The sequence below is a fragment of the Capricornis sumatraensis genome, chromosome 23 (genome assembly GCF_032405125.1).
Source record: "Capricornis sumatraensis isolate serow.1 chromosome 23, serow.2, whole genome shotgun sequence".
NCBI lineage: Eukaryota > Metazoa > Chordata > Mammalia > Artiodactyla > Bovidae > Capricornis > Capricornis sumatraensis.
Window position 1 is genome coordinate 18,689,589 of NC_091091.1, and position 274,501 is coordinate 18,964,089.

The 274,501-nt window shown below is 47.0% G+C and overlaps 2 protein-coding genes across 2 annotated transcripts; one reads left to right on the forward strand and one right to left on the reverse strand.

Annotated features, from left to right (window-relative positions):
- Nucleotides 1–15,366: 15,366 nt before the first annotated feature.
- LCOR (ligand dependent nuclear receptor corepressor) lies at nucleotides 15,367–53,025 on the forward strand. Its single transcript, XM_068961727.1, has 4 exons — nucleotides 15,367–15,469; nucleotides 19,855–20,142; nucleotides 22,931–23,024; nucleotides 48,699–53,025. Exons 2-4 carry the CDS (start codon nucleotides 19,905–19,907, stop codon nucleotides 53,023–53,025), a joined length of 4,659 nt encoding a protein of 1,552 aa, XP_068817828.1. The 5' UTR covers nucleotides 15,367–15,469; nucleotides 19,855–19,904.
- A 16,256-nt stretch (nucleotides 53,026–69,281) lies between these two features.
- Nucleotides 69,282–239,189, reverse strand: SLIT1 (slit guidance ligand 1). Its single transcript, XM_068961341.1, has 37 exons — nucleotides 238,993–239,189; nucleotides 219,375–219,446; nucleotides 217,110–217,181; nucleotides 210,687–210,758; nucleotides 127,853–127,924; nucleotides 126,707–126,778; nucleotides 126,054–126,125; nucleotides 125,367–125,530; nucleotides 122,887–123,034; nucleotides 122,417–122,488; nucleotides 121,889–121,960; nucleotides 119,638–119,709; nucleotides 118,801–118,944; nucleotides 111,294–111,457; nucleotides 110,638–110,661; nucleotides 110,357–110,501; nucleotides 109,656–109,730; nucleotides 109,367–109,510; nucleotides 106,415–106,558; nucleotides 105,965–106,131; nucleotides 104,395–104,527; nucleotides 103,323–103,391; nucleotides 100,478–100,549; nucleotides 98,568–98,639; nucleotides 97,608–97,679; nucleotides 86,729–86,892; nucleotides 83,224–83,348; nucleotides 82,842–82,939; nucleotides 79,498–79,637; nucleotides 79,227–79,320; nucleotides 76,356–76,493; nucleotides 74,846–75,083; nucleotides 73,085–73,215; nucleotides 72,424–72,578; nucleotides 71,089–71,377; nucleotides 70,319–70,530; nucleotides 69,282–69,520 (listed from the first exon to the last, which is right to left on the reverse strand). Exons 1-37 carry the CDS (start codon nucleotides 239,187–239,189, stop codon nucleotides 69,282–69,284), a joined length of 4,605 nt encoding a protein of 1,534 aa, XP_068817442.1.
- Nucleotides 239,190–274,501: the final 35,312 nt, after the last annotated feature.

Sequence of the window (274,501 nt, forward strand, 5' to 3'; positions counted from 1 at the left end):
TTTTGTCAGCTCTTACTAGCTTATTGCTTGAAATGTCAGTAAGCCATTGGTAGCGGACATGGCTATAGCTGTAGACCCATGTTCTACTTGCATAGGTCTTTTTAAAATAATTATTACAAAACCTGCATGCATACATATACTTCTGTTTCCTAGATTTACTATGTGGTATGGATTTTTTTTAAAATACTATTTAAATTTGGAGAAAGTGAAGAGGGACTAAAAAGCCTCTTGATGAAAGTAAAAGAGGAGAGTGAAAAAGTTGGCTTAAAGCTCAACATTCAGAAAACGAAGCTCATGGCATTCGGTCCCATCACTTAATGGGAAATAGGTGGGGAAACACTGGAAACAGTGTCAGACTTTATTTTGGGGGGCTCCAAAATCGCTGCAGATGGTGACTGCAGCCATGAAATTAAAAGATGCTTACTCCTTGGAAGAAAAGCTATGACCAACCTAGATAGCATATTCAAAAGCAGAGACATTACTTTGCCAACAAAGGTCCGTCTAGTCAAGGCTATGGTTTTTCCAGTGGTAATGTATGGATGTGAGAGTTGGACTGTGAAGAAAGCTGAGCACCGAAGAATTGATGCTTTTGAACTCTGGTGTTGGAGGACTCTTGAGAGTCCCTTGGACTGCAAGGAGATCCAACCAGTCCATTCCTGAAGGAGGTCGGCCCTGGGTGTTCTTTGGAAGCAATGATGCTAAAGCTGAAACTCCAGTACTTTGGCCACCTCGTGTGAAGAGTTGACTCATTGGAAAAGACTCTGATGCTGAGGGGGATTGGGGGCAGGAGGAAAAGGGGACGACCGAGGATGAGATGGCTGGATGGCATCACCGACTCGATGTGAGTCTGAGTGAACTCCGGGAGTTGGTGGACAGGAATGCCTGGCATGCTGCGATTCATGGCGTCGCAAAGAGTCGGACACGACTGAGTGACTGAACTGAACTGAACTGAAATTTGGAGAACTCCATTACAGCATGGAAATGATCTTGAATTTTGACAGGAACAGCTCTAAAATGTCACCCCATCAGTTTTGTATCACACTTCTTAAGTCTAGGCCTTCTTAATCTTTCCCAAGTGAAACTTGTTATTTTTTCTTTCATTACTTTTCCTAAGATGTTATGTCTTGAAAATAAGCAGCTATGTAAGTGACCTCCCCTATTCTTATTCCCCCCACACAAACTCAAAGGTGACAAACTTTAGAGTTACAAAAGAAACTTTAAGAAATGTTAAATCTTTAGTTTTTGTTTAAAGTTTAACTTTATTAACTATTTATTGCCCTGACAACTAACTACCATGCTGATACAGTTTTGTTGCTTCATTTATTCAGTAATGTCCTTGCTGTTTCAGGGATCAGTAGAGCTACTTTTGTGTAGTTCTTAGAGAACTTTAATATTCTGTCATGGTTCAGAAAATCCAGCCCACGGTCGGTTTTTGTAATGCTTACAAGCTTAAAGAAGTAGTTTTGGAGGGGGAAGAACGAGATGTCACAGAGACTATATGTGACTTGCAAAGCCTCAAGTATTTACTCTCTGGCCCTTGCCAAAACGTTTCATTCTATTTTGATTATCTTCCATCAGGTTGTTGGAATTAAGAGAATGCTGAAATTTATTAATTTCCATATCCTATTTACTGCTCTCTGTGTTTTTCTTCCTCTGTGTATCAGAGCAACAACACAAGCAAATATAATTTAATGGCAAGAGAGCTAGGATTATAGAGAAGCGGGTAGGAGAGAAACAAGGAAGACTTGGCTTGTGGAAGGAAAGTAGGGTTCAACATTTGTCCACCCGACTTTTTTAAACTTTTAACTTTCAATAATTGCACATTTATAAAAAAGTTAAAAGAATGGCACAACAATTTCCGTGTGCCCTGTACCTAGATTTGCCACTTACTTTGCCATATTTGCCTTGTTAACTCATTCTTCTTTCTCTTTCACAAATATTGCATATCACACACACCCGCATCTTCCTGAACCATGTGAAAATAAGTTGTAGACATCATATCCCTCATACCCCTTTCCTCCTAAGTATTTTCATGTTTATTTCTCTATTTCCTAAGACTAAGGATATCTACTTACTTAACTACACAGTACAGTTACCAAAAGTTAGGAAAGTTAGCTTAGGTATACTGTCTAATCTACGAATCTCATTTAATTTTTCCCAGTTGTCCCGGTGACTTAATAGTTTCTTGCCCACTCCTTTAACCCAGAACCCAATTCAAGATTGCTCATTGACTTTGAGATTCATTATCCTTAGTCTCCTTTGATCTAGAATGGTTCCTGAGCCTTTTATTTCTGTATTTTTAATGACATTTACATTTTTGAAGAGTATAGGTCATTCATTTTGTAGAATGTCTCTTAATTTAGGTTTTTGATTTTTTTTTATTATTCAGGTCATGATCTTTTATCAGGAATATCCAGTGATATCCTTATCAGTCCATCACATCATGAAATACACACAGTGTCAGTTGAGTAAGTGATTTTAACTTTGACAAGGTTTATGCCCATTGAGTTTCTCCACTGAAATGTTAACTGTTTTCCCGCTTATAATTAATAAGTAATTTGTACATAGGTACTTTGAGTGACTGTAAATAGTTTTTCCTCACCAAACTTTTATCATTTCAGTTTTAGTATTGATGGTAGTTTCTTGCTGGATTAAGTTATTTTTCCAGTGATTTGAAAATAGTGATCTTTCTGACTCCATTATTTCTTCTATTAATAAATTGTTTAATTGGCTTTAAAAGCTGGCTTAAAACTCAACAGTCAAAAAACTAAGATCCAATCCCATCACCTCATGGCAAATAGATGGAAAAAGTGGAAACAGTAACAAATTTTATTTTCTTGGGCTCCAAAATCACTGCAGATGGTGACTGCAGCCACGAGATTAAGATGCTTACTCTTTGGAAGAGAAGCTATGACAAACCTAGATAGCGTATTAAAAAAGCAGAAATGTCACTTTGCCAACAAAAGTCTATATAGTCAAAACTATGGTTTTTCCAGTACTGTACCAATGTGAGCGCCAAAAAATTGATGCTTTCAAACTGTGGTGCTGGAGAAGACTCTTGAGAGTCCCTTGGACTGCAAGATAAACCAGTCAATCCTAAAGGAAATCGACCTTGAATATTCATTGGAAGGATTGATGCTGAAGCAGAAGCTCCAATACTTTGACCACCTGATGCAAAGAGCTAAGTCATTGGTAAAAACACTGATGCTGGGAAAGATTGAGGACAGAAAGAGAAGGTGGCAACAGAGGATAAAATGGTTGGATGGCATCACCAACTCAATGGACAAGTTTGAGTAAACTCCAGGAGGCAGTGCAGGACAGGGAAGCCTGGTGTGCTGCAGTTCAAGAGATTGCAAAGAGTTGGACACTGCTTGGCGACGGAACAACACTGTGAGGAAGAGTTTTCTCTTTCCCTCTGCCAGTTTGGAGTCAAGATTCTTTCTCTATTCAGTAGGTTATCATGTAGTGTCCTAGATCTGGTTAGTCAGGGCCTCTTCAAGCTAACCTCCCATGTCTTTTTGACATGTCCCCGTCATTTTTTTATCTCTTTTTTATCTACTTTCTAGTACAGGATATTTGGTCTTTTCTGTGTTCCAAAACTGGTTTCTGTTTTTGTAGGGGGGATCTGGTTTCTTTGGTAAGGAATTGTTAATGTTTATGTCGTCTGTGGGGTCACACAGAGTTGGACACGACTGAAGCGACTTAGCAGCAGTAGCAGCAGCAGCATACCTCCTTTTTAGTCCAAATAATATAGCTTTATTGGCAAAGACCAAATGTTGTGCAGTAATCAGCCTTATCTTCATTTATATCTAAGGATATAGAAAAAAGTATCAAAATGCCACCGTTTCTTGGCCATTGACATACCTAGTCAGAATACTATGCAAAGAAGTGGATGGCAAGTAAAAGATACTGTTTTTTTTTTTTTTACCTCCAAGTATGCTTGCTTGAAGAGAAAGATACATGAGTTTTTGGAAATGTGTCACATTTCTTTATGACTCTGAAAATGTAAGTAAAGGTCATTTCTTTGATTTCAAGTGGTAGTTCAGAAGTCACAATTCAGTGATACATTCAGTATCTAGCATTTTTAATACCCTGAATCTATTTGGAATGATTTTTATTGAGGTAATATTTATACACAATGAAATAAAAATTCATTTTAGAGTACAGATTAATGGATTTCGATATGTGTATACAAATTGATAACTGCCAGCACAATCAAGGTACAAGACAGTTTCTTCACCTTAAAATGTTTCCTCCTGCCCTTTTGAAATCAGTCACTTTATTGGACCCATAGACACAAGCAATCTTTATAATTTTATCTTTCCTAGAATTTTATGTTTTAAGAATTATATAGGTATATAGTCTTTTATTTTTGACTTCTTTCACTTAGCATAACTTTTAAATATTTATTCCTGATTTTGTATATGACATTTCGTTTCTTTTTATTGCTAAATAAGTCTCTGGGGGCGTGATATGCTGTTATTTATCCATTTTTTCTTTTTAAGTAGAATTTGAATTGCTTTCAGATGTTGGCTATTAGGCTTATTCACATGTAAGTCTTTCGGCATATATTTTCATTTCTCAGGGATACAATACCTAGAATTGGAATTGCTGGATAATATTGTAATTGCACATTTAACCTTATAAAATACTGTCATATATTTCACCAAAGTGACTGAAACATTTTTGTGTTTCTATCAGCAGTGTATGGGAGTTCCACTGTTGCACATTTTGCCAACATTTTTATATAATTGATCTTTGAAACGTCACCTATTCTGGTAGGTCTGTAGTGGTACCTCATTGTGATTTTCATTTTCATTTCCCTGACGACTAGTGTGTTGAGTGTCTTTCTTTGTACCTATCTCTGTGAAACACTGTATAAATCTCTTGCTTTTTAAAAATACTTGCTAAGCTGTAATAGTTCTTTATATATCCTGTATAAAACCTCTCATCAGTTTTTTCTCTTAAAACTCAGGATTTATGTCCTTTCCAAGAAATGTTTGCCTAATCCAGTGTCAAGCACAAGAAAATTTCATATTTTCTTCTGAAAGTTTAGTGATGTTAACTCTTACATTTTGATTTACTATTCATTTCTAGTAAATTTTTGCATATGTTGTATGAGGTAAATATTGAGGTTTATTGTATTCTGTAAGGTGATCCAGTTCTAGCATCATTTGTTGAAAAAATTTCCTCCCCTGCTCCAGATTGAATTATTTTGGCATCTTTAAGTCAGTTGATGCCTACATGGTATACCATGTAGGCGTATTTTTGAACTTTGTCCTGTGCCATTGAACTGTATATGTCTATCCTTACATCAATACTACAGTGTCTTTATTGCTAATCTTTATATCTTGAAATCAAGTAGTACAAATCCTGTTTGTTTTCTTTTTCAAACTTGCTCTAGATCCTATATGTTTTTAAATTAATTTATCAATTCTTAAAAAAGACCTATTAAGATTTTATTGTTGTGCCAAATCTGTGGATCAGTGTGGAGAGAATTAGCAGTATTAAACCTTCCAATTTATGATTACGGTTTATCTCATTTTTATGCACATCATGTCTTACTTCCCTTAGCAGTGTTTTGTAGTGTCGGTTTAGACTGAAGAATTTTATGTGGCATTTCTAGTAGTGCAGAAAGATAGCACTTTTTAGTTGTAGAGAAATGTCACAGAGTAAACCTATTTGGAAACATTTTTAGATGTTTATTTCTTTGTCATTCCCCCAAATGTAATAAAGATAAAAATAAATTATATGGATTATATATTTTCAGATAACCAGAAGCTTAATATAGAATTTGAGGGCTTTTCTGTTGAAGAAGATCCCAACCTGTTCAGCATATCTTTTTTTCTGCTTTTTGTGATGAGTCATAAGACCACAAAGTGTTGACAGCTTACTGCAGCTCTCTTTCCCTCTACCTCTCCCTACCACTCTCACAGCTCCCTTAAAAGGAATTTCCTTAGAAGGATGTTGGAAAAGTGATGTAAACTGGTGAAGCTACCAGAGAACATAGCAGCTGAAATTGATGACGTAGTTTTCCCTGAAAGCTGTACACAGAATTAAGTTTTACACGCACATACATGCACATTGTTCATTTTGCCAACACTAGCACTTAGAAAATAAACATTTCATAATACTAAAATGTAAAATAATAAATATGTGGGAACTACATGAGTAAACAACAGAATTTTCAGTTCTGTTCAGTTGCTCAGTCGTGTCTGCTCTTTGCAACCCCATGGACTGCAGCATGCCAGGCCTCCCTTTCCTTCACCATCTCCCAGAGCTTGCTCAAACTCACGTCCATCGAGTTGGTGATGCCATCCAACCATCTCATCTTCTGTCGTCCCCTTCTTTTCCCGCCTTCAATCTTTCCCAGCATCAGGGTCTTTTCCAAGCAGTCAATTCTTTGCGTCAGATGACCCAAAAGATTGGAGCTTCAGCTTCAGCATCAGTCCTTCCAGAGAATATTCAGGACTGATTTCCTTTAGGATTGACTGGTTTGATCTCCTGTAGTCCAGTAGAATTTTGAGATCCATTAAATTTTGAGATAAATGTAAAGCAGTTCCTGAAAAAGATGACTGGACATCTTTAAGGATATTGCTTCTTTCTGAATTACTTTCTAAATACAGTACTAATCAGATCAAAACATGTCGTCTTTGGAGAAGTGGTGGTGGTGGGAACAGAATTGACTGAGTGATTTTAAATGCAGTCTGATGGAATAAAGGTTGAATAGCCAGGACATTTCGGAAAATATAAGTGACAAATGGAATTTGCCTTCCCAAATACAAAGTCTAATTATAAATATGTAATAGTTTTTAAAGTATGAACTGATGATGCTTTATTACAGGTCCTTATTTAGGAGAGAGCTTTTAAAAAACATAATGACTACTCCCTACTCCAGATTTACAGAATCCAAAGCTCTGGGAGTATGTTCTAGGCATGTATGCCTTTAAGAAGCTCATAGTAGGTTCTGGTAGGACAGAATTACCTCTGACTATGAACCAACCAGTCTGCGTAGACTGATACTTGAATTCTGAGGGAAGCAACTCATAGGTGATATAAATTACAGTTCTGATCTCGTCTTATTCCTGTTTAGTTCTGGGCCAAGAATTTGTTTGGTAAGGAATGATAATAAATGCAAAGAACAGTGGTTTTTTGTTTATAGAAGAGTGTGTCATATCATTTTGTTGTTTTTGCCACACAATGCATAATGTTTCCTATTAGAATTCATGTATTGTGGGGGGGGGGGGGACATCACATGAGTTAACCTCCTGTCTCCTGACTGTTGTGTTAGCTTTTTCAACTCTGTGTCATAGACACATTCTTGCTCTCGTTGGTCCGTTTAATTTTGGCATGCTTAGCTACAGTGAGGGAGGATGAGCTGCGCTTTGTTTATACGTGGCTGTGTAAATTTTTAGCTTCATGGCCAGATGCACTTGGAAAAAACACATGATTTTGTGCTGTGTCTTTCATCTTTGGTTGTAATATGGTTAGGATTGTTTTAATTAAAACAACTATTTGGTGAAAATTATTTTAAAAGAACACATAAACTTGGAAAATAGTTATCGTAAGGGCACAAAGCAAATGGAGAATCATTTGTTCCAAAAAAAAAAATTAATCTATTTAATCTCTGTAAGAAAAAGAGTCTAAGACATTTGAGCTATGACCCACTCCTACTCACTTCCCTGAGCTCAATCTGAGAGAAGCTCTACTCTGAACAGGAGGGGAAAACGTGGGCATCTTTTATACATTCGGGATTCTTATTGCAGAAACTTTCATCCAGACAGATCAAGTGAAAGGGCCCAGGACCCCCTTTCCTCACTCAGCCTTTATTGTGAGTGGAAGACTACTGTAGACATAGCAGGCTAAGAATACTAGGCCTCAGTTGCTGGGCCAGGCCTCATCCAAGAAGGGCAAGTTACCTGGCACCCCCACTCACAAAGCACAGATGTCACTCTGAGAGAAGTGAGTCACTCTCCCAGCCCCCAGTTCCTGTGCAGTGTCAGAAAGGTTATTCCTAAGGGAGAGGCAGGCCTTAAGAATAGAGACCTCCGTAGCTCTCCTAAGGAGACTTAAGTTTATTTGAAACAGAGCTTGCGACAAGTTGTTGAAAATTATGATCTTTGTGGTGAACAGTTAAAAGGAGGCTCATAGTTCCTTGTGCTAATAGCAACAAGTGAAATGGCAGACAAGTTAGATGGTGGACAGAAACTCTGCATGCTTAAGACGGCATCCTCTGAGAAGTGGTATCAGAGGCTACACACTGCCGGGGAATTAGAGATAAAGATGGACATTTTGAGAAAGCAACAAAAGGGTAAATCTATAACTATATTCTCTCCTAACAGTAAACCCCCAGAATGCATGAAGCAAAATGCTACAGAATTGAAGGGAGAAATAGACAATTCAAAATAATAGATGGACACATCAGTAGTCCACTTTCAATAATGGATAGAGTATCTAGGCAGAAGATCAACAAACCTGGAAGACTTGAACAACTCTATGAATCAACTAAATTTAGTAGATATCTATAGAACACTCCACCAAACAAGAGCAAAATACTCATTCTTCTCAAGTGCACATGAAACATTCTCTAGGAGAGTATCTCCTGGGCCATTAAAAAAATAATAAATTTTAAAGAATTGCAATCATATAAAGTATGTTTTCCAGTCACAGTGGAATGAAATTGGAAATCAGTTACAGAGTAATGTAAGGAATTCACAAATCTGTGGAAATTAAAGCACTTCTAAGTAACCAGTGGATCACAGAAGAAATCACAAAGGAGTAGAAAATAGTTTGAGATAAATAAAAGCGAAACCAAAACATACCAAAACTTATGAGATATAGCTGTCAGTACTTAGAAGGTAATTTATAGCTACGAATGCCTACGTTAAATGAAAAAGCTTTCAAATCATTATACTAACTGTCCACTTTGGGACTAGAAAAAGAAGAGCAAATTAAACCATAAGTAAGCAGAAATAAGGGCATGAGTAGAGCAGAAATAAATAGTAAAATAGAGAATATCGTCATAACTAAAAGTTGGTTCTATGAAAATGTTGATAGTTGAGAAACCCTTATTTAACGCCGATCAGAGTAAAAAGAAGATTCAAATTACTAAATCACAAGTTGATATGGGGAAATCACCACTGACCTTACAGCAATAAAAAGGATTATAAGAGGAGTATAATTGATAATATGTATGCCAGAAGATTAGATAATTTAGATAAAATAGGTACATGCTTACAAAGACACAGACTACTGAAACTGGCACGAGAAGAAATAGAATATCTGATCGGACATATGTTGCAGATTGAATTGTGTCCCCCTTCCCCCCAAAAAGAAAATGCTGAAGTTCCAATCCCTGGTACCTGTGAGTGTTAGTCACTCAGTCTTGTCCAACTCTTTGTGACTCCATGGACTATATAGCCCGCCAGGCTCCTCTATCCATGAAATTCTCCAGGCAGAAATACTGGAGTGGGTAAGCTATTCCCTTCTCCGAGGCATCTTCCTGACCCAGGGATTGAACCTGGGTTTCCTGTATTGCAGGCGGATTCTTTACCATTTAAGCAACCAGGGAAGCCTTAAGACATTTGGAAATGAGGTCTTTGCAGATGTAATGAAGTCAAGATGAAGTTTTACTGGATTTGGTTGGGCCATGAATCCAGTGACTAATATCCTTATAAAGAGAGTTGGAAAGACAGACACACATAACATAGGGAAGAAGGCGATGTAAAGATGGAGGAAGAAACTGGAGTTACGCTGTCCCAAGCCAGGAAACACCAAGGATTGCTAGAAACTAACAGAAGCTAGAAAGAGGCAAGAAAGGAGTCTCCTCTTGAGCCTTCAGAAGGAGCAGGCCCTGGAGACACCTTGATTTTAGACTTCTAGACTCCAGAGCTCTGAGACAAGTACCTTTCTACTGTTTTTAAGCCACCCAGTTTGTGATAGTAGTTACATTAATAATGTATATAATTAATAATATGTGTGTTAGTCACTCGGTTGTGTTTGAATCTTGGCAACCTCTGGACTGTAGCCCTCTAGGCTCCTTTGTCCATGGGATTCTTCAGGCAAGAATACTGGAGTGGGTTGCCATTCCCTTTTCCAGGAGATCTTCCCAACCCAAGGATTGAACATGGTATTCCCGCATTGCAGGCAGATTCTTTACCATCTGAGCTACCAGGGAAGCCCGTATTAATAGTAGCTCTAGGAAATTAATATGACCCAGAACAAGTAGAGATTGAATTAGTAATTTTAAAATATTCAGGAAAAAAAAGCATATGGCTAGTTCACTGATGATTTCTACCAGATATTTTTTTAAAAGAATTAATACCAATTCTTCACAAACTTGTCTAAGATATAAAGAAGGAACATTTCTTTATTCTGTGAGGCCAGTATTATTTGAAAACCAAAACCAAGCAAAGACATCATACAAAAAGAAAACTGCAGACCAGTAGCACTAGTGTGTAAAACTACACACTAGTATAATCACAAAAAATCCTTAACAAAATATTAGCAAACCAAATCTAACAATGTATAAAAACTGTTATACACCACCATTAAGTGAGATTTGTCTTAGGAATGCAAGGTTGGTGTAACACTACGAAATCAATTAATTTGTAATACAGTGTATTAATAAAATAAGTGACAGGAATCACATGGTCATCTCAGTAGATGCCTCCCAAATCCAATACCTGTTATCATAAAAATGCCCTGCAAACTGGAATAGCAGGGCACTTCATCAGCCCTACCTATAGAAATGTACAGCTAATATATCTGTTGTTATTGTTTAGTCACTAGGTCATATCTGACGCTTTTGCAGCCCTATGGACTGTAGCCTGTCAGGCTCCTCTATCCATGATTTCCCAGGCAGGAATACTGGAGTGGGTTGCCATTTCCTTTCCAAGGGGATCTTCCTGATCCAGGGATTGAACCCACATCTCTTTCATTGGCAGACAAATTCTTTACAACCGAGCCCCCGGGGAAGCACAGCTCACATCACACCTAATAGTAAAAGACTGAACAGTTTCCCCTAAAATCAGGTGATCACTTCTCTGTCTGGTGTTTTACAACAGGTTCTAGCTTTGGAAGTTAAGTGATAAGAAGAAATGAAAAGTATCCCGATTATTAAAGAGGAAATAAAAGTGTGTTTGCAAATGACATGATATTATATGTAGAAAATCCTAAGGAATCTATAAAACACTATTAGATTTAACCAGAATCAATAGAGTTGCAGAATACAGCTTTTTTTTTAAAAAATAGTTGAATTTCTATACATTATCAGTGAACAGTCTAAACATGAAATTAAGAAAATTCTATTTACAATAGCATTAAAAATAAATATTAGAAAGAAATTTTAACAAGTGTAAGACTCATACACTGTAAATGACAAAATATTGTTGAAAGAAAGATGTAGATTAATGAAAAGACATGCCGTGTTCATGGATAGGAAGTCTCAATATTGTGACGATGGCATTTCGCCGCAGATGATCTGCATGTTCCCTGTCAAGACCCTAGCTGGTTTCTTTGCAGGAATTGCCAAGTTAATGATAAATTTCATATGAAGATCCAAGGGACTCTGAATAGCCAAAACAATCTTAGAGCAAATTGACAGGTCTTGCACTTCCCAGTTTCAAAACTTACACAAAACTGTAATGATAAACACAGTGTGTACTGGCATAAGAACAGGTATATAGAGATTGATGGTACAGAATTGAGATGCAGAAGTTAACTTTATTGCTGGTGATTTTTCACAAAGGAAGTTGGACCCCTTCCTTACACCATACAGAAAAATTTAGTCGAAATGGATTTTGGACCCAAAAGTAAGTCCTAAAATGGTAAAGCGACCCCATGGAGTAGCCCGCCAGACCCGTCCATTCTATGGAGAACGTCCATGGAATTCTCCAGGCAAGAGTACTGGAGTGAGTAGCCATTCTCTTCTCCAGGGGATCTTCTGAACCCAGGGAATGAACCCGTGTCTCCCGCATTGCAGGCAGATTATTTACTGTCTGAGCCACCAGGGAAGCCCTTTTAGAAGAAAATGCAGGAGTAAATATTCACAGTCTTGGGTTAACCACTAGTTTTTTTAGATACAATAGCAAAAGCACAAATGGCCAAAAAGAAAAAAGACAAATTGGGATTCATTAAAATTAAAAAAGTTTTGTATTGTTAAAATAGTATCAGTGAAGGGTTGAGAAAGCGCACGGATGGGAGAAAATATTTGCAAATTATATATCTGATAATGAACTTGTATCCAGAATATCAAAAATTCTTAGCTCAGCAAAAGATAAATGTGGTGGTGGTTTAGTTGCTAAGTCGTGTCCAACTCTTTGCAATCCCATGGACTGTAACCCTCCAGGCTCCTCTGTCCATGGCATTTCCCAGGCAAGAGTACTGGAGTGGGTTGCCATTTTCTTCTCCAGGGGATCTTGCTGACCCAAGGATCAAACCACAGACCTGTGTATTCTACATCGCAGGCAGATTCTTTACCCCTGAGCCACCAGAGAAACCCCAAAAGATAAATAGCCCAGTTGAAAACCAAGCAAACTGTATGAGTATATATTTCTCTGAAGGAGATATTTGAATGGCCAGTGGGCTTCCCTGGTGCCTCAGATAGTAAAGAGTCCACCTACAGTGCAGGAGACCCAGGTTCAATCCCTGGGTGGGGAACATCCCTCGGAGAAGGTGTGGCAGTGCACTCCAGTATTCTTGCCTGGAGAATTCCACAGACAGAAGCCTGGTGGGCTCCAGTCCAGGGAGTCACATAGAGTTGGACACAAGTGAGTGACTATCACTTTAATTTTCAAGCAAACAAAAAGATGCTTAACACCAGTAGTCATTAGGAAAATGCAAGTCTAAATCATGAGATATCACTTGTTACATATTAGGATGGGTGTAATCAAAAAATTACAAATATCCATGAGTATGTGGAGTGGAAACCCTCATTACTGTTGGAAATATCAAGTGGTACACAACTTCAGACATGGTTTGACACTTCTTTAAAATGGTAAGATAGTTAACCACGTGATCCAGAAATTCCACTCCTACCAAGAGAAATTAAAATATATATCCACACAAAATTTGTACATGGATATTAAAAGCAGCATTGTTCATATCACAGTAGGCGAAAGTAGAAACAACATAAAAGTTCATCAGCTGATGAATGGTTAAAATGTTTAGCCTTACAGTGGAATGTTATTTGGCAGTAAAAGGAAGTAGATATTGATACCTGCTACAACTTGAATGAACCTTGAAAACATTATTCTAGGGAAAAGAAGTCAGTCACCAAAACCCAAATATTGTTTAACTGTGTGAAATTTCCAGAACAGATAAGTCTGTTAGTGGTTGACTAAGATTGGGAAAATGGAGAGTGACTGTTACTGAATATAGGGTTTCCTTTGGGGGTACAAAAATGTTCTAAAGTTAGATTATGGTGATGGTTCTGCTATGGATATACTGAAACATTGAATTTTACTTTAAATGAGTGAATTGTATGGTGTGTGAATTACAAACAATGAAACTATTTACAAAACAAAATGAATAGATATGACTACAATTATTATGAACCAACTAAAAAGTAAGCTGTATATTTCAGAGTACAAATTGATAAAATTTGTAAATGTTTGAATCAAGAAAGGACATGTAGCAGTTGCCTTACTGAATTCTAGATTAGTTGCTCTGTGTTGATTTAGGTTAGAAAGTAGCCTGAATGCTACATTAAACATAAAGTGTAAATAATTCTGTTCAAAGTCAATTATACTGACTAAATATAGGGCTAAGGACACTTAAATAGTTACTCCATGTAATGTCTGATTTTTAAAAATCAATAAACAATGAATGGCATTGAAGTGTAATAATGCAAATAAGGATTTTATCAAACTCTCTAATACCTGTTCCTGATACATTTTAAATGTTAAATTTATATCAAAATTAGATTGTGATTCATTTTTAAAAGATACTTTCTTAATAATTTCCTTCATCCATAGAAGAGAATGTTGGCAAAGAGAACTGTAATAAAGGTTTTTATAATGATTTGTAACACTTAAAATATTTTAAGAAATTTTAAACTAATGTGGCAAACGTACAATGTCGTACGGAAAATGTTAAGAAATCATTGTTTTAGTTTGAGAGTGCAAGAGAGTTCTTCATAGTGAACTATTTGTTTACGATGTATCCTTCCAAAAAACATAGTTTGAATTGCACTGTTGACACAGTTGAGTCATGGGGAAATCATGGAAAGTAGATGGCATATATCATTGGGTGTGTTTAAAATTTTTGAGGAAATCACTTGTGAATTGCAATGTGCCTTGAACGTTTACTTCCTTTTCACTGTGCCAAGGTATGTCCCGTTTTCTTTTAGTATTTAGAGCACTTTAAAGTTTTTCATGATGCAAGTAAGTGCATGTGTTGATGCACTGCAGTGAAGTAAATTATAAGCACTGGAACTCAAAATATGTACTTTGTTTTTCTTTATGCTCTGTTTTCTGTCATCATAATTTACTATTTATTTATTAACTGCAAAGGTGGAAGTGAGTACAAAGCATTGTCAGCCTAGACCAGGTCTTCTGCCATCTGAGAGCATATTCTGAGAGGCATCTAGAATGGCATTTTGAAAGTTTGATCAGGACCCACATTTTTATATTACAAACATTCAAGCATATATGTAGATATATATAATGTTGAAGTGTTTACCCTTAAGATAGCGAAGTGTTTAACTCTTTTAATACAATGCATTCTATTTTTCAGTTTTTTTTTCCTAGTGCTAGTTTTGACCCATTAATTTCACGACCCCCTAAAGATTTGAAAGCTACCATTTGTAAAATAGTACTCTAGGGACAGAATTATGAGGTCAAGTACCTTATTTTTGAGTTTCTCTCGTAATGGCCCTTAAAAAAAGTGTTTTGTGTCTGGAGAAAACAGGTTATGCTGGTAGGGCGAATATGATTCTCAAATGAGATTTGGTGTTTAAGATACCTTTTCGTGTGAGTTAGATACCTTTTCGTGTGAGTTGGGTTGTCTGTAAACTGTTGCTATAAATGTAACAAGAACCAATGCATTTGAATGCTCAAAGAAATTTTCCTTTTGGTAATTATAGTTTAATTAGAGTTAACCTACAAAATTAAGCAAAATTCATAATTAGAAAACACCCCAAATAATCTTTTATATTCATTTTGCTTTTATACTTTTGTGGCGATAAATACTATCCTGACTTGAAGTTCTAAAATATTTTAATTGTATTAAACTGATTTATCTGTCATTAACATTTGTCTTTGATTTTGGATCTCTGCTTTTGATATTGAATGGGGAAGGATTTTTGTGCAAACATTTCATCAAATATTTTTGCAGGGACACTTAGTCGGTCTGGATGAGCCAGCTTCGGGAGCTGGGCAAGAAGCTCTGCTTAAACAAGAGCAAGCAAAAATCATTCGATTCGAGAGACAAGCAGAAGAGTTCCTCAATGCAGTCTTTTGTAGAAAAGGTTGGTTCCAGTGAAGAATGACATTTAGTGTCTGCTTGTCTTATCTTAGTCTCCTTAATTTCAATGTCCGTTTTTAAAAGAGTTAATTTTAAACACATTTTTCTTTATTGATAGTATACTTTATAATTTTCTATATTCCTTTGGTCAAGGTAAATTGGAATGGGTAATTCAACCCTCTCCCTCCTTTTAGCTGTGCAGTGATGGTGCCATGTAAGATTTAGTTAAATAATTCTTAAAATTATTATGAATGTGTGAAAATTGTAAGGTCTCAGTAGTTCTGTATTTGTTAGACAAATTTTCTTAGCTAAACAGTCACTGTTGGGAGTTCCTTGATAGTCTAGTGGTTAGGATTCCAGGCTTCCATTGCCATGGCCCAGGTTCATTCCCTAGTCAGAGACCTAAGAATCCCACAAGCTCACAATATGGCCAAAAAAAAAAAGAAGAAGAAGAAGTAGTCACTATTTTAGTCACTGATAACCATAAAACTGTATAGAATTTTAATAATTCCTCATTGAAATTTCATTTGGAGGAAAAAGTTTTATCTTAAAATTAGATCTGCAAACTTTTTTTCTCCTTGATACAACCTTGTTTTACTAAAAAATTTAAGTATTAAAATTAAAGAAATTCTTTCTAATGAATTTGTTTTCCTTATTTATGCCATGTCTCTAGTTCCTGCCATGTCTCTAGTTCCACAGTGGTGATTACTGTGATAGGCTCTAAAGTTTTTTTTTATTTAATCTTCAGCAGACTCAATGATTCTATTTTCTTTAATATTTCTCCATATGTTCTGGTTTACACCTCTCATTCCTTTGAAAGTAGCCTTCTCTTTTCCAAAATCTGAAGGGTAATGTTTGTCTATACAGTGGTTATAAGTCTGATAAGTGCATTCCAACGGGTTGGTTACATACACTTGGAGACTAGCTGAGCTTCTGTTTAATGTGATCGATATTTTCAAAAGGGAGTGTGAAGTAAAGTGACATACGAAATTAAGGAGTACAGAAGGGTTTTGTTTTCAGAGGCACTTTTTCCCCTTTTTTTTCCATCAGATCTCCAGATAAAATTAAACCTTTTACTACATCCTCACTTCCTTTAATATCCTCTAGTACCCTCTGACCTCGAGCTCCCAACCAAGGCCTCCATGCTCACCATTTCATTTCCATAAAATACCCTGATTCCAAAGCTATGTTCAAAGCATTAGGTTTATGAACATTTGGGTGTTTTATTAAAGTAACTCACATTTAAAGTATAAATGACTGATATATCAGTTGTGAGTTTATTAACTAAATAAAATATCTTTCCAGCTTCTCTGCTGATCCTCTCCTTTAGGAAGTGTACATGGGTCTAATGCTGTAGGAAACGTCATTAACTGAAAAGAGGAACTCCTCTTCCTAATTTACATGGAGGAACCAACCACTTTCCTCTCTGCTTAGGGGGAGTTAGTGAGGTTAATCACAAGCAGATTCTTGAAGAGATTTCTAGCCTGCTTCTCTACTAATCCCATCCCTTTGTTGTATAGGAATAATGTAGGTTAAAGTTCTTGTGTTTTTACCCAAAAATTAAATTTAGGGGTACATACCCTTTAGAGGAGGAATTCTTACCTTGGAATAGGTCTTGAGAGATGAGAATCCTCTGAAATTGTAAAATTGTTTGTATATTTGTCTGTATACTGGCATATGATGCTTAGAAAAAGAAATACTGCTTTGCAGTTGGAAGTTTCCCCTTTATGTATTAATATTGTTACTTTTAGATTTTTTATTAATCCTCTTAGGAGTGTCTCAAAAATGGGCATTTGTAGGCTTAAAATTGATACCAAAAAATGTTCCAGAGATATAACAGGCTATTTAATCTAAGGAGAATATTTTGTTTTTAATAAATAAGATATTTGGATTTAGTTATTTGTTTCCAGAGTATTACAAATTGTTTAAATAATTGAGTATGAACAGGTTATCTGTAGCTAGGTAGGAACATTAGTTTAAATAAAAGTAGGTTTTTGTGGTATGGACTCTATATAATAAATTCCAATTTAAGGACAGTACAGCTGTCATAATCATTTCTTTTCATCTGGCTTTGTCACTTGTCTTAGAAAATTTAACACTTTCCTAAAAGTTAGATTTGCATTTTAAAAACGTAACAGGTGGCTATGATGTAGCATTCGCGTGCTTTTCTGTAGTTTTAACTTTGACCTGATATGTTGTTTTTATTTGACTCAGTTGTGCATGTTTCCCTGAGGGTGGCTAGGTTTATAGATGTTGTGTTTTAAGTAAATTAAAGAATGAAAAATTTTCAAGAGACATAGCAGGAAATGATCTTTGATCATAATCATGAACTGTTTCATGATTATAGTAGTTCTTCAACAGAGAGGCAGAATATGCTACAGACATTTAAAGATCAAAAGTAGCAATTTATGGTTTTTATCCTAAAATCTTTGACTCTTTGCAAGTCTGTTTAATATTTATTAATCTAGTTAAACATAGAGATATCTCATAAATTCATTTTGCTTCCTGTTTGGAAGCTTTCTTCTTCATGTATTATTCTCCAGCTTTTCAGAGGATAAAAAGATATAGTAACATATTAAAACTTAAAATTATATACATTCAGAGGATTTTATGTTATGGAAGGAAAAAAAGTTAAATGACTTTCTGCTTAATAAGAAATTCTAATAAGAAAACCCAGAGTAGAGGTTGAAAAAAGCAATACATGGCTAAAATGGTCATTAGAGCATTTAAGGAACCACTGTCAGTGATGGTAGTAACTTCTGAACCTTAATTACCTAGCTGAATATGTCTATTCTTTAACCATCTAGCATACCCATAGTCTTTTTTATAGAGAGGAAACTTAAGATTGAAAATACTTTAGAGTAGAACAGAAATGTTATTATGATAGAACAAACTTTATTAAACTCCAGAGAATTAAATATTCTGACTTTAGGATATGACTGTCTTCTGATACTGAATATTGTCCTTCAGGAAAAAAATTTGTTCTTGGGAGTCCTGTTTGATTTTAATGATGTGTTTGGTTTTTAGATTTTAGTGATAAATTAATAGCAATTAGTCAGTTTTTCTGACTAATCAAGGTTCCTTACAGCTCCAAAATACTATAGGTAAAGTAACTGACCTTCTGTGGTTAATCTTTAAAAGAGTAAGGAAACTCAGGTTTTCTGAGACCCATCTTCTAAAGCCTAGGAAGTGTAGGAAGGAAGTATAAAATACGGGTGGAACATTTTAATCAAGGGTCTATCACTAGCCATCTGTACAAAATTGAACAGGCCGTTTACTCTTTAGATCACAGTTATCGAATTTGTTACTTTTTTTTTTAAGAACTGTTTGTTGACTGATTTGATATTGATCCATTTATTAGTCAACTAAATACAAATGCATACTTCGCACCAAGGTTAGGTGCTGAGAGTACAGGAGTAAACAGACATTAACTCTGCTTTTCTCAAACGTTTAATCTCCCTGATAGTGTGTTAGTGACAGAGACGTGATGATAATATATTTATGCAAAATGTTTTCCCTTTTATTTTACTTTTAGGGTCCCTTCCAGTCCTGAAGGTTTTATAAGTTAGTGAATTCATATGATCTTTATTTTAAAATTAACATTGATTAGAAATTGATAACTTAGATGTTTATTACTTCTTTTTCTATTGTGTTCAGTGGTTGGTAGAGCATAAAGAACTTACCGAAAGTAACTTGGTCTTAAAGTTTTGAGGTTTGACATTTAAACTCCTAGCCTAGAGATTCTAGAAGTGTAGTCCCCAGACCAGCAGCATCTAGAAACTTGTTGGAAACACCAATTCCTGAACTTACTCTACAACTGCTAAATCAGTAACTCTGGAGAAAGGACCCAGCAATCTCTTTTTACAAACTCTCTAAGTGGTTGTGATGAGTATTAAAATGTGACATCTGTTGCCCTGGCCTATCATGAATCTTAAGTACCTCCTTTTATAATGTTGATATACCTGCAGTCTTTTAGCAGAAAGTGTTCATTCTTCAGTAATATAGGAAGATAATGGTTGAAGGATCTAGGGGAAACCAGATGTGATCGATAGGTGGTAAAGAGGGGAGTAATCATTTCATTAAAAAGGGGTTTTGGGATTTCTGTATCAGGTAAGTGATTCTTACCCATATGATATACTATTTGTTATCCCTTTATTTGACTTCATATTCGGGGGCGGGGGGTGGTATGTAGAAATAATTTTATTAAAAGTTTATTTTTAAAAATCAACTTTTATAAGCCTGCAGATTAAAAATATAGCTCTGAGGGAATACTATTTTTAGGATATTGCATTTTAAGAAAGAAAAATAAAATGAAATTTTGTTTGCTTGAAAGCTGTCTCTTTTTAGTACATTGTCCCACTTTAAAAGTAAATAAATCTTTGTTTACAGACAGTCCCTGGGTCTCCGACCCCAATATTCCCCTAGTGGCCCGTGAGATCATGCAGCGAATGATCCAACAATTTGCTGCTGAATATACCTCAAAAAATAGCTCTACTCAGGACCCCAGCCAGCCCAATAGCACAAAGAACCAAAGCCTGCCGAAAGCATCTCCAGTCACCACCTCTCCCACGGCTGCAACTGCTCAGAACCCTGTGCTCAGCAAGCTTCTCATGGCTGACCAAGACTCACCTCTGGACCTTACTGTCAGAAAGTCTCAGTCAGAACCTAGCGAACAAGGTACGGTTTGATGTCAAGATCTCCTCTGTCCAATAGAATACTTCTAGTTTGGGGAGAAAAAAAGGTATTGGCATGTAGAGCATCACTAATGTGATTTTTAAATTATTCTGGACTCTGCAGTGATAGAGAAGAAGTGGCTACCTTACCCATCAGTAGTTCATAGTCATGATTGATGTACCACCTGGGAACGTTAGGTGGTTATATTGTTACTTGATGTTTATATAAGTATTGCATACTTTACAAAGCATTATCATATCCATTGTTTTTAAAATCCTTTTGAAAAATTAACTTTCCCCCCTTTCCATCAGTGTTTAGGATTAGCACCTACCTGAGAAATAAATACATCTTGTTAGGTAGGAGTTAAACTCTGCATGTGAGATCATGAAGCAAAAATATATATTACTTGCATTTTTAAAAAACTCAGGGGATTAGAAATATTGAGAAGATAGTAGAAACACTTTGAGTTGTTAAAATATATTCAGTATTTTATAAATACACATACATACACTGTGTTATGAACTAGTTAGAATATTTTCAAAAGGTAGTCTGTTGGTGAGGGTGCCAATTAAGAGATTGAGAGGGTATCAGTTTTGCAGAGCAGCTATTTCTTGAGTCTTTGGAAAGGTACTCTCTTAAGTATATCTTTGTTGCTTTGTGATCTCATTTTACCTTTACTTTCACAAAGATGAAGTAAGCATTTCAACTTGGCCACTGTTTGAACCGCTACAAGTTATAAATTAGTGATATCTGTATTACTGAGATTTTATTGCCATAGATGTCTCATAAAAGTGTGAATTTAATGGTGAGAAATAGATTTATTTTTCAAAGTAAGTAAGTTTAATTCATGTAGGAATCTCTTTGAAAGAACTTTATTTTGCTCGTTTTAAGTAGTTTATGAAGTAATGACATTTAATGGGCTGGCTTTAGTTGCTTATTAAAGAATATTTTTTTGAATAGCTTTCCTTTGCCTTCTTTCTCTTTCTGTGAGGGAACAGCACTCAAAATCTCTAAAATTTCCTAGCAGGAGACCTTCTAGACCTCCTTTGGTTACCATGTTGTTTATAAAGTTATTCTTTTCCATTTTATAGAGAATTTTCTTTACCACAGATTGGTAGTTTTCATTAACAGTCTATTTACTCTAAACGTTGCATTTCAAACTTCAGGTTTACACTAGGAGAATGATGGCATAGAGGTTGTGTCTAAAATATTAATAATGGAGATTAACATACAAAGATACACATTAGTCTGATTTAACTTCTTATAGCAACTGTTATACTTGAAAGGTATGTTGTGTTGACAGCAGGAGAAATTTGCACTAGATGATAGGATTATAGTACATCAACTTCAAATGAAACCTTTCTAAAATTATTTTTCCTAAAGAATTTTAATGTATTTTCAACTTAAATCAAAATTTTTCAGTGGTAGATTTGAAGTATGTTGCCTATAATATGATTAGACTATGAAAATAATACTGTCTTTGGTTGGAAATATTTTAAGTAGTGCATTTTCTTGTTAGGAATCTAATTGGATTAGATCTCTAATGGAATACTTGGTTCTATAAGATTTCAGTTTATGTTTTTAGAAATATTAGTGGCTCTAAGAGACAACATGGTGTCCTTACTTTGTATGAGTTGTGGGCTTTTTTTGGTTTATAAACTGAGTTGCAGTGAAATAGGGAGTTACAGTGAAATAGGGAGTTACTTGACATAGGGAGTTAACAGTGTCCTCAGACACAAGTCCCGAGAGAGTTCTGTATTGGCATGGTCTTTAGTATAGCCAGATAGCAGGCCTCTCTGCCTACCAACTGAAAATCAGAGGCATTGAGTATTCCAGTTCCGAACAGAACAGCAGCCTTAAAAGTTATCCAGACTATGAGTTTTCTTTTCTAGACATGTCTACAGGGGAAAAAATGGCTTTTGGATAGAGTTAAAGTCTTCTATTTTATGTTCTAATAACATGAATTTGTGATTTTTATAGTAAAAGAAAAATGATTATTTCCCCAAGGCTCCCATCAGTATCAAGGCCGTGTTATTCTTCTTTCTTTTCTTAAACTTTGCCATCAATTTATAGTAGCTTATTAATTGAAAAACCTTGCCTTTGTAAATATGAGCAAGTAAATTTTGAATCTCTGCTGATTTTCCCCAAAAGCTTGAATCCAAATATACAGACTTTTGCAGATATGTCCCAAATAGTAATTTGAATATGTGCAAATTATAAACAGTTAACAACTGATTCATCTTGCATATTATCTTATACAGTATATGTTTACTATAACCATATAAATTTGTTTTTTAAATGAGTTTTGCATTTAAATTTTCCTAAATCTAACTTTTATGTACCCCTGATACTTCAGGCAGCCTTAGCTCTTGAGAAATTTGGTTTTATAATTTGTATGACGTTATCTCATTAATCTCATATACTTAGATCAAGGTAATTTAAAAAATGGCATGTCATAGTTCCATCACGGAGCCTCATATGTAAACTGCTGTTTCTAATATCTCACTGTATCTTAACATCTTTAGTGTTATGCTCTAACTTTTCTTTTGTCCTATTAATAAAATATTTAACCCTTGGAGATAGTAGATACAACATCGACTTTGATAAGCTTATGTCTCTTTGGGAGAAAAAATATCCTGATTCTATTAATGAATTGGTTTTGTAACTGAAAACGTATGGCTAGTTTTATCTGTTTAGTTGAGTAAGCCTACTGCTTTGACACTTTTAGCCTATTCAGTTCACATTGCTCCCCGTTTTTAATATTCTCAGGTGTTTCTTTGTGTCTCTGCAGACGGTGTACTTGATCTGTCCACTAAGAAAAGTCCGTGTGCTGGCAGCACTTCCCTGAGCCATTCTCCAGGCTGCTCCAGTACTCAAGGGAACGGGTAAGGGAAAATATTTGTGGCCTTCCACAGTCTTATAGGGGACAGTTTATCAAAGATTGATGCCAGTCTCCCTTGTCTGCTTTGAAACAGTCCATTAGAGTAACACTCCTGTGGTGGGTTACAGTCCATGGGGTCACAGAGAGTCGGACACAACTAAGCGACTAACACTTATAGGTGGACCGTTAGTAAAATTACTTTTAGTCTGTCGATCAAGTAAAGGCACAATCTGTGAAATCTAGAATTGGCAAGTATAGTCAATTTTGCCCGTTTAGTACAAATAGTAAAGAATTAGGAATATGGCAAGAATGTCTGTGGGTTTTTTGTTGTTGAGTGTTGAGGAATATGAACCCAACCTAAATAATTCCAGAGTTCACATGTAAAGGCAGTGTTTTGTATGCTGAAGTTGTTGAATGAAAATTGGGTTCCAATCTTTAACTTGGTATTGCTAACGGAGTATAGGGGCTATTCGTTTTTTCCTTGCTTGGTTTGGTTTGGTTTGGTTTATTGATTTGAACTGCAGTTTTAACTCTTGTGTGGCAGTTCAGAAAATAATTGTGTGTATTTTTTGTTTTTGATTAGATAAGACTGGTTGTCGGTGTTGATAGATAACCATCTTATGCTTCCAAGACAGTATTACATGATCAGTTTTAAGAACTATTACCAGACTAAAGAGGATTTTCTAACCACCCAATTTTATAGTGTAAGAATTATCTAATTCTCTCTGTATGTGTACATAGTAGCCATTTTTAAAAGTCATATATTAATGAAGATGCTTAGATGCCATTTTGGGAAGGCATTTCATAAAACTGTGTTGTGACCAAAAATGAGCTTCATCTAGATATGAAACATAGTTAATTATTTAGGTTTATTTAACTCCTAGAATGTCAACATGGGGAAGATATTTAGATATCAAAGGAGTAAGTAGGCACTAAAGGGACTAACCTGTTCCAACTTACTCTTAATTACCTTCAAATTGAAGGATTCCTTTACTGACTTCTAAAAAGCTCCCTTTATTTTCTCTACAATTCCATCATCTTCCTTTTTCTCTCCTCCTTTATTCGGTCTAAAAGTAACATTAATTTAATTCATTTTGCATAGTTTACTAATCATTTTTTTCTTAAGCCCTTTTTTCACTATAGTTCATACTATATATATATCTAAGTCATCATGGTCCCAAATCATTTGGTTCCATTTATATATCAGAAAACTTGAGTTGTGTAAATAAGGACACGTGTAGAAGCCTAAGTGCTGTTTGCATAAATACATCCCTTGTACAAGATTTTCTTTAAACTTGGCCACCAGATCTGTGTACTGTACGGTTGAAATTGCTGTGTTTGTCCCTCTGAATGGAAAGTAAATGCACTCATTGTGGTAGAGTTTTCTGGAAGACGAAAGCACCAACAGTACTGCCCACCTTTTAGTTGAATTGTCATCCCTACTATATTATTTACTGCTAACAGCAGAGTCCCTGTAGACTTTCCGAAAACATATCTGATTTACCATTATTTCTGCAAAGTTCTGCTTTTGTGCCTAGTTAATGTAATTACTCCCCTTGGGCATGCCTTAGCAGTTACCAGTTTTATCACTGATAAATCCTTCTCTACTGTAAAAATGAAAACCTTATGAATTAACTTTATGTCAGTAGTTGATTTTTTTTAAGCATTATTTGAAAGTTACCCACTTAAAATTTGAAAATTAATGCTTGGTATTTTAAGAAGAAGGTTTCCTTCAACTAAGAAAATGCTAAAAAATTGTTTCTATAACTCTGACAATAATTACTTTGAGTAGAACTTAAGGAAAAAAGTTTTTGGGAAAATAAAGGACAGTTTCTTTAAAACTTGGATTATTTCCTATACTATCATGTAAGAATTGAATCGCCAGTCTATGTCTGACGCAGGTTACAGCATGCTTGGGGCGGGTGCATGGGGAAAAAAAAAAAAAAAACAAATGGAAAAATGAGTGGTATTCGTGTATCCGCAACAAATAGTGTTTTAAATGAAGAAATGTGGTAAGTTATAATTTGATGGGTAAAAATTTCATTGTTTTGGTTTGGGGTTTCCCCCCACCATGGGGCTGGTAGCCATATTTTTTTTTTCCCAAGCAAAATAAGAAATGTCATTTGGAGTTACCTGATTTTTGATAAGAACATCAACTTGTTTGTGGGAATAAATGAGCAGTTATCTGTGGGTTCCACCAATGTAAATTGTTCAAGTTTTATAGCTGGTTGTCATGAATGTTGAATATGTTGCATTAAAATAAATAATTTGGCTTACTCTTTTATTACTGTACTTGTTTAGTGGTAACGTCACATTGGTAACACAATTCTTTGTAGTATGGAGACTTGATGATTACTTTGTAATTAGTAATTAAGGTGCTATTTTCAGACAGTTGCGCGAAACTTTTTCTCCGAATATTTGTGAACCCAACCAGAGACTAGCTGACAGGTTTAATTTTTCTTTGCCCAAAAGCTCCTGGTTTTTTTTTTCTTTTTCTTTTTTTGTTTTTTTGCTTTTGTTTTTGTTTTTTGTGAACAAGTTTAAAACTAACTGCTGAGACCTTTTTTTTTTTTAATTTTAGAGAAAATAAATAAATAACACAAAGTGATGTTACCCAAGCAAGGCGTTCTAATAAAGGAGTGGTCCCCTCACCCATCCCTCCCTACCTGTGCAAGTCCTGCTCACATCAGTTTCCTTCCATCCAATTAGGCGACCTGGGAGACCCAGCCAGTACCGCCCAGACGGACTTCGGAGTGGTGATGGGGTACCTCCAAGAAGCTTACAGGATGGAACCAGGGAAGGTTTTGGACACTCCACATCACTCAAAGTTCCACTGGCTCGATCCCTGCAGATTAGTGAAGAACTACTGAGCAGAAACCAATTGTCCACAGCTGCCAGCCTTGGGCCGTCTGGATTACAGAATCATGGACAGCACTTAATATTATCCAGGGAAGCCTCTTGGGCAAAACCACATTATGAGTTCAACCTCAGCCGTATGAAGTTCAGGGGAAATGGTGCACTCAACAACATCAATGACCTTCCTTTTCTTGCAGAAAACTCTGCCTTTCCAAAAATGGCACTTCAAGCAAAACAAGATGGGAAAAAGGATGTGAGCCATTCATCTCCTGTAGATTTAAAGATACCACAAGTTCGAGGAATGGATCTTTCTTGGGAATCTCGCACTGGTGATCAGTACAGCTATAGCTCTTTGGTAATGGGTTCACAAACGGAGAGCGCGCTTAGTAAAAAATTAAGGGCTATTCTTCCAAAACAAAATAGAAAAAGCATGTTAGATGCTGGACCCGATTCTTGGGGCTCAGATGCTGAGCAGTCTACCTCTGGACAGCCATATCCCACATCGGATCAAGAAGGAGATCCTGGCTCCAAGCAGCCTCGGAAGAAAAGAGGGCGTTACAGACAGTACAACAGTGAGATACTGGAGGAAGCAATCTCAGTGGTTATGAGTGGAAAAATGAGTGTTTCCAAAGCTCAGAGTATTTATGGGATTCCCCACAGTACACTGGAGTACAAAGTAAAGGAGAGGCTGGGCACTTTGAAAAACCCTCCAAAGAAAAAGATGAAGTTAATGAGGTCGGAGGGGCCAGATGTTTCTGTAAAGATTGAATTAGATCCCCAGGGAGAGGCAGCACAAAGTGCAAATGAATCAAAAAATGAGTAGGAATACTGTAGAGTGCCAATTACTGTACAAACTGGGTGAGCACTACTGCATTGTTCAGCTGTCATTGCTGCACCTAACTTCATTTACTGTGACACTTGTTTCTTTGCAGACTTTGCATTGACCTGTGTGTACAGAGATGAAAGGTGCATTCTGAATGTTGCATATTTTAAATTTTTCATGTGCAGTATGGCTCGAGATATTGTTTGGCCTTTTTGCATGTTTCTCTACAAAAGAGAATTGAGTTACCTCACAGAGAACAGATACATGGAAGTGGACTCCTTGCCTGTAGAGCCTGCATGCGTTTCTTTCTTTTTTTTCCTTAAGTTATATTTGCCTTTATTTAAAAAGAAAAGAAAAAAGCCCCCTTTTAGAAACCACCTGTCGTTTTGGGAGCTTTATCACTGCAAATTGGAAAGCCATCTTATAAAATTATTCACATTTTTTTCTTCAGAGATTCAACTCATTTAAGGGTTAAACTAAAGAAACTAAGGACAATGAACCTTTGAATTTAAGAAATTTGACTGTTCACTGATAAATAATTCTTTGGCTCAATTAACATTTTTATGGTTTCCCTTCTCACTGCTAAGTTTACTTAACAAATTAGCAATCTGTTTAGTGCTCACCCAGAGGGGAAGGAGGTGGAAAATGTGCACACACTACCTTCAGAAACGCTTGGGTTGATTACGTTGTGACACTACCTTTGCTGTAATTTCATTTGGGATTTTCTAAGGGTAGAATTTGGTCTCACCCAACAAGTGAGGATATAGCCTTATCTCATGGAGGACGAGCTCCGTTCTTACTCAGGAGCAGTCAGGGTACATTACATGAAACAATAGAGGATGCCTCATTTTAGCAAACTGAGTTTCTTTGTATTCTTAAATCTTTTTACAGATTTGATCATGTGCTAACTAATGACTGAATGTCAGTTGCAGCAACTATTTAAAAATTTTTAAGATCTGTTTGTTGGGGGGATGGGAGAAATAAGGGGGAAATGTGTGTGAGTAATTATAATAATGCGAAAGTGGTATCTAGATTTTACAGCCTCGGTAATCTGCTCAAATATCCACACAAGTGAAGAGTCTGTGTTTGTGGTGAGAGAAAAAAACACAACCCCAAAGTAACCTAATGTGATTTAGGTTGCATTTCAGTTCTAACAATAATTCAATCAGAAATCAAGCTCCTTAGCAATTCTTTTTTAACTAATTCAAATACTAGTAGAAGGCGGGCAGGGATTTTTAGTTTTTAATTTAATTTGTTGTTTTGACTTTTTTTGGCATCCTACATACTATCCCTTTCTCAACTTTTCTGCTATTTAGCCGATTTTTATGGTTGTTTAGCACACTGTTAGCACAGGACCTTTCAGATTATGTTCTGTATAAGCACTCCTTAAAGAACATCTAAGCTTTTTTTTTTTTTGAGATGGGCTTTTAAAATCACACTGATAAGGCTTGTGACATTTATTTTCTACAATTTCTTTTGCAAGAATAATAGGTAAATAAAGCCCATGAAATTTAATTCTGCATCATGACCAAATTAAAAATACTCTTTCTTCAAAATAAAATCTACCATACATGACCCTATATTCTTACCTACTGAAAAAGGTGATCAGGCCCTTCTAAATGCTTAACCAAAAACAAACCCCAAAAAAACATTGGATTTTTTTTTTTGGTGAAATAAAATCAAACTGGGAGCGTTAAGTTGAGATTAATGATTTCTGATGGATACTAACAGTTTGAGGAGTAGGTCCAGATATTCCCAAGGCATAAATTCTTGCCTGGACACTTTGGAGCAGTTAATTAGGTTAACGATAGTTTTTCCTTGGCACCCTGTGTGTTCAAAGGTTAGGCACACCATTGCTGTTATTAAAATACACACATTCTTGGTATAGCCTGGGCTTGGGTTCCTCTTTTGGTTTGGTTATTATGTGTAGCAGTTTGATCAGTGGATGACTGAGCCTGTTTCCTCTTAGTTTGCTAGTCTTCTCAGCAGAAAAAGCAGTTTGGGTTCAGAGCAGTGTATGACTCTGCGGTATTTTCTAGCCTAGCTGGAAGTTGCAATAAAAATACTTACTGAAATGTATGGTTTTCATCTGCAGTTGAAGGAAGTAGTAGAAGTTTTGCTAAAAGCAAAGGACTAAGCTTATGAAGGAACGCCTCCTTTGTTCCACACTCGATTTGTCACACACAATTAATTGTAACCATGGTGCCTTTTTGCATGATGTTTGGGGGCATTCTATAGCCCAGCATTGCTGCAAAAAGGTCCTTTGAGCAATTAATTTGTGCTTCTTTTTAATCCCCTCAGAAAGGCATCAATAAGGCCCATTAAAAAATCTGGCCCTAAAAGTTCAACTTTTGTAGAGTTTTACTGTTCAGAGAGGTTTTAATCCCATGTGGTAGTCTCTAAAGTGACGTATGAGTTGAGTTATGTAAATTTTGTCATTGTAGTGTAATGGAGTGATCATTTTACTAACATAAATATTTTCTATGTGTGTTTCAGTGGATGACAATCGAGCAGCAGAAGAATGGTGTGCCTACCCTTTAATGCTGCAGTTTAAATAAGAGAACTTGTATTGTGTCATTTCAGATTGTAGGCTGAGAGTTGTAAATAGTGAAAATTTGAGTACTTCTATTATTTGTTTTGGTTAGAAAGTGAATTTAAAAAACAAACCAAACTCTAAACTTTCTCAGATTAAAAGTCCTGAGACCTGAAGATTGTAATATTCATGTCTGTGAAGCTTTTAAACATTACACTTGAGATCAGTCATGACTTGATATTCAGGTAAATTTTCTTTTCCAAGAAGCTTTTGAATAAGCATATTTCCTCCAAAGGTCGGTTGGTCTCTCTTTTTCTTTTTGAGTGTAGATTATTTTAAAGCACTAATTGCATTACATTGGTAACTGCAATATAAAATAGCCATTATTGTTTTGTGAAGCATGGTTGAAATTAGATAGTGGTCCCTTTTAAATTTCATGAGCCTCTCAAAAAAAAAAAACTTTAAAAAAAATACAGAAAGCTGCTGAATATTTCAAAAGATATATATTTTACCTTATTGTAGGTTTTGTAAAGTTAGTTTGTAATATTCAGGTGCACTTTTAATGTTAAATTTTGTGTTCAGAGTTCCATTATACCATGTGTTCCTTGGATGTGGCTCATCACATGGCTGGCTATCAGTCTTGGTGCCGCAGTGATCCCGTAATATTTGATTTCCCTCTTGATTTGCCACTATTCTGTATTGGCACTTTCAGTGTAGATATTCTAGTTTGGGGACATCCTCATAAATGTGTAATAGCGATTGGTCCATTCGCATGCTTAATTTCTGCTAATCAGAGTTTTGCATGGCCCAAACAACAGTTGACCATTTTTATGGTATGGGAAAGTATAGTTCACAACTATCTGTGTCACAAAAGCCTTTTCTCCTTTCATTTTCCAGTAGGCAGATGATGACATTACTTCAGCTGTATGTTATTCAAACTAATGTTAGAAAGAGGGAGTGTATTTAAAATCAATTCCTACATTTTTTATGAGGAAACGTAGATACAGAGTAGATAAGCTATGGCACTATAAAGTCAAAAAACACTAATTCTGTGGAAGGATTTCTAGGTGGTATTTTTATCATTAGCATTCTCACTTCTGAAACAGAGTCATCAAGCTTGACAGTAATGTATTTATCACTTGTTCAGAAGGCTTACAAGTGACTGAACTGTGTTCGTGATGAGCTATACACTTTTTTCTGTTCCCCAGATACCATGAAGGACAAGGTCTCTCTTTCAGGAAAAATAATTTATATTTGTGTATAATACTTTTTAATGTTAAGTTTGTTGTTACTCTGAAGTTTAGATGTTGCTTGACAAACCTTTGCTGCAGCAGATCTTGGATGTGAGTAAGGCTTTGTGTGATAATAGGGGTCCTTATGTGAAGTTAATTACTGTTCAGTTCTGGTGAGCAAGCTCAACAAGTGTAAAGTGTATATTAGCTTTATTTGGTACACTTTTACTTTACAATATTGAAGTGCTTTTAGAACTCTGGTTATCTTATATAAACCATTACCTCAATCAATTGGCATTTCCATTCCCCAGCATTTTACCTGAGCTATTTATAAGATGAGCTATATGGGATCAGATAGTAAAATAGTAAGGCACAATGAGAAGTTTAGTTCCCAATTTTCTGGAGAGAACTCTAAATTAGACTAAAAATGACTACCTGCAAAGGCTCATACCATAACTGCCTTTTGTCATTAGGCAGTACGTAGCAAGCTTGGCGCTGCTAGTGAGCTGTGTGTTCTCCCCCTGCCCCAAGGAAGCACATGGTGCGAGGCTTGGCTAAGCCTTTGTGACTCTTTATATTTCATTGACCCATAATAGTGACGCTTGGATTCAGTCAGTTATTTTTATAAAACAAATTATTGAGTCAGCCCAGTGTCAGAACCTGAAATTATTTTGAGTACTTACAGCTGATATGACAGCTCAGTGTCATTTTCTAAGAGCTGTTATCTCTGTAGATTTAGGTTTGAAACTACACATCTTTCTTTTGTAATTATTCTTTCTTTAACTAAATGCCAGAGTTTGTTTTTATGTGAACCACCCTGCTCTGTGTATTCAGGTTGCTGTCGTTGGTGATGGAATATGGCAATAGACTGAATTGCTCTACTTAGTCTTTTGTAGGAGACATTAAAAGTTATAGGTTAAATTTTGACCTTCATGAAGATATCAAAGATTGTTTTCCTTGTTACTTTCCATTATAATTAGGTCTTCATTAATACTGTGGTCAGGCCAGTGTTATTAAACTTAATGGCTTTAACCAAACAGCCCATTTGGAAACTTGATTAAGCTATATAGGATTTTTTTTTTTAATCTAATTGCTTTCAAGCACTACTGAAAAGGAAAAAAGTATAATTGTGGTACAAGGAATGCAGACCTCCAAAGTTGTCTTAGTTTTTTTCTGGATACATTCTGTCCTTGAGACTTGAGTAGGATTTGTGAACACGGTGACTGAAGGGAAAATAGAGGAAATTCTTTTCATATTCTCTGTCTCTCATTCCCAAATAAACTCGCAGTTGCTTTTTAAAGAAGCAGACATTGGCCCTGTAGCTGTGTGCCCTATGAAGGAGATTGGAAGAGGGAGTTGGGAAGTAGGGTAGGGGGAAGTAAGTGAAGTTGAAGGAAGGATTCCGCCCTACAACTAACTAAAGCTGAGTTGCGGGATAGAGCACATGGTACAGTTGGGCCGCCTTCATTTGATAGTCAGAAAAATCTTTTAGATTATTTGAAAAGTGAGAATCAAGACAAATTAATGTTGGCTTGACAGATAACAAAATTTGAGTTAATTCTGCAACTATTGGGGGGGGTAATTTTAAGGTTTCCAGTTCACGTAGAGCTATATCAAAAGCTGAAAAGCAAGCACTTTTAGTTAATCGTAGATTTATTGGATGTAGCAAATATTATAATCATAATATTTAATCTTTATTGTTTGAATATGAAAATAAACTCTTTACCCCATCTTGAACTGTCACTGAGCAGGTTCAAGATGGTGTTTTCAACACTGGAAATGACCCTACACACATACCAAAAAAATCTAAAGCAGTAAGACATATTTTAAGATCCATACCTCTTAGACTTTTTAGATTTGTCTTGGGAAAGAATTTATGAACCTGTAACCAGTATTAGTGCAGTCTTGGGTTCCTTGTTCTGCATAATTGCACCCTTTCTCAGGTATGTCCTGAAAACATAAATCTTAAAATAATCTCTTTAGAGATTAGATTCTCAGTGGATAGTGTGTAAGGGGGCTGGGTGGGGGGTGGGAGGGTTGGACACAGAACACTGACACGGTGGAGCAGGGATCTTTAACATACAGTCGCCAAATAGAATTTCAACCTGGACTATTTCACCCCCTCAGAAGGAGCTGAATAACATCTGTTATTTGGTAACTACTCGGTGCTACACTCCTAAAAGTCTTTTCTTTCAATCCAGGTGACTTTTTTTCCTGCTTGGTGGAAGGGTATATAGTGAACTTTACCGTCACTTAGGAAAGCACTTGTCTGAAATGTTTAAAGTACTAGAAAAGGGATAATTCAGCACTTTTTCTGTTACAACACTAAAGTCTTAATTTATCTTCAGAGTCTTAGGTACTGTAAGTTTTAGGGTGATTATTTAAAAATATAAAACATACTACATATTATGGGATCAGATCACATTTATATAAATAATTCTTGTCTTAAAGATTTTTAAAAAGACAATAACATTTTGTACCTTTCAAGCAATTCCAAGTGATTGCCTCATTTTCCCCATTACATTAAGCATTTCAGGCTGAGAATTTGGAATTTGAGAGGAGGTGAGGGGGAAATTCCCCAAAATGAAAAATTGTGTCAGACAGTTTTAGAAAAATAAATCACTAGGAAAATGGGTAGGGATTCTCTCTCCCTTTAAGTCTTCAGGGAATGAGCAGTATTTAGAATCTTTGGCTGAAATTCAAGCCTTTTTACTGTGTAAATTTTTAATATTAATTCACTGACATGCTTTTTACATCAGAGGACTGAAAATGGATCTTAATGTTTTTAAGTTGTGGAAGGGTATATTTCTAAAATGAGGGGGGGATAATTAACTAGGTTAGTATACCAGCATTAGTAAGTTTAAGGAATTTTAGTATGTAATAGCAAAGTGTTTGATTAAAAGTCTAATCCTATATTGCTAGTCGAAATTAGTTACATTCTGATCTAGGAAAGATATAGTCATTGGATATTGATATGCTGTGCTGTCAGAAAACCAGACTAAGATAGAAACCTTTATCTGACTCCCACATGTTGCTTGTTCTGATGGGATGTATACTTTACAGCAGCTTATTGCTGCTTTGAGAAGAAATGTATAAACTATACATTTGGAGTGTTTGCATATAATTCTTTATAACCTCCACTTTAAACTGTCAGACATTGGTATTTTATCAGTCCACACTGTTAAATAAAGCTAATGTTCTTAGGAATCCAACTTGTACACACTGTTTAAAAACCCTCAGGGACAGTTTACACACTATTCTCACTCAATTCAGGTACTTTGATGCTATTCTTAAACCTAACAGTGACTTGTATTTTTCTGTTTTGCTTTTATTTTGACGTGCTGGTAGCACATCCTTGATGAATGTCAACTTAAAAAACTCAGTTCAGGTATCCAGGTATAACTCAGCCAAACAGATTTTAAAGCTGCATAGAACTCTCCAGCACACGGTGCCTCACACTCTTATAGTGGCATTCTATATATTCAGTTATTACTACTGAGCAGATAATATGGGGGTTCCTGTTAACAGTGTATTTAAAGAAACAAAACGTGCATAAATGTATAGCCAGCACATGCAACACACGTATACACAGTTAAACTATCTATTTTTAAATGCCACTAATAGCCAGCACAATTAAATGACATTCCTTGCTGCTTCTGTAAAATATGACAGATGCATGCAGTCCTTCCTCAGTGTGGCTCTTGCTTCTTCACCATACTACTACTAAATTCAAGCACTGGTCCTTGGGTGTCTGACCTCTACATTCTAGTTTATGCAATGTCTTTAGAGAATTCTGTGCACTGGCCACTGTGATGGAACCGTTGGGCCAGGAGTGCTCTGAGTTTATTAGTAGTGATTCTGCCAAAGTTGGTGTTGTAACATGAGTATGTAAATGTCAAAAAATTAGCAGAGGTCTAGGACTACATATCAGCAGACAATTTTGTCAGTATATTTTGTAGCCTAGAAGCCCTCAATGACAAGTTTCTGATGTGAAGTTCTAATTCCAGCTTTAGCCCTTTGCATCTTTTAATGTTAAGACTTGTCTGCTAGAGATGTTTATTCTTTAAAACTACCTTTGTTTTCTGCAGTACTATCTGTGGTTAACAAAACAGATTATTCCTCTGCTTTAATATTTGATATCTTACACCTAAAAGGCATTCTCCACATATAAAACCTATAACCTTTGAAGATACAGAAAACGGCATCTTTCAGATTTCTAGAAGTTTGAGTGTCATGCAACAAAACAGGAACCCCCTTTACTCTTATGGACCTCATTTCAATATACTGTTTACAGTTTGACGGAATTGTATAATTTAATATTTCTCTTGTACTGTAGTTTATATTTATTTACAGATTTTTTTGTACGGTGTGATTTGAACTTTTTGTTCCTTGCTATGATCAATGTTTATGTAGTAGAGCACTTATGATCACAAATTAAGTTCTTTGGTTTGATTGCACTACATTAAATTTTTTTAATGCAGTTCTGATTTTTGACTGGACTAAAATAAGCTGTGTCTTAATGTATGTGATGAGTACTTAAAATTTTAATCCATGTGGTCCCCCCCCCTTTTTTTTTTGCATTGTATGTCAGACGCGCTAGTTCTTTCGTGCATGTGTAAGAGTTAATGGTTCCATTGTATTATTTGACCATGACATTTTGGAGAAACATTCCCAGCTGTAATGTTGTGTATGGTAGTTCTCACTGGATGCTAGACTTTTCAAAACCACTATTCTTCTAATAAATTTTGTTGTGAAAACTGTTTTAAAAGCTTGGTTTCTACTTCTTAAGGGTATAATGCTCTTAAAAAAAAAAATCCACAAAGGGGGTAAGATTTCGAGATGCACTATAAATGCACGTGGTAACCAAAGTTTGTATTTTTTTTTTCCCTTGGTGATAATTTATTTCCATGAAATCTCTTAGATAACCAGAAATTGCTGCTTCAATATTTGGATTCGGTACTGCCTTGTAACTGTCTTTACTAATTTGATACTCCCCTATCTCAGTTCTCTGAATTGGATTATTCACTAACTATTATTGATAATTTTCATAATGCCTGCTTGCTGAACTTAATTTTTCATAATTTTCTTACAGTAAAACTCTAATCTGGAATTACTTACCAAGAATAATGATTTACTCATTTTTGTTTGCTCTTTTCTAGAGGCATAAGTATGAAAGCACTGTCAGTCAATTAAGGTTATTTTAGCAGTTCTGATTCTTGGGAGAATGCTGGTATTTTCTTTTATCAGCATGTAGTTGTTCAACATTTACATTGTGGTTTTAGAAACCAGGGATATTTAAAAGTTTTTTTTATTACAGAATGATTTCCATTGTCAGATGGTTAAAGAACAGCTGAATTATAGTGATAAAGGTAGAAATGGTACACCAAATGTTTTAGAAAGCTGCTTTTTCAAGCTTGTGATATTCATGTTGTATAAGCTGGTTGAAGTGATTTTCAGTCACTTCTAATGGCATTTTCTATTTTTTAATAATGTTATTGTTGGTCTAGGTTATCTTTTAGTTAATATTTTTTGGTCTCATTTCTTTGGCTGCCTCACTAGCACTTTCCTACCTTTTGGCTTGATGTTTATAAAATTGGAAACTTTGCTGGCACTACAGGCTTGTTCGTTGGCTTCACTTGGTCCCCTTACTCAGTTATGTCATGTGTCTATAGAATGCTTTTCTGAAAACCTAAGTATTATTTCTTTGTACAAAACTGTACCTACATGTTTCTTGTCATTATCCATTTTTAACTGGTGACCAGGTCAGTTGTGGTAGGATTTTAATCTGGCATCTCATCAATGAACTTATCCTAGTGATCCTATCTTCATGCTAATAGCTCTTCAATTATGACCTGATTTTTAAAAAGGACTTGTTTCATCTAACGCAAAATTTTCTCCTCTGATTTTGCTGATACTTTCGAATTAATTCAAGAACTCTTAGGAATCAGAAATCACATAAGGGAAATGGAGTGCAAAATGGTCTCTGCTTTCTGAGTTGTAGAGTTATTTTTTCCTCAAGGACTATGAATTTCTCTCCCCAGACATGTGTATTCAAATGTAAAAACATAACCCAAGTCATAAGATGTTAGATTTTGTAGCTGAAATGAGTGAAAATCCTTTTCTTAGCAATGTATAAAGTCACATAAGAGATAGCTGTTCTTATACTCGATTATCACTTAGTCATTATTTGCTTCTAAGTGGTAAGCATTTAACACAGAATTTTATTCATCATATTCACCTTATAAGTTGGATGTTTTGCTGTTTAGGGAGAAGTGGTAGTGTTGGTATCAAGCTGTGTTTGTAACTAGAGTAGACAGGCTTGTTTTCAGAGGTTAGTGGAAAAGAAGTGTTCTCAAAACATTTTTTATTTTGTTTATCTTTTTTCAAAAAATACTTCATTTACTTACTTATCGGGCACATGGAACGTGGAATCTTAGTTCCACAACCAGGGATCGAACCCTTGCCCCCTGCATTGGGAGCTCGGAGTCTTAACCACTGGGCCACCGGGGAAGTCCCCTGGAAACATTGTAAAAGATACATGAATATGTAATGAGTGGTTTAAGTCATAGTTTGGTTAGAGTTCAGCTTGGAAAGTAAGCTAAAGTGTATTAAAATCTATAGGTATGAAATCTTTATAGGCATGTTGTTGTCCACTGGTAGTTTTAAAATGTTAATTGTAGTGTTCTTGCCAGTTTTATTTGATCAGCAGTATGGAGTGATACGGAATTATTTGGTAATATAAATTCTTGCAACTTGGTATACTAGAAAGATCACTTGCTTTTACATCTGTAAAGTTGAGAATGCTGTCCTGAATGCCTTTTAGGCCCTATTTAAAACTCTGTGCCTATTAAAACTGCAATTGAATGTGAGACAGATACACCAATTGTATCTGTTCAAATATTGAATAATACAGTAGCAACCCTTTATTTAATACTAGGGTCTTGTAAACCTTAGGTCTTATCTTTGCGTTTGCAGCATTTTCAAAAAGAAAAAAGAATAGGTCTGAATATCATTTTAGATGACTTTCATTTAAAATAAGCCTGTTTTGTTACATTTTTGTTATGAACTGTATGAATGTGATGATCTTTTTGCAAAAATTAAGCAGTTACTTTTTATTCTGATTAATTTTAAAGTATTGATATGTTCATAATTTTTGTTTCTATTGTGTGCAGGCTAGTTCTGCTTTGAATGTTAGAGCACAAAGAGTTCTGGGGCTCATTGGATATAATTTGTCTCAATCAAAATCAGTCTTTTAACAGTACAGATGCTTGAATCAGTTTATAAGAGTGAGACGAACATGTTACATATTTTCAAATTGTAACACAGGTTTTTTTGGGGAGGTGTTGCATTTTTAAGTTCATTTATTCAGCAAATCTTTTTTTTTTTCTAATTCTGTCAAAAGACATAAAGTTAGTTTTAACCATTTTTAAGCGTATAATTTAGTAGTGTTGTGTATATTCACATTGCTGTGACCACAGGAGGTATTTTATTAACCCACTGATTAAACACTGTTGGTTCCACCCTAATCTCTTATTTTTAAAGAAAAACATGGAACTTGGGGTCTTTGGGGGCTTGCCTGCTCTCCTAACATGTAATGAGTTGCCCTTAATATGATTGAAAACCATTATACTTACCTTTATACCATTTTGGCACCCTTAACCTAGAATTAAAGTGAAGGATTTTATAATTTCCTTTTAGATTCACTTTTAACTAATTAAATCAGCTATTCATTGTTGAATAAATAAATTACATTGCTTTTTAGGAAGAGAATTTAATCTGTGTTATGAAATTGCCAGTAAAGAAATGTGAGGTATTTAAGACTTCTTTGTTAAATAGAAATTAGCATTATTGACTCTGTGATGGACGAGGTGAATCTTGAGGAGTAGGTAGAGCATAGCAGAGTGGAGACCACCTCAAGTTTAAGAGAGAGAATCTGATGAGCCTGGCTTAAAACCCTAGCCTTTGTACTTTCCCAGAACATGGTCTTGAAAAGTTTCTGAGCCTTTCTGAACCTCAGTTTTCATTTGAGTAATAGGGGTTTATACCACCCACCTCAGAGATTTGCTTTGAGGCTGAAATAAAATTCTGTATGTACAATACTTAGCACTATGCCAGGCTCTTTGCAAGTGCTCAATAAATGAGAGTTAGAGAAATCACCTGGTAGGAGTTAATTTAGTGTGAGGGGTAAAAAGAGAAAATCAGTTTGAAAATTGTGGAGGAAGTTGTTTAATTAAAACTTTGAATGTGAGGCAGGTAAGTTTGTATTAGACCAGGACATTGTTCGGCCAATCTTGTTTTAACTTAAATCAGAGACATAGAAATGGTAGAACTACAGTTGAAACATGAAATGCTGCTTTTCTGATTGCTTCGTCCTATTTCAGAGGAATGTTATCAAACTATCAATAATTTTTTGTTTCTTTTCAAAGATTAAGTGGAATAAAAGTTGTTTGGAAAGTAGATGTTTAAAAAGTATAAAGTTACGTAGAATTTATCTTCCTTTCCATTATATGTCTTTTTTTATATTTTCAAGGTTGAAATTTTACATGCTTTGAATTTGTAGATTTTTCTTTTTTCATGATGGTGGTTTGAAAAACACAGTGTAAGAGCTAGGTGGGATGGTGGAGATGTGTGTGTGCTTGTGTGTTTAATCATCAGACCTTTAGTTTTCCTGTAAAAGAATTTGGGGACTACACTGCCTTTTCAGTGAGATTCTAATTACACTCTTACTGAATGGGAGTTCTGTGCATTTCAAACAGATCATAGCTAGCACAGTTTAGAAGTGTTCATTTCAGTGTCTGTTAAAATGACTTGAGATGTTTTCCCCAGGATAACCTAGTAGTGTAATTTTAGCTAGATAGAAATGGACTAAGAAGAAAATCAGGATAGCAGACTCTTGTGAGGTGCTAGGAATTGGTGAGTCTGTGTAAACCAGCTTTTCAAACTTTAATCAACTGGTTATAGCTTACTAGTGATTTATAAGATCAGGGAGTTATAAACATTTTAAAAATACATTAAAAAGAAGAAAAGCCAGTCAGAGAACATAGCATAATGCACATAAATACTGTTTTGTTGAATCTTACGTGTTACCATACACATCCAAACTAGAACGTGTGTATTGAGTCATTTATTTCTTGTCCTTGGCTTCAGTCAGAAAGTCTAATTCTTGTGAAAGCCATTATGTAAACCATACCTTTCCACCTTTTTTTTTTTTTTTTTTTTTCTCCTTTTGGTACTAGCAATCTCCTGCATGCCTACAGGTAGGAGCCTATCCTCTTGCTGTCTGGCATTCAAAATTCCCTTCCATTCCCTGCCTCGTCAATTAGATTTGAACTCATTTTCTTTGAAAACTTTTTCTTTTCCTTTCTGATTGTCAAAATATTTCCTCTTCCCTTTTTAGTTTCTTTGAAAAAGGAAAGAAGGAAAAAGGCCTTTGAAAAAGGTCTTAGGAAAACTATTTTCACTACATAGTAATTTATTCCGTTAGCTTATTCATCACTTGTGCCTGAGATGAGCTAAGCCCCTGCTTGTAGGCAGCGAAACCACCATGTTAAAAAGGCCAAAGTCCTGGACCTGTAGAAAGATCTACAGTCTAGTGGAAGATGTAGCCATGTCAGCTACCGTGCTACATAAATGCTATTTAGGAAAGAGAGACAAACTGTGAGAGTAGAGTTAGGGATAACACAGCCCACGGGGAGAAGGTGCTAAAGGAGAATGGACTGAGCAGTGGGAAGTTGACTGAAATTTTATGCAGAAAAAGTGACAGGATCAGATTTGGGCTTTAAGAAGATAGCAATTCTGGGTGATGTACAGCAAACTCTAAAATGAGAATTAGTTGCAGGGAGCTTACAATGTAGAGTTTTCCAAAGGAAGTCGAATCAGTATAGGTGAAGTGGATTGTATATTGGAAGCAAGAGGAGTGACAAAACTAGGGATAAACACTGAATAAACATTGAGATAGTGTTAAGTACCTAAGCTGAGTATACATGTGTGAAAATGTGTATATGTTTGCTTACATTTTGTCTCCCAACCTTCCTAAATAAAACCTTGAATAATACAGATGATTCTGTACAGTTCCCCTCACTCCAGTGTATCTCCGACAGTAGCCTTGAGTGTTTCCCAAGAAACATGGGGTAAGGGATGGTTATAAAGCACTATTTATTCCAAGAGCACACTCCAGAGAATGGCAGCTGAAAATAGTTTTCTTATGATACTTTAACTTCTAAAGTATATATACCTCCTCTAACAGTCATGAAGTGAACAAATAAGAAATAACACTAAAGTTTGTATAAGGTACCTTAGGAATCATTTTAAATCTTAAATCCTTTTACATTTTGCAGAGTTGTCTAGGTCCTTCGCATAATTGGTTAATACTTAGGAGTGCCATCATTGTGTCAATTTTAAGTGGTTTATTATATGACACCAAAAGTAGAACTTGGCACTTTTAAGGATTATACCACAGATTTATATGGTTTCAGGCGTGGAGACTAAGAACTGCAAGTGAAGATATAGACGATCCCATAAAAATCACAAAAATACTAGACAACTGCTTATTCGGATATTTATGTAATCTGCTACTTCCTCTCTTCTTTCACTCAAAAAGAAACCAGGAATATATGTTGGAAACGTACCACTTCATTTCTTGAGAGGGAAAAGCATTTCTGCTGCAGGACTCTGTCTTGTCCTTCTGGTTTTTGTGTGTGCCAGCTCCCCATGCCTCCTTTAGCCCTCTCTCTGCGTACACGCTGCCCTGCAAAGTGATCATTTGGGGATTTGTTAGAGGTTTTTGGTATTAAAAAGAAAAACATTCCAACAGTACTGGAAATCTTGTCTAGACTCCCTCCTCTCGGCTCCACTCCAGGGAAACCATACAGGGTTCTTGGTCACTGTTGGGTCTTGACAGATGTTTCTTTCCCCTCACCCCTCTTGAACAGAGCGTCGTGACACAGTGCCTTTTCTCTCACTTGGGGAGTGAGCATCTCTGCCTAAACAATGGTACTTTTTTAGTCTGTCATCGTCCTAGTCATTTTAAGGGAGTTGAAGAGCAATTTCCCCCAAAGAACAACATAGATTTTAATCCCCTACCTGACAGATACAAAGACAAAAAAAAAACAGAAATAGGCCAGACTTGCTGACTTGTCATGAGCTCTCATGTATCCTGACCTAAAATGTCAAGTATGCCTTTCAGATCAGATCTCTCTTTAATCTGGTTTCAGTAACTCCGTGAGTCTAGGGACAGACACTTTTTCAGTTCAGATCAGCCCTGGGCAGAGATCTGCCTTCTTTGTCTGTAATTACTGTATTATTTTCTGAAGTCTATTTTAAAGTGTCTTCTAAGAATTTGTAGTTATAATACTCGTAATTTAGGTTTGTGTTCTCATCAAATGAGTAGGTATATCATTTAGGGATATTTCTTCCCCTATGTCCAGAAACTATCATTTTTAGAACATATGCCATCTAGTCCAAAGTCCCCTGTCTTTCACTGCCACTGGACCCTCCCTTCTTTTGTTTATATTAATTAACAAAAGTTGGAGAAGGAAATGGCAACCCACTCCAGTATTCTTGCCTGGAGAATCCCATGGATGGAGGAGCCTGGGGGGCTACAGTTCACAGGGTTGCAAAGAGTCAGACACAACTGAGCAACTTCACTTCACTCACTAACAAAAGTAATGTATTTAGTAATATATTTAGTCTTGCATGCAGAGCCTTACCTAGGATTATAGAAACAGAAATCAATATGATGGAGGGGGATAGCGGATAAAAATTTTTCAGAAGTAAGTAGATTGGTAGAACTGTTTATTTTTTGAGCCTGTTACGTTCCTAGAGAGGAGATGGAGGCCTTGGACTATTGTGGCTAATGACACCTTGTTCTGACTTCTGACTCACCAATGTAACTTTCTGATTATATTTTGGCTTCCCAGGAACATTTGCCTCTAGGGTGAAATATGTTAAAGAGTGAACATGAGGATCTTGATAATTATATTTTTATTGTAATTTAATAAAGTTGACAATCTAGCTGAATTTACAGGACATAAAAGATACAATATATAAGCCTTTCATTCATTCATTCAGTCACTCAGTCGTGTCCCACTCTTTGCAACCCCATGAATTGCAGCACGCCAGGCCTCCCTGTCCATCACCAACTCCTGGAGTTCACTCAGACTCACATCCATCGAGTCAGTGATGCCATCCAGCCATCTCATCCTCTGTCATCCCCTTCTCCTCCTGCCCCTAATCCCTCCCAGCATCAGAGTCTTTTCCAATGAGTCAACTCTTCCCATGAGGTGGCCAAAGTACTGGAGTTTCAGCTTTAGCATCATTCCGTCCAAAGAAATCCCAGGGCTGATCTCCTTCAGAACGGACTGGTTGGATCTCCTTGCAGTCCAAGGGACTCTCGAGTCCTCTCCAACTGCTCCTATTAATATCATATATGTAGTCCAAATAATAGCCTTTTATTAACCCCTGAGATACAGAAAAACTAGCAAACTATCCAGTAACCACTCTCTGAATCGCCTCTATTCCCTAGTTTACAGTATTCATAATGTTTTGAGCCTCTGTTCTGCCCTGTTTTTAGTAAACTTGGTTAAGAACACAGTAAACTTAGCTATCAGAAAGGAATTGGATGTCTTTTGTTTTAAATCAGTAATTCTCAACTATTTGTCCACTCCACACCTGAGCAAGATGCCGCGTTGCCATCAGCAAGAATGACTCTGAGTACTCCTACAGGGTGAAGAGACACAGATACATCTTGGATTTGACCCCTCACCCAACACACACACCATCCCCCACAATTCTGATCTCTGTTTAATGCCAATTTTGAAATCATTTTGTCTAAATCCATCTAAATTCTAAGTCCAAATTTAGATAATTAGGATTTCAGTTCAGTCACTCAGTTGTGTCCGACTCTTTGCAGTACACCAGGCCTCCTTGTCCATCACCAACTCCCAGAGTCCACTCAGACTCATGTCCATTGAGTCAGTGATGCCATCCAACCATCTCATCCTCTGTCGTCCTCTTCTCCTCCCGTTTTCAATCTTTCCAGCATCAGGGTATTTTCAAGTGAGTCAGCTCTTCGCATCAGGTGGCTAAAGTATTGGAGTTTCAGCATCAACATCAGTCCTTCTAATGAACACCCAGGACTGATCTCCTTTAGGATGGACTGGTTGGATCTCCTTGCAATCCAGAGGACTCTCAAGAGTCTTCTCCAACACCACAGGTCAAAAGCATCAATTCTTCGGTCCTCAGCTTTCTTTCTAGTCCAACTCTCACATCCATACATGATTACTGGAAAAACCATAACCTTGGCTAGACGGACCTTTGTTGGCTAAGTAATGTCTCTGCTTTTTAATATGCTGTCTAGGCTGGTCATAACTTTCCTTCCAAGGAGTAAGTGTCTTTTAATTTCATAGGATTTCACCCACCTGGAAATCAGGTATTAAGCTGCCTGATTTTAAGAGGCCACTTTCTATGATCTTAAGAACTTTATTTCTCACTTAGCACTTTTACTGTTTCTTGCTTCAGTTCAATCGCTAAATCATGTCCGACTCTTTGCCCCCAAGGACTGCAGCACACCAGGCTTATTAATTACCCTTTTACTTTTTATCCTAGTTCAGTTCTGGGAAAGAAAATTTGATTGTTCAGTAGTTTACACATACAACTGTACATGGCCTTTTAAATAGTGAAAAAGACCTCCATACCCCATGTTTTATCTTCTCCACTACACACAGAAGCACACACAATTTTGTCATAAACCTTAGTGTATTCCTGTATCCAGGTATGGAAGATACACAGGTGTGAAATAGCCAGAAGTAGATGCACTTCCCAGTAAAGGATGAGTACTTGGCAGCAGACTTATCCAGGCCTTTGAACATACTTATATTTTCAGTGCTTGAAGGACTAGAAGTAAGGAATGAGGAAACATAATTTCAGACTATGGCAAAAATTACAACTCTTTCAGCAGGGCTAACAGTGCATTTTGGTGTTTTCTTGTATTTAAAGAGAAAAATCATTGGACTCAGAGGGAGAGGGAGAGGGTGGGATGATTTTGGAGAATGACATTCTATCATGTATACTATCATGTAAGAATTGAATCGCCAGTCCATGTCTGACGCAGGATACAGCATGCTTGGGGTTGGTGCATGGGGATGACCCACTGAGATGTTATGGGGAGGGAGGTGGGAGGGGGGTTCATGTTTGGGAACACATGTAAGAATTAAAGATTTTAAAATTTAAAAAAAAAATAGAAAAATCAAGCCAACTTTACTTACAGCTCTTGACTGTTGGGTCACTCAGTCTAAACTGTTGTCTCAAGCTTTCTCTCCCCTTCTGGTTTCCTGGGATTATCTTTTTCTCCTTCGAAGATTAGTTCCCATCCAGACATCATTCACTCTCCCTCTTGGTCTATTTTTCAGTCAGAAAGAACATATTTTGGTCATCAGTGATGTTGCATTTGCCATCGGTAGTTCTAGAGCAGATACTGAGAGGCTACCTGAATCCCTCAGTTCCACATTCTAGACTCTTAAAATTGTCATTTCAGCTCTCGGCCACATCTCTTGTTTATTTGACCTTTTACCCCAAGAGAACCTAGGCCTGGACCATCCACCATTTATATTAACCGCTGGAATGTTATCCTTTGTAAATTTAAGTGTGGTGGTATTGACAAAGGAGGCAAATTCAGCTCTGTCTAATCTCTGATCTAGAAAAATATCATTGAGTAAATCATTAAAGATAAGATTGTGAAACAGCACATCATTCTTAAACTGTGCCTTTCAAAGTTTTTATGAATATTATCTTATCCTTCTGCCACACCCTTAAGAATTAGGCACTGAATTGGGCGTAGAGGGACAAAGTGTTCAAGGTCACACAGGCCATCTCTCAGCAGGTAGAGAAACTCGGCGCTAATCTCGGTCATCGTCGTCCTCTGTAGCCCTTCTTTCCATTTACCAGTCCCTAGGATCTCACTGCTCTTTCGTGGTGGTGGTGAAGTGTTTCTGACTGATGAAAAATTGACTTAACTGTTAGTATCCTGTTGTTGAACAGAAGAAATGTGAAATCAAGCAAGTGATTTCAAAATCTGTGATGACTTACTGTTATTTTAAAACTCTAGTATAGTCAGATGTGATGCGCATACTATGATGTCAACTATAATCACTGAACTAATAATAAAACATGGTGCTTCTGCTTAGGTCGGGTTTGCATGAGTCGTCTGTAGGACAGAAGCTCAGCCCTCTCTGATTTCCTTATTTCCTCTTTAAAAAGTAATCAGGGCAAATGCTGTATTTAGGCTCTGTTGAAGGCCTGAGACTATGGGAAGCATTGAACAGAAGCAAAGGTAGAGACCGGCTATTTGCTGCCAGGCAAAGCTGGCCAGCATCCATTTCTTTAAAATATGAAAAAAGAATAATAGAATTAAACTTCAGAAAGTTGATGTTAATTTTTAAAACAAAGTAGTTGAATGATATGAAAAGAAAAATCATCTAAACATAGATTTTATTGAAGAAGTTTCCAGAGAAAGTCAAATAAGGTAGGAAGCTGGATAATTTAGAAGCACAGTCAAAAGTAATTTTATTACTATAGTTGTAAAGTTAGGTATTATAACAGGGCCCATTTAATGACACTTGGACAAAGGTTGGTATTAATGTGAAGGTTCTCAGATTCAGGTGAAGCTCCGTGGGCACATACCTGTGTGTCCCTGGTTGCCTACCAGACAGATTCAGAATCTTATAAACATTTCAACTCAGTGTGTACAGAACAGAACTCTTCAGACACATAAACCCCTACAGTCAGCAGTTGCCAGCTTTGTTGTTTGTGTGCCTATCTCAGTAAACGGTGCTGCCCAGGATGAAAACCCGGGAAGCATCCTTGATGCTCCCTTTCCCTCCCCTTCTTGTTTTGCTAAGAGGAAACAGAAAAACATGAAATGTGACCCCTGCCTACACTCAAGTAGTTTACATCTTCTTGGAAAGCTAAGACAAAGAGAAGACTTAAGTCAGTAACAGATACAAATTGCGGGGTAAATGTACAAGACCGCTATCATCACCAAAGAATTTTACAAACCACTGTAGCTTCAAATTTCAGGAAAGGACACAGTCACTCTAAGATGATACTTTCGAGGTGGCCAAGGATCCTTCCTGCTTACTCTGGTGACCTGTGCTTTACCAATACATTGTCCCTGATCCTTTTTACCAGGAATGTACACACAAAACGACCCTTTGTTGATGTCTCTTTCTCACAAGCAAGGCTGCCATTTACAGTTTTAATGTTTGCATCGTCTCCTGAGCATCCCCAAACCACTGTTGTAAATGCCTGTCAAGGTTGGGATGGTCTGTGTCCACCTCGCTGACGCTGTTTTGCAGCTTCCACATGCTGTTCTGCGTTGTTCCAGGTTAGAGTTAAGTGGGTACTAACCATGTGTCTCCAGTATGCCGTAGTTGTGAAGACACCGCTTCCACCTGCCATAATGCTGAGAAATAGCTAACACCAACAGGTGGCTGGTTGTCTGCTTTGTCCTCGAGGACTAGCCACATTGCCATGGTCCTTGCTTCAGAGCTGATTTGGAAGATCTTACATTAGTCAGGGGTAAATAAAATATTAAATCACTATTAAATTATTGAGACATGTGGGATAGCAGGAGATCCAAGTTTCACAACCATAAAGGAAGTTAAGTATCATCTGAAGTTTAATCATTATTCAGTTTTTTATTCTCTCTGAGCATCGCTTTAGAAGAAAGTGCCTCCTCAGTTTTTCTTGAGAGCACTCTGTACTTTTATTGGGCACACACTCCTTGATTTCAAGAATCTCAAGGCATATTGTTAACTCCGAACACAAATCCTGCTTCCAGAGCACTGCCGCAGGCATGAAGCAGTTCCAGAAGATTTTCACAGACTTTACCATTTATCTCTTCATTCTTTTCGACAATAAGATGCCAAGATATTTCTTAATCCTTCTCATAGATCTTTGTCAACTTTCCCCCGCTTTCTTGTATTGCTAAAATGTACTTAGGATATATTCTTTGATGCATTGAAAAGACAGTTAATATCTCACTCATTTGTAGCCACCTATCTCAGAAATATCAGGAACGCATCCTTGAAGTTGTCAAGAAATCTATGTGGCTTACTTACAAAACTCTTCCTGTAGCCTTCATTCAGAGCTTATTTGTTTTCACTTAAGGTACCAGTGTAGCACTTGAGATTTGAATTCACAGCTAGTGAGCAGAAGTACTCAACTAAAGGTGAAAATGAGACTCCTAAACATAGCTGCTCTTTTGGAAGCCAGTCAGAAGAAAGCTTTTTAATAAAATACAGACTGCCACCTGACTTTTTTGCATTTAAGCAGTAGATTTACCTACTTGAGTGGCTCCCAGAGCTATCAATATATTTCAGTTCAGCATAATAAAAATAATAGCCAAGCTTCAATATTAGTGTACATGGTAATGACCCTTGAGTCATTAAGAAAGAATAAATTACATTCACAGGAAGAGACCATTTTTTAAAGACTTCCACCAAAAATACTTAAAATTTTTAATGTTTTTTGCCTGAAGGATAAACTTTGATTATCTAGAAAATCCACTTTGTGGGGTTGTAAGAAAGTATTAATGTACATTTCTGGTCTCTGAGTTATTTTCACTGAAGCATGTTTAATGTGATTGGCTAACAATGATGGTAACTGGTATTTGTGTAAACTTTGTAGGTTTTCTTTTGCAACTGTCTTAAGTGATCGATGGGGCAGGTACTCTACTAAGATCTAAAATGGTTCAGTGTTTTGGCCAAAGTCACACAGCTAGCAACGGGTAGACTGCTGTCCAGTGTCTCCCAGTCTACATCCTATAACACATAGTAACAGTAGTTGGTAACACTAGGTGGGCCTGGACACCAGGTACCTCCTGGGGGAGTCCTTCAGCAGGGACCTCCTGACTTCCCCGTGAGCTGCAGAGTCTGCAGCTTGCTGGAGGAGTTTGTCAAGTCCCCGTGTGTATCTCATTGAGTCCGAGAGTTGAAAATGATTATGCAGTCACTTACCCAAGGGTGTCACAGGTGTCTCCCCTGCTCTAAAGGAAGGGAGGAGCTTATGTTTTCATTGAGTAGATGCTCCTACTCTATTGAATAAAAAGCATATGGGCCCTGAGAAGCAGTTTTGGACAGAGAATAAAACATAAGTAACACTGATGAATTTCATAATGTAAAAATGGCTCTTTGGAGAATGATCATACTGATTTCTTCTTTCTCTTTGTCTGTCTAGTGAGAACTCAGCAGAGGCAATAGCAGTACATTCTAACCATCAGTCGAAGTCCCCACTGGAGAAGTTTATGGTCAAACTGTGCACACACCATCAGAAGCAGTTCATTCGTGTTCTGAACGATCTGTACACTGAGTCTCAGCCCGGCTCCGAGGACCTGCAGTCTTCTGATTCTGGAGCCATGGACGCCTCCACCTGCGATGCTGGCTGTGCCCAGCTCGGCACCAGACATACAGAAAAGGATGCTCTGTGTCTCAACATGAAGTCTTCTACTTCTGTAGACTCGCCCGTAGACTCTGGAGGCTCCCACAGCCCTCCACATTTGACAGAGCAGGCCCTAAAGGAGCCTCCGCCTGAGATAAATTCTGTAGATGGAAGAGAGAAGACTCTGACTATTGTCCAAAAAGATTCCTCTGAACTTCCAACCACTAAACCTAATTCAATGGATAATTCCACTCTGGGATACCTCACTGCACCGAATTCTTCCTCATTAAACTTCCACCGCATCTCTAAGAACTCGGAGGGGCAGACCACTGAACAGGAGCCAGACACAGGTGTGAAAATATGTGAAGACGGTAAAGACCACGTGCAGAGCGCAGCTTTAGTAGAAAACCTAATTGCAGTAAAAGCGGCAGCTGAAAATAATGAGGAGAGCGACAGCTGTATTGTTTCTCAAAGAAATTCATTCAAAGCTTTATCAGAAGAGGCTTGGGACTCAGGGTTTATGGGGAATTCACCTAGAACTGCTGACAAAGAGAATGCTTTACAGTGTAGCTCAAAAACACCTTTACGCCAGGACTTAGAGGCATGTGAACAAGATTCAAGGCCAAAGCAAGAGAACCATCTTCACTCCCTAGGAAGAAATAAAATGGGTTACCATTTACAGCCCAATGATAAGAGCCAGTTTGATCATTCCAAAGATGGTTGGTTAGCCCCCAGCCCCATGCCACCCGTACACAAAGCATCGAATGGACACTCACGAACCAAGATGATATCCACCTCCATTAAGACAGCTCGGAAAAGTAAAAGGGCATCAGGGTTGAGGATAAATGATTATGATAACCAATGTGATGTCGTTTATATCAGCCAGCCAATAACAGAATGCCACTTTGAGAATCAAAGATCGATATTATCTTCTCGGAAAACAGCCAGGAAGAGTACTCGAGGATACTTTTTCAATGGCGATTGTTGTGAGCTGCCAACCGTTCGCACGCTGGCCAAGAATTTACACTCCCAAGAAAAAGCAAGCTGCTCAACTGTGGCATCAGAGGCAGTGGTCACTCCCAAGCGGACCCTTATCACGTCAGCACCTCAACCTACAGTAGAAGTAGAGCATCCCAGAGAAGACAAGCCCGAAGAACCTAATAAAGAAACAGCCCCTCTCACGGAAGGAGACAGAGGTGCGTCACCTGAAAAGGAATCTCAAGAGCCAGAGGCTTGCCTCGTGATGAATAACGCAAACCCAAGTGGCTCCCCCACATCAAAAGAAACAGCAGCCTCCAGCCCGGTGTGTCCCCTCCCTGCTCATCTTCCTGAAGAGGACCCACCAGAAGGCAGCTCCATGGCCTCAGCTCCCCCGGGAAGTGAGATGTCTTCCCCTGAACGAGACCAGCAGCCAGTTGAACTGCTGAGTACAGAGGAGATGAGTGTACCCCAGGACTGTTCCCTACTTCCTTCCGCAGAGAGCATTTCTGAGGGAGACAGTGACGATGTTGCCCCCAGGCCTGTTTCCCCTCCTGAAACAGCAGAGAGAGAGGAAAGCCCTCTGTGTTCAGAAAGTCAAAGTCCCTCCGCGGGCTTGGATCCTCCCATGAGCCCAGGAAAGGCCGAGGAAGAGCCAAGTGTCGCTACTGAGGCTGAGTCCGAAGACACTCAGGAGCTAGATACCGACCCACTCTCGAAGGAAAGCAGCACTTTGACAAATGAAAACCCCAGTGAAATTGAGGAAAGTGAGGCAGCAGGTGGTACAGAAAAATTAGAGGAAGAGGACGGTGATGTAAAACATCCTTCAGAAAAAGATGCATGCGATCAAAACACCGAGTCACCTGAAGAAAATCTGGACAAGAAGAAGAAAGGTAGAAAATTCCCGGAGGCCTCCGATAGGTGTCTCCGAAGTCAACTTGCAGATTCTTCCTCTGCCGAGAGGTGCCTAAAAAATCAAAGTTTAGATTCTTCCTCTCCTAGTGCTGACATCAAGGTTTCTAAAAGTTCTGGTGCAAAACGCTCTAAAAAAGAAGGGCACCCTGTTGGGACAACACCCGAGAGCTTCCTTACTGAAGGCTGCCATGCAAAAGCTCCGGAATACACTGAAAACCCAATTGTCAACGAAAAGACCCCTGAGAAAGACATTGAGCAGGAGGTTGAAGGGGGTCGGGTGATCACCAGGCAGACTTTTAAAAACATGCTGGTGAAAGAAGTCAAGGGGGAAGAAGGAAGTATTTTCCCCAGCAGTGATCCCTTAGCCGCAGTTGGCCAGCCCCAGCCTGGAGAGAAACTGGAAATCTATGTTCAGTCTAAATTAGATGAGAACAGTACTCAAGAGCCCTCTGAAAGCATTCCTTGTACTTTCCCAGAACAATCACAGGGGAAGCCAGGACCTGTTCCTGCACAGGAGACGGAGGAGGCCGTGAATGAAATAGACAGTACTGACAGCCAGCATAAAGATGGCGATAGTGATGACGTGCCGCCTAGCACGCTGGGATCATCAAGTAGTGGAAATGATGACACAGCAGTGCCCCCAAAATGGGCCCCGAGGCTTACAAGACTGACCTCCTCCACCTACAACCTAAGACACATGCATTCTCTGGACTCTTTGAATACTATAAAAGTGACTTCCGAAAAGGAAGCAGCGCAGGGAAGCCCAATCCCAAAGGAAAATGCAGCTTCCGAGAGCAGAGACCCCACAGATGACGGTGGTGTGGGCCCCGCGGTGGATGAGCCGCCGAAGTTTGTGGAATGGTGTGCCGAGGAGGAGAACCAAGAGCTCATTGCCAACTTCAATGCCCAGTACATGAAAGTTCAGAAGGGCTGGATCCAGCTGGAGAAAGAAGCCCAGCCAACGCCAAGGGCAAGGAACAAGTCCGATAAGCTGAAGGAGATTTGGAAAAGCAAGAAAAGGTCACGGAAATGTCGGGGTTCACTGGAGGTTCAGAAGTTTTCTCCTGTTCAGATGCTGTTTATGACAAACTTTAAATTATCTAATGTTTGTAAGTGGTTCCTAGAGACGACTGAAACCCGCTCTCTGGTCATTGTGAAGAAGCTCAATACTCGTCTCCCAGGCGACATCCCACCCGTCAAGCACCCTCTTCAGAAGTACCCTCCTTCCAGCCTGTACCCCAGTTCACTACAGGCCGAACGCTTGAAAAAACACTTGAAGAAATTTCCCGGAGCTACTCCTGCCAAGAACAATTGGAAAACACAGAAGCTCTGGGCTAAATTTCGAGAGAATCCTGACCAAGTGGAGCCAGAGGATGGCAGTGACATGAGCCTCAGCTCCAGTCCTGAAGAGAGTGTAGAGGAGACCAAGGAAGGTAGAAGCAGCCATCCTCCCACCAGCTCACCGACCCCAGCCAGTACCCGCATCCTTAGGAAATACTCCAACATTCGAGGAAAGCTCCGAGCCCAGCAGCGTTTGATCAAGAACGAGAAAGTCGAAAGCCCACTTGGTCCGGCTGTGGAAAGCAAACAGAGTTGCAAGAGTGTGTGCATCAACCCTCTGATGTCCCCCAAGCTCGCCCTGCAAGTCGGTGCAGATGGGTTTCCCATTAAGCCCAAGAGCACCGATGGAACGAAGGCAAGGAAAGGGAAGCAGGTGCCTGAGGTCTTGCCAAAAGCCGAGGTTCAGAATAAACGCAAGAGGACAGAAGGCGGCAGCACTCAGGACAGGAAGGACAAAGGGCCTGCGATGAAGGCCAGCAAAGAAAAGCATGTTGATGGGTCCACCAGAATCTCCGCTGCCAAGAAGCCAGCCACAAGGGACAGAAGCAGCCAGCTGCCCAAAAAGACATCTTCAAGAGAGAATAAAGTGAAGATCCCTAAAAAATCACCTGGGAAGAGCTGCCCGCCCTCCAGGAAAGAAAAAGAGAATGCAAACAAAAGGCCTACCCAGCCCTCTGCCTCCGATCCGGTGACAAAATCTGCCAAGCCAAAAGGGGCAGGTGAGTCCTCTTCCAGGCCACAGAAAACCACAAACAGAAAGCAGAGCAGTGGAAAGACTCGGGCCAGACCCTCAACAAAATCCCCAGAGAACAGTGCGGCCCAGAGAAAGCGAAAGCTGAAGGCGAAGCTGGACTCTTGCCACAGCAAACGGAGGCGGTTGGATGCAAAGTGATTCGCAGGGCGGTAGCCCAGAGTTAAAACTGTTCTATAGAAGTAACCCTTTATTTTGCATTAACTAAATCTGCTTTTATAAGCTTATCAAGCCTTTCAAATCTGCAGTTAATGGAGAACACCACAATTTAAGATGTCAGAAAGTGCGTCTCAGATGGAGAAGGGAACTTGCAGAGTCTTTCTCTGAGGCTGAGTAAGGGAAGTTATATATTATATTCTGGTTGTTCCTTGGGTTTTAAACTTGGAACCAAGCAGTTTTAGTTTTTAAAAGTACAGTGCCTTATTTATCCTTTTTGTTTTTAAATTTACAAAAGCTAAAAAGCTGATCTATGTGATTAAAGGCTTGTATTTTATACTTGATGCACAAGCACTTGTACTGTAGCCAAGAAGACCACCATCATGCACATAAAAGTAGCTTTTCAGCAGCCACCCTGCAGTGTCAGTACACGAACAGATGCTCCTCTGCAAACCCCAGCAGTGAACTTCCCTCTGTCTTGTTTGTTTAAATGATATTTGAAAGCTAAACCAAATCATTTTTACAGTATGTGGAGAATGCAGAGGGAATTTATAATTATTATAAAAGATTAATACTTCTGTTACCCCTTTTTAAAAATTCATATTCGTTGTTGGTCACTCATCTCTGATCTTTTGTCATTTGAGGAAATATATTCTAAAGTATGTGCTCATGGGACAAAAGGTGTGTCACAAGGTGTTAATATTGATATATGAGCTCTGAAAATTATTCACATCCCCCAAACTATTTGCATTACTGATTCTTCCCATCCTTTTCATTTTTGATCTTGCACACTTGCTAGCACACTAATGAGGTTTTCATCTTACTTTGGGAGAAAAAAAAAAAGCTAATGTCTTTTTGCTGTAGTTTGACAATTGGGATAAGAGTGACCATTCTAATTATTTTTCTTGTCTTGGGTACTTCTGTATTCAAAGAAAGCCAAAACGTTATTTTCAGTAATAGGAAAGTTTAAGAGAGTGTGTGTGTGTTTGGGGGTATTTGCATGTGGTTATAAAGCCACAAATGTCTCCCATTCCCCCAGTTAAATTCTTTCTTCTCCATGCAGCATGATAGGATGTTCATGAGCTGAGTAATTAGCATAGGCCAGATGGCTTAAATGAAGCCTAGGGTCTCTATGAGCATTCCCCAAATCACTATGGCACCAGACTCAGAATTATAAAAAGGTCAGAGCAGCCTTTCAGTTGGAGAAAATCTCATTGTGTGCCCACACACATCCCAGTACCAGGAGCTGATGCTCAGCTGGTATTCCAGTGTGAAATGTACATGTTTAGAGTGGATGCCCTTTCTGATGGATTAACATCATACTAGTAGTTAATGCTTATAGAATCACAATGGCCTCTATCACATCGGGCTCTGTTCCATGGCTCAAAAGCGAGAGCTGCAATATTTGTAACTGATGTTGTTTGAGACCTGAAATAAGTGTATTGGCTTTACCTTGGTGCCTATAACATTGCTCCATTATAACACAGTGTGTACTCGGCATCTCCATTGGGCCACTCTGCTGATAAGTCTTGGTTGCTAAAGCTTCAGCCAGCTTCTCTGACATGCTCTGTCCCCAAAATAGGCTCGTATGGACAGCTGCTATTCCGTCCTTTTTATTAAAAGATTTTCCATCCCTATTGCTTGAAATCTGTTTGGATAAACCCAGATGTACCTGTTTTCATGCATTAGTTCATTCAGATCATGATAAAACAAGTTTTCTACCCATTCTGTTAAAGTTTTGCTGTATATAATGAAAACTTCTGGGATAGGATTAGAAAACAGTGTTTGATTCATGGGAAACTGAGCACGGTGTTGAATTTTGCAGATAGTGAAGCTTACTATCTTCAAAGAAGCCTCCCCCCCCCCACCCCCACCCGCCCAGTATCTCCTCTATCCCATGAGTCTTTTTCTCTTTTCTGTATCTTTGACCTTGGCCATTCCAGAGCTACCTATATTAATGAAACTGCTGAGTGTGTGTGTGTTGGCAACCTTCCTCAGCATTAAGTTGCACAGAAGCATTAACATGTTTTAAGTAGGTTCATTTAATCTATGTAAGTGGTTTTTAAGTTTTTAAAAAAATCTTCTCATAGAGTCGTCACTGGATATTGTTTTTGTGGTGACTTTTAACAGTGGAGGCTTGCCCACATCAGGTGTGCTGATCTCGGTACATACGTTCAAGGCGCCCCTTAGCTGCATACAGACTACCTTGTAAGGGTGCTTGGGTTAGGTTAGGGAGAGATGCCAGGCTGGAGGTAGGTGGCACTTTTCCAGTTGCAGGTTATAATCCATTCCATTCCTTTTCTCATTTCTTTTTCATTTTTGAAAGCTTATCACTTCAAGATCATAGCCTTCTCTCCCATTCTAGACAGCATTGGGGAAAAGATATCAAAGTGCATCTATTTATTTTATAAATCAACTTACAGTTTATAACAGACTACACTTAAACAGACTGGGATTCTACATAAGCACGACACTTAAAAGTTTAGAATTATATTTGTTGAATCTCACTTTTGCTGATTCAGTTAACTTTACTAATAGAAGAAAGGGAAAAAGCCGACTTGAGGTCCAACTCTGGAAGGCCCATTTACACTTACAGCAGATGCTAGCAAGCCTGTCTCTCAGACATTTCCAAGCCTAGACTTGGTTCTGACTCAAGACTCCCCTTGATCTCCCCTCCTTGCCAGACCTTCCTGTAGCCGTCGTCCCAGTGTGGCTTGCACTGGATGCAAAGGCAGTCTGTCCCACCTTCTGGATTCCAGATTTAAAAGGAATACAGCTCCTTTACCTGTACTCAGAGAAGTAACTTTTGGAGCTGACGCTGATGACGAGAGAACATCAGTGTTCCCTCTGAGCTTCTGGGGAAGCTGGAAGACGCCTGGAAAGCAGTCACTGAAGCCCCACCATAGCTCCCCAGAGCTGGGGCCTCTTTAGGAGGCCCTTTTCCATCTCCCATTTTCTACTTTCTGAGGCTCCCCGGGTTTGGAGGAACCACCTGGAATCTGCGCCCTTGGTCAGGGTCCAGAACCTTGCCCCTGGCACTGGCACAGATATGTTAACAGTCTTGCAGCACAGCAGGAAAGCCATGAACCTTTGTTCTGCTTGTGAGGCTACGTATATAAAAATGTTAGTCATGTCTGTTAACCTGAAGTTGCTAGTCCCGTGGCTCCCTTTGGTAGACCAGTTCTGTTGTGTCTGCACTTCATTAAAGACTTCTACACAAGCCTTACTTTTAAAATAATCTTAGGCCGTTTCATGCCTCCTTGTTCCTGTGTAGTATAGATGGAAGAGGTGTAGTTAGTCATCACTTCGTAAATGTGGTTCTTCTAATGGGGTCCTCTGTGCATCGCAAGACTGTGCAGGTGAATTCCTCACAGTTCAGATAGGTCATCAGTAAACACATCACTTGATGATGGTCATTTTGAATTGAAGTTTGGACTCTTCTCCCCTGGGATGAATTCTGTAGTGAAGACTGAAGCTGTCACTGTCATTTGTGGGCAGCTTGCCTGTTGGGCAGTGGGCCTAGGAGCCAAGAAGGAAAGGCCAACGTGCCATGTGAGGCGAGCTGGAGATGCTGTAGTGTCACCATCGGTGAGTCTGGTATCCGGTCACTTTCCCTGGGGCAGAACTGGAATTTCCCCAGGTGCTGGCCAAGGGTACCCCAACCGCCTGCTCCTTATGGTTTCAGGTCAGCCCATGCAGGCCCTCATTTGGCCTACAGATGATCCTTCACTGCTCTGCAAACTGTGGGCTGGTCATGCTTTCGTAAATAAAAGTGTATTGGAACACAGCCATACCCATTCATTTAGGTATTATCAATGGCTGTATGTATTTACAGCAGAGTTGAATATCTGTAGCAGAGAACACATGCCCCACAAAGCCTAAAATATTTACTACTTGGATCTTTGAGAAAAAGTTTGTTGACCCATGCTTGAGAGAAGAATCTTTTTTCAGGAGGGAAAAAAAAAAAAAACTTCACTGGTTTATCTTCTCCTTTCTTCTGCCTCTTTCTGTCCTCTTCTTCTTCCTCCTTATCTTACTTCAATTTTGTTCCTTTTATATCTTTATTTTTTCTTGCTACGAAAGAGACATGTTGCCACAGCACATCAAATACCATCTCCTGAAACCTGAACTGCCTTAGCCTCACATCCTATTAGAATCACCCATCACCTTTAGCCTCTAGAGTCAGAATCCATGAGCAAATAGGAATTTGGAGTTGTAGAAGTATGTGGCCTTGGCCTCTCCTTTCATTCAGTTTTTATCATAGACTTGACTCTGGCTTCACTTCGTGTTTATTACTAATCAAGTAAGCCAAGATTTTATTTCTTTCAAAGTTAATTGAGACTTCGTTAGGTGGATGTTCAGTTTTCTGAACCTTACGTTTAGATATGAAAAGCCTTTTCACAAAGGGGAAAAAAAAGTCCAATCACAAACCCAAATTGTTGTTTATTATATCATAGTTCTGGCCAGCTTCTAGGAAAATGTATTGACACTGATATTTTTTTCAGTCACACACTCTTCTTTCAAAATAATTACATTAAAAGCAAACCAACAACTGAAAAACAGAAGCTTGAAGTGCTTTAGAAAGACTAATAGAAAATTGGAGCATATTACAACCTGAATGTGACTGAGAAGTTATGGATGATATCTTTAGCTTAAATCCAGTTAACTTCCAAGGTGGTGTCTTTTCCCTCCCCAAAACTCAAGGATCCGTTTCTGCTTTTTATCAAAATGAAGGATTGATAAAATTTTGTCAGTGGCTCTAAAACAATGACTGTTTTGTATGTTTTGAAACATAATTATCATTTGAATTGTTTACTATGAGTTTTTATCTTATGGCTTGATATCCACTGAAATACTGAAATTTTTCCAAGCATGAAGTCATGTCTGTGTCAGGCATCCGCAAGGCAGTCCTCACATCCCAGCATTGTGTACTTTGCCACAGGCTTGCTCCCTAGTCCTTTTCAGGGGAAAAAGGACAAAAAGATTACTGTAGTTAAAACTAGCAGAATTTTGGGAAGCCTGTTGAGACAGCCTTTGATATAGCTCATCCCTTGAAACATGAGAGCCAAGTGCTGTCATCTACAGTGGGTGGGCTGGAAGACACAAAGTTCTGACCTTCCCTTAAAGATGTTAAGTCATGCTGAGGCAAAACCCCAGAGCTCTCTGATGCTGCTCCCAGCTCAGGCCTCACCATGCTGTACTGAGGACCCAGGGAATCACCCGGGGCACTTTGCAGGCATCCTTGCTCATGCTCTTTTGCCTCTGGTTTGAGCCAAAGCTGGCTATTCCTTGCAGTACCTTCCCTTTGATCCTTTTACCAGAGCCCTGGTGGTTTACGTCAGTGCTCAGAGGGGCCGGGTGAGCAGGGTGACAGAGGCTCTTTGACCTGTGTGGGACCATTCCTTTTAACACGAAGTGCTCAGTAGGCAAGCCACATGGAAGTAGCTTTTTTCTCATTAAAAGCTACTCATTTTTTGCTCATTAAAAAAGATCCAACTTGCCCATGGTTGTATAATCTACCAGAGACTGGAGGAATGCATTAAACAAGGTTATGTTTTAAAGAAAAAGAGACCCTATGTGGCCCACATAGCCTAAAATGTAAACTACTTAATACCCGACCCTTTTCGGAAAAGGTTTACTGATCCTTGCCCAATCCTTGCAATATGTCATTCAAGATCAAATCGTGTGGTCAGTTAGGCACAAATATATTTTTTTCATGTAGTCCAGCACTGCAACATTTCTTTCCTTTTAGATTTTACCATTTCTTGTCTGTTCATCTTAGCACACAGCTGCTATCCCACATTATTCCTAAATAATGTTCGTGTATTAAAGAACACATCTCCCTTTGTGGATTGAATGTGTGTTGAATTGTGGACATTGAATCTGATCTACCAGAATACCAAGTTAAAGTGAAAAGTACAAAGTCTTTTAAACTAAAAGTACTACAGTTGTCTTCATGTTTATGAGTTAAGGTGAACTTGACTCTCATAGAACAACATTCCTCGACAGCAGTGCTCAACACAAACGGGTTTACTCATGAACTCAAAAGCCTAGAGTACAGCCCCTCCCAGCAGGTACAGGGCGTACTGGTTTCACCCCCCAGAAACCATACAGTGTCTTTGTGTACAGTATGTTTGCAAGTTTATCACTTCCCAAGCTTTGGTCATTACTTGTGAACATACATGGCTGGTCTTTGCCTGTTTGAACCTCATTCCGGATCCCCCATTCTCAACTCTCTTAAAAATACCAGCATGTCAATGGCACCTTGTCAGCACACCAGCAGCTTTAGACCGAAGTTCAGGGCTCTCCAGCCTGGGCAGCGAAACCCACTCCTGCCTGGTCAGGCCTAGCTCACCTCATTTTAAGGCCCCTCCTTTAGCATCTTGCCTCTTCCCTCTTCTGCCCCCAGCCCCCTTCCAGGAGGCACCTTCTCCAGGAAGCCACCTACCTTTCGAGTGCTTTGCTGAACATGTGTATGTCATATTAGAAGCATTTCATGACTGTTTTTCTTCTCATGTTTAGCCATTGGGTCCATATGCTATTCAGCTTATCAACTTTCTCACTCAAGTTGTTTTCTATAATCTACACTTCATGTCATCTTATCGCTAACGCTGTAGAATTTGGGAGCTAGTTTGTGGAAGAGAGGCTGTACAAACAAGATTTGCATAATTTTGTATATTTATACCACAGGTAGGGATGAGTTAGAGCCCTATAGCTTAAGGTTGTTAGTTTCACCAGTGATTTCTTCATTCTTAATAGCTCTAGGAGAGTGTGTGACTATGATTTCAAATATATATATATATAATACATATTTATACATACCACTGTGAAATTTATTTCACTGTGTAGATAGTGGTATTTTCCTGTTCAAATGCTTCTATAGAAAGTATTTATTTTAACAAACAAAAACTGTCAAAAGGGCTTTCCAAAAAAGTGTTCTTTCTAGAAAACCCATCCTCCCCAGCTCCCATGCTCAGCCACTGAACCCCCAAACTATATCATGAAGGCAGAAGGGTGAAACCTTGAAGCCCTCACTGTATTGGGGCAGACACAACTGCATCGGGAACCTGAACACATTCCCCACTGTCACCCCATCCCAGAACAAAGTGGGTCTCCCATGATGGGGTCAGCTGTGCCAGCCATGGTCTTGGGACTTGTCTCAAGCCACCCACTCCTTACATACACAGTTGGCCCATTCTACTGTACATTTCAACAGCCTGTGCAGGGAGACGAGCAACCCCAAGGAAATCCAAACTTATACCTGTGGGATATGGAGAGACCACTGGTTGCCTAAAGAAAGCATTAAGATGTATTTTAGTCTTTCTCACCTTCAGGAAAGACACCTGTTCCCACTCTCTTAAACCAGGGGAGATAAGCTTGTTTCCTGCCTCACCTTGACAGTGCTGAGCACCTTAGCTCACAGCCGTTGCCTCCTCCTCCCCCACCCCCTATCTGTCTCACAAGCCTCGGCACAGATGTGGGTCAGCCCCACCTATAACCGGTGGTACAGGATGAGGCCGTCTGCTCTAAGATGTATGCAGCGTTACTTCTCAGGAGTCCTGATCTGCAATTCAGTCCCCGTAGATGTAACGGAACCGATGCTTTCCCATCGTGTTCCTCTTCCCTGTGCCCCATTCCTGGGCACCCCTGTCTGAGCCACAATTCTCTTTCTTGTCCAGCTGGCTGGCTGGCCTGAGAACTGTAGCTCCATGCCTGCGGAGAGCTTGGGACTGGACACAGGGATTCGTGTCATCCATTTGAACCATAATTTGCCTATTTACTTATGGCCTCCCTTTGTCTTTTCTAAACAAATGAGGAAGACACTTGAACAGTAATGCTGGAGAATGTTTTTTCTAAGATACTGTTTGTAAGCAAATCTGATTTTAAGATGAAATGTGAATGGGTAACTAGGTGCCAGGGAATTTAGCACTGAACTAGACAGTTGAATCTTTTTTAACCTTTGCAGGAAAAAATAAACTGCTCTCATCTAAATGTTCACAAGAAATAATGTTGTAAATAGTTTTTTAAAAAAATATTTATTACATGTGCTGTATACAGATTCATGTTCTGAGTGATGTTGGTTTGCATTGTAGTATTGTAGAAGAATATATTTTGAGCAGTGGACTTCCTTTCATAACACAGTACACACATGGAGAAAGAACAAAAATGAGCAGGTTGAGAGCTGTTCGGGGCATTTGATCTGTAATGTTACATCAATCCAAGCTTTAATTGCCCCCTCTTCTCATCTGGTTATGGTATATATTATATATATATACACACATGTATGTATGATGAACTGGTCAGTGGTCAGTCCCCAGAGCAGATTTCCAGGTGTTCTTTCTGATGTGTTGCCCGTAAGCAATAAGATTCTAGGTAATAACATTTATTCCGGGCTCTGCGTTAGCCCTTGTCTCAGAGGATAGGGTGGGGGGTAGAACAGCTCTTGCTAAGACCTCTTGCCTTTGCTGGAGAGGTTGCTGTACTTGAATTTTTGCTTCTGTTTGTCTGCACGCTCCTTCACATTATACAGTGCTAGCAATGGGTGAGAAATCTGCCAGGACCAGACACCTCAAAAATTGGACGTAGAGACTGAAAAATTACCAATTTTCCATGAATTTTTAGGGTTTACAGAATCTAGTTGAGGCAAAGCTCATTTGGTTATAGCCTAAATGTAAGAACTTTTTGCATTAAAAATGTAAATGGTCAATACAAAGTCCCTGGACTATATGTCTGACCTACCTTTAAGAGCTAGCCCATTTCCTGTATTCCTCTGTGCCTGGGTTTGAAATGTCCAAAGCCCCAGTGCATGTCTGGGGTTAAACCCATTTAGGTTCGTGCAAAGAGGGCAGTTGCTCCTCCAAGTATCCCAGCGTGTCCAGTCCAACAGGTTTCTAAGCTGTTTAGCAACCTCTCCTTGTGACCGTCCTGAACTTTATGAAAAATACCCCACACCCAGAAAACCATGAATAGAATAATGTAGTTTTTTAGGCTTTTTGAAATATGTCTTCTCTTTTGTATTTATGATGGTGTTTGGAATTTTTCACTAGTGTTTTTTTAGATCAAAGTGGGTGCATTAGGATAAAACTTTCCATTGCTGCACCTGAAAGCAAGCAAGAGGAAAGAAGTGGACCTATGTGTGTCATTGGGAAGGTGACTACTTCTTGTGGTGGGGGGAGGGGGGAGGGAGCATGGTAGATTATGTGGGGGTAAAATAGAATTCCGGCCTGAGGCTCCTCGAGTCTTATTACCTTGTAATAAATAATCCCTTTATTAGCCTCACTTAATCTCAATAGAAGCCTGCTGTTTACCCTCAGGGAACAAGTAGTTTTCAAAATTGAGCTCCTCCAAGGTCACTGGCCAATGCCTGCATGCAGGCATGGGTCCTCTTTGTGAACTCATGGCATTATTTTCCCATATGCATTATGATAGTATGAAATTCAACCCCAACCTGTATGAAAAGCACAGCCCAGGGTCCTCCTTTCAGGCTAGAGTTAATGCCTTTGAGAGGCCAGAGCGTTCTAGGAGGCCCATGCAATTTAACTGAAGCTCAGGTGCCGTGTTGGGATTTTTATTCTTTTTAGGCCACAACCTTCAGAATGAGTTTAGGGCAGGGCTGCTGATCCAGCTGTGGATCCAGGGAGCTCTCAGATGAATCTCTGCCGTTCCTGTAAAGGTCTTTCTGGTTCTTCCCAGTGTTGTCCTTGCCGAGGTCAGTCTCGTAGCTGTTCAGGTGTGCTGTCTTGTGAGTTGTAGCCAGCGATCCAGATGCCCAAGGACAGTCTCCAGAGGGCCTTGCTCCTTCCCGGTACCATGTGTGTGCTCCTGACCTGTGTGAAGATGGTCTTGTCAAAAGTAGTGACATGAGAAATCCTGCAAATGGTAATCCGGTGATCAGCATGTTTCCCTTGGGCCTGGATTTCCACTATGTTAGTGAGTGTAGGAAAATACTGTGTCTGTTATGGATGAAAATTCAATGTATGCTGTGAATTTGTTGGTTTGAAACATTGAAAAATTTTCATTAGACAATGTTTACATACCTCACCTGAAGAACCTTTGAGAGTGTATATATGAAATTTAAAATATATTAAGTTGCTTTAAAAACAATATGTATAGCTATAAAAGTTGGAGTTATTTTAACTTTGAATATGTACCAAGTCTCAAATATTGAAATCTTGTGGACTCTGTGCTTCTGTGTTTTGCTTTCCTATTAGACTGTGTAGGAACCTGTGTTCTTGTTACTGGTAAAGGGGCCCTCAATGAAATCCAAGCTTGGAAGAATTTCCTAGGTTGTTTCAGATTTTCTTGTTTGGTTTTGAGGGATGGGGTATGGAGCTGGAGGCTGTGTGGGAGGGATTTCTCTAACATTGACATCTATTCCATGAGCTTTTCCTAGGCGCTTATTTTATTGCAGTGTATTAAACTTCTTTGATATTAAAATGTGTTTGTGGAGTTACTGGAGAGGGTGCAGAACACATGGAAACCCAGCATTCAACTCGTAGTCTGTGGCAAATGTGTTAAGTTGCCAGAGGGAACCAGAAAGCAATGCTTCCTGGGACATCTCTCGTGGTCCACTGGTTAAGACTTCCGCCTTCCAGTGCAGGGAGTGCAGATTTGATCCCTGGTCGGGAAGCTGAGATCCCACATGCCTCGCAAGCAAGAAACCAGAACATAGAACAGAAACAATATTGTAACAAATTCAATAAAGATTATAAAAATGATCCACATTAAAAAAATCTTTAAACAACTCCAGAATACTTAATATGACTTTGGCCTGGGCCACCGATATTGGGACTTAAATCTGTTTGCTAGATCTCTGGCCATTTTGTGAGTTATGCCTGACTTCAAGGAATAGGAAACCCAATGAATGGTCCTTGGGAATTCCCATGGCAGGACTGAGAAGGCACTGGTGCTTCATCTTGAGGTGCAGGGAGCACCTGAATCGGTGCTCCTGGCCTCATTGCTAAATCTAGGGGGTGAAGTGCACAGCATCCCAGCTCCCTAGCCCATGCTCAGTTGTGGCAGAAAGGTGGCAGGAAATCCTTCCATCTACTTGCCTCATGACCTGTTCCATTATATTCTTTCAACTCTCCTGCGTGTGTGCTAAGTTGCTTCAGTCGTGTCCATCTCTGTGCGACCCTATGAACCATGGCCTGCCAGGTTCCTCTTGCCCGGGATTCTCCAGGCAAGAACACTGGAGTGGGTTGCAATGCCATCCTCCAGGGGATCTTCCCAACCCAGGGATTGAACCCACATCTCTTACCAGCTCCTGCATTGGCAGGTGGGTTATTTACCACTAGGGCCACCTGGGAAGTCCTTCAACTCTCCTGGAGATGGGCATGTGGATGGATCCAGTAGGCCAGTGATTCATGGAATCAACCATGATTTCATTGACAGATTCATCTGACAGTGGCCACTGACACGCAGAAACCAGCGGAAAAAATCCGGCAGCTGGCAGTCAGCCTGGAGACTTACCTTAGAGAATTACCTTGTTCAAGATTAGAACTTTCTATTGTTAAAATAGTTCTCTTTTCCTCCAGTATTCATCCTGTGGTAGAAGAACTGAAGTCTGACCTGAGAGGTGCAGACTAGCTTGGGATGAGGGGTCATCTCTAACTCTGAGGGCTCAGGACATAGGGAGATTCATTATCACCAACAGCAGGGAAACTTGGCAACTCTGGGGCTTCCCTAGTGGCTCAGTTGGTAAAGAATCTGCCTGCAATGCAGGAGACCCAGGTTCAATCCCTAGGTTGGGAAGATCCCCTGGAGAAGGGAATGGCAACCCACTCCAGTATTCTTGCCTGGTGAATTCCATGGGCAGAGAAGCCTGGTGGGCTACTGTCCATGGGGTTGCAAAGAGGCAGACACAGCTGAGCAGCTAACACACTTTGGCAACTCTAGTTGAAAGCCTGGGCATTCCTTTGACTGCCTCCACCCTCCAACCAAGCACTGCTGTGCCCGTTCCTCTAGCTGGGCATTTCCTTAAAACTGTGAAATCTGCCACTGGAACTCAGAGGTTGCGGACTGGTGACTGACAGTTGTGTTTTATTTAGCCCAGTGTTTAAAAAGCAACATCTAAAAACTGAGTGTTTACATAAAAATTGATTCCCGGCTTCTCTTTTTAAAAAAAAAGATCATGAAGACCTAACAATTAGCACATGGTAGGATCCGCTGAAGCTGGGTAGGTTGGAAAGCGTGCCTTTCAGGTCATTACAATCTCCATCAGTTACCGTTTGTCCCTTGCTCTTCATAGGAGGGAACGAGGTCCCTGCCCTGCTGCTGTAGCAGAAGTGGCAGTACAGTTGATGGGCAGGGGGCTCAGGTAACCTGCTGGCCTCTCCAAACTCTGGAGCTGGCAACGCTATTTGAACACACTTTATCCCCTGAACCTGGTTCATTACATTTCCTCCCAAATCCTTGGTTACTTTGAAGGCACTGCAGCTACCATCACCATCCACATCCAGGGTGACAGTGTGCTGTTTCCGTGCCTTAAATGAACATCACCACGAATGGGAGATTGGTTAATGCATCAGGGGAGGGCCAGCCGGGTCCCCTTGGTGTCAGGGGCCTTGTCCAGCCAGACTGCCTGACTCAGCGGGCCCAATTGCCAGGGCCTGTCTCCCTCTAGACACACAGGTCATACATCCTACATAGTGCAATTCTGTGGTCTGAAATCATAGTAGAACCACTGCAGAAGAACATTTGCCTCCTTTAGCCACCGATGCCTAAGAACCACTGTTCTGGCGCCTGACAGGTCAACCTTATGGGACAGTTTGAGAGGTCACACTGCTCTAATCTGTTGCCCTGATGCTCTGAAACCTTCAGAGACAGGTTAAATATGGGTGTGGCTCAGTGCACAAACTTAACAGAATGTGGGTGTGACACTTGAAGAGAAGATAGGATGGACAGTGTCCCCAGATTCATGTGTGCTGTGTCATGTAGGGCCCTGACGCTGCCATCTCCAGGGAGCTGTGACCAAGCCACCCCCCAGACCTCCCCTCCCTTCTTCATGACAAACAGACCTTCTCTGCCACTTCAGGCAAACCAGAGAGTTACCAGGGCAGATGCCCCACGTGTGCTGCTTCTGGGCTCCATCTCTCGATTGTGGCTGGGGGATGGGCAGCCCAGAAACTCTTGCCTGTGTGAGGGCGTGTGTCAGCAGCCCTGGCCTCACCCGTGATGCAGAAAAAGACATCAACAAGGCAGAACCCGTGTGAATCCATGTCATGTTCACATGAAGACAACAGACAATATCCAACATGTTCTAAAACAGCTTCTCAGGAAAGGGCAGGTGGCTCCCCATGGGCTTGTTCTAAACCAGTCTCTTTAAAGAGTGATAGAAACAAGACTACAGAAACTCCCCCACCCCAAAACAGAACATCACAACTACGTAGCATCTGAAAATCAAAACAAGACACTGGATGTTGACTTTAACATATAAAAATACTATAACAAAATGAAATACAAATATATATTAGAATCTGTTAAGTATTCTGTATAAAGAGATACTTTCATGGTTAGGCTAACAGCAGGCAAAGAGGAGATAAAGTCCAGCCTTTTCCGTTTCCGACACCTGCAGGGGAAGCCCAGGCCACTGTCACTGACATTGCTGACCAAAAGCAGCAGCACCCACGGGACTGGCCCTGCTTGTGTCTCTTCAGTGGAATCAGCCAATGGCAACATCAGAGTGAACTGGAGGTCTTTACCAAAGGGGTGACAAGGCTTGGAAATGATTTCTCAGGTGATTTCGCAGGAGCTTTCTCCCGGGACTCAGTGGGCCCAAATGCAAATAGGCAAGATGTGTGGTGGTCCAGATCCTTAGCAACTTTTGGGTTGGTGGTTCAGTTGATGAAAAGTTGATCCTGGGGCACACAGGTCTCTTGGGCCTCCTTGCTGTACTCACTCTGTGACGGATCCCAATCTTCCAGCTTGACAGAGGGTGAAAGTGGAGCTGGGCTGGGATGGTGTGGTGTAGGGTTGCATGGGGACAGCAGCCAGCTCACAGAGTACTCCCTAACACTCCAAACACTCCGTCCTCTGCCCTCCCAACCCCAGGACTGCAGGACTCCTGACAGCCAGCACCTATCTGCAGATGTCCTTTCCACCTTCTGCAGAGTGAAAAGGCCCTGCCTGTCAGTGCCCCTCAAGCCCAGGGAGTGGCTTCTGCAAGTCAGCGGGCAATGGTGGTGGCTAGCGGAAGGTATGTGTCTCAGGGTTAGTGGGTTCCATGGAAAGGGGCAAGTTAGCTACACTTGAGCTTTCATGCTGACCCAGCCTGGTGCTGGCTGCTGTCCAGGGTCCCACAGTGGCCCAGAAAGTCTAGGTAAGACAGGGATACTATGCAGTCTTAGGAGAGGCCCAGGCTGCTGCCTATGGGTGTGAAGGGCGCTGTGTCCTTGTTCAGCATTTCGAGAAAATAGAGCCTGGCCCCTTTTGAGGGGCAGATTCAGCCATGAGGACACCTCCCCAAGTAGGCAGGGCAGGGTTCTTTTCCCATTGCAGGGCTCCCAGGACACAAACTCACTGGCCTGAGTCCCAGGGGAGTGGAATGTGCCAAGTTCAGTCAGTTGTAGGAGGCCCTGGAATACCCAAAATCAAGGACTTTGCCCACTGCCCACGGGCACAAGGCCCACCTCAACACAACCCCCTAACCCTGCCTTCTGTTTGCAGATAGAAGGAGCCAGGAAAGGGACATGCTCACCCTCCTTGCCCATCAGGGGCCCCCAGGGGCACACACTCTTGGGGAGATACTGGGATGGGAGAGCATGACCTATCCTCCTTCCAGCCAGCTTGCTGTTGAGGTGAAAAGACCATTTTTCTGCATCTTCATTATGCATGGAAGAGAAACACTTGTAGTTACACGGCCATTTATTCGATGGCTCTTCAGATACTGAGTCCTTCCGTGCAAACACCTAGAGTGAGCAGCTCTGGCCGGGGCAGGGGTCTGTGGGTTGGAGCCCTCACTCAGCTCAGCTCTCTTCCCAGGCATCCTGGTCACTCCTATGATGCTCAGTTCACGTCCATCTGTGAGGGCAGAACACCCACAGTCCCCAGCCCTGGTTAGGCACATAAATACTTGCTGATGTGATTAATGAAAATAGATCTTCCAACTCCTCCAGTTTCTCTCCTGGAGCCACAGTGGGTCTACCTTGTCGCTCAGTCACCCCACCTCCCCATCAGCTGAGCGGACTGAGGCCCACGGGGAAGAAGTTTGCCTGGAGTGAGAGAGCCAGCAGAGGTTTCCTGATGTCTGAGCCACTGCTCCCACCAGGTCTGCAGTACAAGGAGCTCTGAGGCCAGTTTACACGGGAGGAGACCTCTCCCTGGGCCTTCAGCCTGGCCCAATCCCCCTACACCCCCAAGGACCCCTGCCAAGGGCTAGCCAGCAGCTGATGGCTGGCTCGTGGCTGGGGAAGCCCAGGACCAATGCCTCCTTGGTGGCTAATGTCTGGAGGTGGTGATGTTTATTCAGCTGGAACCAAGAACCCCTCTGTCCTCTTTGGTGGGGTCCACACCCTAAGCCATCCCAGCGGTCATTTTCCTCCACACGAGCACCCTCCTTGAAATTGTTAAGTCATTCCATAACTTTAGGATTCAGAGGTCTGGTCCTAAGATCTACCGCCACCCCGAGGCCCATTCCCAAGCAAGCTGTGGCTTCCATTCAGCCCCAGGGGACAGGGGTTGGTCCCGTCCTGGCCAGCAGGAGGGCGCCCTTCCCATCCGCAGCCCGGCCTACCACCGGCAGACGCGCAGCAAAAGCTAAGAGCCAGGCTGGCTGTCCCAGGGGAGGTTGGGAGTACTTCAAGGTTATCTGCAGTGGGCAAGGGGGCTTCTGGGGCCTGCCCGGGCCACAGGCGAGAGGGGACGTCTGGTTTGGGAAGGGACAGTCCCTTCCTGAGACCCAGGAAGCAAGCAAAGAGGAGGTGTCACCATTTTGCACTTCTTGGCCTGACCTCACGCACACATTCATTCAACAAATATTTATTAAGCGCCTATTTGTGCAAGGCACTTCCGGAGAAGGCGGACTGCAGCCCGGGCCACGCCCACCCGCCCCGCCCCGCCCCGCCAGTTGCGGCGCCCTCGGCTTTAGAAAGCTGGTTCTGGCCCGACCCGACACCGGAAGGCGGGGTGCCTAGGTCTCTCCGTGGTGATGACCAGCACCCCGGCCCAGATACCGGCCACTCGGTCTCTGCTGCGGCCGCGCCCCCTCTCCCGCCCTCTCCCCTCCCCGTGCACTCCAGGCGCTACGCGCAGAGGGCACAGCCACACTTGGAGGGCTTCTCCACCTCCTCGGCAAAAGAGGTCCCGTCGCTGCACTCAAAGGTGAACTTCCTCCGCTTCAGCCGCAGGCCCTGGCAGCAGCCCTGGCCCGGACATGAACCCCGGCACTCCACCCACGACAGAGGGCGCGTGGTCCGGCAGATGGCATAGCCCCTCTGGACCTGGTGAAAGTCCCGGACAGGGTACCCCCGGCATTCGGACTCTGGATGGGACAGACACCAAGAGAAATCCTCAGGGCACACCCGAGAGCCGGCACTGCCCTGGGGAGGCAGGAGGAAGAGGTGGAGGAAAAAACGAGCAGGAGTCGGGACAGCATCCTTGGACACAGCCCTTTAGCTCTCAGACCCCACCTCCATCCCCGCATCCTCCCTACCCGGCAAGCACATGCACATGCCTCCTCCTGGGCCAAAGTGAAGTCAGCGGAAAGGAGGAATATTCTAGCCGCCAAGAACCTCCAGGACAGATTGGGCTGGCCAGTAAGGTGGGTTCAAGAAGTGGCTAGAAGCCTGGGAGACAATGATGTCAGAGACGGAATTGGAGCCAGAGGGTCTGGTCTAGGGGACCTGAGGGTGCCTGAGTTCTGGATTTCTCAGGCTCCTCCCTCCCCCTTCAGTGGAAGCCCCTTGACCATCTTGGTCATGTGGGCCAGAAGGGCCTGGGAAGGAGTCCCCAACTCTCAGACCTCCTGCTGCTCTCTAGGTCCCAAAGTGATGGGCTAAGATGCTATTACCCTGGTGGTCTCTTCTGTAAGGAGAGACCCCAGCCAGAAGGGGCACTGAACCCAGATAAAGGGGCTGCAACACAAGCTGGGCCAGAGAGAGACAGAGCATTGGTCTGGGGGTGGGGCTCAGAGCCCAGAAGGTTGGGGGCACTACTGCCCAGAAGGAGGGGAGACAGGCACAGAGGGGCAGCTGAGGTTGGGAAAAAGAAAAGTCAAGTCGCTAAAGCCAGCTGTGGGGAGGGACCCTGGAGAGGGCATGTCAGGAGGGGGGCCCCTGACCTTGCTCACACAGCTCGCCCGAAAAGCCAGGGTCACACACACAGTGTGCCCCCTTGGTGGCTGAGGCCTGGCAGTGGCCACGCAGGCACCGCAGGCCCCCACAGGGGTCTGCAGGTGCCCCGGCCTGGTTGCACAGGGCCCCCGAGTACCCATCCTGGCACTGGCAGCTGTAGGAAAGAGCATCCAGAGGCACGCACTCCCCATGGACACACCTGGAGGGACAGAGAAGAAGCACCGTGAGGACAGGCCAGAGCCAATCCAAGCCCGCCCGAGGGGAGCCCTCCCCACACCCCCAACAGCCCCCCAGCCCTGGGCTTCATGGGATGTTATTCTGTTCCCAAAACTGAAACAAAGGGAGCAAAATGTCCTTCTGTGTTTGTCCCTAGGGTCCTTTGCCTGTTAATTAAAAACTGAAAACCAAGAAAAATTAATAAAACCCTGTGTTAGGCTACATGTTCCAATCTGGGGATTTAAATGTATAGTCTTTCCTTACCATGGGGGCTTCCCTGGTGGCTCAGACAGTAAAGAATCTGCCTGCAATGCAGGAGACCTGGGTTCGATCCCTGGGGTCAGGAAGATCCCCTGGAGAAGGGAATGGCAACCCACTCCAGTGTTCTTGCCTGGAGAATTCCATGAACAGAGGAGCCTGGTGGGCCCCAGTCCATGGGGTCGCAAAGAGTCAGACACAAGTGAGTGACTAACACTTCCTCACCATGGGGAAGTGGAACTTTCGGGGGAGGGAAGGGAACCCACAGGTGGGCAGGGCTCACTTGTGGCCATGGCAGGGGCCGTCGGCTGGCTGGTCACAGTGCAGGCCCCCCCAGCCGGCCTCGCAGTGGCACACGGGCCCCGGGGTGGCATTGGGCTGACAGATGCCGTGCAGGCAGTAGAGTTTCCGGCAGGGCTCGCAGCCTGGCACCACGCCTGGCTTCATCCGTGTCTTGGTGAAGTCCTGCAACTCGTTGTTGATGTACAGGTTTCGGATGCAGCCGTGGAAGCTGGTGCCATTCAGGATCTGCCACAGGCGGAAGGCAGCCGAATTCACATCCACCGGCATCCCTGGGATGGAGGGGAGGGGTCAGAGCTGGGCTGAGCTGGGCTCAGACCATGCCCGGCACCCCACTCTGAGATCTGCTAGGCATCTCTACAGTGTTCCCTAGTGCCCTCAGCATCTGTCCCCCAGTTTGTGCAACCCAGAGCCAATGTTTCTTTTGCCACCTTAGAGGGGCCAGACTTCCTTCCCAGGAGAAATAGAAAAGCTCTTTTCCTTGTGATCAGCTGACAAGAGATGCTCTGGGTGCCTAAGCCTGGCCACCCTCATCCAAGGCTCCTGCCCAGAAGCTCAGCGTTTACCTCCCAGCAGCGAAGGACTCAGGCCTCACACTCATGCGTACAGCACTTTTTCACCCACTTTCGTGGTCATGACCTCACAGCAACCCTCTGACTTCAGGGCTGCTGAAACCCCTTTGATTTCTGTGCTCAGTGAAATTACATGACTAGTAAACAGCAGAGCTGGGTTTAGCATCCAAGACCCCATCCCTCATACCTGTCCAGAGTCTCAGCAAGGGCCTGCACAGCACTGAGATGGCCCCGCTGCAGCTAGAAACCTGTCTCGTCTAGACCTAGAAACGTTCTCAGGTGCTGGGTGGGGTCATCTACCCCTGAAGCCTGTAAGCCCCGTTGGGAGGCCCCCAGCTGATGCAAGGAGTCTATGCATGGGATTCCCAAGGGCCCCGAGAATGGACCCTGAATGACCGCCAAGCCCCCTTCTGGCCTAAAGGCAAGAGGAAAGGTGGCTACCATGCAAAAGGTGGCTGGGAAAGGCCAAGCCCCCTCCCCCGCCAGGCTTCAGGTCCAACCTACACTTCCATCCTTCTTGGTCAGTCTGGGGCGGGCAGTGAGCAGAGTGGGCTCCAGGCAAGGAGGACAATCCACCTGCAGCTTGGCCATTCACTAGGACCTCCCCACCCCTACTGCCACCTTGGAATGTCCCCCACAGGAGAGTCCTGATCTGGGCAAGAGAGGCCCCACCTGGAGTAATCACCACACAGTGGAGAGGCCGGGGAGGGCCAGCTGCAGCCCCACCCAGGCCTGTAGGTCCTCACCTCCCACATAGAGGGGGGCGTCGCTGTTCAGTGTGTAGTGTTTGCCGAAGTTGTCCATGGTCATGGGGCTGCCGCCATCAATGGAGAGATTCACCATCTGGTCAAAGGTGACCAGCTCAACTGTGTGGAACTGCCCATCGTTGATTGTCTCGGTGCTGGAAGGAGACGAGGTGTTCCCACCCCAGGAATGGCCTTCGGTTTGACCCGTCCCTGCCCAGGCACTTCCCCAGAAAGGCCACTGGTGCAGCACCTGCTTCCCAAGAAACCAAATCTCCGAGAGAAAGGATTGTGGGAACTCGGTAGCCTCTGACCTGGTCCCTCCTGTTCCCCTTCGGGGGACTCTCTTGGGAAAGCTGAGGGGTTTGGGGCAGGGCTTTCCAACTAATCAGCCTTCCCTCCCCACTATGGAGCCCCCGGTGAGGTGGTGGTGGGATGGGGAAGCTTGGGACCACAGCTCAGGCCCCAGATCCTCAGACCCAGTGTGGGACTGCACTCAGCGGTTTGAATGCCATTTCCACTTGGGCAGCCCAGATCTCTGGGGATCCTGATAACCACCTGCTCTTGGCCCAGAAGACCTCTCTGTGGCAGCAACGACTCCCCCGCACCCCCCGCCCCCGCCACCAGCCCTTGAGGGCAGCTGGTGGGCAGGAGGAAGCACTACCTGTAGATGGCAGAGCTGGGATAGCTCCCCGGGTCGTAACTGACACGCACATGGCCCTGGTAGAGCTCCACTGCAATGTGATCGTTGTCCCCATTGTACAGCAGGATTCCGTTGTCTTCTGCCGTGGAGACCTATGGCAATGGCACTTTCTCTCCCACCCCACCCCACACAGCAGCAGCACAGGCTGGCGGGTGGGGCAGAAGGAGGACCCACCATTAAAAGAGAAATGCGGGCGGAACAGTCCTCCCCTGCCTGTGTGAGTGACATAGCCTTCAGCGGGTGCTGACGCAGGCTGGAGTCCTCTCTCCCACTCCCCCTTCCCCCAACCCCACTAGAATCCCATCCACTGCCAGTCGGCCATGGCCAGGCAGGGAGGACAGATGGGCCAGCTGAGGCCTGGAAACTCTGTGCTGGGGATATGTAAGAGCTTGGGACCACGTGTCCAGAGAGAACAGTTAGAGTAGCTGTGGGGTATCCTATTCTGTGCGCCTCAGGAAGCTGCCTTGGGACCAGGATGGAACCTATAGAAAGGACAGATTCAGAAAGACTCAAATAGCTAGAACAACCGTGGAAGCAAGCGCTTGTCACTGGAGCCGCGCAAGCAAAAGCTGGCGTTGTGCCTCGGGAGAGAGATTCTGCTGTGATGAAGCTGCAGGAGCCGTGATGGTTTCCTCCTGCTCTATCCCTCTTCTGGGAAAGATGCTGACCCCCTGGTCTGTAGAGCCGACACATGGGCCGGTCTGGTCCAATCATAGTACCCCGTCCCCCCTGGACTCAGTGATTGGTCCAGGGATGGGCAAGTAGCCTGAGACAGGCCAATCAGCGATCTTCCCTGAGGTTGCTGACTGTGGTCCAGCTAGAGTTGGCGTGGGGAGCCAGCAGCGGGAGAGCAGGCTGACTAAGCCGAGCCTCTCCAAGGATGCGCCTGAGGCAACGGCTGGGCCGGGTTTCCATGAGCTTTATTTTGTTGAGCAGTTAAGTTAGCTGTGGTCTTGCATGTGGACAATGTGAGCGGACAGGATTTTGGAGAGGAGATCAGGGGATGGAGGGCAGAGTGAGCATGTTTGAAAGGCTAAAAGGTTCTGAGGAAAAGGAAAGGAAAGAGGACAAATGAAAGAGAGAAGAAAGGTGTGGAGGTTGGGATGTGTGTGTATGTTTAGCCGTGCAGTTATGTCTGACTCTGTGATACCACGGACTGTAGCGTGGCAGTAGGGACAGGGAATGAAATTTGGGGGAAAGCGATGACTAAAGAGGGGTTCATTTTTTTTTATCATGTGATATGCAATGCTCTCCCTCCCCCAAGAAATGTTTAGCAAATGGAAGTGGGACTTGCTTTTCTTTCCCTCAAATAATGATGTACTGAGTGGAATTTACGACATAGAATGGCAAAATAAGGGAACACAGGGCTAGCTGTGGTCGTATTCCAGCCACATGGAGAAAGCCTGTCTGCAGCACTGGAGGCTGAAGCTGAGGAGTCATTGAGACAAGAGATGGTGGGAGGGGATCCTGGTAAGTTTGATTTTCTGGATCCAGTCACCCATGAGACCACCTCCACCCCTGCCTTTCTCTAAAACTGGTTTTGTGACCCAATAACCTTTCCAACTGTGATTAAACTAGTTGAAGCTGAGATCTTGGTACCCACATCCAAAGAATTCTGGCTAACAGAGTCCTCCCCTCTGTCCTGACGATGCTCTGACCTGAGACCAGGGTCCCCTGCTGCTCTCTGACCACCCTCTATGGCTGGGTGCCCTGGGCACGCACCTGCAGCGTGATGTTGGCCCGCGGCCAGTTCTGCAGGTCCGTGAACTGCAAGTAGGTGTCCCGATCCACGAAGTTCACACTGAGCAGCTTCTCACATTCAGGGCCGCCAAAGCCTGGGAGGCACTGGCACACGGGCCCGTTGCCCTGATCCACACAGTTGGCCCCATTCTGGCACTCAGTCCCTTCACAGGGGCTCCTGGGGGCAGGTGGTCTGGGAGGGGTCTCACAGAGCTGACCACTGAGAGGGAAAGGACTCAGATCAGAGAGGGCAGGAGCAAGGGGGCATCTTCCTTTCCCACAGTGCTGGAGAGAAACTCATTAAACATCTTGGGACACTTGCTTTAAAGCAATGGAAGATGCTCCTAATTGAACACTCCCTATGAGAACTAAGAGCCGGAAGGATGCTGGGAAATGAGGTGAGAAACAAGTGTGGTCCCTGGACCAGCAGCATCAACATCACCTGAGCACTTGCCAGGGATGGAAAGCCTATTGAATCTGGTTTTTAACAAGATCCCAGGTGACTTGTGTGCACATTAGCTTTAAGAAGCACTCAGTGCTCATATTAGTAAACTTCGGTAGCAGGTTTTACTATACCAACTTTGCAGAAAAGAAAACTGAGACTTAAGACACAAAAGAGAGAAGACTTTGTAGCATCAAATATGCACAATAGCAAAAAAATAAAAGTAGAAACAACTCAAATGTCTATCAACAATGAATGGATAAACAAGTGTGGTATATCCATACAGTGAAATATTACTCAGCCATGAAAAGAAATGACATTCTGATACATGATTCCACATGGAGAACCTCTAAAACATGATGCTAAGTGAAAGTCAATCACAAAGGACCACAGATTGTTGATTCCATTTATATGAAATATTCAGAATAAACAACTCTATGGACACAGACATTAGTAGGTTGGTGGTTGCCTAAAGGTGAGATGGAAGAGGGTTGTGGTAACAGATAAGTGTGGAGTTTCTTTGGGGTAATGAAAACCTTCTAAAATTGATTGTGGCAATGGATGCCTAACTTGGAGATTATACAAAAAAGCACTGAATTCTGCACTTTAACTGGGTGAATTATATGGTATATAAGATATATCTCAATAAAACCGTTTTTTAAAAGAAGATACAAGCAGAACATGGGAGGTGGGTGACCAGAAGGAAGGCAGGTGCCCTTCCCTCCCAACCTCCCAGAGAGGCCAAGATGCAAAAGTAAGTGACCTTTAATGACCTTTAATGTCTTCAGGGATTCACTGGGCAGGTAAGTGATGGAGCACTGCCAGTCATCTATGCCCACCTCCTGCTCCCTCCATCAGTCAGGGCAGGCACCCTCTGCCCATGCTCTGAGCCACTGAGTAACTCTCCCTAGGCCACACAGATGGTGACTGGCATAGCGACAGTTAACTCTCCCAGGCTCTGCCGTTCCTCATGCCTGGGGGCTCCTGCCAGCCCCTGCGCTGACAGCTAGGAGAAATCAGTCACTCCTGGTGCCTCCAGAGGCCACTCACCTGTAGCCCTGGGTACAGAGGCAGGAGTAGCCATTGACTTCATCCACACACTGGGCCCCATTCTGGCAGCGGTGGTCCCTGCAGTCATCCTGGTTCTCAGTGCAGTTGCCACCCGCGTAACCTGGTGCACACTCACACCTGGGGTGGGCGCAGGTGACGGACATCAGCCCCACACGCAGCCAGGCCTCAGCCAGGAGTCTGTGGGCCCCCCAGGGCTGTACACGTGACAGAGAACCTCACGGGCCTGTGGGTCTGTGGGGTCCCCCAGGAGGTCACACAGAGCCCTAGATGTCAAGATGCCACCATCCAGCATGGGACCCTTTACTCGTACAGGATGAGAGCTTGTGGGGGCTGCAGGCAGGATGGGGGTGCTCTGGGCTGGGAAAGTGGACACCCCGTGGCTGGAGGAGATAGACACTTGTGGAGGACCCACCCTCAGCACCAACAGCACACCCAAGGTCAACCTTCAGCCCCTTCTCAACCTGCCCAGCAGCCTGTCCCCCGCCTCCCAGTACATGGCTCTGAGTCACATACGGCTCATCCATCCCCCTTCCCCAGCCTCCCAGCTGCATAGGCCCCGCCTCCTGGGCCTCAGTGGGGCTAGTGCTCGCCTCCCCGTGACCTTCTGGCTCCAGGCCAGTTCCCAGCTTCCCAGCTCACACTGTGGCTCACTCCTCTCCTGAGTCAGTCCACAGGTGCCAACTATTTGCCTATCAGACAGACAGCATACCCTCCACCCTGTTCAAACATGACCGTGCCTGATGCTCCCCTTCCTGCTTCCCCCATAACAAGCCACTCCGTGCTCATACCTGTCTCCACGGGCAGCAATCTGCACCCTGCTACACTTCTCTGCCTTCACACTTGTTGACTCTGGAATACCCTCCTCTCTCCCTGCCTCGATCCAGCCAGGCCAATAGCTCACCTCCTCCAGGAAGCCGCCAGTAAGCAACCCTTACCAGAAACCCTTCCAAACTACAGACTCCACAGCTCAGCTACACAACCTGGCAAGTAAGTGCACCTGTGTGATTTTTTAAAATCTCATTTCCAGTGTTTTTCAAGCAGTAAGAAATACCTTTTACCCAGTAAACACATACAAACACACACACACACACACACACACTCCTCTGAAACCAGTTTTATGCCACAATACACTCCTTACTATATAAAAGGGTATGATGCTGTCTGATGTTTTCTATTTTTTTTTTAGGTTAATCTTGGTCCACCCAACTGATCATAGTCTATTACTGGGTGGGTCTTGAGCTGCATTCTGAAAAGTGTGACAGTAGCTACGCTCCCAACCAACTAATTCATTGACATTTCACTTATCCATTCGTTCAATGAATGAATGCATACTGAATACTTGGTAGGTTCCAGGGAGAACTGAGTGTCTGGCAGTTCCCACCTTCCTCCAAGACAGGAGGTTGAGTAAATGTGCACTGTACACCCACTGAGTGCTCCGTCTCTGCACTGTGAAGGACTGCCTCAGCAGTATCTGACTGATGATGCGCAGTCCTGCTTCAGTCCCCCCTCTGCGGTCCAGTCTCTCCGAGGAGCAGGCATGCCACTTGCTCGGCCACTGCTGCTTGGTCTGCTCTGCCAAGCCCACCTGGTGGCTCCACGAGGAGTGCAGCATCTGTCCACTTTCTGGATAGAGGCTCCTGTGCAGCCCCTACATCTAATATCTGGGCCTCAGTGTCCCCCAGCTCTCACTTCCTGCCCATGAGGCTCTGGCAGCTCCTACTTGGCCAAGTTCCTGGGGGACTCCAGCCCCTGCCCTGGCCCGAGTGGCTGGGGTTTGGTCCCTCAGCCACAGACCTGAAGAAGCCCTCCCACTGTCCTGCCCTGACAGGTGGAACAGGGTCCCAGAATTGAGACCTGCTTGCAAAACTGCAGATGGGAGCAACATCTGAAAAACCCATGATCTTCACATTGCAGTCTGCCAGTGACAAGTACTTCTACATAGGCCAGTAATAATGATGGTGACAACAGTCAAGGACCCCCTATCCAACCCTCCTGAGGCCAGACAGGTTTTGAAATTTGGGACTTTTTGGATTTGGGAATGGTAATACAGTGTTTCATTAGTGTTAGTCGCTCAGTCGTGTCTGACTCTTCGCAACTCCATGGACTGTAGCCCACCAGGCTCCTCTGTCTGTGGAATTCCCCAGGCAAGAACGCTAGAGTGGGTTGCCATTCCCTTCTCCAGGGGATCTTCCTGACCCAGGAATTGAACTCCGGTCTCCTGCATTGCAGACGGATTGTTTTTTCTTTTTACCATCTGAGTCACCGGGGAAGCCCTGGTACAATGTCTATAACTGTGTATTACGAAACATGCCAGTTGAATCTGGGGTGGCCCCTTAATTAAACATGCGCACATTCTACTGCAAACTCTACACATATTCCCTCTACATGGGATGAATGGTGACTCTAAGCAGCCTCCTATCAGTGCAGGTCAGTTTTTAATACCAAATACATAGATTGGATCAAATTTTGCTATCAAACGGACATTTGGTTTTCAGAGTTTTGTGCATTTTGCAATTGGCAATGAGAAATTGTGGACCTTGACTAGCTATTTATTGAGTACTTTTCAAATGTCATGCATTCGCTTATATAATCCTGCCAACCACCCAGGAGGAAGCTACTGGTGCACCCAGTCTGCAGATGAGACCACTCCGAGTGGTCAAGCCACCCATTCCAGGTCACGATGTAAACTCAGGTCTGTCAGACCACAAATACCACCACCCTGCCCCTGGCTCTGACTGTACAGCCAAAACCAACCCACCTGACAGGTAAGGAAACAGGCTGGGGAGGGCAGAGGGGAGGTGACGTGGTGGTCCATGCCCTTCCCTGGCCCCAGAAATGGGCAACACTGACCTGGGCCCATCGGGGGTGCCCACACACTGGGCCTCATGCTGACACGGGTTCAAATCTGGAGCGCAGAAGTCCACCAGCAGCTCACAGGCTCTTCCTGGGGAAAAGATGAGGGGAGCAGGAGAGAAGCTGCCCCCCGAGTCCCACCAGGCGGCCAGCCCAGCAGAAAGCTCCTGCAGGCACCGAGGCAGGGCCCCAGCCTTCTGCCCATAGGACCAGGCCTCAGGGCACTGGGTCTCAGCTTCCCTTGATCCTTGAGCCCTGCCACGCTTACCCGAGTACTGCAGGGGGCACTGGCAGGTGTAGTTGCCCACGCCGTCCACACAGGTGCCCCCATTGGCACAGGAGTGCCCCATACAGTCATCCGTGTCTACCTCGCAGGTTGGCCCTTCAAAACCGGTGGGGCAGGAGCACCTGTGGGGAGCAGGGAGAGGTGGGTGGGCCCACAGCCAGGGTGGCAGCCTTCCTGAGGCACTGGTGTAAGCCTGTAGCCAGTAGTCAGGAGCATCAACCCAGAGTTTCGGTCCCTACTCTGGATCAGGCCCTTGTTAGGTTCTGAGGGTTAGAGGTGACCAAGACCAGCCCTGTGCTCACAAGATCACTCAGTCTAGTGGGGGTGAGGACAGGGAGACTGGCGACCAAAGGAGAGACGGAGGACCAGGGTGGTGCAAAACTGATGCTGGAGAAGGTGGACAAAGGGGCAGAGGTCACCTAGCTCCTCCCTGGGGGGAGTGGTCAGGGCAGGCTTCCTGGAGGAGGTGGTGAGTTAGCTAAGGACTCTGACAGGGGAGAACAGGAAGGAGAGGGAAGGCAGTGGGGGTAAAAGCCTGGGGGAGAAAGAGCCTTACAGTTCACCCCACAGTTTCCTCTATATAGTTCAGGACTTGAGGAGCACATATTTCAGGGATGGGGTAAGAAGATGGCTGGGGGGTAAGCAGGAGTCAGGTCCTGGATATCAGTCATCTTCAAACTGGGGTACACTCCCTCCTAGGGCAACTGTGGTTTTCCAAAGGATTTGCAGGTCACAGAGGTCTGAGCACTTAATTTCCACATTTTCAAGTTCTGCACGAACTCCTCCCTTAACTGACCTGCCCCAGAGCTCCCGAAAGGTGCACAGGTACCTATCCCAGCCTGAAGTCAAGGTGCGCCATGCCTGGGGCCTAAGATCCTCTGGTGCCAAATAAAGGGACAATTAGGAATATTGATGTTTCCAAAATGAAGGAACAAATGCTTTCGCAAGTCAAGAGGTTTCCAGTTCTGTGCATTAAAAAGTAATTGAAGGAAGACCTCATGGAACTATCAGCTGATAGAGCATTAAAAATAATTTTTGATAACCGATCACTCTGGGTTTTTGATGTATTAACTTGGAAGTGTTTCAAGTAATTGAGAGACATGGCTATAATAAAACTCCTAATCCCACTGGTTTACTTATGTGAACAAACATTCTCAGCAGTTATAGCTATATATATATATATATACATATATATATATATATATATATAGAGAGAGAGAGAGAGAGAGAGAGAGAGAGAGGGCTATATATGTATTTTAAAAAGGAATAGATTGGCTGCTAAGCCCTCTGATATTCCATAATATTCATGCCTGGACACAGGAACCAATTAGGAGGAGAAAAGGAAGCACATCCACACACAAAGCTCCATCTGTCTCGTTAAGAGATACAGTCTAATAAAATGTTTCTTTTATGTGTAATAATTAGCAATCAAATTTTGGAAAACAGTTATGTTGTTCTAATCAACTGTATATTATTGATCATTGTAATAATAATGCAAAAGAAACTTTCATCAGAGGTTTATGGGGACAAGAAAGGAGTGAAAAAACCTTCCATTTAAACTTAGATACCCATGTTGAGGCAGGAAGGTATGACAGGGCGCTCAAGAAAACCCTCTCTAACATGAAAACACATTATAGTAGAAGAAAAAGTCAGGGAGGGTGGTGGTGAGGGGAATAAAATAGAAATACTAGTTTGAGAAAAAACACAAATGACATGAGATGTTGCAGCTTGTTCAAGAGGAGCTCCTTCGTGTGATTTTAAAATGATTTTTTGCTGAATGAGAAAAGAGTGATTTAAAGAATGATAGCTTTATTTTTAAGTGTTAATATTATGTGCAGTATCCTGGAAATGACCTTCTTTGCAATGAAAAATTAAATTTACCATGAAAAATTTTAGCTGTCACTTAAGAATGCATGAAGCAGTTTGTAATTTAAAAAAAAATCTGTTTGGGGGAGCAGGTATGTGAACAAAAAGGTGTGAAGCCTGTTGCAGGGTGTGTCCTGGAATTTCATTCCCCCTGCGAGACTGCGTGGGACACCAGAGAGGTCTGAAGCGGGTTAAGGGGATCTCAGCTAAGTCCCCTCCAGTAGGGCTGGGGGTGGATAACAGAAGAGACCCTTGTTAAGTCTCAGGGTTGGGAGGTAACTCAGGGAGGCACCCCTTTCTGCCAAAAGAACCCTTCCCACAGCTCCCCCTAGTCTGTAGGAATGCCAAGTGTGAGGGGCTACCCCCAGCTGCACCCCCTCCTCCATAGACATGCCCCCCAGTAGCCTAGCCAATGAAGTGGGGGCTTTGATGGAGCTGCTGCCAAGCCCAGAGGAGGTCAGAGCCTATTGTAAGGACGCTGTTTCCAAGGCGACACTTGCCACGAGGTCATTTAGTGTTTTCTTTTTTACATCTGGTAATTTGGGTTTGCAGAGACACGTTGACCATTTCTGCCAGTAGACTTGACATCATTTTCTGAAGAGTCAGTTTGCTCAGCTGGCAATTTATTTTCAGCAAATAAATTGTGCTCCTTAGAAAAGCTCTGGGTACAGGAGAACTCTGGGAAGATGAGGGGCTCGAGAGACTCTGGGGGAGCAGGGTGAGTGGGGGGCTCACATGGCGATGTCAGCACCGGGAGGACTTGCAGGATGAGCTATGGAGGATCTCGGTGAGGTCCAGCTCTTCACTGAGCAGTGGGGAACCCGTGCCCATGGTGCGACCAGAGTGACCCACGAGCTGGTGGGGGAGACCCCGGAGGGCAGGACCAGGACTTGCTCCCACCTGTGGGCAGGCTTCCCCAGCCCTTCCCAGGGGCTCAGGTGGAGGTTTGATCCTGAGGAGCTGGCTCAGGGCCCTCCCTTCAGACAACATTGGCCCAACAAGCAGGTGTTTGGCTTCAACTGGAGGTTAACAGAAACGACAGGCGTTTAAAATGTCCCCAAACTGCCTCTTCGCACTGCCACTGCATACGCCCCAGGCGACAGTTCCCAGTGCCATCGGAGGACTTGCCTGGTGCCTGGCAAGAGCAGGGAGAAGCCGGGAGCAGGAGCTCTAAGCCCAACCCCAACCCAGCCTGCTGGGTGACCTGGTCATCCTCCAGAGTCTCTGTGCTTCCACTGTCTGTGAGCATCGGGGGCTTGGCCTGTGGGGGCGAGGGGATGGTGTGTGGAGAGGCCTCTGGCTGTGATCTGGAGTGAATGACTGCTCCCCCTGAGCCTGTCCCCACCATCTCCCAGAGCGCAAGGGCCCTGGGCCATCCCATTCAGAGGAAGAAGGCTCCGAGGTCGGACCGATCAACACCCTGCCCACCAGGGTCCAGCCCTGGACCCCAAGTAACTCACGTGAAGCCAGCATCCTCGCCCTCCTGTGAGTGGCAGGTCCCACCGTTTCCACAGGGGGTGCTGGAACAGCTGTCCAGGGACACCTCACAGTCTCGGCCCTGGGGAGGAGGTCAGTGATTGGGGGGGGCACCCCAGGGAGAACCAGGGGCCGGTGACTCAGCAGAGCCAGCCAGCCCCCTCAGCGACTCAGCCTGCCTGTCCCGGGAGTTAACTTGTCTACCCATCCACGTGTCAGGTCATGATGACACACCCACTTGGGCTCCCGCTCTGAGCCAGGAGCTGCCCTGGCCCCCGTGGGCTGAGTGACCAATAGGACAGCCCCAAGCCTGCCATACCGCGCCCTCGAGCAGGCCCCCAGCCTCCTACTTCAGTCCCCACGCACCTTGTAGCCACTGGGGCAGGCACACTTGTACACCTCAAGGGGGTCGTTGCGGCAGGTGCCCTGGTTCTGGCACGGGCTGGACAAGCAGGGATCACACTTGGCCTGGACAGTCAGGGTAGGGGGACCTAAGGCAAAGGGGAGCGTTAGTGCAGTGGGGAGGCAGGGGGAACAGGGATGGGCAGAACCCCACGCCCCTACCCCGGCATCCTGGCATGCAGGGACGCGTGGTGGCAGCCCTCTCCCCAAGGTATTTCCTCTGTATTTCCTCTGGATCACGCTCACCCTCCCTCACATCCACCTCTCCAGCCTCCGGACCCTCCTCTGTAAAAACAGAGTTAAAAACAGCCCCTGCCTCATGGGGCTGGAAGGACTAAATGAGATAATCCCAAAAAAGAGCTTTGCAGGCAGGTGTTGGATAGTAAGGAGCTCCCACGTGGCGGGCAGAGCAGGGGCATTGGTGTGAGAAAGTCATGGTCGCTATCATAGAAACCAGCTGAGGTTTTCTCCATCCCCTCACACCCTTCCACAGCAGCCACCTCAGCCCGGTCACTTGCTGGCCTGGACAGCAAAGGTGGCCACTCCAGCAGAGAAGAGATCCGGCTCTGAGAGGAGGCCATGCTTAGGAGAGAAAAGGTCCATCGCCCAGAACTTGTTTCCAAGGCTGAACGGGGAAAGACCCTCTCCTGTCTCCTCTCTGGCCACAGGCATGACCTTCTCCAGCCCCTTCAGGACTCACTGGTGGCCCTTCCTTGAAATGGGAGGTGGGTGAGGAGCCGGCAGCCAGACTGCCTGGGGCGACCCCCCTATGAAGAGTGTGAGGACCTCACAGGAATAAATAGTAAGACCAGCCAGTTAAGTTAGGTTTCCACTTCAGAGGGGCTTCCCTCATAGCTCCATTGGTAAAGAATCTGCCTGCAGTGCAGGAGACATGGGTTCGATCCCTGGGTTGGGAAGATCCCCTGGAGGAGGGAAAGGCTACCCACGCCAGTATTCTGGCCGGGAGAATTCCATGGACTGTATACTCAATGGGGTCACAAAGAGCTGGACACGACTGAGAAACTTTCACTCACTCACTCACTCCACTTCAGACTCTTTCTAGAAGTAGAGAAACATGAGTTCCACTGAAAATGCATGAGTTTGACTAGAAGGAGAAACACTTTCTAGTAATAACTGCAGGGGAATCCTCACGGGTTACAGGTGGGGCTGTTTCTTGATCCGGGTGCTGGATACCTCAGTCAGTCAGTTTAGTCGCTCAGTCGTGTCCGACTCTTTGTGGCCCCATGGACTGCAGCACACCAGGCTTCCCTGTCCATCACCAACTCCCAGAGCTTGCTCAAACTCATGTCCATTGAGTCGGTGATGCCATCCAACCATCTCATCCTCTGTCATCCCCTTCTTCTCCTGCCTTCAATCTTTCCCAGCATCAGGGTCTTTTCCAATGACTCAGTTCTTCGCATCAAGTGGCCAAAGGATTGGAGTTTCTGCTTCAGCATCTGTCGTTCCAATGAATATTCAGGACTGAGTTCCTTTAGGTGGGATGTCCTTGCAGTCCAAGGGACTCTCAAGAGTCTTCTCCAACACCACAGTTCAAAAGCATCAATTTCTTTGGCGCTCACCTTTCTTTATAGTCCAACTCTCACATCCATACATGACTACTGGAAAAACTATAGCTTTGACTATACGGATCTTTGTTGGTAAAGTAATGTCTCTGCTTTTTAATATACTGTCTAGACCGGTCATAGCTTTTCTTCCAAGGAGCAAGCATCTTTTAATTTCATGGCTGCAGTCACCATCTGCAGTGGTTCTGGAGCCCAGAAAATAAAGTCTGTCACTGTTTCCATTGTTTCCCCATCTATTTGCCATGAAGTGCTGGGAGTGGATGCCATGATCTTAGTTTTCTGAATGTTGAGTTTTAAGCCAACTTTTTCACTCTCCTCTTTCACTTTCATCAAGAGACTCTTTAGTTCTTCTTTGCTTTCTGCCATAAGGGTGGTATCATCTGCGTATCTGAGGTTATTGATTTTTCTCTCAGCAGTCTTGATTCCAGCTTGTGCTTCATCCAGCCCGGCATTTTGCATGATGTACTCTGCATAGAAGTTAAATAAGCAGGGTGACAATATACAGCCTTGACATACTCCTTTCCCGATTTGGAACCAGACTGTTGTTCCATGTCCAGTTCTAACTCTTACTTCTTGACCTGGATGGGTTCAATTTGTGAAAATTCACTGGGCCTTTCATTAACTGTGTAACTTTCCGTGATGCACGTTGTATTCCAATAAAATAATTTTTAAGGAGCTTTCTTTTTATATATTATTTATTTACTTGTGGCTCTGTTTTGTCTTCATTGCTCCATGGGTTTTTCTCCTGTTGCTGAGGGCCACTCTTCCTTGCTGTGCCCAGCTTCCTGCTGCAGCGGCGTCTCTTGTTGGGGAGCAGGGCTCTGGGGCACACAGGCTTCAGTAGCTGCGGCACATGGGCTCAGTAGTCATGGCTCTAGAGCACAGGCTCAGTAGTTGTGGTGCACGGGCTTAGTTGCTTCGCGGCACGTGGGATCTTCCCAGATCAAGGATCAAACCTGTGTCTCCTACATTCGCAGCCGGATTCTTTACCACTGAGCCACCAGGGAAGCCCCCAGTTAAATTTAAACACACACACACACACAAACCTCTCATCAAGTACCAGTCCCACCCCATTAAATAAATACTGAACAAATATTTCAACATAAATTGGCCTGCTCCCAACAGCTGCCAGCCAAGCCATAGACCGGACCCTTCTGAAGTGTTGCTCCTGTGATAGCATCCTGCACACAGGGTGGCCTGGGGCTTCCTCATTAACCTCTGGCTGTCAGCTTCATTTGCACTGGTGGTCTGTGAGCTTGTGGAGGGCAGGAGCTGTGCCCCATGGCCTCCAGGGCCCTTCTGCAGCTGTACCCCTGCATACAAGCCAAGCCTGGAGCAGCCACTCGGCCACTGCCTTCTGCTCGGCTGGGTTCCCTTGGCCTTCAGTCAATCAGTCAATCAATCTCCGAGCCTGTGTTTACAAATGCCCAGGGTGAGACACCACCAATCACACCAAGCCCTGGATTTCTAGAGATGTCAGGAGGGTAGCAGCTGGGTCCAGTGCTCAGGGGCTTAAGCTAATTGCTGAGCACAATTCCTACCAAAGGGAGGCCTGAGTGCCTGTACTGCTGGGAGGTTTGGAGCTTCCAGAAACACTGCTGCTATTTTTATTTTCCTTACATAACCCCAGGGAGGGATTAGAGCCCTTATGGCCTGAGATTTTCCGCCTGGCTTTTTTTATTTTTTTGCTTGCTGTATGTCAGGACAAGAAGGCAGTCATGCTAACAAGCAGCAGGGGCCACATTCTTGCCATCTTTCCCCTCACCCCAGCCAGTCACCACAGGGACACAGAAATGTCTGGAAGGCCCTGCCAGGGTTGATGGGGAAGCACGAAGTGGGGGATACAACCTGGTACCCGCCACCCCTTCTTGCGCTCCTGGGCTCACCTTGGCATTCAAACTTCTTGGCAGGCGTGGTGAGGAGCAGTTTGCCTTCCATGTCCGGGGGCCCAGCACAGCGGGCAATGCCCGGTTCCTTGTAGCCTGTCTTCACCCAGCTGGACAACCAGCGCAGGTGGCAGTCACAGTACAGGGGGTTGGCACCGATGGCCCTGGGTTAGAGAGGAGAGAGGACAGACGTTACAGCTTCATGGAGTTCCTCACCCATTGGGTACCAGGTATCAGACATTATGCCCGGAGCTAGCAGAACCCTACCAATCCCCATTCAGTGAGCACTAATCATGCAGCAAGGACAGATTTAAGTACTTTGCACCTGTTATCTCGATTAGTCCTCATCACACCCTACTAACCCCATTTTACATGTTGAAACTGAAACTCGAAAGGTGAAGACACTTGCCCAAGATGCGCAGAGAAAGGGGGGAGGTAGGATTTGAACTCGGCACCGCCTCCAGGGTGTACCCGGGAGAGAGGAACCAACATTCGCTGCTGTGATGAACCAGGTTCTCCCACGTTAGTGCATCTAATCGTCTCATCAGCCCCACAGTATAAGCTTTCTCTTCTCCATCTCAAAGATGTGGGAACGGAGCCTCACATGGAATAAGTCATTTTCCTGTGGTCACACAATCAGTGAAGCACAGCCCCTGATCCAGACCTAGAGCTGTCTGACTTCAAAGCCTGTGTTATTTTTTAAAATATTAATTAAATAATTATTTGACTCCGTCAGGTCTTAGTTGCGGCAAGTGGAATTTAGATCCCTGACGAGGGATGGATCCCTGGCCCCTGGCATGAAGAGCAGAATGTTAGCCACTGGACAACCAGGGAGGTCCCCTCTTTTTTTTTTATAAGCCTATACTCTTTAATTTTTCTCTTCATTTTCAATTAAACAAGAAGCACATACGCACATTCTCATTGTAAATCATTTTCAGACATGGCACACAACAGTCTCACTTTAAACGACATTGTGAGAGTCCTCAGTACCACTAAATTGTATTCATTAAGATGGTTAATTTTCTATTCCTTGAATTTCACCTCGATTTTTTTTAAAAGGCACATTCCTATGTTACTGATGGGAATGCAAGATGGTAGAACTCCAACAGAGGGGTATTGCCTGATATCTATCTAGTCAGCAATGCAGTTGCCTTTTGACCCAGTAACTCTGTTTCTGGCACACCTCACAGATCTGTGCCTGCATACGTGTGTAAAGGCATCTGTGCAGCAGTATTGATCCCAGCATTGTTTGTAATAGAAAGACTGGAAGCCTCCCGTGTTCATCAGTGGGGGAGTGGTTAAGTAAACCACAATACATCCACATTACAAAAAAGCCCACTGTCCCTGCCAAGCACAGGACCCATGGTCACGTGGTCATCATACTCCATGTGTAGCCTTCCAATCCTTTCCCATATTTACACGTACGGTCGGTTCTTCATGAGAAAGAGATTATATCCATCCAGCACACATAGTCACTGAGCAGCCTGCTTCTTGTCACGAAACAGCATGCCTTGGAGATCTCTCCCAGTCAGCTACATGGATCCATCTCATTTTATCAAACTGCTTCAGAGCATCCCAAAGAATGGACACTTCATAGCTTTCACTGCCAGACACTCCAGTTGTTTCCAGAGGCAGTGAACACTTTGTCCACGCCTCTCTGCAAGGAGAGGCCACTTCTCTAGAACAGATGCCTAGAAGCAGGATTCATGTCGCAGAGGAAGTGCATGTGAAATGTTCACAGTGAAGTGAAAGTTGCTCAGTCGTCCTGCTAAGTCACCTCAGTCGTGTCCGACGCTGTGTGACCCCATAGACGGCAGCCCACCAGGCTCCCCCGTCCCTGGGATTCTCCAGGCAAGAACACTGGAGTGGGTTGCCATTTCCTTCTCCAATGCGTGAAAAGTGAAAAGTAAAAGGGAAGTCGCTCAGTCGTGTCCAACTCTTTGCGACCCCATGGACTGCAGCCTACCAGGCTCCTCCGTCCATGGGATTTGCTAGGCAAGAGTACTGGAGTGGCATGCCATTGCCTTCTCTGATGGACTATACAGTCAATGGAATTCTCCAGGCCAGAATACTGGAGTGGGTAGCCTTTCCCTTCTCCAGGGGATCTTCCCACCCCAGGAATTGAACCAGGGTCTCCTGCATTGCAGGCAGATTCTTTACCAACTGAGATAACAGGGAAGCCCACAATGTTCACAGCCAGCCTCCAAAAACGGTTGTAACGACTTAAACTTGCTGGCAGGGTGAGGGTGTGCCCACTCCCTCGCATCCCCACACTGACACTGACATGGTGCACTGCCAACCTCTTAGGCTTTGGCCAGGCTGGTGGGCAAGCTCCTAACCCTCTCACTAAACCACACTGAGAGATTCAGAGATGAACAAGACATGGATTTGGGGGAACGGAGGTTGCCAGTGGTCTTTGAGCCAGCAAATAGAAAAACCAGAGCCTCGTATCTGAAGCTCATTTATATTGACATTATTGTGAAAACATAAGGCTATATACTGTTCAGGAGAATGAGCACATTTATTAAGCACCAAATGGATGCATTGTCGTTTTCCGCCTGTGTCTGGGCAACACAGAGGAAGCGGTTCCCCTGGCAATGTGTTGGGTCTGATAAAAGCAGCAGTGACTCTGAGCAGGAATTCCCCCAAATAGCACAGCTGATGACGGCCCATCTTATAAAGCAGGCTCGACACTCTTGGACTCCGGCCCCTGGCGCAGCTGCTCACTGCCCGGGTGACCTTGAGCGGCTCACTTAACATCTCTGGGGCTCACTTTATGATTCGATAAAGAGCCTGCAATCTGGAAGGGGGAGAAAGACAAGCACATCAAGCCTGAAATGGGTGCCAAGGGAATAACGCAGCTTGGAAAAAGAAAGCCAGTTCAGCCTTGACGTGTATTTCACTTTTTCTGTCCTGATTTGCTGACAGCATCCATCCTGGCTAATGGGACAAGGCAACACCCTCCTCTTTTCCCTGAACACTGCCAGGGCTTCTCAAAGGTAGAGGCAGTTCAGACACTTCGATCTTCTGAAGCTCCATTGCATTAAAATAATAATAATAAAGACTTAGAAAAATAACAGGACTACAAAACAGTGGTATATTTAAAACATCTATATTCACCAGACTGATATTTTTAACATAGTATGAGGTAATGTAATTATGCTATTCAAAAGATAAATATAGAATTTATTGAAAGTATTTTTGTACCACACTGCAGAAGTGTGTTCTGCTAATGAGCCACGAGTAAGTAGAGAGTTTATTCTGAGGGGCTTCTTCGCTCAGTCTTGTAACTCATTTAGAGAAAAAGTCCAAAAGACTAAATCTAAAGCTGTTGTAAATGTGGGGGCTCTTGACACATCTTAGGATGTCACAGTTCCTAATTCCTGCATAAAGCCTCCCCACAAATGGCAACAAAGTCATGCCATGCCCTTTTCAATTTTTCATATATATTATATAATATATATGTTATTCTCTATTTTTATATATATTATTCTCTACTTTTATATATATTATTCTCTATTATATATATATATATATATATATAATATAGAAATAATCAAAGCTACCAAAGTCACACACAAAGCTATTGAAGATTAGGCATTCTGGCTTGACCAACACGTTTTACTTGGTATACAGAGCAGATGGCGAGCGACTCCTGATTTCAACATTTCAAGCTTTTATTTCTCCAAACACTGTTTTTTTTCTGACTACTTTATTAGTTTGAGTAGTTCACTTTCACCTGGAGTCCATTTCTCCCGATAAAATGACCGTGAACTCCCAGGGCGTGGACAGCCACAGGCCCTGCTGAGACCAGTGATGGGGACAGCCAGGCCACTCATCAATCCAAAAGGACTGTGGAGTCAAGTTCATCCCCCGACAAAAGTATAAATAATCCTGTGTTGTTGATATTTGGTATAACTTGGAAATAGATGAAACAGTAGCTATTTCATCTGTTTGTGCCAAGGCCCGCTGGGCTTCTTCTACTAGCATAACCAAGCCAGAAATAGACCTCCTATGACATAAGTGCCAACTATAGAGTTTAGCATATACTAAAACTTCAAAATCTCTTCACCTGAGCTATTCCTCCTCCCAGGCAATTTATTCATGTGCATCCCTGCCTCCTTCTACTGGAATGAAGCTCCCTGAGAGCACGTGTCACCAATCCCACATGGTGCCTGAACCAGCAGAACCCCCCCGTTTGCCAAATGAACCCCTGCCTACAAGCAGGAGAAATGCACAAACCTCAGTATGAAATCAAAAGAAACTAAAAAATAGAGGAATCCTCTACCACTCCATAAATGTGACTAATTTAATTTTCATCTATTCCTTTCTAGTTCTTGTGCTCATGTGTATATATACACATCACTGAAATCAGAGTATACCATCTTCTTTATTCTGCATTTTCATCAAATAATAAAGTACAGTGTCATAAATATTATAACTAACTACTTTTTATTTTGTCATATGGGCATCCCATGATTTACCTAATCCTTTCATATTCACTGTTCACAATGAATTTTTAATGAACACAGAAGTATAGTGTTCCCGCAGGCAACAGATTAGGGGCAACAAAATGCCAGATTATAGACATGAAGGATGACCCTGGGGAGCCTTGCCACAGGATTTGGCACATAGCAAATACTGGCTGATGGAAGGATGGATGGATAGACAAACGGAGGAAAGACGAGTTAACTGCAAATACCCAAGTGGACAGCAGCAGAAATGTGCAGGCAGTGAGCAGTGCTCGTACTCATGATGGCCTGATTATGGCATGTAGTTAGAACTCTAGTGGATATGAGAAATAACCTGTGCACAGACAAGGAAAGAACCCGAAGAGCTGAATGAATTGTCTGAGATCCTGCTGCAAGTTGATGGCAAGACAAAAACCTAAGGCCACATCCTGATTCCTACACTAGAGTTCAAGGGGTTTAAATATGGTGGACATCACCCCCCCACACACACCCTCAACCCACCCACCCACTTCGTGTGTTGCCAGTGACGAAGAGAGGCCCAGGTCAGAGTCACACCAAGAACAGGGGGCACGTCTGGGAGCCAGGAACACTGGGCGCTCACTCTCGGGCAACCCCTGACTTGGGACAGAGCCATGGGCACCTCCTTCCCTTCAGACGGCCTGTGGCCTCCGTGAAGCCCGGAAAGAATGCAGTGAGTCTGCACTATCATTTCCCATTCCTTGACCCCTTGTACTTGCTCAGGGGACACTTAAGAAATAGGTGCAGCTTCTCATGCAGAAGAAATAATAGCTACATGTGTGCACAGGCACACACATCCCATTAGCATTAGATGGGCACACACCTGAATACACACATATGCACACTTCTCAGGCTGCTGCCTCGTTCCATCTGAAACCCTGGGTATAAAGGGAAGAATGTATTCACAAGGTTGCTTCATAATAATGGAAGATTTCTTGCACATAGATGCTATTTTAGGGAGAAACAGGGCAACTAGCAAACATATCTAATTGGCAGTGCTAATGCCCTGTTCTGCAATTACCACTTCCACTGAGCTCTACCAATTACCACTGAGCTCTACTTACTGTTTTTTGTTTTGTTTTGTTTTTTCTAACAAGTTAGATCTGGATCTGGCTTCTAGCCTGATATCACTGTTCTCCTAACGTCTGAATTTATAGATAGGCATGGGCTCAAAATCTGGCTTTGCAGCTTCAGGTTTTTGTTCACACGAAACATATGTTGTCTTCCTCTTGAGCCCCCCTTCCACCTCCCTCCTCACCCCATCCCTCCAGGTTGTCACAAAGCACTGGCACTGGGTGTCTTGCATCCATATCAAACTCCCACTGGCTATCTATTTTATATATGGTCATGTCTATGTATTAAAAAGCAGAGACATTACTTTGCCAACAAAGGTGCATCTAGTCAAGGCTATGATTTTTCCAGTGGTCATTATGGATGTGAGAGTTGGACTGTGAAGAAAGCTGAGCACCGAAGAACTGATGCTTTTGAACTGTGGTGTTGGAGAAGAGTTTTGAGAGTCCCTTGGACTGCAAGGAGGTCCAACCAGTCCATCCTAAAGATCAGTCCTGAGTGTTCACTGGAAGGACTGATGTTGAAGCTGAAACTCCAGTACTTTGGCCACCTGATGTAAAGACCGACTCATTTGAAAAGACCCTGATGCTGGGAAAGATTGAAGGTGGGAGGAGAAGGGGATGATAAAGGATGAGATGGTTGGATGCCATCACTGACTCAATGGACATGAGTTTGAGTAAACTCCAGGAGTCAATGATGGACAGGGAGGCCTGGTGTGCTGCAGTCCATGGGGTTGCAAAGAGTTGGACACGACTGAGTGACTGAACTGAACTGAACTGATGTTTCAATGCTATTCTCTCAAAGATTGTTTGAATCAGTAAATTTCAGTTGAAAATGGAATTGAGAGTTTGATATATCATTTCAAAAGACACATTTTGTTCTTTCTCTATCCATAAATATGTCACAATGTCTGAATGTTCTTTTTCAACAGGAGAGAGGGGACATACGTACACCTCCAGCCGATTCGTGTTGATGGATGCAAAAACCATCATAGTACTGTAAAGTAATTACCCTCCAATTAAAATAAATAAACTTTAAAGAGGAAAAACAATGTTGTTTACTTCCCTTTTGAAAAGCAAAGCCTCTAGATTTTGAGCTGAGGGCAAGATCAGAACATCCTTGGGCATCATGCAGTTTTCACAGCGAAGGAGGAGAGGTAAAGCCCAGGCTAAAGAGATGGCGTTCCCAGGCGGTGCTAGCAGTAAAGAACCAGCCTGCCAAAGCAGGAGACAAGAGACGCAGGTTTGATCCCTGGGTCGGAAGGTCCCTTGGAGGACAGCATGGCAACCCGCCCCACTATTCTTCCCTGGAAAATCCCATGGACAGAGGAGCTTGGCAGGTTACAGTCCATAGAGTCACACAGAGTCGGGCTTGACCGAAGCGACCTCGCACGCACACATGCAAGCAGGCGAGACACACGGAGGAGGAAGAGATGGGCCAGATGCTTGGAAAGGCCCTTCCTGGCAAGGGGGAGAGCTGGAGCAGACGGTCAGCACAGCCCAGGGGTAAGCAAGGGAGGAGAGCAGCGTGGGCCCAGAGCAGCAGAAGAGCTGGCCCGGCAAGACACACACGTGAACTCACTAGAGAGAAGCATTTCCAGTTCAGGTCCTCAGAATTCCTAACATCAGCAAACAATGAGCTCACAACCCAAAATTACTAAACTTAGATAGAATCAAGGCCCTGTGAGTGGCAGTCATCAAGAACAATGAGCAACACGGCCCCTGCCTGGTCTTCGTCCAGAGCCACCGTCTCCAGCCAGGCTCCCTCCTGACTCTTCCCATCCCATCCAGCTTCCGTATGTCACCATGGCTTTCCAGGAGTTTCCACAACTTAATTCTTCCTTGATTCCCTTCTATCTACAGACCAAAACTCAAACTTCTCAGCAGAGAGACCTTTTACAACAGAATGGCAATGTCGGTTTCTACACTCCTGGCTGCCTACCCCAAATTTCTTACCTAACCCAACTCCCTCTATCCACATATTACACGCACAGTAAGCGTGTATGTGTGCGTTCATTCAGTCATGTCTGAGTCTTTGTGATTCTATGGACTGTAGCCCACCAGGCTCCTCTGTCCACGGGATTCTCCAGGTAAGAATACTGGAGTGGGTTGCCATGCCCTCCTCCAGGGGATCTTCCCGACCCAATAACTGAACCTGTTCCTCCTACACTGCAGGTGGATTCTTTACCCCCACTGAGCCACCTGGGAAGCACGCTGGACAGTATAGCCTCCCTGAATATGTCATTTACACTTTCTTGCCTCCGTGCCTTTGCACAAGCTATTCCCTCTTCCTAGAATGTCCTTCCCTATCTTCTCCAAATGGCAAATTGCTCATGCCTTTTCGAAGGCAGTAAAGATGGCACCTCCTCTCTGAAGGTCATCTGACTTCCCCAGAGTTAGTCACTGCTTTCTTTGAATTTGTTTTGTAATATCCCAGATGGTCACAGAAGGCAGCAACCTTGTGTTAGTAAATTCTTCAGCATTTGACTCACTGTGGTTCCTTGGGACATATTTATTGAGGCAATAAAGAATAAATAAAGAGCTTTGGAATCACACACACCTATGTTCAAATCCTGTCTCTGTCATTCCCTAGCTTTATGACCTAGGGAATCTGTTTGACTGAACCTGAGACTATAAAATGGATATAATAAACCCTGCCACAGAGGACAGAACCTCTTATCCCTTCCACTCCCATGGCAGACATCACTAATCAATCATTGCACTCTGCCCACCAAGTCCTAGAACCTTCAGTGTGGATTCAAGGCAGCCCCTGTCTTTATGAAGCTGGCACAAAAGCTACTTCCCATCTGGAAGTAAAGTCCTTGTCCCAAGCAAACTCACAATGAGTGGCACTTATTGCTATTTTATTTCCTCAAGTCTAAGGTTGTTAGATGCCTGCTATGGGAAAGGTAGAGAAATGTTACCATATTAAGTACCCACAGATCATCTGTCTGATCTCACAGATTAAAATGTGGAAATGATGAGTCCTAAAGTTGAGAAAATCCAGGGAGATTGTTGAGTGAATGAACGTCAAGCAGAGATGCTGGGGACCCCAAAAGGCTCTCTGATCTGGATTTGGCTGCCTACTTGGGCCCTGGCTGCTTGGCTGTGAGGCAGCGAGCATGAGGATGTGGTAATGCCCAGGGTCCCAGCGGCATCTGTCTGGCTGAACATGACCTTGACCTATAGATGAGACGATAGGAAAGGACATATTTGCTCTGTGCCTGGCCCCACCTTCAGAATTAGAATGACCCTAATTAATCATAATTCATGGCCCACTGCTTTTATACTCCCTCATTTTAAAATTATGGTAAAATACCTATCACATAAAATTTGCCATTTTGACCATTTTAAGTGTACATCTCGGTGGCATCAATTACACTCACAATATTATGTAACCATCACCACTATCTGGAGAAGGAAATGGCAACCCACTCCAGTTTTTCATAGACAGGGGGATTTCACGGACAGGGAGGATTTCATGGACAGGGGGGATTTCACGGACAGGGGAGATTTCACGGACAGGGGGGATTTCACGGACAGGGGAGACTTCATGGACGGGGGGATTTCACGGACGGGGGGATTTCATGGACAGGGAGGATTTCACGGACAGGGGGTATTTCACGGACAGGGGAGATTTCACGGACAGGGGCGATTTCACGGATAGGGGAGATTTCACGGACAGGGGGGATTTCACGGATAGGGGAGATTTCATGGACAGGGAGGATTTCATGGACAGGGGGGATTTCATGGACAGGGGGGATTTCATGGACAGGGGGCATTTCATGGACAGGGAGGATTTCATAGACAGGGAGGATTTCACGGACAGGGGGGATTTCATGGACAGGGAGGACTTCACGGACGGGGAGATTTCACGGACAGGGGGGATTTCACGGGCAGGGGGTATTTCACGGATAGGGGGGATTTCACGGATAGGGGAGATTTCATGGACAGGGGGCATTTCATGGACAGGGGGGATTTCATGGACAGGGGGATTTCACGGACAGGGAGGATTTCATGGACAGGGCAGCTTGGTGGGCTACGGTCCGTGGGATCACAAAGAGTTGGACATGACTGAGTACACAGCACCACTATCTGGTTCCAAAACTTTTTTTTATCACCTTGAACGGAAACTGTTTACCCATTAAACACAAATTCCCTTTTCCTCTTCCTCCTAGCTCGTGGCAGCCACCATTCTTCATTCTGTAGCTACAAATTTGACTAGTCTGGGTCCCTCATTTCAGTGGAATCACACAATATTTGTCCTTTTATGTCTTGGCTATTTCACATATTTTAAAGGTCTGCTCACGTGTCAGAACTTCATTCCTTTTTATGGCTGAATACTATCCCACTGTCCCATATTTTTATCCATTCATCTGTCAGTGGATACTTGGGTTGTTTCTGCTGTATAGTTATTGTGTAAACAATGCTGCTATAAACAGGGTGTACAGGTATCTCTTTGAGTCTTTGCTTTCAATTCTTTGGGATTCATATTTAGGAGTGGGATTGCTGGGTTATATGATACTACATTCAGCCTTTTGAGGAACTGAGCATACTGGTTTTTAAGAATGCTCTTGGTGTTGCCAGCTAAATGGCTTTGGAAGCCCTTCTGCATTCAATGAAAGTGAAAGTCGCTCAGTTGGCTCCGCCTGCAATGCAGGAGACCTGGGTTCGATCCCTGGGTTGGGAAGATCCCTGGAGAAGAGAACAGCTACCCACTCCAGTATTCTGGCCTGGAGAATTCCATGGACTGTATAGTCCATGGGTCACAAAGAGTCGGACATGATTGAGCGACTTGCACTTTCATTTGCATTTCATTTCAGCATCCAATTACACCAATTACACTCCTTGGCGGTACTAAATTTCCAGAGCTTATCACCTACCATGTGAAGTCAGAGGCACAATACTGGCATCGTGCTTCAGAGAACAGGCTTTGAGACTGAAGACTCAGCCCCTATTGTTGCCCTATGCAACTTTGGGTGAGCGTGTCAAGTTTCTGGACCTGCCTCCTCATGTGGAAGATGAGAATAATGGTAGCTATGTTGTAGGAGTGCTGGGGGGTTGCATTAGCTGATGGAGGTGCAGTGCTCGGCAGTCAACACAAGGTCATGACTACTTTTATTATTGTGTGTAAGGAACTGTTCTCAATCCCATTGTTACAACTGATGGTGCACTGAATGTGTAAGAGTCTGAAACAGGAAGCATCTGAAGCTCACGAGCTAAATTAAAAGGAATAATCTCAAGAGGCAACATCTTTCTTGGAATCCAAGTTCCATTTAAATACAAAGAGGTGCTGAAGACTGGGTCAGAGTTACTTACAGGTGAGACAGGGAAGTCACGTCTGCAAAGATGCCTTCTTGGAGGGTGGAGATGTCATTGCCATGCAGGGACCTGAAGAGAGAAGAGGCCGTCAGGACTCAGCCTGAGACAGGGACTCAGGAACTGATGGAGAGACGCCCTCTGCTGAGAGGGGTGTGTTTGGGGGAGAGGGCCCCTGAGTGAGAGATTCTGTGAGGATGGCCACAGGCAAGGAGAGGCTAGCACAGACTCTGTGACTATCACAGACCACGCCGACCCTCAGCCCCTCTGGAGGCCCCGGCTTGCGCTGTCACAACTAACCCACGCACCACGCCTGTTCACAGGACAAATGGACACGCGCCCCCCCGAGCTCAGCCAGGGAGCCCGAGGGGGACAGGCTTCTTCCTGATAGGGAAGCTACTAGTGGACCCTGGTTGAGGGTAAAGAATGTCCCCCTGCCCCAGGTGGCTGCCAGAGGACTTGGGGCAGGGATATTCCAGAGGCCGTGCTGTGAGCATGGGGCTGTGAGCAGAGGCCACACCTCGCAGTGGGAATTCCTTAGAGCAGGTTCAACATTCACCATTTGACAGGAGGCTCACATGCCAGAGAGGGGCTACCTTATCTTGAAAGCCTAGGAACCTGCCCCCACACACATGCGGCAAACACAGCTTGGGGCCGGCAGCAGCCCCTGGTTGCTGGATTCTCTGAGACAGAAGACTAAGCCCCTACTGTCTATGCAACTTTGGGTGAGCGTTCCCCAAAGTTTCCCATGTATTCCTGAGCCTCCGTTAGGGGCTCTAACGAGAGTGGACTGGCCTTCCACTTCGGACACAGTTGGCCCTGCTGGGGCCCTGGACGTGGGGATATTCCTGCCCAGCAGGGGTGTGAGGAGGGACGCAGGGACATTCCTGTCCACCAGGGGATGAGGAGGCCCCTCGTGGGGCAGATTTCCCCGGAGGAATGGAGAACGGGAAGACTCACAGCAGGCGCAGGGAGCGAAGCCCCTGGAAGGCCAGAGGAGGGATACACTGCAGGGCGTTGTAGCTGAGGATCCTGGGGGAAGGAAGAGCGAGGAAGGGGGAAGAGTTATCAAGGGTGCACTTCCGCTGCCGATGCAGATGGTCACCGTCTTGACCATGGTGATGATTCCATGGGCATGAACGTAAATCAAAATGTGTCGACTTTTACACTTTGAGAATATACTATTAGATATTAATTATACTTCACTAGAGCTATTTTTAAAATAATAACAAGAGAAATGAGATATTTTTATCACAGGAAAGGGCTGTTCCTCCTTACAGCTGCCAGGATCCCCTGGCCCAGGATTTCTCAGCCTCAGCACTGCTGACAATTCCTTGTTGGCGGGGAGGGGGGCTGCCCTGTGTGCTGTAGGGGTGCTGAGCAGCATCTCTGGCCTCTGAAGATGAAATGCCAGGGGTTTCCCCTGCCCTCCGCCAGCTGTGACAGCCACAAATTCTCAACTATTCCCAAGTGCCCCCTGGGGGGCAGAGCCGCCCCTGGTTGAGAGCCACAGGCCAGGGCAGCTTCACACAGGCTCATAAAGAAAAAAAATTGCCTGCTAATCCCGTTCCACGAGGATGGTGCACCCTGAGGGGAATTCAGAGAGGAGAGACGGAAAACATTCTGTGCTTTGAATATACTGGCCTTTAGAGAGTTAACATGCAAATCTAAGGAAAAAAATTCAAATGACCCCAGACTCTTAGATCTTCGCATAGGTAGAAAAGCACTAAAGTCATTCACTTGAGATATGCTCTTGGTGATTAGCAGTAACCTTTTGATGTGTGACTCCATGTTTTTCTCAGAAAAAACGGTCCTCTGTATCCTGGCCCCTCCCTTACCTCTTCAGAGCAGTTCCTCAGAGTCCCAGAGGCTCTCTCTGGGCTTAACTCAACTTTTACGTTATGTATTTTGCTTTCAGTCAATAGGCTCATGAAGACTTTGAAGTGGGAACCCAGGGCAGCAAAGTGCAGCGTTTCATGGCCTCAGGCCCACATTTTGTTCCTGGGGGGCTGCCTGGGTCAGGAACCTGTCTTTTTGAGATACTGGCTCTGTTATTTGACCACAGTAGGACCTAAGGGGAAGTTCTTAAGTTCTCGGCACATCATCTGTAAAATGAGGTCTTGGGAAGGTGAACAAAATACATTCTTAAGCAGCCAAATAAAAGCGATGCTCATTACTACTTTCCAACGAATTGCTTGGAATATAAGTAAAGCAATCATTAAAATATCTTAGAACATAGGCACAAAAATGTTCAGAGTCACCATTCACAACAGTCCAAACTGGAAACAATCCAAATATCAATAGTAGAATGGGTGAGGAAAGTGTGGCATATTCCTACAAAGGAATACTATATAGCGATGAAAATGAAGACACAATGGTAAATAAAAGAAGACAGACATATAGGACTATATCCTATGTGATTCAATTTATATAAGGCTCAAAAATGGGCAAAATTAACTTCATTGTGTAGAAATAGCTATGTAGGTGGCACTATGAGACCAAAGAAGAGATCACTGTGGAAGTCTGAGTAGGGACTGCCTCGGGTGCAGGGAGAGAGAAGAAGAACCAGGAAGCCACAGGGGGCTCTTGGGGTGCTAGCCGTGTTCTGGTTTTTGCCTTAGGTATTTATACATGTGCTAGTTTTATGACTATATGTTAAACTATATGTTTATGTTTTTTGCACCTTTCCATATAGATGCTGCATTTCACAATTAAAAAAAAAATGTTTCTGAAAAGTCTTTTTGGCCGGCAGGCCCTGGCACCCTCCCTGGAGGCTGAGGAGGCTACGTGGGGACACCTGCTCATGACCGAGGCTTGGGGAGAGTCCCGGTAACCAGGAGCGCTCCCCCTCCGCCCCCCGCGGGACTCACAGAGTGGTCAGCTGGCTCATGTTGGTGAAGGACGAATTGCTTAAGGAACTGATCTTATTGTTACTCAGGTCCCTGGAAAAGACAAAAGAAAAAAAAAAGTATCATCATTTAGAAAGAAAGGACTCCTCCCCTTCCCCACTCTGGCCACAGCCATCCCCCAGCCAGGTGGGCAAGCGGTTCTAACCACTGGCAGCCGGGAGCTGATGGAAGAGGCATTGGGTTCACAACCAGTTACAGCTCCCCAGCTCTGATCCCTGCACTCCCTCTCTGTCCCCAGGGTTCCGGGTCTCCATTTCTTCATCCCACACCCTGGCGTCACCCCTGCCCACCATGGAAATACTCCCACCAAGGGCATCCGGGTCTCTAAGCTGCCAGGTGTGAGGGGCTCTCTTCCTCTCCCTCTCACTAGCACCTCACGTGGGTTCGTTCACTCCCCCTCCCTATAATCCTGCGGGAGAGGTAGAAAACCCATTCTACAAAAGAAGGGGCAGGGTCTCGGGGTGATGAGGTGACCCACCCAGGGTCACACAGCTGGGAGGAGGTTCAGCCAGAGTCAGACCCTCGTCCACGGGCCCCGAAGGCCCTGGTCACTAAATGTGCTCTGAGTGACCCTGCAGTGCTGACCCGATTGACCACCCTCTTCTCAAGTCTGTTCTCCGACTCCAGTCTTCACGCACTCCCCCTTACCGCTCGGCTGCGCTGCCTTCTCACCCACCCCCAAGGGACGGTCGTCACTAAGCCCTGTTCTTGCTCTTGCTCTTCCTTTAATCCTTCAGCCCGGCCGGGTGCTCCTGGGTTCCCTCCCCATCGGGCGCAGACGGTGTCCTCCTCTGTGGTCCCAGCCAGACCTCTCTTTCCCCGTGATAAGGACGTGCTGGTATTTCAGACCCAACAGGCAGTTTCATAGTACTAACTGCCTTGACATTAGTCCCCTCTCCCTCCCTTCCTCTTCAAGCATATCCACATCACTAGTGAAGCTGCCTCAAATTAGACCAAAAAGTGCTGTCTCTCTCTGTCAGCCACTGCTGCTGCTGCTGCTAAATAGCTTCAGTTGTATCCGACTCTGGGCAACCCCACGGACGGCAGCCCACCAGGCTCCCCCGTCCCTGGGATTCTCCAGGCAAGAACACTGGAGAGGGTTGCCATTTCCTTCTCCAATGCATGAAAGTGAAAAGTGAAAGTGAAGTCGCTCAGTTGTGTCCGACTCTTCATGACCCCACGGACAGCAGCCCACCAGGCTCCCCCGTCCCTGGGATTCTCCAGGCAAGAGTGCTGGAGTGGGGCACCATCGCCTTCTCTGTTGTCAGCCACAAAGCACTCTACCTACCATCTTCACCTCGCCACTGGAACAATCACTCAAAACACAATGGCTAGGTCATTAGCAAAGACAGAAAAACGGGAGTGTCAAAATTCTGTTAAGCCAGTGCTACTCCATGTGAACTGAATGTCCCCAAACAAGGGGCCTGTGCCAAAATGCAATCACCTGTGGGCCTTCCTCATGGCTCACACGGTAAAGAATTGGCCTGCAATGTGGGAGACCTGGGTTCGACCCCTGGGTTGGGAAGATTCCCTGGAGGAGGGCATGGCAATCCACTCCAGTACTCTTGCCTGGAGAATCCCCAAGGACAGAGGAGCCTGGCCGGCTACAGTTCATGGGGTTGTAAAGACTCGGATGTGACTAAGCACAGCACGATACTAAACACACAACTTAATTTAGCTAACATTTTTTCCATAGCAATGCTTTCCCAATGAAGGAAGAAACTGTGTTGATAAAAATGCTGATGCAAGTTCTTTATCTAATTACAGGCTCATTACAAAGAGCTCTCAAGCTGCCATTGACCCACAGACAACACTTTGAGTAGCAGTGCTCCAAGGCACTTAAGATGAAATATTCTCTGGGCTTCTTTTTGACGGAGTCTGGCCAATGGGCAGACAAAGACAATTGAAGTGAGCTGTTAATCAAGCTGGAAGGCTAAGAGGAGCTAAACTTATTCTGAGGCTTACTTTGTACATTTTCATGAAGTAGAAAGGTCAAAGGTGGAAATAACAGAATAGTAGATGTTAGCCTAAAGAAAAAGTTAGTTACAGATGCGTATTTGAGGCTGCTGCATCTCATATTTGGTTTGGAAGCCAAGGTTAGATCAAGAAGTTTCCCATAACTCTCTACTTCTGCTCTGGCTCCTACCTTTGCAAGGATAACCCTCATTAATAGTAATTATCAGCTTCAAGGGGCACTTCGGGGGATGGTGTGGGCAGAAGCAGTCCCAGTCCAACCCCAGCCAGGGACAATGCAATTCCCAAGAATGGCCACTAGGTGGCAAAACAGGTCTATGCACAGATGTTCCCAAGAGGATGCTATGAAATTAAAAAACGGATCAGTACCAGACAGGGAACATAGCCAAGATTTATAATAACTATAAATAGTGTATATTCTTTAAAAATTGTGAATCACTATATTGTACACCTGTAACATATACTATTGTACATAAACTATGTGAAGTGAAGTGAAAGTCGTTCAGTCGTATTCGACTCTTTGCAGCCCCATGGCCTATACAGTCCATGGAATTCTCCAGGCCAGAACCCTGGAGTGGGTAGGATTTCCCTTCTCCAGGGGATCTTCCCAACCCAGGTTTGGGAGATCAAACCCAGGTCTCCCACATTGCAAGCGGGTTCTTTACCAGCTGAGCCACAAGGGAAAGCCAAGAATACATGAACTATACTTCAACTAAAAAAGAAAAAATGGGTCAACCAGAATGGAGTCTGTAGGGAATTCCAGGAAAGCTGGAGCAATAATAGCTAGATTCCAATGGCCCTCCTGTCCTCTGAGATGGGCCAGGATACTCACACAAGCTGCAGGTACTTGAAGGTGGACAGCTGTGCTGGAACCAGCGTGAACTGGTTCCCATCCAGGTAGCTACAGGAGAGAACAGCGCAGTTAGTGCAGCCACCTCAGCCTCAAGCAGAGTACAGCACTGCGAGAACCTTCCCCTGCAGCCGGGGCCTTCTCACCCATGCCCTTTCCTACCTATGGACTACACAACTGGCCCTGAATCATTAACTGGAGGAGAAAATACAGGCCATCTGGGAAGGTGCCACCAAAAAACGGTAAAAGCCACGGACACATGAAGCCTCCTGTGGCTTCCTTCCTGAGCCCCTGCCTGGCCCCCTCAGCATCCTCCCTGTCAGTGGGCACCACAGGCTCAATCTGGGACCCTCTGCCCTTCGCTCTCTCCTCTCCAATCTTTCTAGCCAAATAGGTCTGACTGGCATGTTAATACCCACCTGCCAGCCCGCAGCAGCACGCAGGTCCCTCCCTCTGTCGGCTGGTGAGGTGCCTGAGGCTGGTCCCAGACCCCAACACTCCCAGACCTGAGTTCTGTGTTTTCACAACCACCTGGGCTCCCCCTGACTCCATCAGCGCCACACTGCATGCTCCTAAACCATCCAGGCGCAGGACGCTAACGGGAACCTCCACCTCCCTCTGCAGCCAGTTCTGTGACTGACTGAGCTTCTCCCACCCCCTGGCCTCTCATCGTTCCCTTTTGTTCCATTTTCACATGCCCCTCCCTGACTGCACCAGCCCCCAGGCCTGGGCTCCTGCAGCAGCTTTCTTCTGTTCTCCGCATCTGGGCCTCCACTCTGCTTCTTACTACATACACCACCACCAATCACTGTCCTTAAAGCCCAGGCACTAAACTCCTTGTCAAGTTTCCCAGGGCTCCCCTTATCTACAGGGCAGAGCTTGGGATTCAAGATGCTGTGACCTGCCCTCCCACCCCCACGACCACCAGCCATCGAAAAGCTGACCTGAGCTCCTGGAGCTGCAGCCCCACCAAGAGCAGCCCTTAGGATGCCTTGTCTACCCTCCAGAGGTCCTGGTCACCCTCTCCTCCTGCCAGCAGGCGGGGGCTACTCACAGCTCTGTGACATTCTTGGGGATGCCCTTGGGCAGGGTCTGGAGGTGCTTGTTGCTGCATCGAACCACAGTGTCCAGGCAGGCGCACTCCTGGGGGCACTGTGGGCGGGGCAGGCAGCCCCCCTCCTCCTGGCCTGGGGAGGAAGGTGAGAAGCCACATCAGGGAGGGGACAGGCCTCCTCAGGGCCTCATGCAGCCAGCGCCCCGCTTCAGGGCGCCTCGGAACAGAGGCCTCTTGCTGATACTGCGTTGTGCACCAGTCAGTCCTCTCTTGGCTTGCAGCCCTCCTCCACCACGGCCAAAGCCCCTTGGATCTGTTTTGAGGTTGGAATTGGTCTTGGGTTCACCGCTTCCACCTCAGACCTAAGATGGACCCGGGCACAGCAGCGAAGGAGGATGGTAGCCACATCATTTCTTGAGCACCTACTGTGTGCCAGACACTGTACCAATGTAATTTCTTTAATGATGCGGTAAACGGGGACCACCATTGCTCCTAGAATGTGAGCATCGTGGGGACGGAGACCTGTGTCCCTTTCTTCTTCTCTAGTCACTGAAGGGGCCCAGCACTGAGAGCAGGGCCTGGCCCATATCAGCCTCCAGACAGGTCAGTTGAATGAAGGAATGAAGGACTTTCTACCTTACTGAGATTGGGAGAGGTTAAATAGCTTGCTCAGGTCAGGAGGTTGATCAGAGGCAACATGGAGTCTGTACACAGGTCTGGGTGGCCCAGAATCTCAGCCCCTCCTATCCCAACATCCTTCACAGATTCATTCATGTATTGAATAAACAGTACTGAGCACCCTCTGTGTTCCTTCCTTCCTTCTGCTTGAGTGTAGGACGGACGATAAGGACACCAGGGTCCCAGGAAGCAGACTGGAAAGGGGATAGGAGGTGCTGAGAAAGGTGGGGAGAAGCCGGGAGGCTGAAGCTGAAGGCAGGCGGAGAAATCCCCAGTGCTGGGGCTCCTGAACACAGACAGCTGGGCCAAGACAAGACCTTGCCCTGTCACTTTTGGTAAAAATCTGCTTCCTACAGTTGCCTCTGTATATGGTGCTCTGGAGGGGGAGGCGGGGGATGGAGGGATAAGCTGGATTCTGTGCGTTTAGAGAAAGAAGGACATGACCCTGGGAGAGAGATCGAGGACTCAGGGAAAAGACAATACTGACACAGGAAATGACCCAAGTGTGGAGGGTGGGGCCCCTAAGAGAGTCTGGGTGGGTGCTGCACAAGCTGAAGCCACGGTCTGGAGCCCTCAGGAACAGCTAGGAGGCAGGTCTCTGGGTTAAACTTACTTTAAGAAATTACACTAAGATGTTAACTATGATTTTCTCTGAGTGATGAGCTAATAGGTAACATTTATGCCCTTCCTTAGTCTGTATTTCCCCATTTTTTAAAAACAGCAAGCCCACCATTGTTCTTACGATCACAGCGGAGCCCCCACCAGGCTGAGGCAGGCGCAGGACTGGGTGGGTGTCCACGCTCCTCGCCCCTCCCCTCCCCAGGGGACCCCTCCTCTCTGGGGCACAACCACGCCCTATCCCCCCACCACCCGGGGGGTGCCCACGCATTACCTTCTTCACACCTGAAGTCGGGGGAGGCCACGTCCTGCAGGGGAATCTGCCGCAAGAAGTCTGGGTTCTGGCACCGCGGGTTCCCCGTCACGATCTTCCTCTTGCGCAGCCAGTCGCCCAGCCACGCCAGCTGGCAGTTGCAGTTGAAAGGGTTGGCCAGAAGGTTTCTGGAAGAAGCCAGCGATGTGACCACAAAAGCCCCCCCGCGAGACTCAGTTGTCCCGGCAAAGCCGGCTCCCGCCTGCCACTTGCTGGCCACACAGTCGCCCACCACTCCAGGACCACCAGCAGCGACTAGGAGGTGGCATGTTAACGCGTAAAGACCCAAACGCCTGAGTCCTTCACAGTAACCACAGAAGACCGTCCATGTCCTGCAGACAGGACGAGTGGCCGGGGCTCCAGGGTTCAGCCCCGCCCGCGCCGGCCCTGCGCCCTCCGAGCCGCACTTACAGCGTGGAGAGGGCCTGGAGCGTGTCGAAGGCTCCCGGGGAGATGGTGGCGATCTGGTTGTCGTAGAGCGAGAGGAGGCGCACGTTGCGCAGGCCCGTGAAGCTGTCGTTGTGGATGCAGCTGATGCGGTTGTTCCTTAGCATCCTAGGGCCGGGAGAGGTGGGGGAGCCGGCGCTGTGCCGCACGGCCATCCGCCTGCCCTGTGCTTGGGCCACCAGCGGCCAGTTCACAAGTTCTCTTCCGGGGACGCTGAGCCACAGAGAGGAGAGCCCGGCGCCACACCAGCGCTCCTCTCCCGGCCTGCCTGCCTCTGAGATGCCTGCCTCTCCACCCTGCCCACACGGGCCCTCTATGCTGACGACCATCACCTTCATCCCTGGGTGCCCACAGCCTCCCCAACCTCCAGGCCACGCACCATGGTCAACACCTGAGACTTGCCTGAAACTTAAACCCGGCCATGTCACTCTCCAGCCTAAAGCCCACAGCAGCCTCTAAACTGTGCACAGAATCCTGTTTAAACTCTTTACTACCCAGCCCCAGACCAGCACCTGCCCACCTCCCCAGAGATGGTCACACTCTCCACCTCTCTGTCCTCCAGGCTTGCTGCCCAGGCCGGTATCCCCACACCTTTCCCCAGCTATGCTCTCCTTCCGGAACAACCTTCTCCTCATTTATAGCTGCAAAAGTCTCTGTTTGTCCTTGAACACCTGACTCTATTCCCTTTCCCACACAAAAACTAAAATCAAGCCTGACATAAAATAGGCAATTCACAAAAGAAGTTGAATGGTTTAAATTAAAATGGATGTACTAGGTGAGGGAGATTAAAAGGCACAAACTTCTGCTATAAAATAAATGAATCATGAGCATGAATGGACAGAAATAAAGTTTATGAACATTCATTGAAAAATGTTCAAACTTACTAGTAATCAAGGACATTTAACTGATATTGCATCTTTGCCTGCCAAATTATAAAATCATTAAAAACATAATAATAATAACAATAAGGCCCAGGCTGGCAAGAGGGTACGAGGATGGGCACCTTCATGACAGCTGGCAGGAGAACTACTGGGGACCTCCTGGAAGTGTGCCTGGTGAGATGTACCAGGAACCCTAGCCTGGCCCTCTGTGCTTTCACCCAGCAGGTCTAGCTTTAGGGATTTATCTCTAAGGTAATAATTCCTAATGGGCATAGAATTTCATGACGAAGACATTAATCACAGCATTGCTTGTAATAAAATTAGAATTAGCCTTAATCTCTAATAATTATGCAGCTCCTTTGTCCATGGGGATTCTCCAGGAAAGAAAACTGGAGTGGATTGCCATGCCTTTCTCCAGGGGATCTTCCAGACCCAGGGATCGAACCCAGGTCTCCCACATTGCAGGCAGAGTCTTTACCGTCTGAGCCACGAGGGAAGCCCTATGTAATATATATAATCATTCAAAAGAAATCACAACGATGCTCATATTATGTTTAAGGGAAAAAAAAGATTACTAAATAAAATGTATTCAAGGATTTCATTAAGATATATCTGTATGTTTGCATGCATGTATGTGGGTGTATGTGTGTATGCATGTACGTACACGTGTGTGTGTGTCAATAATTACCCGTGACCAGTGGAGGGGTTATAGGCACTCCTTTTCCTGTGCCGCACCATTCCTGCAGGCACCAGCCCTTCCTCTCTCCTCTGTCTACTCCAAGTCTTCCTTGGAAAAAATTCAAGTGACTGGTTGAACGCCCACAGCACCCTCTCTCAAGGAATACTGCATGCGTGTTCAGTTGTTCAGTTGTGTGCAACTCTTTGCGACCCCATGGACTGTGGCCCACCAGGCTCCTCTGTCCACAGGATTTCCCAGGCCAGAGTACTGGAGTGGATGCCATTTCCTACTCCGGGGGATATTCCTGACCCATGTATTGAACCTGTGTCTCCTGGAACTCCTGCATTAGCAGGCAGATTCTTTACCACTGAGCCATGTGGGCCCTTTAAGAATTTGTAGGCACGTACAAAAAAGAATGAGGCAGCCATCTATGAAGAACCTGCCACACCAGTGGAAAAAAAAAAAGCTGCAAAACACAGTGCAGAATAAAACCTTTTGTAAAACAGACAAATAAAAATCCACAGGGAATCCTCTCATGTATTTGTTCACCTTACATAAACTCCATGACACGTGCTCAGAAAACAAATCTATAGCCTTACTGCCGTCTGAGATTTAAATCCAGGCAGGTGGCTTCTAGAGGTGTTGTCCACATGGTAGACATTACCCACATGCGACCATTTAGATTTAAATTAATTAAAATGAAATGAAATTCAAAAGTCAGTGCCTCCATAGCCGTGTCCACGTGTCAAGTGCTCCCCAGACACTTGTGGCTCCCAGACTGGACGGGGCAGATATAGGACATGTCTGTCCCTGTGGCAAGTCTGACAAGACAGCACTGTCTCTCGGACGCGCTAAAGGGCTACACGATCACCTGAAGAGCTGGTGCTGCCTGGACCGAGAGAGGCGCTCCCTGCAGAGTCTTGGGGGAGTGGCTGGTTCCCGACATCTGGAGAGCTCTGCCTGGGCTCTGAGTCATGGGGTCCCAGACTCCCACCTACACCCGCTTGAGTCACCTCTGCGCCATGTCCCTGCCTCTGTAGCACCGGCCACTCTTGAACTAAACAGATGTGCTGTGATATCGCAGCCTGACCGCAGGGCAATGACAGAACGTCCCCATTCCCTCACCTGCCATGAACCCCACACCCCAGGGAACAAGAAGACAGGCCTCGTGCCACAGTGACCGGCATCTGATGACTTGGTACACATCAGCCAGGGTCCCGGCCACAGCCCCTCAACTGCTGCAACCTGGGGCTAGGGTAGAGACACGCCCTCGCTCTTCCCTGCCCTTTAACGCAGGTGCCCACGCTGTGACTTGGCCTCTGATCCTGCCCCCCTGCTCCCTGGCTGCACACTCACAGCGTTCTCAGGCCATCCAAGCCCCGGAACATGCCGCTCCGGATGGACTCCAGTTGGTTGGCGGTCAGGTGCAGCTCGCTCACTGAGGCTGCGCCCTCAAAGGCCCCATCTTCAATCTCCGACACCTTGTTGTTGCTCAGATTGCTGGGAGAGGATTGTGGAGTTCAGGACTCCCCTCCCTGCACCCAGTCCCCATGCATAGACCCCTGACCCCCACGAGGTCTGAGGATTTCCCTTCCCCATCCTGCCCAGCCTCCTGACTGCACCTTCCCGCCAAAGGGTAACTCACATTTTCTTCAGATGGGTGAGTTTTTTAAACATCCCTGTGGCCTCCAGGATGGAAATCTCATTGTTGTTTAATCGTCTGTAAGAGGCAACGAAGGGAACTTATACATCCATAAAGGACAGACATTAAAGTATCTTCCCACCTGAGATTATTTGGGACTCAAACAAAGGGGACTCCTGGAAGAATTTCTCTGGCCGAGCGAACTGATCCTATTTCAAAGGAAGTTTGGGCCAAGTGCTGGGGGGTACAAGGGGGATAATTTTAACATGAAGAGTGCCATGAAATGTACATATGTAAATAACAGGCGTGTATAGGTATCCACACACATGCATAGACATGTGCACAGATCTATATTTTTAAAGAAAGAACAATAAAGGAATGGCTTAGACTACAACTTGAGCTAATGGAATCAGGTCCCCACAAAGAAAGCAGAAGCATGATTGAGAGAAGCTGCCCTGGTTCAGGCTGGTGACCTGCTCTGGGGCCCAGAGACTGCCCTGGGCGGGGGTGGGGGGAGTGTGTAGGACTGGGAGTCAGGGCACAGGGGCCACCCGCTGCCGGAGCCAGCAGCTGGCATGCTCCTGGGGTGGGGTCTCCAGTGGTCCCCAAATAAAGCTGCAGCAGAGGAAAACCCAGAAAAGGCCCAGGAGGGTCAGTGGGAGCTGGGGGGCAGCTGAGGGTGTGGGGCGGCTGGAGACCCTCACAGCTCAGCCGTGGCCTGGGGTACGCGCTCAGGGATCTTGGTGAGCTTCAGGCTGGAGCACTCCACCATGCTGGCCTCGCAGCGGCACTTGTGGGGACAGACCACGTCGCTATTGCACTCGCTGTTCAGCTGGTAATCCTCAGTGCCTGCGGTGAGAGGTGGAGGCCAGGGGCAGAGGGGCTGCCAGCAGCCCGGCCCTGCCCACCCTGGCCTGCCCGCCCCAGCCCCCTGCCCACCCACTGGCACCATCCCACCCGGGCTGGCCTTGGTGCCCCCTCCTACCTGGAATGAAGTACTGCTCTTTGGCTGAAGAGAGAAGGAGAAACACTATGATGCTGGGATTGTCCAGGACATGCAGGAACAGCCCAGGCCCCCACCCTGCTGCCCAGCAGAAGCCACCCCAGGAACCAGGCTAGGGTCGCAAATCAAGGCCCTGCAGCCCACCCGCCCAGCGCCTGTGTGCAGGTCTTGCTGCTGAGCACGGATGTTCCTTGCCCAGACTGATGGGAATGGGGATGGTACCGCCCCCAAGTAAACCACCCCCAGGGAGCCCCAAAACCACGACAATGTTCACAGGTGTAAATGGATAGCATTTGGGCTCAGAGGCTGACCCCCTGCCACCCCAGAGCCTGGAGGAGGCAGCCATCTCTCTAAGGAGAGTTCCCAGGCCTCCTGGGTGTTTCCTAAATCTTGAAAGAGCCCTGTCCTGGGAGTAGAGCAACCTAGGTTCTTGCCAGTCCTCCCTGGGGGACCTGCAGCCAGCTCCACCTCCTCCCCCAGCCTCAGTAAGACAAGGGCTGGGAACCTGTAGATCCAAGTCCACAGTGTGGGTCCTACACCCTCCAGCATGGGTCCAGAGAGGTCCAGTCACCCTTGTTGGAACCACCCAGGAAACACCGCAGGGTCCCTGAGCAGACTGAAGGCGGGTGGGTGACTACCTGAGCACCGGAACTTCTTGCTTTTGATCTGGCCGATGCGTTTGTTGGCGAGGCGTCGGGGGCTGGCGCAGCGGGCCCCACTGGTCTCGATGGGGTTGGAGCGTAGGAAGTCTGCCAGCCACTTGAGGTTACAGTCACAGATGAAGGGGTTCTGGGCCAGATGCCTGTCCAGAGGGGGCAGATTGGGGATGAAAGACAAAGCTGCTCGCTTGTGTTGGTGGCCACCTGGATGGGGCCTTGCTAGCTCATGGCGAGGCCCACCTGGCCCCGACGGAGAAGTGCACCTCCTGGGGATACCACCTGGGGGCGCCCACCCTCTGCCAGAGCCTCACAGTGGGGCCAGACCTCCATCCCCCTGGACCTTCCAGCTGTCCCTTCAAGCCTCACTCTCTCCCCTCTCCTACTCACGTGTCCCTCCCTATGTCCTGTGACAGGAGTAACCTAGAGACCGGCCAGGGTACCCCTGTCCTTGCAAGAGCGAGATGATGGAATGGGCGTTAGAACCCAAGACAGTCAGCATTCCGGGGCCTTGGGGCCCCCGGAGCTATGCATCCTGGACTGTCCCCTCCCGGTGGCCCCAGGCAGCAGCAGTGTCTCCCCCACAGCCTCGGTCAGGAGGGGGTGGTGACCGGGCTGGCAAGGCTGCGCCTGCAGCTGGGATGGGAGGTCTCCAAGTACCTGCTGCAGGTCCCTCAGCTTTCAGTGGAATCTCCATTCCCAGCCCAGGCCATGGGGCTGCCTCCCCTTGACTGTTTTACAGGACGTCTCTTGACATAGGAAACTCAGAAAGCATTGCTGAGTAGCTACTTACTGGGGAGCCACTCACATCTTCTCACTGGCTCCCTGCGTTACCAGCAGGATACATGTGGGGAGGGGGCAGCTGACAGGTGACACCAGCTAATAGCACCCGGGTCACTGTAAGTGACCACAGGGGGGCCTTTCCCTTTGGCCCTAAAGACTCTGCAGGGCTTCCCTGGTGGCTCAGAGGGTAAAGAATTCACCTGCAATGTGGGAGACCTGGGTCGGATCCCTGTGTGGGAAGATCCCCTGGAGGAGGACATGGCAACCCATTTCAGTATTTTTTGCTTGGAGAATCACCATGGACAGAGGAGCCCGGCTGGCGACAGCCCATGGTGTTACAAAGAATCGGACATGGCTGAGCACGCATCCTGCAGGCTCAGATCAGCCACTTCTGAACCTCCCAGCAGCCGGCTTGCCCACCTGTGTCGGGGCCAGTGGAGCAGTGCACGCCCTGCTATCTACACCGAGACAGCCAGGGGGAAAGAACCCAGCACTTGTCCTGGCTCCTGTGCCCAAGAGCCAATGCCTCTGCAGTGACCAGCTCAGAGGACGCACCATGCCGCGGCCACTCTCCCTCCATATATTGCCATCAGTTCCAGTCGTCTACGTATTGGTCCCTGCTGGGGTGCAGAGCTTTCCAAGCAGAGAGGCGAGCCCTTGCCTAGAATCTGCGCCCACCTCAGCTCAGACCTTGGCTACTCTCCACCCCTCCCTTCCCGGACTCCAGCCTCTGGTCACTGGTCAGGATGCCTGGTGACAGTCTTCCCTGCCAGGTTGTCCCTTCACTCCTCTTTGCAGCGCCCACCCCCCTTTCCTGCCTGAGTCCTACCAGACCCCTCCCACGCCTTCTGCCTTCTGCTGGATAGTTTGTTTCCTGATTTGAACTGCCAATTTACCCAGAGATGTGCTTGCTGACTCCCCGGGGCAGAATTTGTAGTTAATCTGAAACACACTAGGATTCCAGGGTTACTCTGGGATTGTTCCTGCTGCCTGTCACATCTGTCTGTACCTTAGTACCCAGCCTCTGCCTGAAAGAATTGCTTGCCTCTATCACAATCTTGGCAGAAAACTCTGTTTAAAATCAACTCAATTATGTTATTCAAGCATGTATTAAAAATGTCCAAGGGGTGCAGAGTAGAATACATACTTTTGTAAAGACAGGCTATTTGTGTCAAAGGCAGCCTATAAAAATGCAACCACCCACCAAGGCAAGTGACTTCTGTATAAAGCTAAGTATTTGACATAAAGTCAAATTTTTAGCAGGTGTAAAGAGAGGGCAACTGGGGAAAGAAAATGCTCAAGAGGATAAAAGCGTGTTTGGGAAAAAACAATCTCGTTAAAGGCACACCCAGAAATAGGCTGCACAAGCTACCCAACAGTTCTTTTCACGGACATTTCTGAAAGTGGAAGATAAAGAGGAAAACTGATTCCTGGTCTCTTTCTTGGATTATGCATTAAGGTGTCACAACTAAAAATCTTTGGGACAGACACTCAATATCATTAGTCAAATTAAACCCACAATGAACTACCATTTCACACCTACTAGAATGGCTATAATCATAAAGAAAATCAATACCAAGTGTGGGCAAGGATGTAGAGAAATGGGAACCTTCATAACATTGCTGGTGGGAATGGAAACTATGTATAACCACTTTGGAAAACAGTGGCAGTTTCTTCAAAAGTTAAACATAAATTTCCCACGCCATCCAGAAATTCCAAGAGAAATGAAACCTTCTGTCTTCACAAAGATGTGTGAGCAAATATTCACAGCAGCATTATTCAAAATGGCCCCAAAGTGGAAATGACCCAGATGTTCATAAACTGGGAAGGAAAAACAGAATGTGCATAAATGGAAAATTATTTGGCAACAAAAAGGAACAAGTACTGATACATGCTTAAAATATGAAGGAACCTCAAAAACATTATGCTATGCAGGCCAGGAGGCAGCAGTTAGGACTGGAGATGGAACAGCAGGCTGGTTCCAAATAGGAAAAGGAGTACGTCAAGGCTGTATATTGTCACCCTGCTTATTTAACTTCTATGCAGAGTACATCATGAGAAACACTGGGCTGGAAGAAGCACAAGCTGGAATCAAGATTGCCGGGAGAAATATCAATAACCTCAGATATGCAGATGACACCACCCTTATGGCAGAAAGTGAAGAAGAACTAAAAAGCCTCTTGATGAAAGTGAAAGTGGAGAGTGAAAAAGTTGGCTTAAAGCTCAACATTCAGAAAACTAAGATATGGCATCTGGTCCCATCACTTCATGGCAAATAGATGGGGAAACAGTGGAAAGAGTGTCAGACTTTATTTTTGGGGGCTCCAAAATCACTGCAGATGGTGACTGCAGCCATGAAATTAAAAGATGCTTACTCTTTGGAACGAAAGTTATGACCAACCTAGATAGCATATTCACAGCAGCATTATTCAAAATGGCCTGGTTTTTCCAGTGGCTATGGTTTTCCCAGTGATTGTGTATGGATGTAAGAGTTGGACTGTGAAGAAAGCTGAGCGCCAAAGAATTGATGCTTTTGAACTGTGGTGTTGGAGAAGACTCTTGAGAGTCCCTTGGACTGCAAGAAGATCCAACCAGTCCATTCTAAAGGAGATCAGTCCTGGGTGTTCTTTGGAAGGACTGATGCTGAAGCTGAAACTCCAGTACTTTGGCCACCTCATGCGAAGAGTTGACTCATTGGAAAAGACTCTGATGCTGGGAGGGATTGGGGGCAGGAGGAGAAGAGGACGACAGAGGATGAGATGGCTGGATGGCATCACTCTCTTGATGGACGTGAGTTTGAGTGAACTCCGGGAGTTGGTGATGGACAGGGAGGCCTGGCGTGCTTCAATTCATAGGGTTGCAAGGAGTCAGACATGACTGAGCGACTGAACTGAACTGAAGCAAAAGAATTCAGTCACAAAAGATGATATATCATGTGAGTCCATTTTTGTGAACTATCCAGAAAAGACAAATCTATGAGACAGAAATTAGATTAGTGATTGCCTGGGGATGGGCTGGAAATAGGAATTGATTGCAAATGGGCACAAGGGATTTTGGGGGGTAATGGAAATGTTTTAAAATTGAATTGTAGTGATAGTTGAACAACTGTAAATTTACTAAAAAATCATTAGACGGTACACCCAGAACAGGTCAATTTTATGGTATGTAAGTTATACCTCATCCAAGCTTTAAAAAAAAAATTTTTTTTAATCTCTTGGGGCAAGTAAAACTACAAAATCAATACTGTGACACAGGGCCCTCAGCCACTGATATCAGAGCTATCCACAAATCCAGCAAGATTTGGTGAGTTTAAATCTGCTTGGTTCTGACATAAGACTCTGCCAAGGGTTTAACTAACCAAGGCTATAATAAGACTATCTGATTGCACCTTGGGTTTGCATTTCTTTCACTCTTGTTCTGAACTGTACTTCGGTTGTTAATATGTAATAGTTGTTCGTGGAAGTTCAGTTTTGTTTTACAGCCTTGAATAATGAGACGGTAAAGAATCCGCTTGCAATGCAGGAGATACGGGTTCGATCCCTGGGTTGGGAAGATCCTCTGGAGAAGAGAATGGCTACCCACTCCAGTATTCTTGCCTAGAGAACTCCATGGACAGAGGAGCCTGGGGGGCTACAGTCCACGGGGTCACAAAGAGTCAGACATGATTGAGCGACTAACACACACATTCTTAGGGAAAAAGCACAATCTGGGGGCAAGCTACCTAATTTCTCAGTGCTGGTGAAGAGATACCCAAAGACAAATGCCTGCTCTACTAGGTGTTAGGTGACCTTGGGTCGGTCTATCTCTGCCTCAGTTTCTTAGAAGTAAGGCACCTACTCCATAGGTTATTGTGTTAAGATAATACACACAAAGAATAGTGGCCTGGGGTGGCCAGGGGTGATTAATAAACAGTGATTAATTATCAGTAATGCTATCAATATTAATACTACTATCACCTCTACCCATGGGGAACCTTCCTCTTCTAACACCCTGCTCCAGCTCTGTGCCTTCATGGCAGTGGCCAAGATCTCAGGTACAGTGTCCAGGAGGGCAGAAGCCCCCTTGAAATCCAGCCAGGTAAATGGACACAGACAGAATCCACTTCCCGTGAGCACAATCTATTTGATGAAACACTTCCACCTTGAAAGCGAAACAGCACTTCACAGGAGATCCTCAGCCCCATTCCCTATCTGCAAGCCTTTCCCGTGCGTGGGTCCCCAGCCCTGAAATCTCCTTACTGCATTGCTCTCGGATGTTCTGCCAGCTTTGTAAAATAACCCATCTTGCCCATGTCTCTCCATGACCTCTAATTTCACATGCTTGGCAAGATTTCCTCATGGTGTTCCTTCCCTCTCTCCCTGGCTATACGTAAGTTAATTAGCAGGAGTGGGCTGCAGGCGGGTGCCTGGGCTCTAATGAGTCTGTCTTTGTGGCCGACATCCCTGCTGACATGCAGGGTCCCCAGGGAGCAGGAGCTGTGTCTTCTGCTTCGTCTGTTTCCCAGCCTCCATGCAGATCTTAGCTGATGGAGAGCACTGCCCAGGGGGTGAAGAGTGGCGGGGGTGAGAACGATAACAGCGGCTGTGGTAATATGAATAAGTGCCCAGCAGGCACACATCAAGGACCCACAGGTCAGCACGCCAAGTCAAGCTGCAGGCTCACAGCTAAAGACGTGGAATGCAGTGCCTGAGTCTAACCAAAGAGTAGAAGTTTCCCTGTACAGAAGCGTTCCACCTAAAAGATAAGGACTTTTTGTAAAGGCACAACTGCACCAGCATTATCAAATGGAGAGAGAATGTTAAAATTATCATATCACCACTTCAGGACCCCTAATAAAAGAGTGGGTCTAGAAACTGAAATCAGTGGCAGTGTTTATTAAAAAAGAAAGAAAATCAGATATCGTGAGCCTCCTGATGAAAGTACACAATACAATGAGGTCATCTTGCCAGAAAAAGAAAAAACACCCGAGCCTCATGCAAGCTCTGAGATGAAACTTTCTATTTGCAGACAAAGAACAGAGAAACAGGTGAAATGACACCATAGGGGATGAAGTCAGCAAGTCCAGACTGTGGGGAACTCTACAAATCCAGAAAGCCCGTGTCTTCAAAAAACAAGTGCAAGGGAAAAGGAGATGGAGAGGATACCTATAGGTTAGAAACAATTTAAGTGGTACACCAACAAATATCAGTCAATTATATCGCATAGACCTTATTTATTTATTCATAAGGGAGAGGATTTTAAAATGCTCTTTATTTAAAATTGTATTTTTATACAGCTCTTAAATGTTACTTTCCATAGTTACCACAAAATATTGGCTATATCCCCTGTGTTGGCACCCTCAGTTTGTGCCTCCCTCTCCCCTATCCCTGCGTTTCCCCTGCCCTCTGCCCCCGGCGGTAACCATTAGTTTGTTCTCTGTATCTGTGAGCCTGCTTCTCGTTCATTATAACCACTAATTTGTTGTGTTCTTTAGTCTCCACATGTATGTGATATCACAGAATATTTGTCTTTCTCTGACTTATTTCACTTAGGATAGTGCTCTTTAAGTCCACCTGTGGTTGCTGCAAAGGGTAAAATTTCATTCTTTTTTGTGGCTGAGTAGTATTCCATTGTGTGTTTATAGCATATCGTCTTTAGCCATTCATGTTCTCTTGGACACTTAGGTTGCTTCCATATCTTGGGTATTATAAACAGTGCTGCTATGAACATCGGGGTGTAACGTATTGCATTAGTGTTTTTGGTTTTTTTGGATATACACCCAGAGTCGAACTGCTGAGTGATATGGTGGTTATATTTTCAGCTTTCTGAGAAACCTCCACACTGTTCTCCACCATGGACATACCCATTTACCCCTCCACCAATGGGGCATGTATAGGCCTTATATACATCCTGACACAAACAAATTAGTTTTAAAATTGTATAATATGTAGGAGACATTTGGAAATTTGAACATGAATTAGATAGTTGATGATTTTAAAGAATTGTTGTATTTTTAGGTATAACAAGAGTGTTGTGTGTTTTTAGCGTTCTTGACTTTTATAAATATGTATGAATTTTGTGTTGATGATAAATGATGTCTGGGAGGCATGAAAGGAGGGATAAGCAAGATTGACTGGCTGTGAGTTAAAGCTGGGAGACAAGCACTGGGAGGTCTGCTGTGCTACTTTTAAATACTTTTAATTTTCTATAATAAAAGATTAAAGCTAACTCTTAGAATTTCTGCTCTCTAACTTTAATTTATAATTATCACTGCTGCCACTGTCTTTCACTTAAGACATTATCAATTGCAAGATGTACTAATATTAATATTTTACGTATCATCAAGAAAGAACAAAATGCTGCCAATTAAATAAGCCATCAAGTAGAATATGCAATCCAATTCCACAGCTGTTACTGTGGAGACAACGCATGTCTTAGAATCAATGGACAGTAATAATAATAAAAATTGTAGCCAACATTTAAGAAGCATTTGCAGTGAGCTAAGCTCTGTACAAACATCCCTTTTTATCTCATAACATCCCTGTGAAGATGATGTTCTCATTTTATGAATGAGTAAACTGAGCCCCAGAGAAGCTAACTAACTTGCTTAGGGGCCACACAGCCAATAAGAGGCATAGCTGGAATTTGAATACCTGCCTGGACCTAGAGGCTGTTATCTCCCTGAGATCCACCTGCTGGGGTGCGGGAGGGGCAAGAGGGCACTCACAGGGTCTGGATGGCCCGCAGGGAGGTGAAGGTGCCCTTAGCAAGACTCTGGATCTTGTTGTCATACAGGGAGAGCAGTGAGAGGTTCTGCAGATCCTGGAAGGCGTCGAGCCGGATGCAGTTGATCTTGTTGGCATTCAGGAGCCTGTGGGCAGAGCCAGGCAGGTGGTGAGGGGAGGGCCACAGACGTGGACACCTCGCGTCTTGGGCTCCTTCCTAGGCACCGACCATGCGCTAGGCGCAGAGGATCTGGCCCTCTGGATGTCCACTCCACGCAGAGGAGCTGAGGACTCCGGCTGCCTTCTCTATGCACAGGGACCATTCAGTCCCATGTGTCTCTCTTTCAAGGAACTGCTGGAGGTGCCTGCCCCATGGGATTCTGGGACAGCTGCGAGCACAGTGGCCAGGCCACCTCCCAAAGGCATTTGGAGGATCCTCCGCCTTCCCTTCTGCTGGGTTTCCCAGGCAGCTGAGAGGGAGTGTCTGGCTTCTGTGCGTCTCGGGTCCTGGGAGAGAACCTTGCCTGAACGTTCATGGTTCAAAGAGCCTGGCCAGGGTCTGGGTGTCCCTCACAGGAGACAACTCCATCCCCAGCAACACTGAGCATTCAGGAACGCAGGCTGCATCTCAGGGACCTCTCCACTCAGGCATCCTGCGATCAGCTCTGAATCCACCTCTCTGGCCCCTCACAACCTTGCCAGGCCTGCTGTCCCCCAAGCTCCTTGCCTCCAGTGAGTCCCACACCCCAAAGAGGCCGAAAGGGCCAGGCTGAGAGGCTGGAGGAATACTGCACCCCTCTATCAGTCCCACCCAAGGTCACTCGCATTTAGGTCCTTACAGGAGCTGTAGGGTGAACAGGCCTCCAAACACGCCCCGGGGGAGGTCTGTGATCTTGTTCCCGTAGAGGACCCTGGAAAGAAGGCAGTGGAAGGGGAGAGTTAGAGGACTGCCCCGCACAGCTCTCCAAGCCCTGCCCGCACGATGGCACCATCCGTAAGCCTCCCGCCGGTGTAGGCTTGTCCTAACAGCGGGCAGTAGATGGCAGTGAAGTGCAGTGGGAAGGGGCCATGGTCCCTAATCAGCACAAAGGTGACCTGCGGCAGCCGTGACCCCCATTTCGAGAGCACTCCCTCACTCACTCTCTGCCCTCACGCACAGATCCCATGGAAGCCTGCAAAAGGGCCCTTCCAGGGACGTTCATGGGAAATTAACCTGGTTAGGGATCTGAAAGGAGATTTTTCAGAGAGAAGAAAATCCCAAGGGCAGGAAAAAGCATCTTTTCGAGAATTACAGGCAAAAACTGGGATCCCAGACAGCACATGCGGTACGAGCTCCAGAATATCAAGCAACACTTTCCAGCAGAGATGAAATATTATCACAAGAAGGAAACAGACCAAAGTGTTAGCTGGGCTTTGAATTGGTGGCAGAATTGCAAATGGGTTGTTTTATGCTTTAGAATTTACAAAGTTTCCTTCATGGAACATGAATTACACATTTACTCAGAAAAAAATACAAATGTTCAAAAAAGACACACAGGCAGGAATGCGGTCAGACAGACGGTGGAAGTGTCATGGAGACCTGGAGGCACCCTCCCACCCCTCCAGGCACTCCTGGAAACACTCCATCTGAGTAGAAGCAGTGTGCTCTCTCTTTGAGATCTCTCTTGGAGGAGGGCACAGTGGGAGCTAAGCAGGTTCCAGGCTGGCCCGAGTGGACAGCTTCAGTATGGTTTGGGTGAAGGAAACAAAGTGCACTGTAGCTCGAATCTTAGCCAGCCAGCACCAGGAGGCCTCTGAGACATGATCTGATTTGGAAAGCTCCCTCCATCTGCTGTGTGGGGAATGGAATGGGTGGGAATTGAGGCAGGGAGACAGGTCAGGGCCTGCAAGGTGGACATTATCAAGGGGATCCTTTTGCATGACCTCAGCGTGAAAGTTCCTATATAGTGAGGAGGCGTGAGAGGAACCCACTTAGATGGCTTAGATGTCATGTTCCAATTTAGGAGGAGATTTATTCACTTTTCTGAAGAAGACCCTGCATTTTAGCAGCCATCTTCAGGATCTGATCTCAGCCAGTGATAGTGACCAGGCTGTCAAGTGCAGCTGTGCAGGCTGCACACTGCACCACTTCATGTGACTCACAATGGCCCCACCCACTACCTTGGATTCTATTCCAAGAGAAGAGGGTGCACAGGGAAGGCACTGAGCCGACAGCCTCCTGTAGTACCCTGGACGGAGTTCCATTCTGTTCCACTTCCCAGGCCCCAAATCAATGCCAAGCATGTGTCCAGTTTTGCCAAGGAACAGGTTAAAATACTCATTTCCAAGAGTGATGAACAACCCCCATCAACAGGGAGCTTGCTTCACTACAGGGCACCCTGAGTTCACTCTCTGGAGACAATGTACCATGGGACCTCAGGGAGCGAGAGGCTAGGTGAACCGGGGAGTGCAAGCAAGGGTTCTTGGAAGAAGAAAGATGAAGCAACATTTCCTAGACTAATATTCAATGCCACACAGTGTTTTGTAGATTGATGGGTCCCCAATAAACTGTTGAGGGAAGGGAAATACTGGACAGGGTTAGGGAACAGGTAGGCAGGAAACACGGTTTTCACCATCACCCACCACAGCCTGAGATCAGAGAACGTCTGGGACAAAAGTTATAAGCTGTGGCAGATTTCACAACTAGAGCTGGTGGTTGCTGCCATTCCCTAACCCAGGGAATGCTTAGGAGAACAGAGTGCTGGGCCTCTGTGTGGAGGCAGGGCCAACATGAAGGTTGGACTGAGTCAGATGACTGCCACAAAGAATGCTGGGAAAATCCCCACTGCAAAAGGAAGAGCATCACCGTTGCCAGGGGCAACAGCTCTGCCTAGCTTTTCCATGCACTCAGCCCTTGATTCCCTCCTCCCCCTCCCAGCTGCAGATGGTCCACAAAGAGGAAGGGAAAGCTGAGCACAACCCTGGGCACTGCAGCCAGAGGGAGACCCACTGAGGCTGGGTGGGTGGCGACATGTTCCTTCTCTCACATCCACCAGAGGTGCCCTGGGGCAATGCCCTGGACCACTGCAGAGCCTTGGCACTGCTACTCACAGTGAGTTCAGGGACCGGAGGCCCTGGAAGGCATCAGGCGCAATCTCCGAGATCTGGTTGTTGCTCAAGTCTCTGCAAGGTAAGCAAAAGAGAGAGGGTGGCTGAATCCCTCAACGGCCACCGAGCCCTGCCTGACCCCTGCCTCCCAGATACTATGGGAGGGCAGAAGTTTCTTTGACATTAGGAAAGAGAAGGGCCGTATCCATCACAGGGGGCAACCCAACACACACCCCTCACAGCCTCAATTGCTCCTATTGGTGCCCAAGCTGAAATGGGAGCATGACAGTCAGTTCTGGTCATGTGCCAGACTCGGACTCAGCATCCTCTTTAGGCCTCATGACAACCCTTCAAGCAGGTGGCACCACCACCATCCCTACGTCACAGATGAGCCTGGGAGGAAGGCCAGGTGATGGCTTGGCCCTGGGCACAGCCATGGGAGGCAGAGTCAGCTCCTGCCCCAGAGCAGTGGCATGCTTGGTCTGGGCTCTGCCCCATGCTGACCCCCAGGAAAGAGCAGAAGGCACTCACATCCTCCGCAGCTTTCTGTAGGGAGAGAAGGCCCCTGGGGGGATGGACTTGATCCCATTGAGCTCCAGCCGGCTGCAGAGAGAAAACACAGAAGAAGGACAAGGGCAGGTCGCCCCATCCAAGGTGTTGAAACCAGGCCCTTTACCCATCAGTCCCTGCTCCCATCCTCATCTGGAGTAGGGGGGCTATAGCAGAGAAAAGGAGCTGGTTTTGAGTGCCATTATCCCAAGCTGGTGTGGCTGAAAGGGGCTCATGTGTGATGTTAATACTAAGAAACCAATTCTACAGACTGGCCCAGCTGGGCTGGACAGATGAACCACAGAGGGACACCCCTCCCCAACCTTCCAGAGTGCCAGCCTTGGGCAGAGAGCTCAGCCCAACTGAGGCAAAGTGTAGAGGGGCCTTGGGGTAGTGCCCGCTCTGGCTCCTCCCTGGACCACCAGAGCCTGGCCGGCCCTGCCTGTACTCACATCTCTGTCATGGCCTCGGGCAGATTGGCAGGGATGGCGGTCAGGCCTTTGCCACGACAATCCACGATGCCGTTGCTGCAGGCGCACATGGCCGGACAGGAGCCGGAGGAGAGGGTGCAGGAGGGCGTGCGCCCTGCCTCCCCCTGGCCTGCGGAAACAGCGCCCGATGTTTGCTGAACTTGACTCTGAACCTAACTCTCTGGTGTGAATTGCACACTAAGAAATCCTAGCCTCAGTTCTGAAGCTCTGGGCTCTAGTCCAAGTCAGTGGACACTTCTGGCTTGAATATAAGAAGGACCATATTTTTCCAGTGCATACTCTGTGCCACATGTTGTGATAAGGGTTGTGCGTGTAACATCTCATTGACTCCTACTGCACAACCCTGCAAAGAGCATATCATCGTGGCCACTTTCCAGGTGAGAAAATGGAGTCCTCGATATCAATCTGTGCAAGTGACACCGCTAATGAGTGGCGCATTCAGGGTGAAGCCCAGTGTCTGATGTAAGGGCCCATGTCTTTTAATACTGATATATCACTTATACCGAGTGTACCGTCTCAAGTGTAGAACTGATCCAATTCCCGCATATGGATACAGTCACAGAACCACTCCCTCAACATGGAATATTTCTATCACTCAAGAAGTTTCCCTCATGTGCCTTCCCCAAGGTAGCTAGTGTTCTGAGATCTCTCACCAAAGATTTGTTCTGCTTGTCTGTGGACCTGAGCAAAACCAGACCGCAGGCTCTCTTACATCTGGTTTCTTTTCACTCAAGGTAAAATTTTTGAGATTCGCCGATTATACTGTATGAGTACACAGTTGTTTCGTTTTCACTGCTGAATCGTGGTCTATTGTATGGCTCTGCCATCACTGGCTAATCCAGTCTCTTGCTGGTGGACATGCGGGTGATTTCCAAATTTGGGATATCAGGAAAGAAACTGCTTGGCTATTCTCACCCCTGTGTTTTGCATAACACACGCACATCCCCAGCCCAGAGCTGCAGGGTCGTGTCTCACACACACAGCAGCCCTGAGCACAGGGGCACTGGTGCTGAGGAGGAGGAGACAGCCACCCCACCCCATCCCCAGCTTCATGCTGAGGACAGGACGCCAACCTCTGTGTGACTGGTGGGCTCGGGTCCACAGGCTCGGGAGAAATGGGCAGCATCTGATCCCCTGTCATGAATCTGTGAGCTGGTCACTTACTCAGTGAACATTCCCTGAGCATCTATCTCTGTGTCGAGTGTGAGCAAAGCACTAAGAAATGACCAGAGAATATGGCGCAGGCGCCCATGTGCTCATAGACCTTGCAACCAGCCCACAGAAGTCCCATCTGGGGCTCTGCAGGGTGAGGACCAGGCGAGGCAGCAAGGCGGGGAGGGAGTCCCCAGCAGGGGAGCAGCCTGCCAGGAGGCCAAGGTGGGAGGCACCTGCTCCCAGGAAGGGCGGAGATGAGCCCACGGGGACGGAAGAGTGAGGAGGCCACTAGATGGAGGAGGCAGAGATGGCCTGGCCCAGCCTCGAGGAGCCGGAGGCCAGCTTGGACTCTACCAGGAGCACCGGGAGGCTGGGTTAGGACAAAGAAACAGTAACCAGTCCAGATTTGTCCATCCCGTTAGGTTTTTCTGGTTGCAGTGTGGAGACTGGAAGGACCAGACAGGAGGCGAGGTGGCCAGAAAGAAGGCCCTCACAGGACCCCCGGTGGAAGATGGAGGTACAGGCTCTGGAGTCTGCTGCTGCTGCTGAGTCGCTTCAGTCGTGTCCGACTCTGTGCGACCCCGTAGACGGCAGCCCTCCAGGCTCCCCCGTCCCTGGGATTCTCCAGGCAAGAACACTGGAGTGGGTTGCCATTTCCTTCTCCAATGCATGAAAGTGAAAAGTGAAAGTGAAGTCGCTCAGTCGCGTCCGACTCTTGGCGACCCCATGGACTGCAGCCCACGAGGCTCCTCCGTCCGTGGGATTTTCCCAGCAATCTCGCCTCAAACTGAGGCTTTAGGTCCAATTCAGTGACTTTTCAAAGCAGCACAATGAGGGAATGGAGAGGCAGGAATAGGAGCGGGAAGGAGTGGAGGAAGTGAGGGGTGGGGGTTGATGGGCTGGAGGGGGGGGAGGGAGGAAAGGGCTGCCAGCACTGGGTAGAAGCAAAAGCGAGGCATTGAGTAGAAGGGATGGGGCAGAGGGACAAGGGGCAGGCAACAGGAAAGGACTGCTGGTGGGGACCGGAGGGGAAACGCAGTGGAGACAAAGGCAACGCTTGAGAGCAGGAGGTAATGGCTGAGGACAGGAGGCGGTGAGTCCGGACAGGAGACAGTGGGTGAGCGTAGCAGATGGCGTGTGGTCCAAGAGGCGTCCACGGATGAGGACAGGGGGTCTTGGGTGGCCCAGATGGGAATGCGTGGTGACAGGAGGCCCTGGGCGGGAACAGGAGGCGGGCAGGAGGCAGGGGATGGGGGTCTGAGAGCCCCAGCAGGGCCGGCACCCACCTGAGCAGCTGAACTCACTCTTCTGGACCTCAGCCACGTTGAGGCCGCGCAGGCCAGCGGGGCCCGAGCACTGGGTGAAGAGCCCGACGGCTGGCCGCTGCCTCAGCCACTGGGAGAGCCAGGCCAGGTGGCAGTCACAGAACAGGTGGTTGGAGTGCAGGCGGCTGCAGGGGATGGGCGAGGACAGGGAGGCTCACAACCAACCTGGGTCCCCAGCCCCTGGAAACATGGGGGCGGAGCCCCTCCACTCAGCAGGGGTAGGGGGTCAAGCCCACTCGGTCGGGGTGCAGCCTACACCCAGCCAGCTTCGCAGCTCAGGCCCCAGCTTGGAGATTATTTGAGCAGGGGGAAGCCTCCCTCCTCTCCCAGCACTGGGGGCAGCCCTTTGGCTAGAGTGTGCCCCGTGAGGACACGCTCACTGAGCTCACAGACACCCTCCCCTCATATCACTTAACTCACCTTCAAACCCAAAAACAAATTATCTGCTGTCCAAGGGAAACATCAAACATAAAAGACATTCAATGTCCTTCCCTTCTAGATCACTCCCCCTCCCCCAGCTCCACTCAGCCCCCGCCCTGGGGTGACCTCTGGGGTCACAGAGGAGGCCGAGCTCTCCCCAGCCCCACCCCGAGCCCCAACACCTTCACAGCTGGGCGCTGTGCTCTCGGGCGCCCCGGGCTGACTCACAAGGTCCGCAGCTTGGGCATGTGGTTGAAGCTGGACACCGGGATGGTGGTGATGTTGTTGTTGTTCAGGGTCCTGAGTGGGGGAGGCAGGAACCAAGGTCACTTAGCATCAGCCCAGCAGGAAGCTGTGTGGGAATGTGGGGACCTGGCTTCTCTCTCACATTGCGCTCACGGTTCACCCTCAAGGGACCAGCGCTGGGCTGGACCCCAGGGGTTATGCCAGAGAGCCACCCTCAGAGGAAAACCCTGAGCTGGGACAATGACAAAGAGGCAGCTGTGCCATAAACTCTGAGGCTGGTAGGAAAGGGGACGGGGAGCCCGGAGGGGAGGATGGGTGCGGGCTCTGGCTGGCTTGGAAGAAAGCGTGGGGCTCACACAGACAGAGGGAGGAAGAGGAGCCATTCCGGCCTTGTGTGTTAGAAACTCTGGAGAGACACAGCCACTCACTCTGGGGCTTCATCACAAGCAGTTTAAGCCTGGGTCACGCTGCCACAGGCAGGATCCCACGAGCACGAGCCCTTCTGTCCGCGGGCAGCAAGTCCTGGCCTAGAGCCCACCTCCCAGGTACCCCCGCCTTCCGCGCAGCTGCTGGGTCCCTGAGGCCTATGTCAGCTTGCTCTCCTCCCTTTGCCGCCCTTCCTAGGCTTTACTTACAGCACCTCTAACCCCCGCAGAGCCCGGAAAGCTCCTTCCTCAATGCAGCCAATCTGGTTCTTGTCTAGCTGTCTGTGAAGCAAAGGAACGTGGTAGAGAGGACAGCACGTTACCTATGGCAGGGATGACCCAGCATTCCACCCAGCGCTCCACTAGTTCCAAACACAGAGGCCTGACCCCAATCGTTTGTCCAGTACACACACAGCGATCCAATTGGTAATCGTTAATAAAAGCTTAAAGTCTTTCTTATTTTTAAAACAGTAAGTATAAGCAAGAGTTATATTATTTTCCTCTACCCAACCTTGCACATCTCCTGGGGAGCAGGTACCACCTCCACTTTAGAGACCACTTAGAGGGAGCTGGCAGCTGTAAAATGAGAGTCTATCGTAGGAGCCGTCGCAGCCAGACCTGGCAAATAGATTTCAGCCTGAGGGCTAAGAGAGACCGACTCAAGGCAGCTACCTGGCCTGCTGTGTCCAGAGTAAACTTAAGCTGTGATTGGGCTCCTTGGGGAAGAATGCAGTGATCGATTACCAGTGTCTACTACAGGCACCAGGAGTAGGAGGAGGGTGACAAGCATGCCAGGCATTTGCTATCACTACAGCAGTCAGACCTGGGGTGGGGTGGAGTTATAAGCTTGGACTAGAATAAATACGAATAGTAGGAATAAACCATTACATTTACACAGCATTCAACAGAGTGTATTCATCTCCAGGTCTCATTTCAAACTCAGAGCAAGCTTGTGACATAAATATGATGCCCCCATTTTGCAGAGCAATATATAGAGGCTCAGTGAAATTAGCTGACTTGCAACAGCTTATACAATTTAGACCCGCCAAAAAAAGGGACAGTCAAACCCAACTCTCCCCACCCACCGAAGGGCAAGGGCACAGAGACTGTTCATTTCAGTGGAACAAGAATCCCACCGTTGATGACACTCCTTTTAACTGGGTCCCCCAAGGCTGATGAAATGCCTTCAATCTGGGCATCTCCCACCCCAGATTGTTCCAGAAAACCATGCTGGCATGAGCCATCTCAGAGCCCAGACCAGCTCCCTGGCTGCCTGGGCTCAGGAAGACCCATCAGGATGCTGCCAGGGGTGGCCCTGCAGCCCCAAGCCCCCTTCCCTCTCAGGCTTATACTCACAAATTTTTGAGATCTGTAGCTCCACGGAAAGCCTTTCTGGGGATGGCCTGGATGGTGTTCTCACTTAGGTCCCTGTGAGGACAAAGCCAGAGGGAGAAAAAAATAATCAGAAACATCTCTCCAGAGCACCCTGAAGAGCCAGGGAGCTCAAGCGAGCCAGACATTACCCGGACCAGACAGAGCTGTGTCCTGGCACGTGGGACAGTGCTCAGCACACAAAGATCACTGGCAAACATTTGTCGAATGAATGAATGAACGACTCAGAGCTCAGGCCCCCACCACTGCCTCTTTTCTGGGCAGAGGGTTTGCAGCTGGAGGGTGTAGCCTGGAGCAGTGGTCAGAGATTGGCTCCACCAGCTCCCAACCCTTTACGCCAGATCCGCGGGAGTCAACTCGTTCCCGAGGCATCCTCCAGGGCTGCAAAGGAAAAAGCAGGGGCTTCTCGACAGAGCCCCCAGCTGCCCCAGACCTGTAGAGAGTCTTCTGATAGCTCTCTCTGTGTTTTACTGAGCAGGAACGGAAGCACCAGAAGAAGGCACAGCTGGACCCCAGGTAACCCAGCAGTAGGGAGCCCACCTAGGTCATGAACTCCAGGCTGGAGCTGACTCCAGGTGCTGCGGTCTTGGGGTCTGCGGTGACCAGGGCTGCTACGAAGCCTGGGCCCACCTGGGGACTAAGCATGCCCACCTAGGGAACACAGGACTGCATCCTAGCCCTGAGGCGTGGAGGGCAGGGACCATCCAGGACTTCATCACCTTCCCCTCATTAACATCCTGAAGTGAGAGAGAAGGCACTGCATAGACTTAGCAAACCGGCCTCCCCTTCCCTGGCAGGACTGGGCCTCAGGCTCCTGTCCACTTGCCTCTCCTCCCTCTCTCAATCCTCACTGCAGACTTTATAAATGCCCCTTTGCTTCCCACAGTGGGGATAACGACCGCCCCCAACCCCTGCCCCGCCCAGCACATCACAGTGTGGGCCAAATATGATCACCATCCCCATTGCAGGAAGTGGGAAAGGGAGGCAGCTTCTTTAAGGGAAAAAAGCTGGTGGAGGTGGGGTGGGGGTAGGGGGAGTGCTCCAGAAGCTGAACCTAGCAGCCAGGTCCCAGAACCTCCCTAGCCACTGCAGCTGATTTCTGACAATCTCTGATGGCCTGGGCTGCTGGTCCCAACTCAGGACCCTGTGTGGGACAGTTTGGCAGACCTCAGACCCTACTTTTGGGCTAGATCCACGGGGCTTTGACCATTTCCTTCCTTTCAGCCATTCAACCCATGAGCCTCAGGGTTTACCTTGAGCCCCAAGAACTCAGCCCACAGGGCTCCTCATTGGGAATTCCCTAAGCTGTGGGAACTACTCCCCTTGGCCTGAGTTTTTCTGGCTGAGACAATGAAACAGAAGCGCTGAAGCAGAGTGCACGGGGTCCTGACCTCGGAAAGGCTTGTTCGAATCCCATCTCCCTACTTCCTGGCTTTGAATCTGGGTCTACCCTTTTTCCTCCTGAGCCCTAGTTTCCTGTGTGCAAAGTGGGGGAACAGCTGCCCCTAAAACCCTGCCCCCCCAGACAGAGTGTGAGCCGACAGCTCTGAGCTCCCTTCTCTCAAAACCCCAGCCCCTTCTGCCCCCAGCCACCTAACCCACCCCAAGCACCTGCTGTCTCAAGGAGCTTTGTCACCATCACACCCCACCTTCCCTGCTCACTCTCTCCTTGAAAGAAGGCATCTCAAGCCTGCAACATAGACTCTCCTCTCCTCCCTAACTACATTTCAGTTGTGTCTGGCTTCATCTAACCAGCCTGTCTCTGTCCCAGCTAGCAGTTCGCCCTTCAGCCAAGCCTGGCAGGGAACTCTGGGCTGAACTCCCCACCATTATTCCATTTAATCCTCACTACAGCCCTGCAAGGAAGGTTTTTTATTTGTATTGATCAGTGTATTGATTTAGGCCAACCTTGTTCCAGAAAGGCTTGCAGGTGGCTTATAGGGATTTATAAAACAGCAAGAGTGCAGAAGTAAAAAGTAGGGCAAAGGGAAGACAAATCAATGGTGGACACCGAGCATGCAACATCACATGACCCATATAGCTGCCGGGTCCAGGACTGAGGGTGAGTGTGAAGCTTTCTGAGAGCCCATGCGTAAAGGGAAAACTGGTCAGTTAATTGCATCCTCGATACATGTATAAACTCAAAAGAATCAATTTCTCAGGAGGATAGCTGTTTTGGGCACTAAGATGCGACAAGAATTTCTCCAGGGGTCTTTGTAAAAAATGACTGAGTGTCCTAATCAATAACGTTAGATCCATATAATAAATGGGTTTCATGTGTCTGTTTCTTAGAGTAGCATCGCATTAAAGTATGATTCGGGCAGAGCTATTCTGTAAGGATGCACACCAGGAGCTAAGTGGGGAGAGGAGGGGCAAGAATGGTCTGTCAGAGGCAGGAGGCATGAGCCTGGCTTGATCCAGGAACAGCTGGGAGCAGGAGGGGGTGGGTGGAGGGTGTTGAAAGGAAAAAGCCTTGCCAAGCAGAGGAGGTGACAGTTACACCAGAGAGGGGTGTGATCTGATGGCCTTTTAGACATGGCTCTGGGGCACCAAAGCCTGTAGAGAAAAGATTCTGCCCCCAGTGGAAGCCAAGCGCCCCTTAACGAGGTGAGAGTCCAAGGCTGGCTGTGGGGATGGTGCTCATGCTGTTAGAAAGATTAAAGGAAACTGAATTTGAGACCCTGGGAGAGGCCAACATCTAGACCTCAGGGAAACAGCTGAGCCTCGGCAAGTCGAGAACATGCAGAGCGCTAGCAGAAAGGGCGGCGCAGAGACTCCAACCTCTGCAATGGAAGGGTCCAAACGCAGCCCCCGCTTCTGCAATTTACAGCCGTGGGCCCCGGAAGCTACACAGTTGGGAGCTTCAGTTTCCCTATTTGTAGTATGAGAGTTAAACTATCTACTCTACAGGGCTCTGAAGAAGATTAAGAGAGTTCATGTATTTTCGCTTCTGTTCGAGTCCCTCCATTTGGCAGTTTTTAAGAAATGTTGGCTTTGTCCCAACTGAAGCACGGTCCCCTAATCCCTTTGCTAAGGTTCTGTTGTTTCCAATTTTCTCACTAGTCACTAGGGGGCGCCAGAAGCCAACCCTGGACCTGGATGCCTGCTCAGCCATTTGGCAAACCCCAAACCATTCTTTACTTTTTTGCCCCAGCCGATCTCCTACCTGGTCAACAACTATTTTGTCTTTCCCAAGCCTCTGGGAAATAAAGTTCCTCATCTCCATTTTCACACGTTGGCACGCAAACTCCAAAGGTCCCACCTACGACTCTCCTCATCGTATTTCGCCAGGTCCAGAGCCTCCTTCTCCCTGAAAGTTGGTCGTTGTTGCTCCCATTCTCCTCTCTCGGTGACCTTATCAGAGACCCTGAAGTGAGGTGCATGCGTGGTCCCGGGTGTGTCAGAGCAGGATGCGATATACTGAGAGGGGCCATCCTGGAAGAAGAGGGCTCTGAGCAGCTGGTGCCCCAATCCTGGCCAAAGGAGGCCCAGGGCACACGGCCACGGGGCAGACAGCAGCTCAGAAGGCAGCCTCAGGCCGGACAGCAAGAATCAGATTACCAGAGCAAGGACGCAGCAACCAGACCAGGGACTGGTCTACAGGTAAGAATGAGGTCCTGGATTTCCGACAGGCTCCCAGAGATACAGATGCTGCCGGTCCAGGAAGCACACACTGAGAGGCCAAGGAGTAGCGGCCACTGGCTGAGAGCCACAACCGAGTGTCACCACGGTGACTTGAGGTCAAGGAGCCCTGTCTCACTCACTCAAATCATGTTGTCCTGGGTGAGTCACCTAACCTCTCTGGCCTCAGTTTTCTCATCTGCAAAATGGGGCTAAGAAGTGGCACCTACCTTGTAGGATCTGATGTGACAGGCACTGGGTGCTCTCCACACAGGCTGCCGTGCCCTCAAATCCCTTCCGCCACAGGACCTCCGCCCTTCCGTTTCCTCTGCCGAAACTACTCTCCTCCACTCTTCCCCTGGTAACCCCCATTCATCCGTCATATCTCAGTCTACAGACATCTCCCTGCACAGCTCCCTCTGCTACAGGTTCCCAAGGCCCCTGTGATTTTCCTTCTCAGCACAAATCCAGGCTTATAATGAAATATTTGTGTAATGAATATAATAAAATATTGATTTTTGTTTTTTTTGATTTAGCCTCCAATCTCTGGCTCCAGACCGTTGTATCCCTCCCTAGATGTAGTGCACGGCAGGGGCTCAGTAACATTTAGCTGAATAAAGTGGTTCCCTCCATGAGACTCTTGCAGCAATTCCTCTGCATTTTCCTGACTAAACAAGGAGTTAGGACAGGCCTTGGGGTTGAGAGGGGAAAGCAGGGACCTGGGGCAGGACGGCTGGTTCTGTGTCAGCTTTGTGGGACCAAACCTCTTCCCGGACACAGGGTATGGTTGTCCTTTCTCTGCCTGACACCCAGCTACGGAGAGGTCTGAAGGGGGGGCGGGGCGTTGCGCTGGAGAAGCACCTGTGGCCACTGGGGTTAGAATCAACTTGCCCTTCCCACATCCTGACATAACTCCAGTCACCACCCTCCATGGCTCTGAGGTGGTCCCAGCTGCATGAGCAGAGGGGTTGAGGAGCCTCTGACGAAGATGACTGAGTAACTCTCATGGGACCCAGAGGAGGAGGGGGAACTGGACCCCTGGAGTCCATGGAGGGGGTGGGTCTCAAACTCAGGGTGCAAATATTCCCTGCCTGAACACCACCCCCCAAGATGAGGGGCCCTGAGAGGCAGGCTGCGGCTAATAGCACCTTCCTGGAGTCTGGGACACCCCAGTGAGCCCAGCTGGGTCCCTTCTCTGCAGGGAGGCCTGCACCCTGGCTCAGGCACCCCAGTGAGCCCGGGTGGGTCCCTTCTCTGCAGGGAGGCCCGCACCCTGGCTCAGGCACCCCAGTGAGCCCGGCTGGGTCCCTTCTCTGCAGGGAGGCCCGCACCCTGGCTCAGGCACCCCAGTGAGCCCGGCTGGGTCCCTTCTCTGCAGGGAGGCCCGCACCCTGGCTCAGGCACCCCAGTGAGCCCGGCTGGGTCCCTTCCCTGAAGAGAAGGGGCAGCAGGCCCACACCCTGGCTCAGGCACCCTCCCAGAAGCCCTCGCTCCTGCTGCCCTCCTCCCGCCAATCCCTCCAGCCTCCGCCAGGGCTGGGGAGGCGGGGGCTGGGAAGCAGAGGTTGAGACCTCATGTTCTCACTGCTAATCCCCCTTCACGCTCTAAGTAGATTGGGTCCTGCCGGCAGCCTGGCCTCTGAGGGAATCAGTGGGGGGCCCAGCCAAAGTCAGACTTGGCCTGGGTTCCTGCCCCCACCCGACGGCCCCACTGCAGAGCTCGGGGCCTGCTTGGTCTGCCTCTCAAGACACACGGAGTCTCTGGGCAAACTGGCCTGTCCTCTCGTCTGACTGGTTATCCTGAGCTCACCCAGTGTGGAGCCTGGAGGAAACCAGCGCAGCCTGACTACTCCAAGCCACCCAGCACGGGGCTCCTTTATCAAATTAAGGACCTAAGCCTTGGAGCAAATGAAGGCAGCTGAGCACTTACCCACTGAGGGACCTCATGCCAGTTTCCAAACCTCTAGAGCCTCTGTCTCCTCCTCTATAAAGCGAGAATAATCATGGGGCCATGGTCTTAACTGAGGCTGTGTGTGTGTGTGTGGTACTCTTGACTGGGGCGGGCAGTCGACTGCCACTGCTAATTGTCTTTACGGGCCTTGGGGCTGGGGGTGTGGGGAGAGTCAGGGCTGACAATTCTAGGACTTGGAATCAGGGACAGGGGTGAGGCTGGAGGCTGGCCTGCCGCGTGACCTCAGGCACAGCCTTCAGTTAGTTCCCAGCACCTTGGTCTCCACTTTCGAAAGTACCAGCCTTCCTAAGAGGTCAGGAGGATGGAATGACACTTGGGTGGGCCCAGCTCGGAGCAGCTTCCCTCACGCTGCTGCTGCTGGTGTAAGTGCCACCCAAGACCCCTTGGCGGGTGACAGTACCCACGTCTCTGGCACCTGGACCAGCAGCAGCGGAGCCACCTGGGAGATTCAGAAAGATGGACCTTCTGGCCCCACCTACTGAATCCGAATCTGCATGTTAGCCAGACCCTCAGTGATTCACATGTATATGAAAGTTTGAAACGTGCTGCCTCTGACGAGGGAAAAGTTTAAAACTGTCCCTGCACTGTGCGTGCATGCCCAATCGTGTCCAACTCTGTGCGACCCCAGAACCTGCCAGGCTCCTCTGTCCATGGAATTTTCCAGGCGAGAATACTGCAGTGGGTAGCCGTGTCCTTCTCCAGGAGATCTTCCCAACCCAGGGATTGAACCCAGGTCTCCTGCACTGCAGGCAGATTCTTTACTGCCCGAGCCACCAGAGGTTCCTATCCCAGCTGAGGCTAAAGGCTAGGGGTCATAGCCCCTGTGCCTGCCAGCATTTCATAGCCAGGAACAGAAGTGACAACTCCTATTTTTAGGGGTGCTGGGTTGGGGGAGGCTTGGACACAAACACCCCCACTGGGTAGAGAGAGCGAAGAGCAGCCTCATGCCACTGCCCACCTTCACAGGGAACAGAGGAGGCGCTCGCCAGCCACGACATTAGTACCACTGTCCTCCCTGCATCCCTGCTGAGGTCGGGGCAGGGCGACACTTGCTAAGAGGGCGTTGGCATGGAGGAAGTAATCCCCTCCTTTGAGAAGGTCAAGAGCCACTGCTCCAGGTCAGGGCTCAGGCAAGGGGCTGGAGACAGAGTCCCAGGGGTCTGCTCGGCACCCCAGGTCCCTGCCGCAGGAGGACTCCAGGGGAAAGGTTCATGGTGCCCCAGGCTCATGACCACATCTAAGGTGCGCCTGGGACCATCCCTCCTTTGTCTCTGCCTGTCCTTCAAGTCTCCCCTCAAATCCTACCCTTCTTACCCAGGAGGGAAATTAATTCTGCAATTATCCCTCCCTGCCCAGTCTCCCCAGCCTAGGGACAACATTCAGGTGCCCCAGAGTTACCCTTGGTGGGTATGTGGTATGTGTGCACACCTGTCTCCAGGTGACATTCAAAGCAGGTTCTTGAGAGACATTTGCTGATAAAGACAGGTAGAGAGACATTTGCCTGACTCCAGCCTCAAGGCAGGGACTGGACCTTTATCATTCATAAATCTCAGGTGCTCCTAGAAGAGCAAACTGAAAGCTTATCAGAGGCTGATTCTCAACATGGATGAATTTGTTTTGTCTCCAGAAGTCAAGTTTGGGTTGAGGGAAGGGGGAAGAATGCAGAAGAGAGCAGGGAGTGGGATCAAAGGGCACGCTGCCGCAGCTGGTAGCGTGAAGGCGGAACTGGCCCTGCCATCCACCGTCTAGTTTCCTTTGATTTTGGGCCCCACCCCCTCTGCTGTTGTCAAAACAAAGGAAGACACCCCACCCCACCTGGGAGCTACCTGGGCCTCCTCCTAAGGGTCCCGGCTGCACTAAGTGGCCAGTTCCCCTAGCTAATCTCTATCCTCCCCAGATACCCTCTCCTCTGCTCCCCTGGGGCCCTGAGTCAGGCCAGCTGGAATAAATGGCTGGGCCATTAGCTAAACTCATATCCCCCAAAAAAGCCTCACTGGGAGGAAGATGAAGTGCTGGCCAGGCAGTAGCTGGTCTAGGAGGAGAGCCAGGCAAACTGGATTCAAAACCAAGTTCAGAATCAACCGACTGCCCCTTTGCACCTGTTTCCTCATCTGCAACATAAGCTTATAAGATAAATAGACAAAGGCATTTGAGCATATCCCAAAGACTATCTGGCACACAGTAGGTGACAACTGTGTTGCCAATAAGGCTTCAAAATGACCCCTACTAATTGCTGGTGGTCCAGCTCTGACCCCCTCTCGTTCTCCACCTTCTCCTCCTCAGATGCTGATAACATTCATGGAATTAAAGCTCTCACATGCTCTGCGAAGACTTAAGATTTGTTAAAGCATCGAGCACCCAATATTTTCCCAGGGAACTCCTGATGTCCAAACTCCTGTAGGTGGTTTTGGAGGCTGACACCATGGATGGCGGGGCTGGACCTTTGCAGAATAAATAGGCGGCTCTGAGTGACCAGTGCGTGCCAGGCACTGTTGGCAGGAGAGAGACTTTCCCTCTCATGCCCACAACACCACCCCGAAGTCACACATCCTCCTGTGGCCAGCTGCCCTCTCCCTCCAGCCTCACTGAGTTAATGTTGCAGAAAACTCATTAACAAGAGACATTAAACAGCCCTGGATCATGGCACTGTAAAACCAGCCTGGGTAACATTTCTGTGAACTGGGCTGTTTGTTATGCAGCTAGCAAGCATCATTGCAATCAATTCCCACCAGAGATATCAGAGGAGAGGTGCACACCCCCAGAAAGCAACCACAGAGCCCTGCCAAGGAAATCTGCTCAGAGGCTAGAGTCCCATTCAGGAGTGAGTGGCTCCAGGACAAGCAGGAAACAAACCAGCAGGCATAGGTCCCAGCCACCATGGCAAGGACACAGTAATGGAAATCGGGCAAATGAAGACGGCCAGCATAATGTAAGCCCCCCTTAATTCTTCTCCGAACTCAACCATTATGCACCAAGCCCCCAGGAAGCCCCAGGCATGCTGCTGAGCCCTAAGCAGGGATGCACTGGGGGAGATAATGCTCTTGTTCCAGACATCTTTGAGTAGCTAGGACCAATGACTTCACAGATTCCCAGTCCAGGCACAGGGAACAGTGAGACAGAAGGAGGAAAGAGACAGGGTGGGGCTTCAGCAGGAGAAAAATTTAAGACATAGGGGAAAGAACACGAACTTTGGAGCCAGATTCCAAAACTGGGTTTGATTCCAAGTTTCACCATTTACTATCTGTGTGACCTTTGGGAAGTTACTCAACCTCTCTGAATCTGGTTGTTTGTGTGTAAAGGGGAGTTCATCACAGCTCCCTCTTACCAGGTTATAGCAAGGATTAGATACCACATGTGCCTTTCATATAAAGCACAAAAATAGGCAAGATGAGTCTATGCTGTGGGGAGCAGGATCACGGTTACCCCATGCAGGAGGATTAATGACGGGAAGGAGGTACAAGAGGCTCCTGGGTGCTTATGATATTTTCCTTCTTGATCTGTTTGCTGTTGGTTATGTGAGTGTGTTCAATTTGTGGAAGGTGAAAGTGAAGTTGCTCAGTTGTGCCTGACTCTTTGCGACCCCATGGACTGTAGTCTACCACACTCCTCCGTCCATGGGATTTTCCAGGCAAGGGTACTGGAGTGGGTTGCCATTGCCTTCTCCATCAATTTGTGGAAACTTGGGAGCAAATAAGCTCGTGCACCACGACTATTGAGCCTGCACTCTACCCAGGAGCGGCAACTACTGAAACCTGTGTGCCCGAGAGCTTGTGCTCCACAAAGAGAGAAGCCACCACAATGAGACGCCCAGCACCACTGGAGAGTAACCCCCGCTCCCCAAACTAGAGAAAAACCTGTGCAGCAGTGAAGACCTGGCACAGCCAAAAATATAAATAAAGAAAATGATTTTTTAAATGAGTAAACATATCAAATGAGAGGGAGAAGCATGCCCTATGAAAGCCTTTGCATGTGTTATACATGGGCCTGGACTTTCTCCAGACTCTGAGGACATGGAGATTGCTATGCATACTGTTTGCCAAGACCAGAGATGAAAGCGAGCTTGGGAGAGGTGTGGCCTTTCCTGGTTCTAAAACCAAGCATAAAGGCCTCGTACGGGTCCCATAAAGCAGCCGAATATTTAAAAAAAAAAAAAAAATCGGGACACTTACCAACATCCCCAAAGGAGGCTCGAGGACATTAAGTTGCCCCCTTCTAAGTCACTTGCCTAGAAGCCAAGTCACAGATCAGCCAGTTCTCCAAAAGGCAGTTTGCTAAATTTCTTTGTTTCCTTTACCAGTTTCATTTTAGTTGGGTTGTTTCCCATTTGTCTTCACAAAGGCCTTTCAGGGGCTATTGGTTTTTCCCTGCCCCGGCTCCCTGCAGTCAAAGGAAGAGATTCGGGAGGCGTTCACCATAGTTCAAACACCTGGAGTGTGGCCAGGGGCAAATGGATCAGTTCTTAAAGTACCATCATAAATGCAAAACGCAAACCAGTCAACTCACACCGAGGAGTTAAAGAAAGTAAGTCATTTTGATGAATTGGTCATTTGACAAATTGGCCATTCAGTGAATTGGCTTTGGGCAAATTGGCTTTTAGCAAAATGACATTTGGTAAATTGGTCTGCTTCTGACACAGCAATGTGTTTCACAGGGCAATTAGTTATAGACTGCCAGTCCAGGCTCACAGCCTGAAACCAGACCTCAGGAGAAGTCATTCTGCAGACAGGTCAGCCCCATGCCATGCACTGCCCTCCACTGGCCTGCCTTGAGCCAGGGTGGGTTTTAGAATATTCTGAGGGATGCATGCATGTAGGCCATCCTTCATTCATATCATTTTTCTCAGTTAAGTTTATGTAGACTCTGACGGCATATTCTTTGGGTTGTTCCCTCATAAGGACCTGGGAAAGGTATAGGCAGGACCCAGTGAAGTTTGGGGAAAGAGAACCAAGCACAGGGACTACAGAACTGGGCAAGCAGAATCTAAGCTGTGCTCGAGGAGGGGGCCTCCACTCAGGGCAAGTGATCAAGTTGCTAGTCTGAGCTTCCCCAGGGAGAACTTGGAGGCCCAGCCAATGCAGCAGGGAAGCTAATGCCAGAACAGATGTTTGATTGAAGCCCATGGCAGCACTGGCCCACCAAGGAGGCCAATAGGGCATCACTGAGGCCCTGGGGCATTTCCAGTCTTCTCTCCCCTGGTCCATAAGGAGAAAATGGGGCCCATTTCTTTTACCCAAGACCTCACCCACTATCTCTCTATCTCCTTCACAGAAGCTCAGGCTCTGTCTTAGGAGTTTCTCAGAAGAAAAGGGGAGCTTGGGAGACTGGAACGGCACAAGGCCAGCCTCCCCAGAATATTTGCAGCCCCTCACTTCTCCACATACACTCCACATACACTCCCCTCCACATGCCCCAAGGGCAGGAGACCCTTAACTACCTCCAAGATAGGCAAAAAGACAGAGCTTTGCCATGTTACTGGGCAAGGAAGAGGTCTAATTGGCTGAGTGTGTTCTGCAAGTGGCAAGAGCGAGAAAGCCCAGAAAAGCCCGGATCTGAGGTTGATTTGGGGCAGCTGTCCATGGTGCTGAACCCTCACAGCAGCCCTTCCTTTGCTCAAGATTAAAGACATACCTTGGTTTCTAGGCACCTTCTACCTAGCCCACACACCAAACCTTGTATAGTAAAGTTTTTTTCATAAGCCCACAGAGAGTCTGGTTCATAGCATACACGCAGAGGGTCGGGAGGGCACTGTTATGAGGATCAAAGGACCCATTCCTAGACTCAGGAGAGGCAAGTGCTGAGAACAGTCCACATCACTAAGCAACTTCTAGACAGAAGTAAAGCTTCTACCCCCACTTCTCCAGAAGTAAAGATCCTGCCCACTTCCCCAGGAGTAAGACCTCTCACTTCCTGCACATGGAGCAAAGCACAGAGAAGGGCTGAGAAACTGTCTGGCCATGCTGGAAATAACTTCCCCCAGATCCTTTCACAAAAGCCACTCATTTTAATCCCTAGAACCTTAATGATCTTCACTGATTCTTGTGGTTAACACACATTTACTATTATTGATGATGATAGCTACATATACTGAGCATTAAGCCTGGCACTGCATTAGGTGTTTTATATGTTTTATATATATTATCTCACTTAGTCCTCAAAACAGCTTTCTGAAATCAATACTCTCACCATTCTGGTGTGGATATTGATGGTGGGAGAGGTTAGGGCATGGGATAGGGGAGTGTGGGTAGAGACGATATGCGAACACTCCATGCTTTCTACTCAATTTTTATCTGGACCTAAAATTGATCTAAAATATAGTCTATTTTTAAAAAAGCATCCTCTCACCATATCTGTTTTCCAGGTAGCATAACTGAGGTGTTGTAACTTTCCCAGGCTGTCTGACTGCAGAGCCCACAAGCTAACCCACTATGCTACACTGGCTGAGCACATTAGAATCGTCAAAGTGACAGACAGGTGGGCGGGGAGGTATCTAGGAGCATACACATGCCAGCAGTGACATTTGATACATGAACTTGGTGGGAAGAGGTGAAAGCCTAGAAAGCAGAGCATGATAATGAACATTCATAATGTTGACAGTGAGCCATCAAGAAAAGGTTAAATTACGTTCAGGACCCTCTGTTTTAGAACTTAGATAATTGTATAATGAATTTCAGATACAAGTCATCAAAAATGACACGAGGTTAGCATATCTTCCCAGAGAAGCCAGGCCCTGGGGAGAGCAGGATGCCAGCCCCTGCTGGGATAAGCATTGCCCAGGGACCTCTCCTTATACCTGGATTCCTACAAATATCTCAGAATCTGTCATTTCTTTCAAACCCCTGTAGGCTTGAAAGACAAAGAGGTGAGTGTAGGAATCCTCTGGTGAGGGGCTTCAATCACAAGTCAGTGCAGGCATGCAGCATCCCCTGGGCCTCTGAGAAGGAAAGAGATCTGGAGCAGGGAAGCCTGGAGGGAGGATCCAAGGCCACCAGCCACTGGCTTCTCACAGAGTCTCTGGCACACTCCCTGGCAGAATAAATGATGACCAGGGCTCCTGCCCTCCCCCATCTTCACCTAGGTGTGGGAAATGAGGTTAACTGCAAAACCTAGAACTCACAGGGCATCAAGACCTTCTGATGCAGTGGCTATGGCCAGCTTCCAGGAGAGACAGACAGAGGGTGGCAGGCTCTGACCAGCAGTATAAACACTAGAAACTGACGTCTACACTCAGAAACTATCGTTTCAGCATCCCAGTTTACTCAATTCCCCGTTCTCTAGGAGGGGTGTAAATACCTTCCAACTTTTAGGAGGCTCTTGCAGTCCTTCCCTCCCCCAGGGAATGGCTGGGGTGACCAGGTACCCTGCTGTCCTGCCTTATCCACTCCACACCCCAGACCAGGAGTCCCCCACCTGTAGGGCTACAGAGCCTCAAGGGCCCTACAGTTGTTGCTGCATCTGGGCATCCTCACTCACCCCAGCACCACCTGCAGACTGAATGAGAGTTACGTAGGACCCTGGGCTCCACCTCTCTGAGCCTTCTTTGCCACAACTGTAAAATGGAGAGTAAGAGTGCTTATCTCAGAGAAGCGCCATGAGGATTTGGTAGGTCAGTTTGCAGCTTAAAACTCAATAAATGGTTATTGCTCTTCTTATTTCTTTCACATAGGTTGTGATAAATAAGATAGATATCCAGTTAAAAGAACTGATGGATTCATAAGATCCTCTTCAAAGACATGATGTATTTTCTCAGCCACCTCTTAACCATATCCATGTTTTTCTTCTTAGCACTTAGCATAGTTTTAATCAATTGATTGTTCACAGTATTATTTAATGTTTATCTCCTCAATTAAATCATGCATTCCATGAGGAAAGGGCCATGTCTGTTTACTGCCTGTCTAGCAGAAAGGTGGGATTCAATAAATATTTGATGACGATTGTGGCTACTCAAAAGATCAGACTAGCATTTGAGAGGTCCATGACATCGTGACATTAAAAACAGGTCCCCTCCAGGATGAGGCACGAGGCCCGCCACTGTGACCCCACACATGGCTATTGTTCCTCTGTGGAGCCTGTTGTCCAGCAGAGGGCAAGGGCTCTGAGATGGATTCATACCTCCTTGGTGACAGTTTCAGGTGGGAAGGGCCACAGCCCCTAGGGAGGAAAGCTGAACAGCCTCTCCAGCCCCAATTCTGACCATGGTCCACTCTCTGTTGGCCCACCTCGCCGTTCCGTCATCCCCCCCACTTACCCACTCCTCCACATCTCACAACACCCTCTGCTCTTTCCATCCCTGCACCTGTCACATTGCATGTCTGCGAGTCTCTCGCCTCCTGATAATAATAATGACAGCACAGATGTCAGGAAGGATACATCTGCCCTCTGCCTGCCTCCTGGAGGAAGGCTCACCAAGGCGAGGGGACAGGCTATCACTTGAGCCACATCAACAAGGGGGCACAACCACACCGCGACAGAGCAGGTACACAGACACACCCCACCCCCTCACTCCCCACACACCTGCCTAAGTTCGCCTTTCATTGCTTTCACCTCCTGCACCAAGCGCACATCCAGAGGCAGAAGCACTCCAGGTCTGATTTCAGCTTGGGGAGCCCAAGGCCTCTGGTCTAACTCTGTACTCCAACTCAAGATGACCAGAGCTCTGTACAGGGGTGGGGGTGGGGAGTCAACCTGGCCAATAGTCCCCATTTTTCATCTTTTATTGTTTGAGAACAAAGCCAGTTTGGAGAAAGAGCAATGGGAACGAGAGCCTTGCTTTTCAAAGTGGGATCAGAGAGGTGTAGGGTTGGTATTGATAGAAATACAGAATCTCAGGTCCCACACCAGACCTGCAGAAAAAGATCCTACATTTAATAAGGTGATTTATTCGCACATTCAAACTGCAAAGCGCTGGATAGAGCCATGGTTCTCAAATTTGGCTGCCTACTGGAACCATCTGGGGAGGTTTAAAAAATCCTAATACCTGGGCCCCACCCCCCAGAGATTCTGATTTCATTAGTTGTGGGTGGAGCCTGGGCACTAGAATATTCCAAAGCTCCCTAGGAGATTCTTAAGTGCAGCCAGTTGCAGAATCCTTTCTACACAAGTGGCCTCTAACACTGTAACCCTCACTCCCCTCACCTGGCCTCCCCGACCCAGGACACCCCTCCCTTACAATGCCACCTCTTTCTCCAGTCCTTTCTCTCCCAGTATTTCCAGTCCCACTGAATGACTGGTGCTAATCGATACTGACGATAGTGAGCCTGGTAATGACTGACAGCCTCAATCCTCGAAGTACGCGCATTTTAAAAAGATTCCTGACTCAGCCTTCATCAGTGGTGACATCCTATGTGTTTGAGGAACATAAAGGAAACACTTTGAAGAAAGACAACCTTCTTGGTCACCCTAAAATTATTAGCCTTCTCTGTTCAGCCAAACTTACTTACTCAGGAAAAGAGCTATTTATAGCATGGGTGAAAGTTTGCTACTAAATTTAGCTGGTTGAGCAAAGTTACCTGTGTATGTATTTATCTGTGTGTATGTATCCAACTTTCTATCTCCTTCTGATACTGGGCTGTTCAGGACGTTTTTGGTTGGAAGGAAAAAGAAGAAAAGGGAAAAGGAGGGTTATGGAGAGAAGAGAGTTGAGCAGTGTGGGACTGACATGTACATTGCTATATTTTAAATGAATAACCAACAAGGATCTACTGTATGGCACAGGAACGCTGCTCAATATTCTGTAATAACCTACATGAGAAAAGAATCGGAAAAAGAATAGATGTATGTAAAACTGAATCGCTTTGCTGTACATCTGAAGCTATATACACTGTTAATCAACTGTACTCTGATATAAAATAGACATTTTTTTAAAGGGAGAGAGGAAGAGTGCATCTCAGGAGCCAGAAGCAGGTGCTGGGGGCAATGCTGGGGGTGGCAGCATCCAAAGGTGACCACTTCCATGAAGGGAAAGAAGTGCCATATCTTATACTTCAAGGTGGCTCTAGTATTTGTCCCTGCACAAATACACTCCCGTCATCTCATGAGAGGCCATGGGAAGGGTTTAGACACCAAGGGAGGGAGGGGCTGCACCAAGTTTATTTATCAGATGAGCGGTAGAAGCCAGACCAGAAGCTGGAATCCCACAGGCTCCCAGCCTGCCAGTGCACCTTGGGCTGTACCCTGGAGGGAGAAAGTGCAGGAAAGCAATGGGTAGCAACCCTGCGAGAGCAGAGACCAACTCCCAGGCTCAGGTTCCATGCAGAGACATCTACGGAAAAGCAAGGGCACCAGAGACAGAAAGACAAGAGTTTAATAAAGAAAAATGGGCAAGAAGAGAAAGAAGTGAAAGAAGCTAGATGAGAGAAAAAGACAAGGAGAGAGGCCAAGACCCCCAGACTGGGGCTGAGGCTCTGAGGTGGAGATGGAGCCAGTGCTCGGCTCCGCAGAACAGCGAGAAGTGGCACTGAGTCCATGTTGCGCCTGACAACCAGCTAAGGTGCAAATGAAAAGAGCTCAGTATGAGAGCCTGCTGGGGCTCCTTGTGAGTGCCGGGCTCTGCCACCTGGCCTCTCTCAGGCAGACCTGCGGCCCGGGGATAATTTGCCCATGGCTGGAGGTGTCAGGCTTGGATGATGAGTGTGAAGCCTGCAGGTGACCTGCCCAGGGGGACACATCCTATGTGACTAATCACCAGGCAGAGGTGGGAATGGAGTCCTGGCCACTGCAGCCGTTTCCTGGCAGAATCAGATCTTGAGTGGAGGGCTGAAGGGAAGGGCTGTCCTCACTCATGGCAGGGGAAAGAAGGGTTTTGGAGTGAGAAGGACCTGCAGCTTGCCTGGCTGCAGGCTAGGGGACAAGACACTTGGAGGTGCAGGCTGCCATCATGGAGGGACAGGGTCACGGGGAATGGTGGTGCACAGAGTGCATAGTTCGTGTTCTCTCGTGCACACCACAAATCCAGCAAACTCCACATGTGAGTTAAGAGTAGAAACTCTGCAGCCAGACTGTTTGGCTTTGAAACCTGGCTCTGCCTCTTACTAACTGGGTGTCTCTGAGCTTGCTACCCAACCTCTCTATGCCTTGCTTTCTTCTTCTGTAGAGGGAGAATCATAAACAACTGTTCTATGTAGCTCACAGGCTGTCGTGAAGGCTCAATGAGTAAATATGTGTAGAGAGTTCTGATCAGTGCCTCTGGAACATGGTTAAGTGCCAGGTTATGTGAGCTGGCATCACCCTTGCCACTGCTGTTCAGGCAGCTGCTGTGGATGCTGGGCTCTGGGCTGGGGGCTCAGGCCACAGTGACTGGGACAAAAGAAGTTCATGCTTCTGTGGGTTTCCATTCTGCTGGGGGAGAGAGAAAATATATAGTACAACCCCACACCTGCCAAGCTGATTTCAGAGTCGGATGAGGGCTTTTAAGGGGACAGAACAAGGTCCCACACTGGTGAGTGACTGGGAAAGAAGGAGCAGTCTGGGGTCAGGGTGGTCCGGGTCTGCGACGGGCAGGGGAGTCAAATGGTCAAACGGCGAGTAGGAGGGAGCCAGGCAGAGTGTTGGGGAAGAGCGCTCCAAGCAGAGGCAGCACTTCCCGTGAGGTGGGAAGGAGTGTGAAATGCCCAGGAACGGAAGAAAGGGCAGGAAGAAAGGGCAGCACCGCCGGCACGCCAAGCAGGAGCAAGGACCCGTGCTGGGAACGCAGACAGGGACCAGCGATGAGGGCGTTGAGGGCGTGGCCGGGGGATGGGCTGGGCTCTGCAAGAGGTAAAGAGGGTCAGACAGGAGAGGCCTAAGATCTGATTAGCATTTTTCAAAGAGACCTAGCTGCTAGGTGACTGAATTATGGAGGAGCTGGGTAGAGGCAGTGAAAGCAAGCATTGGGCCCTCTTGACAACTGGGAAGTAGATTCTTCGTGGTGAGGAAACTGAGGCTCAAACAGCAGCTGCAAGGTGAAAGGGGTACAAGGAGAGACCAGAGCGGCTACCGTTTATTGAGTACTCACATCTGGCAGGCTCTGTGCCCAGGTACTTGCCCTGTTGCCATTTACAGAAGAGTTTCAGTTGGGAGTCTGAGACCATGCAAATGGTATTGGAACATGGTTAGGCCCTCAGGTCAGGCTGACTTCAAAGCCCATGCCCTTGGCCCCTGAAGTTGCCCTCTGCTGTTGCTGGGGGTTGGGAGAAGACCCTCGAGGGGGCCTCAGGTTCTGAACACATCCTCAGGGCTCTGTCCTGCTCCAACCCTAGGATGCCTGTCTACTTCACAGATGGGAACTCCCCACTGTGATGAGAGGTGGGTCATTCAATGTCAGAGGTGGGGCTGGAGGCAGAAAACCTTTATAGTGTATTTAGATCATTGACCTAAGTAGAGAAGATATCTACAAATTGTGCTCCTATCAAAAGTTCACTCTGGCTTGATATAATTCTACCATGTAGCCCCAGAACTCAGAATCTGTCTCTTGCAGAAGGCAAGCACTATAGATTCAAAGCACAACTTTGAGGGTTTTTTTCCCACCTAACATTAACTTTGCAGCTGCGTGAGAAAACCCATCACTGTAGGCCTGTTCAGACATGTTCCCTGAATCATTTCCACTGTCTTCTCCCTGAAAGGGAGCCTTTCCTGATGTCTCTCCATGAAGTTGGCTAGGCCCCCCAGAGACCTTACCTTGGTTTGAGTCATTACTACTGATCAGGGCCTATGTGCTGTGAAGCAACTCGGGAACCTATGGATGTTTGTGTGGTAGAGTAGCAAATTACTGCTGTCTGGTAGAAAAGATAATGTCAAGGGTTAGTTACTGCCTGTAAGATGTTAATCAGTTTTCTATCTAACTTTGTCATTTTATTTCAATACTCTCTGTCTTTCACTGATTATAAGCTCTCAGCGCCTTAAATGCTCCTTGGAACAACTTTACCGTCCTGCTGGTTTTCTCATTAATGAGTTAAATAATCACAATCACTTTCTATTTGTATGAGAGGCATGTTTCTAACTTTTTTACAGTCATGCTTTGGCAGCAATTTTATCTTCATCTTGCAGATGAGACCCCTGGGGCTGAGAGGAGCTGGTGAACGAGCTCAGTGCACGGAGCCAGCAGGTGTGGAGGCAGGATTTGGATGCCCCTCGGTCTGATGCCAAAACCCCTGCAGGTCTCATAGGGCATCTGAGCTGACAAGTGCCTTCTTAGAATGATCTGATAAAACCCCTGCATTTTACAGGAGACCCTGAGACCAAAGGGAGAGAGAAGACTTGCTCGCAATCAGGCACTGCTAAGGAGAAAGGGCACCTTCAGCCGAAAAGATGTTTCTCCTTTAACTGCTGCCTCGTCAGCTTTCGTGTGCTCCATCCTGGCCACCCACAGGGAGCAAGAAAGAGTGCCTGCCCCACAAGGGACTCACCCAGCTGCGGGACCAGTGAGGCATCTCCAGCACAGAGCCAGTCCTCAGAGTGTCAGGCAGGGCTCTGACCCGAGTCCATAAGGGCCCTGAGGACCAGAGAAGGGCTGCCAAGGTTTGTGCACCCCTGGAATTGAGAGCAAGTTTCACCTATGTGCACAGTGCATCAGATTCTCAAAGGGATAGGGCTCCAAATAGATTATGAATCCTGCTTTAAGACTATCTGTAGAAGGTCCCTATTGGAGAAGGCAATGGCACCCCACTCCAGTACTCTTGCCTGGAAAATCCCATGGACGGAGGAGCCTGGTAGGCTGCAGTCCATGGGGTCGCAAAGAGTCGGACATGACTAAGCAACTTCCTTTTCCCTTTTCACTTTCATGCATTGGAGAAGGAAATGGCAACCCACTCCAGTGTTCTTGCCTGGAGAATCCCGGGGACGGGGGAGCCTGGTGGGCTGCCGTCTATGGGGTCGCACAGAGTCAGACACGACTGAAGTGACTTAGCAGCAGCAGCAGAAGGTCCCTGTTAGAAGCAACAGAGCTACCCGAAGGAAAACACATTAACGTCTACGCGTGTGTACAGTTAGCCTGCTGAAGTGGACCTGGTGGCCATGAGAACAATGCAGTTCAAAAGTTATTTTTTGGGGGTGGCCATTCTCACATTTCATTTTTTTAATATAAATTTATTTATTTGAATTGGGGCATTTCATAGGTCAAGCGCCTGAAAGGCTCAGAATCTCTACAATTGCATGTGAGAGTCTCAGGCCTAGAGACACATGGACGCCACTCTGGTGGCTCAAAGAGCAGCCAAGGCCCAGAGGGTCTTGCCCAGCACAACGGGACATCAGCTCCCTGAGGTAGGGGTTCTGGTCTGTTTGTTGATCAGTTATCCTGGCATCCAGAAGAGAGCTGATATATTCTCAGCAAATATGTATTGTTCAATACATATTTGAACAGGCCTAGTGCAAAGCCCCAAAATAACAAGATTAAGCCAGGCCAAGTGCAAGACCCCAAAATAGCAAGATTAAGAGCAACTAATACTTAGTGAGCCCTTTGCTATCTTTCAGGCTTTACCTACCCCCTCTCATTCATTCCCACAATGACTCCCCAAGGTTGCTGTTCTATGGGAGCTCTGTTTCACACATGAGGAAAGTGAGGTTCAAAGAGGTTTGGTGATTTTCCCAAGGTCATGTAGTTGGGGAGCCCAACCCACAACCTGAATCAGATGTGTCTTAATCCAGATCTTAACCAACACACAAAGACTCCTGCCCTTCCTGGATTCATGGGAGAACTGGCAGAGGAAAGAACCAAAGCAAAGAGAAAGAAAACCATTAATTGGAGACTTCCCTGGGGTAGTCCAGTGGCTAAGACTCTGAGATCCTAATTCAGGGGGTCTAGGTTCGATCCCTAGTCAGAGAACTAGCCCCTGTATGCTGCAACTAAAGGTCCCACAACTAAGACCCAAAGCAGCCAAGTAAATAAAATAAATACTTTTGAAAAACAATATGAACCACAAGATCCCAATTAAAAACAGAAAACTGTTACGTGGAGTGAGGAGAGGGCAGTGCAGCGGTCAGAAGACATGATCTGTTTGGCAAAGCTCCGCTGGGACACAGTTTACAAGACCCCGGAAGGCAGTAGCAGAAAGGGAAGGGGGACTAGCAGCAAGATGTGGCGGAGGCTGCCGTGGTCTCCAGCCAAAACCCACTCTCCCCCTTTTCCTTCTGTTAAAACTGATTTTGGGGGGGCATCAATGTGCCAAGAAAAAAACATACATTTCCTTCTTCCCCTGCAAGCAGGGATGGCCAAGAAGAGGCAAGCAGAAGTTGTTTAATGAAAAAGCTTCCAGAAAATCTCTGTAAAGAAGGCTGACTCATTTGGTAAAGGTTGCCTTTGTACCCTTGCTTCCCCTTTTTTCTCCTTTTCTCTGCCTAGAACCCATATGAGATGAATAGAGCTTCGGCAGCCATACTGAACAATGAGGTGACCTTAAGGACGGAGGACGAAGCCCAGGAATGTTGGCGCAAAAGACAGAAGGACCCTTGGACCTTGACTCCTAGACGACTCTGTGCTGCCATAGTTTTATATGAGAAACCTCTATATCTAATTTAATCCATTGTTTCCTTTTCTTTCTTTTTTTTTAAAAAAATTTTCTGTTCTGATGAGCCAAACCCAATCCTTCCAACTGGTACAGAAATCCAGTTGACCTTTGAGGAGGTCAGGAGAGGTGTGAAGCACTCGGCATTACATCTGTAGAAAACATCAGATGGAGAGTCTGCAGAGCGGACCACAGCAAAGAAGCCAAGTCCTGAGATGAGGGGAACACGCCTCCTTCCCACCCCAGAGTCTCTCAGGGCGGGAAACAAGGGAGGATGGGAACGCACGCGCAAAAGGTGACGTGGAAACAGGAGTGATGCCAGAGACTCAGAGACAAAGATTTCCAGAAGGTGACAAAAACCACCCAGGGCAGACTGACCCAGCACCGAGACAGTCAGTCACTGTGCTCCCTCAGAAGTGGCAGCTGGGTGGGGCGCAATGCCCCAGAGGGTCCTCTTCTTTCTAGCTGAAAGAAAGGCCAAGGCTCCAGGGCACGTTGACCTGTGGGACTATTTCTAAGCAGCAGGGATCTAGGGCTAGTGCTGGAGCCAGAATCTCCAGGACTACAGCCAGGTCAGAATTAGAAAAGATGCCCCTTCTTCAAGACACTTCCATTTACTTGGAAACTGTCAAGATAAACACACTAATTTACATCTATGATGTGGATGTGTCCCTTAGAGATGGCACCCTTGAGCAGTGTACAGCCTGTACAACTGTGCACAAAGATTTTACAGACATATCTCTCTGGTCCCACTGCACCTGTACTGATCTGCTGAATGTTATGCTCCTAAGGATGTCCCAGGCTTATTGAGTGATGATTGCATGAGACCATGTGGACCCCAGTTAAGAAAGCAGGAGACATTCCACGCTGAAAAAAGGCATAATGCCAAATTCAGGTGCCTTTGTGAAATGTCATTCGTAAGGAAAACACAGCTGTGTGGAGCTGGTAACAGCTACACTAAGAACCAGAAATCATCGTATTTCCTGTCCACGACTGTGATAAAGACCAAGCACAGGCCCTAGGCAGAAATCATAGTCTAATAAGAATTTGTGGGCTGCGTAAATGTATAACAAAATAAATGGGGGTGTGACTACCTCAGAATTTTATTGTAATTAATTAAGGCTACTTTGTGTCATTTTATTGGCTTATTTTTTCCCATGGAGGAAGAACTTTTACAATTTATGGAACTATTGTAAATAAACTAATAAATATATTTCCATAAATAAATTATTCAAACCTTAATTCCCTGTCCCAACTGCCAAAAAATAAAACTCCAAATTAAACTGCAACCGGGCTTTCCAGCCAGGGTCCAGCTTACCACACTTTAACACTGTTCTCACGCCAACCACTATTCCCCACAGAAGGTCCCTCTGCTGGAGTCCCCTTGCTCTCCATACCCCGTTGCCCCTTGTGTCGTCTCACACCTTCTGATGCCAACTCTGGGACCAGAGGGGAGAGGTTAGCATGTCCGGGACGGAGGAGAGGCGGGACTGAATCAAGTGCCGCTGAGATTCGTAGCAAGCAGCAGGGTGTCCCCAGACAGTACGAAGTGGCTCCTGACAGCAGCACCCAGGACAGAGGCAAGACACCGTCCCGTGGCAGGAAGGGAAGCTACAGCAGTACTTGGCGAACTGGCGCTTGTTCCGGGCACGATATTGGACATGAAGCTGAAATGACCCCAATTCGGAGGCCTTTTTTAATAGAGACCACATTAGCTGTGAGACCTGGGGTGAGTCCCTCTGCCACTCTAGGTCTCAGTGTCCCCACCGGCCAAGTGAGGGTCCTGACTAATCTGTGGGTAATGCTTCTCCAGCCGCAGTTCCCTGGGGTCTTGGTCACAGGCGGGCCCCGTGGGTCTGGAGTGGGCACGAGAGTCTGCATTGCTGACAAGCTCAGACATCTCTCCTGGACCTGGCCTGGAGCTTCTGCTTCATTCCTAGGGGCCAAGCACAGAAAGAACCCCTCACCCTCAGTGAAGCTGGCCGCTGACCCCTCTCCGGTCACTACCCCAGTGCCCATTAGATTTCAGCCAGCAGACAAAACAGCCAGCTGTGGACAGAACCCAGGGACCCAGCCAGCTGCCTTCTGCTTCTCCTTTTCCAAACAAAATTTGATCCGTCAGTGTTTTTTAAAGTCACAGAACAGAAAAGAAGTATTTCCTTCATATCCATCTCTGCTTCCCACTCACCACTTGCCAGAAACTAGCCTTGAAGTCTTCCTGTCGTTTTCCCCCAGCCCCCGCACCTGTCACCCGAGGCCGACAGGGTCCCTCCAGCTCCCCCTGCCCTCCCCACTGCTCTCCAGCTCACCTCTGGCGGAGCCAGCTTGCCAGGCTTATTTTTAACAGCTCTGATTGAAGCTGGGATCCCGCTGACATTTACACTCCCTCATCATTATCAGCTCCAAGCTTCCAGCAGCCAAGCTAAAAAGGCTTCGGAGAGCGCAGAGCGGGAGGGGCCGGGAATGAAATGTCAGCGGCTCTGCACTGGCACCACCACCTCTTGGGGAGCTGTCCCCCACCTGCCCGCTGCACGGCCCACTCTCCCCAGTTTGACCGTGATGGGCGGGGGAGGGGGTGGGGGTGGAGAGACGGAGAGCCTCTGCCCCACACCAGCCCAGCACAAGGCACCAGAGATCTCTTGTTCTGGTGACCACATTTTCTCTCCCAAGAATCAGGCCACGTGGTGTGACTTAGAAATGCACAGAGGTGAAAAGATGCACAGAGGCAGAAAAATTAAATCCCATTTAGTCGTGTGTTTAATGAGAGCCACCAACAAGCTGGGTGGTTTTAGCCTCATTCAGACAAAACCTGAACTTACAGCCTCTGTGCTTCTCTCTTGAGTTCTGGAATACTCGGAGCTCTGTTTTCTCATCTCCAAAAGGGGATAATCCTTCCCGCTCATAGGGTTCCTGGGAGGATTAAATGAGAACAGGCAGTGGTGGCCGCAGCCAGGCTCCACCCCAGCATCCCACCTCCCGCAGCCGGTCCTCTCCCCGAGGAGTCGCCCTCAGCCTACATATCAGACATCAAACACTACAGCCACAACTCATCCTTCAAGCTGCTGAACTGTTGAGCCTCAGAAAGAAGAGATGTGAGAGCGGGGAGTGCCTTGATTCTCCCTCGTCTCTGAAGAAATCCATGGTTGTGTTTAATGTCTGCTCAGCAAGGTCAGAGTTCATGGAAACGCGTCTGACTCACCACTAAATAATTTACTCCTGGGTCATAGCAGCAATAATTTTTACAGAGAAAGCATTTCCAACTCAATGCACTAAAATGCCAGCTGATTAAGATGGTGGGGGTGGGGAGGGGTTAGGAGGTGAGAACCAGGATCATGCCGATGCTTCCATTGGGAGAAAAAATTAACTGTTAAAAGCACTGGAAGGACACACACCACTTAGATTTCTTTTCAGTTAGTTTGTTTGTCAATAATGTCTTGCCCCTATGGACTAATAAAAAAGCAAACTTGGAAGATTTTGATACTGGATATCTTAAAATACTAAAAAACTTTCTGTCCATCTCAAGGAGCTGCCTCCAGGAAGTCTTCCTAGATTTACCTTACTCTGAGCATTCAAGATAACTTTGCAGTCTTGAAGTACTTTGCTGTATGTATGATCTGGCCTGCAATCCACTGCCTCTCAAGCCAAACATTAAACTTCTTATTGTTTCTAGCATTTGAGGAGGTCCTTTGCCAGACACTGTCCATGGGCAGCCACTGGCCTTGTCCCTCTCTGTCATTCCCTTGAAGAGAGCTGGCAGGCTGTACTTGGCTTGTTCAAAGCACTGCCTTCCAACCACTTCCAGACACACAGCTGCGATCACCAGCCTAACAATTTTGTTAAATTGTCATTTTAATATTACCATTTCAAGCGAATCAGGCAGCCCAGTTTATAGTTCAATTTGCAAAATTCTGTTCACACTGCCAGCTATCAAGCAAAGCCAAGAGCCCTGAACTGTCATAGCTAGAACAACTATTCCCGGAGTGCCTTCCACATGAAAACAGTGATGTTCCCAGTACCTAGGAAAGCCGGATCGCTCCCCGGGTGCCGTCATCGTCATGTCGCATCCTCAGGAGAGCCCTACAGTTAATTCAATGCCAGGACTGTCCCACAGAGCTGGTGTGTGATGAGGAGCACGCCTGGTACCCAGCGACCCTCTTGAACGCCAGCGTGCGGAAGGTGGACTCGAGCCAACAGCAATGAGGAAAGCTGGGGAGTTCTGAAAACGAGTGAGTGGATGGGAGTGACACCTTTGGAAGGTGATGCCTTGAAAGGATGGCTGTGGGTAGCAGAGGGCCCAAGAGGGAGGGACCACCTGGGAAGCCACAGTGGTCCTTAAAGCACGAGGATGGGGATCCCAGCTTGGAGGACCTGATTTCTCCTGGATGTGAAAGCTTTCTGGGCGGCAGATCAACCCAGCCATGAGCTCTGGAACTGGCTTCACTGAGTGGCCCTGGGCAAGCAGTTCATGTCTCCGGTTTCCTGAGCACTGAGACAAGGGCTCATGCTACAGCCCCAGGAAGGGGCTGCCAAGGGACTGAATAAACTCCTGTGTGTGCAGCACGGAGCCCAGCGCCTAGGTCGCAGCACCACTGGCTCATCGCACGTTACCAGAAACAGGCGGGCAGGCGGTCCTGGCAGCGCAGTGACTGCCCCTCCACCAGGCAGCAGGGTATGTGTGACGGGGCTAAGGCGAGGAGTCTGAGTGAGCAGGCCTGATCTGGGGGTGACCGGGGGGAAAAGAAAGGCAAACGTCAGGGGAGGCCATGAGATCTCCCAGTAGGACTCACGGAGGGAAGCAGAGTACAGGCATCGCCGCATAAATTAGGTATTCGGAGTGGGCGCTTCAACCTTGTCTTTAACGTCTCCTTTTCAAGCAAATTTGAACACTCCTTGGGCTGCTGCCCTGACCCCGGAGTGGGGAAGGCAAGCTCAGAAGGCGAGGGGAACTCTGGCAACCCCTTGCCTGGAGGAAGCAAGACCTTGGGCGGTGGCCCTGCAGCCTCTGGTTGCCAGGAAATGGAATTTATACATGAAAATCAGGAGAGCAGCAGCCCCAGGCACCTCAGTCACGGCTCTGACAGAACTCACAGCTAATTTGAAAGGTCTATTGGAGTCTTATGTTGAAAAGCCATTTAATAATTAAATGCCTTATCTGTATTTAAATTCTTCTGACAATGTATACTTAGAGTATGGCCAGAGAACCAATTTTCTCACTTCCATCATCCTATAAGACACAATATTTGAATCCAGGCATCTCCCCCATTGACGATAAGTGAGATTCTGTCACTCAATTTGTATTGGGAGTATTTCAGCATCAGGGGGACTCTTCATCCAGGTTCTTGGATTGGATGCATCACCGAGACCCCGACTCAAAAACAAGGTGATGTGAACACGGCCCTTCACAGATCACTGAGCTGGGGCAGGGCGGGCAGGGAGTGGGGGAAGGAAGCCCTCAGCCTAGTGGGGTGGTCTGGGGAGGGGCAGTGGGATCTGCTCCCCTGAATGGAGCCAGAAGGTGTACAAGGTCTGCAGAGCAAGAATAAAATTCTATAAATAATAAAGCATGTATTTAAATAATAATAAGAGAAAGTGAAAATGAAATGAAAGTTGCTCAGTCGTGTCCGACTCTTTGTGACCCAATGGGCTATACAGTCCATGGAATTCTCCAGGCCAGAATACTGGAGTGGGTAGCCTTTCCCTTCTCCAGGGGATCGTCCCAAACCAAGGATCAAACTCAGGTCTCCCGCTTGGCAGGCAGATTTTTTACCAGCTGAGCCGAAGCCCAAGAATCCTGGAGTGGGTAGCCTATTCCTTCTCCAGCAGATCTTCCTGACCCAGGAATCAACCCGGGGTCTCAGGTGGATTCTTTACCAACTGAGCTATCAGGGAAGCCCAATAATAAGAGAAATCATAATGAAAGATGGTCTGCTTTTCATTTCTGCAATTCTAAAGAACTGCAGTTCTAAAGAATGTCAGTGATAACAGACCTCTCCCCACTAAGGCAGCTCCTGCCGCCACCCGCTCGGCTTGCACTGACTTGGCCTTAGGGACCATGACCCCACGTGGCCTGGAAGCCACAGGGCTCCCGGGCTGCCCAGGGAGGGGAGAGGGGACCACCAGTTTCGAGGGAAGAAGGGAACTGTGCTGCTGTGTGTTTCAAGGATGGACAGACACGGGCTGGGTTTGGTCCTGTGAGTGTGTTCCGCCCACCCTGCAGGAGCAGTGGACTGTTAAAGGAGGTGACCTCGGGGCTCCCCTGGTGGCTCAGATGATAAAGACAGTCCCCAACACTCTTTCCCCAGCAGCAGCTTCCCAGGAGGTCCCACCAGGTAACCAAACAAGAAAGACACCATGGGTCTCCTTAGGAACCACTTCCAAGGCCCCCCAGTAATCATTCTAACAAGCTTCCAACTCTTCCCTGCAAACTGCTTCATTTTCACAATAATCATGCTCTTCTTTTCTCCTCTAAACCTTCATTTTAGCGCATCTGACCAGAAGAGTGTAATCTCCAAAGCAAGGCAGACAGTGATTTCCTCACAAAGTGCAACCAACGCCCTCGATTAATGAACCCTCTGGGAATGAAGTTCCTCCTAACAAAGACACCATTAAAATCAAAGCTGACTCACACGGCCCCTATGTGTTTGTCACCCACTCATAACCAGTTAAGGGGTGTGCACAGTGGGGGTGACGTGGGCATCTCAGAGAGGGGCAGGCTCTAGCCACTCCTGGCTGCTGAAGGAAGGAAAGGAGCAAGCTGTGGGTGAATCTGCAAGAGTAAGTATTCCAGGCAGCGGGAACGGCTGGTGCAAGGGCCCTGAGGCAGGAGCACCCTTGCTGTTCAAGGGAAAGCAAGGAGGTGAGGGTGGCGGAAGTGGGAAAGGGGGAGGGTGGTTGGAGGGTAGAGACTTTGGCTATCAGGCTAAAGGAAGTAGGAAGCCCTCAGAGGGTTCTCGACCAAAGAGCAACTTTGATTTAGAAAGTGATGCACTTAAGGTACTACCAACAGTACCTTGCAGAGAGTTCAGTAAACATCACCCTCTAAATTTCTACCTGGTTACCAAACATCTACAAACATATATACCACTTAAAGCCCTTCAGTGTCACCCCTCTGGCTACTGATGTGTCCCAGATCCTCCTGTCTGGGACTCCAGTCTTCAATAAGGCCCAGTGCACATACCACCCACCACCCCAACACACCTGCCCAGCTGCAAACTCACTCCCCCTAAACCTGCACACCTTTCTTCTTCTTTGCTTTCACCTTTCTATGCCATTTCCTTCCTCCAGGAGGCCCTCTCCTCTCAGCATCTCCTAATACCCTCCTCAATGTCACATCCATCTCAAAGGACACCTTCTCCATGAAGGCTTCCCAGATGAATGTCATGTCCCCAGCATCAGCCAAGCACGCCATGCCACTCACGGACCTTTTCATCTTTGGTTCTGCTCTCATCCTCCCACCGAAGGCCACCTCCAGCCCCTGCCACCACTCATAAGAAAGTTACCTACTAAGTTCTCTGCAGGGTTCAACCAAGGCACTGAATATACCATTACAGAAGTCAGCGGGTAATACAACAAAAGCCCAGCCCCTATTTGCCCTCCTCCTCTTGACAGAGACACGTCCAAAACTCAGCCAGGCTGTGCAGGGAGCAGAGTTGGCCTCTCCTGGCCTGTCCAAGGGGCTTGTGTAATTTCAAATGGAAATGGGGCAGGTGGGGGCATTCCTCTTTCTTAACACACAAACGCTCAATAGACAAAATAAATCTAACAACTGCTCAGTTCTGTTTGCCAGTCAAGCCTGAAGGCTTTGGCCCCTCTGTGACCACAGACGCAGGTATGTCACAAGATAAAAACAGCCACAGTGAAGAGGAGGAGATCAAAGACCCTGCTCAACACCACGCACACACAAAAGTCAAGCATGGCTACCTGGCCACATTCACGCTCTTGTGTCTGGAGAAAGGGCCGCCTTCACATCCAGGGGTCGAGGAGCAGGTGAGAACCCGCTGCTGTCCTTGCAAGGTCAGCAGTGGGAGCCCTTTGGCCACCAGCAGAGGCCTCCAGCGACTGAGGGGAGTGAAGGCGGGGGACATGGCTTGCCGCCCCCGCCTTTATCAGACTTACTGAAGAGCCTTGAACTCCCATGCAGTTTGCTGACGCAGGCGGGAGAGATGTCAGATTAAACGGGGGTCAGAGTCTTTTAGATGACTGCTTACCCAGAGGCAGATAAATCACAGGCCATACAGCAGCCTCTGGAGGGTCTGAAGTAAGGGACTCAGGGTGAGAACAGGGTCAGGACTGCTGAAGTGTCGTCACCCAGGCCTCTCTGGGAGGCTCCCACTCCTCTCTCTCAAGCCATCTCACCAGCTTAGTTCCTGCGGGGGGCCAAGAACACAACAGACAACCAGCCAGGGAGGCAACTAGCACTCAGAATCTGATCCAGGACAAGGGCACACACAGATGGCTCCCAGGTCCCATAACTGGCACCTATGATGGACACCCAGTGGGTTTTCTTCTGCCCTGGCTTTGTCCACAGCATCAGCTCACCCTGCTTCCCAGTGATAATCCCAATTTCTTTGCCTGGGGATCCACCTTTCACAGTCAGTCAGAGATGAACCCACTCCCAACTCCAGGGTTGCCCTGTTATTTCTCTGTCAAGGTGGCCAGTTTGAGATGACTATGAAACACTTCACAGCCAACATGACAGATTAGATGAGACTTCTGGGACAGAAGCTATCGTTCTCTCTTGGTGGACCTGGAACTAAAGGCAGGAGCTTCTGCAGCCATCTCGGAACATGAATGGAGAAAGTGCTGAGAACGGGGTTAATGTGAAAGAGATTAGGGGAGGGAGGGAGAAAGACAAAGAGTGAATGAAGGGATGGGGCCCCCAATTCAAACTGAAGTCTTCTGACTCCAAAGGAGGGAAAGAAGTTCAAAGGCATTGAGTGGGACTTCCCTGGGGGTCCAGTTGTTAAGAATCTGCCTGCTAATGCAGGGTTCGATCCTTAGTCCAGGAAGACTCCACATGCCAAGGGGCAACTAAGCCTGGGTGCCACAACTCCTGAAGCCTGCATGCTCTAGAGCTCGTGCTCTGCAACAAGAGAAGCCCCTACTACGAGACCCCCTGCACCGCAACTAGAGAGCAGATCCCACGCGTCACAACTAGAGAAAGCCCTCGTGAAGCAACAAAGATCCAGAGCAGTCAAATAAACACACAAAATTTTAAAAAGAAAACTTATCACTCAAAAAAAAAATAAAGGCATTGAGTATTTACTGCTGGGCACAGTGCAAATTTTATTGCATTTAATATCCATAATAACTCTGTGAGGTAAGCCTTATTTCCCTCTTTATTTGTAAACAAGTAAACTTGTAAAGAGCTTTTTAAACTGGCCAAGGTCAGCCAATTCACAAGAAGCAAAACCAGAGGGCACCCTCTCAAGCTTTGTGCTTTGGGTTCCACCTCAGGGCAAACAGGCCAGAGCTCAGAAGCAGCTGCAGTCCTCGGGAGTTCACATTTTGATAATGAAGCCGGAATAAGGCTGCCAATGAAATGTCTGCTCCAGGGGCTAACAACGGGCAGACAAACGCTCCGGGAGAGAAATGCCAGGTCTGCTGGGATATGCCTCAGAAAGATCTCTCGGGGCTGTGGAAACCTGCAGAAGAGCAGCTGATATATGTCACACGCGCAGCCATCCTGGGGAAGCATGCAGAGTGGCAGGAATCTAAACTTTCCAAGCAGCAGTGACTCTGAGCCATCAGTTACCATGCAGGGGGGAGCCCTGAGAGTCCTCCAGGGCGACTGCCAAGGACACAGGTCTAAAGCCGGAAAAGGCTCAAAGCAGTGACACCACCGCGAAGGTGCCAGAAACAAAAGGCACAGCAGGTTACGGAGAGGAGAAAGCATCCCCCTGCTCCAGGGGTATGGGTACCTTCCCCCGGCTGGCACTGAGCTCTGAGGCTGCACAAGTTCCAGCAAGAACAACGTGTCCTAAAGCAGGAAGCCGTGGCTGCGTGTCAGCTCCATGCCTACTTTGTAAAGACTTGTTCTCCTTTGTTACATGAGTCCTGGGCTTTCCCCAGGGAGGGCAGGGCAGCTTGTCTAGGATGCCAGCTCCACTCCCTGGCCCTCTTCTCTTGGGCACCTGTATCCTGACTGTACCACGCATGCCCCCAAAGGTCTGCTGATTGCTCCAGACTGTTTGGCCACGAACCAGCTCCTGTCCTCCAAGACATCACTCTTCACCGCCCAAAGAGGAATATCTGAAGGGGCAGGAAATACTAAAGAAGAAATTTGTTTTCCTCTTTGGAGATAACCAGGCAACACACCAAGGTCTGGTTAGAAAAGCTCAGTGCCCCCGCCCCGACCACCCTGCTGAGACCCTGCCAAAGGCTGGAAGACCCTGCCCCGCCCCAGGGGCAGACATCCCAGCTAAGAGCAGGGTGAGATGATGGAGGACACAGGGCCCACTGGGGACAGGAAGGTGGCAGGGCACTGCAGAGGGGGCCTGTGTCCCAACTTGGCCCACTTCACCCAGGGAAGAGGAGGAGGGTCACTAGCATGAGGGGAAGGCCAGAGCCCACGGTGTGAAGAGAGATCAAAGAGTGAGACCGCGGGAGACCACATTGAGCTATACACATGTGTACCTGGGTCTTTCCAGGCCGGGGCACTGCCATCCCCTCATCTGCCCAGGAGACTCCTCCTTCAGGAATTCCTCATGACTCCTCCCCTCCTCTTCTCTCCACCTACTGTGCCCCTTCACAGACCAACCTGGGCACACCCTCCCCTGGGACTACTCAGCACCTTGTAGGTACCTGTGTGAAGCACTTTCTGGAAAATAAAAAGTGGAGGAAGTGAAGTTAAGAGGGTAGGTCTCCATACCTATGTAAACCTATAGCTGCCTGGGTTTACATCCTGGCTCTGGCACTTTGTCACTTTAACCAAGTCACTTAACCTCCCTGTACCTCCATTTCCTCATCTGTAAAATGGGAAGAAAATTACTGTTGAGGGTTAAATAATCCTTGGAAAGCAACTGGCCTGGCCAGTACCTTACTTGTGCAAAAATATGAATTTTCATATCTCTAACTTGTCCTTTTTGTCCACAGAATTAAAAGCTTCTCAGGGGCCCAGGCTCTGTTCACCCCTGTTTGTGTCCCCAGCATCTCCTCAGTGGCAGCAGGAACAGCCATTCCTCGGGGTCATCACCAAGGGTTTGAAATGGAGTGAGGGATGCAGGTGAAGGCTGGCAGCTGTGCTCTGGAGCCAGCAGTCCTGGGTTCAAGTGTGGGGCCAGGGTCAGGGCGCAGTGACACAGGATTAGCTCAGTTCAGTCGCTCAGTCGTGTCCGACTCTCTGCGACCCCATGGACTGCAGCACGCCAGGCTTCCCTGTCCATTGCCAACTCCCAGAGCTTGCTCAAACTCATGTCCATGGAGCTGGTGATGCCATCCAACCATCTCACCCTCTGTTGTCAAAGGATAGGCCACTTAACTTATCTGAGCCTCTGTTTCCCCATCTGTAAACCCAAGATACAAATGACTCCTCATTATAAAGAGGAAATGAGCAGATATATTTAAGGAGCTTAGCACAGTCCCTGGCCCACGATAAGCCTTAATAAATGTAATGGTTCTATTGTTTTTCATAATAACAGTGCCGGCCTCACTATCAACACTGCACAGTGGGTACCCTGAGGCTGTTTACAGCCATGGCCTCTCTCTCAAGAGATGCTTCAAGGAAGAAAGCAGAGCAGAAGGACTGCTTCTGAGATGCTGGGGGAGGAGAAGTACCTTCCCACTCATAGGTCTGATCAGAAGAAGGTTCTGGAAACCTCCGGGCAGGGACCCTTCCCAGTGAGAAGCTGCACGCCCCCGCTACTCTCCGCGTCTCTCCTCTCTCCAGCTCTGCTGGTTCCCTCCTCACTCAGCCGAGTCAATCAGAGAGAGGACAGCATGAAAGGATGGAGTCTGCAAATTAACATTTCAAAGTCAGTGTTGGAGGAGGGCCGCCCTGAGCTTCCTGAGTGGTCGTGCTGGAGACCCCCGCCCCCGGCCCCACCCCGCACGGAGGAGGGCGGGCAGCGGTCGGGTGCTGTGATCCCCGCCTGATTAGTCATTTTGAATTTTCCTTCTGCGGCACATGAGAGAGAAACAACGGCAACCAACCTGCCCCAGCCACACTGAACCCGCGTTCAAACACAGCCCTGCGTTCCCTGCTCTGGCAGAAAAAGCCGTTTGGCTCCCCTCCTCTATCAGACCCCCATCAGGCTGGGCGTCTGAGATTCAGAAAGGGCATGCTGGATTCAGCCCGGTTTACTCAGACACCCACTTAAGCAGTGATTAGGCCAGACAGCTACTCACTTTCCAGACGAAGCACAGAAAGGCACCAGTCACTTACCATCGATCCACCATCCATCCAACAACTGCTAAAATTAGATTTTACTTGTGAGGTGTTTTCTGGCTCTTTCTCTGCCTGTCAGGGAATCACGCCTGGGGGTGCGGTAGGGGACGGGGGTAGACACAGAGACAGCCTCATGGCCCAGAAACACACAAAGGTACCAGCAGCCCCTCGCTCAGCACACAGTCAAAACAGCCACAGTGACAGAGATTATCCCGAGAGCCTCCAGAATGACACCAGGGAGAGCGGTGCAACCGTTTTGTAAACCAATTTGCTAACTGTTTTACACATGGCAGCGCACATATGTCAAGCCCAAACTCCCAGTTCATCCCACCACTTGAGGGACGGGATAGGGAAGGGAGCGGATGTATGTATACATATAAGCTGATTCAATTTGTTGTACAGCAGAAACTAACACAACTTTGTAAAGCAACAACGCCCCAACGGAAACAACTATTTGCTAAGAGCCAGTAAAGCTGACAACACAAACGCCCATGACCTAGCCATCATATCCCCTAAGAATTCACCTACAAAACACTCCCAAACGTGGAGTTTGCATAAGGATGTTCTCAGCAGAACTGTCTGAAAAAACAAAATCCAAAACAAGAAAATGGAGACATTGTGGGAATTCCACACAATAGTGAAAATGCATGAGCCACAGCCACCCACGTCGTCATGGACAAATTTCAGAGACATACGCTGAATTTAAAAAATTTTTTGCAGAAGGATATGTATATATATATAGTTTGGTTCCTTTTATATAAAGTTAAAGAATAAGCAAAACTTTACTGCTTATATACACATATGTATATAGCAATACAACAAGAAAATCAAGGAAATTAAAAACAAAAAGCAGCACAGTGGCTCTCTCTGGGGCTGGGGGCTGGGGTGTGGAAGCAGGGGGACTTAGGATAGCACTGCAAGGCTTTTGGCTTAAATTAAAACCACTGACTCCATGGACGCTCCTTTCATTATTTTGCTTTGCCACTAACATATACATTATTCATAATATATTGTAAATATGCTTTTGTATTGTCAAAAATTCTCTTTAAAATATTTTCGAAAAGAGGGCTGGCAAAAACATTGGTAGGGATATCTGAAGGCAAATAGTGGCTGGAACTCTGAGGAATGCTGAAGTTGAACCAGAAAACCACCAACGTACTGCCTGCTATGAACTGGGGTTATTAAAATCCACAGAGACAAATGAAGAATAATAAAAGCTGCTTTGACTGGGTGCCCATCGTGCCATCGGCACGTGCAAGACCCTAGACATAGATTATCCTAAATCTCATCTCTGCAAGATGGGGGTCACGATGGCCACAGTAAGCGTGGCTCTGAGTGGGGAAGGGACAAGGCCAGGGTCGCCTCACGAGTCCTGCTGCCGAGTGCAAAAACAAACGCAGCCCGTCTGTCCGCGCCTGCAAAGACTGCGTCTTTCCACGATGCCAAGCAGCCTCTCAAATATTTATAGACATAAATGGTGAATGAACCAAAGCGCAATTCAATCCAACACATATTTATAAATATTTATAACCAAATGTTTTGCTTTGATAAGGCCTATTCTCTGAAGTGCCTGGCGTCAGACAAACAGGGCTTTTTCCGTGGGAGCAGTCTGCAGCTCACCTGGGAACATTCGCTTGTTTCCATGAGCACACACTTCCGTCTGTGCTCACATCCGCACCCAGATGGCCCACCGTCCCATTACTCATTGTCATCAATTTAACACACCGTGAAAATAAGCCTTGGTGCTCAGGGACCACAGGGTGCTATGTTTGTGAGGGAATTCATGCCTTTCTGATGCCCAAAATCTGCCAGAGGCTCCCCACTGCTTTCGGGATGAAATCCAAACCCCTCGGCAGAATGGCACGTCCTGGCTGAACCCTCCCAGCTCACATCTGCCCTCACACCCACACCCTGACCAGCAGGTTGGGCTCCAGGGCCAGTTCTCAAAGGCATTGTGCTCCCGTGGCTGCCTGCCCTGCACAGGCTCACAGCCTCTCCCCCTCTCCCCCTCTCCCCTCTGCCTCTTCACCTCCCTCCTGGCCTGGCTAATGCCCACTGGCCACTCAGAGCCCAGCGGTGGTGCCTCCTCCTCCAGGGAGATGGGCTGAGCCTCCCTGCTAGCTCTCATCACTCCCACACAAACCACCCCCAACATCCACCTCTGCACCAGTGCTGTTTGCTTTTCTGGTCTGTCCTCCCCAGGACCCTGAGCTTCTCTCTCTGCATCTCTGACCCGTAGGCTGGGGAGACATGAATTCAGAGCTCACTCTACATAAATGCATGTTGTCACCTGCATTTCCTGTCCCAGGCTCGCATAAAACAACAGTGGGTGGCGAGAGACTGAGAGATGGCCCATTTGATGTGCGTGTGCCAGCTCTGCTGAGTCTTACCCAGTTTAATCCTCATAACCACACCATGAGGCACTCCTGTACCCATTTCACAGATGAGGAAACTGAGCTTTAGAAAAGCCCAGTAACCAGAACAAAATCGTGCAGCCAGTCACCTGCACCTATCAGACCCCAAAGCCTATGATCTTTAATTTTTTGCATAAGCAATTGAATGCCCTCAGAATCCAAAAATCAGAAGACAGTAGGCCTGAAAATCATCTTGGGAAGCAGTTACAACTTTTAGTAGTCGTTTCTCTGCCCCTGAGAGATTTTTAATCATCTGCGAAGATGCATTCGTGACAACACCTTAGATTTTTGTACTGCACGTTGTAATGTCAGAGGATTCTCCATGAATCAGCTTTTCTGAAAATTTCCTTTTAGGACTTTAAAGGTGGGTTTAATGGGTGGTCCCAAGGGTATCATGACCTCATATAAAGACCCTACCAGCAAGGAGGCCCTCAGCACTGCCATCTCTCGCTGAGACCTTCTTGGCAAGGTACCAGGTGAAGGTGAGTGACCCCCAAAGCAACACCGTCTGCCCGGTTCCTGACCACGTCCCCACGTGGCGGTAGCATTAAAAGCCAGGGGACCCACAGCACAGGCAAGAACAAATTACTCTAACCCTCAGAGCTAACATGGGGGCAACCAAGAGGCTTCAAGTCCCCCACAGAATGAACGGCACTGGGCTCAGAGTGCATTAGGGCCAAGGAAGTGACGGGGTATTCTGGGGTCTGCCCAAGGGGGGGCCACCCAGTCTAAAGAGGGGCCGAAGTAAGCCCAGAAACAGAAAGAGAGTTGCAATGTACACTCTGAATTCTTTCCAATAAGGATGCAGAAGGCCCTCAGAGTACTATTCCTGGACACCAGGAGTAAGGCTGCAGCGCAGGCAGAGGCCAGGAGGCTTGTCTCCCCAGCCTCCTCCGAGCTCTCGTCAGCTACGGGTTTTAATCAACCCCTGGCTACTCCGAGCCTCAGTTTTCTCCTCTATAAAATGGAGATGCTGATAATTTCAACCTCATAAGGCTGTGGAGAGGATTAGACAAGACAAAGCACACAAACGCTTCAGCACAGAGGAGGCACCTGACGTATACATCTCTTGCCATCCGATGCGCAATACTCAGCCTTGTATTACACGGCGACCGGGACCATGTCTACCTTGTCACCATCAGAGCTTAGTCACAAAGTGGGTGCTCAGCCAACAGCAGCTCACTGAGTGAACCATGAGCCATCCAGGCATCAGAGGCCATTCTGGCGGGGCAGAAAGAGATGGACGACAGTGTGGGGCTGCCCAGCTCAGGAGCCCCTTCCCACCTTCCCTAACCACCCAGGCTCTGCTTTAACACGCCCAGGGCCAGAGCACTCACCATTGCTGGAGGCCAGCATCAGCTCCCAGGCTGCCCTTCTTCAGAAGTGACCTAAAGCCGCCTGGCCACACTGATCCTACTCCTGGAGACCCGCTCCTGTGCACGCTCTCAGCGGCTCTGGCAACAGCATCGCCCCAGCCTTCTCTTCACTGACTGAAGCCTCTCCAGTTCCTTCACTGACCCTCACAGGTCAATGCTGGGTACTCATGGGTTTGGCAAACTTGCTGTCAAGGTGAAGAGTGTGGACGCTGGCACCACATTCCAGGGAAGGTTTCCACAGCAGCCCTCAGCCCCGCTGCTGGCCCCCTGAACTCCCAGTCACAGGCTGGGAAGACCCTGGGAATTCTGAAGCCGGAGTCTCCCCCATCCTTCTGTGATGCGGAGGTCATTGCTGAGGCAAGGGTCAATAAACAAGCCTGGGCGTGATGTGCTTCTCCCCAGCAATCCAGTCCCTACTACTCAGGGCACTATGGAACAGCGTTTCTCTGCCCTTCCTAAGGAACCAACACTCAGAAAGTAGCCTGTGTCGGATTCCAAGTCTTCTGAAAATTAAGAAAACATATATTCCTCCCACAAGGACTGGGGAAAGGGTGCTTTCCCACAAGGTCAGAGGTCTCTGTCCTTGTCAGGCAGAGTACAAGAGGCATTGGCTGTGTCAACTCGCCTGCTGTGTGACCTTGGGAAAATTGCCTGACCTCTCTGAGCTTCAATGTGCAAGGAGAATCAATAAGACATACCTCACAGGACTGTCATAAGAATACAATGAAATAATGTATGGAGAATCACTGGCTGGCCGGGGTCAGGGCAGGTATTGGATAATAGTCTTCAGTGATGATGCTGATGGTGAACTGAAGGGGTTGGGAGAGGAGGAGAATACTGATTCATCACCATCCCACCCCACCTCTCCCTCCCCTCCCCCACCAGAGAGGGGACCGTTTCCTGAACTGTTGAAAACCCACTGCAAGCTTCCTGGTTCTTCCTTCCTATGAGGGGTCCTGAGGCCTGGGGTCAACAACCCTGTCCCACTTTATAGACCCGGGGAGAGTGGAAACCATTAACAGTGGGGCACCCCCAGCCCACAGGCCTGGCCTCCTCACCCTCCCCAGTGCTGATGACCAGGAGCCTGTCCTTGCTCCCCTATGTAAGTGGGAGCAATGAAGTCTCTCGCTGTCCTAGCTTGTTTCTAGAGACAGTGGGGCTGGGGGGTGGGCGCCTGCTCAATTAACAGTCAAGAATGCCAGCGGAGCAGCTGTGGTGGCAGCCAGACTCCCCAGGGAGAGGGGCCCAGGTGTTCCTGCCTCCTCTTTGGTGCAGGCTTGGGGAAGGGGGAGGCCCAGGAGCTGCAAAGAGTCAGCAAGGCAGGTGCCTGCCTGCCAAGAGCCTGCCACCAGGCCCAAGCCCCTCCCCACGGCATCTGGGCTTTCTCTGCAGCAGAGGGGTAGGGGGAAGCAGCTGGCAGCCCATGGCCGCTCTGTGACCTCTGCCAAAAGGGTGGCGGCCTCTGGAACCAGAGATCCGGGGCTCACTGGTCACCCCCAGCTTATCACCTGTCTGGAAAATGACAACACACTCTGCCCCACACTGTTGCAAAGTAACATGAGAGCATGTGGCTCGGAACTGGGTCTACAGTTGGAACCCAATAACATGCTGGTTTTCTCTCTTGCCCTCCCACTCCTATTTAGAGTGGGTAGCAAAAAACACGCCAATACCTTGCTTTACAAACAGAGAAGATGGAATCAGAAACACACACACAAAAGCGATTTTATCTGCGTGCTTCTGAGAGACAAACTTGAAAGAAAGATGCCTGATGCAAAAAAAAAAAAAAAAAAAAATTAAAAGAGGCTCCGACATCGAGAAACTGTACCCTGGTGATCTGAGAATAAAACACATGAACGATGTGTACATAAAATGAAGTAGATAAAAAGAACCAAATGTTGGGAATAAAGAACTTAGGGATAGTATCTACTTAAAAATCATAAGGAAAGACAGCTTCTTGCCTCTAATAATTTATTTGCTTATAAAACTTGCTCCAAACATATTATTCACTTCAATTTTGATTGATGTTTGCTTGCATTTAGTTAGTTTAATAAAGCTATTTATCTTTGTGCTTTAAAAAAAAAAAAAGGACGTGACTATTCAAGGTGTAAATCCATGAAGCTGTGGATTTCTAGTAACATAACCCATAAGGGTCCGTGACACCCTCCTGCCACTTCATTACAGGGCACTTACATCGGAGGGATCGACTGGTATACGCATCTCCTTTGTTGCTGAAAAGGGCAGTGCGCCTTTGACCATATCACCCACATGCAGCTTACCCCTCAGTCACCAGCCACTGTTTTTAAAAGTCAGAGAACAGAGATTCCCTTCTCAGCCCTCCTTGAAGGCAGTTCATTTCCAAGTTGCAACCTAACCTTTCCCTTCTCTCTAAAATGAAAGTAGGGAGCCTAAAAGTGCTCTGAAGTCACTGCTGACACCGACATTTGAAAGTTCTCTGAATGCATTTCAGAACCCCCAGGCTGTCTGCCAAGGTGCAGATTTCCGGTTCCAGCCTCAGATTCTAAATTAGAGTTCTGGGGAAGGGCTCTGAAATCCACATTTTTTAAAATTAATTAATTTATTTTTTGGCTGAGCAGCATGTGGGGTCTTAGTTCCTCAACCAGGAATGGAACCTGCGCCCGCAGCAGTGGAAGCATGGAGTCTTAACCAGTGGATCACCAGCAAAGTTTGAAATCCACATTTTGAACAAACAGAATTCCATCTCTAGTTTGAGAATGGCTATCTCCGTCCTTGGATGTAATATTTAAGATGTTGCTTTATTACATCTAGAAGTTTTGAGGTGTCTGGGCCCATGTGGTACCCTGACATTAAAGGCTTGAATATCACATAATACCCAAGGCAGCTTCACAAGGTCCTCATGGTGCAAGAAGGTTTAAGGCCCATTTTGCTGATGGGGAAATGGAGGCTCAAAGAGGTGACACAAACAGCCCCAGACCACAGGAGGCGTGAGATGGGCCTGAACCTTCAGTTGTGCAATGTCCATCAGCATCTCAAAGACCCTGGAGCATTCCTAAGTAAGCAGTGGTGCTCTCAAGGGCTTTCTTCAGCCTTGTGGGATACACTTCAAACTCCAGCTCAGGCTAACAGAAGATCAGCATCCGCGGCATCCATCAAGGTGCTCCTCGAGCTCCAAGGTGGTCACTGTGGGTTCTGACAGTCAACCAAGAAAAACAAGCTGCAGCCACAACCTGTGCTCATCTTGTCTGCCCAGGAGAACACACATTTCTTAAAGAGAAAGAAAAGCTGGCTAGTCTTTCCTACAACTTTAATAAACAAGAAGCAATGATTCAAACCCCAGCTCTGTCACACACCTGCTGTGCAACCTTGACAAACTACTTATCCTCTCTGAGCCAATTTCCTCATCTGAATAATGGGGATTAAAAAAATTCTTACCTCATAGGGTTGCTGTGAGGATCTGTTATTTAGTCGCTCAGTCGTGTCTAACTCTTGGCGACCCCATGGACTGAAGCCCCCCAGGCTCCTCTGCCCATGGAATTCTCCAGGCAAGAATACTGGAGTGGGTTGCCATTTCCTACTCCAGGGGATCTTCCCGACTCAGGGATTGAACCTGAGTCTCCTGCTTGGCAGGTGGATTCTTTACCACTGAGTCACCTGGGAAGGCCAAATGAAATAATACATATAAGGTGTTACCATGGTGACTGGGATATAGTGAGTCCTCAATAAATGATAGTTTAGAAAAAGGTATTTAGATACACTGACAACATATGACTTAGAAAGAAAAATAACTCTCTCTCTGACCTGCCTGTTTCACACTGACAGGCCTGCCCAGAGGCTGGCGGGGTGCAGAGGCAATAGTGTCTCGTCAAGGACTGCTAGGGGCAGGCGCGGTGCTAGACCCCATCTGCTGTCCTAAAGGGCCAGTCTCCTCCACCGGAAAAGTGTTTCTGGCTAAGTTAAGATTAAAAAGAGTTCCCCTTCCTCACTGCCTCTCCCACCTTGTTGTAAACCTGTAGGAAACTCCTCCGGGAACCACCTTCAATGTGAAGGTCAGGGTGTCAGCTCATCACCTTCCTTATTACTACACAGACGGCGGGCAAATCCCGTTTCCGTGATCCTTGGAGGCAGGGGACGGGGGTGTCTATTTATCTTTTAATGGAAGGGGGAGAAGGAAAGTGAGCCTTCCTGGCCAACCTAACCACTGTTTCTGTGTTCTTCAATTACTGGTACAAAATGATTTGATGAGAGGCACCAAGCCGACATCTGGGTTTCAGTTAGCATCTGACATGGGGCCTCGCTAATTAATGTGGAAACATGAATTGACAAAGGCTCAGATCCGAGCGCAGTCAGGGAGAAAGCTGGCTGACGGGCCGTGAACAGAAGGTGGTGCGTGGCGGGCGGCACCGAGGTCACCGGGAGTGTCCAGGAGGACTCGGAGATGGCGCCTTGTGTTCACCCCTCCTTCCCGGCTTTGTCATCTGACCCCCAGAGGACAGGCAGGAGGTGGCCCAGCGGCAGCTGGAAGGGGCACAGCTGACGCCGTCTCTGTGCTGGCAGCCAACTAGAAAGACAAAGAGACCCAAACATTTCAGCCCCAGCAGCCAGAGCAGTCGTGTGTTCACCCTGCCCAGAACTGGCACACTGTTACAGCTTCTCAGCTTCAAACCTTCCCTGTACAATCTTAAGAGTAAAAAACAAACAACATATATATATATATATACACACACACACACACATACATGTATACATATATAAATGTATATATATATACACATATATAACACATAGAAATACATACACATTTAACAATCATTTATCAACTGATCACACACTAGGCACCATGCACGAAGTTAAGAGCTTTACACATTACATTATGACATTTAATCCCTATGCCAAACTGGTAAAGCTTTATCTCCACTTTACAGTTGAGCCAAATGAGGCCCAGAGAAGTTAAGCTAGTTGCCAAGGATTGCACAGCAAGCAAGTACAAAGCCAGACTCCAGCCTAGGTTTGGTCAGAGAAGGAACATGTGCCAGGCCCCCTGTTAGCACAGATCGCCCTCCGCACCCTCCTCTTTACCCTCCCCATCCCTACAATTGTCAATGTGACTCTTTTGCAGGGAGGGAGTGTTGGAGACACAGAATCTCTGAAAATTAAGGCTGAGGAAGCCCCCAGATCATTGGTGGAGGTCCATGCGTATCCACATGGCTTTGGAGGCAGGCCTGAGCCCAAAGGGCAGTGAGCAAGTGGATGGGACCCCCACCCTCCCCACAAGATCTTTTTGGTATCACAGAGTTTTCTGTGAGATTTGGCTTTAGTTTTTCTAAAAATCTGTCACCTGTAAATTTTATGGCCTGCTGATTCAAATCCACCACCTACATTCTATAGCTAAAGCAACAAAAACCCAGGCAGGTTTTGTGACTGGAGCCAAAACGCAGGTTTCCAGACTCCAACACTTCCTGCTTCACACTGTATCCAGTGGGCAGCTCCGAATGGAGGAACAGTCCCTTCCTGGCACTGCGCTTTCTTGGGCTCTGCATCCTGCTAAGAGCACGGGCAAGTGCCTCCTGCCTGGGGTGTTTGGGCTTGGAAAGCAACAGCACCTAGAGAGTGCTTGGCGCACAGTAAGTGCTCCATCAGTGAGAACTATTATCACCGTTTTGCTTCACTGCTCCACGATGCTCAGATAAAGGCTCCCATCAGCCGCTGGATGCTGGTCCTCCCTCCCCACCTCCCATCCCTACCCAGTGCGGGCAGTTGCCCATCTGAAATGAGAGCTGATTCAGACAAAATGCTTCCTTTATACGGTCCCTAGCTTGCAGAAGAACTCCATCAAGGTTGGTTAGTATTGTGGCGACCATTATTGTATTACCTACGAGTCTTCTCCCTCCCCTCCTTCCCTCCATGACTTATGAGACATCAAGACCCGTTTCACTGGCCTGAAAGTGCCAGCATCTCACACCTTTCTCCCAGCTGACAGTTGGCACTACTCTGCATTCTCTCCTTCTGTAGACCTATTCATTGCTCCCCTGTTTCCTTTGGCTTTTGAAAATTAATTATCAGTGATTTGTTAAGTTCATTAGCTCTGCCTCTCAACAGCATGGAAGGCCTGCCATCTGGACCCGCATATTCATTTTTTATGCAAGTTGTTCCATAATTACACAATAAGCGGTGTAACCCTGCGAAGCCATGCTGAACACACTCAGCTTACCCCTCCCCTCTCCAGACTTACACAGTCTCTCCCTAGGACAAGCAGATCTTCCCGCCCTGCTCTTGGGGCTGCCCTCCCTTCAAACGCAGGGCCCCCTCCATCTTCCTCTTCTTAAACATTTACTGAGCACACACGAGGCCCAGATCTAGTGGAGGTGCTGTCTGAGGTTGCCATCATTAACCCATTAGCAGATGAGGAAACAGAGGCTCAGACAGATGAAGCAACTTGCTCACAATAAAGCATAATTTTCAAGTAGTTGAGCCAAGACCTGAACCCAGGTCCTAAATAAACACCAGAAAAGCCATGACTGTAGCATGATCCTGCAAGCTCACCCCCTGCCTTTTGCCAAATCCGGTTTCCCTCCTGCTTTCCACTATAGGACCTCTCTAATGTGTAGCCCTTCCTGACTTCTGTTTCGTCCACCCATTCTTGCCTGATCAGCTATGGTCCAGCTCAGTTCCACTGCTTTATAGATGCCAGATTCTTGACACAGTGGACGCATGTGAAACCACATGAAGAATGGATTCTACTTATTGAGCACTCACTACATGAAAATATTAAATGCCTGGGTTATCTCATTTAACCCACTCAAGAATCTTATAGGCAAATAACTACAGGAGTTATCATACCCATTTTACAGAAGATAGACTTAGATCTAGAGAAAGTCAGTGCCCTTGCTGCTGCTGCTGCTGCTGCTAAGTTGCTTCAGTCATGTCCGACTCTTCGCGACCCCATGGACTGTAGCCTACCAGGCTCCTCCATCCATGGGATTTCCCAGGCAAGAGTACTGGAGTAGGCTGCCATTGCCTTCAGAACCAAGATGTGAACCGAGGCACTCTGGCCTCAGAGTCTATCACACCAATCACTCCCAAGGAAAGAGTCCACTACATGTCTGAGAGGCTGCTACATACAGAAGGACGCTGACCATAGGGAAGACAGGTGTAGCATGTCATAGGCGAGTGCAGGCGACTCCCACGACTCCATTTTAGGCAAATTAAAACCCATTTTCATGTAAACAATCAGTAGAGAAGACGATTCTTAGAACACTCATTCGACATTTACTAAACACCCACTAGACAGCAAGGGCCACGTCAGGTGCTGGGGACACTGAGAACACCATAAATGTGTACCCCGTCCTCCCAAGATCCTGCACAGATCATTACAACATGCAAGGGCCAGATGCATGTCACAAAGAGGTAAAGTCAAGGGCATCAAGGGAGCACGTGGCAGAGGAACCCCATCCAGTCCACAGGGTGATGAGGGAAGGCTTTGCCAGGGAAGCAGTGTCCAGGCTGAGACCCAGAGGATGGCAGAAATTGTCCCAGTGATGTGTACATGAGCACGAGTGTGAGTGTGCCTACACACCTGTGTATACAGGTTCGCACACCTCTCCAGGGAGGGGCGTGTTCCAGGTAAAGAGGACAGAATATGTGCAAGTCCAGGGTCAAGCATGAGGATGGCACACCAGAGGAATGCTCAGAGGCTGGCACCACCTGGAAAGCAGCAGGTGATTCATCCCTTCCACAAACGTCTATTGCCCGCCAGCCATGCTCCCTGGGATTCCCTTGTCTGGCAGCTGCTTTGCCAGCAAACCTGGTCCAGCTTTGGAAGTCAGCCCTTCTAAAACGAGCTGCCTTGTTTTCTCAGTTTCTTGAACAATCTTTTAGCTTGGGCTTCACCAACTCTCCTGAAAATCTCCCTAAAGTCAAGCAGGTTCTCCCTAAAAACCTGGCATCTTTTACCAGCATGCCACATTTCAGCAAAACAAATAGATTCCTTCAAAAGTTCCATGGACTATAAGAGAGTGAGCCAGAGTGAGCCACCAGCAGAAGGGAAGGGGAATGACTGCCTTTCACTTGGCAAAGAATGTAACCCAGGGAGAGACTGGACAATTAGATTTCTCAGGAACATCTGGACTGTGCCCAGACAATCCAGAAAAGGCACCCACCAGGTGCCAGGCCCAGTGGCAGGCATGTGTAGACAGAACAGAAATCCAGCGCAGGTCCCTGGAGTGAACCAGGTCATGAGGAGTGAACAGCTAGCATCGGAAATGCAAGGCACACTTAAGTGCCAAAGCAAAGCCCTAAAGCTGGGTTCTCAGCCAGAGCCTTGCCTACCTTTGGGCAGCACAGGGTGTATTTTTCCAAGGAGTCCTGAGAATCCACCATCAGGTACTGTCACCTGAATAAACAGTATGTCTCTCACATGTCTATAGACTCAGGGGGATGAGTGAAAAACACATGCTCTTAAAAGCAGGCCTGCAGTGGGAGCCTCACGGCTGAAGCCACACGTGATTTCACTTTCTATGTGATACGGTTCCAGGATATTTGAATCTGTATAACAAATATGTGTAACCTTTATAAAACTTAAATAATCTAAGTAAAAATAGCACTGCATTCATGATAGCTATGTCCATGTCTATTTTCTGAAATGATACCTGTTCCAAAGTCCAGTAATGACCTGGCAGGGCAGTGGAGGGTGGCTAGGGCGTCTTTTGACATTCAGAAGGGACCACTGGCCTTGGGAAGGTTAGGCCCCAGGGCGGGGGCCTTTCAGCCCTGAGCTCCCCTCACATAGTGCTGCCCTCCCTCGAGCCCTGCTATTCCAAGGCTGAGGCCATTTCATGCCTTATCAATAATTCACAGGGACAAACAATAGTGCCAGCTGGGTAGCCTTGGTGGGTGGAAGAGGGGCCCCTGAGGAGGCTGGTGGGATAAAGCTCTAACCCTCTAGAAGCAAACAGCTTTGGAAACACTCTCAAAGCCCCCCACCCCAGCATTCTTCTCAAAGTCAGTGGGATTGCCAGGAATACCCAGCATGATGCCCATTTACCCCCTAGGAGCACTAGGCATGGCCAGTCCAGCCCTCAGGCAGGGAGGCAGCATGGGCACTAGAAGGACCATTAGACCAGGAATCAGAAGGGTAGATTCTAGTCCTAGCTCTGCTATGTGCCTGCTGTGTGACCTTAGGTAAATGGCTTAACCGCTCTGAACTTCAACATCCTCCTGAACAAAACAGAGATGGAATAGAAAAATGGGCAAAGGACTCTAACAGGTGGTTTAACAACAACAAAAAAGAACACAACCTTATAAACTTTAAAAAGGGTGCTCAAGCACACTCATAATTTAAGAAATATTAAGTTTGACCCATTATACTTGTTCAAAAACAAAAAAAACTCAAAGAAAAAGAGGTCAATCTGTGTACCAGAATCAAGCAGTAGGGGAGTGGGAGCGGGACCTGGATGAAGATAGACAATCACTTCATGGCAAATAAAAGGGGAAAAAGTGGAAACAGTGGCAGATTTTACTTTCTTGGGTTTCAAAAATCACTGTGGACAGTGACTGCAGCCATGAAATTAAAAGATGCTTGCTCCTTGGAAGGAAAGCTATGACAAACCTAGATAGCATATTAAGAAGCAGAGACATCACTTTGCCCACAAAGGTTCATATTGTCAAAGCTATAGTATTTCCAGTAGTCATGTATGGATATGAGAGTTGGGCCACAAAGAAGTCTGAGCACCAAGGAATTGATGCTTTTGAAGTATGGTGTTGGAGAAGACTCTTGAGAGGCCCTTGGACTGCAAGGAGATAAAGCCAGCCAATCCTAAAGGAAATCAACCCTAAATATTCACTGGAAGGACTGATGCTGAAGCTCCAATACTTTAACCACCTGATGCAAAGAGACAACTCATAGGAAAAGACTCTGATGCTGGGAAAGATTGAAGGCAGGAGGAGAAGAGGGCAGCCAAAGATGAGAGGGGTAGATAGCATCACTGACTCCATGGACATGAATTGAGATATAATGGATGACATGTGAGCCTGGCATGCTGCAGTTCGTGGGGTCACAAAGGGTCGGACATGACTTAGCAACTGAACAACAACAAACCAAAAGGTACAAACTTCCGGTTAAATGAATACTAAGGATGTAATGATACGTATTTGTTGTTCCGTCATTCAGTTATGTCCGATTCTTTGCGACCCCATGGACCGCAGCATGCCAGGCTTCCCTGCCCGGCTTTCCGCAACTAGAGAACACCCCACGCAGCAACGAAGACCCAGCACAGCCAAAAATACATAAAACTATGTAAAAACTAAAACGGAAAAAGAAGAAAAATGAATTTGACAGAAGCAAAAAAAAAAAAAAAGTTAAAACCAGATGCTTTTTTTACCCCATTAAATTGGCAAAAATTAAAACATTAACATTGCCCAATACTGAAAAAGGTGTAAAAACAGATTTTTATATATTGTAAAGAGGGTATAACCTTTCTGAACAGCAATTTGGCAAAAGCCATCAGAAAAGAAAAGGCATCTTGACTCAGCATTTCCAGTTCTAGAAGTTTCTCCTATAGGCTTAAGTGCTGAAACAGAGAGGATACACCTGCGATTTACGTGCAGAAAACATTTCTGTAAGTCTGGATCATATGAAACTGTGTCAGTAGCTGCATCTGGCAAGGTGGCCAGGAGACTTGGAATGGGACATAGATTTCTTTTCACTTTATATGCTTTTGTCTTAATTTTTTCAAATAAGGTATTAAATTTTCAACAACTTTAAGACATTGAGTGAGTGAGTGAAGTCACTCAGTCGTGTCCGACTCTTTGTGACCCCATGGACGAGCCTACCAGGCTCCTCTTTCCATAGGATTTTCCAGGCAAGAGTACTGGAGTGGGTTGCCATTTCCTTCTCCAGGAGATCTTCCCAACACAGGAATCGAACCCAGGTCTCCCACATCTGAGCCACCAGGGATTTTGTTTTGCTTAGATGGAGAACACCAGCATTTTGTAAACTGTAGAAGATCACACACATGCAAATTGCTATTAGTTTGCACACATGTGCAAATTTCCACAGGCAGCATGGGCATTTCTTTAAAAAGTAAATCACTTTTAGGTCTAGGGGAGCAATGAATTGGGATGGAGTGCTCACTGCTTACTTGGGGTCACATCACATTCATCCCCAGGTTTTAATGGTTTGCCAAGCCATTAAAAGGACAGGGTCCAAAATGGCCTTTACCTAGGAGGTTCAGGGTAGGGTGGAGGTGAGGATAAATACCTCTCCATGGGCCTATTTCATCTGATGAACCCACTTCAAGGCCAGAGGCTGGCTCTCAAAGACCAGGGATAAGGGATGCCTGAGGGCTTCGTCTTGTTGTATAGTCACTCAGTTGTATCCAACTTTTTGCAACCCTATGGACTGTAGCTCGCCAGACTCCTCTGTCCATGGGATTTTCCAGACAGGAATATTAGAGTGGATTGCCATTTCCTTCTCCAGGGGATCTTTCCAACTCAGGGATCAAACTCGTGTCTCCTACATTGGCAGGCAGATTCTTTACCACTGAACCAGCCACCAGGGAAGCCCATGAGGGCTTCATTTTACCATTTGACAAGTGCCAACATGAGGCTGCCTGTGAGTGCCACCTGACAGCTGGAACTGGCCTGATACCCAGTCTCCCTAACAGCTCGTTTGGTGCCAGGCCCTAGGACCCACTCAGAGAACATGTGTGGAGTTGGGTGGATGAATGCACATCCATGACTAGGCAACCTGCTAGGAGCTCACACACTGTAGGACCTGGAAGGACTTTCTGGAAGCCTACGAGCCCCTCTCCTGCACAGACGGAACTTGCCTAAGACCCACAGCAAGGAGGGACGGGGGTAGACTCAAACCCAAGACCTGTGAGCTTACTTGGCGCTCCCTGACCTGCCCTGAGTGTGCATGGAAGCCACGCTGCTCTGGGCCCAACAGGCTGCTAAATACTCCTTCCACTGGCACCATGCTCAGGCTTTAAAGGTTTATTAAGTTGGTCTACAGTCTGACAGTCTTGTAAAGTATTCAGACCAGAACCATCAAGTCAGCCGTATAATTCAAAACAGGAAAGGAAATGCCTGTCCCTACCACGCGCTGCATAATCTATACTGTCCCTACAAGATGCCAGGAGGGCGCAGCTCACTGGCCCCCTAGAAGAGGGACTCAAGGAATCTCCCCAGTGGGGTCAGAGCATTCCAGATATACAGAAGCAACTCTGCAAAGGCCCCCTCAGCAACCACGGCCTCAGGGTACGAAGACGAGCTCCCTGGGCTCTCCCAGCTCACTCGTCTGTATTCGAGCTCCACTCTACAAAGAACCATGCACCGAAGGGGGGCCTGCCACCAAAGGGGACCTGCTCCCCCCTGCCCCCCGGCTTGGCAGTGAACTCCTGCCACCTCTCTGGGCCTCAGTTTCCTCATCTGTTAAGTCAGGAAGTGCTTTAGCCCCTCTCTCAGCTTCTTTCCAGTTCATATGAGGCTAAAGCAATGATTCCTCGGGGATGAGAGGTGGAAAGACCCCAAAGACTGATTTTCAACGAACTGACAAGCAATAGCCCCAGACTGACCAGCTCCCACACCAGCCTCCTACACAAGCTGAACAAAGACGCCCTGGGAAGCCACCACACCGTGTCAGAAAGAGCCGTGCGCTCTGGACCCCCTGCCCCTCCGCTCCACCACCTCACTCGAGAAAAGCCAGCCTCAGATTCCGGCGTTCTTTCAGTCCTCGCCATCTCTCAAGCAGATCTCTAGTCTCAGGACTCCATCCTTTCCCTTCCCCGCAAAGCCTGAGCCAGAGTCCCCATGGGCGCTTCACGGCTTTTGAGGTGCAAACCTTTTGAACAAACATGTGTAATCGCAAAGATGAGCCCAGCAGGATAAGCAAGAGTGTTCATCTCACCTGGCACAATGCCTGCCTCGGGCAGCCTGGGCCCACTGTGACTACACACACACACATACACAAACACACACACTCCCCAGTCCTGCTCCCCTTCAGCAGCTCACCTCACCTAAAGCTCTTCCCTCGAACTCCCCAGAGCTGGCCCTCCCTCCTCCCCCTGACTCAGGGAGCTGGGGAGCCAGAGGTCAACAGAACCCCTCCTCCCCAAAGCCCACAGCCTGCATTGTGTGTGGAGGAGCCACAGAAAGCATTGCAGCAAAGAAAGGCACGCCTGGAGCCAGGAGCCCAGAGCTGGGGCTGATGGCGGTTGCTAAGAGACAGAGGATGCCCAGCTGGAATCGTGACTGAGGTTTCTTGTTTATGCCAGAGCAACATGAAGAGGGAAGGAGAGGACGTGTTTGCTGTGATGAATTTCAGCCTCTATCAGATCTGCCAGACAGAAAAAAAGATCTCACTTAGGATTATACCCAATGACATTCTGTCTCTCCAGGCTTCTGGCAGCAGAAAATGCTATAAGCCCCATTCCTTAAATACATGCCCTGAAAAACTAAGCCTATATATATATACACACACACACATACACACACACACACACACATCCTAGGAGAGGGTAAAAGTGAGGCATTCTGTTTTGTAAGATACAGTGCTGAAAAAAAGTAGTTCAGCCTCAATCTGTAGACTCAGCCAGTCTCCATTCAATCCTGGCTTCCCTGCTGTGTGTCTTTGGACAAATCGCTTAACCCATCTGTGCCTCAGTTTTCACAAAGGTAGAATGGAGTTAATATACGTCCTTCATAATGTATTGTGAGCACTAACTCCAGGAACCCATGTAAAGCCCACGGCACAGTTCCTGTTCCCAGGCCCCGAAGATGCTCATAGTTTACTAAACATGGATTGCCAGAGCAACACCATCCATGGCTCCTTATTCCAAGATGAGGAATTTGAGGTGCAGAATGGTCAGACCAGGAGTCCTGTGACTGCCTGGAATCCGTGAGGGAAGAGAGGGTCATTTCCCTGCCACTCCACCATCCCTCTCTTCCGTCCCCTGGGAGAGGCAGCAGCCCATCCCCCCAGTCTCCCAAGAAGGCGACCCTGAGCCCCGGTCACCACAGCCCACTCCTGTCTTCATTCCTTCACTCAACACACGGGTCCTGAGCGCCTCCACCTGCAGAACCCAGTCAGGCCCTGAGCATCGCCTGAAAGAACATGACACCCTCCGCTCCCCAACAGATGCGGACTCAGCCCCTTCCAGGCACCCCTCGGGTCCCTGACTAGGGCCAAGGCCCTTCTCTCCTCAAAACCCCAGAACCTCTTCTCCTTACCAGGACCCTGTGGCCGATCCCCATGCCTTGCCTGGCCCTGACATGGCCTCTAGATCCCAAAGAGGGTGAGGGTAACAAGAAGAGGGAAAGCAAACTCTCCCAGAAGGGCAGGAGGCAGGTTCAGGGAAAGGGGACTCGGGGAAAAAGAGAGAGGTTTTGGAAAGCATCCCCAGAGGGTAGATGAGCAATGTTTCTAAATCCTAAGCCAGGTGTGTGCTCTGGTGCCTGGATTTATTTGTGTAAAAATATGATGTTTCCTCAGGAAAAAAAATTAAACACAGAATTACCATTTGATCCAACAACCCCATGTCTGGATACGTTCTTAGCAGCTTTCTTCACAATGGCTGAAAGGCAGAAACAACCCAGATGTCCACTGACAGATGAATGGGTAAAGAAATTGTGCCATATCCATGCAATGAAATATTATTCAGTCTTAGAAAGGAAGGAAATCCCGTTGCGTACTACAGCACAGAACCTTGAGGACGTTACGCTAAGTGAAATAAGTCAAATAAAAAAGATAAATACTGGATCACTCCCTTTATATGAGGTGGTAAATTCTTGGAGACAGACAAGAGACCGGTGATTGCCAGAAGCTAGGGGTCTGGGCGAAAGAGGGAGTTGTTCTTTAATGGGTACAGGACTTCTATTTGGAAAGAAGAGAAAGTCCTGGTGATGGATGGTGGTGACAGTTGTACAACTGTGTGAATGCATTTAATGCACCCAACCACACACTTGAAACATTCAGATGGTAAGTTTTATATTGTATGTATTTACCTCATACACACACACGCACAGGTGTCCGACCTAATCGTGTTCATCGCACACTTAGCACAGTGCGTGCGTGTGTGCTAAGTCGCTTCAGTCTGGTCCGACTGTGTGCAACCCTACTGACTGTGGCCCACCAGGCTCCTCTGTCCAGGGAATTCTCCAGGCAAGAATACTGGAGTGGGTTGCCATTTCCTCCTCCAGAGGATCTTCCAGATCCAGGGGTCAAACCCGAGTCTCTTGCGTCTCCGGCATTGGCAGGTGGGTTCTTTGCCACTAGCCCCATCTAGGAAGCTCACTTAGTACAAACCCTCCTTGAAAAAAAACTGAAATAACAGGACATTTGGGAGCAACACAGAAAATCTGAGGGTGAGTTGTCACCTGGGAGGTGGAAACTTCCAGAAAACAGCATTTGAATAAAGCTCACAGAACGCCAGTCCTGAGACCCACATGCCCCAGAGCAGCTGAGTCCAGGGAACCTGCAACCTTGGCTACTGGCGAGCGTGAGATGTGGAAGCAGGGGGAGGTCACAGGTCACTCACTGGGAGAGCAGCGTGGGTGCCGGGGCACAGCTGCCACCATCAGGTCTAATGCAGACGGGGCTCCAAGGGCCCTGCAGAAGGAGTCGGTGCCGAGGCTCACCTCCCACCCGGCCGGTGACCTCACACATCAGCTACCCCTGGGCTCAGTGTCCCCACTAGAAAAACTCGGGCCGATGCTCTCAACTCTACAGAAGTGTTAAGATTAAAGAAATAAGGAGAGAAAACACAATGTAATGGAGAAGAGCATGAACTCCGGAGCCAGACTGCCTGGGTTCAGATCCTGGCTCTGTTAGTTTCTAGCTGTATGACCTTGGGCAAGTTACTTAACATCTCTGTGTGATAGTTTCCCCACTTATGAAATACGTGTAACTGCACTGACTTTGGATGGTGTTTGGGAGGATTAAATGAGTTGATATAAGTCGGGTAGCTTAGACGGTAAAGAATCTGCTTGCAGTGCGGGAGATCCCAGTTCGATCCCTGGGTCGTGAAGATTCCCTGGAGAAGGGAACAGCAACCCACTCCAGTGTTTTCGCCTGGAGAATCCCATGGACAGAGGAGCCTGGCGGGCTAAGTCCATGGGGTTGAAAAGAGTTGGACACGACTGAGCAGCTAACACCTTCACTCATTTTCAAGCATCTGGAACAACGTGCAGCACGTGGAAACAGCGCTTTGCACTGCTGCTACGACTGGTGGCGATGGTGCCGTGGTGGCCATCCTGCCCTGAGTTGAGGAGTCTGTCTTCTTTTCCTCTTACTCAGATTTGCTCAAGGAACACCCCCTGTGGTCTGGACCCCCAAGAAGCCCAAGTTCCCTGAGTGGGTAGGAGCCGGGCCATGTGAACAAACCTTGTGCTCAAATCATGGGCGGCTGGGACGTTGAGCAGAGTCTGCGGGGCCCAGGCGGACCTGAGGAGTGAGGCGGGCAGCGTGCAGCAGGCTCAGCGAGGCATGCGGACGATCGTGACCTTCGCTATCAGTCGGCACCCGCGCCGGGCACTCCCTCCTGCCCGAGGGACACCCAGCCTCTCCGTCTCTGTGCAGCTGTCCATCCAGGGCCCAGGAGGAGCCTCCAAACGCCCTTTTCAAATCCTGCCAACCTCTCTTACCACACACGCTCTTGCCACAAACAGACCCGCTCAAGCAGCTAATTCAAACAAATTCCGCCTGGGCGCTGGCTGCATGCAAGGCCTCCCTTTCGGGCTGCGCCCACCAGCCCCGTGCTGGTTGGAGGGGTAGGTGGTGGCTCTGGGCACACAGGCCCAGGCCAGCCGGCCGGTCATGGGCCAATGACACCATCACCACATTCCTCGCTACCCCCAAGAGGTGCCAGGCCCTGCAGAACCCTGCCAGCAACAGAGGCTAGTCCTGTGCTCTGGAGCCTGTGCCATGCCCCAAAGGGTTCCACCAAAGTGCCCTAAACGCAGAGTGCAGCCGCAGGTACCGAACTAGGAGGTCTCTTGTTCTATCTGACACATTCTGGTACATCTTGCATTCTCCTTAACGTCCCAGTTTTGGTTTGACCAACACTCATGATGACGGCCACTATGTTCAGAACTGCACTGTTCCAAGCTCTTTATATTCATTGCTTCATTTGTTGTAACAGGCCTCTGAGGCATCAACAGGTCCGATTAGTACCTAAACTAGGGCAAGGAAAGGTCAAGCAATGTTCCCAAGGTTACACATCCTATAAATGCAGGACTGAGATCAGAAATCCAGCCTGGGCCTCGGCTGCCCTCCACTAACACCATCTAAATGCAGTGTGCAAAACTGTTTTCAAACACTTAACTGTCCATTTCCCCCAAAACTGCAAGTGAATCTGAAGCTCGAGGACAAGAGCCCCATTTAGGCCCAGACTGGCTCACTGACTTGGCCCCTGAGGCAACCAAACTCTTCAAAGTTCAGGTTCCAGGTACTGAAAACTGAAGTACCCCTCTGCCAACCACATCCGCTGCCTCTGGCTCCCCGGACGCTGCCCTCTACAGGCTCAGGTGATCCCAGTTCCCAGACTACACTGACTTAGATGCCCCTGCAGTATCTGCCCCCTCTTCCTCCTCACGGTGAAAGAATTTACAGTGATAGCATGCTTTGGTTTGCTGCCCTCTTAGGAGTCCCAGAACTGACCCCTACATTTCTCAGCCGAGACCAGACCTCTGGGAGTCCCCGTGGTTCCCTGAGCCTCAGGCCATATAATAGGCACCTGAGACCAGACCTCTGGGAGTCCCCGTGGTTCCCTGAGCCTCAGGCCATATAATAGGCACCTGTGCCACAGATCCATAGCCGAAACTTGGACCCAAATTCTGTCCATCTGAACTCCACCTTGGGCCTTCTTTGTGGCTCAGCTGGTGAAGAATCCCCCTGCAATGTGGGAGACCTGGGTTTGATCCCTGGGTTGGGAAGATCCCCTGGAGGGGAAAAGGCTACCCTCTCCACCTTGGCTCCCACCCCAGGCTACAAATCCAGGCCACAATCCCTCTCCCCTGTCCCAGTTCCGGGTACTATCTTCAGACTCCAAACTACAACTGGACAGAACCTAAAATGACAACTGCCCACTCACTGTATTTCCAAGGGCCACACACCCCAACTTTTCACTGTGCACTCCCCTACTTAATGGGAGTCCAGCTACCACTGGGCTCCCCAGAACCCACCAGAATGTGCTAGAAAGGACCGTGCCTCTGAGATGCTGTACCTTGTCAACCCAACTACATCCCCAGTGTCGACTGGGCCAGTACTCCCAGCTCCCAGCCCCCAGCCCACCCCTTCCCTGCCCAAATTAAGATCTTCCTTGTGAAGGAGAAAGGCCACGTTGCTAAGCAGCAGGAAAGATGAGCATCCACAATGGGTATGAAATAAATCACTGACAGTCCCGCTTCCGGAAGGCCTTGAGCGTTTGGATGAGGAGCAAGAAAAACAGTCACCAGTTGATGTCTGCAGGTCATACAGGAAATTGGAATGGAGAGAGGCATGTTCATAGCAGCGTTACTCACAATAGTCAAAAGGTGGAAGCAACCCACCCAGGGATGAATGGATAAACAGAAGGTGGTGCAGACACATAATAGGATATTATTCTGCTTGAAAAGGAAGGAGAGTCTGACACAAGCTACAACATGGATGAACCTTGAGGACATTCCACTGAATGAAATACGCTGGTCACAGAAGAACAAATATCGCGCGATTCCACCTACAGGCACCCAGTGTAGTCAGCTTCATAGACAATAGAGCGGTAGTTGCCAGGAAGTGGGGCAGAAGAAAATGGGGAGTTGCCTAAGGGGTACAGGGTTTCTGTTTTGTGAAATGAAAAAATTCTGGAGATGGACTGCAAAATAATGTGACTATACTTAATATTAGTGAACTGTTCACTTAAAAATGGTCCAGATGGTAAGTTGCGTCTTATACATATTGTACCACAATTAAAAATCTAAAAAATAGCATAAACTGAAAGTGGGGGAGGACGATTTTGAAGTAGATTACACACTCTCTATTTCACCTCTATTCAATAAATTGCGTGTATGAGAAGCTGTGCATCAAGGTTTGGGGAAGGAAAGATCTGGATACATCATGAACCTGCTATACTGTGACACCCCCACTCTGTCCTCAAGGGTCCTGGCTGCCGGGCCCCTGGCTCACTAGGACTTGCCATCACTTGGGACAGCCTTGTGTCCTCGCTGTGCTCAATGTGGGCAGTCTCTTTGCTCCAACCATGCTCTCGGGCTGTCTGGTCTGGGAGCAGACGTCCCTCCAAGTTCACTGAGTACTTCCTGGAACATCATAGATCCATCAAGCCTGGGAGGCCCCCAGCTCCCAGCAGGCAGCCCTGAACCTTGGTCAGGCCCATCACAGGCCTTCTGACATCCCCAAGAGGCTGTGGCAGCCTCACTTCCTCTTCCCAAAGGGGTGTGTTGGCTCTGCTCTGGTGGGGCGACCATTAGCCGGCCCCATCGAATGCCCCTTGCCCTGTCCTGTCCACCCAACTCCTCCCTCCAAGGCCCCGCGTCTCCACTGTCATTGGGAGCCACAGTTGTGTGACAAACGACTGAGGAGGTCCTGGGGCTGCCATTTCATTCTGCAGGCGTCATTGTGCCTGACCTAAACCCGAATACCCAGGCCCCAGTCTCCCGGGTGACACCTGAAGGCTTCAGTTTCCTGGCAACCAGGAACAATGGCCCCTGGGAAAAGCACACACAGTTAGGGAAAGGGGAGCCTTTCTTCTCTGCGCCCCTGGGTGTGATGGGGAACTCTCCTCCACCACAGGCAGCGTCTGGAGGGAAATTCAAGCCGTGAGGGCGTCGGGGGCCTTCTGTGCCCAGCTGCCCACGATACCCTAGGCTGCAGGAAGTCTCCCAGTGCCCGGGGCTCCCCCACCTGGGGCTTTATGAGCCGCCTCTTAATAGAACAAAAACCCCCTTTAAGCAGACCCGCTGCCCCTCCTTCCCCTCGGCGGCCCTTCACTCCACGTCCCCTACGCTGACTTACGGCGTTCAGACTTCTGTTCTGATGGCCCCCAGTGTCACTTTTGCCTGAAGAAGTGACATTCACTTTCCCCTTTGGGCACCCTCAAAGGTCACTGGGAGGATTAGCTAGAGCTTATGTGATACACATAGCAGGTGCTCAATACATAGAAGCTGTTATCAAGGCCATGTTCTGGGGTGCAGAGTGTCACCTATTTCCTAGTGGAAGCAGAGGAGCTCAGGGACCAGAAAGAGCCTAGGCAGGTCCCTGGGCTGACCTGTGCCCTTCACCATACACCGTGAAACCACAGACATTCAGGAGGCCTGAACTTCCTGGGTGTAGAATCACTGCCTCTGGTTCCCCACAGACACAGCAGGCTCCCAGGAGCATCTCAAACACCTCTCAAAACCAGGAACTCTACAGTGAATTCTCCTGTTGTAAGGTTGCTTCTCTGAGATAACTCTTGTCTACGTGCTAGGGAAAGGGGATGGCCCTTTTATAACTCACTCAGGTCCTGCTCATCTAAAAAATTCCTTCTGGCTAAAACCACAAGGCATCTCCCATAAAATCAAGCAAGTGGATTTTGAAGAAAGGTGAAGAAATGGCTCTTCTTCTCCAGCCTTTTTGCTTTAGCTCTGGGGACCATGTTGTCTCTCATCCCCAGGAGGAGAGGAAGGGAGGAAACAAGCGACTCTGATTTGAAAGATGGGACACCGGAGTCGGGATATTCAAGGTCACAGCATTACCAAGGGGTAACGTCTCCACTGGGACCCATAGACAGCCAGGCGCACAGAACTCAGCCATCAAGTTGCCAACCCTGTCCCAGGAGCAGAGGCAGGAGTCCAGATCACAGGTTAGGGGGCAAAGGCAGCTGGTCCAGAGAAGCAAGCCCCTCTCCAAACCACAGACACAGGCAGAAGGGAGCAACAGAAATGCTCTGGGCTGAAGCCTCCACAACCAAGACTGTCACGAAGCAGGAGGGCTGCAGGCTACCTGCAGTGCTGGTGAAGTTGGACGAGACCTCAGGTGTCACAGATGTGATCTTCTGAGCCTGGACGGGCACCAAATCAGGCAGAGCCACTCCGGCGAGTCGGAGGGCAGAGAGCTGGGCTCCAGCAGCCCAGCATTGGTGGCCTCCTGACTTTCCCTCCAGCCTTGCCCCACCGGGCGCCAGGGCCTGTGCTGGAGCTCCCGGAGCCGCGTCCTTCCCTTCCTGGTTTGACTGCTCTTCATGGCACAGGGCAGTGCACCGCTGGGGCCTGAAGTTTTGAATAAACCTCTAACTCGTGATGACTCCCACCCTCAACCGTGACCTACCAACAATGGAAGTTGAGACCACATCTTTCCCTTCTCACCCACAAACTGGACTGAGGTAGGCACAGAAATTTGGTGCTAGTGTTAAGTCGCTTCAGTCATGTCCGACTCTTTGCGACCCTATGGACTACAGCCTGCCAGGCTCCTCTGTTCATGGGATTTCCCAGGCAACAATACTGGAGTGGGTTGCCATTTCCTGTGTCAGGGGATCTCTCCAAGCCAGGGATCAAACTCAGGTTTTCTTGTGTCTCCTGCACTGGCAGACAGGCTCTTTACCACTAGTGCCACCTGGGAAGCCCAGGCTGAAACATGGGATTCCCTTAGGAGGTGGAGACAGAGAAGCTGAGAACCACGCCAACCTGGAATCAGCAAGGGGGTGCGGTGAGGTTTATGCCCCGGGAACGGGAGCAACAGTGAGGATGCCCAGGTGGCAGTGGTTTCTTGCTGGGCAGCAGTAAAGCCTTGAGAGGCAGAGGCCACAAACCTGAAACCTGAGGAAGAGTTCAGTCCAGGTGGGATACAATTAGTACCTTAGCTCAGAAGGGTCTCCAGCCTCTTGGCAGCTCTCGCTGGATGCTGTGCTCCAGGTCTCACACTGACAGGCTCTTTCCCCAGGGCAGCTGCTTGTCCAAGCAGAGGGAAGACTGCAGAAGGTATTTAAACACCACTGATGTGCCCTGCCTCCTGTTTCCAAAAATGGCGATGGTGTGGGGACCATTTTTCAGCTCAAAACGTTTCCCTTAGGCATTATAAGATACAAGCCTGTTTTGCCTGCCCTTAAGAAAAACAACCACGAGTTGACATGCCAAGCCCTAAAAGAGGCAAGAAGCGATGGTGGCTGGCGAGGCCCCTCCAGACCCGAGTAAGCTCCTGAATTTCTGGGGTTCTTTGGGTGACTACGGAATTTAATATTGGACTGCAGTGCTAGGGCTGGCTATCCTAATGTATCAGCTTCTGCACTTGGCAATGGTGGTGAAGAATGTAGACACACCAATAAAACCATATTTTGAATAAACAACCCTTCTAGTTAAATGAAAATGAGAACCGTTTCTGCCAGGCTTTTCACAGAGTGCTGGCGGGCGTGATTTGCTCACCATAAAGGGCTGCTAAAACTTCGAAAAGAGCAGAAGGAAAGAAGTGATGCTCCCATGTGAGCAAAGCCCTAATCTGAGAGCTTGTAAGATCTAGGGGCCCCATTCTTGGTGTGTAAAAGGCAATACGACCTCCTCAGGGCATGAGGTGACACGCCTGGGGGCAGCAGCTACATCCCAGGGAGGCATCTCATCCCCCTCCTTTCTGGGTGTGAAAGTGAAAGTGAAGTTGCTCAGTCATGTCTAGCTCTTTGCGACCCGTGGACTGTAGCCCACCAAGCTCCTCCATCCATGGGATTCTGGAGGCAAGAATACTGGAGTGGGTTGCCATTCTGGGTGTGAGCTGATACGAATAATGGGGAATGGGCACAGATTGAACAGGGCCAAGTCCTCCCTGTTAGAGTAAAAACAGATGACTATCAATGCCTACACTTCAACAAAGCCGGATGCTCTTGGAGTTAAATGAACTGTGAAGGCCAGCATCCTTCTAACCTGAACCAAGTGGATGCCCAGCAAAGTCAAATAAGAGACAAAGGAATCTTTCTGCCAATTTAGCTCCAGCCCCTTGGTCAGCACTAAAAAAAAAAACTGCATTTTTATTTCTTGAAAAATAATGTTTTTCTCTTTCTGAATAATCAAGGAAATCCTCCACAGAGCCTGTCCATCAGAAAACAGTAGGTGTTAATGGATGCACTTTGGAAAGAGGCATCATCTTCACGACTCATTTCTTTCTTGCTGGAGAGAGAATTTTCAGAGTCTAGACATAATCTTCAGAATCTCAACTCACATTTGGTTGAGAATCTCAATCAATTATCTTTGTTCAAAACAAACAAAAAAAATTACAAATCATCAAAAAACACCTTTGGAAAATTTTGCTGTCATATATTCTAAGCAGAGAAATGAGGATAAGATGCTGGTTGATTCTTATGTCCTCTTCATTTCCTAGTGTTAGGAAGACTAGGATTTACCTATCAAGAAAAACACAGGCTTAACATTTCTTGCTGATCTACCACATGAAGAATGTGGGCTGGAATCCCAGACCCTGTCACTGGCATCACTTTCTTTTATCCCTGCTCAACAGTCTTGGCTAGGTCTTTATTATGTTCTTTTTCCAGATGAGAAAACAGTCTAAGCAAGATGAAGCAACTTGCCTGGGTCAACCAGGTAATCAGCAGAGCTGTTGAATTCCTGAGTCCAAACTCTTAACTTCCATGTTATGCCTAGTCCTCAGCCCTGGTTATTTTGGCAGCATCAGATTATATACGTAGAAAGTTCAAACGGAAAGTGCCCCATGGCTTCCCCAAGTCAGGGTCTCTGGGACACCCGCACCTGCTTGTACCTCCACCACCAACAGATGGCGCTTATCAGCAAGCGACGCACTCCTGCTGGGAGCCCAGGGCCAGAGCCATTTGCAGTCTGCGGTCAATGTCCAAATGACCAGTTGTCCACAGCTTTCCCTTAGGGACAAGTGAGGTCTCAAGCCATCTCCAGCTGGCTGTGAAAGATGCTATTAAAAATCACTGATAAATGTGTTCCAGCTTTTGCTCACACAGTTTACTGTAAGGACCTGTCAAAAGTGATTTCTGGTCCTCTTTCCTACCAATGGAGCTGATGACTTATAGCAAACGGGTTTGTTTTTTCCAGTTGCCTTTAGAAGAATAAGATATTTGGATGCCCAGGTGTGGCAACCACATTTCCATATATCTGACACAGAAGCATGGAAGTTTATTGTTCGAACACTGTAATTGACACATGTGTGTTTATCCCTGTGAAACTTTTTTTTTCTCATTTCACTGTGAGGGGCTCTGTGAGGGGAAAAGCCAGGCTACCCACCATCCATCAAATTCTTTTGGTTTATACCCACCACCTACTTATAAAATCAGCAACCACAAGAACACCAGTCAATACTCCTGCCAAGCCCAAGACCATAATCTAATTCATCTGATATTCCCCACACCCCAAATCACAGTAGGCTTGTAATAAGTTGGTTGGGTGAATGAATCTATCCATCCATTCATCCAGAGGGGGAAGCCAAGCCCAAGCTGGGAAAGTGAAAGTTGCTCAGTCGTGTCTCTTTGCAATCCCATGGACGATACAGTCCATGGAATTCTCCAGGCCAGAATGCTGGGGTGGGTTGCCTTTCCCTTCTCCAGGGGATCTTCCCAACCCAGGGATTGAACCCAGGTCTCCTGCATTGCAGGTGGATTCTTTACCAACTGAGCTATCAGGGAAGCTTGGAAAGGGGGCTGCCTATCAGCAAGGCAGCAAGGCGAGGAGCCATCTTCAGAATCACCATGTCCTTCAGGAGGGACACTCACCACGGGAGGACGTGTCCTGCAAGTCCTCGGGAGCCTGAGACCAGCTGCTGCTTTCCAAACATCGACCAGGAATCACACTAAGGATTCTCACCCACAGCCTGGGTGCAAAGCCTCTCACAGGTGAGGGCCCCATGGTACAGACCCCGGGGATGCTCCCACCTGACAAGGTGCCCTTCAGTAACGCTCCAGACCTGCCACTGTGGACAGATGTGCCCCCTTCCTCTTCTTCCCTAAGTGGTCTCTAAAGATTATGAAGAGAGCTGGCCACACACACACAGATAAAAAGTCACTTTGCTGTTCTGTTTTCTAAGGCAAGAGTACTGACATGATCAAAAACAGTTGGTCTGTGACAGAAAACTAAAATCTCTACCCACAAACCACTGTTCTGGACTCCAGGGTACCCCTGGTTGTTTGGGGGAACCTTGTGGAAGTCATGAAAGTCCAAATACCAACTGCTAAGTGGCTTCCTCCAAAAGACTCCAGGTGATAAACACTGTCTCCTTTGAGAGCTGACATGTTCAAGGATTCTCTGAGAAAAGGTGGGCAGAGTTCCCATTGGAATGGTGAGTCAGTGTCTGTGTACTTACGGGGCATGAGGCCTTTGGCTCCCACTGGTCAGCTGAGGACTCCCAGGAATCAGCCTGGGTACCAAGTCTCTCAGAGGTGAGGGCCCCGGGTCTCAGCGCCCTCCACTATGCGATAGTGATGGGAACCTTCTCTCCCCTCGTTCCTGGCACTCAGCCTCAGGCTCTGGCTCCTGCAGAGAAGTGCTCGTCTCTTCCTCTCCACCCTTTCCGGGGCCCTGCAGGGCAACGGAACCCCAGTGTGGCTTTTACCCTTCCAGCCATCCCTCACCCCGGCCTCATTTCTTGAGAGTGGGAACATCTCTGGCGCTGGCTTTGGGGAGGTGATGGAGGGGCCGCTGTCCCCCTGCCAAGGGGAATGTCACGCCACCGGAATTTATGTGCCAGCTTTCCTTGCACCAGCTTTTCCCAGGTTACCTCCCCACCCATTACTACCCCATCAGTTGCCATGTGTTTTCCCCTAACTGTCACCAGCCCACACTGCCTCTTTGTTACCCCGCAGCTCTGAGGCCAGCCCCTTCCCAAGCAAGGGGCTGAGCTTAAACTCCACATTGTGAAATAGTTCCTCCCTCTCTCCTGTCCCCCCTTGCTGGCCTCCCCTGGGCCCCAGAGCCTTTAGTAAAACAAACCCGCCAAAAGGCATTCTCCGCTCTGTTTGCACAGCACGAGTGGGCCCCTGAGTTGCCTGGCGCCCCTCATCTTCCACGAACACACTTCCCCTCCTTATTGGTATTCAGTCAATACTTTCCTTTCCTGACCCTTCCCTGCTTGGCCTCTGAAATCTGCCGACAGAAGGGCCTTTGTTGAAGGAGCAGAGGGGTGCAAACACCAGGGTTCCAGAGACGCCGTGTGGACTCCAAAGGGGAAATGAGTCGTTGCTCGGGAGGTCGGCGGGGGCACCCAGGATAGCGGTTCCTCTGAGCATCTCCGGAAGCAGACTCTCCTGAAGACAAACGTTTCGTGTCTTCTTACAGACCCGACACCATCTCCAGAGCTAACTCATTGATTTTTATTATTCCAAATTTGATTCCAAAACGTGGGCCAGAATCTGGGGTCTGGTAAATATTTTGTTACACAATTCGCTGGAAGCACTTAGCTATAAAGCATGGCTTCCAACACTGAGGTTCAGGCAAGGGGCCTCTCAGGCTCCCACCATCTGCCAATTCCATGCATCTGCAAGCAAACGCCATTAGAACCAGGCCTCTCCCCTGCTCACGAGTCCTTCATGTGTCCCTGGTTAGGTTGCTCTGCATCTAAAAGCACCCCAAGGCCTTCACAGCCAGGCGCCCCAGAGTCTCAGGCATGCTGTCCTGTCCTGGCAGGCGTGGATTCAGCCCCTTCTGGAACTCTCAGGGAATGAGGCGACAGGCCGAGCAGCCCACCCCCTGGCAGCCCACTCTTTAGGAAGGCTGCCTGATACAGAACAAAACCTACTTCTTCATCCTAGGTGTCCACTTCTGAAAGTCATGCTTCTGGAACAAATCGGTCCCTTGTCCTCATGACCATCTGTCCTGTAGATTTTTAAATGATTCTCAGGGTTCATCTATATTTGTTTTCATCACACCAAACAGCCTCGGTCCCTTGACTCTATCTCATATGAAACAGTTTCCAGATGACCCTTGATGTCAGCCCCCCTCCTCCAGAATATATTTCATTTTCTCCCTGCAGCCTCCCACAATAAAACACAAATAAATAAATAAATACACAATTTTACACAAGAAAATCCAAATCTTAGTTACGAACACTGTTCTCTGGATGCGCTCAAATCAGCATAGATTAAAACAGGCCTATTCCCGCCCCTGAAGAGGATGTTTTGCCTCTGTTAGTTCAACCTAAGACCGCTTTCACTCTTGTAGCCACCTTACCGCACTCCTGACTGACGTTCAGCTTGAAATCACAGCCCCTTTTCATAACAAGGGCTGCTAAGTCAGGTCCCCTCACCACCCCTCTTCAATGCTTTAACAGTCATCTTCATATTTATCAGCATTTCATTTCACCTCATTGATTCCCACCTAGTTCATGGAGCTCTTTTTCAGTCTTACTTCCATCATCTTGGGTATAACGGCAATCCCTTGCAGCTCTGAGTCACTTGTGAATCTGTTGAGCATCCTTTTTGTATGTTCACCCAATCCATTAATAAGAACGATAGAGCAGGCTCCAGAGATACTAATGACTTGTCTAAGGTTGTAGAGCCAGATAAGGACGGGACAGAGCCAGGTCTAGAACACAAGCCTCCTGGCTCCCAGTTCAGCGCTCATTTCTATCACACTCTGCCAAAAAGTCCCCAGCTGAGACCCCTCAGACAGCTCTCACCCTGGCTATCTACCAGGCCTATATCCTTACTGGTCCATCCTGATTATAGACAGGAAAGTCTGGTAAAGCTGGGTTCCTTGAAAGAAGATGGGAAACTGTCCCCTGGCTGAAGGATCCTACTTAGTCAAACCATGCAGCTTCCTGCAGGGAGCCTCTGGAATAGACTCCCCTCTCCTCCACAAACAAACCTGAAAAGGCAAGGGGCTCTCAGGGAACTCCTTCACAAAGATGCCTATAAATGAAACAGAACAAGGGAGACCACTGGGCTTCTGGGGATAGTTCCGAACTTTGGAAAGAATCTGTACAATGACGGTTACTTACAGAAAGCTTCAGCCCTCTTACCAACAATTCTCATTGATCTGTCCTAGAAACATGACTGTTCCCTTGAAAAATCTGCCAAAGATAATGGCCAATTAAAGAGCTGACCCTTGGCTCACATTCTTGCTCTGAGTATAACTCTAGAGAGCGCAGAAAGATCACTGGGCAAATATGCCAGGAAAACAAGTCAAGGTGAGCACAAGGATTCCTAATGATTCACCAAGACTAGCTGTCTTGTGAAATAGAGTACTCCCCTTCACCAATGTGTTTAAGTAAAGGCTGGAGTAGATTACTTTTATCCTACCTGGATCCAAAGATCAAAGCTCCCATTCCCTCTCTTCTACTGTGACAGGTTCCTTGTGATTCCAAGTAAAAAGCCATCACTGGGCCCAAATAGCCAAAACAATTTGGAAAAAGAAGAGCAAAGTTGGAGGACTCACATGCCTTGATTTCAAAACATATTTAAAAGATACAGTAACCACTTCCAGTGACCAAGAGTCCAGTGAGTACACTGGAGTCCACTGATCAAAACACCACCCTTTCACTGCAGGGGATGTGGGTTCGATCCCTAGTTGGGGAACTAGGATCCCACATGCCACAAGGCACAGTCAAAAAATAGAAGAAAAAAAAGATACAGTAATCAAAAGGATGTGGTACTAAGATAAAGACAGACAAAAGGACCAATAGAATAGAAGAGAAAGGTCAAGAATAAACCCTTACTTATGCGGTCAAATGATCTTTGACAAAGGTGCCAAGAGCATCCAATGTTATTAATAAAAGGACAGTCTCTTCAACAACTGAGGTCCAGAACACAGGATATCCACATGCAAAAGAATGATATTGAACCCTCGTCTCACACCATATTTTAAAATTAGCTCAAAACAGATCAAAGACCTAACGTAAGACTCAAAACTATAAAAGTCCTGGAAGAAAACATATGGAGAAAGCTTCATGAAATTGGGCTTGGCAATTATTTCTTGGGTATGACATAGGCAAGAAAAGCAAAAATAGAAAAATGGGACTACACCAAACTTTTAAACTTCTGAGCATCAGAAGACACATCAGGGGCTGCCCTGGTGGTCCAGTGGTTAAGACTGCACACTTCCCCTGCAGGGGCATGGGTCTGATCCCTGATTGGGGAACTAAGATCCCTAGCATGCCAGACTAAGGCAGCAAAAAGAAAAGACAGTCAATAGAATGAAAAGACAAACTGTGGAATGGGAGAAAATATTCAAAATAATATATCTGATAAACAGTTAATACTTAGAATGTTTAAAGAACTCCTACAACTCAATAACAGCAACAACCCCCCAAAAAAGCAAAAAAAACCTAATTTAAAAATGGACAAAAGAAATTGCCCAAAAGCTTTGGGCATTTTTCCGAAGATGATATATAAATGGCCAAAAAGCATATGAAAAGATGCCTGACATCGCTAATCATCAGAAAATGCAATCAAAATCACAGTGACATGTCACCTCACACCCATTAGGATGGCTGTCATCCAAAACAACAGAGAACAGCAAGAGCTGGTGAGATGGTGCAACCACTGTGGAAAAGGGTATGCTGATTCCTCAAAAATTTAAAACTAGAACTACTATACGACCCAACAAGCCCACTTCTGGTGATATAGTCTAAAGAACCGAAAGCAGGCTCTTAAGGAGACATTTGCACACCCATATTCATAGCGGCACTATTCACAATAGCCAAGAGGTAGAAGCAACCCAAATGTCTTTCAGTGTCTGAGTGTATAAGCAAAACTGTAGTGCATATACATACGATGGCATATTATTCAATCTTAAAAAGGAAAGAAATTCTTACCCATGTGATAACATAGATAAATCTTGAGGACATTATGCTAAGTGAACTAACTCAGTCACAAAAAGACAAATACTGTATGATTTCACTTACAAGGCATCTAGTGGTCAAATTCATAGAAACAGAAAGTGGAACAGCTGTTACCAGGAACTGAGGGTAGGAGACCCAGATAATCACGATGGTGTGATCACTCACCTACAGCCAGACATCCTGGAATGTGAAGTCAAGTGGGCCTTAGGAAGCATCTCTATGAACAAAGCTAGTGGAGGTGATGGAATTCCAGTTGAGCTATTTCAAATCCTGAAAGATGACGCTGTGAAAGATGATGCTGTGAAAGTGCTGCACTCAATATGCCAGCAAATTTGGAAAACTCAGCAGTGGCCACAGGACTGGAAAAGGTCAGTTTTCATTCCTATCCCAATGAAAGGCAATGCCAAAGAATGCTCAAACTACCACACAATTGCACTCATCTCACATGCTAGTAAAGTAATGCTCAAAATTCTCCAAGCCAGGCTTCAGCAATACATGAACTGTGAACTTCCAGATGTTCAAGCTGGTTTTAGAAAAGGCAGAGGAACCAGAGATCAAATTGCCAACATCTGCTGGATCATCGAAAAAGGAAGAGAGTTCCAGAAAAACATCTATTTCTGCTTTATTGACTATGCCAAAGCCTTTGACTGTGTGGATCACAAGAAACTGGAAAATTCTGAAAGAGATGGGAATACCAGACCACCTGACCTGCCTCTTGAGAAACCTGTATGGAGGTCAAGAAGCAACATTTAGAACTGGACATGGAACAACAGACTGGTTCCAAATAGGAAAAGGAGTACGTCAAGGCTGTATATTGTCACCCTGCTCATTTAACTTATATGCAGAGTACATCATGAGAAACACTAGACTGGGAGAAACACTAGACTGGAAGGAACACAAGCTGGAATCAAGATTGCCGGGAGAAATATCAATCACCTCAGATATGCAGATGACACCACCCTTATGGCAGAAAGTGAAGAGGAACTAAAAAGCCTCTTGAGGAAAGTGAAAGAGGAGAGTGAAAAAGTTGGCTTAAAGTTCAACATTCAGAAAACGAAGATCATGGCATCCGGTCCCATCACTTCATGGCAAATAGATGGGGAAACAGTGGAAACAGTGTCAGACTTTATTTTTTGGGGCTCCAAAATCACTGCAGATGGTGACTGCAGCCATGAAATTAAAAGATGCTTACTCCTTGGAAGGAAAGTTATGACCAACCTAGACAACATATTAAAAAGCAGAGACATTACTTTTCCAACAAAGGTCCGTCTAGTCAAGGCTATGGTTTTTCCAGTAGTCATGTATGGATATGAAAGTTGGACTATAAAGAAAGCTGAGCGCAGAAGAATTGATGCTTTTGAACTGTGGTGTTGGAGAAGACTCTTGAGAGTCCCTTGGACCGCAAGGAGATCCAACCAGTCCATCCTAAAGGATATCAGTCCTGGGTGTTCATTGGAAGGGCTGATGTTGAAGCTGAAATGCCAATACTTTGGCCACCTGATGTGAAGAATAATTCATTTGAAAAGACCCGGATGCTGGGAAAGCTTGAAGGTGGGAGGAGAAGGGGACAACAGAGGATGAGATGGTTGGATGGCATCACCGACTCAATGGACATGAGTTTGAGTCAACTCTGGGAGTTGGTGATGGACAGGGAGGTCTGGTGTGCTGTGGTCCATGGGGTTGCAAAGAGTCAGACACAATTGAGGAACTGAAGTGAAATAAGCCAGTCACAATGGCAAATACTGTTATGATTCCACTTCAGTTCAGTCCCTCAGTCATGTCCGACTCTTTGTGACCCCATGGACCGCAGCATGCCAGGCCTCCCTGTCCATCACCAACACCCAGAGTTGACTCAAACGCATGTCCATTGAGTCAGTGATGCCATCCAACCTTCTCATTCTCTGTCGTCCCCTTCTCCTCCGGCCTTCAATAATTCCCAGCCTCAGGGTCTTTTCCAATGAGTCAGGTCTTCGCATCAGGTGGCCAAAGTATTGGAGTTTCAGCTTCAGCATCAGTTCTCCCAATGAATATTCAGGACTGATCTCCTTTAGGATGGACTGGTTGGATCTCCTTGCTGTCCAAGTGACTCTCAGGAGTCTTCTTCAATACCACAGTTCAAAAACATCAATTTTTCAGTGCTCAGCTTTCTTTATAGTCCAACTCTCACATCCATACATGACTACTGGAAAAACCAAAGCTTTGACTAGATGGACCTTTGTTGGCAAAGTAATATCTTCACTTACATGAGGCAAATTAGAATAGGCAATTCAAAGAGACAGACGGTAGACTAGAGGTTACCAGGACTAGGGGAAGAGGGAGGAAAGAGGAGCTACTATTTAACAGGTACAGAGTTTCTCTCGGGGATGGTGAGAACTTTTGGGGATAGATAGTGGTGATAGTCACCCAGCATTGTGAATGTAGTTAGTGTCACTAAATTGTGCACTTGCAAGTGGTTAAAATGGTAGCTACTGTATGTGTGCATGTGTGTGCTCAGTCTTGTCCAATTCTCTGCAACCCTGTGGACTATAGCCTGCCAGGCTCCTCTGCCCATGGGATTTCCTAAGCAAGAATACTGGAGTGGATTGCCATTTCCTTCTCCAGGGGATCTTCCTCACCCAGGGACTGAACCTGAGTCTCTTACGTCTGGTGTGTTAACAGGCAGATTCTTTACCACTGGCACCGCCTGGGAAGTACCAAAATGGTAAGTATTAAGTTGTATATATTTTACTGCAAAAAAAAAAAAAAAAAGTTATAAAGGGAAAAAAATAGGGCATTAAGAGGCAACACTTGGTTTTGCCTGGGGAGGGAAGAACTGTGACAGGGAGGTAGCATTTCAGACAAACTAAGGGAGAAATGTGGGCCCATCTGTCCCTCATGCTCAGGTGCAGACAGTAGAGGAGAGGAGAATCCTCTATGGTCCTCTGGCTATCACTCATTTCAGACTCCTCCTTCTAAAAGACACAGCCCACCCACAACCTCCTCCCAGGCGGACATCCACAAAACACTCTGCAATTGCGGGGCCCCTGCTAGGGGGGCAACTGCACCCCCTCCACCCACCTATGTCTGCCACACCCTTCAATACCTGACTTTAAACCTACTTCTCCAAAAGACTCCTGAGTGATCTCTCTCTTCTTTCTGTTTCTCTATTTTCTAAAATTTTATATTACGAAAGGCAGTACAGCATGGTGGGTAACAACTAGCTATGTGACCAATTTACTTAACTCAACCATGCCTCAATTCTCAACTGTAAAATGGGGATAATCATCGCTTAGGACTGCAACAATTAAAAAGAGAAAATGCCCAGAAATTATTTGGCACATAAGTGCTTAACCAATGGTATTCAACTCTCTTTAAAAAAAGATTGGAATGATGGCTCAAGCATTTTTAAACGCCTTGCTTAACTGGAAAAAAAAATAAATCTCTTCTCTCTTATCTTTCTTTGCTTTTCTCTATTTTCCAAATGATCAATATCACAGCAGAATTATTTATATAATGTTTGAGATGGTTTTTTAAAAATCCCCACACCCCTAGAAGTTATTCACAATTGCCCCCTCCTGTGTGCACTCCCCTCTGTTCTGAATCTTCTCGATGCTTATGAATTGTTTATTCCTTACCGATTTTATCAAGCTGTTTAGGAGAGAACTGACTGCTTTTCATTCCTTTGAGCCCCTCTAAAAGGTCCCCAGCAGGACATAATCCCTAAGGATGACCTATCCACAGCTCTTGCCTCCAGCTCTGCCCCAGGCCCTGGGTTCCCTGACTACCCTTATTTGTGAAGGCTCACAAAAGTATGGCTGTGAGGCAGTTGGGGCTAGAGGCGGGTGGGGCAGTGAGGGGGGCCAAGGCCGAGGCTGTGCTAAGGACATCCTTCCATGCTGGGCCATGTCAGCCACTCTGGCGTGCTGGTTGCCAATCTCACGCTGGCCGCCCTCTTCGACAGAGGCTCTGGGGCCGGCCCAGTGGGACGTGTGCATTTTCACTTGAGCCTTGACAGCAGGCAGAGATTTAATGATTGGAAAGCACTTTGAGAGCCCAGAGTGCTCCATAATTGTCAACTCATAATCCCCAAATCGCTCTCTGCATGGCAGCAAGAGGTGAAGCGTCTGCCCTTGGGAGGGTCTCTGTTCATGGGGCTCTCACTCTAGAACCAACCCGTGCAGAGGCAGACAGGGGCTCTGCCCAAAGAGCAGTCCCCACCTAAGATTCAGCAGGCATGCTGGGGAACAAGGCTTTCAAATTGTGGAGCAGACCAGACTTACTAACAATGCAGATCCTTGGGTCCTTCCACACCTGTTAACTTGGGGTCTTTGATGACAGTGCTGATTCCCACACTAATTTAAGTGCTGATGGTTTAGAGATAAGAATGTGGGTCTGGGATCAGGGGGACCTGTTTTCAAATCTCAGCTCTGTCTTTTACAATTATGGTTTTCTCAGGGTATATGCCCAGTAGTGGGTTGCTGGGTCATATGGTAGTTTTATTCCTAGTTTTTAAAGGAATCTCCATACTGTTCTCCATCATGGCTGCATCAATTTACATTCCCACCAACAGTGCAAGAGGTTTCCCTCTTCTCCACACAGTCTCCAGCATTTACTGTTTGTAGAATTTTTTAGATGGTATGAGGTGATATCTCATTGTATGTTAATGTTCATTGTAGCACTGTTTACAATAGCTAGGACATGGAAGCAACCCAGATGTCCACACACAGATGAATGAATAAAGCTGTGGTACATACAATGGAATATTACCCGGCCATAAAAAGGAACACATTTGAGTCAGTTCTAGTGAGGTGGGTGAAACTAGAGCCTGTTATACAGAATGAAGTAAATCAGAAAGGGGAAAACAAAAATCATATATTAACATATATATATATATGGAATCTGGAAAAATGGTACTGATGAACCTATTTGTGGGGCAGGAGTGGGGACGCAGACCTAGAGAACAAACTTTGGATACAGCAGGGAAAGGAGAAGAGGGAGATGAATTGAGAGATAGCACTGAAACAGAAGCATTACCATATGTAAGACAGACAACTATTGGGAAGCTGCTGTGTAACCCAGGGAGTTCAACTGAGGTGCTCTGTGACAGCCAGGAGGGGTGGGGAGTTGAAGGGAGGTGCAAGACGGAGGGGACGTATGTACACTTATGGCTGATTCACACTGTTGTAGGGAAGAAGCTGACACAACATTGTACAACAATTATCCTCCAATTAAAAATTAAAAAAAAAAAATCTCAGCTCTCATCCTTACTGACTGTGCCCTCAGCAAGTTACCCGACACTAGACTCACAGATCTAGTTTTTCCCTAAAAATAAAACTTTGAAGAGTTTTGCAATCAGATCAGTTCAGCAACACCCTACATGTCCCCTACAAGTGGACTAAAGGGGCTGAAAGTAATTCCCAGAGAACCTTATTTGACCCAAAACTTCCCCAAACATTTTCGATGGTCCAACAGATGTTGGCAATTTGATCTCTGGTTCCTCTGCCTTTTCTAAATCCAGCTTGAACATTTGGAAGTTCATGGTTTACATACTTTTGAAGCCTGGCTTGGAGAATTTTGAGCATTACTTTGCTAGTGTGTGAGACGAGTGCAATTGTGCGGTAGTTTGAGCATTCTTTGGCATTGCCTTTCTTTGGGATTGGAATGAAAACTGACCTTTTCCAGTCCTGTGGCCACTGCTGAGTTTTCCAAATTTGCTGGCATATTGAGTGCAGCACTTTCAACAAAGCTCCATCTAGTTAAAGCTATGGTTTTTCCAGTGGTCATGTATGGACATGAGAGTTGGACTATAAAGAAAGCTGAGCACCGAAGAATTGATGCATTTGAACTGTAGTGTTGGAGAAGACTCCTGAGAGTCCCTTGGACTGCAAGGAGATCCAATCAGTCCATCCTAAAGGAAATCAGTCCTGAATATTCATTGGAAGGACTGATGTTGAAGCTGAAACTCCAATACTTTGGCCACCTGATGCGAAGAACTGACTCATTTGAAAAGACCCTGATGCTGGGAAAGATTGAGGGCAGGAGGAGAAGGGGACAACAGAGGATGAGATGGTTGGATGGCATCACTGACTCAATGGATATGAGTTTGAGTCAACTCTGGGAGTTGGTGATGGACAGGGAGGCCTGGCGTGGGGTCACAAAGTCGGACACGACTGAGCAACTGAACTGAACTTCCCCAAACCTTCCTACCTGTGCCAGAAACACCTCACTGACTTAACACCTCACAGACAAAGCTCATGAAATTCCTTTCTGGGAAAGGGAGAGTCTAGGGGTGAGGGATGGTGTGTTAAGGCAGCTCTGACAGGAGGGAGCCCTGTTCCTCATGCTCAGGGTCCGGGGCCGGTTCAGTCCCGCAGATCTGCTGCCTGGAGTGGGCGTGTCACAAAAGCGAGGTCACCTTCCTGCTTCGGGTAATTTCCCTCGGAGGCAAGACAGATCCATATTTAACAGTTCTTCATTTCAGCAGAGAATGCCCCCTGCCTCTGATGGGGGCTGGCGACCAGGACGGGGAGGGAGGCTTTGTTCTTCTGACCAGTGCTGACAGTTTAATTAAACCCAGCTCGAGACAGGGTCAGCGGGGTCAGGCATTCTTCAACAGGGCTCCAGCAGGACATCACAGAGGCGCCTCGCCAGCCACCACGGCCCTGGTAATGAGTTATCCTGGCCCTCACCGCGGGGATATAAATAAGGGGGAATAAATACCCCAGGCTGCCCTTAATCACCCACCCTTAACTGCCTCCAGGCCCAGCAGAGACACAAAAGGTCAATCTTGTCAAGGCTAAAAAGAAGCCCAGAGGAGCTGGGTTTCCAGGAGCGGCCTCTGAATGAGGATGGGGATGAAACCGGCAAGAGGAGGATGGCAAGGCAGCAGGAGCGACTCCTCTCCAAATCCCAGATCTGGGAGTTCACAGGCAGTTGACACACACGGTGCTCCCCCAGCCAAAGTGGGTGAAGACTCGGTTTTGCTGCTCTGAGAGAAAGTTACTGTCGTTTAGCCACTCAGTCCTGTCTGACTCTTTGCAACCCCATGGACTGTAGCCCACCCGGCTCCTCTGTCTATGAGATTTCCCAGGCAGGAATACTGGAGGGGGTTGCCCTTCTCCAGGGGATCTTCCTGACCCAGGGATTGAACCTGAGTCTCCTGTATTGGCAGGCAGATCCTTTACTACTGAGACACCAGGGAAGCCCCAGAAGAGAAGGAGGAAGGTTCAAATCTCTCTCTCTAACCCTAACCTTAACCCCTGCGTGCATTTGTGAAACAACATCTCCGCATATTCGCGTGGAGGCTGGCAGGTGAGGAAGCTGATCTTAAATCTAGTTCACCTGCCACCAGGGTAGACACAGGTCCAGCCAGTTAAGAATCTGCTCCCTCCGCCCAACACTGACACATCAAACTGCTGTCAAGTCAGAGGATGCAGACTGCTTTCAAAGAGACTAGCGAGAAATCCTCACCTCTGGAGACACAGCGCCTGCCTGCTCCCAGCTGTCTCACAGCCGCCAAGTGTTCTCAGCACTGACAACAGTGCCTGGCCCATAAGAGGTCCTCTGTAAATGTTGGGTGAGTGGGTCAGGGGTGGATGGGCCAGAAGATGGAAGGTGAGAGGGAAGCTGGATGTGGTGAGGGGAGGACAAGGGAGGGTGAGTGAGGCATGGGGGGAATAGATGGGTGTGTGGTAGGTTATGGCTATGTTGGTAGACGGGTAAGTGCAGAGTGAATGGGTGGGTTTGGTGGGTAAATGAGTGAAAGACTGGATGGGCAGGCAGATGGATAGGTGAGTGGGAGGGTGTTAGATGTGAGGACCAGTGGAAGGAGATAGAGGATGGAGAGATGGTCGAATTGATGATGGGTTGGTAGATGGGTAAATGGGAGCACAGAGGAGAGGAAAGCTGGAAGGGTTGTGGTAGATGATTAGATGAGAGGTGGGTGGGGTATCAGCAGGTAGATGGGTGGATGAGTAGGTGGGTGAGTAGGCAGGTGAGTATAGAAGGCGGTAGAGAGGGTGTAGGTGGGTAATGAGAAAGGATGAGCTTCAGCATCAGACAGAGCAGGGTTCAAATTTGACTCAACCCCTTGAACAAGTCATAAACCCTCTGAGTTTGCACTGCTTCATCAATAAAAGGGAAATTCACTGATTTTCTGAGCACCTACAATGTTCTATGAGCTTACACCTGATATGAGAGGAAGTTACACCTTTCTTTAATCTCCATAACAGCCTGTGAGGCAGACATTATCTGGTAGAAGAACCTCAGGTTCAACGGGGTTCAAGGAAGTACCCCAACATTATTTATCTAGTGTTGACTTTAATTCAGACAACAGAGGTTTTCCACTGCATACAAAAATGGGAAAATCTCCTATCATAAAAATAATGTACTCTGGGACTTCCCTGGGCATCCAGTGGCTAGGACTTGGTGCTCACGATGCAGGGGGCCAGATTCCACCCCTGGTCGGGGAACTGCCTCAACTAAAGGATCCCAAACACCGCAGCTAGGACTCAGTGCAGCCAAATAAATAAATAAACATTTTTTAAAATATATACTCTTTTTATTGAACACCTGGGAAATATAAATAGGAAAAAGTCACCCAGAGGTAACCCCTGTTGGCATTTTGTAGTCATTTTCCTGTGCACCCTTTGGAGTGATTTGTTTAGTGATCTTAGTCAAAACAAGTTTGCATCCTGGCCTCGGTATCACAAACATTTATCTGCATCACTCTACGCCTTTCATAAAGGCCATTTCTGACAAGGATATAAATATTCCACCAAGTAGATATACCAAGGTTTACTTAATCATTTCCCCAAGGTTGGACATTTTGGTTGTTATATTCTTTTCAATGTTCTACATTTCAGCATTCTAAATTATGCTGCAGTGAACATGTTTGTAATCATATTTTATTGACCTTAGGGTCAATCCCCAAACGCTAGATTTCTACATCAAGGTTTAAGCCCATTTTCAGAGATTTCATGGTCCCTTCAAGGCCTGGTGTCTATTTCCAACCCAATTACCAAACTGCTCTTGGTCCAAACCAATCATCTCTCTGGTCCTGAACGTGGAAAGAAACGGGCTGACTAACCCACCAACTGGAGAAATGTTAGTGAGGAATAACCAGCCACAGGATTTTAACTGCTGGAAGCTTCACAGACAAAACCCGTTGTAATGTGGGCCACATACCACTTTGTGACATCACCTTACCCTGCACACCTGGTCTCTCGTTTTCATGCTGATATAGCATAATGACCCCTAAAAAAAAAAAATCCGTGACTTGTTCCAGTTGAAAAGGATTAGTAACGGATCCCTCAAAGGAGAAGAAACGTCACCGGATGAGAGACCAGAAGCATCAAGCCCTGCCTCCCCTCTTACCCTCCTCCTAAGGGGGGCCCAGAGTGTGACTTCACCAGACAGTCCCACTGCCCCCAACTCATCCGCCTGGCCCAGGGGTGAATGCCTGACTGAAGATGGGCCAATCGGATTCTTTCCCTAGAAATCTGGGCTGGGACCACTGACACAAGGGGATCTGAGCCCCAAGGTCACAGGAAGTAGGAGAGGAGTGAACATGGTGGTCAACCAAAGTCACAGTGGAACTGAGATGTTGCTGGTAAACAGAGGACACTGGTCTGCCGGGAGAAGTGGGACAATAAAGTAGACGGTCAGAAAGAACTAGAAATACCCCTCACACCTCTGGTCCCCACTGTCCCTCGCTTCCTGTCAAGAGGAGCCCATGAGTCTGCTGCTGATGCCCTTACAATAATACCCCAGCCCACCCTATCCCACCCCACCAGCCTGCAGGTCCTGTTTCTGGAAGCAGGCATGCCCAAGTGCTCCTCAGCCAGACCACTGGGAGAGTAAACAGAGATGTTTGCAATGCCAGATGCTCAAGTCAGTGGATTGGGGATGAGAAGGATAGAAAAGAACATTAGCAAGTAAGTCTTTAGGCACTTGCTCCTGTATCCTTCCCTATAACCATCACCAAGGGAAAAAATACAGGGTCCAGACACCAGGGACAAACATCCAGATCAATAAAAAGTCTTGTTTAATCATTTCCTCTCAGCATGTACCCTTTTTGAGATGACCTGAGCTGGAGAGGCATCAGGAAGTACTGTCCCTGGTCATGAGTTCAAGCTCTAGGCTGATCTACATGGGGAATGCTGCACAGCAGTCCTCCCCAAAGACCCATCAGCCTGCACACCTGTGCTCACAGGTGGGCTTAAGAAATATCAAGAGGAAACAAAATGACAGCCTACAGACTGGGAGAAAACATTTGCAGATGATGCTACTGAAAGAGATTAATTTCCAAGGTATACAAACAGTTCATCCAGCTTAATATAAAAAAAGTCCAATCAAAAAATGAGCAGAAGCCCTAAATAGACTTTTTTCCAAAGAAGATATCCAGATGGCCAACAGGCACATGAAAAGATGTTCAATATTGCTAATTATCAGAGAAATGCAAATCAAAACTACTGTGGGGTATCACTTCACACAGTTAGAATGGCCATCATTAAAGAGTCTATAAATAATAAATGCTGGAGAGGACATGGAGAAAAAGGAACCCTCCTCCTACCCTGTTGGTGGGAATGTAAATTGGTATGGTCACTATAAAGAAGAGTATGGAGGTTCCTTTAAAAAAAATACTAAAAATAGTGTTACCATATGATCCAGAGCAAACTCTAATTCAAAAAGATACATGTACCCCAGTGTTCATAGCAGCAGTATATACAGTAGCCAAGACACGGAAGCAACCTAAAATGCCCATCAGTAGATGAATGGATAAAGATGTGTATATATAGTTACCTAGTGTTAGTCGCTCGGTCTGACTCTTTGTGACCCCATGGACTGTACCCTGCCAGGCTTCTCTGTCCATGGGACTTTTTAAGCAAGAACACTGGAGTGGGTTGCCATTTCCTTCTCCAGGGAATCTTCCTGACCCAGGGGTAGAACTCAGGTGTCCTGCGTTGCAGGCAGATGCTTTACCATCTGAGCCACCAGGATATACAACAGAATACTACTCACTTATTAAAAAAGAAATGAAATAATGCCTTTTGCAGCAACATGGATGGACCTAGAGATTATCATATTAGGTGAAGCAAGTCAGAAAGAGAAAGACAAACATGCTATGATATCATTTATATGTGAAATTCAAAGAAAATTATATAAATGAACTTATTTACAAAACAGACTCACAGACACAGAAAACAAACTTATGGTTAATTACTTAAGAGGATAGCAGGGGGGCAGGAGGAGATATAAATTAGGAGTTTAGAATTAACATATACACACTATTATATAAAAACAAATAACAAGGACCTTCTATATTAAATATCCTATGATAAACCATTATGAAAAGGAATGTATATATATATATATATGGGTATAACTGAATCACTTGGCTATACAGTAGAAAGTAACATTGTAAATTGACTATACTTCAATTTTTCAATGGTTAAAAAAGAGAGGAGAGCTAGAGAAAACAGTCTCCCTTCATCCAGGCCAGCTATGCTCTGCATAAGGACTGGCTTAGTTAGGGACTAGATAGAGAGATAGACCGACATACACAGTATCCACACACACAGTAGAATATAACTCAGCCATGAGAAAGAAGGAAATCCTTCCATCTGTGACAGCATGGGGGGACCCCAAGGGATTATGCTAAGTGAAATAAGCCAAAGACAAATACTGCATGGTATCACTTACGTGTGTGCGTGTAAGTTGCTCAGTGTCTGACTCTTTGCAACCCCACAGACTGTAGCCCACCAGGCTTCTATGTTCATGGGGTTTCCCAGGCAGTGGGTTGCCACTTCCTTCTCCAGGGGATCTTCCCAACCTAGGGATTGAACCTGGGTCTCCTAGGCAGATTCTCTGCCGTCTGAGCCACCAGGGAAGCCTGCTATCACTTACATGAGGAATCTAAAAAAGTCAAATTCACAGAAGCAAAGTAGAAAAGTGGTTGCCAGAGGCTGTGGGATGGACAAATAGAGAGAGGTTGGTAATAGAGTACAATCTAATGTATGACATGATGACTATTGTTGATAACACAGTCCTAACATAATTGGAATTTACTGAAAAGTAAAACTTGAATGCCTTCAATAAAAAGAAAAATATGTGAGATAATGGATATGTTAAAGAACTAGATGGAAGCAGGGGACCCTTTTATCATGCATATGTATATCAAATTTTCACAGTACACACTTTAAGTAATTTCAAGTTTGTTAATTATACCTTAGCAAAGCTGAAATTTAAAAATAAATTTAAAAGTTTTTAAAAATAAAATAAATGATAGAGGATCAAAGCAGTGTCCAGAACTTAACAGCAACAAGGGCCTTGCTCCAGATCCTAGATGGTGAAGGGCATCCATGTGACCGAAGGGAAGAAAGTCAAAGCAGGTGAATAATGCTGGGAGAGTAGGGGCCAATGTGCAAAGGGCTAAGAGGGCTTAAAAGAAGGGAAAAGAAAAGCACAGAAGGAGACCAGGAGAAAAGATGTTCAGGATGAATTTTTGCAGAGCGTTAACAGAAGCAGAAGATATTAAGAAGAGGTGGCAAGAATACACAGAAGAACTGTACAAAAAAGATCTTCACGACCCATATAATCACAATGGTGTGATCACTCACCTAGAGCCAGACATCCTGGAATGTGAAGTCAAGTGGGCCTTAGAAAGCATTACTATGAACAAAGCTAGTGGAGGTGATGGAATTCCAGTTGAGCTATTTCAAATCCTAAAAGATGATGCTATGAAAGTGCTGCACTCAATATGCCAGCAAATTTGGAAAACTCAGCAGTGGTCACAGAACTGGAAAAGGTCAGTTTGCATTCCTATCCCAATGAAAGGCAATGCCAAAGAATGCTCAAACTACCACACAATTGCACTCATCTCACATGCTAGTAAAGTAATGCTCAAAATTCTCCAAGCCAGGCTTCGGCAATATGTGAGCCGTGAACTTCCAAAGTTCAAGCTGGTTTTAGAAAAGGCAGAGGAACCAGAGATCAAATTGCCAACATCCACTGGATCATGGAAAAAGCAAGAGAGTTCCAGAAAAACATCTATTTCTGCTTTATTGACTACGCCAAAGCCTTTGACTGTGTGGATCACAAGAAACTGCGGAAAATTCTGAAAGAGATGGGAACACCAGACCACCTGACCTGCCTCTTGAGAAACCTGTATGGAGGTCAAGAAGCAACATTTAGAACTGGACATGGAACAACAGACTGGTCCCACATAGGAAAAGAAGTACGTCAAGGCTGTATATTGTCACCCTGCTCATTTAACTTATATGCAGAGTACATCATGAGAAATGCTGGGCTGGAAGAAACACAAGCTGGAATCAAGATTGCCGGGAGAAATATCAATAACCTCAGATATGCAGATGACACCACCCTTATGGCAGAAAGTAAAGAGAAACTAAAAAGCCTCTTGATGAAAGTGAAAGAGGAGAGTGAAAAAGTTGGCTTAAAGTTCAACATTCAGAAAACGAAGATCATGGCATCCGGTCCCATCACTTCATGGCAAATAGATGGGGAAACAGTGGAAACAGTATCAGACTTTATTTTTTAGGGCTCCAAAATCACTGCAGATGGTGACTGCAGCCATGAAATTAAAAGACGCTTACTCCTTGGAAGGAAAGTTATGACCAACCTAGATAGCATATTCAAAAGCAGAGACATTACTTTGCCGACTAAGGTCTGTCTAGTCAAGGCTTTGGTTTTTCCAGTGGTCATGTAGGGATGTGAGAGTTGGACTGTGAAGAAAGCTGAGCGCTGAAGAATTGATGCTTTTGAACTGTAGTGTTGGAGAAGACTCTTGAGAGTCCCTTGGACTGCAAGGAGATCCAACCAGTCCATTCTAAAGGAGATCAGTCCTGGGTGTTCATTGGAAGGACTGATGTTGAAGCTGAAACTCCAATACTTTGGCCACCTGATGCGAAGACCTGACTCATTGGAAAAGACCCTGATGCTGGGAGGGATTGGGGGGCAGGAGGAGAAGGGGACTACAGAGGATGAAATGGCTGGATGGCATCACTGACTCGATGGACATGAGTTTGGGTAAACTCTGGGAGTTGGTGATAGACAGGGAGGCCTGGCGTGCTGCAATTCATGGGGTCGCAAAGAGTCGGACACGACTGAGTGACTGAACTGAACTGAAAGTTGTGATAACTCCCGTAAGAAGCAGCTCGGAGAAAGAACAGAACAAGAGGAAATGAGAGCTGCTGGGGCTCAGTCAGGACAAGGCCAGCTGCCCACCAGGGACCAGTAGCAGCATGGACTTTGTGTGCAAGAGCTGGCCCCCAGGCTAAGGGGTTTCCTAGGCTGCTGGGAAGGATCTTGTGCCTTCAGCCATCAAGGAAAGAAAAGTCAAGACACCCTATATGTGCCTGGCACCAAAGGGCCAGCCTACCAGTTATAAGGGGGCTGACAGAGAAGGCATAGCTCAAGCCCAAGGGTGGCAAAGGCCAGCAGAAGAGATCCTCACTGAGAGATCATCTCCATCTCTGTGGAGAGACCTCCAGGTCAGAAGAAGGAAACAGGAAGTGACCAGAGAGACAGAACTGAAAGGGACAGTTCTGAAACTGGGGGACAGAACTGAAAGTTAGAGCTCCACCCTAAAACAAAACCTGGAAAGCAGGATCCATGAGAAATTCTGTGGCTGCCTCCAGACCACTGGGCTTACCAAGAAGTGGCAATCAGGACAGAGGTGGAAAGAACCAGCCATATTTAATAAGAGGAGAGAGATCAAGCTCCAGGCTCCCCAGGCACACCTCTCAGCACTCTGCAGCCCCACAGTGCCGACCCCCACCCAGCCCCCACCCCTTGTCTTACCCATTGCATCTCCAGACTTACCAATGGGGTCCTATAAGCTTCTTTAGGGAAGAACCGGCAGCCCAGTATCTCACACAGTGCTCTGCTGGGCATGCGGAAGGTCCAAACCAGTGGTTTTTCAGGTTTGTTAATGACAACTAAACCTCCCAATTCAAAATTAGAAAACCTGAAAACTCCTCAAAATTGAACAAAAGTACTGTTCTTGATTGTTCTAGATACAGAAAGCAAAGCTAGAAAAATCAAAAATTATTAAAAACCGATTTAGGGCTCAAAATTAAGAAAATGTTTCTAATATGCAGATGTGTCCAACAATGGAATTGGCTGCCCAAGGAGGTGATGAACTCCCCACTGGAAGTAGCCAAGCAAAGATTAAGAGACTATACATACACTAAGAGGCTGCAGAAGAGATTCCTTAGGTAATCTCTAAGGTCCTGTCCAACCCAAGATCCCACAAGATGACATGTACAGAACAATTACAGACATATCTGGTAAATCATGAAGCCACAGAATTGGCCACTACATTTTAAACTTGAAAGAAGCACATTTACAACAAATAAAAGCATGACTTCGTGCCATGGTTAACAAGCTAGCAGACCTCGTTACTCTGAGTTGAAAATAGATCCAAGAAGGGCTTATTTGAATGAATAAACATTCCACCCAAGGCAAGTTATCAAAGGCAGCAAGAGACAGATGAGAATGGTCCTCCCTATAAAGTCTGGCATCACGACTGGCAAGCGTGCCCACCCCAAGAACATCACCACACCACACTGTCAGGGGCAGCACACAGAACTGGACAGACTACCAATTCTATCAAGTGCTTGCCATGGAGAAACGTCCCGAAAAGCACTGCAGAAAGATGGCCTTAGATCACCTGGATGATGCCTGCCAGGTGAGGAGTGTGGGGGTCACGGTCATGGGAATGTCCAGGTTCCACTGACCACACACTGCTCACCCACCCCCAAGAGGGCACGGGATAAGACCACAGAGAGAGCTTTCATCCATGGAGCGCCACTCACAGCCTTGACAGAGCCTGGTTATTCTGGAACAGCAGCTCTGGTAACGTGTGCAGCAGGTTCCGGTTGAGTCGTCTGAAAAAGAGAAGAGAGGAGAGGTTGGAAGTGGCCAAGCTGTCCAGGAAACCCAAAAGACTTTTCAAAAAGCACAGGATTCAGCAGAGGGCCCAGCATTCAAATCCTAATGTGTCACTGTGTAATCCCAGGGAGTCACCTTCTCTGAGCCTCAGTTTCTTCATCTGTAAAGTGGGAAATCCACCATCCAACTTTGGGGAGGATAAGAATAGAACATCTGAAAGCCCCTCAGTGGAGGACCTGACATGTCCTGGGCAGTCAGTAAAAAGAGCATCTTTCCTTCCATTATTCCCTCCATGCCCATCATTATCTTCACTTAAGATTTCCAAGTCCCTGTATAATGTATCAGGCACTGATTCAAATGTTATCTGTTTGTGAACTGGATACCTGACTACCCTTGAAATGTGAGATATACCCTAATGGGACAGGACTGACCACAGGGTTCTGATTCTTTATTGCTTTCATCCACATTTGGCTCAAGAATGATTCAACAGTTTTATTGCTTTAGGTATTTTTTTCAAATCGAAAATATCACTATAGATTTTTAAATTATTTATGAAAATGCATGCTTAATATCTTTTAAAAGCCTCAAATAATAGAAGAGAAAACATTAAGCCACCTGAATTTTTCTTACTCAACAATTTGCAGATGTCTTTCCGTGCCTGACAGGCTTCCCTGGTGGCTCAGACTGTAAAGAATCTGCCTGCACAAGAATATACAGTGGAGAAAAGACAAGCTCTTTAACCAGTGATGCTGGGAAAATTGGTCAACCACTTGTAAAAGAATGAAACTAGAACACTTTCTAACACCATACACAAAAATAAACTCAAAATGGATTAAAGATCTAAACGTAAGACTGGAAACTATAAAACTCCTAGAGGAAAACATAGGCAAAACCCTCTCTGACATAAATCACAGCAGGATCCTCTATGACCCACCTCCTAGAGTAATGGAAATAAAAGCAAAAAAAAAAAGGGGGGGACCTAATTAAACTTAAAAGCTTTTGCACAACGAAGGAAACTATAAGCAAGGTGAAAAGACAGCCTTCAGAATGGGAGAAAATAATAGCAAATGAAGCAACTGACAAAGAATTAATCTCAAAAATATACAAGCAGCTCCTGCAGCTCAATTCCAGAAAAATAAACGACCCAATCAAAAAACGGGCCAAAGAACTAAATAGACATTTCTCCAAAGAAGACATACAGAGAGCTAACAAACACATGAAAAGATGCTCAACATCACTCATTATCAGAGAAATGCAAATCAAGACCACAATGAGGTACGATCCCACGCCAGTCAGAATGGCTGCGATCCAAAAGTCTACAAGCAATAAATGCTGGAGAGGGTGTGGAGAAAAGGGAACCCTCTTACACTGTTGGTGGGAATGCAAACTAGTACAGTCACTATGGAGAACAGTGTGGAGATTCCTTAAAAAACTGGAAATAGAACTGCTATATGACCCAGCAATCCCACTGCTGGGCATACACACCAAGAAAGCCAGAATTGAAAGAGACACATGTATCCCAATGTTAATCGCAGCACTATTTACAATAGCCAGGACATGGAAGCAACCTAGATGTCCATTGGCACACAAATGGATAAGAAAGCTGTGGTACATATACACAATGGAATATTAGTCAGCCGTTAAAAAGAATGCATTTGAATCAGTTCTAATAAAGTGGATGAAACTGAAGCCTATTATACAGAGTGAAGTAAGTCAGAAAGGAAAACACCAATACAGTGTACTAACGCATATATATGGAATTTAGAAAGATGGTAACGATAACCCTGTATGCGAGACAGCAAAAGAGACACAGATGTATACAAGTCTTTTGGACTCTGTGGGAGAAGACGAGAGTGGGATAATTTGAGAGAATAGCACTGAAACATGTATATTATCATATGTGAAAAAGATCGCCAGTCTAGGTTCAATGCATGAGACAGGGTGCTCAGGGCCAGTGCATTGGGATGACTCAGAGGGATGGGATGGGGAGGGAGGTGAGGGGAGTTCAGGATGGGGAACACATGTAAACCCATGGCTGATTCATCTCAATGTATGCCAAAAACCACTACAATGTTGAAAGGTAATTAGCCTCCAATTAAAATAAATAAATTAATTTTTAAAAAAGAATCTGCAAAATAGGAGACCCGGGTTCGATTCCTTGATCGGGAAGATCCCTTGGAGAATGAAACGGCTACCCACTCAAGTATTCCTGGAGAATTCCATGGACAGAGGAGCCTGGCTGGCTATAGTCCATGGGGTCGCAGAGAGTTAGACACAACTGAGTGACTTAACACTTTCACACTTTCGCTTTCTTTCCCAGGCCAGACAATAGAGAATGACAAATCTATTTTTAATTATGTTACTTTTAGTATGTCCATCATTTCAATTCTTCTATAGCTGGAAGATTATTTAGTACTATAGACACAGGCAGGAGTAAGAAGTTTGGTTCTGGAATGTGGCCTTATTCAGACTTGTGTGAGGAAGGCAGTGAAGTTTAACCTGACTCATCTTGACACCTTCGGTGACCAATTCTCTGAGACTGGAGTGCAGGATTCCTGCCCAACAGCAGGGGCTGTGGGAGGTGGGGGGATGACACCGATAAAGTATGAACCTTCGGCACTCACACTGTGTCCATGGACCACCTGCAGGGGCATCACCTAGGAAGCTGGTGAGAGAGGCGTGTTCCAGGCTACCCCAGACCTGTTGATTCGGGCTCTGCATCTCAACCAGATCACCAAGGGATCTGAGTGTGCATCAAGGCTGAGAAGCACTGGTGTCAAATGCAGCCCCCGTCCTCTAATCTACTGTTTGTGGGAGCTCAGTCGTGTCTGACTCTTTTCAACCCCACGGACTGTAGCCCACCAGGCTCCTCTGTCCATGGGATTTCCAGGCAAGGATACTGGAATGAGTTGACATTCCCTCTTCCAGGGGATCTTCCTGACCCAGGGATCAAGCCAGAGTCTCCTGCCTCTCCTGCATTGGCAGGTGGATTCTTTAGCACTGAGCCACCAGGGAGCCCCTAGTTTACCATCTATTTTGAATTTCCCACAACCATCTCCTTTAATAGCTCTAGAGGATGATAAACCAACTGGGCCAAAGCTTTCTTCTGCTGGGAGGGAGGAGGAAATATAATTTGATGAGCTCAGTCTCATTGGTCTGTGGTTACCTCCTAGGAGGTCACCTTTCATCTGACATGTGAGAAAGGTACCATTTTCCAACACAGGACAGTTAGAGTTACAATCTTAGACCAGCTGGAAGAAGTTTACTCTAAAGGGCAGGCTCCTAGGGAAACACATCATTGCCTTGGGGGGAATAAAGGACCACCAATGTAATCCTTAAAGCAACAGGAGTAGATATCAGATCGCTCCAATTTCCTTAAGCTCGTCCAATAAATTAATCCTATATTTACACTGCATGGTAATCACTGGGTTTTGTTTTGTTTTGTTTTCCCCCAAGACTTGCTCACTTTCCTGGCTTCAGTTTCTGAAAAACACTTAAAAGGAAAAGACATTCAACTGCTAAAGTGGAAAATCAAAGGACACCAAAGGAGGGACCTAGCATGCGGAGTGACCTGCAGAAAGCTAAGAAAAATGACAGTGTAGTAAGGCCCCGACCAGCCTCATTTTGTGCCAGGCACTGGGATAAATGCATTGTAGGCACCACCTTAGCATCGGAGGGGAGGCAGAAGGAAAGGGTGACTTTCTCTCTTTTGAGTACAAAGCGTGCACATAACCTCCCATCTCCTCCCTGAAATGACCCCGGAGAAGGTTTGACCATCGCCATCTCACCACGTGGCTGGGCTCTCAGGTTCTGAGAATATGTTTGTAGGCCTGGCTGAGGTGTCTCTTTGATAGCTGAGGAAAGTAGGATGTGAATGACTCCCCCAAGTCACCACCGAGTGGGAGAAGTGGGTTCTGAAGCCCACCTTTCCGTGGCCCCCACCCCACGTTACACATGCTCCTCCCCCTCAGCCCACTCGGAGTGACTGAGTGCTCTGCCCCCTTCAACATCGAACAGCCAAACCCAGTGACCCACCCATCCTCACGGCCGGCAGCACCACCCGCGTCTGCTTCTGCGCTCAAGTCTGTAACTACTTAAAAGAACCAATTGTGTCTGTTCCCAAACCTGCTTATGCCAGAGGTACTTATAATTATATAAATGAATGATGATTACATAGATGAATGAAACACTAGTGTGAAAAGAGAGTCATCTCTAGAAAAGCTGGTTGGCTGCCTTGGAAAGAATCACTATAACGAAAGATGCTAATTAAAGAGTTGTTGGGTAAAAGACGGAGGGATGGCAGGAGGAGGTCATAAAAGAAATTCACAATTTTCCAACCAGATTGCTTCCAAGGGCCCTCACTCTTCCTTAAAGAAACTAAAAAGTAAGACATTGGCAAAAATTGAAAATAAAAAGGCAGCCAGGTCACTAAATGCACATTTATAAGTTTTCACATCAAATAGATAGTTTCCATGACTCCCTACTTTATCCAGCTTTTATGATTAACTGATCCACCACCGGTCTCCAACAAGTCAGAGGAGAGGGTGTGGGCCATCCATGGCCGGCACTGCACTCCCCAGGGACAGAGCTGTCACACCCCGCAGGAACAGCCCGCCCTGCAGCTGCTGGTGACTCACCCAGGAAAAAAGAATAGGAGAAGGAGAGAAGGGACAAAGGTCTCCAGCTACACGTCAGGACTCGAAAAAGAGGCTCCTGCTCGCCCTCGGGTGTCAGCTGCAGTGTGGCGTGGGCCACCAGTCCTGCCTAGATTCCCGCCCACCTCTTCTCCCCCTGCAGGGCATGGCAGCCTCGGAGCCAGAGCTGAAATGGGTAAGGACCAAATCACCCCACACAGAAAGGCCATGAGCATGTCTTTTGCTCTGAGCCTTGGAAAGAAAATAAAGCTGGGACGAAATATCTGTTGTAGCTCTGGGTTCCTTATGGCTCGGGTTTAGACCTGGATAAGAAAAAGTCCAGCTTGGTTTTTCTCCAGGCTACAGGAAAGCAATGAGACAATCACCTTCTTTCCACTTACTTAATACCTCATTTTCTTTGAAGTAAAAGAAGAAAGTGAGGTGTTAAATTACAGCCATTAAGAGCTCAGGCTTTGGCGGCAAAATGATCTGGATTCTAATCCCCTCTTCTGCATTTAATCACTTAATAATCATTTAATAAGGCAAGTGCCTTAACTTTTGTGCACCTCCGCTTCTCATCTGAATGACACCGCTGACCACAGTGTTGTTTTAAGGATTAAATGAGCTATTGGAGGACAAAGTATTTATCTTGGTGCCTGGCATAGAGTAAGGCAATCGATAAAAGCTATAATTATCATCATAAACTCATTGGGGGAAAAAAAAATCCACAAAAAAGGAAAGCACAAAGAATAAAATTAAAGTTAGCTGTTATCCCACCACTCAAAGTAATGAGAGTTAACAATCTCGATCATTTTCTTCCTCTTGTATCCTGCACACATACAAGTTGATTTCATTTAAATAAAAGTCACTTCCTCCCTTTCCCACTTAACATTATATTAAGTGTGGACACATTCCTATGGCCTTAACAGTTCTTCAAAAATGTGATTTTATACCTTACATCTCCACCAGAATGGCTGTTTCCAACTTTTATTATATTTAAATAATGCGCAGTGAATACCCTGATATACATATTTTTAGTCCTGTTTCTGATTATTTCCTTAAAATAAAATGGACTCTCCGATTCAAAAGGCATGAACTCTTGACACTTGCCGCCAAACCAAAGCAGAAAAATGAGGCCAGTGGCCAACTCCACCTCATCCATGCCACATTCCTTTTTTTTTTTCTCATTATTGTCAATCTGAAATGCAAAAATTGATCAAGAACTATTTTCAAACTCAAAAGCTCCCAAAGGAACAATGGATGCAAATCAGAGAATACCACCTTCAGCTCTGTGCTGTGGCCCCAAGCAACCCAGACACTGCTCCTGGGGCATCCCTGCAGTTGGTCCCCTGGGCACCAGTGCTTCCTTTAAAGCCACACAGTCAATGACTGGTTACGTCTGGGGTATAAGATTATAGGAAGGAATTTTGCTTCCTCTATACTGTGTTGATGTTTTGCCATGACGTATTTTCAGGGAAAAACAGCAGAGATCGCTGTGTTTAGAATGTGGGGTGGGGACCTCTCCAGCTGTCTTTACCATCATCTCACAGTGACGCTGTGACCCCTTCCACGCTGCCGCTGCCCCTAGCCCCCATCTGCAGGCAGAAGGCAGGCTGGGCGTGCAGCACTGGCTCCTCCCACCAGGCTCAGCCTGCTGCAGTCCCCTCTGCCAGCCCCCACCACCCTCCTGAGCCAGCACCCATGGATACTCACAGCCGCTCCAGCTCCTTCATGTCATCAAAAGCCCCCCGTTCCACCACTCCAATCTGGTTCTCCATCAGCTGCCTGGGGAAGCAAAGAGACAAGGGCAGCTCCAGGGTGGTGGACAAGGACTCCTAGAAATAGCTGGCATGAGGGAGTGAAATAGGAACAGTGCTGGAGACCGCACATTCCTGAGCTCTGGCCTGAGTTAACACTTCTCCCCAGCTCCGCAAATTTCCAACACAGGCTCCTCAGCACACTCAGCAATTTGTGCTTCCAGCCCTGACCAGTACTGACCCTCTGAAGCTGTTAGCATGGCAGAAGGCCATGGGGAACCAGAGCATTAGGCCATTGCTCCAGAGGTAAGCTCAGGGAAGCCGGCGCCCAGACAGCAGGGGCTAGCTCTGCACTCCTGGTGTGTACGCCCTTCTCTGGCCCAGAGGGCACACGTCCACAGGGCAGAGCAGGGGGAAACAACCAGTAGCGGGGGGAAGGGAACTTGTCCCAACTGGGCACAGCCCACACATGCAGCAAACACACTCGCAGTTGGCAGACGACACCCCCTCTGCCAGCGCCCCCACTCCGCCTGGCCACATCTGCTGCCAACTGAACCACCTGGCTTGGGGGAACTCTGCCCCTCCTCACCGCCAACGCGCCCTGAAACCCAGAGCATCTGGCTGACAGGGCAGCATTTTTCACCAGCAGATCACTTGCTGCACGGTAATTTCTGAGCTCATCGAGTATGTCTTTCTCCCATGTTTTCCCCTCCCTCCCCTCAAGCAGGTGGCTTATGGGGTCCCACAAGGGCCTCAGATGAGGTCTGGGGCAGGGCAGGGGCAGAAGCTGCTACCAGACACTTCTCTTCCTCTGCTTTGTGTCCAAACACCTGGGCTGTTGAGGAGGTTACGCTGGAGGCTGGGGGCGGGGTGGAGGGGAGGGGTAACACCAAGATGGAAAGGGGGCTTCCCTAGACTCAGAGGAGGTTCCTGGAGCCTGCAAGGTTCCTGGGAAGGGGTCAGAGTCAGGGGTTCTGGAGAATCAGAAACCCTTTCCACAGTGATAGACAGCTATGATCCCAGAGAGGATCAACCGCAGGCTCACCAGCTCCTCCAAAGATCTCTGAAGCCACAAAGTCAATCGCTCTGAAAGAGCTAGGGCCAGGACCCCTGCATCACCCCGGGAGTAGAGAATGAGGGACCCTAGGACCATAATGAATTTCCTTGCCAGCCAGGTGGGATGTTGAAACTGGCTCAAAGCAGAAACTGAGTTGAAGTAGAGAAAATAAAGAACTGCAGTTCTTCTCTGCACACCTGCGTTTGCAGGCTGAGACATTCAGAGCAGGAGAGGTAAAGAGATCCACCCCTTCCCCTCACTCCTCACCCCTGCCCAGCCTGACAAGGCAGGTGTCATGGATAACTCCTTTGCTGGCTGGTGGCCAAGCCCAACACAGCCATACCTGCCACCTCCAATGTCTGCCACTGCCAGCCACCTGAAGGGGTCGCCTCTGTCCTCAGCTGCCCCCCTGTAACTTCCTCCTCAAATCAAGGGGTCTGTGGCCTCGCTGGGAAGTCTTTCTGGGGCACAAGTTCAAAAGAGCTGCGGAGACTGTTATAGACTGCATAGGGCCATTCTCCTCCCCAGAATTCACACATGGAAGTTCTTGGGATTCTGTTTAGAGGTAAGGCCTTCAGGTACAGAATGAACGCTTAATGAGGTCCTAAGGATGAGGGCCTAGTCTGCCAGGACTGGTGTCTTCATAAGAAGAGACATGGAGATGTCTGTGTGCACACACACAGGGAAGGCCACTTGAGGACATAGCAAGAAGGTGGCTAGGAGCAGAGGCCTCCCCAAACCAACCCCGATGGCATCCTGGCCTTAGACTTCTAAGCCCCTAGAACTGTGAGAAAATTAATTTTTCTTGTTTAACCACCCAGTCTGTGGCCTTCTGCTATGGCAGCTTGAGCAGACCTGGTCTTGCCTCACCCCAGCAGCCAGCCAATGGACAAGGCAGACCCATCTGCACAGACCCTGCCAGGCAGTGACCACTGGTACCCGCTCCTCAGCCAGTTTTCTCAGTTATGTGTGAGGCAGTGGCCACTCTGGGTCAGGACTTGGCAGCACCTTGACCTCTTGCTCCCGTCACCCCAAGACTGACTACACAGGGGCGGGGCCCCGCTGGCCTACAGCCCTTCAGTCCACAGCCAGGGCTCTACCGTGAGACCACTACGAGCGGGGAGGGCAGGAGAAAGGCTACAAGGGGCCGCATCTCAGACTCACAGCACCCGCAGCTGCTTGAGTCCCGCGAAGTCGTTCCTGTGGATCCGAGTGATGTTGTTGCCATTGAGTTCCCTGGTGGAGGAGAGGAGAGAAGGAGAGGGTGAGCTGCCCACGGTGGGCCTCAGGCCGGCGCTCAGCTCCAGGCTGCCTCTCTACATGGCTCAAGTCAGTCATCTCCCCAATGAGACTGCGTGCTTTCCTGTCAAGCTCCAGGACCCCAAGTCTATGTTGTCCTAGCAAGCTGGGGGGCTTCCCTGGTGGTCTAGTGGTTAGGAGTCTGCATTTCCACTGCTGGGGGCATGGGTTCAATCCCTGGTCAGGGAACTAAGGTCCCTCATGCTGAGTAGGGCAGCCAAAAAATAAATAAATAAATCTTTAAAAATAAACTAAGACCTCTTTGCAGCAGGTGTTCAACCAACAGGAACACTCAGGGCCCAGGCTCACTACTGGGAGTGCTCCAGAACCCCAAAACATGGCTTTTGCCTTGAAATAGCTCAGTCTCACTGAAAAGACAAGACATTCACACAGGAAAGAACTTGGAAATCAGCTAGTTAGAGAGGCTCTTCAGGCAGAATTGCCACTGAGCCTCAGTTTCCTCATCTGTAAACTGGGGATAATAACTGTTTACCTCACAGGATTAAAATAAGGCATAAACAAGTAAAGAGTGTGGCCCACACGTGGAAAGGGCCTCTTTGGGGGTACCACTACCATCACCTGGCGGGCCTGGCCCCCACGAGTCATCCATGTTCAGAGCAGGAGACAGGAGAGAGGGCCCTGACACTAAAGGAGCTGAGCAAGTGGGACTCAAGCTGAGGCCCCAAAGACAAGGCAGAGGCGCCGCAAGAGAGACGGAGCGAACATTCCAGGGAAGGCGAAATCCGGAACGGGCGGCTGTCAGGGGAGGAGACGCTGAAGGCTGGGAGCCCTGGGAAGCAGGACTGGGGGAAGGTGGGTCCCGATAGAAGCGGGCCTGAGAAACCAAGCAGAGGACAGACAGGGAGCCAGCGTGGCTCCGGACAGGAGCTGCTTGAGACCAGTCCTGCAGAGGGGACAGGAGGACAAGGCCTAGGCAGGGGCCCCGATCCCAGGACTACAGTGTCTCCTCCCCTCATACCGTCCTGGCCTCCAGCTCTTCCTCCCTCCCAAGGCCATGGTCCTCCCTCGGCCCCCCAATCACGCCCTGGGCACCCTGGACATGGACCCCACCTCAGAGGCCGGCTGGCCTCACCTCCTTCCCCCTGTCACCCAGCCTCCCAGGAAAGCTCACTCAGCCTCTGCAGGCCATTCCTCTTCACGGGAACCCCGTCCAGCATCGGAAAGGAAGGCCACTCCAGGGGTCCGGCACTCCACTCTAAGAGAGTTCATCCACGGAGCCACACACAGCAGACTCTCACTCAGGCCCAGCCCCAAACCCAGCTGTCACTTTCACACCTAACCTGTCTTCCTGTGCAGCTCCGTGCTCCCAGTCACACGGCCGCCTCCTCTTTCTCACCATCATCATGGTCCCTGACACACTTAACAACCCAAGAGCACCCATCCCGACGCACGTGCACGCATGTGCCCACAAACACACACACACACAGAGTTACCCGCAGCTCAGTCTCCTCATTTACCAACTTTGGTCAAAGTTTCCAGCTGTAGCCACTGTCCCAACCCAAGTCCAAGCTACTTTGGAAAACACCAAGTTCCCTTTCCTAAAAGTGTTTTGGAAGTGTGATGTTCTAGAGTTGCTTCCACCAAAAAGGTGATATTGGTTTCCACACACTTCAGGAGCTGGGCTTTGTGCGCACCCTCACAAGACGCTGGAAGGCAGTCACTGTGTCTTACAGATGAGAAGAGAGAGTCTCAGGTGCGGTACCTTCTCGAGGTCACACCTGGTGATGGAAGAGCAGGGATCCCCACCAGTGGTCATCGGACCCTGGAGCCTGGGCTTCTTCCTCCCACCAGGCCAGGGTCTCTCCCCAGGTTGACAAGCCGGTAATTCATTCAACCCATCGCTCTCTCTGCCCTTCCCCTGAGCCTGGCTCCTGATCCTTCAGAGCAACTGGAAAAACTCGTTCCCTGCTCCTTACCTCTTTTCTAACAGGATCTCTCTGAGGGTCTGGAGGCCTGTCCAAGTACCCTTCCTGCTCTAAATGCTAGGGATGCCTTCTCCACTCGAGCCGAGTTCTTTTGAAAGTAAAAGACTCTTTTTGTTGAACTAAGCTCTCTCCCCTGAAACAGCCACCTCTGAGCCTCTCTTTGCTGCTCTTTCTGTAACATGACTCTGCTTCAAACAATGAGAATGTCTTCTTGAAGCCCTGAAACCTGGTCCCCTCCTTTAAGCGGGGGGAACTGTTGAAACTTTCATCCCTGAACCCCAAACCTCAAGGTTTTTGATTATAAAGTTATGTTAGCTTTGATTATAAGCACAAAAATATGAAATTTAAGTGGAGGGCGACAGAGCAGCACTTCGTTAAGTTTCAGTGCCTCTGTGAAACTGAATGCCCTGCAGCCACTGAAAATGGAAGAGATTCCTTTATGTTGACCAGGGAAGTCCCCTTAATGCGGCACTTGGGAAAAGGGCTTCAGTACAGCTTGCACACCCTGAGCCCCGTTATGTAAAAACTCACAGGCTATAAGTAGAGGTCGATATGAGAGAATGAGTTTGCTGGGGGCGATTTGCCACATTCCTTTTTTCTACATTGTTTGAATTTTTAAGAGATCTATATTTTTTTAAGCCAACAAAATAGGCAAGTTATGGCACTGAAAAATAAGAGCAATATGTGTACTTTATTGAATTTTTTCAATTTCCTGAAGAATAAAGAAAAAATTCAAATCATACATAAGCTCATCAGCCAGAAAGAACCCCCTGTTAATATTCTGGAATATTTTCCCTCAAGCCTTTGGATATAAGTTTTATATTGTGGAGATAATTTGATAAATATTTTTTGAAGACTTGCTATTCACAAAGCATTTTGCAAGGTTCTAAAGATACAACAGTGAGTGAGATGTAAATGGTATACACATCTTCTACAATGTCATTCCCTGCTCAATTTCCACTTATGATTTTGATTGAAATGAAGGATCCCCTTCATTGGATATATCAAGTAAAGTACTTATTACTGGAACACATGGGCTGTTTTGATATTGCTCAATAATAAATAATACCACATAAAGTTCAGTGGGCATTTGGGAGGAATACGTTCCTGGAAACGGAATTACTCAGCCAAAGATCATGAGAAATCTGTTGAATTTTACAATCATTCACTCATTCCTCCTCATGGCAACCATGGTTCATCAGGCAATTGCCTACAATAATTATTCAATTCACAGACGGCAAAATGAAGCAGAGACAGATGTTAAGCCATGTCTGAACCAGGCAGAGCCCAAATGGAGCTTAGAATCCCTGAGGACGGAATTCCCACACGCAGGCAGGCTGTGGAGGAGGATTGAAGGGGACTGGTGATGCTGGCATCTGTCTGCCTCTCTGCTCGCCTTCGCACCAGGCTCCACTGAGCAGACTCCGGGGCGCCTTCCTCAGCCATCAGTGGACTCCAGCCTCTCCTCCTCACTTCCTGCACCCGCCTCCACTCCCAGTCCAGAAAAGACCTGGGGCAGGCCGAGGACGGTGGTGCAGGCAGCAGAGCAGACAGCGCCTCTCTCTGGAGGCCCTGCTGGGGGCTTCCAGGCAAGAACGTGGACAGAAGTCCGCCCACCCCTCCTGGCCTCCCCCATCTGCCTCGCTGTCTAACCCAGAGTCAAACTGAGTGCCTCTTCTCAAGGGAGAGCCCTCAAGAAGGCAGCCTGCGAGGCAGGCGCGGCTCTCATCGGGCTCCAGGTCCCAGGCTGCAGCCTAAGAAGTTATAATGGCCACTTAGCCTGACAGAATGGCCTCCACTGTCCCCATTCTCTCCCCTCAACCGGGCGGCCCACCAGGATTGAGTTTTCAACCTGGCAAGGCCACGTCCCCTGGAACCCTCTGCACAGGCTGCTGGAATGAGGCAAGGAGGTCATTTTTTGCCAGTGCCTGATTCCTATAACAGGTGGTCCTTGAGTGTTGCCATGGAGACCCCTCCCCAGCAAGCCGCCTGGGAAAAAACAGAGAAGCTACTGTGACCTTCAGACCTTTGCATCCAGAGCAGCCAAATGGGGTGAGCCCTCTGGGGGCAATTCCCAGCCTCGCTTCTCAGGAAGAAGTTAGGATGCAGCGCTACCCTGGGCTCCGCAAGGTTCCGGCCGCCAGAGCCCACATCCAGCACTTCTCTCTACTGGGCACCTCTGCGTGCAGGCTCTGAGCCACCTCTAAGCATACTTCATTTCATCTCACCACACAGAGTAGCCTACGAGATGAATCATGTTTTCTCCATCTTGCTGATGAGGAAACTGAGGCAGAAATTGGTGATGAAATTTCCCCTGTGCCACGCAGCTCATAAGCAGTGGGGCTGGGACCAAATCACACCTAGGCCACTGCACGTCCAGCTCTTTCCCCTTCATCACAACGTCTGGCGTTGCTGGATTCTGTCTATCCCACTCCTCACCTTGAGCAACCGTGCCTTGGACAGAGCTGAGAACAACTTAGATAGGACATCTTGGGGCCCTATGATAAGACCACGGGCTCTACCCAAGCAACACTGTCAGGTGGCTAAGAGCTCGGGCTTCAAAGCCAGATTATCCAGCTTCAAATTCCTGCCCTACCATCGCTAGCTGTGTGACCCTGGGCACAAAGTTCAACTTTTCTGTGCCTCAGGTTTCCCATTTGTAAAATGAAGACAATGATAACACCCACCTCCTAGAGACGTGGTGAGGTTTAAATGAATGACTTGACTACTTCTAAAGCACCAAGAGCATGCCTGGTGTACATAAACGCTCTCTCCATCAATATTGCCTGATGTGCTTACTCTTACTACTACTGTTGGTGTTGTTTTGTTTCCCACAGGGACCATAGCCCCACTGGAAGGCTGGTGCTGGCCTAGCTGGACCACGCTGAGCAGGGAAGAGCCAGCTGCTCCTGCCCTGCAGACCCCCAGATGCTGCAGATGCCCTGAGATGGTCCTCCCTCTTCCAAAAGTAATGAGTCTGCATCCATCCTCCTCCCCGATCCTTCTCACCAGGAAGAAAGACACTCCAGTGGCAAATGGCCCTGATTCCCATCTGTTCCTGTGTGGTCTCAACCTGAAAGGAAAACCTCGGTGGTAAAAGATTTTGGAGAAAATCCTCTAAAGCAAAATTACCGAGGAAAAAACAAAAACACACCAGGATTTCTTGAATCCTCTCAGGAAACAAGAATCTGATCCCCAGCGTCTGGGTGTTTGTGATAAACCAAAAGAAACCCTTGGATTTCCTAAAGCTGCAGGAATAAACACCCTGGGCCCCTCTTGGGGTGTTCTGGGGGCTCCTCGAACTTCACAAGCATTTCTCACGGCGCCGGGGATGGGGGGTGGGGGTGGGGACAGCCACTCCTGGAGCTGGTTCCCCCACCAAGGGCCAAAATCTACAGTGGTGGTGGGGAGGCTCAGCGCCCTCTAAGTTCCCTTCCTGCCAGGTCTCCAAAATCTGAACACACACACTCTGTGAATGAGACAAGCCTCGAGGCTGGGGGACTGTATTCCTTAGTTCCTTTGAAATCCTACCCTGGCCAAATCCATAGCCCTGAGTGTCTGTATAGTCAAATGGGAGAACCCAGGGAAGGAAGAACTTCGCTGCCCAGCTGCTGCCCCCACAGCAGCGGAGGGGCCCCCCACCCCCACCTGCGGGGGGATAGGCTGCATGGAGTGCCCAGGGTCACACAAGCGGGCTCCCGTCATTCCCTCTGGCTCCCTTCCAATCTGTTCTCCAGGCCACAGCCAGAGTGATCTTTTCAAGATGCAAATCTGATCATGTCACTCCCCACTTAAGCCCTTCAATGAACCCCCATTGCTCTTGGAATCAAGACAAAATCTCCTTAACATGGACTTCAAGCTCCCATGTGGCCGCCCCCATGTTCCCTATTCCGACTGGTGCCCTCGGATGCCAGGGTCTTTGAATTTGCTGTTCTCTCTGCCTACACACTCCCTCCTTCCTCTTTGACTAACTAAATCCTCCCAATTGGTCCAGCCTCCCCACACATGCCCACAGGGCACTCCCTCTGCTCTGCAGCCCCCATCAGGGGCAATTTTACATGGATTTGGGGGGTTCCTTGACTGATGTCTCTACCCCCACCCCCGCCCGCCATGAGGGTATAAGCTTCCTGAGGACACAGGCGGTCAGTGTTTCCTCATTATTATCTCCAGGGCCTAACACAGTACATGCACCTGATATCTGAGAGATGTCTCAGTAGGTATTTCCTGAATCCAAGAATAAATTTGCATTAAAACAGACATATCCCAATAGCATTGGGTTGGGTGGGTTTTCCATGTTTCTCAATTGCTTGACTCAAAAAAAAAAGAAAAAGAAAACTGACACTAATTATGAAATACTCTCCCCAGATGGGCATCCAGCAAGGAAAGCTTTACACACAGAGAACACTGCTGTTTCACCAACAACCGCTCCATAGCCCACAGGTTAAAAGGCTGATTTTCCCTCAGTCCACTTGTTAGAAAAATACCAGCCCCCTAGCTTCAGCCACCCTGCTCCTCCACTTTCAATAACCAGCCCTTCTGTCTCGGGGCCTTTGCTCTCCTCCTCCCCACCAACACCCACAGCAAGCTCAGCCCTCATGTCCTACAGGCCTCAATTCAAACGTCCCTTCCTCTCTACCACCTCCTCAAAGACACTCACTTAGCTCCTCCCCCAGATCTAGACACGTGTTTAATACGAGGCTCCTCCCTGACAGGAGCCTCCTCCGACAGGCTATGAGAGGCAGAGGCCACATCTGTAAGTCAGCACCTCTGAGGGTGCCTGGCACACAGTAGGTGTTCACTAAGTAGAAGCCAGAAGAACAATCCTGCCCAAGGAGCCTGGCTGCTGCCCACACATCGCAGCTAAGGCCTGGCACATACTCCCATCAGCTCCCAGCCTTCCCCATAGTCCTCAAGCCACAGTGGATCATGACCCAGAGGCTCCTCCACCCCCTCAGTGGAGCCCACGGACCTGGTGCTAACACCAGGACTGGGGCCGCCCTCCACCGTGTGACGAATCAAGAAACCCCAAGGATGAGAAGTCAGGGGCCCTGCACCGGAGCTGATCTGCTACACATCCTGGTCTGCCCAGACTCCTGGACTCCCATCTTGTTTCCTTGGCTTGAGGACTAGTGATATCTATGCTGTCACAAGCAAGGGGCTCATTTAAGCCTCATAATAGCACCTGGCTGTGACATAAAGCATTTAAGTAACGGCTCAAGATCAGCTAGCTGGTAAGTAGGTTGAGAACGTAAGACTTTGAACCCTAGCATGTCTGACTCCAGGGTCTGGGTTTTGGGTTTTGTTTTTTTTTTAACTTTAATTGCTATAAAATACATATAACAAGATTTGTCATTTAACCATTTTTAAGTGCACAGTTCAGTAATGTTAAGTACATTTGCACTGTTGTACGACAGACCTCCAGAACTTTTTCATTCAGTGAAACTGAAACTCTACACCTGTTAAACACGAACTCCCTGCTCCTGACAACCACTTTTGTCTGAGAATTTGACTACTCTGGGTATCTCAGATAAGGAGACCTGGCTTATTTCACAGTGTCCTCGGGGTTCATCCATGGCATAGCATATGTCAGAATTTCCTTCCTTTTTAAGGCTGAATAATATTCCATTGCATGTCTACAGGTTTTGTTCATCTATTCATCCATCAGTGGACACTTGGGTTACTTTCACTCTATTGTGAATAATCCAGCTATGAACATGGGTGCACAAATATCTTTGAGACCCTGCTCTCAATTCTTTTGGGTATATACCCAGACACAAACTTGCTGGATTGTATGGTAATTCTATGTTTAACTTCTTGAGGAATCATCATACTGTTTTCCACAGCAATTGCCCTGTTTTAAATTCCCAGAAACAACTCAAAAGGGTTCCAGGTTCTCCACATCCTTCGCTGCCCCTTGTCATTTCCTGGTTTTTTATAGTAGCTGCCCTAATGGGTGGGAGGTGATCAGGGCTCAGCAATTAATCCCAACTCCATGGTGTATTCTGTTCTGAGGCCCAAAGTGCACCCCAGTGCCTTCACTACTGAGGTCCAATTTTCTTCTTGCCAATGCCATTCTCAGGTCTGTGGCCTGCCCTGAAACCACAACCCTAGAGCCAGGCCCCACTTCCAGCCACCAAGCCTCCACGTCCAGCACCTACAAGCCCCGTCTCCCCCCTCTCCCCAGGCCCCTGAGAGGGTACCCACCAGCTAACTCCCTGACCCTGACCTTCACCTGCAGCACCAACTGCCGGCATTCCCCAGCCCCTAAGCGGAACACCCCCCCTATGCCAGCTTGCAACTTGGCTCCAGCCAGTAAACACATGCAGGCAGGAATCAATCTTGGCCCCTTTATGCCCTAGGGCTAAGCCCTGACAGAGGTTTTGTAGGTGCTAAATGAATGTGTGATGAATGAATGAATAAAGCCAGGCTTTATCAAGATGGATTGTCAAATTTAAAAATTAAACACAGGATTTCCCTGATGGCACAGTGGATAAGAATCCGACGCCAGTGCAGGAGACACAGGTTCAAAGTCTGATCCAGGAAGATTCCACTGGCAGTGGAATAGCCAAGCCCGTGTGCCACAGCTAAACAGCTAGAGCCCGTGGACTGCAACAGAAGAAGCCGCCGCAGTGAGAAGCTCACACACCACAGCGAAGAGTAGCCCCACTCGCCACAGCTAGAGAAAGCCTGCACCCAGCAACGAAGACCCAACGCAACCAAAAAAATAAACAAAGTTCCAAAAAACATTAACTACAAGCACATCTCAGAGCCTCGAGTCTCAGAGCACCACTTACCAGCTGGCTGTTTGACCCAGGACAGATGGCTCCACCTCTCTGAACCTTCTCATCTAGCAAGCAGTGGTTAAGTGCAGCCTGCTTTCATTCCCCTTTTCTGGGGGTTCCAACTCCACAAAATCAACCAACTGCAGATCAAAAGTATTCAAAACAAAAAAAATTCCAGAAAGTTCCAAAAAGCAATGTCATTTACATTTTTATTTACAACTATTTACATCGTATTTATCTCACATTAGGTATGATAAGTAATCTAGAGATGATTTAAAGTACAGGAGAGGATGTGAGTAGGTGATATGCAGATAGTACACCATTTTACACAAGGGACTTGAGCGTGGGGGGTTTTGGAACCTTGGTGGTGGTGGGTGGGTGTATGTACTGGAACCAGTCCCTCGGGATACTGAGGGAAAATTGTAATGCCTTCCTCCCAGGACGGTTATGAGGAGTGAAAGTGGATGCTGAGTAAAGCATCTGGGTCGGAGCCTGCGCACAAAGTAAGGGCTGTGGATGGTGACCACCAGCACCATCACAACTCCCTCCGATGCCCTCCACCGCTGCTCTCTGGCCTGGCAGAGGTCGATCCCGCCCCTCTCCCCAGGGCCCGGCCTCCTTTCCACAGTCGCCTCCCGCTCCCTCTCCCCGGACTCCCATCCACCAGCCTCTCTGCAGACATCTCTGAGCGGCTTCCTGCGGAGCGCCTGAGCTTGTTCTCTGCTCCCGCAGACTGCCTCACCGCCTACTCGCTCCCCACCATCTGCTTCCGCCTTCCACTTCTCCCGGGAAACCGTTCTGCCCAGCTTTGCCAGTGACCCCCAGTCCCAGCCCCAGAGCGTTCCTTGGCCCTCGTCCCCAGACAGACTGGCTGCTCTCCACACGGTTAACCCTCTCCCCCGCCCCATCTCCAAACGCCTTCTTCAGCTTTGGCAGTAGCTGCGCCGCCCAGGTGGGAATCACAAACGTTGAGCCAGGACCCCTGCATTAAATCCAGAATGAAAGCTCCTCTCGCTCCTCCCCAGCTCCTCCCTGGTGGCTCTCCCTTCCAGCTGCCCTTTGGGCGGTCCTCCTGCCTTCAACGGATGCACTTTCTTTACCAGGAAACCCCGGCACCGATTAGTGTTTCACAGCTCCTCCCACCGCCGAATCACCAAAATGGTCTTTGCCTTTAAGACCTGCTGACTCAACACCTCTGGGGCAGGCCTGGGAATCTGCATTTACACCAGCTTCCCAGGAGATTCTTTTTTCCTCTGACGTCTCTGTCCCACTGCCCTCATGGACTCCACCACTTCCCCAGGAGACCCTCCCAACTGTCTCTCCATTCTGAACACTCAACAGAGTCACCTTCCCCTGTTCCTACCTCTAGGGTTATTTTTTTCACATAGTTTTTATTGGCAATTCAAACAAAAGAAGAGAAGCCAATTTCACGGCTTCTCCTCAAGGATCAGTCACCCTCCCCAACCGTACTCTGCAAGATCTTTCTCCCAGGCTTGGGCCATGGGGTCACTCATGATGGTCCCATTTGCTCTTTCTGCACTCTCAGCCTCAGCCCAGGTCTGCCTCCTCTCATTCCCTGGCCTCTACGGTGCCCTCCAGACCCTTTGAGGACTATAGTAGATGCCTGCTGCTGTAGCAAAGTGAAGTGAAGTCGCTCAGTCGTGGCCGACTCTTTGCGACCCCATGGATTGTAGCCTACCAGGCTTCTCCATCCATGGGATTTTCCAGGCAAGAATACTGGAGTGGGTTGCCTTTTTCTTCTCCAGGAGATCTTCCCGACCCGGGGACTGAACCCGGGTCTCCTGCATTGTAGGCAGACACTTTACCGTCTGAGCCACCAGGGAAGTCCAGTTAGACACAAGACAAATGTATTCTCTTACAGTTCTGGGGATTGGAAGTCCAAAATCAATCTCGCTGGGTTAAAGTCAAGATGCTCCCAGGGCTGCAGTCCTTTCTGGAGGCCTTAGGGGAAAATCGACCCCCTTTCCTTTTTCATCTTGAGGCCGCCTGTATTCTTGGGCTCGTGGCCCCTTCACATCAGTCCAACCGCTAGCTTCCATCGCCACATTTCTCCCACTACTGACTCTGACCCTCCTGCCTCTCTTTAGGGACACTTGTGATTTTGCTCCATGTGTGTGCTCAGTGGCTCAGTCACGTCTGACCCTTTGTGAGCCTGTGTACTGCAGCCCTCCAAGCTCCTCTGTCCATAGGATTCTCCAGGTAAGAATACTGCAGTGGGTTGCCATTTCCTCTTCCATGGGATCTCCCCAACCCAGGAATCAAAACCACATCTCTTTTGTCTCCAGCATGGGCAGGCAGATTCTTAACCACTGTGCTACCTGGGAAGTCCATGATTTTGTTGAGCCCTCCAAAATAATCTAAAATCATCTCTTATCTCAAGATCTTTAAGTTAATCACATCTGCCCAGTTCCTTTGGGCCAGTAAGGTAACATATTCATAGGTTCCAGTGATTAGAATGTGGACATCTTAGAGGATCATTATTCAGCCTACCACAATGACCACATTTCCTAAAGTAAAGATCAGGATCATAAAATATCCTACCACAGGTTTAAAAAAAAATTCATTAAACACATTTTTTGGAACAACTACGATGCACCAGGAGATGGAAATACAAAGATACATGAGACATAGTCCCTGCCCTCTGGAAACTCGAAACCCAAGGCACCCATCAAGAAAACCACCTTCTTAAAAAGAAATAAGATTTTTTCTTCCCTACAGAAGAATTACAATTAAAAAATGTAGAAGGAATGAGGGAATAGAAAAGCAAAATTGGATAGTAATGGTTGTAGGCAACATCCATTAATGGATGCTAAAATTAGTAGGTGAGAATTTGAGGACAGAAAGGATATTACATACTCTCAAAGTATCTCCTCCCAAGTATTTTATAATGGCAAATGTAAAAATCACGATATAGTGGTTAAACCTGGCAGGCACCATCTTAACCAAAAGATCAAGGTCAGCATCACCAGCAATGACACAGATCGAAGTCACCCACCTCTGACAGGATGCTCTGGGAAGAATACATCACCTTGGTGGCATTCTTGACAAAACAGAAAACACCAAACACAAACTGAAGAGCAGTCTACAAAATAAATAACTAGTTATTTTTATAAGTGTCAAGATCATAAAGAACAATGAAAGACTTGGGAATTATCACAGGTTGAAGGAGACTAAGGAGAAATGACAATTAGATGCCATGTGGGATCCTGGATTGATCCTGTAATAGAAAAAGACATTGGTGGGGAAACTAACGGAATGCAAATAAAGCCTATACCTGAGCTAACTGTAGTGTACCAATGTCAATTTCTTGGTTTTGATCAGGGAATTATGATTAAGAAAGATGTTAACACGGGAAGCTGGATAAAGGGTGTATGGGAATTCTTTCTACTATTTTTGCAAATTTTCTAACAGTCTAAAATTGCTTTGTTTTCTTCTTTTGTTTTGTGTTATTTTATTATTCGGATGCGCCAGGTCTTAGCTGTGGCAGGCAGGCTCTTTAGTTGCAGCGCTCGGGTCTAGTTCCCTGATCAGGTATCGAACCCAGGCTCCCTGCATTGAGAGCACAGAATCTTAAGCACTGGACCACAAGGAAAGTCCCTAAGATTGTTTTAAAAATAAAAGTGTTTTTTAAAAGAATAAAAACACAGCAGTGATAGAAAATCCACTGTCAGAAATCGCAGTCACCATAACCAACTGGTGGGCTGCTGTCTATGGAGTCGCACAGAGTCGGACATGACTGAAGTGACTTAGCAGCAGCAGTAGCAGCTGAACATCAAAATAATGTACTAACATTATTACAAATTATAACCCAATGAGTAAAAGAATAATCTGCAGTCCATACTATTATAAATAAATAACAAACAGATGGAGAAGTTGCAGTTCTTCCTTACAGTAGAATGCCAGGTAATACATAGAGAGAAAATGATGGAGTCAGAAATTTCTCATCAGTGGTACTAAAACTAGTGAATGAAAGTTTGATGAGCAGGATATTTACATGTATAAGTATCTGCTGGCAAATTAATTATTAATAACAAAAGAGAAATAGTAACTTTTGAGCAGAGAAGCCAAGAAGACACAGAATTACCAAGTAATCTAAAGCTAAAATCACCAGTATTGGGACAAATTGACATCATGTATCTTCTGACATCACCCACTGAGAAGGGCACAACATTGCTTGTTTAGCATTCCCGGCAAAAATGTGTAACCTGAATGCAATCATGAGAAAAGAGCAGACGAAACCAAACTGAGGGGCATTCTACAAAATAACTGGCCAGTATTCTTCCAAAATGTCAAGGTCGAAAAAAAGAAAGGCTAAGGAACTGGTCCAAATTAAAGGAAACTAAAGAACCATGACAAGCAGATGCCCTGTGTGATCCTGGACAGGATTCTGAACCTGGACAAAAAAAAGCTACAAAAAACATTATTAGTACAATTGATGAAATTCTAACATGAACCACAGAGTAGATTATAATATTGTACCAGTGTTAAATTTTCTGATTTTCATAGCCTTACTGTCCTTAGAAAAATACACACTGAAATATTTAGAGGAAAAAAGTTATGTCTCGAATCTACTCTTAAATGGTTCAGGAAAAACAAAGTGTGTGTGTGTGTGTCTGTGTGTGTGTGTGTGTCTGTGTGTGTAACATATGATAAAGCAAAGTGGGCTAAGTACAAACAACTGAGTCTGGATAAGGGATATTCTTTTGTTGCAACTCTTTGGTATTTGAAATTATAACAAAATAAAAAATTGCAATGAACCAAGGAATCTTTTTGGGTGATGGAAATATTTTAAAACTGGGCCATGGTGATTTATTAAACATCACTGAACAGTAAAAAAAATAATAATAACCTCCAATGGCTCCCCATTCCCGTGGCGTGTGCCCACCTGTTACTTCAGTCTCCCCTCTCAGAACTCACCAACATGAACGTTCACCCCATCAGCTGGGTCTGCTCCTCATTCTCCTTCCCAAATGTACGGCACTCACCTCTGGATGCCCCCAGACTCCCTTGCCTGGCTTTACCACTAGCCCACCTAATTCCTGCCCAACCTTCAAGGCCCAGTTCAAATCCCACCTCCCGCAGGGCTTCATCTTCTCCTCTATGTCTCACTTCCATCTCCTCATCTCTGACATCCATGGAGTACTTTCTACATGCCAACATTATTCTAACCATCTTACGTGCACTATTTCATCTGAAGTCACAGCCCTACAAGGTAAATGCTCCCGTTTTATGGATGAGGAAATTGAGTCACTCGTGAACCGGCTGAGTTTTCTCAAGTGGTAGCTGACAAAGCCAAGATTCAAACCAGACCATTCTCACACCCAAGGCTGCCCTGGTCGCCCGCTGTGCTCTGCATCCTGCATCCCTGTGAGCATCCTTACACATCTGTTCTTTCACAGACAGACCTTTCTCCAGCCTCCAGGCTGCAAGCTCCCAGAGGAGCGAGTCCGTACCCTGGACCACTCCAGACACTCTGCACACGGCAGGTGCCCAACAGCTGTTTGTCTGCCGCAGGCTGGGATCCAGAAAGAAGAGGAGGGGGTCTCGAGCTCAAAAAGAGGAGCCAATTCTCCACCCCGAGCACATCCCAGCTCCCTGGCTACTGCCCAAAGCCCGGCCGTCATCTGCTCTGGGTAATAAGTATTTGTATAGTGATAATTACAGCATTTGGGAAGAAAATCCCATTAAGCAAGAGCCCTGCCGAGCTGCTAATGCCGGCACAGAACTGGAGGCGGCAACTCCGCCAAGCTCCCGTCTGCTCCCAATAATGTGGGGGCTGCCTGTCCCCGCCTGCCGCCCATCAGCCAGCCCCCAAAGAGCACGGCCACCCCTGCTGGCAGCCTCGGGCAGCCTGGGCCACCACAGCCAGCCTCCTGCCTCAGGGAGGGGACACCACAGAAGGGGCAGCCCGGTCTCCATGTCCATCAGTGTTCCCTGGGGATCCAGAGCCCCCAGAGGATGCCTGGCGAGAGGGTAGGGCTGTGCTGGGATCCAGCATTGAGTGGTGCCCGAGTTCCTTTCATGGCCCTGCAATTCTCTGTCACCCTAATAACAATAATGCCACTGTTTATTGGGCACTTGCTGTCTGCCAGGCCCAGTGCAAAGTGCTTCTCCCAGCATCACCACATTCAACCCTCGGGACCACCCTCTGAAGCAGGTCCTATTAGCACCCCCATCTTACGGGCGAGGAAATGGGAGTCTCAGAAGTCACACTTATCCCAGTTTGCGATTACATGATTCTTCTCATATTGTGTCATTCATCTCCATCTCCCCTGCTGGACTAAATTCGGAGAGAAAGGGGTGGTTTCAATTTCCAGCCGGGACTATTCATTCGGCACCATGCAGACACTCAAGAGACAGCTATCTGTTGAGTGAGTGAATTAAACCCCATAACCTGCCCACGGTCCCCACAGCTGCTGAATGGCAGAGAGGGGCTAAACAGCTAAGCAATCTAGCCTCAGAGCTGTCCACCTTGCAGAGAGGCCCTGCAGAACACTGACCTGCGCCCCAGATCCTCAGGGACGTGGGGTGGCCCAGGGAAGGAGCACTCTGAGAGCCAGAACCCAGCGTGCAGCCTGGCCAACACTCACATGTTTGTCTCCTCCTACACTCTCTCCTGCCCCACCTGAACCCTCAAGCCTTCAGCGTGAGCTTCTCCAGTAATAAAAATAACAATCACCTCACCTAATGTCTGAATTACAAAGCATTTTCACACACGTAGAGTAAGAGAAGTCTGGTAAAAACCCAGAGCTAGCAGGTGTCACTCTCCCCAGAGGGAGAAGGACGGCAAGACACCCAACATGTGCCAAGTGAGCCTCCAGGTCCTCTACATGCATGCTCTCACTTAATCCTCACCATCAACCCGCAGCCGTCACCCCTTCTACAGGTGGGGAAAGTGAGTCTCGGGTCCGATGGAGTGGCAACACCGGGCAGCACCACCAGCCGCTCGGAGCCCAGCAATAAGCCCAGCACACCTGCTACTGGAGACACGAGCCTCACCAGAAGCTGACATCCCTGCGGCTCTCCAGTGCAGGAGACCAGAGTCTTGCCCAGACAGCCCAGGCCCCGGCGGCAGACATGGCTCCTGTCTGGCCCCCTGAGCCCTCTCACTGCAGCCACCACCCAATCACTATTTGGAATTCCAAATAGGCTCCCAGACAATAAGCCTGAGGGTGCCCTGGGCAGTCTTCCTTAGTCACAACCACCCGCCCCCACTGAAGGAGGCTCCAGACACAGGCGACTAAACTGGGAGAAGGCAAGGGCCTCCCAGGCCTTGGCAACTGGCAGGGAACTAGGGCAGAGGATGGACTGGCTAGGAGGCAAGGGAACTTATCGAGGAGGCAGGAACGTAGATCCCCAGGGCCCAAAGAGTAGGGAAAAGTGCTGGACCTGGAGGAAAACAGAAGTCAGCAGGCCTTCCCAGGGCCCTCTCACCATCCTCAAGCCTCTCTCTCCTCTCTGCATCCTACACCCACAAGAAGCATCAGTGGCAAGCCTGGAATACAAGTGTCCAGGGTCGAGGGGAGAAGTGGGGTCCACGTGCACTGCACACTGTCTGAAACACTCTAGTCCAAAAGATTTTTTTAATTAAAAAAAAAAAAAAAAACCAACTGAAAGCCAAGGTCCTTGAGTGGAAGAAAAAACAATATTGGCCATGACGGGGTCCCCTGAGTCTGGGCCCTACAAAGAGACGAGCTCCCAGGCCTCCTCCATCACAGCCCCAACCTTGCCCTGGATTTCAATTGTTCCTCTGCAGTGAATTATTCAGCATCCCTTCCCCACCAGCCCAACCAGCCCACAGACCCTCTGGGTGAACCCATTTCCTCAACAGCTCTAGAGCCTGCTCAGCCTCTTCCCAGAAGTCCCTGCAGCAAACCAGTGACAATTTCTTCCCACATGAGGAGACGGGCTGGACCCTGAGGTATGGAATACATGATCATAAAGTTGCTGGGCTGCACAGGCTGCGAGAGAAACTGCCTGGAGGACAAAAGACAAACGAATGCACAGCTGCGGTCTATAAAAATTTCACAGACTCGGAAGAAGCCGCTGTTTCGGGCTCTGATACTGCATGACACCCATATTGATTAGACAGAGCATTTGCCACAGTTATTTTGAGTCTGCCCAAAGCCTCTTTTCAGGATGTGCTTTTCCTCTTCAAATGGCTCTTTCGCGGCCTGTCTGTTGAAAACACAGACTCCCTCGGCTTTCACAGCCTTTCCCTCTCTGAGAAGTCATGCACATAGCAAGGTTCAGACCTGACAACTCACTCCTGGGTCCCAACCCTGAAGTCTATAAAGAAAAAATCCAGATAGAGATAGGCCTTCCTGACCCTTCCCAACCTCAAGTCCCATCACATCCCCCTGGACGCGGCATGTTTCAGCCCTGGAGCAAACTGGTCCATTTGCCCAGCAAGCCGGGCATACTCACATTTGTAGGCCTTTCGCTCATGCATTCCCTGTCCGGGCCACCTGCCCCTCCCCTTGGCAAAATCTGACCCAATCACTGATGGGTCCCAAGGTACCCTCATAAAACAGTCTATTCTCTGAGAACTTCCTTCACCTGAGAAAAGGCCTTCTAATCCCAAAGCTTCCCCCATGACCCCACTCTGCTGCCAGAGTTTACAGTTCCATGTCCCCTGCCCCATCCTCTCAACGGTACATTCCTTGAGAGTGGGGCTTGCTCACTCCCAGCTGGAGCCTCAACACCCAGGGCAGCTACTGGCTCCCTAAATGTTTGCTGACTTCAGTAACAAGACTCTTCTCCTGATCCTATCATAATGAAGATGGCGCTCATTTAGCAGGCCTCACAATGTACTAAGCACTTCCCATACATTATCTTCAGTCCTCACAAGAACCAGAGACCTTATGTATCAACAGCCTCCTTTTCCTAATAGAAAACAACAATGGCTCGGAGAAGTTAAGTAATTTGCCCAAGGTCACACAGCAAATGACTGACTTTACACCAGGAAATTTCACTTACATCACATTCTGATTTGCAAGAATTCAAGAGTTCATAAAAGTTAAAACAGACCTTGTCCTCAAATCTAAAGGTGGAGAGAGAGCAAGAAAGGAGATGACTTCAAGACTCAGACCCAAAAGCAAAGGAGAGGAGCTAAAATTCTCAGACCTAGGCTGCTACCAGGGTAACAGCTACAGGAGAAATGCCCGAAGGACAAGGCAAAGGAACAGAGAGGAGGTCCAGAGGGAACAGGTGTGGAGGGTGACCCTGCAGCCTTGGGGATCCTCTAGACAGATTTCTGACCTTCTGGTCCTCTCCAGGACCACACAGGATCCCCAAGGAATGTCAGTTTGTTCTAGCCTCTGCGGATGCAGCATCTTTCCCCAGCATTACAACACACACACACACACACACACACACACACACACACACTTGCCTCGATTCCCATCTAGATTGCATCTAGATTGCAAATTCTCTGAACCCTCCACGGGAATTTTTCAGTCTCAGCCAATGTGCTCATTGCTGACCTTGGTACAGAGTTTGATCCAGGAGACCATTCTCCCCAGGGTCAGATTTCTGCCTCTGACCAGCTGGGAGTCATGAAAATACACTCAAAAGTTCTCAAGAGCCACTGCAGGGGCCCAGGAGTGTGAGAAGGAGAAGGCGGGTTTCAAAGGGGCTGGCAGCCTCCTCCCAAGTCCAGTTCAAAAATCTCCCAAGGCAGCCACCTCCACAAGCAGCACAAAGGCCCCGCATGAGACCAAAAATCTACACACACAGCCTGTGGACAAGGAGATTCTCCCAGCTTTGTGCGAATGACTGAGGTGACCCCACAGATCCCAGGAATTCACACACACATATTCTGCAAGATAATTGGGGAAAACAAATTATATAGGTCTATAAACACACAGGCAAGCTAACCACATACACACATGCTAACCACTCACACACTACAGAGCTTAGCCAGTCTAGAAAGGGCTGAGTTTTCTCAAGAATTTAGAAGTGGGAGACAACAGGCTAAGAGAAATAATGTTTTTTTATGACTTGTCATGGTCAATGTCTTTAACCTCGTGTCTCCCACTCTTAGTTCCTGACCTCTCAGCATTATTCACAGACTCCTGGTCCAGGTCACATCTACCCCACTCTGAGTGCTGAATATAACATATTCCAAGCCTCAAACCCCAGCTCCTCAAGTCCATTGTCTGGGTTGGGGATGGCTGGACGTGTGGTGGGGGACCATGCCTCCCACCTGCAAGGGCTCTGGGGCAAACAATGGGGAGCAACCTGGGTGTGGGGGGAGGAGGACCAGAAACTTCAACTCCATCCCCTCCTGCTGCCCATCAGCAACCTGCAAGCCCTCAGAGCCCAAAGGCACACCTTCCACTCAGAACACAGACCAAGCCCCATGTGCCCAGAAGGAGCCACGGTGCCTGGTGAGCAGGAGGCACGTCCCTCCTGGGGCCAGCTAGGCTTTCTGGCACCAAATCATAGGCGCCCTGGAGAAACCAAGTGCTGGCCCAGTGGGAAGGCCTGCGATACCGAGCGCCGGGTGCAGGTGTGAGGATGGGAGCTGACAGCCCCCCAAGGGCCCTTCGAACCCCAAGAAAGGGAAAGGGCAGCGCTCCTGGCTCCTGGCCCCTGGCAGGCACTGACTCCTTTATTCGCTGCAGAGCCCAGGCCCCCACGGTCCTGCCCCCATCTTTGGCCCTGAATTGCGTCGGGGTGGGAAGGCAACCTCCGGGCTCCCCGCGGGCTAAGGATGGGGGCCATACTCACAGGCGCTCCGTGTTCCGCGGGATGTTCTTGGGAACGGCCCGCAGCCCGGTGCCATGGCAATCCACCGTGGTGCCAGCGCAGGTGCAGAGGGCGGGGCACCCCGTGGCACCCAGGCGCCACGAGGCTGCCCACAGCAGCAGCCAGAGCGCTGGCCGGACGAGCAACGCCGAGGGCCCCCTCATGGGTGTCAGCGCCATGGTGCCCTCACCGCGTCCCGCTTCCGTGCCAGACGGCGGCAGCCGCTCACCATCCCCGTCCGGGGTGGCCTTCAGGTGCAGTCCCGGGGCAGAGCCACCGAGAGACCGTGAGCTTGTACGCTGCGCCCTTGCGGGCTGGGTGGCACCTTGCTCCTCCAAGCGCCGGCGCCTGTGCGCGGACGGAGGGAGCTCGCCTTGGGCGGAGGGCGCTCGGCTTCTCTCCGTTTCTCGCTGGCTGCGTCTCACTCCCTCCCTCCCTCCAGCTCCCAACTGACTGCTGCGAGGAGGAAAATGGGCAGGCCCCGCGCGCGCACGCACCCCGCGCACACACACATACACACACACACTCACACCCGCACGCTCGCTCCCACCCGGCAGTCATCCATCAATCGAAAAGCACATAACCAGAGCCAGACTCCTCCCCGCCCTCCCCCACGCCCCCTCCCCGCCCTCCCCCCACGCCCCCTCCCCGCCCCCGCCTCCCGACGACCACTCGCCCGCCGCTGCCTCTGCGAGCGGGCTTACAGTTTCGAAGGTGGAACATCCGAGAGCGGGCAGGGGCTGCGGGGGAGTGGGGGGCCCACAGTTCGACCTGTCACGTCCCGACCTTCGCCAGCTTTACACACACACACACAAACACATACACACACACACCGAGGATGCACACGCTTGGACGCAGGCACCCGGCACCCACAACCGCAGCTGCTGGTCCAGAGTAGGGGAAGGGGATCTTCTTTTGAAGCCTGGACCCTCTTCCCCAGGCAACAGCCCAGCTTTCCCTAAGGCAGAAACGGCTCTAGGGCCCCACCAGACTTGCTTTTTCAGTTCTTGGTGAAGGGACGCTCCCGAGCCCCCGGTGACCTCTCTGAGTCACCTACATCACTTAGCCTGGGACTTTAAGGGTGGAAAAGGAGAACCAGGCTCTGTGTGTGTCTGTGGCAGGGGGTGGGGGTGGGGGCGGGGGATGGCAGTGCACAAAGGCCAAAGGCCAAGCAAGTTTCCCCCCTCCCTCAACACATTCTCTGACAAGATGGCAGCAACCCCACTTCTCCAAAGGGAGTGCCGAAGTTAACTCCCCCCAGAATGAGAGTGACTCTGGAAGATGTTATTTCTGCCCATTAGGCGATGCTGGCTTCCCAGAATATCAATAGGGGTTGGAAATCCTGCAAATATCCTAGTGGGTTCACACCAGGTTCCTCCACTGTGAAGACAGATGACAATGACCCTGTCACAGAAGCATCGCTGTTAAGACCAGTGTGGACCCAGGTGTGAACAGGAAATCCAGTTGGAGAGATAATTCACCTCAACTCAGAAAAGATAAGGACCTCCCCCAAATCAAGGAGAGCTGTTGATATCCCCTAGAAAACCCAGAAGTTGTTTGTCTGTGAGCTGGGGGCCCTGATTCAAGGTTGCCTGGAGCCCAAGAAGAAGAAGCAGCTGAACAGGTCAAGAATCACCTCCCTTCACTGGAGTTGGCTACCCGTGTTTCTGCTTGAGAGAAACCAGAAAGAAAAGGTGAATGATCCAGGAGGTGCCAGGGGTAGGTACAGCAGGGTACAGTTTATCAGAGTGTATCGATAGACTCCACAAGATTAAACCGCATCACTCACTGTGTACCAAGGCTCAAGGGTTTTCTTTTTCTTTTCTATCTTGATGAAAAATGTCCAGTATCTCTACTGTCATAGACAGAACTGGGACCAGTGTGTCACAACTACTGTGACTGATTCTATGGGCTATTGACGGTTCTTTTGAGTTTTCGCACAGTCCTGCCCGTGACCTCTAACTAGGGCCATGGGTCCTGGAGCACCAATTCGGTGACAGTTCAGGGGGAAGGGATTTTCTCAGGGTCCCTATGTGGTGTGATCTTAGAGAAAGTAGTGAAGTGAAAGGGTTAGTTGCTCAGTTGTGTCCAACTCTTCGTGACCCCACGGGCTGTAGCCCGCCAGGCTCCTCTGTCCATGGAATTCTCCAGGCAAGAATTCTGGAATGAGTTGCCATTACTTTCTCCAGGGGATCGTCCCAATCCAGGGATCGAACCTGAGTCTTCTGCATTACAGGTAGATTCTTTACCTTCTGAGCCACTGAGAAAGAGGAAAGCCCTCTTTCTCGAGGGTCCCTGTGTGGTATGATCTTAGAACCTTCCCACAAGTCAGGCCAGAGCTTGCTGTCTGCAAGGGCCTTTTCTCTCTTCTCCTTCACAAAAATTCCTTCTCCTCCACAGGCCCTCAGCCCCTTTCCTCTTCTCAGACCTCCCCCCCTGCCTCAGGCAGAGAGAAATCCTCATTCCTCCGTTTTATCCCCTCAGCTGGATCTCTGTTTACACATGTGGCTCCTCCTCTGACACCCCTCCTGGGACAGAGGCATCCCTCTTCTTCCCCCGCCCCTCTGCAGCTTCCTCATTTACTCGCTTTGGCACTTAACCCAGCACCTGGCACTTAGTAGGCCTTTCACAGACGTCTGGTCTCCAACCTTCTGCTCCAGCGGTGCCTCCCTGGGCCCCTGACTTCAGAAGGCTCCTCAGAAGCCAGGACCCATGTGGGGAGGATGAGAGTGTTGATTAACGGGCAACATGCCCTGGGAGCTTCAGAGTGGCAGGGTGGAGAAGCAGGCAGAGGGGTGAGAGCAGGCGGGAGGCTGCAGCATTGGCCCTGCCAGTGGCTCCCGAGAGTCAGCCACAGCCTTAGAAGCTTTCAGACCAGCCTGGACAGCGAATCCCAAGCAGGCCTTAAGCCAAACTGTCACTGCCTGGCAAGGCCTGGCCTTTCCTTTAAAGGGGAGAAGGAAAGAGGGCCCCTCAGACCCAGGACAAAGACTCCCCCTGCCAGCCCATCATGGGAGGCCCTGCCCCAGTGGCAAGGCAGCTCCCCAGCTTGGCTCCCATCCCCAGTTCCTCCACCCTAGAACCTGGCTGGCTCCCCGATTCTGGAAGCAGCTCACCATGAATGAACGCAGCTCATTAATGTTCCCAGCACATTTACTCGTTAAACAACTGCCTGGCCAGCCGCACACCCCCTACCCCACCCGTTTGCTTTTTCAGCTTTCTCTCCCATGCTCCTCCCTCTGTCGGATCTCCCTACCCCCTCCCTACAGTCGGGCCACCTGCTCCTTCTGCACGGCTGGGGAGGAGGCAGGCCTGACACATTGCTCCTGCCAGGAAGGCTCCTCCAAGCCCCTCTCTGCCCACTGGCAGCCAACAGGGCAAGCCCCCAGGGGATGCTTGGGGCTGGGTCTTTGTAGTCCAGCGGTGTGAGCCTCCTGGGCATCCCCTCAGCCTCACATGCTCTGGACTTGAGGGCCACCTCCTGCCTGTAACTCTGGGAGAAAGTGCCTCCTTCTGGCTTTCTGCACCACCAGCCCCTCTGAAGCACAAGAAGGTGGGGAGCCTGGATGAGGCTCACTGTGGTTTGGATTTCCAAACTGCAAAAGGCAAGAATGAGACAGAAACCTGCTACTTAGGCATTGATTAGACACCATTTATTGACTACGTGTGTACTATGTGCATTGTACTGGAAGTCAGCAATTCAACAAGGAATACAAATGGCCCTGGCCCTCAGGGATCTGACAGTCCAGCAGGAGAATAGAAAGAAAAACCCACTTAGCGTGATAGGTGGCATACTCAGGGAATGTGGAATTGCTAGAGAAGCTAGAGTGTGAGACCTGGGGTAAGGCCAGAAGACTTCCTGGAAGAGGAGGCAATTGAGCTGATTTTTGAAGGATAAATAGACATTAACTATATATATATATATATATATATATATATGGATCTTAAGAATTGTTGTACTATGCTTAGTCCCTCAGTTGTGTCCAACTCTTTGCAACCCCATGGACTGTAGCCCACCAGGCTCCTCTGTCCACGGGATTCTCCAGGCAAACATATTGGAATGGGTTGTCATTTCCATCTCCAGGGGATCTTCCCAACCCAGGGATCGAACCCAGGTCTCCCACATTGTGGGCAGATTCTTTACCACCTGAGCCATCAGGGAAGCCCGAAAATACTGGAGTGGGTAGCCTATCCCTTCTCCAGGGGAACTTCCCAACCCAGGAATCAGAAAAGGGTTTCCTGCCTTGCAAGCAGATTCTTTACCAGCTGAGCTACACTGGTGAACAGCAGAACAGGAAGGAAGACTTTCTGCCCAAAGAGAACTGCATGAGGTAAGGCACACAGACAGCAGCAGCATCCTCAGTGGCTGAGCTGTGGCAAGTTCCATTAGGCTGGTACCTGCCAGGTGGTTCAGGTGGGGAGTACTGGCAGAGGTCTGGTGCAGCCATTCTCTCTGGTTTATTGGGCTTTCAGAATCTCATGGCCTGTCCCTGTGCCCAAGACATGCCTATATGAGTGTATGCTTGGAATGTCCCTTGAACCAGTGACAGTGGCCTCCAAGGAGGGGACTCAGTGGTGGCAGGGGCAACTTGAGCACATGTTGTTGTCATTTTCCACTGTTTGGATTTGTTTACCTGTGTAGTATGACATCATCCTCTATTACCACCTAAACATTTTTTTTTAAATTCCCAGGGATGCTTATTACAAATACCTATCCCTAGGACCCACCCAAGACCTTAATCAGAACCTTCACTGTTAGTAAACTGGAGCATGAAGAAGTGCAATTCTGACGCAGGTGGTTCCAGAGACAGTGATCTAAGAATCAAGGCCGAGTGTGCTGAGTTAATGAGTTTGAACTTGGCCCTGAAAACTCTGGGGAGTCATTGAAGGAAGGGGGCCTGGCAGGAACAAAGGGTCTGAGGCCTGCCTGCCTCCCTCCTCTCCAGTTTCCACACCCTTTTAGCCAGGATGAGACACATCAAAGAGAAAGATAGTCACGGGGGAGTGGAAGGGGAGGGGCGGGGCAGAAGCCTTGTGACAGTGGTCAGAGTAGCTCGATCACAAGATGTCAGAGCTGGAAAGGGATTCATAAGTGATCAGATCCAAACAGCACTGACCAGTTGGCGGCCCAGAGAAGAGAAGCAGCTGAACCTCACAAAGGAGTTGCAGGGGTGAGCCATGGACGAGGCTGCATCTTGCTCCACTAGACCCACACCTGGGTGGAACCCAGCATCAGTACTCCATCCCAGACTCTCCTCCTGACCCTGTCACCCTCACTGGGACTGAGAAATCAGGAGTCCCTGGAAGGTTGTGGTGGCAGAACCCAGGATATTTTGGCTTTAATCTCTAACCTCCTCGGTATACTCAAGTTTGAAGGAGGCTGGACCATTTGAGGCTGTCAATGACAAAGCCTGGAGCACACTCCTAAGGTTACTGGCCTTTATAGAAGCCTCCATTGCATCTGGAGCAACTCTGGCAGATGAAGCTGATATGAACGCCAACTCTGTGGGTGCTTCAGTGATGATTCTGCCCTGGCAGTGGGATGAGGCGCCCCAGGGAAGAACTATTTGGAAATCCCTGGCCGCTCTCTCTGTGTGCAGCAATTTTCTCTCCTCTCTCCCCTGAGACCGCTAGCCCCCTTAGCCTCCCAAACTCTCACCTTTGACTCTGAAACTCAGCTTCACACCAGATTCCGCCTGGGTGCCCCTTTGGCTCTATGGTCTGGAAACTCTCTCCAGACTACAAGCTGGAGGCAATTACAGTTCTCACCACCTTTGTTTTCCCTCTTAAAGGAATCATTGTCCCATATGACCAGTTGTCCAATGTCCAAAAACGATTGTTTCATATCTTTTTTTTTTCCTTCTGGCTTTTTAGTTGTTTAAGACAGGATGGTAAAGTTGGCCCATTGCTCCTTCTTGGCCAGAAACAGAAGTTTGTGAGAGATTTTTTAGCAATCCTCTGTACCCTAAAAACACTCCCAGGGTGCTGCGGAGAAAGAAGCAATTACATGATTCCGACAAGTATCCTGAACTTGCCAGAGAGGAAGTGCCTCAGCCTTGCTGGGGGCGGTGGGGGGGAGCTGATTCTCTCAGTTGAAGAAGCTCCTCCCACTCTCTGTGCATGAAGGTCCCCAAGCCAGATCCCCGATCATCCTTATCCTAAACAGCATCTTCTCAGGGCAGCCTTCTCTGATCCGCTTAGGGGTTAAGTCAGCCTCCTGGCCTGTTGCGTGATCTCCTGGCTCACCATGCCTCCCCCAGAGCATGAAATCGTCATTTGTAATTACTTGTTTATCCATCTCTCTTCCCCTCTAAGCTGAAGCGACAGGTTTGCAGCTATCTTGTTCCCTATTGCCTGTTCAGGGCCCTGCACTTGGGAGATGCGGGGAAATAAGTATATTTTACTGAATTGTAGGGAGGTCATTCTGGAGAGAAGGAATCTTGAGAATAAAGGCACAGAAAAGGCAGGCCTCCAGTCAGAGTGGAAGCAATGAAGAGGCACATTTGGGTAGAGAGAGAATTCCTTGAGGAACAATGAGATTGAATCGGGGTGTGAGAGAGCAGGCTGCTGAGGGACCGGAGGGCAGGCTGAAATCCTCTATGGGAGCCAGGCTGCAGGCCTCCAAAGTCCAAGAAAATGACAAAAACTGGCGTCTGGGAGCTCATTAATTCCCTTGTATCTTGAAGTTTTCATCTGTAAAGAATAATCCTGACATCTAACATTTCCATTGTGCCTGTAAATTCTAAGGGCTTATACTATTTCAAGAGTTTTGCACAAATCATTTAATTCTCCCAATAAGCTTATGAGGTGGATGTTATTTTTACAAATGAGTATGTTCAAAGCACAGAGAGGTTCAGTAACTTCCCCAAGGTCACACAGCACAAAGGTAGCAGAGGTGTGGTGTAAAATAGGGATAAGATCAACCTCCTAAAGAGGGTGTGAGATTGAATGGAAAGTACATATGAAAGTGCCTTATGCTGTCCTGGCATGTGGAAAATGTGTTCATTTCAAAAACACCCAAAACTGGTAAGAGTTTTACGTTAGGGGAAAGGTCTGTCTAGAGATAATTTCTTCTGACAAACACTGTATTATTAATTTTGCAGCACTTTCTTCTCTCCTTTTTCTTCAGCTCCTTCTGCAAATGACGCTTTCTGTGTCTGCCTAGCAATGTAACTGACACAGAGTCCAGATATTCTTCAAGCTTTCCTTGTCTTCATGGACCATACACTGGGTCTTCCAACCTCAAAGGTAGTATTCATTCTCAAACTGAACAAAAACCTAAGTTCAGCTGTTCATAGTCTAAAAACATTGAATGTATTTCACTGTAAATCTAATTTATTTTTTTAAAGCATCAAAATAATAACATCATTGAAATTGTAGGTGATTTTTAGCCTCTTATTTTATACTCTTCTCTATTTCCCATATTTTCTATAATAAACAGGCTATAATCAAAAATTTAAACATTATTATAGAAATAAAAATGTAGTTACTAAATCTGTGATTATTGCCTGAATACAATTACCATTAAATTTAATATACCAAATCTAATGATTTTATGAGCAAATAAATGTGCTAAATAATACATTTTATATTCCTGCACTTTCAGAGCTGCTATAGATCTGCAGAGGGGGCTTAAAAAAGTGATGACTTGTATGAAAAATCTAGAACATACAAATTCATAGAAACAGAGAGCAGACTAGAGGTTATTAAGGGCCAGAGGGAGAGGAGAGGGGAAGTTACTACCTACTGAGTAAAGTTTCCATTTGGAGTGATAGAAGTTTTGGAAATAGTGGTGACAGTTGTGTAACACTGTAAATGTATTTAATGCCACTGAATCATATGTTTTAAACAAAGGTTAAGGGACTTCCCTGGTAGTTCAGTGATTAAGACACCACACTTCCACTGCAAGGGGCATAGGTTCGATCCCTGGTCAGAGAACTAAGATCCCACATGGTATGGCAAAAAGAAAAAAAGAAAAAAAAAATTATAAAATAAAATTTTAAATGGTTTGAATGGCATTTTAAATAGATGTATAATTGAAAGTGAAATTCGCTCAGCTGTATCCGACTCTTTGTGACCCCAAGGAATTCTCCAGGCCAAAATATTGGAGTGGGTAGCCTTTTCTTTCTCCAGGGGATCCTCCCAACCCAGGAATTGAACCCAGGTCTCCTGCATTGCAGGCAGATTCTTTACCAGCTGAGCCACAAGGGAAGCCCATATGTGTAATTACCACAACAAAAAATAAGTGATGGCTCAGTTAAGGGAGTAGATATGGCTTAAAAAACCTTCTCCTCCCAAAGGTCCTTGTCTCCTGCTGCCCAGGAAGGGCTCGATCAATGATGAAAACAATAGTGATCACAAATGAGGACCACTGCCTGGAGAAACTTGCTCACCATGGACCACCAGCAGGGACAGGGGACTTGGACGTGAATGCACGCGGTCTGACTCCAGATGTCACAGCTGTAACCGCTTCACTGCACGCCACCGTGACAGCGCTGTCGCTATAGATTTTCTCCAAGACATGAATCATCTGCAGGTAACCTGCGGGGAGGTGCTGTTATCCCTAGGCACAGACAGAATCAGAATGAGCTGGCTGCCAGTGTATGCAGCCAGGTGGGGAACCCAGGAAAGCTTTATTTTCAGACCCAGGCTGAAAGGTGGGCTACTGTCTGCAAAGCCCAGTCAATGATAGCGATTGGAAACAATTTGCACAGTATTGAAATTGAGTCGAAGGACCGGGGAGGAGTTTTCAGGGAGGGCAGGAAGAATTTTTTTAAAGCAATTGTTAGGCTGCTTTGGGCTTCTGCCAAGCCAGTTTGATTCTTTGGAGGGTCTCTCAGCATCTTCAGTGAACATTCATCAACTGGCCTGGGCTAGCTGGGGCAACAGCCTGGAACCTAGCGTTCTGGGATAGTGTCTGTTCACAGACACTTGCCCCCTTCTGACTTCCCCTTGACTGGTCGCAGATGGGGCACCTGGGGGGTTCCCAGGAGAGAGAGCAGGGCAAGGGTGCCCGGAGGGCAGGGTGGGGCCATCTGGACCCGCTGTCTGCATCTGCTAAGAGGGGCTCGGAGTTTTTGTTGGATCCTCAGAACAACGTCTGTGGACAATTAGGGGTGGGGGCCGGCGGGACAGAGCCCCTCTGGGAGGATTCAGGCACCATCTGCATGGGACTGAGGGCAGATTTGCACCCAGGCGAGCAGGTCCAGCTCTGGGAATAAGTCTAGAAGCCCAGCCACTCTGTCCTCAGCTTCCCTTGGTGGGGACAGATACACAGTGCCCCAGCAAAGCACAGTATAAGGCTTTTGCTTCTCCGGAAACAAGTACTGCAATGCCCAGATTTTATAGATAAGGAGATAGAACCCCTAAAGGAGAAGTAAGACACCCAGGGTCAGGAGCTGATGGGGACAGAGCAGAGTGCCCTCTGTTTACCTCATCACCATGATGTGTACATTGAGACTATGTGTCTGCCTGCCTGCCTATCACATCAGCTTCCACACCATTCACTTTTACAGGCTAACACTCGCTCCAGTACCTGGAACTTAGTAAATACTCAATGAATGTTTGTGAAACAGAGATGAACTGGGATAGGAAGCCCAGGTCCTCAATCTCTGAGGAAAGACAAAATTTAGAAATCCAGGAATAGTAAGCTGTTCCCCACCAGAGTGGCTAGAGTGTGGATAAACAGAGCCAACCCAGCCATCTGGGGAGGGGCACCCAGGCAGCTCTACTCCTTTCTGCAGTCAAAGTCGGTTCTGCTGATCCCCTGGAGAAGGAATTGGCAACCCACTCCAGTGTTCTTGCCTGGGAAATCCCACGGACAGAGGAGCCTGGAGAGCTACAGTCCATGGGGTCACAGAGTCAGACACAGCTGAGCATGCACACACGTAAACATTCAGTCCATAACAGTACCTAGCAGAACTGAGGGGTTTAGCTCCCCAAACCACATGTACAAGAATATTTATAGCAGCCTCATTCATAAAAGCCCAAGTTTGGAAATGACTCAAACGTTCAGCAACAGAAATGGATAAATACATTGTGGTGGATCATTATAACGGAATAATGAGCAAGAACAAACCACAAGCAACATGAATGAATCACACAGGCATTATGCTGAGTGAATGAAGCTAGATATGAAAATACAAAATGTTTAATTCAATTTATATGAAGTAAAACATAAGCAAAAGTAATCTAAAGTGATAGAAATCAAAATAATGGTTGCATTTGAGAGAACAGTGATGAAAAGGAGCATAATGGAGACCCTGGGCTTCCAGAAATATTCTGTATTTTTATCTAGGTGATAGTTGCATGTGTGTGTGTTTGTAAAATATACCAAGTTGTACACTTAAAATTTGCTCTTTATGAAGGCTATATCCTAATGAAAAAAGAAAAAAATAATTTTTATCAGGGATGACATGTATGTGGTGGGCTTGCTACCAAGGTCCCCTCCCTTGCCCATTAATTGCCCATTACTATTAATTAACCACCACTGCTTTTTGTTGAGTTCAGCATCAGAACCATTCTCAATTCAGCACTCCAGCCAGTCTGCTTTGAGAAGAAAACAATTGATGTTTCTTCATGTATACACAAGTATCTTAATTAAGAGAGAAACTATGATGCTATCATCTTCAATTTGTTTATCTATGCTTTGAGAAAGCCTGGTGGCAGGCTCCCTGAATATTATGTTCATTTCCCAGGAGAAAGTGGCTTGGGAAGAGTGTACTTGGAAGCTGGAGGATGAGGGCGTGAGGGGCACACACTGGGAGGGAGTCCCCTGACCAAGGGCTGGGGAAGTAACTCAGTATCACAGATAACAGAGTGTGCTCAGTCATTCAGTTGTGTCTGACCCTTGTGACCCCATGGACTGGAGCCTGCCAGGCTCCTCCATCCATGGGATTTCACAGGTACAAATACTGGAGTGGGTTTCTATTCCCTCCTCCAGAGTATCTTCCCCACCCAGGGACTGAACCCGCGGCTCCTGGCCTGGCAGGCAGATTCTTTACAACTGAGCACCTAGGAAGCCCCACAGATAACAGTAAGGCCCAGCATAGGCAAGAACTGACAGTACCACGTAAAACAAACTGATCTTTCTCTACTAGCAGAGAATGGGGAAGCAAGAGGAGGGAAGGAAAGGCTGGGCTGCAGGAGATGACACCTCTTGATTTGACCAAGGTCCTCTGGCAGCTGGAAACACGGCCACACTGCGAGCAGTCACCCCAGCTCCTGGTGTATTATCAGGGGTGCTAACTCTTCCTGTTCATTCTTCACAACTTACAAAACCTTCTAACGAATACCTTCTTTGCCATACAACCACTTGATCTGAACAAAGTGGAAATACCTTTCCTCCATTTGAAATTTTAAAACTGAGGTTTAAAATGCTGGAAAAGGTATGGAGAAAAGAGAAGCCTCTTACACTGTTGGTGGGAATGTAAATTCGTCCAGCCACTATGATGATCGGTGTGGAAGTTCTTAAAAAAAAAAAAAAAACAATGCCTGTCATGCGCAGCACATGTGTGGGGCACCTGGATTCTTAGACGACCTGCTTCTGGGTCCAGGTTTCATACCTAGCAGAGCAGTTCCCTCACTGTGATCTATTGCAAGTCAGCCCTTGACCCAAGGGTTGGTAAAATTTTTTAAAAAGGGGGAGAGGGATTTTTTACTAAAAAATAGATCTGGGATCCAGCAACCTCACTTTTGTACATAAATTAATAGAAAAACTGTAACTCGAAAAGACAGAGGCACCCCAATGTTCATAGCAGCACTGTTTACAATAGCCAAGACATGGAAATAACTAAAATCTCCATCAACAGATAAATGGAGGAAGAAGATGTGGTACACGTGTGCAGTGGAATATTACTCAGCCATAAAAAAGAATGAAATAAAGCCATTTGCTGCAATATGGATATACCTAGAGATTATCAAATGAAGTGAAGTAAGTCAGAAAGAGAAAGGTAGATGTCATATGATATTCCTCATGTGTGGAATGAACTATTTATGAAAATTCTAATATTTATGTAACAGAAACAGACTCACAGACATAGAAAACAAACATATAGTTACCAAAGAGGAAGGGTAAGCGAGAGATAAATTAGGAGTTTGGGATTAGCAGATATGAACTGCTATATATAAAACAGATAAACAACAAAATCTTACAGTACAGCACAGGGAACTGTATTCAATACCCTGTAATAAATCATAACAGGAAAGAAAAGAAAATACCATATATATATATACGTATATCCAAATCACTTTGCTGTACACCAGAAGCTAACACAACATTGTAAATCAACAATGCTTCCATTTTAAAAATTAATTAATTAATTAACTAAAAGAAAAATGATAAAGACAAAAAACCCTGAAACTTAGAGATATCATGTAATTCATAGACACTTTGTTAACTAAGTTAACAATTCAAGATTCAAACCCAAGCCTGCTTTACTCCCAATAAAGGCTCCTTCTTTGTCTTTTCCTTTAGTTTGAGTTTTTATTTTTACATCAAAGCTATACATGCAGAAAAATGGCCAAATCATTCTATAAGATTTGTTATAAAAATAACAGGGCCCCCAACCCCCAGCCCTTTTGCTTTCCTCGGAGTCAACAACTTTGACCTCTTTAAACTGATTAATTTATAATTGATCTCTACCATATATAGAATATAGACCCACACCAAGCTGAATCACTGTGGGGTTTCAGCATACTAAGAGCACAAAGAAGATGCTACAAGCTTCCAGAAAGAGTAGAAATCATGTCACCTGCAAAGAGTTGGAAATTCTAATGGCCTTGATCCTCTCAACAGCAACACTGGAACACAGAAAGCAGTGAAATAATACCTTCAAAATTCTCAATGAAAATGATCCTCAACTTAGAATTCTATACAGAGCCAAACTATCAATCAATTGTGAGGGTAAAATAAAGATATTTTCAGATATTCAAGGTCTCAAAATATTGACTTCTCCCATCCCTTTTCCCAAGAAATTCATAGAGGATGCTCAATCCTTCCCAACTCACCCAACATTTTGTTACCATCAGCCCTTTTCTGTTATCCCTATTCTTGTAGATCTTACACCTTTAAAAAAAAATCCTTTTTCTGTCAGTTTAATAGGACTCTAAGGGAGAAAAACAGAGAAGGCAATGGCACCCCACTCCAGTACTCTTGCCTGGAAAATCCCATGGACGGAGAAGCCTGGTAGGCTGCAGTCCATGAAGTTGCTAAGAATCTGACATGACTGAGAGACTTCACTTTGACTTTTCACTTTCATGCATTGGAGAAGGAAATGGCGACCCACTCCAGTATTCTTGCCTGGAGAATCCCAGGGACAGGGGAGCCTGGTGGGCTGCCGTCTAGGGGGTTGCACAGAGTCGGACACAACTGAAGCGACTTAGCAGCAGCAGCAGCCAGGGAGAAAAAGCAGACCAACTCCATCAGTTATTATTACCCAGAAGTTATCTGCTTTTATTCATTGTCATAAGCCATGGACACTTTCCTTAAACAAAAGAAAGTGAAGTCGTTCAGTCGTGTCCGACTCTTTGCGACCCGTGGACGGTAGCCCACCAAGCTCCTCCATCCATGGGATTCTCCGGGCAAGAATACTGGAGCGGGCTGCCATTTCCTTCTCCAAAATCTTATGCGAAAGACAAATATCGAAGACACACGAAGGTCGTGCGTATTCCCCTGCTTGAAGCACAGTTTCTCCCCATTGGCTAACAGCTAAGAAAGTTGCTGCAGCTATTTAATGGGAAAGAAATGATCAAATTAGAACACCATTTTGTGCCCATAAATTAATTAATGGATCTAGGCACTGAGTATCAGCTGCTGTTAACACCCCCTACAGCACTCACACAAGATGAGAATGGGACATTATATGTACTTTATGATGAGAGAACATGCTACCACCTAGAGTTGCCAAAGAATCAAAACCTGAAATGTCTGGATCCAGCTCTCAATTTACTCGAATGACAGAAGGACAGAAGGACATGGTGAACTGCATCATCAGTGCACAGTCTGCAAAACCCAGACTGGGCAAGGCCAACTGTTCCTCCACATATAAATTAAAAGAGGAGGAAAGAGGAATAGAGGGAGAATCCTCAATTAAAAGAGATTTTAAAGATACATCGAATCAGAAAGAGGGCAAATGCACACCCGTGTTCATAGCAGCACTATTCACCAAAGCCGAGAGGCGGCGACTACTCAGATGTCCGTCGAGGGATGAACGGGTAAATAAAATGTGGTGTAGAAGTGCAATAGGATGTTATTCAGCCTTCAAAAGGAAGGAAATTCTAATACATGCTACAACATGGATGAGCCCTGAGGACTTTATACTACGTGAAATAGGACAGCCACAAAAGGACAGACACTGGACGGTTCCTCTTATATGAGATATCCAGAATAGTCAGATTCAGAGAACTCAGAGAATGGAGGTTACCAAGGGAAAGTGGAATAGGAGCTTGTTGTCTAGAGAGTTTCAGTTTTGCAAGATGAAAAACTCTAGAGACTTGTTGCTGAACAACGTGCCTACACTTAACACAAGTAAACTGTACACCTGAAGACAGTTAAGACAGCAAATTTTATGTTATGCGTTTTACTACAGTTAAATTTGTAAATTTAACTTTCAAAAGTGGGTAAGACTAAATGGCAGATTGAAAAAGGTGCCCGCGGTTGATCACATTGTATAGAAATGGAGGGAAGTGATCATCATAAAGGCTGGGATGGAGCCACTGGGAGAGGGGAAAGGAGTGGCATGTTGGGACAGGCCATGAAGAGGCTCCTGGAGCTCCTGACCTAGGTGCTAACTGACTAAAGTGGTCACCCAATAATCACCATCATGTTATGTATAACGTGCGTTTCCTGCAGGTTTCTGTATCTGTTTTGAATGCAATTAAAAAGCAAGACAAAAATACTAAAGAAAAGAAAGAAAGTTGCTGCCATCCTGTCAGGATATTCTGGCCAAATAACTCTTTCATCTGAAAGAGGAGAGTTTGGGAGCGAGGTGACTGGAAACTGGGTCTACCTCACCTCCCCATCGCTGAGTACTTTTGCAAAGCCCTGTTTCCCCACTGCCTTCAAAGCCCCAGTCCTGCTCACACACAGCCCCCATCCACCCACAAGGGACATTCTCACAAAGCTACAACAGCTGAGCTCTGCCTGGGGTCACAGAGGGAAACAGGACTGTGCAGCTTGACAAGCCAGGGTTTCGCCGACATGAATGCAGAAAATAAGACTCGGACGCTTTTGTTGTCAGCTGTCAAATTTCATTTTCTGGTTCCCAAATTCTCTGATGTGAATTCTGCTGAAATCCTTGTACCACCGTAATGTGCCATCACAGGGTCACGACTGCACCAGCTTTCTGTCAGTCTGCACCATGAGGGTCCCAACACGGAGTCCTTGATGCTTACACAGCCTGCAGCATGCATGGGAGGCTGCTGGGGGTTGTAGCTGAGAGGACAGCTCTGGCTCAAGCTGCCCAGCTTTAAATCTGGCTTAGGTGACAGCTGCTTATGGTCTCAGGGCCTCTGTCTCCCCGCACATTATGTGGGGCTTGTAAGTATTTCATAAGGTTGTTATGGGGCCTCAATAAGCTAAAATACATCAAGTCTTCAAAAAGAGAGCCTGGCTCAGGGTAAGGAAACGGTGCTTAGTAGTAGAGGTAGTGGTTATTGCTCCGTTTAAAGGATGTAACCCTACAGAAGGCCTAAATAGACATTTCTCCGAAGAAGACACAAATGGGCAATAGGCACATGGAAAGATCTCCTCATGGCTAATTGTTAGAGAAATACAAATCAAAACTATAATAAGGGACTTCCCTGGTGGTCCAGTAGTTAAGAGTCTGCCTTGCAACGCAGGGAACACAAGTTCAGTCCCTGGTCGGGGAGCTAAGATCCCACATGCAACGGGGCAGCTAAGCCCACACACCACAACCACTGAGCCCAGGTGTCACAACTCGAGAGAAACTACATTCAATACTGTGTGATAAACTATAATGGAAAAGAATGTGAAAAAGAATGTTTATATATAACACTGAGTCACTTTGCTGAAGAGCGGAAATTAACAGCATTATAAATCAACTTCAGTGCAGTTCAGTCTCTCAGTCGTGTCTGACTCTTTGTGACCCCATGGACTGCAGCACTCCAGGCTTCCCTGTCCATCCCCAACTCCCGGAGCTTGCTCAAATTCATGCCCATCAAGTCGGTGATGCCATCCAACCATCTCATTCTCTGTTGTCCCCTTCTCCTGCAGCCTTCAATCTTCCCCAGCATTGGGGTCTTTTCAAATGAGTCAGTTTTTCGCATCAGGTGGCCAAAGTATTGGAGTTTCAGCTTCAGCATCAGTCAATGAATATTCATGAATATCCAATGAATATTCAGAACTTATTTGCTTTAGGATTGATTGGTTTGATCTCCTTACAGTCCAAGGGACTCTCAAGAGTCCTCTCCAATACCACAGTTGAACTATACATTAATAAAATTTTCAAAAATAATAATAATGCTGCAAGGTACATGGGGTGTATTTATCTTTTTAAGTTAGTGCTTTCATTTCCTCCAGATAAATTTTCAGAATCATACAGTAACTCTATTTTAATTTTTTTGAGGAAACTCCATACTGTTTTACACTACTTAAGCTGACCCTGGACGAGTCTTCTGTTACATTAAAAGCCACCTACAAAGACTAGGCAGGCAGCTGACACTTGCAAGCAAATGCTGATACCAGGCACCAAATCCCAAACCTTAAATCTCTTTCAGTACCACCACTTTCACCCTAAGATTTGGGAATGATTTTGCTCACTTTACAGTGAAGGGAGCTGAGAGCCAGAGAGGGAAAGGAACTCGCTCTGTCACCCGCTAAGAGCCTGGTAGACTTAGAACTGAAACCCAAGTCTTTAGCACTCTTTCTTCTACACCTACAGTGTGGAAGAGTTTGGCCATCATGTTCAGGGGAGCTCGCCATCACAAGAACAAGAGACTTAAGCAGGGCCAGCCTCAACTTCAGATGGCATGTATTGGTTCTCCTCTCTCTCTTCTTTGCTTGTCTGTGACATCTTGCCCTCAGACCAGCTGCTCCTCTAGGCTAGACTCACCAGCAGCCTTAGTCTCACATCCCAGTAACCAAAGGCCAAAAAGGACAAAGGTCTCATTTTTCCCAGCCTGAGTTTTATTGGCCAAATAAAACTTGGGCCACAATTCACCCTTGGGTTGCTCCTTGTATGAGTCTGAATCCTGGTTCTGTGGCTTGAGTAACCCAATCTCTCTATGCCTCAGTTTGCCCATTCTGAAATGAAGAAAATAACTGTATTTGCTTCACTGGGCTGCTATGAGACTGATTCTTCCATTAAAAAACAAAAAACAAAAACACATTCCAACTACATGTTAGGCAATGCTTAGGTACTGGAGCCACGGTAGAGGACAAAGAGACCCCTCTCTGCCCTCATGGGGTGTATGAGTGCGTAAGAGCGAAAGTCGCTCAGTCGTGTCCGACTCTTTGCGACCCCACGGACTGTACAGTCCATGGAATTCTCCAGGCCAGAATACTGGAGTGGGTAGCTTTTCCCTTCTCCAGGGGATCTTCCCAACCCAGGGATCAAACCCATATTCTTTACCAGCTGAGCCACCAGGGAAGCCCCATGGGGTGTATAGTCTAACAGTAAAGACAGACATGAAATAGACAAATGCATGAACAAATATCTCTACTACAAGTCTTGTACAGGACAAGGATAGAGCTCTGTGGGAGAGAAAGAAAGGGGACCCAGCTCCGATTAAACAAGCCTGACGCTGGGTGTGGTGTGGAATAAACAGTCTGTGGTAGCTGCAACACAGGTTCTTGTTCAGCATCTTCTCAACCATCTGGCCTCCCCACTGCGACGTCCCTCAAGGAGAAGAGCTGGTGATTTGGCTGCCCTGCTCTCCATCTCTGCGACCAATTTCGAGTCTCCTAGGGAGTGGAGAGAAAGTGCAACGCTTGTGCTGGGACAGCAGAAGTCCGGCGGGTCCCAGGCGGCTGTTCCTGGTGGGTGGCACTCACCCACCTCATCCGCAGCGGCAGCCCCTTCCAGCTCCAATGGAGGCCTCAACCGGGAGGCCTGCAGAGGCCCCGGTGACTTCTCAGGCTGCAGGGCCTCCCCAGCTCCTTCCCTGGGCCCCGAGTCAAGCCCTAAATGAAGGCGTGCTGGAGAGAGATTTTCTGCATAACCAGCCAGCTCTCCACTCAGCAGTGCCAAGCTCTGCTGTCACTGCAGCTCCTGGCCAGAGGGACGAGGGCCCTGCCTGGCCCCAAGCCATGGGGTTGTCTCAGTGTTTCCCGGTGACTGCCTCTGGAGGGACCATTTGCAAAACTTTTCATGATCCAGGATGTGTCTGTGGACATGCTGTGCCCTGACCGGGCTCCTCTGGGGCTGTCTTCCCATCCCTCTTGTGCAGACATGCTGTTTCTTCAGGGAAGAAGAGCCAAGATTCGCTGGGTTGGATTAATTGTCTCAGACTCTGACTCTGACTCTGTTCCTGTTCCTCTGATCACTGTCACCACCGCCCTGATCTCGGCTCAAGGCCCCAGGACCCTAATCAGGACCCCAAGGGCAGCCCATCCAGTCCGGCCTCCTCCCCTTGTCCACCACAGATGGCCAAAGGGGCTGCCTGGAGCACACGTCACTCCATTTGCCACCCTTTGATGGTGTCTGGATCCGAATAATCTGACCCAGTCCCCTTGATGGAGCCAGCAGGGAGTTCTCAGCAAGTCGAGTGTATCATGCAGGGTTTGCCTGGAATGTCATACACTCTTTTCATCCAAGATTTCCCCAAAATGTGCCCTCCTCATGCATTAACTTATCCATCGTGCAGTAATTTATCCATTAAATAATGACAGCCTTCTATATGCAAGCTCCTTTGCTGGGCCCAGGGATGTGATGGTAAGCCGCACAGCCACTCCCCAGGAGTTCATGGTCCAGTGAGGGAGGCAGACATCACTGAAAAATCGAGAATCACCAGTTTATAGGAATCACCCAGCATAGTGAGAGCTGAAGGAACCATGTGGATGCTGGGAGATTAACAGAAAAGCGTGACTCTGCAGGGAGTCAGAAATGAAGCTCACCCCGACATGGGATAAAGGGTAGGCACCATGCGGGGGAAGACTCGGGGGAGGGGGAGAGCTTCCGGACAAAAGCCCTGAGGCCAGAGGCCACCTGCAGCCTCTGGGGTCTGAGGACCTGCGTGGCACGTGGGCAGAAAGCACAGCGGTAGGCTGGAGAAGGAAGTGGTTACAGCCAGATAGGTATGTCAGGAGATTGCTCTTGACCCAGAGGGCCCGGGGAGCCCTGAGAGCTTAGAGGAGCTCAAACAAGGCTTGAGCCCGCTTGAGCAGGAGGGGTAAGAATGAAAACAGAAAATGTGGTGAGATATGACACAGGCTGGACTGATATCGCCACAACACAAGTGCTGGTTCAAGAGGACTTTATTTTTTGCCTTTGTATTATGGAAAAAATGTAAATATATCATTGTAGATATAGCAGTATAATGAACTGCCCTGAAGCCCTCATCCAGCCGCTTCAGCAATAATCAACCCAAGCTTGCTTCAGCTACACCCCCCACACATCCCTCATCCCTACTGGATTGTATTGAAGCAAATCCCAGCTGTATATTTCACCATAAATATTTCAGTATGTACCTGTAAAACAAAGGACATTTTTGGTGGGGAGATCTTTTTTTTAGTTGAGGCATGAGGAATCTTTATTGTCACCTTGCTTATTTAACTTATATGCAGAGTACATTGTGCAAAATGCTGATGAAGCACAAGCTGGACTCAAGATTGCTGGGAGAAATATCAATAACCTCAGATAGGCAGATGACACCACCCTTATGGCAGACAGCAAAGAGGAACTAAAGAGCCTTTTGATGAAAGTGAAAGAGCAGATTGAAAAATCTGGCTTGAAACTCAACATTCAAAAGACAAAGATCATGGCATCCAGTCCCATCACTTCATGGCAAATAGATGGGAAAACAGTGGAAACAGTGAGACACTTTATTTTCTTGGGCTCCAAAATCACTGCAGATGGTGATTGCAGCCATGATATTAAAAGACACTTTCCCCTTGGAAGAAAAGCTATGAGCAACCTAGACAACATATTAAAAACCAGAGACATTGCTTTGCCCACAAAGGTCCATGTAGTCAAAACTATGGTTTTTCCAGTAGTCATGTATGGATGTGAGAGTTGGACTATAAAGAAAGCTGAGCACTGAAGAATTGATGCTTTTGAACTGTGGTGTTGGAGAAGACTCTTGAGAGTCCCTTGGACTGCAAGGAGATCCAACCAGTCTATCCTAAGGAAAATCAGTCCTGAATATTTATTGGAAGGACTGATGCTGAAGCTGAAACTCCAATCCTTTGGCCACCTGACGTGAAGAACTGAGTCACTGGAAAAGACCCTGATGCTGGGAAAGACTGAAGGCAGGAGAAGGGGATGAGAGGATGGGATGGTCGGATGGCATCACCAGCTCGATGGACATGAGTTTGAGCAGGCTCCGGGAGCTGGTGATGGAGAGGGAAGCCTGGCGTGCTACAGTCCAGGGGGTTGCAAAGAGTCGGACATGACTGAGCACCTGAACTGAACTGACTGCACTGAGGTATCTTCAGTTGCAGCATGTATACTCTTAGCTTCGGCTTATGGGATCTAGTTCCCTCACCAGGATCAAAGCTGGGCTCCCAGCACCGGGAGCTCAGAGTCTTACCCACCAGACCACTAGTGAAGTTCCATCTAAAAACAATGAAAATACAAAGGGAAATTTTTAAGGCTTGATGTGGTGATGGTTTAGTTGTTCAGTCATATCCAACTCTTACGACCTGTAGCCTGCCAGGCTCTTCTGTCCATGGGATTCCAAGAATACTGGAGTGGGTTGCCCTTTCCTTCTCCAGGGGATCTTCCCAACCCAGGGATCGAACTTGGGTCTCTGCTTTGCAGGCAAATTCTTTACTAACTGAGCTGCAAGGGATGCCCTACTTATAGTCAAACTACCACTCAGAAAAAGTCATCCCTCTCACTATTTCCTTGTACCGATGCCAGCACTTTCTTAGAAGAGATTTCCCCAAGTGCCTCATCCTAAAACATTAAAGAGAGCTAAACCTTAAATCCAGGTTCATTTCATGAAAGGAAGCAGCTACATTACTAAGTCTGTGGAAATCTAATGGACACCCCCAGGTGATACCATGTGCCCAGCAAGCAGGGTGCTCAGGGCAGGAGGAGGTGGGCCCCTACACTCCCCGCTGGCTTCCTGGGCAGGCCTTGGGTCAATGGGGCAGATGGAGAAAGGGCTTCCATAGCAGTGAGAGGCTCCAGAAACAACCCAGGGGAAACCAAGAGGGAAGGATGGTCAGGCGCTTCCTCCACGGTCAGGCCTAGGTGCCAACACACCTCCCCACTTAGGCCTGCAAGTGTCTCCTGTTTGAGCTAAAACCTGGGGACTCCCTGTCTTGCCAGTCCTCAGGTGTGTTCTCCTGCCTCACAGGGTATCATTGGCCCCACGGTCACACAAATATACAGCCTGCACCCACAGGATTCCAGGTTCAGAGAGCGGTTCCCGTCTTCTGCGGTGAGAGGACAGCATCCGCAGTTCCAGAATCCTCTAGTTCCCAGAGCAGCGTGAGCCCTGGCATTACCCAGTTAGGATGGCCCTCCTAATACAGTCGTCTATTCTCAGCCCTCGAAAGAGGCAGCTTCCTTTCTTCCACGCCCTCCATCATTTACAGAGCCTACTGTGCTCCGTGCATTAGGCCAAGCCTGGGAGACACAAAGGTGAATTAGACTCGGGCCCTTCGCGGAAGGAGCTCACCATCTCCAAGAGAGACAGGCATATGAACACGGTGCAATTGGATGAGAGAGAGAATGCAGTCAAGAAGCTGCAGGAATTCAGCCCGTGGAACAAAGAGCTCTGCTTGTGAGAGCAAGGTGTCTTGGGGGACATATCTTTTAAGCTGGGTCTTTTTGGGGTGGGGGGGTCCACACCTCACAGCATGTGGGACTTTAGTTCCCCTACCAGGGATCGAACCCATACCCCCTGCATTGGACTTCCCACCAGGGAAGTCCCTGAGCTGGGTCTTGAACGACACTGGGGAAAGTCGGGGAGGGGGACTTGCCCCACGGATCCAAAGTGAATCCATGCTCCTTGGACCTGAGCAACAGAACTGAATTACACAAAGGACATTGTGTTTCTTTGGTCCTGCAATTCCACCTCTACAATTTATCTGATAGATTTACTCACTCACATGTGAAATGACATATGTTCAAGGAAACGTACTACAGCAGGATTTGCAAAGCAAAAGATTAGAAATAATCTGAATATCCACCAGCGTGAAGATTTGCTTCCTGTAGCTGCTATAACAAAAACTGCAAACTTGGAGGCTTACCTCCACAGAAATGGATTCTCCCATATTCTGGGGGCCAGAGGTCTGAATCTAGCATTGCTGGGCTGAGGTCAACGTAATGGCAGGGTTGCGATCCCTCCAGAGGCTCTAAGAATTCTTTCCTCCCTCTTCCAGTTTTTGGTGGGGTGGCTGCTGGTATTCCTTGGCTAGTGGCCATATCACTCCCATCTTTGCCTCAGTGATCTCACTGCCTTCTCCTCTTTTCTGTGTCAAGTCTTCGACCTCTCCATTAACAAGGACACATGTGATTATATTTAGGGCCTGCACAGATAATCCAGGACAATCCTCCCTCTCGGAGCCTTAATTTAATCATATCTGCAAAGCCCTTTTTTTTCCATAAAGGTAACATTCACAGGTTCCAGGGATTGCTGCTGCTGCTAAGTCGCTTCCAAGTCGCTAAGTCCAACTCTGTGCGACCCCATAGACGGCAGCCCACCACGCTCCCCTGTCCCTGGGATTCTCCAGGCAAGAACACTGGAGTGGGTTGCCATTTCCTTCTCCAATGCATGAAAGTGAAAAGTGAAAGTGAAGTCGCTCAGCCGTGTCTGACTCTTCGCGACCCCATGGACTGCAGCCTACCAGGCTCCTCCGTCCATGGGATTTTCCAGGCAAGAGTACTGGAGTGGGTTTCCATTGCCTTCTCCTCCAGGGATTAGATGTGGCTCTCTTTTCAGAAGCTATTATTCAGCCAACCACAGGATGCATCCACACGGGGGAATATTGTACAGACATTAAAAAGAATGAGGTATCTGTACTGATATGAAATGGACCCCAAGGTATATTAAAAGCTTTAACATTTATATAATTTAAATTATATAAAATTTAAATAATTTTTTAAATTAAGTGAGAAAAGCAATGAATTCAAAGGCTTGTGAGCAGCTCATAGAATGGGAAAAAGAAAAGCAAATAAAGAAAGTTTGTATCTTGTGCTACCAACCTATGTAAAAATTATACTATATATGTGTGTGTGTTTATATGTCATCTCCAGAAGCACACACAATAAACTGATAATAATGTGTGAAGGGAATGTGGAAGTGGGGGACCAAGAAACAGCTTTATTGAGATATAATTTACATACCGTACATGACACCCATTCAAAGAGTACAATTCCATGGCTTTTAGCGTATTTGCAGAATTGTGCAACCATAAGCACAGTCAATTTTAGAATATTTTCATCAGCCCCAAAGAAACCTTCAGGCCAACTGGTAACATAACCAAAACTTCAAGAGACCATCCCATAGTTCTAACAGGCCAACTGCTTCCAGGTTATATGACAAGTGCTGGGACTCGTGAATTCCTAAGAGAACAAATCCGTTGCTGCACTCACATTGCTCTGAAATGAGTTCCCTGGCCAGAAGCAATATCATATAGAAAGAATCCCGGGACAGTAATGAGGTTTTCTGTGAGCACACAGATGGTTGGGCTGGCAGAAGAATTTCTGGAAGGGATAGCAAATTCATATCCAGAATAAGTATCTGTTCCAATGAGGACTAAATCAATGCCCCACCAGGATGGAAGAGGTCCAGTGTAATCAATCTGCCCCCAGACGGCCAACTGACTGGTCCCCCCACCTCCAGCAGTGTAAGCTTCTAAACTGGTCTGGAGGGCACTTTTTTTCTTCTGTTCTTCATTTGCTAAATAATTTTCTGAGGCCCCCTGGGCCCAGGCTTTATGTGGCATTGCACGGGCTGGGCTCTCAGCCACTGTGTCTAGCTCGAGGCTTTTATACACAGGGGCATGAGAAACAGTATGGCTGCAACTGCCACCATGTCTCAAACAGAGAAGCATGCTGAGAAGAGCAGTGAGCTGGGGGTCCAGAGCGTCTGATTGCTAGTTCTAGGCTGGCCGTCAATATCCATGGGATCCAAATGGAAGCAAGTTGCCTAACCAGGCCCCATGCTTGAAACAGAATGGAGAGTATGTCAGTGAGAGTATGCCTCACCAAAAAAGTATTTTCAGTTCTAAACAATTGCTACTGTTCCTATTGTTTTACTAACATAAGTAAGCTTTAAATTGACATGCTTTTACTACTTATCCTTTAATAAACATTAAATTTTATATGGATATTAACTTGAAGAACTCCCAGTTATTCAACTGGCCCAGACACACATGAACCCAGCTACATGTGTTTACTTCTAGTGTAGGTTTATCATGGAATCTTTTAAGCTTGCATGCATGCTAAGTCACTTCAGTCGTGTCCAACTCTTTGTGGCCCCATGAACCGTAGCCTTCCATGCTCCTCTGTCCGTGGGATTCTCCAGGCAAGAATACTGGAGTGGGTTGCCACGCCCTCCTCCAGGGGACCTTCCAGACCCAAGGATTGGTCTCCTGCAGCTTCTGCACTGCAGGCAGATTCTTTACCGCTGAGCCACCAGGTAAACCCTCTTCTAAGCTTGAGTGAGTAAGTGATAGTAACTCAGTCACGTCCGTCTCTGCGACCCCATGGACTGGAGCCCACCAGGCTCTTCTGTCCATGGAATTCTCCAGGCAAGAATACTGGAGTGGGTTGCCATTTCCTTATCCATCTTCTAAGCTTACTTCTGGATAAATTTAAAGAGAGATTGAAGAGAGGTCCCCATCCACCCAATCGCTAACTCCTAATGCTCTAAGCAGGGGGATGGGGTAGGTCGCCTGCGCCATCTAGTGGCCGAGATGGTGATTATCAGCACCTGTGCTTGGACATTCTCATCCCAGAAGGCCGCTCAATGGAATAGGGTAGTGAGATGTGGAGGCTACTGAGTTCTTGAAATGTGGTTTATCTACATTGAGATGTGCTGTAGGTGTAAATTACATATTGGGTCTTGAAGACTTAATGCAAAAAAAAAAAAAAAGTAAAAGAACTTCCCTAGGGGTCCGTTAAGACTGCACTTCCACTGCAGGGGGCATAGGTTCCACCCCTGGTCCCGGAACTAAGATCCCAGATGACCTGCAGCAAAGTCAAAAAAAAAAGGTAAAATATTTCACAATTGTGCATAATGGTTAAATATTGGTTTTATAGTTATTGCATGTTAAAATGGTAGTCCTGGAGCAGGAGGGGCAGCAAAGGAGCTTAATCAGACAAAGCCAGCTCCAGGGCTGGTTGCCTCCCCTGTCTGTCTAGACAGCAGTGCGCACAGACGTTCCTGCACTTCTCAGGGCCTTGGTTTCCTCCTCCTTAAAATGGATTAATGATACCACTATCATGGGATTTTGATGATTAAATGTGATAGGGCTTATTAAAAACTCCTCAGACAGAGTGGGTGTTCAGTGGAATTGGTTTCCTTCCTCTCAGAGCTGATAAAAATGCCAGGAAAACTATAGAGGAGGTGGCCTACCCCAGGCACCGTCAGAGGCACTCGAAGAGCTTCTCTTCTCCCACATTATTGCTAAGTTGCAGATGCCTTAGCTGAGTCATCGGGTTCCCTCATTGTGGAGGATCAGCTCCAGCTGTGGGCCTCCTGGATGCCCCCCCACACACACAACCATCAGCACCAACTGTGCACCCAGCACCAGGCACCAGCTCGCTCTGCACGCTGCCAGGCAAGGCTGAGTCTGCCGTTCTGCCTGGGTGTCTCCCAGTCCGCACGCTTGCTCCTCCCCTTCCGCAGTGAGCCACGCCTCCCCCCGCAGCCCCTGCATCCACACCCAGGACTGGGCACACACTGCTCACCCGCTGCCACCTCTACATCAGCAGTTCTCAGTGTTGCCCCTGGTCCAGCAACAGCGGTATCGCCTGGGAACTTGTTAGAAATGCAGATCCCAGGACCCCGATCACCGCAATCAGAAGCCCCGGGGGGCAGAGCTCAGCCACCAGGCCAGTTCTTCTCAGCTCCTATAGCCAGGTCTCGCCTTCTCCCTGCCACCTCCTCTGTCCTGTGACCCCCCTGACACCATCCTGTTCTCTCCGCCTTGCCCACATTGCCCACAGTGATGCTGACCACACTTCAGTCATAGCAAACCTCTGTGTTTTCTGTCACACGAGCCAGCCGCTTTTCTATTTCTTACTCAACAGTTTTAAGTCTGACACTAGATCAAATATGCATGTTAGCCTGGCCCTAAAGAACCTATAAATTCAAACGATATACAAGTTATATTTTTCCTTTGCACGTTAAAATAAACCCTATTAAAATGTGGAGTTCATCCAAAGCACCACCTAAAAGTTATTTGGGGGAAACAGAGACTGAAGTGTGGCCTGGCTCCCCCAGAACACACTCCACCCCCTGCCCATCCCCCAAAGCCTCAATTTCTCCTTCATCTCTCATCTCACTTCACGCTTCTATCAATGCACCCTTCCTGGACCACTGAGTTAGCTACCCTCTCATTCACCCGTCCGTGACTCTGATGTCCCTGAGGACTCCCCATGAAATGTCACCAGCCCAATAAGTACATATGGGATGACTGAACTCTGGGCCACCAAGATGTGGCCAGAGCACCCCAGACCCCCTCCTTACACCCTCTGCTCTCTGCATTATCTCCAGAAAATGTCCCTGGGCCTCCCTTCTCTCCAAGAGCTAAACCCTTAAATCATTAGTACCCAGTCAAAAATAGCCTCCTTCATGCCCCTCAAAATCTAGTCCAGGCTGATCTAGACTAGACGCACACATACAGACAGACTTTCTGTTGGGGTATAGTGTATATTGAGAAAAGTACACATATAAGTTCTCAGTTCAATTAATTTTCAAAAACTGAACACACCTCTTTAAGCAGCACCTCAGAACTTCTTGCTCACTTACTTGCCATTAATCACTGCCCACTGTCCACCCCTATCCAAGAGTAAGCAGTCTATTTTCTAATAGCAAAGATTCATTTTGCCCATTTTTGTACTTGAATGAGATCAAACGGTATGCAGTTTTATGTCTGATTTTCAGCCATATTCTTACATGCAATTATAGATCACGTGTTCTCACGGCTGTGTACTATTCAAAATTCCACTGTATTACTTTCCTATTCCTGCTGTGACAAAGTACCACAAATTTAGTGGCTTAAAACAACAGCTTCATTATCTTACGGTTCTGGTGGTCAGAGGTGAGAATTAGATCTCCTTGGGCTAAAATCAAGGTGTTGTCAAGGCTACATTTTTTTCCTGAAGGCTCGAGGGAGGAATCTACTTCCTTGCCTTCTCCCGTTTCTAGAGGCCATCCATACTGCTTGGCTTATGGCCCCCTCCATCCTCAAAGCCAGCAACGGCTGGTTGACTTTCATGTCACATACTCCAACTCTGACACTCCTGCCTCCCTCTTCCACACCTACAGGACCTAATGACATTTGCCCACCCTGGTAACACGTGTTCCACGTGTTCTTCCAACCTGGCTCCCTCCCCTTCTTTAAAGTGATGAAACTCTTAATCCATCTGCAACCTTATTCCACCTTGCTATGTAAGATAACACACTCACACAATGTGGACACCTGAGTGTTTGCCTTATTCTGCCTACCACACCCACCACATATCCGGCTACTGTACTGCTGATGGGCCCTTAGGTTGTTCCAGTACAAGAGTGTTGGTGAGCATATTTCTGTTGAGTATAGACACATCAGGGGACTCCTCAGGTGGCTCACGGTAAAGAATCCACCTGCCAGTGCAGGAGATGTAGGTTCGATCCTTGGGTTGGGAAGAGCCTCTGGAGAAGGAAATGGCAACCCACTCCATTGTTCTTGCCTGGGAAGTCCCATGGACAGGAGGCTGGCAGGCTACAGTCCATGGGGTTGCAAAAGATTTAGACGCAACTTGGCGACCCACTCCAGTATCCTTGCCTGGAAAATCCCGTGGACCAAGGAGCCTGGTGGGCTGCAGTCCATCGCGTGGCAGAGTCAAGCACGACTGAGCGACTACGAGACAGACTAGAAACTAAACAATATAGCCGACCTGCAGGCTAGGTGGCCAGCTTTAGCAAACTCTGCTGATCCTCCCTAAAGTGGCTGAGCAAATATAACGCTCCCACAGCCACATGACGGCTGTTGGTAAAGAACCCATCTGCAATGCAAGAGATGACCTGCAATGCCGGAGACCTGGGTTCGATCCCTGGGTCGGGAAGATGCCCTGGAGAAGGAAATGGCAACGCACTCCACTATTCTTGCCTAGGAAATCTCATGGACAGAGGAGCCTGGTGGGCTACACTCTGTGGTGTCACAGGTCAGACACGGCAGTGCTAACCCACCACTCCAGCACATGTAAGCTCCCCTTGTGCTCTGTGCTGCAACACTTGGAGTTTTCCGTGGCTCTCACGGACACCAGATGCTTCCTTGCCCCTATGCCTCTCTTCATGTCTGCAGGGCCCAAAATGTTTCACCCAGCCATCCACTCATTTCCATTGCGGTTCCCCAAAAGCAAAACACAGTTGGACAAAATCAGGCCATTTTCTGACCCAAATCACGAATTTGTGTGGCTATCCAAGGGCACTTTCAGTTCAGTTCAGTTCAGTTCAGTTCTCTCGCTCAGTCGTGTCCGACTCTTTGCGACCCCATGGACCACAGCACGCCAGGCCTCCCTGTCCATCACCAACTCCCAGAGTTTACTCAAACTCATGTCCATTGAGTCAGGATGCCATCCAACCATCTCATCCTCTGTCGACCCCTTCTCCTCCTGCCTTCAATCTTTCCCAGCATCAGGGTCTTTTCCAATGACTCAGTTCTTTGCATCAAGTGGCCAAAGGATTGGAGTTTCAGCTTCAGCATCAGTCCTTCCAATGAACATTCAGGACTGCTTTCCTTTAGGATTGACTGATTTGGTCTCCTTGCAGTCCAAGGGACTCTCAAGAGTCTTCTCCAACACCACAGTTCAAAAGCATCAATTCTTCAGCGCTCAGCTTTCTTTATACTCCAACTCTCATATCCATACATGACTACTGGAAAAACCATAGCCTTGACTAGACAGACTTTTGTTTGTAAAGTAACATCTCTGCTTTTTAATATGCTGTCTAGGTTGACCAGAACTTTTCTTCCAAGGAGCAAGCGTCTTTGAATTTCATGGCTGCAGTAACCATCTGCAGTGATTTTGGAGCCCAAAAAGATAAAGTCTGTCACTGTTTCACCCAGAGCAGGGAATTAGCAGCAATTATTGACACAACAAATGAAAAAAAACCTTCCAATATAATTCCTAACCAACCCATTATACTAATAATTTCTAACTCCCCAAAGTAATTTGCCTTTAGTAAGTCTAAAACATCTCGTGCCTCTCAGATTGGGAGGCTGTAAATCACATGCGGCTGGACTAACCTATACAGGTGGGCTAGATAACCTTCAGAGCAGTCCGTAAGCTGAAACACTCTTGTCATGCCCAAGAATTTTTATTGCCTTGGAGCTGCACGTTTACTCCTTCCCCGAGAGAAACGGTTATGGGGGAGAGCCCCCCGTAAAGTCAGAGGTGTAGGTGAGAGCATAAAACAGACTCTGGTTTTGGGGTAGATGCTCGGGAACAGGGGGTTTCCTGAGGCTTGATCACGCCTTTGCGTATGCCAAGCCTCCTTCCTCATGACCTTTGCCATGGGCGGAATTCCTCACGCTGGCCCCCGGCAGTTTCCACTGTTTCCCCATCTATTTGCCATGAAGTGATGGGACCAGATGCCATGATCTTAATTTTCTGAATGTTGTGTTTTAAGCCAACTTTTTCACTCTCCTCTTTCACTTTCATCAAGAGGCTCTTTAATTCTTCTTTGCTTTCTGCCATAAGGGTGGTGTCATCTGCATATCAACAAACCTATTCCTTACAGAATCTTATGATAACAGCAATTTCAGGGGCCACATAAACTCCCTCCTCCCACTCAGAGCCATTAAGTCACAGGCACCACAGTTGGTCTAGCATGTGCCCTCCAGAAAAGCTTCCCCAGATCTCTCAGTTAGACCCTGCGCCCCCGTCTCTGCTTTGACAGCACTCAGCTCTACCTTGCCACTTCCTGGGTCATGTTAGGGTCCACTGTCTCTCCCACTGCCCTGCATCACAGGGGCAGAACCAGGAAGACTGGATGTAGCTCCAGCCAAGCCCAGGTCCTCCTGTGTTCCTCAGTGACAGGCACCAGCACCCTCCGCACATTTCCATCCAGGAAGGAACAGCTTCCCTGACAGATGATCCTTCTATTATTGGACAGGTCTGATCCAGTTCAGTACATTTACTAAGAGCCTTCTCTGTGCCAGGCACTATATGAAGCATCGTGGGAACAGAATATGAAGAACAGTTCCTGCCTTCAAGGCACTCAGGTCTCCAAAAGCCCAGAATCAGTCCTCTCCTTTCCTGCCATGGGTCCCAGAAATACAGAAACAAGGGTCCTCCCTCCTCCACCTCGAAACAGGTACAGTCAGCCAGGGAGTGAAAGGAGATATTGTCAACACACTCACTACAAATTAGGAGATGGAATTCGTGACATAAATAATCTCCAGTGACAGAAATGAGATGGCAGCCTAGGGGCAGGCATGTGGGGGACTGACTGTTGAGTGGCAAGAGAGAACTTTCTGGAGTGATAGGGATGTCATACATCTTAATTGGGGTGTGAGCTTCAGGGATGTAGAAATCTGTCAAAGCCTATCAAACGGTACACTTGGTAGAGTTGATCTGAAGAGAGACACAAACTCAAGTGTCCCCACTGTCTCTCACTGCCACTCACTCACTTGCTGGCTCATCTCAGCCCCAAGTCACCATCTTTCCAAATCTCTGTTTCTGCCAGTAAGAGTAAAACTCTTACTCTAAGCCAGAGACAGGGGAGCTCCCTGGCTGAAGCAGGCGTGGGAAAGCTGGTGTCCTCAGAGCCCGTCCCTTGTTCACAAGGACCCCAAGGTGCCACCACTACTGCTGAGTCCCAGACAGCTCTGACTGGCTCTGACTACATCTATCTCTGCTTGAGACTAAATATATCCTCCCTTTCCTCCAAACCAGATGGTTTCTAGACTCGTCTGGAAAGAGGAGGCTGGGGAAAGCGAAGCAGAGACCAGGAGGAGGGCCATGTCTCTCCTCTTCGCCCTAGTTCATTCAATGCAGCACACACAGCGAGCGTTCAAGGCTGCCATGCAAGACCCCTCATTCAAGTGCTTAATAAAGCCTGGATGAGGCATGAGGTTTCCACTAAGTCCCAAGGGCTTTTCACCAGCAAGAGGCAGAAGGCCCTGGCCCCAGACTTCCAAGCTGTACAGTATGCCTAATGGGTCCTTATGCCCAGGACGATGGGGAATGGGGGAGGGAGGTTACATTTTTAATGTTTCCTCTCCTCTGACCAGGCCAGCTTCCATCTCTGCTTTCAGTAGTCGCCTGCATCTAGGAAGAACCTTCTTAATACACAAACACGTTCCAGTCTCCACAGTTTATAGCAACATTTTCATCCACATGGGAAATTCAGGACACACGCTCCCTACTGTGAATTCATTCACTTAAAATATCTTGATGGATCACAGCATGGACAAACCCCAAAGGGCAGCGCCCGCTCTGGGAGAGGCAGGCAGCGCTTGACACACACCCTGAGCAAAGTCCCCTGGTAGGAACCTCACCGCCCCAGGGCTGCAGCCCATAGGTACTGGTGAGCTGGACCACGCTGAGGATTCCCAGAGCCAGCCATGAATGGCAGGAGCCAAGCCCAGAGAAGCCAAACCATAAACCTGTCACTGCCTTTTTCTGCCCTCCCCTCCACTCCCCATGGTGGTCTCAGGACTAAAATAAAAGAGGTGATGTGACCACAGGAACTGATGGAGTTGAGGAATTAGGGTCTGGGGAAGAAAGAAGAGCCTCGGATTAGAGCCCCAGGAGCTGTGGGGAACAAAGCAACCTAAGTCACATATATAATTTAATATTTTCTAGCAATCATGTTAAAAAGATAAAAAGAAACAGGAAAGATTAATTTTAATGATATAATTAATCCAATATACCAAAATACCAAGGAATCAATATAAAATTAGAGACATTTTAATATTCTTTTTCTTATAAGTCTTTGAATTCTGGGGTGTATTTCACACTTAGAGAACATCTTAATTTAGACTGGACACATTTCGAGTGCTCAGTATCCACATGTGGCCAGAGGCTACCATATTGGGCAATGCATGTGGGAGAGCAACAAACGAGGACAGACTTTCCGGTGGGGGTATGGTGTGTTTCAGTGGGCACCAACCCTCCTGGGTCTGAACACCGTTCCTGGAGGGCACACCACGCTATCTATCATCCCAGAGCCAGCACTGGGCGTCACTGGAGAAAGTCCTGTGCAGACCTGGGTCCCAGCTAGGAGCAGCACAGCATCGTGCAAAAGATGCCACATGGGGCTTGAGGGCCAAAGCCAGACTGTGGAGGACTTGTGTTTGGCTCCCATGAGTTTTGGGTTTTTTCTGAAGTGTCATTGTATTTTTATTTTCTTTTATCCTTGGCCCTGTTCTTCCCAATTCACCCCTCCCCCAGTTTTGTGGACCTATTAGGAGTTTTTCCCTCATGTGATAGCTCCCCTTTATTCTCATCTGTTTGGCTGTTCATTTGAAGATAGCCAGTGGGAGGAACTTGTATTACGATTTGTTTTTAATATTTATTTATTTATTTGGTTACAGGTCTTAGTTGAAGCATACAGGGTCTTCAATATTCGTTGCAACATGCTGGATCTTTAGTTGCAGCACGTTGGATCTAGTTTCCTGACCAGGGATTAAATCCAGGCCCCCTGCATCGGGAGCTCAGAGTCTTTGCCACTAAACCACCAGGGAAGTCCCCCCTATGGTGTTTTTAAATCTCTCAAAGCCGTTGTTGTTTTCATGACTTTACACTTCCTTCCTGGCTCCTATAGACACTGGGGTGTGTGACCCTGCTTAAGACCACAGTTCTTAAAGCCCTGGATGTTAACCTTGACTCCACCTTTTAGTTGACAATGGACAACATTAAACTCTTCATATGTGTCTTTTACTATAAAATTGGGGTTAAGAATACTTCACAGAGATGTATGACTTTAACAAGAAAAGGAATTAATTGGCCAGCACAAAGCTTAGTACATAAGCACTCAAAAAATTGTGGTATTAATTTTTCATTCAGACGTGAATTCCTTAGAGCCCCTATTATATTCCTCTTCCAGTATTGGAAAACTGGCAAGTACACGGGCAGGAGGAGCTCTTAAAAGCATCCCCGACTTTGGTGCAGAGGAATGGCTTCCGCACTTATAATTTTAAAACAGTCTGTTTCCGTTCTTTGTTGCCCACAGATATGGCTCTACTGAATTAAACATTCCTTGGGGCCAAAGCATCGAAAATTTTAAAAGACTGACTTCCAGTAATAAAAGGAGAAAGCTAACAATGACACCAAGGGCCCCTCCTACTAATCTGCATACTGGTTCCAAGGCCGAAGACTGGGGATCCGGGCACTGGATGCTTCCAATAAAGGATAAGATATTCGTATCAACTAGGATCAAGACCTGGCCACTGCTCAACCCCAGTTTTTGGTTTTGCTTTTTATAGGGAACTGAAGAGGCTAGGACATAAAAGCAGCACCTATCAAACCTGATGGTCCCACCCCAACCCTCTAGCCTAGGTCTCAGGCCTCTTCACCATTCCCACTCTCTGTGCTTCTAATTCAGGAATCTAGGGGGGGCAAACATGGGCCACCTGCCATGGGGCACAAAGGCCCTGGCGGGGGAGAGAGCCGGCAGACTCTTCCCAGTTCCCTCTCTTCCCGCCGTGTGATGCACGTCTCCTCCTTCTCTCCGTTCTGTTAGTGATTGATGCTCACGTGCTCATCACTGGACTAGACATCTTGAGCCTCTTCCTGTTTTTCAGTCACTCCTGTCCCTCTACCCCTTTTCCTTTCGCATTACTGAGTTTTCCATGTGCTGTTAAGGGTCCCTCCACACTTTAAAGGAACAGAACTAGCTCCTTTTTCTATTGCAAATAATGTGAACTGGTCCTTGGGGGATGAGGAGAGAGTGACAGACGGTCTGAGCAGCCCCTTAGGGAGCTAACACAGCTCAAGAGGAACACAGAGGCAGGTAATGGAGCAAAAACAAGAGTTTTTTATTTCTATTCTGGATGGAACTCTTTTGTTATCAAAAATAACCATGTCAGCATCAGTAAGCTGCTGATTTTAAAATGTGTCCTTGGCAGAGACAGAGAAAGTTAACATTTAATGACTACCTGCCATCTGCCAGGCACTAAGTAAGGCTAGTGGAGCTCTGTATTCAGCGGTCAAGGACTCTTCTGGGATTCTTATGGAGGCTCTGAAATCTCTCCCTTAGAAAAATTCAAACACACACAAAATTTTACATAGAATTACAGGAGCAAAAGATTCCTGAAATCACAAACTCCAGATGAAAACCTTTGTGCTAAGCCCTTACATGTGCGTCTTGAGCATGGCATCGTTGAGATGGTATCGCTACCCACTCCCTTACAGAGTGGGGAACATGCCCAAGCCCACATACGTAAGTGACAGAAACAACATCTCAACCAGAGTTGTCTAAACACTACAGCTTGCTGGCCTAGATGAAAATGTCACTTGGTTTTTACTGTTACTATAACCATCACTCCTTATTTTTAAGTGAGGAAATAAAGATTATGTGAGAAACTGAAATCTGGGCAAAGCATTCTAGACTCAGCCAAGGGAAATCAGGAAACTCAAAATTCCCAGAGGTTCCAATCCCATTTCCAATCAACCAAAAAAGCCCCACTCCCCCTGAACCCACCCACCCAGCTGGAGAGCAAGCCAAAGACACACTGTTCTTAGGTGTCACAGTCCTCAGAACAAGAGGCCACCTCTGTCGTGACAGCTCAGTCAAACTTGAAACAAACCTTTTTTTTAAGAGGCAACCTCTCTTTAAAATAATCCATCAGTCAAATGTAAATGAAGAGACTGATCAAAGCCTATAGATATGAAACAAAAGAAATTTAATTTCAGAATATTACATGAATACAAAAGAAAAACAATACATGTTTCTTTACAGTTACATATATATATAGGATATAGCTGAATAAGAATGAAAAAATTAAAAATGGTTAGACAGTTAAGAAACCTTGCTTCTCTTGTTGAACGAGCTTGGGGGTAGTGAAAAGGCAAGCCTTGCTATGAAGAAAGGACCCTGGGGCAGGAGTGTTTTTCCCAACCAGTTCTGCTGGTCCCCAAACGTGTCTGGGGGAGTGCTCAATGGCTCTTTAGCATCTGCTGTGGCCGCGCACACTCCGGTT

Bases quoted from the DNA above. Each gene is read 5' to 3' on its own strand.
- SLIT1 (XM_068961341.1), bottom strand. From the start codon at position 239,189: ATGGCGCTGACACCCATGAGGGGGCCCTCGGCGTTGCTCGTCCGGCCA. The intron at 103,392-104,394 runs GTGAGTAGCCCC...TCTCTCCTGTAG, and splicing joins CCCAAGAATGTCACAGAGCT to CTACCTGGATGGGAACCAGT. The intron at 79,321-79,497 runs GTAAGCGTGGCA...TCTTTTCCCCAG, and splicing joins GTGCCCCCTGCAGTACTCGG to GAAGAGCCTGTGAGCTGCTG.
- LCOR (XM_068961727.1), top strand. From the start codon at position 19,905: ATGCAGCGAATGATCCAACAATTTGCTGCTGAATATACCTCAAAAAAT. The intron at 20,143-22,930 runs GTACGGTTTGAT...GTGTCTCTGCAG, and splicing joins GTCAGAACCTAGCGAACAAG to ACGGTGTACTTGATCTGTCC. The intron at 23,025-48,698 runs GTAAGGGAAAAT...TTGTCTGTCTAG, and splicing joins TCCAGTACTCAAGGGAACGG to TGAGAACTCAGCAGAGGCAA.